This window comes from Sphaeramia orbicularis, chromosome 22 (genome assembly GCF_902148855.1).
Source record: "Sphaeramia orbicularis chromosome 22, fSphaOr1.1, whole genome shotgun sequence".
NCBI lineage: Eukaryota > Metazoa > Chordata > Actinopteri > Kurtiformes > Apogonidae > Sphaeramia > Sphaeramia orbicularis.
This window is the reverse complement of record NC_043978.1, coordinates 13,114,970-13,373,323: the sequence shown is the minus strand read 5'-3', so window position 1 is coordinate 13,373,323 and position 258,354 is coordinate 13,114,970. Positions and strand designations below refer to the sequence as shown.

Sequence of the window (258,354 nt, the reverse complement as noted above, 5' to 3'; positions counted from 1 at the left end):
GTTTCAAGTAACACAAAGAAACAGGTTGATTATTAAAGACAAAACTAAACAAAACGTGTGAAGAATTTTCAGTCCAAAATACATTAAATATTGAACTGAGCCGGCGGTTTTTGGCAGATATTTGAACATTAATCTACAAATATAGAATACAAAGATATTTTTGGAGTATTTTTATCTCATTAAATGTCATTTTAACATTTTATTCTATGTTTTCTTTAAGTTTAGACATTTTTTCTGATATTATCACTTCCACTAAGTTGCATCAATTGTAGTGTTAAAAAATTTGTGTTGAAGAATGACAACATGTAACATGTGACATTCTGCAATGAGTATTTCCATAAAACCAGAGCTTATTTGTGCATTTTACATGTTCATTTCATCATTTGTCTTATATTAATCAGAAAAAAACATGCAAAATCATAAAGCCAACAGCTACTGGTAGTAAAAATACAATAAAATCATATCAAATGTAGTGGCAGCAGCATGGTTTTGAAGTATTGAATGTTTTTGCTGTATTCGTATGTAAAATTTTTTTGAATTATCGGATAATTTTACCTTCAGTTTGACAAATTTTTCCTTAATATTTCACAGATATTTAATTCTGAACTCTCGCAGTAAAATCTGTAAGACTGGCAATTTTCTCATATTGCAAATAAAAAATATTCTTTTTTTTAAACATTTAAACATTAATCGACAAATATAAACTACAAAGATATTTTTGGAGTATTTTTAGTTCATTAAATGTCATTTTAACATTTTATTCTATGTTTTTTTTTAGTTTAGATATTTTTTTTCTGATTTTGTCACTTCCACTAAGTTGCATTAATCATAGTGTTAAAAAATTTGAGTATATGCGACGTGACATTTTGCAACAAGTATTTCCATAAAACCAAAGCTTATTTTTGCATTGTACATGTTCATTTCATCATTTGTCTTATATTAATCAGAAAAAAAAATGCAAAAACATAAAGCCAACAGCTACTGGTAGTAAAAATACAATAAAATCATATAAATGTAATGGCAGCAGCATGGTTTTGAAGGACTGAATGTTTTCACTGCTTGAAAATCCATATAAAATGAATCAAAATACACATTATTAGGAATAAATGATGCATGTGGTGGATTTAACATTATCCTGATCTGCTGGAGTCATCATTTACATCCAGATAAGAGGGTTGTGTTCGTATGTAAAATTTTTTTGAATTATCGGATAATTTTGCCTTCAGTTTCACAAATTTTTCCTTAATATTTCACAGATATTTAACTCTGAAGTCTTGCAGTAAAATGTGTGACACTGACATTTTTCTCATATTCCAAATAAAAATAATTATTCTGTTTTTAGACATTAAGTAACACAAAGAAACAGGTTGAATATTAAAGACAAAACTGAAGTGTGAAGTAATTTCAGCCAAAAATACATTAAATATTGAACTGAAGAGGTGGTTTCTGGCAGATATTTGAACATTAATCTGCAAATATAGAATACAAAGATGATTTTGAAGTATTTTTGCTCAATAAATGGCATTTTAACATTTTTTTCTGTCTTTTTTTTTTTAAGTTTAGATATGTTTTTTTCTGATTTTATCACTTCCACAAAGCTGCATCAATCGTTGTGTTAAAAAATTTGTGTTGAAGAATGAGAACACGCGACATGACATTCTGCAACAAGTATTTCCATAAAACCAAAGCTTATTTGGGCATTTTACATGTTCATTTCATCATTTGTCTTAAATGAATCAGAAAAAAAATGCAAAAATGTAAAGCCAACAGTTACTGGTAGTAAAAATACAATAAAATCATATAAATGTAATGGCAGCAGCATGGTTTTGAAGGATTGAATGTTTTCGCTGCTTGAAAATCCACATAAAATAAATCCAAACACACATTATTAAGGAATAAATGATGCATGTGGTGGATTTAACATTATCCTGATCTGCTGGAGTCATCATTTACATCCAGATAAGAGGGTTGTGTTCGTATGTAAAAATTTTTTGAATTATCGGATAATTTTGCCTTCAGTTTCACAAATTTTTCCTTAATATTTCACAGATATTTAACTCTGAAGTCTCGCAGTAAAATCTGTGACACTGACATTTTTCTCATATTCCAAATAAAAATAATTATTCTGTTTTTAGACATTAAGTAACACAAAGAAACAGGTTGAATATTAAAGACAAAACTGAAGTGTGAAGTAATTTCAGCCAAAAATACATTAAATATTGAACTGAAGAGGTGGTTTCTGGCAGATATTTGAACATTAATCTGCAAATATAGAATACAAAGATGATTTTGAAGTATTTTTTGCTCATTAAATGGCATTTTAACATTTTTTTCTGTCTTTTTTTTTTTAAGTTTAGATATGTTTTTTTCTGATTTTATCACTTCCACAAAGCTGCATCAATCGTTGTTAAAAAATTTGTGTTGCAGAATGAGAACACGCGACATGACATTCTGCAACAAGTATTTCCATAAAACCAAAGCTTATTTGGACATTTTACATGTTCATTTCATCATTTGTCTTTTATAAATCAGAAAAAAAATGTGAAAAAATGTAACGCCAACAGCTACTGGTAGTAAAAATACAATAAAATCATATAAATGTAATGGCAGCAGCATGGTTTTGAAGGATTGAATGTTTTCGCTGCTTGAAAATCTACATAAAATTAATAAAAACACACATTATTAAGGAATAAATGATGCATGTGGTGGATTTAACATTATCCTGATCTGCTGGAGTCATCATTTACATCCAGATAAGAGGGTTGTGTTGGTATGCAAAATTTTTTTGAATTATCGGATAATTTTGCCTTCAGTTTCACAAATTTTTCCTTAATATTTCACAGATATTTAACTCTGAAGTCTTGCAGTAAAATGTGTGACACTGACATTTTTCTCATATTCCAAATAAAAATAATTATTCTGTTTTTAGACATTAAGTAACACAAAGAAACAGGTTGAATATTAAAGACAAAACTTAAGTGTTAAGTAATTTCAGCCAAAAATACATTAAATATTGAACTGAAGAGGTGGTTTCTGGCAGATATTTGAACATTAATCAGCAAATATAGAATACAAAGACGATTTTGGAGTATTTTTTGCTCATGAAATGTCATTTTAACATATTTCTTTTTTTAAGTTTAGATATGTTTTTTCTGATTTTATCACTTCCACCAAGTTGCATCAATGATAGCGTTAAAAAATCTGAGTTGAAGAATGACAACATGCAACATGTGGCATTCTGCAACAAGTATTTCCATAAACCAGAGCTTATTTGTGCATTTTACATGTTCATTTCATCATTTTCAACATGCAAAAATATAAACCCAACAGCTACTGGCGGTAAAAATACAATAAAATCATATCAAATGTAATGGCAGCACTGTCATTTTGAAGGACTGAATGTTTTCGCTGCTTGAAAATCCACATAAAATAAATCAAAACACACATTATTAAGGAATAAATGATGCATGTTGTGGATTTAACGTTATCCTGATCTGCTGCTCATTGTTACATCATCTAGAGTCGACTCTGGTCGTCATTTGCATCCAGATAAGAGGGGTTGTGTTTGTTTAAGGAGCGAGGGGGCGTCGTCGTCTAAAAACATCATAAATCATCCCTGATCGCAGAGTGGGAAGCTTTATCGCAGCGAAACACTCACGCCTGCTGTGACTCACCGGGCCTTTCACGTCCAGCAAACACTTGATCTGTGGGAGGCGTGATGGACGTGGAGGCTGTGTGGGACGGATGCGTATCTGCAAACAACAACCATCTACACTCTGACGGGAAGGTTTTCATCAAAACACACAGATTAATGCAGCACAGGGGAGGATAGGGGCATTTCTGAGATCAATGTTTAATCATCTTTTCTCCTTTTATTCTGCTTATATCAGTCATTTTGGGTTTTACTTCTCTCCGTTCTGCACAGATCTTGACACTCTTTGCAATAAAATCAAACTAAACCTGTCATTTTTTTCATTTATTATCTCCTGATGCTTTCATTTACAAGCAAAGTTATGTTCTTACATGATTTAACAGGTTATTTTTTGGGACATTTGGAACTGTTTTCTGCAGAAATCTCATTTTTCTCTACTATAACTCATTGAAATACTTCTCAAAGAACTATTAATAGGCAGCAGAGCTTCTGTTTATTTTCATTTTTTGATGTTTTTACAGATTCAAGCCAAATTTTTTAGGGCAGTTTAAGACCTTTATTTCTTGTGGTTGTTATTTTTGGCACAAATCTTATATTATTCTACCTTAATTGATTCTAAATTATGCTTTCCGTGTATATTATGTATCTTGAGCAGCTTCAGCCCAAAAGAAATTTGCACCAAGTAGTGTTCTGTTATATTTTATTTAAAAGTACTTGCATTTTATGTCTTTTTTAAAATGTTTTTGGACATTTTGAGACCTGTACTTATAGTCGTTGACATGTTTTTATGTAAAGAATAGAATCATATTCGTCTTTGACTGATATTTTCAATTTTATTTCATTCTAAATGCTTTCTTTCATCCTCTGTCATGCATTTAATTTTTCTTCTGCATTAAAACTTGAATTTTTGGCCACTAAAAGTCATGACGATAAAAGAAATAACATTGTTTTTGATGTTGTTGACATGTTTTATTTCTAGAAATCTCATTTTACTTTATTTTAACTTAGCATTTTTCAGTTCTATTTCAGCCAAGATGCTTTTCTTTTTCTTCTATCATGCATTTAAAGGGTGTAATTCTGCCCTAAAATAAAAAATGCATCGGTTACAGAAAAGCAGAACTACCAGCAACAGCTTTTTCATTCATGCCAGTCATGCACGCTGCTCTATGTTTCTCAGGAATGTTTTATAGTAAACCTGTGTTTTTCTTGCTTTGGACGTTTTTTTTCCCCATTTCCTTTCCTTTTTCTCCTCATTCTTACTTTAACTGACCATTTTTCTGCTGCAAAATGAATAATAAAGTAAAAGCTGCAGCCTTTTCCTGTGAATGAAACGTGCAGAAAATTCATTCAAGTCCAGTTCAACCTCGCTGTCCTCCTACCGTCAGTGATGCTCATCCAACAGTTTGTTAAATCCAGGTTTCCAGGATTCCTCCGTTCTGCTTCAGCTTCACATTCAGCTGCTTCGGTATTTTTCCTCCAGACAAACAAACGTCTGTTTTCCTTCAGTGAATTGTTCGCTCTCCGCTCCGCAGCCTCGATCTCCTGAAATATCCTGTTCACAGCAACAGGACTCGACACCCAGCGCTCCGCCGTGTCCTCATTGGTCCGTGCGGAGGCAGATGTTTCCTGTTGCTAGGAGACTGAGTAAGCATGGTGACGACGCTCCGGCATCAGGCCTCGTCCTCCTGCAGGGGCGGAGCTAGAAGATGTAGATGAGAGGCAAAGGGAGTCCCCAAATACATAAAACAACTGCACTTGTGTATACACGAGTACAACTGTACTGCATGTACGTACAAATACACATGTACTTTTGTGAGTTTTCTTACAGTTTAACAGGTTTTACTCAAAAAAAAATACAGCATTAATGTATTTATTCACCTTTAGTTACTGATAAAATGCACATTTGCATATTGAATCCTTACCATGAAGGTGCTTTGTGTCACCACTAAAGGTAAAAAATTTGATGTTTTAAGAATAAAAAAATCTAAATTACAAGAATAAGACAAAAATCAGCAAATTACACAAATATGGTTGTGTATTTCAAGAATGAAGTCATAAAAGTTGTACTATTAAAAAAATACATAATATTCCAATATAATTACGTCATACAACATCTTCATATTGTGGGAATAAAATAAAATACTTTTTTGTGAGGAAAGTTGTCATTACAGCAAGAGGGTTGAATATTTTTTAAGAGTAAAGTTGCAAAACTATGAGAATAATGTATTGTTTTGAGGAAAAAAAGTCCGGATTTTAGAGGAATAATGTTGTTTAATTAAATAATAAAGTCCCAAATTACACAAATAAGGTCATTATATTATGATACTAAGGTTGTAATGTTCTGAGAGCCGTCTTTATGACAATAGAGATGCAGCATTTCAGGAAAAAAGTAAAGAAGAAAGTAAAAAGTCACAGTAATATTGTGCAATATTTAGTCCCTGTATATTATTTTGTGGATAATTTTACCTTCAGTTTGACTCATTTTACTCAATAGTTCACAGATATTTAACTCTTAAAGTCCTACAGTAAAATCTGTAAAACACTAACATTTTTTCTTATATTCCAAATTTAAAAAAAACAAAAAAACAAACTATAATGTGCGAAGTCATGTCAGTCACAAATACATTAAATATTGAACTGAACATTAGGTTCTGGTTGTGTTTGACTGGCAGATAATTGATAATCTATGAATATAAAATACAAAGACCTTTTTGGAGTATTTTTAGCTCATTAAATGTTATTTTAATATTTTACTCCATGTTTTTTTTAAGTTTAGATACATTTTTAAAGATTTTTTTCACTTCTACTTAGTTGGATCGATTGTAACTTTCAATAGATTTACTGTTAAAATTCTTTACATAAAATAACATCGTAAATAGTAAAAAACATATCAAGTGAATTTAAGTGTCTGGATCTTAGTACAGTATATAAAAATCCGTCTTCTGTCTTTTTGAGGATGAACCATCAGTTCATTATCTTCTTACAAAAAACTGAAACTGAAACCAAAGCATCTGTTTCCAGAGATTAGTCTAGTCCCAAACACTTCTCACACTAATCTGATTTAATCTGTGTTGTTTCCTTGGGGAATTTTGGCAAAAGATTTAAAAGTGGAAATCCACACCAGCAAAACAACAAACTGATGGACTGTGTTGTTGTTGTTGTTGCAGAACCTGGTTTCCAGAATGAAGACGTCTGAACGCAGCTCAGGATGAAGATGGAACCACAGAAAACAGATGGCACACAGACGTTCCCACAGCAGGGAGCTTCTGGTTTATTGGCAACGACAAAACTTGGTACAAAAAGTGCTTTCTGGGTGCCGCGGGGGCTCAGCATGCACGGCCTGGACCAGATCTGAGGAGCAGGACTATAGACTCAGGACTTGACTGGAACAGTTTTATATGACCAGTTTAAACACTGCAAAAATCCAAATCTTACCAAGTGTATTTTTCTCATTTCTAGTCCAAATATCTCATCACACTTAAAATAAGACATAATCACCTAAAGAGTAACTTTTCAGTGAGATATAAGAACTGATTTTTTCACAATAGAGCTGGAAAATCTTATTTCAAGAAATCTTACCAAGATAATTTTGACCTGTTCCATTGGCAGATTTTTTGCTTAATTCAAGATTTTTTTTTTACTTAAATACACTTGGTAAGAGTTAGATTCTTTCCAGTGAGGAAATAAGTACATTTTTGTACAAATGCCAGATGTTTCCTAAAATAACAGTCTTTCATTTCTAAGGTATTGACTTTAGACCCACAGGGCCACCGTAGTTTTGAGCCTCAAAGCATCATAGTAAAAATTTGAATGCAGACAAATCATGCTTTGTTCTAAAATAGTGAAAACTGATCAAAATATGTAGTAAAAGGTTCCTCAAAGTGTCATCTGTTCTCTGGTACTTTTTAACCCATAAAGACCCAGTGCTACTTATGTGGCACTTTCAAGTGATTTATCACCATTTATTGTAATATTGTCCTCTGTATTTTGCATTTTTTTCAGTGAAAATCAGGTATTTTCTTTTATTTAATTCACTGATCATGTAGATGTTCATAAAAGCTCAGGTTAAAGTTGAAGGTTATTGAATCAAAAACAAAGAAAAGTGAAGAAAAAGTGTTTTTTTTTAGCAAAGATGTCATTAACTGAACACAAACCCAGTGTGTCCATCCACTGTCATTTATCAAACTCCATGGATTTTACTGTTGAATCAATGTTGTAGAAGCCAGATGTGTTCATTGTTTTTGTGCCTTTTTAATGATTTTCTTGATTATTTCATCAGTTTCTTGTTAATTTTGTTAATCATATTCTTAATTTTATTTATTAGTTTTTTCATTTTATGTTAAATTTTTTCATGATTTGGTTCATTTTCTTGATATCTTTGCTCTATTTGTTCAATACTTTGGACATTTTATTGATTGTGGCAACTTCCAAATTAATTTTTCTCTACATTTAACTTTTCCTAAGTGATTAATCACCATTTATTGTAATGTTAACTTCCACATTTTGTATTTTACAGTGAAAATCAGGTAAAAATTCAGGGTAGATTCAAAGATTATTACATAAAAAAAGGAAAAATGAAGAAAAAGTGACTTTTTCTGTAAAATATATCATTTATTGAACATAAACCCAGTGTGTCCATCCACTGTCATTGATCCAAGTCCATGGGTTTTACTGGTGAATCAGCGTTGTAGAAGATGACTGTGTTTCCATGTTTCAGGTATTAAACATTTTAAATCAGCAGATGCTTTTGGTCAGCGGTGGCTTTTTGGGTCTTTATGGGTTAATCTAGTCTAGTTTAGTCTGCAGACCTGATATGGTCCTGGTCTTGGTCCTGGTCCAGGTCGAGCAGGTGCCCTGTGTAGAAAACTCCTTCCATGCATGCGGTCCTACAGCAGCATTCACAGGGAAACACGAGTAGAAGGCTTCATGCAAATGTCGGATATGTTTCACGTCTCCTAAAGAGGCAAACAGACGTTACAGGCACTTCATCAGAGTTTACAACTGTTTCACATCTGCAGCACAATCTGATTGTCTCACATCTGGAGTTCACACCTGGGGTCTAAACGCAGCATGCAGATGTGTCAGTATCATAGAAATCCTGGTAAACATTGAACATTTAATATCCTAAAAATATAGAATACGTATTATCGATTATGTACATGACTCCACATGCATAAAATAGGGCAGTCTGTGCAGTAGATATGGTTCATCATGTCACTGTTCACACACACAAAGGTTCTGAGCCAACAAATAAATAAAAATAAATACAATTCACCTCCCTGATTTGGTTACAGCCCCAGATTTTTACATTTATGTACAAATAAAAACTAAACGTGTTGGTTTTAACCCACAGTTGGTGTCAGAGTTTTCCGGAAGCACCAGCTGACGACGAACCATACTGGATTAAAAAACGAATTATGGATAAAAGTCGACTGAAAAGGCGAGGAGATCCTCCTGAAAGTCCATAACGTTCTCCACAGTCTGTCCAATCACAGCAGAGGAACTGCCGCTGTAAAAACACCTTCATCTGTCTAATTCCAACAAAACAAAATGCAGATCTCTCAAAGTAATGACACAAAAATAACACTTGTATTTGGAGCCATGTGTTGAAATAATCACATACGAGAGTTTTTCTCATATTTTTGGTCACATTTCAGGGTTTTCCTCTGTCACCTCCAGCTCTTGAGAATCTCTAATGCAGTGGTGTCAAACTCATTGTAGTTCAGGGGCCACATTAAGCCAAATTTGATCTGAAGTGGGCCAGACCAGTAAAATAATAACATAATAATATATAATAATGTCAACTCCAAACTTTTCTCTATATTTTAGAGCAAAAAAAGTAAAATTATGCCATGAAAATTATCCTTTAACTATCCTTTAAAACAATGTAAATATCATGCACAAACTGAAATTTCTTAAGAAAATTAAGTGCAATTTTAACAATATTATGTCTCAGTTTATCATCTACACATCTGAATTACAATTTTCAGATCACAGTGGATCTACAAATACAAAAAATATTTATTAAGAGGTGGAATATTGGTAAACTTGCACTTCAGACACTTCAAAATGTTCATATTTGTTCAGGTTATTTGTGTTTTTGTGAAATGATAGTTTGTTTTAATGTAAATACGGTAACTGATACAGGGACTGATCTGCCTTGGTGGAGGTCTGCGCTCTGCGAGTGCTTTTCTAGTTTATTATTATTATTTATAAAAAATATGTTCTTTTACAGAGGAAAGTTTTTTGATTTAGTATTAAATCCTGTTCTGATCAAATAATTTTTTTTTTTAGTATTTGTGCATATTTCTGGAATAATTACATTTTTTCAGGAAACATTTTCTTAGAAGAAGAAACGAAACAAAAAATATTGCCTTCTTAACAGTATCGTGATATGTCACGATATATTGTATCATGGTCCTAATATTGTGAGTTGTATCGTATCGTCAGATTCTTGCCAGTACACACCCCTAATCATGTGACCATAGATGCAGTCCATTCAGCTGTTTAACACTAAACTACATGTTTCTCCACTATCTTCACACAAACTCTGACTTTCTTAACTTATAAAATGATTGTTTTACTTGACAAACATTACAGGTATAAATGGTGACACATTTAAAACAGGATCTAAAAGTTATTCTGATGTTATATCCATTGGTGCATAGCGGAAGGGGCAGGACTTCAGCTCTAAAAAAATGTTTGTTTGATAAATAAACAGTAAAATCATGGTTCTGGACACCACAAATCAACATGGAGATCTTCAAAAGTAACTATTTCAAGCAAAAAATTTGTTTTCAATTTCAGATTATTTTTGTGGTCTAAATATTCCAATATTTTCACACAATTTAGTAACAATAAAAGTGAGATTTTCTTGCTGCACTTAAGTGCTGACGTCTGCAACAAACCTGGACAGAATGCAGCCTCTGGAAACCTCAGGAAAACCCTGGTTACCAAACAGTTTTAACACCATAATCAACATTTTCTTCAAAATGACTTATTATAATAAAATACAACAGTTGTAAAAAGCTTGAGCCAGTAGAATACGTGGCACAAAAGCCAGATGGTCCCACCTCCACCTCATTATGAGTCAGAAAAACCTTCTAAATTGGATTTTGTTCTGAGTATTTACTGGTACAACCCTTCCCTGATCCAGTTACAACATAATGAACAATCAGAACTGTCACTTTTTGTACATTTTTGTAAACATCTGTGCCCATCAGAGTCAAAAATACTGAACTAATAATCATAAATGTGGTTGTGGAACGTTTTTATGTTGTGGCTAAACATTAGATTTGTGTGATTTTATGTTGATGTTAAAGACAAAGCCTAAAGACCCCCGTTTTAACTCTTTATCAGACTAATTTAAAGGAATATGTCAGTAAAAATAAAAGCATTCCCCTTCATTTACAACCACCTGTTATATAAATGGACCCGTTTCCATAGTAACTAAGTAAACGTCCTGTCGTGAAGGCTGTGAGATGTGTAAAAACAGGTCTGAGTTTTCTGTTGATGTTGTTCTGTCTCTGAAACGTAACTTAAGAACGGTATTGAGTTAAGAAGTGGATGTAAAAATATTTACAAGGTTAGAGGTGAATGGAGTGGATGTAGAGGATATGTTGCCATGGTAACCAGCACTGGCAGATGGCGGACATATGTATGTAATCAAACGTGACATTTACAAGCACACATTAAATCAGTTTTTATGTGTAATTCTTCTGTTCTAGGTGTAAAATGGCAACAGACACGTACACTCAAGGATTTTAACATTTAAAAGCGTCTTTAAAGCATCGTGTTTTTCACATTGATGTGATGACTTCAATCCAATTTGAGGCCTTGTGTGTTTTATTTGTGTTTTTTGTTTTGTGTCTGTGGTGTGATTGTATTAAGGAGTTTCAGCTGATTCCTGTTACTTCTAAAACTCAGTATCTCAGGAACATTTTGACTATCATTTTGAGAACAGCAGTTAAAAGGCAAAACCCTGATGCTGTTTTGTCTTTTAGATACGAAAGTTACTAATGAATAAACAAAGAGATGAGAGGAAAAGCATAAAACTGTTAATTTTGATGAGGTAAAGTAGATCTGTTTCTGTGTGAACGATGTAGTGTCTTTTACTTGTTTGCTTGATCATGAAGACATTTCGCTGCTGAATGTCACAATGAAAATAATGACATTGGAGAATGTGTAACAGCTCTTATTCAGCTGTGCTTTACAGGAGCAAAATATTCACAAAATTAAACGTTTTTGTATTTGGGTGCTTCTATGACATTGGGACATTTTGGTATCTGGCACTTTTCCAGCTTTTTAGACCCAATAATAAAATAGAAATGTAGACATATTTCCCCCCAGGGATGGACCTAATGATGACCTCAGATAAATGCAAAAAAATTATACTCTTGCTCTAAGGAATCCCATAATTATTTAATCTTTAATAAAATATTGGGGTCAAAAATAGAACCCAAATTGGGACATGAAAACCTACCTAGGTGTCAGAGCATTTGCTCTTGAAATCATGTCTATAAATGGTCTTCTATAGACTATAATTAAAGACACTGTGTTAAATTTGATGATCCTAGTAGTTTTTGTATTCCACACATATGGGTTTTTCATGAATCTCAGTCTCATTTCGAGTTTTGTATGTAACCCATCGTGTCCACTCGTGTTACATACGGAACCTGCCCTGTTAAATGAGTATAAATTGTGAATGATTTTGCAACAGCAGTCATTTTTGTGAAACACTCTGCCTTGCATAATTACTTCAATTCCCAAAATGTACCTGTGAGAGAATAAAAAGATATTCAAAAAAATAGTAGCTCGTAATTTTTGTGTCCTTTTGACCGTGTTACATGCGGATTTTTGTATTAAATATAATGTAAAATAATATAAAAATGTGTTTTATCTGAAAAATAGTTTCTGTTTTATCAGTAAATATTTATTTTCAAAATAGACCCATAGTGCTTCCAAACTTGCTTCATAACATTTGTCTACATCTGGTTTGAATTTTTAGCCCCATGTCCTGTTTTTAGGACCAGTTTCATAGAAGGACCCATTTACTGTCGTCTCAGTATTTTCTATCAGCTTCTATTCCGCTGAGCAAATTGTTTTTGTGTCTTTATCAGCATATTTTACCCAAATTTTATCTACTTATATATTTTTTTGCATTTTACTAGTGTGCTTTCCTAGTTCAGTCGTTGACTTCTTAACACGATTGGATTTTATTTATTTTAATTGTCCCATCCCTCATAACGCTATAGATTCAGTCTAATAATCACCATAAATAACAAAAGGATCAATACAAGTCCTGGTATTTTTATGTGCCAAATGTCACGTCTCTCCATAGAATCTCCACAGAATCTCCTCAAATTTGGCGTAAATGTTCACTTGGACTCAAAGATGAACTGACTATAATTTGGTGACAAAAGGTCAAAGGTCAAGGCTAGTTTTTGCCTTTGATCTGCTGTAAGTTCCACTGCATGAAAAGATTATGATGCAAAAATAACGTGGTCTGGGTAGAACTTTGCATTGTTGTTCTTTGTGCATAAACTGCATCAAGAACCTGCACCAGAAATGATCATCTGCATCCTTGTTGTAAAACATATTGTCCTTAACTTGATGCATTTGTGTTACTACATCTGATAACTGATTTGTTCATTTACAAGGCAAGGGGTGATGGATTTAATTAGCATTCAACATGCACCCACACATCTCTATGAAAATGTCTGTCTGTTTAAGATCAATTTTCTCAGCTATTTTGAGTCAGATTGATTTAATTCTCAGTAGGTAGGTGGTTGTAACTGAGATGCTGCTGATGTGAGGATAGTGAAACAAACAGAGCTGTAATCCGACCTGATTATACAGTGGGTCAATGTTGATGTTGAAGAAATAAAGTCAAAAAGGTGGATGGAAACACTGGAGAAAATACAATTTTACCAAGTGGGTCAAGTCACGCGCCTACTGACTTTGAATCAAAAAATTAGAATTGAGGTAATGATTTCAAACTTTTTGTACTTCAGTAGTATAACATCTGAAGTTTTTAAATCCATTAAATTTTTTTTCCAAAAAAGGATTTTCAAGAAAATTACGGAACTTTTTATATGAACTAAATTCAGTCCCTTGGAAAGTTCTCTAAGAATGAATAATAACATAACTTATCATTGCTATAATTTGAAATCTCAATCATATATTTCAGTTTTCAGTATAGTTTTATGACCTTTTATACACCCTTTTATCATTACAAAAATAATTTTGTCTGAAAAATTGAGGTGAGTTGCTTTTTTAAGCATTTTAATATCAGATGGTGCTGGTTATGTAGGGAATTTCACTTTTCTCAAAAAACATGTTTTTTTTTGTTATCACTAATTAATCAAATGAGATAAACCAATGGAAATTTCTGAAAGTAAGCATTTAACCCTCTGCTTAAGCATGGCTTCATTGGAATTTAAGATTACTTCGTCACTAATCTAAAAAGAAGATTTATTTTTTTTCCGTACATAACCAAAAATAGGTCTCGACATGAAATAGCTAGCTTGCGAAGGATTTTTTTCTTTCACTTTCTACAGATTTAACTTTTCAAATCAATAATTATGATATGATATTGTCTTCATATGGATTTGGTATACATGAATATTACATTCTCTGGAAAATATTTCCTCTTAATTGAGATCAAAGGGTAGTTATCACAGGACACTGCAAAAATCTAAATCTTACCCAGTGTATTTTTCTCACTTCTAGTCAAAATATCTCATCACACTTAAAAGAAGGCATAATCACCTAAAGAGTAACTTTTCAGTGAGATAGAAGTACTTATTTTTAGTCAATAGATCCGGAAAATCTTATTTCAAGAAATCTTACCAAGATCATTTTCGCTTGTTCCATTGGCAGATTTTTACTTCCGCCAAGGAACGGCAGAGGTTATGTTTTCATAACTCAGTTTAACCTGATGTTTGAGACAGGAAAGGTTGTCAAATTCTAAAAAAACTTTTCAGCTGAGCCCCCAATAGATGCGCAAGAACTTTAATTAAAAACTGAATTGAGAACCTTCATATCTGAACTTTACAGAATTGTACAATGACAACATTTTATTTTTTGATTATTATCATGTTTTCATCTGGGTTTGTTTGTCTGTTAGCAAGATAACTCAAAAAGTTACAGAAGGATTTTGATGAGATTTTCAGGAAATGTTGACACTTACACAAGGAACAAATGCTTAAATTTTGGTGGTGATTGGGGGGCGGGGGGGCTGATCTGCCTTGGTGGAGGTCTGCGCTCTCCGAGTACTTTTCTAGTTTTGCTTGAAGTAAGCAAAAAAAATCTGCCAATGGAACAAGTGAAAATTATCTTGGTAAGATTTCTTGAAATAAGATTTTCCAGATCTATCATCTGAAAATCAGTTCTTATATCTCACTGAAAAGTTCCTCTTTAGGTGATTATGTCTTATTTTAAGTGTAATGAGATATTTGGACTAGAAATGAGAAAAATATACTTGGTAAGATTTTATTTTCTCCAGTGTTTCCATCTACCTTTTTGACTTTATTTCTTCAACATCAGCACTGACCCACCATATAATCAGATTGGATTACGACACTGTTTGTTCCACTATCCTCACATCAGCAGCGTCTCAGTTACAACCACCTACCTACTGAGTATTTTGACTAGAAATGAGGAAAATACACTTGGTAAGATTTAGATTTTTACAGTGAATGTGTGTAACAGTATATGAGCCTTTTAAGAATATAATTACTCACTATTAGAGAGTATAATTACTCTCATTACACTGTACAGTTTTAAGTTGTGGATGCTTTAACAATAACCGAGCTCCAGTTTAACACGTGTCCATCCACAGAAAAGAAACAACATGTGGAGCTCGTGGTGGTGGTGGTGGTGGGGGGTTTGGAGCTACTGTACATGTCTACACAAACAGATATAATCCCCCCCGAATGACTCAGACGGAAAGAGGACGAGCATCAGCGGCAGCATTACCATCATCACGCCGTAGGATTTGGCGGCTCTAACTTCTAATTACCAGAGCCGTCCACGGAGACGCTGTGGGTAAAGAAGCGCACCCTTCCAGAGTAAATCCGTCGGCTGTTATTAACAGCTGCGGCGAGATATTTAAAGCCTCTTTTGAGCTTAGTGTCGACGGGTGTTGAATCGAGCTCTGCCCTGCGAACGGGAGCGAGACGAGGCCAAATAACATCATTCAGCGTCGTGGAAGTGATGGAGGAGGGGGTTAAGAGCCTCCAGCTGCTCGTCTTCCTGAATGTATTAGCATGTATGTCAGCGGATCATGAATGAGAACTGAATATGAATGAGACGCCTCTGCATGCCACTCCAATCACTAAACACCTCTGAGTCCCTGAGGGGATGTTCATCCAGCTATTCACTGTTTATGAGTCACACCAGTCCAAAGTGGAGAAAAATGGCAAAAATACTATATTAAAGTTCAAGTTTGTATTATTTTACATAGATTTTTCTTATTATTAAAATTCTGGTCGGCTGTATTTAATGTTTGTGAATGTTGTTTTTTTGCTTCTGTCTTACTGTCTTTATTTGTGCTTTAGTGTTTTATTTTTGACTCTATCACTACATGTAAGAGGGTTTGTTGAGTTAATTTCTCTTATTTTCAATTTTGTTCTGATTTTCTATACATAAGCTTGGTTTGTTATCATAATAAAGAAGGATAAAGTATTTTAAGGTAATTGTCATTTTCTGGTCAGCTGTATTTAATGTTTGTGAATGTTATTTTTTGCTTCTGTTTTAGTTTATTTGTGCTTTATTAATTTTTGATTCTTGACTTTATTTCTGTTGTTATTTTCCATTTTGTTCAGATTTTCTATATATTACCTTTGTTTGCTATCATAATAAAAAAAGCGTAAACTTCAGTTTGTGTCATTTGACAAAGACTTTTCTTATTTCTTGGCATTTTAAGCTAATTATTAGATTCTGGTTGGCTGTATTTAATGTTTGAAAGTGTTCTTTTTTTAACTCCATCCTATGTGTTTATGAGTTCATTTCTGGTGTTATTTTCCATTTTGTTCTGATTTTCTATACATAAGCTTTGTTTGCCATCATAATAAAGAAGCATAAAGTAAGGTAAGGTAATTTAAGGTAATTGTCATATTCTGGTCAGCTTCATTTAATGTTTGTGAATGTTGGTTTTTTTTGCTTCTGTCTTAGTTTATTTGTGCTTTAGAGTTATTTTTTTTTACTCCATCATTAAATCTATGTTCAGTGAATTTCTGTTGTGATTTTCCATTTTGTTCTGATTTTCGATACATAAGCTTTGTTTGTCATGACAGTAAATAAGCATAAAGTTTAGTTTGTGTCATTTATCTTTAGATGTTTCTCATAATTAAAGATGGAAAAAAATGACACTGGAGAATGTGTAACAGCTCTTATTCAGTTGTACTTTACAGGAGCAAAACATTCACAAAATTTTGCATTTATTGTTGTCTCGGTATTTTCTACATATAATCAGCTGAGCAAATAATTTTTGTGCCTTTATCACCACATTTTATCAATATTTTATCTACTTATATAGATTTTTTTGCATTTTACTAGTGTGCTTTCTTAGCTCAGTCTTTAACTTCTTAACACGATTGTATTGTGTTTATTAGCATTTTATTTTATTTGCTATTTTATTTATTGAATTTAAATGCGAGATGAGAGTTTTTCCAGTTTTTAGATGTATTTGCAATCACTGTACCATGTTGTCTGATTTGTTAGAGATAAATAATAATACAATTTTCAATCTCTCTGAATCGTACACTTCCGAGATGATCAGTTCCTCTTATCAATGCGAAAATGTGCGTCTGACAGGAGCTTTAAAAACATTTCTACCCTGTGTTCAGATGCAGGTAATAAAACATCTGTGATAAACTGATCAGGAATCAACAGGAATCGATAAAAAGTCAAGGGACCTCAATAACGAATCAGTCCCATCCCTCATAACCCTGTAGATTCAGTCTAATAATCACCATAAATAACAGAAGGATCAATAGAAGTCCTGGTATTTATATGTGTGCTTGTACATTTACCCTGGATAATCCTCAAAACAGATAGAATGTTTTTCTGCGGAAGTGAACAGTCGTCCAGGCTGTTAATCTTCAGATCAAAAGCAAATCAGTTCATATTCTCAACAAACAAATCTGTTCCTAATGTGCCTCGGAGATCATGCATAGATAACGCTCACATCAGTCGTTTTCTACAGATAAATGATCTCATCATCTCGAGACATCAGCCGTTTGTTTTCTCAACTTAACTTCTTAACTTGTGATCTCCAGAAAATGGCATGAAATCAAAGTATAAGTGATGCAAACATGTCTGTATGTTTCATGGAAGTTTCACCTTCTGTAATTGATAGATGTGGTTTTGTAATGATCTCAAATGTATAAATATTACAAAACCCACCATCACTCAGTCTCTTTGTTTTCATACACACAGATAAACGTCCTCCTGCGTCATATTCGGACAGTTTTCGTTGAACCGGCCGCTTCTTGAACATGACGTGACTCTGATATGCTCGGTATATGATTTCAGGACCGTTTTCTCTCGGTGTGAACTGAACCGTCCTGCTGCGCTGCTTCGTTTGCAGCTCCTTCAACTCGACAGCTGGTTGAATAACAGCCACATTAGGAAATAACAGGCGCCTGCGTCTCACAAACACACCTCTCATCTGTGTGTGAACTTTCTAATAAAGCCTTTCACTGGAAAAACAAACCTGCAGCCGTGTTATCTGACAACGGAGTGGCTTCAAAGAAACTAGAAAGAAAGGACCGCGTCTGTTGGGGGATGATGGATGTTAAAAACCAGGGAATAAAAGCTGCAAAATGAATGAGAAGTGACTCAAGACTCAATATCTTATTGTGATGTAACCTTGCTTGAGGTTTATTTATCGGTTTCTTTTCATCTTCATCAACAAAAGGTTTTGAGTCTAAACTTCCATCGACCTCCAACAGCGCACGATTTGGTTCATTAGAACAAAAACTGATGAGCCAACGTTCAGATCCTTGAATCCGTGGCCTCTGAACAGACACTATGGGCTGAAATAAAGGTGTAAACGGCGGCCGAGCGCTGCGTTACGCCTCCAGCAGGATGTGCCAGCGACAGACCTGCTGACCGTGACTCTCCTTCATGTCCTGCCAATGCAGCTGCTCCTCCTCGCCGCTGCTGTTCTGGCCCAGTGCGATCCAGCCCACCATCTCTTTGCGTTTCATGCTGCGCCGGTTGTAGATGGACACCAGCAGCGTGACGTCCGACAGCTGGAACAGCGCCACCTGGAAGACGAACGTCTCCTTGTACACGGGGTTGGGTTGGCCTCGCCGGACCGACGTCTTGCAGCGGGAAATCTCCTGACCCACCGAGTTCAGGAGAGACAAGCGGCCGTAGGTATCTGGAACAGAAAATATATGAGTGTTGATCAGTTAGTGTGAGGGTTGTATCTGCTGGTCAGTATTTAGACTGAGGGGGTCAAAGTTCAGGGGCCACAGACAGACCAATGAGATAAGATAAGACAAGACAAGACAAGACAAGACAAGATAAGATAAGATAAGGTAAAGTAAAGTAAGCTAAGGTAGGACTAAGATAAGACTAAGATAAGATAAGATGAGACTAAGATAAGGTAACACTAAGATAAGATAAGGTAAGGTAAGGTAAGGTAAGGTAGGACTAAGATAAGGTAAGAATAAGATAAGGTAATATAAGACAAAGATAAAATAAGATAAGGTAAGGTACGATGAGGTAAGGTAGGACTAAGATAAAGTAAGACTAAGATAAGATAAGATGAGACTAAGATATGGTAAGACTAAAATAAGATAAGATAAGGTAAGGTAAGGTAGGACTAAGATAAGGTAAGACTAAGATAAGGTAAGACTAAGATAAAATAAGATAAGGTAAATAAGATAAGATAAGATAAGATAAGATAAGATAAGATAAGGTAAGGTAGGACTAAGATAAGGTAAGACTAAGATAAGATAAGGTAGATAAGATATGGTAAGATAAGATAAGGTAAAGTAGGACTAAGATAAAGTAAGACTAAGATAAGATAAGACTAAGATAAGGTAAGACTAAGATAAGATAAGATAAGATAAGGTATGGTAGGACTAAGATAAGGTAAGACTAAGATTAGATAAGATAAACAAGTGTGTTTTCTCTGTTTTAGTACACAAATAACATGAACAACTATGTACAACGTGAAATATTATGTGTCACTTTATGATTTCCACATAATCATTACAACTCACAGATTGCAGGAAATCTACAAATAAACAAAACATTTAGTAAGAGGCAGAATATTGTTAAAATTGCACTTATTTTTCTTGAGAAATTCCAGTTTTTTCACAGGGTATCTGCATTTTTTGTGAAAGAATAATTTCTAAATGTAAACACTTTCATATGGGATTTATTTTTACCTCCGCCAAGGAGGTTGTGTTTTTGCCAGGGTTTGTTTGTTTGTTTGTTTGTCTGTCCGTTAGTGTGCAACATAACTCAAAAAGTTATGGACAGATTTTGATGAAATTTTCAGGGTTTGTTGGAAATGGGATAAGGAAGAAATGATTAAATTTTGGTGGTGATCGGGGGTGGGGGGGCCCACGGGGGGGCCCATTTCCAACAAACCCTGAAAATTTCATCAAAATCTGTCCATAACTTTTTGAGTTATGTTTCACACTAACGGACAGACAAACAGACAGACAGACAGACAAACAAACAAACCCTGGCAAAAACATAACCTCCTTGGCGTGGGGGGGGGGGGGGCCCACAGGGGGGGCCACTGATCAGCCTTGGCGGAGGTCTGCGCTCTCCGAGTGCTTCTAGTTTTTTTAATTTTCACATTAAAACAGAGAGAAAAATTTGTTGCCATTATTTATAACATTTTACTCTTATTATTTATCAGTCCAACCCGCTGGAGATCAAATGTATGTAGCCCCTGAACTAAAAGGAGTCTGACATCCTTGAATGTTAATATGTTCAGTGTAATTTTTGCACTTTGTAAATTCATCCTGCAGGTCAAAATGGAACCTTTGGTGGGTCGGTTTTGGCCCACAGGCCGTATATTGGACACCCCTGATTAAGCATTTATATTTCATTTAACAGATGACTTTTTGAGGACCAGTCCAGTGAAGTTCAATATCTTTCTGACTGTCCGTTCTGATTCATCTTACAAACATCTCCTGTGTTTCTGTGATCTGACTGACTTTATCTACCTGTTCTGTACATGAAGGACGTTTAACAGGAAACAGTCTGCACAGGATTAAAGAAGTCACCTGTTTTGACTGTGTAACGTTCCAGCTGTGTGTTGAACTCTCCTACGCTGTGTGTCCTAACATGTCTACCTGACGTCTGACTGTGTGATCTCAGCGTGGTGTGTCGGTCCAGACCTGGAGGCCTGTTGATGGCCAGGTTTCTGAAGTGGCTCCCCTTGACGAGCTCCACAGACATGCGTCCTGTGGTGGCGTTGTAGGACAGACCGACCAGCAGCTCGGGGACGCCGCCGTGGGTCAGAGACTGAGTGGACGAGGCGCTGTCACTCTGGGACACGGCAGAAAGACTCACCTGAGAGTCCACGCTCTGGAAAACACACACAGAACAGAAAAACATGATTGTGGATCGCTGATCCTTTAATACGTCTCCCACAAACTCTGGTACGATGATGCAAGACTGGTCTGATGATTACAGATTTGCTGGACATTTATCTGCCAGATTACATCATCCCTAAATATAGAAGAAACGGCAGCTCTTCAGAAATCAGAAATTCCAATCTCTGTTTGACTTAGTTGGTTTAGATTCAGAATTTTCACAGGGTTTGGGTGTTGTTTGGCTTCTGGTCATTTCTTTAAGTTTAAGGAAGACTTATGCTCTGTCCTAACATTTTTTTCACTATTTTTTTTTTTAATAAATTTTTGTTGTTGTTGTTGTTGTTTCAGGAAATGTTAATACTGGCACAAGGAACAAATGATTAAATTTTGGCAGTGATGGGGGGGGGGGGGGGGGGGGGGGGGCTGATCTGCCATGGCGGAGGTCTGCGCTCTCCTAGTGCTTTTCTAGTTTTGACTATAAAAGGTTAGAAAATGTGTTGTGAATGAAACGTCTTTGAATACCTAGAAAAGCGCTATATAAAACCGATGTATTATTGCGCTCTCCGAGTGCTTTTCTAGTTGTATTTGCTGGTGTCAGCTGTGAAATTTCCCCATGGGATCAATAAAGTCTTATCTTATCTCAAAACCACTTTGGTAAACCATTCTCTCATAGTGCTTCCACTAGAAACAACAAAAAAATCTTCTGATATTCTGGATTCAGATGAGAATTAAGTCCAAACATTAATGCTGCTAATTGTCTCCAAAGACAAATGTTTGCGGTGATGGAAATTACTTCTAAGATGAGTGAGAAAGAAATAATCAGAATCAGAATATAAATTTATTGTCATTGTACATTGTACAACAAAATTAAAAAGTGCAATCCTAAAAAGTACAATCCCTGACATAAAAAAACACAAACACAATCACACTCGCATAATAAACAGATTAAGAAAGTAAAAACACACAGACACAGTCACATCCTATTGCACTATCGTTTAGCAGCATTCAGTGCATTTACTGCAGTGGGGTAGAAGCTATTTTTCAGTCTATTTGTTCTGGCTTTAATGCTTCTATACCATCTACACGATGGCAGCAACTCAAACAGGCTGTGACCCGGATGAAATGGGTCCTTGATAATGTTTTGAGCCCTTTAGAGGCAGCGGGAACTGTGCAGTTCCTCCAGTGTGGGGAGGGTGCAGCCGATGATTTTTTGGGCTGTGTTGATGACCTTCTGGAGGTCCTTCTTCTGGGCCGCTGTGCTGCGGCTGTACCAAACACTGATACAATAAGTCAGTATGCTCTCAATAGAACAGCGGTAAAAGGACACCAGCAGCCTCTGTGCAATGTTGTTTTTCCTGAGCACTCTCAGAAAGTAAAGTCTTTGCTGGGCCTTTTTCACACCCCAGGTCAGGCCCTCCTCAATGTGAACTCCCAGGAAGCGGAAGTCTGCCACCCTCTACACACAGTCCCCGTTAATGGTTAATGGTAGTATGTCTGTTTTGTTCTTTCTAAAGTCAGTGATTAGCTCCTTGGTTTTGGATGTGTTGAGGAGCAGGTTGTTCTCCCTGCACCACACCATCAGCTTCTCCACCTCGTCCCTGTAGGCGGACTCACCCCCTCCACCCCCGAGATGAGCCCCACCACTGTGGTGTCATCAGCAAACTTGACGATGGAGTTGCTTTGGTGGGAAGGGGTGCAGTCGTGAGTGTAGAGGGTGTAGAGAAGGGGGCTCAGCCCTGTGGGGAGCCAGTGCTGAGGCTGAGTGCCAATGAAATGTGGGGACCCACACTTCCTTGGGGACCCACACTAGGATTAATGCTTTATTAATCCTAGGGGGAAATTATTGAGACAGATACTTAGAACACAATTACAACTAAGTACTAAAAAACAGACGAAGAAAGCAAAGGAAAAAATGCTAAATAGTATTGGAAAAGGCAGGAGCGACTGAAACAGGTTGTATGCTGGTTGACATGTGATACATCCAGGAAATATAAGAGCAAGAAGAACAACAGGGAATAAACTACAAAAATCAAAATCTTACCCAGTGTATTTTTCTCATTTCTAGTCAAAAGACCTCATCACACTTAAAATAAGACATAATCACCTAAAAAGTAACTTTTCAGTGCGATATAAGAACTTATTTTTATCTTATTTCAAGAAATCTTACCAAGATCATTTTCACTTGTTCCACTGGCAGATTTTTTGCTGGAATTAAGCAAAAAAATCTTGAATTAAGTAAAAAAATCTGCCAATGGAACAAGTGAAAATTATCTTGGTAAGATTTCTTGAAATAATATTTTCCAGATCTATTGTCTAAAAATCAGTTCTTATATCTCACTGAAAAGTTACTCTTTAGGTGATTATGTCTTATTTTAAGTGTGATAAAATATTTTAACTAGAAATGAGAAAAATACACTTAAGATTTTGATTTTTGCTGTGTGTAGGCATCTGGAACAGTCACCAACTCCAGAAGAGTGTCATACACAAACACAGATGAGCCTGAACTCACTGTGTTTGAGTTGTAGTGAAAATCACCTGAACACAAACTGACCTTAATGTTGCTCCGAGGCTCCAGAACCAGCGTGGTCTCCATCTTGCCTCCGTCCAGGTCGAGCCCTCCGAGCCTCAGCACCTTCTCGCCCATCATGCGTTCTCTCGACATCCGACCTCCGAGCGCGTACAGCCTGAAGCGGATGGCCGACATCTGCAGGTCGGACGGCTCCAGGCGCGAGAAGCGGAACGTCTCGTTGAAGTGTGGCAGCGAGCCTTTCTGCACTGATGTCTTGTGGCGCTGTTTTTTGGAAGGCAGGAGCACCATATGAACCTGCCAGGAGTCCATGCCGCTGCGGGCCTTGTCGGGGATGTCCCGGGCCGCCACCACTGAGACCTGGACCTTCTCTGTGTCGGGGCGGTACTCCAGGGACAGAACCAGGTCTCCACATTTGGAGATGGGGACCCGGGGGGAGGAGGTGACAGGCTGAGATGGCTCCTCATCAAGAGGAGGCTGCTCCTGCTGAGAAGACGACAGAGAAGGAAATATAACTCATTTATTTTATACTTAGATTAGATTAGATAAACCTTTATTGATTCCTTGGGATTTCCACAGAGAATTTAAGATTCCAGTAGCAGCACAACAACAAATGTACACATATAAGAAGAATTAGAAAATAAAATGGAAAAGAAAAAGATAATTTTCACAGAAACCTATTTATTTTAGCTGCTTTTAGTCAAATTTTTATGGCAGGTCTGATAGATTATGCACAGATTGGATGGCACTTTTAATTTCGTTGTACTTGTTACTATGACAATAAAGATATTCTGTTCTATTCAAATAATAACTTTAAAAACAGTAATAAAAAGAGGTAATAGTAAATTAGTACTAGTAGTAATAAATAATAGAGGTAGTAATAAATAATAATAATAATAATAATAATAATAATAATAATAATAATAATAATAATAATAATGTAATCATCATCATTGTAATAACAGTAGTCATAACAATGACATATAAGTAAATAATAAAAAAGAGCTAAATAATAATAATAATAATAATAATAATAATAATAATAATAACAATAATAATAATAATAATTGATTATTGGCACCACCAAATTGTGCATTTATTACGTTTATTTAATCAGACTTAATTAAAGGTTGCTGATCACATGGTTATGGTTAAACATCATTCTCCTGCTTCCTCTACAGTCTGATCTACAGCCCTCCACATGTTGCAGCTCCTCAGGGTTCATCAGCTGAGCATCAGTGTTTTCCTTCTCCATGTGTCAACCTCTGACTCTTCAACACGCCAGCACAGGTCTCCCATGATCGGATCTAAGCTGCAGTCGCCATGACGACGGCGACACTCTGCCCCGCTCTGTCAACACTTGACACAATCAATGTTGTGTTTGCCAACTGAACGGCAGGGTTAGATTATCGGAGCAGAGGGCAGGAGCTCCACTCTGAACATCTCAATGAAACACCAAATCCTCAGTAGTATAGTATTTGTGTTGTTCAACTGTTGTGTGATATTTGCACCTGAATGTAAGCCCTCAGATTAGAGGTTTTCTAAGATGTAACCACAATCTTTCAACCATAACAGTAAACTTAATGATGGCGATGAAGTGTAGGGAGAAGAAGTGCCATACGTGAGTTCATCCCCAGTTTAACAGGTATAAGTTCAATATTAAACATCATGTTGTGCACAAACTTGGATGTAAAATGGAGGGATATTTATTGCAGAATAGCTACTGCAGTGATTAATATGTTTCAGTTCTATAATCCTTTAATTGATGCAGTGAGGAGCTTCTCATTTCTGAAACAACCATCAGTTTGTAGAAGCATAAAGACTGGACTGTGTTTTAATGGATAAAGGTCATGTGATCTGATGAGTCCAGATTGACCCTGGTCCAGAGGGATGGGAACATCTAAACTAAACTAAACTAAACTAAACTAAACTAAACTAAAGTAAAACCAAATTAAGAGATAATTTAAATTGAGCAAAAGTTGATAAAGTCAATAACAAAGACAGTAATACTAAACTAAAAGATGGGTAAAACACTACAATTTTGTAAAATGAGTCTAAAAGATTGTAAAACCAAACTATTTGATCATTGAACCAGACTTAAAGATGGTTAAATAAGACTAAAATGTAGTAAAACCGAACTACGAGATGGTTTAAACAGACTAAAAGTTGGTAAAACCAGGATAAAAAAAAAGGATAAAAAACTAAAAGACTGTGTCCACAAATTGAGGTCAGCTGAACCTGAATATACTGAATGACCAGGTCTGAATCAGTGGAGTTTTTCTGCATATTCCAAGATGAAACACTAGGATTCATCAGGATCAGGCTGTCAAAGATCATTTACACATGGACTGGACACCACAGAGTCCAGACCTGAACCCCATGAAGAATCTATGGGACGTGATGGAGATGAACTTACACAAAATCTGGATGAAAACTAATGCAACTATGGATTGAAATGGAGTATGGATGTTGCATAAGCTTACTGAAACGATGCCACGGTGAAAGCTAAAGTTGGTCCAATCAAATATTAGCGTGTGGGACTGTTTTGGCTGAGCTGTGTAGATTAATTTATGCAGTATGTAGTATATTATTAGCAGCAGTGCTGTTATATAAGCATATAAATGAACGGTTACAACATCACAGGTTTTTTGTATCTACACTGATCCATCCTCATCTGTTATTTATGAAGCTCTTCTAGAAATCAGTGCAAGTCTGTGTGTGTGTTTGTGTGTGTGGGGGGGTGTTTACTGCACAGATTGCTCTCAATTTCAATGTGCGATTCGGTGACTGGGAGGTTGTTAGATATTCGACATTCCCACTCATTGACCGTAGACACACATTAACACACTAACAACCACCTGGACACACTCGGTCACCGCTGTGTAAAGATGTCGACGCTGTGGACGATTCACTCAGGATTACACATTCAGCTGATGTATGCGTCCACACACATACAGTCGTACTCATTGTTATTCACAAGCATTTGTTTGTTGGGAAATATGGACTATTTATACCAACCTGAGGCCTCGGGTTGATTCTTCCAAAGTGAAGCTGTGAGGATAACATTTCAGGGTGATAATCCTCTCACAGCTCAGTGATGATACCTCAGCTGAGCATGATGGGTAACAGCAGGACCACTGCCCGCTTACTGACCCCGTTAAATAATCCCTCATGGTTTTTGGTAGTGAGTTTTGGACCGCAATACTGTGAAATTGAGATTCTTTCCCATGATATTTGTGAAAAATGAGAAAATGAAGACTATCTGCAGTTAGAAAAGTACTATTTATTTCATCAGACGGTAAAGTGATCTCTATGTTTAATCATTTTATATAGAATATTCAGCATTTTTCTCATTGTATTTACTTTTTTCAAACCAGAATAAATAATTTAATGATGTGCTTTGGCTGCATGACCCAAAAAATCCAAACTAATGATTTAAACTGACTATAAATTGGTAAAATCCAGGATAAAAGATTGGAAAATTAAACTAAAAAACTAAACTTCAATATGGATAAGGGTCAAAACACAGTATTTGAAATCTCTCTGACGGGACATTTTAAAGACAATTTGACAGATTAGTGTTGCTAAACAACCCACATTTTTACTTCTAATTCATTTTTGCTTTAGTTGGACCATAAGGGATAATCCAAAACAAAGAGCTACTTTATATTGAAATAAATGTTGGAACGGCAATCAATTAAAGTTCGCTCTCTGAGGGAACATTACTGTGTTTTAACCCATAAAATAAACTAAAAGATAATAAAACCAAACTAAAAAAAATGGGTGAACCCTACTAAACTAAACTATAGTACAGTAAAACCAAGTTAGATCTGTTAAACAGACTAAAAGTTAGTAAAACCAAAAAAAAGACAGTAAAACAAAACAAAAAGATAGTTAAAACATACTAAAATTTGGTAAAATGAGTCTGAAAGATTGTACCAAACTATTTCATGGTTAAAGAAGACTTAAAGATGGTTAAATTAGTCTGAAGTTTAGTAAAGCCAAACTAAGAGATGGTTTAAACAGACTAAAAATCTGGTAAAATCAGGATAAAAGATTGTAAAACTAAACTAAAATTAAACTAAAATACAGATACAATAAACTAAAAGATAATAAAGCCAAACTAAAAAATATGTCTGAACCCAATGAAAAGATGGTTTAAACAGACTAAATGTTGGTAAAAGCAGGATAAAAAAACTGTAAGACTAAACTACAAAACAGAATAAATAATACAATAATGTGCTATGCCTGAAATTATGATAATAAGAATGATAACTATGATGATTCTTCTTAACCTTTAATGCTGTACAGTTTCCACATATGAAACACATGCAGGATTTGTGCATTCTCATACTAAGTTACTGCATTATAGAGGTAATTATTTACTAGGAAAACGACTATTTGGTCTCCTTTTTTTTTTTTTTTTGATGTAGTGCAGGATAAAACACCAGTTGAGTTTTTTTTATTACTCATTATCGCTGTGATGAACAGTCATTAAAGGTACAGGTAGGTGGAAAATGTCTTTCTGCATGGTGGAACACTTGTCTATTTGTCGCTGGTATTCTGTTAATTAGTCTTCTGAAGGTGACAGGCTGAAACGCTGGCGGCGTTCTCATGTCTTCCACATATGTGTGATCGTTGTGCTCAATTCTTTTAGTTTACACGCTGTCGAGGGAATTATTTCACTTCATATCAAACTGTGGATGTTTGGATGAAAAGGTTTCTCTTTTTCCTGTGCTGGAGTCTTTACCTCAGTAGAAGTGCATTTTATTAAGAATGTTTTTCCAGCTCAGAACACTCGTCACTTTTCCACTGATCCTCAAATTGCACGACTATAACTTGTGCATTAAAAATTTACCGAATGGAAAAACAACAATTTCGCCAAAAGTCTCGTTTTTTGAGATTTAAAAAGTTTTTGTGCTGGCAAGAGGTGGTTTTTCAGGTGTAGCGCAATTGGTATATCACGCAAATCTACAATGGAAAGACCTTTTCCCGCAACTAGAGTAAAAAAAGAAAAAATGATGTTGATGGACATTACAACTAGCGAAGAAGGAGAGTTTTAAAGGAAACATGGTGCGGTACATGTGGACACACCAGGAAACAGAGCCATTTTTTAATTTAGTATAGGATAGAGGGGTAATATTTAATAATAATGAATATATCTGTAAATCAACAAATTTGTTTGTCGCCATGTTTATGGAATGACTTCTTGTGTCATCTCTCAATAATAAATAAACAAATTTGTGATTTAATGGAAAAACCGACCTTACACACTCCTGTTTTTTCGACATTTAGTAAATATCAGTAAAGTTTTGCGCAGATGTCCAATGGAAAAGCCACTAATGACACTGACTGAGTTACTTCCAGATGCATGACCAATCACATAAGCAAACAGGATGCATGTGTCTGGAGTTTCCATTAACATTAATATCATCAGCCTGGCATTTTCACAGGGTAACATGGCCATGATTATATTTCTGTAATTAACAGTATGTAAAAGCAACAGGGGTTTAATCTGTTCAACAAAGGCCTAGACACTATTAAAGTAGTTTCCGTACTAGTTATCACCACAACTAGTGATCAGACCAGTGTGAACTTTGTGGCTCCATCAGTCTTCGACTAGTGTTGAGTACAGACTGTAATACCTCAGGGCTCCAGGTGGAGGAGCTGTCCGTGGCGTCGTTCTTATCCTGATCCGCAGTGGGCTGCTCCGTGTCCTCGCTGCCGTCGGCGGCCTGTCGGTTCATACTGGGGGTCAGACTGGTCCTGTCTGTCAGCGACGCCGGTTTGTCCTCGGTGTGAGACGACGCCTTCTCCATCTCCTCTACAGCTGCTGTTAACGGGTCTTTGAAACGCTGCTGAGTCTGGGCCTCAACGTCTGAAGGAGAACAGCAACAGAATGGTGTAATACCACTGACAGCCACTAGGAGCTGCTACAAAAAAAAAAAAAAAATAGGATTCCGAAGACTTGCCCCTAAAAATTTGAGTCACTGTTTTTCTGATGTAATGTGTTTTATTTGGACCCTCTAATGCTGGGGTGTCAAACCCATTTTAGTTCAGGGGCCACATACAAATGAATTAATAATAGTAATTACATTTTTTTTTTCGGAGAGAAAAATTAGGAGTTCTAATTATTTGTATGTTATTATGATAGTATTGCTGGTCCTACTAACTGTTCTATACCTTTGTAGATCCACTGTAAGTTGTCAATGATAAGCTGAGGAAGAATACTGTTAAAACTGCACTTTTTTCAAAGTTGTTCATGTTATTCACATTTTTCAAAGGATAGCTAGTAAATGTTATAATGTAATTTTACTTTTTTTACTCTAAAACATAGAGGAAAAATTTGGAGATGACATCATTTCTAGGTTATTATGATAGCACTAGTGCACTGACGCGTGGGGAACCATGGGTCATATTAATACCAATATCTAGCGACTGAAATTAGGATATGTGTCATCCCTGTTTTTAACTTCATTTCCTGTCATGCAGCATGGTACTGTGCTTCTGGTCAAATGAGCAACGTGATTGTAAGGCAAAATTACTGATATTTCCCAAAATATTGGTCCTATCAAATTGCTGAGATATTTAATGTGGAGATGGGACTATTCCTCAACTGTAGGAACCAAATTGGCCAGTTAAAAACATCTCAATTTCTCAGAATTGTGCAGATACACACATATACACAGACGTTCTGAGCCCTTCCAGTATTATGATATAGATTTTACTGGTCTGACCCACCTGAGATCAAATTGGGCTGTATGTGGCCCCTAAACACCCCCTGATTGTTAACATTTTCTGCGTAATTTTTGCATTTCATAGATTCATCCCACAGGCCGGATCGGAGCCTTTGTATGTTTGACACCCCTGCTCTAATGAGTCCTCTGATCCATCTGTAAATAAATATTCCATTAATAAGATCTCAGGTTGAATAGAGACCACATCAGGGTTTAGTTAACATCTGTCCTCATAAACCCAACAAATGTATCTCTAATACATAGTCTGAACATTTGGAGCAGGTCTGGGACATCACCACTTCTGTGCAAAAGTCCTGGTTTAGTAAAGTTCTAATGTCCATATATTTACATTTATCTCTGTATTTAGATCCAATCTGATATATGTGAAGTATGAACTGCAGGAAAAACTAAAATTTTAGGTTAAAAACAGCTTCTAGCATTTACAGTTTATGTAGACCACAGGGAAATGTTTTAAAATGCATAATTCCATTTAAAAAAGTTAAATATCACTCCTTTTATGTTACTGAATCTGTGTGTTATCGTACAGAATCTCCCTCTCTCTATGTGAAAGAACAACCTCTGAGCCATGACTAGAATCTGCAAACTTTTGATAAACTCATCTTTGGTGGCATTTTCTTTAATAAGGATTTAACCAAGCCACGCTTCAGCATGTGCACATACTCAACCACAACATCTTCCCTCATGACTCTGTTTTGCAAAGAAGCTGTCACTGCATCCTACGTTTAGCTCCGTCCAACACAAGTGTGATTCTTTAAAGAACTGAACTACCAAGAAAACTTTAACTCTATTCCTTTCTCTGGCATCAGATTTTTTTCTCCCAGCTGTAAATTTTCTACACGTGTGAAAGCATTGATAAAAACCCACCAAACGAGCTTTTATTCCTTTATGAGTGAATGTTTCGAAGAACATCCATAATTGGTGTGAAACCAGTTCACAGCAATTGTCGATACATGTCTCACTCTGTCATGATGGTGGAAACAAACACTTAGTGGGTGACCTGAACACACACCATGTGACATTTCCTCCTTTGCCCTCCCACATAATCTGGTTTATGTGGTCTTAAAGAAACCTGGTTTAAGGACCCAGAGGGAAGATTGTGTAATCTATCACTGCTTGGCCTTTTCCTGAGACAGAACCGCTCGGAGAACAGGCCGTACCTCTGCACTAATGAATAGCAATTATCTCCAATTCAGTGTCATTAAGGTCGGTCTGACTGTTATATCAACGACTGCACCGAGGCCTCGCCATGGCAACGGGATGCGGTGAGTCACCAGCCTCCGTGAGAGTATGTGTTACCTCGCTTGTGTGTGCGATGACATTAAACTGTTCACATGTTGGATTAAGACAGAACAAAAACAGCTGAACGATGGTGTTTCTGTTAATCGAACTCTATGATGTTTCAGTAAAATATCGAAGTCCACCATTCTTCAGCTTCATCACTCAGCACCTCATGTTACTGAAATTAGACTAAATGAGACCTGATTACATATGCTAATCTGATTCTAATCGGATTATTTGAGCAATATGTCAGCAAAAATAAACCTGTTCCTGCAGCTTCCTGTTTATACAAAAACCAAAAAACCTAGACAGAATACAAATATTTACCCCACCCTCTGAAGGGGAGGCAAGGGGTATTGTTTTGGGTTTGGTTTGTTTGTTTGTTAACACTCTAGCAGCAAAACTATTGGTTGAACTCATACCAAACTGGGTTTATAGATTGCAAGTGACCTATAATAGATGTGATTACATTTTGGGAAAAGTAGGTCAAAGTTCAAATTTCTTATGAATTTTTAAAATCTTTTTTCATCTCCCATTTACTTAAAATGGGAAAAATGTGAAATGTCTACAAAAACATAAATTTTGTTTCAATTTACTTAAAATTTAGCACATATATAGAGGCAGATGATATGCTGACATCACCACATGCATAGACATGATGACATCAGCTGGATCGATGCCAAAATAAGCTAGTATAAGTGTGAGGGGCGGGGCTTGTTGTGCCTGGAACCACTTGCTGTAAGTATAATTGATGACGATACTGACTGATATTGTTTTGCGTAAGAAAAAAATCTCCAGATGTAATAAACAGGTCGGATGTCCACAAATCTTTTGACATCTTTATAATAGAGACATACAAATAAAAACTGGTAGATAAAATGATAATTGTAATATCATGTGATGTTGTGACATACCTGTTTTAAGGGTTTATTTCATTACCTTCCTTATGTTATTATTTTTACTAATACATATTCTGATTTTAAAAGAATGTTTTATCATTATAAAAGTGTTTAATGTCCTCTAGATTTGTGAAATGTTTTGCTGTTTTGCAAATCTTCTGATCATAAACAATCATATAAAACCACAACTAATCATCTGGACTCTTCAACTCTGACTCATATATGACACTTTACACTTAGTTTTTGCCATATTTTCTCAGATTTTTTTTAGTTTCCGTCTTTACTCACCTTCGCAGTCTGACGGCTCGGTGCTGCCCTCCTCGTGGTCTGACAGGCGAGTGAACTTGTGCAGTTGGTTTAGTGACAGCTGCGTTTCACCGCCGTTCACCGCTGAGTTGCGGAAACTCTGTGACCGCGACACTGAGATCTCGAACTGTTTCAGAATCTCGGCCTCACTGTCAGAGGAGCTGGAGCCGTTGTCATCGCCGTAACTGTTCACTGGATGGAGACAAATACAGGAACACAGAGGGAATGACAAGGAGGAACAACTGGGAAAGTCAAGGAGTGAAGGAGAGAGAACAGGATGAATATTCCTTGATAATGAGGTTTTTATGTAGGTCTGACATGGGTCAACAACTGACAGTAAAATCATTAGGTTAATAATAGGTTAATTATTAATAGGTTAGTCACACAATTGGGCATAACTAAATCATCCTACAGAGTCTATTAGAAGTAAAGATGGACAGAGGTGCATTAATCTGAGAAAAACTGAGTCTACAAACTGTGGGACAATTCCATAATAATGTGCCTCAGCATCACTGAATATCTCCTCATCTACACTTACATAATAATACCAACAGAATCAGAAAATCTGCTGAAATCTCTGAGCACAAGGGATAAGCAAGTGATGAAACTGAACGTTAGTCCTGGATGTGGTTGATCTTCAGATCTTCAGGCTGCACTCTAGTAAAACTAGACATGATTCTGTGATGACATCAGGCTGAGGAACACTTCTATAAAACCACTGTCACATCCACGAACATAGGTTAATGCTCCATCATGTCACAAAGAAGTCATATGTGAACATGATCCAAAAAACCACCACCTTCTCTGGACCAAAGCTGATTGAAATGGACTGAAACAAAACCAATCAGAATGTGAGATTGTGTTTGTAAACCATGGACTAAAAAGGAGGACCATTCTGCTTGTTGTCAGAAGTCAGGTCCAAAACCTGCATCTGTGATGGTGTGGGGCTAGTGCTGCTGCCATTAGTCGACTTAGTCAGCGTAACTGACCATGAAAATTAGTCAACGGCAATTTTTTTAGTTGATCAGTCGTTTTTTTTGACCACCTATTTAATATTTACTGTTGGCCGCGGCACCTTGGGAATCCACAGAGAGAGAGAAAGAGAGAGAGAGAGAGAGAGAGAGAGAAAGCCCTGTCTTATAAGTGTCATAAGTTTCATTCTACCGCTCTTACGGCTCACCCCACCTCGTCTGCGGATCTGTGCGCACCCATTCATCCCCTCCCTCCCCTGGTCCATAAATACGTGCGTGCCTGTTCACACCCCCCCCCCAGTTCCCTGCTCTTACGTGAAAAACATCCCAATTTGTAATTTTTGCTTGGTAATATTTCAGTTTAAATTGTTTATATTTGTCATGGTACAGGTGACATTTTATGTTTTGGCACTTGAGTTGTATTCAAAATAAAACAGACACAACAAAATAACAAACACTTGATTTTTCTTTTTAATTAGTTATTTAGATTAGTCGACTAATCAAAAAATTAGTTGAAAGATTAATCGTTAGAAAATTAGTCATTAGTGGCCGCACTATATGGGGCTGCATTAGAGTCCATCTACAGGTTTTAGATCAACTGCTCCATCCAGACCACAACTTTTACACAGAACACCTGAAATACTTCATCCAGACAATGTTAAACCACAGGTGCATCTATTCCAACAGCATGGTTTCATATTAGAGGAGTCCTGGTCCTGAAGTGGCCTGATGAAGTCCAGACCTTTCACCACAGACCCAGGAATATTGATGATGTAGAATCTACAGGGTGTCCCATAAGTCCCCATACATAGGAAAAATAAACGTTTCTTGACATAAACCATTTTTATTTCTATAATATGTTCTATATGACTGCCATTTTGCCGGGAACACATTTCAATGCGTGTCTGCTGAAGAACTATAAAGAAGAAATACAAAGAAATACATGTTAGAACCATATATGTATGGAATGTACAGGGGTTGGACAAAATAATGGAAACACCTTCACCTCAAGATGATAATGCCCCAATCCATACAGCTAGAATTGTTAAAGAATGGCATGAGGAACATTCTAATGAAGTTGAGCATCTCGTATGGCCGGCACAGTCCCCAGACCTCAACATTATTGAGCATTTATGGTCAGTTTTAGAGATTCAAGTAAGACGTCGATTTCCACCGCCATCGTCTCTAAAAGAGTTGGAGGGTATTCTAACTGAAGAATGGCTTAAAATTCCTTTGGAAACAATTCACAAGTTGTATGAATCAATACCTCGGAGAATTGAGGCTGTAATTGCAGCAAAAGGCGGACCTACACCATATTAAATTATATTTTGTTGATTTTTTAAGGTGTTTCCATTATTTTGTCCAACCCCTGTATTATGTCTCCTATGTATGGAGACTTATGGGACACCCTGTACATCAGACCAGAATGGTATCATATTTATCTCCTAAATCTCCATCAGCTGGTCTCTTCAGGTCCAGGTGTTCATAAATGGATGTTAAAAAAGAGGAGATGATTCACAGTGGAAACACTGACCTGGAATGACTTTATGGAGATACTTTGCTGCCATCAAATCCAACATTACCTTATTTTGTTCCTAAAGTGATGCATTTTGGCAGTTTAATCATGTTTTATATATTCTGTTGTGAACGAAATACAGGTTTATGAGATTTACAAATCATTGCATTCTGATTTCATTTTCATTTTACCCAACTTTTCTGGAATTGCGGTTAACCCATAAAGATCCAACGCTACTTTGGTGTCAATTCCCAAATAATTTTTTTTCTCTATTTAACGTTTCTTAAGTGATTTATCACCATTTATTATAATATTATCCTCTGTAGTGTTTTTCCACTGTAAATTTGGTATTTTCTTACATTTAATCTGCTGATCATGTTGATGTTCATTAAAGTTCAGAGTAAATTCGAAGGATATTAAATCAGAAACAGAGAAAACTGAAGAAAAAGTGACATTTTCAACAAATATATCAGTAACTGCACATATTCCAAGTGTGTTCATCCACTGTCATTGATCCAACTCCATGGGTTTTACTGCTGAATCAATGGTGTAGAACTGGGGTCAGAAACCCTGGTCCTAGAGAGCCACTATCCTGCATGTTTTAGATGTTTCCCTCTTTCAGCACACCTGATGGTCATTATCAGTCTTCTGCAGAGCTTGATGATAGGCTGATCATTTGAATCAGGTGTGCTGGAAGAGGGATACATCTAAAACATGCAGGATAGTGGCTCTCTAGGACCAGGGCTGCTGACCCCTGGTGTAGAAGATAACGGTGTTTCCACGTTCACTACGGAGCCTCTGAATGTCCAAATGGGTCATATCTGATGACCACGAAAAGATGACAAACTGTATTTTACCCCAATTATTTACATGTATTGATAGGATTAGTGGATCAACAGGTATTAAACAGTTTAGATCAGTAGATGGTTTTGGTCATCAGTGGCTGTTTGGGTCTTTATGGGTTAAACAGTAGATGATTTTTAGGTTTAAGATGATAAAAGTTTGATAGTGACTGATGTAACTGATGAAGAAACATCTAGGGAGCATTAAATTACTGCTTGTGTATGAAAAGCTTTTAAGAGGCGTGGGGAGGGAGCTGATATAGAACCGGGCTCTCGCATCGAGGGTCACTCCACTTGCATCATAATTTGACCATAAAAGGTTTTCAACAGCTCCTTCCTCCTCCTCCTCCTCCTCCTCCTCCTTACTGCAGGTCACTGAGAACTAAACTCCTTCATTCTCTACCTGAGCGATCGCCATGGTTACACGCAGAGCAGGAAGCAGATCTGAGTGGGCGAACGGCGGCCGATTGGTCCATTAACTCCTGTCTTATAAAACTATTCACAGGCGGAAGGTTTAGTAATATGACTCACTGAGGAGCCAGCGGTGGAAAATAAAACCAAGCTGCAGACGCTCCTCCGCTGCCAAGAACACAAGAACAAACAGGAAGTATCACCACAAGAAGAACGCATCTGCTCAATTTGACTGAATTAGACTAAAGCTTCGAAGGAACCTCTGAATCCCAGGGTGAAGCAGGTCCAGTCTGTTTTCCACTGACGTACGATTCACAGGATAATTAAATACAGTTACACAATTTCACAGCAAACAACAACAGTTGGCAAGTGGGTTAAATTGTGAATTTATATATTCAGCCTTTGATGAAAATGATCAGAAATGATAAGTACAAGAATTATACTGTAATAGATAACAGACTGCTAATAAACATGGAAAGGAAAGGAAAATAGGAGTGAAAGAGTAAAGTAAAAGAAATGACAAAAACACAAATTCCTAGAAATATTAGTCTTTTAGTAAATGATTCAAGTTGTATGTTTTAAAGTTTGTTTGACTTAAGATCAAGCGTTAAAATGACAACGTGATGATGGATTTCCGTTAACATCAAACTGAAATGTTGCTCATCAAGTTCACTGGTACAATGTGTTGGTATCCGACATAACGCTCATTATGTCTCAGATGTTTGAGAAGATAAAATAATTAAATCAAATTCAGACTCATATTTTTTATCACTTTTAGACTCCACGTCTGAAGAAATGCATGAAAGAGTCTGTTTACAAGAACATACATGATATGACGTTGAAGTCATGAAGTTGAACTGACGCCCTGCTCTGCATGTATACGAGGTGAAAAGCATGAAATGTAAAAGTATATGGGAATATAGGTAACCATGATGTAAAGTTACTGATTTTCCACATTACAGACATTTCAGTTTCGTTAGAGAACACACAACCCTAAAAAAACCTCAGATTCAGCTTAAATACAACTGTTATCACTACTACTAGACTCTTTGTTCTGTTTGTTCTAATATTCAGGTCTAAACAACTGCGACATGGGTTTTAAGAGCTCCTACCTCATCTGACGAAGCTCCAAAGTTTTTTTGTATGCTATGCTGAAACTCCAAACAGGATGTGTTGTTTGTTCAGGAAACTGACTGGAAATACCAGAGGCTCCACCTGCTGCAGGTGAAGAACTAACAAACCACTACGCAACGTTTGCTGAGACTGTAGAAAGTCAACCTGCAGCCGACCATGACACTCTGAGCTTCATGTACCACATATTACCTGTGGAGAGTTTACCTGTGAGTTTAAGTGACACTAAATGTGGCATAAAATCAGGCATGGAAAAAAATATTAGACCACCCTTGTTTTCTTCAATTTCTTGTTCATTTTAATGCCTGGTCCAACTAAAGGTACATTTGTTTGGACAAATATAATGATAACAACAAAATAGCTCATAGTGGTTTAGTTTCAGAGCTGATATCTATCCATTTAACATGTTTTCTTGATAAAAACCAAAATCACTTCAGTTCTTCCATCAATATCTATGGCACTGTACTGACAAAAACAGTGCTTTTAGGTATTTCATGTTTTCTTTTCTGTCTGTTTTAGTCACATGATACACACTGGAGTTAGTACTGGATTGCGTAACCACTGTTTTTGATGACTTTTGATGGTCTAATAATTTTTTCCACGACTGTATGCATCATCATGTTTCAATGTGGGACAGTGAAACCAAGCTAGTGGGAGTAAAATTTCCAAGAGTCTTTAATCTACATTTAACAGTCGTCCATTTCCACCTCCACCGTTGCTGCGTCAACTACAGCTGTAGTTACACCAAAGATGACATATGACACAATATGTTTACATTGTGTCGCTATGACAACTACGGGACAACGAATACACAGGAAATACAAAGCGTCAGTGCCACAGCTGGATAAAGCTGAATAACTCTGATACGATTTGAGCTCCTCGCATCAGTAGAAAGTAGAAAAAGACAGTTTTTTTTTTAGTTAGACCATCACAAAACAAAGGCAGTTAATCATAATTTAGGAGAGTCGGTGAGGACTACCCTTAAAAGCAGTTAATCAGAAGTGGAAAAGTTAAAGGTACCATTAAAAGTGTCCTCAATTACACGATTACAAGATAAATTCATAATTTTTTAGTAGTTTTTAGAGATTATTAGCTGCAGTGGCTGAAAAACGGGACAAAGGATGAATTAGCTTCAGGGCTTTTTACTCTGATGTGAAGAGAGGACCATGTAGTGCACTTTTCTGCAGAGACTAGTTAAAATATTTAGGTTAAAAGAGGTTAAATCATAGGCATGAATCAGAATCACAGCCCAAAAATATGACAAAGAAACAACCAAAGGCACAACACCGACTCAGTTAAAGACAATGACAAGTCTGAAACAACATTGTGGATATTTGTCACTATTAGTTTTTTTTTTTTTTGATTCTGTGTATTTGGTTCTTACTTTAACATTGTACTGTATAATATCTTGTTCAAATAAACTCTGATTATAAAGTACAGAAAATCACATATCCTTCAGTTTACAGATGTGTGACTGAATAAAACCTGCTGCAACCTGAGCTGGTTTAGAGTCCAGATCCTGGACCAGGTCTCGTTGTAACCTTTGCTCTAGGTGTGGATAGTGTTTGAGAAGTGGGAGCGTGAACACGTTTACTGGAGGATGTCATAGAGTTCTTTGTCTTGTTCTTCAAGGTTTTATCATCTTGGTGTTTTTATTATAAGATGCCGCAGAGCTTTGCTGCCAACTCACTCGACTCTGTTACTTTATCAAGAATAAAAACTCACCCATGTTCTCACCGTTACTGCATTTTGTACTGTATTATAACGATTGTAATATTTAGTCTCGCATTTCTTTTATTTTCCATGTTTTCATTTTGTTATGTTTGTACGACAGCTGCTACATATATAACTCTGAGATTATGACAGTTTATACTTCACTTTAAGAACAGTAAAAATGACAGTTTAAGAGTATTTAATTCTAATTTTATTTTCATTTAAAGGAGTGATATTTTGCTTTTTTAAATCGAATTATGCATTTTCAAACATTTCCCTGTGGTCTACATAAACTGTAAATGCACTGCTTGGGTCTGAATTCCTCATTAATTCAACTCCATAGGTCCATCTTCAACCCTATTTCTAAGTAATGACTAGGGGTGTAAGAAAATATCGGTTTTGTAATATATTGCGATATTTCATCTCACAATACTGTATCGATATCAAAAAGTACTGTATCGATATTTTTTAGGTATTTATTGAAATGCAGATATTGTGGAGGTTCATTTTTGTTTTTCTTTACTGTTTATATCTTATTTATTGTAGTTTAACACTGTTTCATTAAATAATGGTTATCTGAAGCATCCTAAAAGCACTTTATAAGTCTGAGGCAAATGTTAGTTCCTTTGGAAACTAGGAGAATTAGAAAAATTTTGTGATATAGCATTAGATCCTGTTCTGATCAAATACAAATGTGTTTAGTATTTGTACATATTTCTGGTGTAATTCAATTCGGCCTGGGAATAATCTTAAAAAAAAAAAGAAACAAAAAAATTGCTTTTTTAACAATATCATGACATATAGTGATATATTGTATCGTGATCCTAGTATTGTGATTTGTTTCGTATCGCCAGATTCTTGCCAATACACACCCCTAGTAATGACACCAGAATGGTTGTTTTGAACGCTGGCCCTTTAAATGCAAATGAGCCACTTCAGGCCCCACCCCCTCCAGGTTGTTGACCGTGCTTTCTGTCCCATTCAGCCACTTGTGTTTGTTAATACAACCAACAACTGAACGCTTTTGGTTATCAGCACAAAGTTTGGATATAGTGTCAGTTTTTACTACAACTGCTGCTGCTGATAAACAATTATGTCGTACTTGGAGAAATGTTCGGTGGAAGTCTTGACCTTATATGAGCAAATGTTGTGACGTAACTAGTTATAAAATGTAACAAATTAAGCAGGAATTGAAACAAGTTACAGAAATCCACTCGATTTTTGCCAAAAGTAATATAAAGATAACTTTGCAGCACCTGGAGGGTTCAAATTCCAACTTTTTGAACTGTTAGGGTCCAAATACACAAATAAATGAACCAAAGACTAATAAAAGTGGGTTTAAGAGAAGAGAAAAATTCATTTGGCAAGTGACATAAAAGTAGCACTGGGTCTTTATGAGTAAATGATGTGTCCTGTGTGTTTACCAGATTATAAAAACACGTCAGTATCATCAGGTTCTAGACAAATTATTCCAATTTTGCTCTTAATTTTGGGCCAATCCCATCAATCCCATCGCTGGTTAAAAACACCTGACTTAAGGTTCATTTACGATAAGAATGATAACTACAACAAAGTGAGTGATAACATGACTATAACAGAAGCTGCTGTTTGTTCTCTTCAGCACAAACTCAGCCGTAGACAGATCTAGTACAACAAAACAGTTTTATTTCCTCCAGTGACAAACACCAACAGCGTGTTTTCACTTGTAGTTTTACCCTCCACCTGTAGCACCATAACCACAACCATAACCATCCGTAACCATCAATAACCACAGCGTCCTGTCAGTACAACCATGCCGGCTGCAGCTCAGGCCTCACTGGTGTGGGCGCTGTCTGTGTGGCTGATCTCTGGCTCCCAGCACACGACTGTACAAGAGAGGAGACATCCATTAGTAAATGAACCTCCACTGTGGCACCAACTCACACTGACTCTGAACCCTGGACCAACCTGAGCCCGCTGCTACGTCCTGCAGCCAAACAAAAACTCGTCCTACTGCTGCAGAACAGTACAAGGCACTGTTCGATAAGGCAGACTGGACTGTCTACTGCTGACATCCTGAGCCAAAAACAGGATATAGTACAAGAAAAAACCTGGAGATTTCTACTAAACATATCCAGATGAGAAGCAAATCACAATATACTAAAGTCAGCATCTTCTCTATCATCTGACCTGCACAGACGCTGTATCTGGCAATCGCTGCCCAATGCATGATGGGTAGAAGTGTCAGAGTTGTTATGACATCTTAAAGGCACAGGTTTCACTGCAAGAGCTTAGTGCAGTGTTATTCAACCTTGAGGTCATGACCCCTCGTGGGATTGCCTGGAATTCCAATGGGGTCACCTGAAATTTCTAGTAACTGACAAAAATAAAAATTCATGAGAAAAAAAAAAAATTTAATGATTCAATATACATTTCACCATAATTAAAACACCACAGACTTTTCCTAATAAAAATCAAGTTCAAATAAAATGCAGGATATAAGATCTGAGAGGGCATATCTTGATTGACCCGATCATGTGACTGTGTGCATTACTACGCTTAAACCTGCCCAGACACAGTCGCAGTCAGAAAACAGGACTGAACAGAGTGTATGTATGTATGTACACTCAGTGCCAATGCAAACTACACTTGAATGTGTTTTATTGTTCCTGAGCTGCATTAATATGTTTAAGTTTCACCTGTATAAGATAATCCCAGACAATTTCTTAACAACCTGAGACGGGTTGAGCTATTGTCACACTTGAATGAACTTGTCTGCATTCATAAGACTTGTTTTTCTCATTGCTCAGCAATGAACTGCTCAACTTAAGGAATTGTGGTCAGTTAAGGAGTGGTCATGTTCTGTATATAAAGGCAAGCCGAAAAGCACAAAAATCATTTGCAATAACTCAGCGATGCCTAGACTGACACGTGACCAAAGATGCCATGCTATGGGGCTCCTGGAGGCCGGAATCTCTGCTCGGCAGGTGGCGCGCCGTTTTGGATGCAATGTGTCCACCATAGTCAGGATGCAACAGAGGCATGAAGAAACTGGCTCAACTGCAGACAGACCTGGTCCTGGACGAGCACGTGTGACCACACCACAGCAGGATCGCTACATTGAGCTGCAGCACCTCCGGGACCGCTTTGTGACTTTTGGTTTTGGGGGTCCTTGAGTTTCTTTCTTTATCCTTATTTTTTGTCGAAAAAATTTGGATGTGATTTTTTATTTTTACTGTGTAGAAATGGCCTATGATTAATTCCAAAGAGCTAATGGAATACAAATCCTCATCGATTTAAAAAAATATAAGAATCTTCAAGTGTTGCGTTTTCATTGGCACTGAGTATATATTATACATTATATAGCCTAAGTGTTATCTAAAATTAATGCTTATTTGCAACATAGTATAGCAAACTATTACATGATCAAAAACAAATAAATTTTAGTTAAAAAAATGAATGTCTGGGGTCGCCAGAAGTTTGTGATGTTAAAATGGGGTCAGGAGCCAAAAAAAGGTTGGAACCACTGGCTTTGTGGATGATGGGAAATATCTACCTGTCATTTCTTTCAGTTTCTGTATTTTCAGCTGTATTTTAAATTTTTATAGATTTATATATAATGAGCTACTATAGAAATAAATGACAGCCAGAAAAGGAGAAAGTATTCAAACATTTTCCATTAAACTCCTGAAAATATGGCAGATCTAAAGCAAACCAGTGGTTTTTGATCAGTCTGTGTTCATAGCAGCTTTGATCGCTCATAAATTTTTTAATAAAGTGAAGAAAGTTTTAGTAGTTTTGATATGGCTAGAGTGCATTGATTGTTAATGTCTCTGGGATATGAATAAGTTTGACTGACTTATAAACAAGGAGCTCCAGAGTAAAAATAAACTTGACGAATAACCCAGTGTCTCAGAAAAAAAAAAAACTTGATGTGTCATAGGGACAGCACTAATTATCATAGATTAATCTGTCATTTATTTTCTCAATCACCTGATTATTCATATGGTCAGAAAATTTTGAAGAAGTCCAATGTTTGATTTCTTCCAATGTTATGTTTGACATTTAAGAAGATTAAAAAAAATGACCCAAACTATCAAAAAAGTTTGAATATTTGTTGATCAACTGAAGAGTTGACAACTTATCAATCAATTATGGTTCCATTGATGACTTTATTGTAGTTTCTTATATTTAAATGTTTTCATCTGTTAATTTCTTATTTTAATCAGTTCTTTTCAGACTATTAAAGTTTGTTGTGTCTTATTATCAATCATCTGTGCAGCACTAACCTGTATGAAAGGTGAGTTTGATTGATTGATTGATTGATTGATTGACTGATCTACTGAAGTGTGTTAGAGGACGTTCCCTTTGTCTGAAATGTGACTTCGTGTTAAACCTCGATGCCGTCACTCACCGAGACCCTGGCGAACGCCCGCTCGTCCTTTCTGTCGGCGTCCGGGTTGGTCCAGACACGGTAGACCACCGATACGTGCGAAACACAGCTTCTTGTTGATGAAGAGGAAGAGAACAGCCAAGGCCACGATAAAGACGCCCACCGCCGACAGAAAGCCGATGGCCTCTGGGGTGACTGGGAGGAGGAGGGAGAGGGAGAGGGGACACACAATGACACACTGATCAGACCACACAAACAGACAACCTGCACACACACAGACACACACACAGTACGCATGGTAACGTGTGATACACAGACAGAACGAGGGACACTTTAGTATTTGCCCTCAGTGCCTTGCTCAAGAGCAGGCGGTCACAGGTTCATCAAACACAAGGAAAACCAGAGCATATCAGAGTTCAATGTGTTCAGAGTCAAAGTTTACTGAGACACAGGAGTTTACGTTCATCAAGCAGAAACAAAACGGCAAAACGCAAAAATAAAGGAGTTGGTCTGGTTTGGTCTTTTTACATAGAATCATCACATCATCATCATCATCATCATCATCATCATCACTGACCAACCTGTGACCAGTTTCCTCCAGTTTTCCTCTGGTTTTTGGAGGTTTAGTCTGTTTGTGATGCTTTATGTTGTTGTACGTGACATTAAACCCTCCATGTTTGCATAATTTTGACACTACAATATCAGAAAATATCTAGATGAAGTAAACTCTAGCCCACATGTTCCTGTACATACATCTTATATCAGAGGGGTCAAACATACAACCTGTGGGCCAAAACAAGACCGCCAAAGGGTCCAATTCAACCATGGGATGAACTTGTGAAATGCAAAAATACTACTTCAGGCGCCACATAAATCCTTATTTTGGACTCAAGTGGGTTGGGCCAGTAAAACACTGTCTATACTATACATTTTTTTCTTTACTTTAGTATCAAAAAGTAAAATTACATGAAAATGTGTACGTTTACAAACTATCCTTTCACCAAAAATGAATCTGAAAAAAATATGATCAACCTGAAATGTCTTAAGAGAAGTGAAATTTTAACAATATTCTGCCTTTTACTAATGTTTTGTGCATTTAAAATTAGAGCTGGGCAGTGATTAAATTTTTTAATCGCAATTAATCGCATGGATTTCTGCGATTAATCGCATAGATATATTGGGGGGGGCGGGGGGGGGGGGGGGGGGGGGGGGGTTGCTGGCATCAACAGCGTGTATTGCCTTTAAGTGATATTTCAGTCTCGAAGTACTCCGGTGATAAAAAATAATTCCACATTGCAGTGCTTCCAAACAACTTTGTCCTTCTCAACCCCACCATCTGAAGACATTTAAAATGAAAATGCCCATGTAAAAGACCGCTACTTTTCTCCATGTTTATGTCCACACCAGTTTATTTCCGGTTGTGAGTGATTGACAGGAATCTTAAGCCCACTAATAAGTACTAATACTACTAAGCCCAATAATATGTGATGTTCAGTTGTTTGAAGCAAGCAAAGAGAGCCCTCTAGTGGTTGGAATAAGTTGCACTAACGTATGTTTTATCCTTTCAGTGTTCCCGTAGTCAGTTCGGACATAAGAAGGAACTAACAGACACATTTCTTTCACTCTGTTTGTATGGCCCGAAAAACGTTTGCCTGTGAGTATTTTATGTTCAGTTGTTGTGAGAATGAATAGTATAAAATATCTCTGATGTGAACCTTTGTTGCTGGATAAAAAGACATTGTAAATCTTAAATTAATCTGTAAATGCCAATTGTTAACGCGTCTATGGATTTTCCCATTCAGGTTAGCATCGAGCTAGCAGTCTTTTTCCCATTCATCTGAATGTATAATGCCATGTAAATGTACTACGGCAATGAACATAACTGAGACATATTTTGTATGTATGTTGCAGTTTTAGAGTGAGTCTCAAGTAAAAGATTTGGAGAGAAGTTTTCGGCGTCCGGCTTTTCTTAGAAAACCTGTTGTCTATCTGCCGAGCTAATTGCTACATGCACACAAGCAGGGGCAGAATAATATGAGTTATAATAAAACGGCATTAACGTGAGATTAAAAAAAATTGTCACTGTTATTCAATGAATGCGTTAACACAGTAATAATGCATTAACTTGCCCAGCCCTATTTATAATATGTAAAAGTTGTAATGTACTTGTGTAAATGATAAACTGAGGCATAATATTGTTCAAATTGCACTAATTTTTCTCCTTAATTTCAGGTTGTTCATGGTTTTTTACATGATAGTTTGTAGATGTAAACACTGTCAATATAATTGTACTTTTTTCACTGTTACAATTTTACTGGTCTGACCCACTTGAGATCATACTGGGCTGAATGTGGCCCCTGAACTAAAATGACTTCAACACCTCTGTCTTAGACTGTCTAGAGATTTGTTCTATCGGTTTTCTAATAATCAAACATGCTTTTACATACTAACATAATCCTAAAACATCAGAGTAAACTAGTGCGTTGACCCGTGGGGATCCACAGGTTCTAGATGTGGCAGTTTTTATGCTGTTGTGTATTCGTGCATGCTGTACCGCATTTGTCCATCAGTCACCTCCAAAGCATTCTGGGTATAGCAACATGATTGTAAGGCTACTGTATTCCAAAATTACTAATATCTCCCAAAATATTGGTCTTATCAACTTGGCGTTTCTTGCCAGTCTGTTCCTTGACCAAAAATACATAAATATGACAAACTGCAGCAGTCAGCTCTTTCTGGATTTTGTGTGAATTCCGAGACATACATACACGCACGTACACAGAGGCCACTTGGCTTTTATAATACAGATAAGACTCACTGCATGTCTGATTTCAGCAGCCAGGCCTGTAGCTGATGGACCTGTACAAGTTGCTGTGACTAAACCTGAACATAAGCATCATTATAAATAGACAAATAAACTCAATAACATGGACCCATTGATGCTACAAACCCATATTAGTGCAACAGTCTGTGTAAAATACTATATTTACTCTTAACAGGACATTAAAAATTAATGTTAACTGCAGTAGAAAGCAGAGTTATTATTTATTTTTAATAATATGAAGTGTAGGATTCCTCTGAAAACTAGATCATATAATGAAATAAGATGAAATACAATTGAAGATCATTCAGTACTAATATAAAGAAAACGGCAATACGTTTTTGTACTGACAAAAGCTATTTCTGCATAACATTTATGTTTTACATGAATCTATATTCATTCATTTATTTATGCATTTCTATATTCATGGACATCTGTTTCTCTGTATTTAATTCAGTTACATATTTCTATTGATAGATAAATAGTTTTTAGCTAATGCTGGAGCAACAAATCTTTTTTTCTCTGAGATTAAAGTGTTTGTTCCCTGTTAAATAAATTAAACTGAGCTAAGATAAGATAAACTAAACTATTTATATAATGTATTTCTGTCTTTCTGTGTGTGTATGTTTATACAATAAGTCGTCCAACCTTAGTCTAAAGCTGCACTGGCTTTACGACTGTGATCATCTGTTTACTTTATTTTTTACTTATGGCAGTTTTGATTCTCTGTAATTACTGTCATCTTGGAAAGTTATAGAATGAAGAAAAAAAGAGCAAAAGGATGAAGATGTTTTACTGCCACAGCCCAAAGTGATAAACGCAGAGTGATCCTTTTCTTGTTACTGTTTTCAGTAAATTACACATTTCACATTTTATGATCGTGATCCTTTTACGGGCTGAGTTGAGTCACTGTGTTCACACTTCTCAGGTCTTTGTCACCAAACTTATTTTGCTTCAGATGTCTAAATGTGTGACTAATCCTTTAAACTTTCTGGGGAGAAAAGTGCTGAACCAAGGTGAATATTGCAAATTTAAGAAGAAAAGCACAAGTAAAGAGAGGGAAAAGCTGTAAAACCTGAAAACAAAGGTTGAGGTGGGGAAAAAAGATGAAGAAGAGATTATGCAAGAAATTTTGTTTCATTATTTCAACACAGATCTGAGGAGAAAACCTCATCGGTGATAAAGAATCATTTCTAGGATTGAGTTAAATAGCATAAAAAGGTGAGTAAAGACGAGCAGGAGAAGCAGAGAGGATGCATGGAGGCGTACGACTCCACACTCAATGAGACGGCTGACTTCTTCAGAACAGATGAATAAAGATGCATGATGGGAGGTCGCCGTCTCCTGTTTCCACAGTAACACATCAGAGCATAGAGATGAATCAATGGCAGCACATGAGACAAGTGCACATCCTGCTGAGCTGAGGAGGGCTCAGCGCCGGTACAGGATGGGAGGATGTGTTTTATTTATCGTCTGCTGGTTTTTCACACCCGTCTCTGTTGTTTCTTTAGGGATAAAAATCACTGTGATCTCCTGATGCAACAATCTACAATGAAAAAACTAAACAAGGCACTGGTTAAGTAGATGATGATGTGTTGGGAAGTTGACAAAGTTTGATCAAAGCAGTAAATATAAAGTTATTATTTGACTAAAAACTATGGATTTGTTTTCACATCATCACTATTAGAAAACTTCACCCACACTACTGAAGAATCTTCAGAGATAATATTCTCTCTAACCTCTAATGGCACATCACACACTACAGGATATTATTACAAATAATAAAAATAATCCTGCTCGACAAAGCAGTCACCACCATCACATCACTTTGTGGCAACACGTGTAAACAGTGCTGATTTAGAGCAGGGGTGTCAAACATACGGCCTACGGGCTAAAACCGGCCCTCCAAAGGGTCCAATCCAGCCCATGGGATGAATTTGTGAGATACAAAAATTACACTTAACTCATAAAGACCCAAACAGCGGTGTTCAAACCGGTGATCAAAAGCATCTACTCAACTCTGATGTTTAATACCTGTTGATCCACTAATCCTATCAATACACGTAAATAATTGGTATAAAATGTAGTTATTCATCTTTTCATGGTCATCAGATATGACCCATTTGGATGTTCAGAGTCTCTGTAGTTACCGCGGAAACACCGTCATCTTCTACATTGATTCACCAGTAAAACCTACGGAGTTGGATCAATGACAGTGGATGGAGATACTTGTTTTTTTCATTCATTCATTGATATATTTGCTGAATAAGTCACTTTTTCTTCAGTTTTTTGTTGCAAAATGAATTTACTTTGAATTTACTCTGAGTTGTAATTAACATCTACATCATCAGTGAATTAAATACAGGGAAAAATACATGATTTACACTGAAAAATGCAAAATACAGAGGATAATATTAGAATAAATGGTGATAAATCATGGAAGAAAGGTTAAATTGAGAGGAAAATTTATCTGGGAACTGACTCAAAAGTAGCGCTGGGTCTTTATGGGTTAATATATTAACAATCAAGGGTGTTAAAATCATTTTAGTTCAGGTTCCAAATACAGACCAGTTCAATCTCATGTGGATTAGACCAGTAAATACTATTATAATAACAAGGAAATAATGATAACTCCAATTTTTTCTCTTTGCTTTAGTGAATAAAAGTAAAATTACATAAAAATGTTCACATTTACAAACCATCCTTTCATAAAAATGTGAATAACCTGAACAAATATAAACAACATGAAGTGTCTTAAGAGAGGTATGTGGAATTTTAACAGTATTCTGTCTGTTACTAAATGTCTTGTGCTTTTGTAGATCCACTGTGATCTGTATGTTGTAATGCACATGCGTAAATAATAAACTGAGACATAATATTGGACTTAAGAAATTTCAGGTTGTACATAGTTGTTTGTGTTATTTTTGCACTAAAACAAAGAAAGCACTTGTTTTCATAAGACATGAGACATAATTAAAATCGCACTTGTTTATCTTAAGATTTCAGGTTGTTCACATTTTTTTAAGGATTGTTTGAAGTTTGATGTAAATATTTTCATCATGTAATTTGACTTTTTTCACTCAAAAACATAGTGAAATGTTTGGGGTTGACATTATTTATAGGTTATTACATTATTATTTTACTGGTCCGGCCCACTTTAGATCAAATTGGGCTGAATGTGGAACCTGAACTAAAATGAGTTTGACACCCCTGATTTACAGTGAAAAAAGCGGAAGGTTGAATGAACTGAACAAGGAGCTACTCATGTTGATGCCATCAACATGTGAGATGTTTACTGTCGGCTCGTTCATCTGTAAAGCTACGACATTTACTGTTGCTTGGTAACAGCGGTGCATCTCTACCATTGGCTGTTGGATGCAACGACCACAGTTTTCTCTTCTTACTATTAACTCATCGAGAAGGTGAGCATTTTGGAGAGTCAAGATTTGATCACAACCAGAAAAACCCCTTGATTGTCCAAAATCAGGCTAATTCTGCAATAGATGTGGATTTTATAAAACAATGTACAGATGATTGAGGGACATTTGTGTCCTGAACTGAACTTCTGGTCTGGATAATGAAACATCTCAAATTCTTCCACAGTTTGTCTACCTGTTGTGTCTGCAGCTCTTCAGACATGGTGGTGTTTTATTGCTGGTTAGGTCTAATACGTGATTTCTGATCATTTCTCGTCTTAATTCAGCGAACATTCAAGTTGCAGAATTATTCTCTCAATCTATTTACACTCTCCACTTACTTCTATTCACCTTTTATCAGTACGCCCACGTTTCACCTCAGCCAACATGTTTTTTTTTAAACTGAACCAATATCTTTTTTCTTTTCCGCACGCCTACCAACAGCTGCTGTTCAGGTTCTGTCAGATATAACTACTACTCTTGAAGCTCCCATAAGCATATTTTGGCTTTATGCTTCCACAGCAGATCATCTATATCAATGTTCATTCACTTATTTATTTATAATTTTGACTTGACGTTTATGTGGCAATTATTGACACTGCAGTCACACTTCTTGCTGCACTGTCCAAAACTACTACTTACTACTACTGTTGAAAGGTGTGAAAACATGCAGTGGATATAAGTTATTGCTCCTCTGTCGGACCCTCTCCATATAAACATCCGATTTTCTCCATGTTCAGCTGCTGAACTCCACTCCCACAGAGACAGATGTCTGGTCTGCTTGAGTGTTAATGCTAACACACGACAGCTGCAGCATGGGTACACTTCCACACTGCTTATAACGCTGAAAATTTGACATTAAAACACATCACCACTGCCCACTCGCTCTAACCACCGACGCAGACCCACGGACAGAACATCTGAGTGAATGTCTGAGTTTGACGGGTTTTTTCACCATCTGAGGGAATTTCGATGCGACTTTTCAACAGCCGCTGGTTTAACTGTCATTTAATTTGATCCGTGATTGAATTAATTAACAGAAAAATAATAGCTGCCCACGCAGTGAGGCAGTAAATGTCTGGATGGTGTGTTCGGGCATAGTTGTAAAGTGGAGTTCCCCTCTCAGCTGCTCTGTCGGGCGCACACAGAGCCCAGTGTTGGAGACTCAGAGCCTCCTACTGTCTGCATCCAGATGGACAGGAAGACTCCCTGGGTTCAAGTCTGGACTCACACCTGCTGCACAAACACACACTCAAACATGGTTGTACCCAGTTCCAAATCAAGAGCTGCTCTTTTCCCCTATTTGCCTCCAGACTCCGACTTTCATTCAGAGCTGAATCTGTTGTAAAAGATTGTAAAATATAATTGATACGAATGCTATACTTTCATGGTTATAAACGTCAATAAAAAATATTCAGGCAAAAAAATAAATACATAAATTTGAGGCTGAGGTCCAAAAAAATCAACTATAGATTGAACTGTTCATGTTTTTCCAAATATCAAATATCAATCACTCAGTCAAATTTTATTTATATAACACCAAATCATAACAAAAGTTGTTTCATGACACTACATATCGAGCCAATCGAAACCAGACCCTCGCCAAATATCAGACGTCACCCTCTATAAAGCCCATTTGTTGTTTTACATTATTTATCTTTTTGTCAAATCAATATTGTTTGACATTTCAATGCCGCTTTGCCCTCTTCTACACATATACAAGTATGAAATTAGCACAAACGGGACACAAACAAATGATCTACTTGAAATATTGCAGCCAACAGGTGCAAGAGAGCCAACTTAGTCAACCAGCATTAGGTAAAAGTAAAGCCGCTGCATTTGAAGGGAATCAGATAAAATAGCAGAAATGCAGAGTGTTGTGTAATGTACAAATGTATTGAAGGCAAAACTGGATGTATTAACGCACAAATATGGATTATGGAGCAGAAAGAGGTGTCAGATGAGTCTAATGAGATGAGAGATCGAAACCAGCCACGACAGAAATCTCACTATGGCTAATCTTTGGCCGACACGGCGGTGAGGCTTGTTTGTGTGTGATGCTAAATCCTGATCCTCTGATTACTATGCAGCTACTGACTTTTCCAGCAGGCTTTGAAGTGCAGAGCTGCAGAAGAGAGCGCACTCTGATGTGAGCGTTAGATTAAAAAATAAATAAATGAAGACAGAAGCGGAGGCGAAGGCCGCGTTGTTAGCGCTCATTAATGAGGACGAACGTGGAGCTGTGCAGTTTCTTATAAAAATCCCTCTCAGCTGGTTGTAAGGTCGCTCATTAATGTGGATTTAATTATTCCGAGCACAGTAGGCCTCTGTGTGTGTCTGGCCTTTTGCCGACAGATTATTACTATAACACACAGCTGACTGCTCCATCCTCAGTCTGAGTTTAATCAACTCATGAGCTTTAACGGATTATTCCGCTGTGTATTCAATCTGGACGTGACCCGACACATTTATCAACCAAAATCTGACTGCTATATTCTAAAACATGATCTGAATACTGACATAATCCTGTAAAGACCCTGAACTCCTGCCGTTTTCACCTTCAACATTTTGATTCCTCCCACAGAAGAATCTGCAGCACTGGTTCTGTGTGTAGACTAATGTGGGTGGAAGAAAACAAAGTTCTTCTAAAACACTGATGACTGCATTAACGCTGTGTTACATAGAAGTGCTGCATAACTAAAGCTAATAATTAGTCTTCACCTACTTCTAGAAAGAGAAAGACGAAGAAAACTGCACCAATTACATACAGTGGGCCAATTATAAGTATTTTTGGAGCTCAGTATTCATGCTTTTACTATAAGAGAGTATAATTTAGAACAGTATTCAGATTGTTATCTATACTATAAAAGCCAAGTGGCCTCTGTGTGTGCACGTGTATGTGTGTCTTGGGATTCACACAAAATCCATAGAGAGCTGACTGCTGTACGATGGCATATTTATGTATTTTTGGTCAAGGAACAGACTAGCAAAAACAGCAAGTTGATAGGACCAATATTTTGGGAGATATTAGTAATTTTGTAATACAACAGCCTTATAATCACATTGCTATACCCAGATTGCTTTGGCGGTGACTACTGGACAATTCCGGTACAGCATGCACGAATAGGCAACAGCAAAAAAAAACCTACCACATCTAGAACCCGTGCTAGATGTAAGAATATTTTTATAGAACACAGAGAACACTCACTAAAAGTAAAAGCTTTCATGCTAATGCTAAAGCTACATCTGATGCTATTACAGTTTCGATTTGATTGGATACAACTTTACTGAACCTTTGGGCAGAACCCTCAGGAAATTGAGTTTCTAGTGTTTCAGGTTTTTCTTCACACTTCTTCGCACGGCAAAACCCTCATATTACAAGTCTGAAATTAGCACACATAGCTCTACACAATCTTCTTTTGTGCTGCATCTGTAACACAATCTACTGGAATGTGTATTAATGTAACACAGGCAGGTCTGAAACAAGCTAAAATAATGTCAGAAACTTTCGATAATGGTTCGGTGTCAATGAATGTATATGGGGTTTCACGGGAACATCAGTACTGCTGTTATCTTCATAGCAGATGATGAGGATTTAATTTTCAATAAAGCTGAATAGCAAAAATGTAAAAATTTGTTTGATATGAAGCCAAACTGAACTTTAATACGAGCTTTTCCACAAAGCAAATGAGCCTATCAGAGCCTGCGAATGAGAGAGTAGACTCCAGGCCGCTTGGTGGCGCTAATGCTAATGCTAATCTGAGCTGCTTTAAAAATGAGAACAAGCAGGAATACGAACAAAGCAGCACTATATATGGTGCTAGAACACTTACATCTGGTAATGCGGGCAAATAGAGTAGGATAATCAGTTTTGACATGATTTTTTTCCTGTTTATGCATTTCCTCACCTACATTTTGTGTACCTCTTTCATCACCTTCAATGCTGAAACCACTTGTGTTCGTTAAAGCTATACTGTATAATGTGGCATTTTTACACTTCTTTTTTGTCATCTTAAAATGCTCCTAATAAGCATGTGTCAAACTAAAATGTAAAAGAAATTCACCAGGTGCTGAAACTCAAAAATGTTTAATTCTCATATATTGCTCATATTTCTGATAAAATTCTGACCAATTTTATTCGGTCCGAATGAAATAATTGGCCTAACCTGGCTGAGCCTCCTGTCAATCATCAATTACAGCCGTCCAGCATCCGATCCATTATTGCCGTCTCCACATCCAATATGCGTACCTCTGAATCTGATGCTTCACTGGTGCTGCTCCTCCTGTCACTGACCACAGTCTACTGTCTAGGATGTGTATGGATAGAACTAAAATGCACATGCGGATAGGAAAATATGGATTTATAGACAGAAACAACAACTAAGGAGAACAAACAGGAGTCCGATGAATGAAGGATGAAGATAAAAGTCCGGAAGTCGAGTTTACTGGACTCCACAGACAGGTCTGCACAGAGCTCAGCTTTTCTGACTGCAGTACTCATACAGGTACATGTACTTGGTGTCACATAATGTAGGATTATGTAGGATGATAAATGTATGGACTATGAAACCTCAAATGTCCACGGAAAATTTGCAGAGGCCACACATTCACAGTGCGCACGCCCATCGCCTGAGCACCTCATCAGCTGGGCGATGTGAAGACATTGACCCAGTGCTGCACAGACCAGACCCTTAAATACAGGGTCTACTGATGAAACAGGGCCCGCGGCAGGTGGATGATGTGTCTGATTACTGAGGGAGGGGTCTGCAGACACACCGAAGCGGACCGGACCTCCGCCTCCACCTCCGCTTCCATCGCATTAGGTGAGAGGAGGAGAGCGTCAGAGCTCAGGCAGAGGGAAGTGGGCGGGGCTTTGGAGGGAGGCGGGTTGTTCATGTTCAAACTTTTACTAAGTGCTGTGAGAAATGCCACATCGGTAGGTATAGCTTTAATACAACCAATAACTGAATATTTTAGCTAATTGGCTCAAAGTTTGGACATTTTTTCCATTTTTACTACACAATTATGGCTACTTGGAGAAATGTTCATCAGAAGTCTTGACCTTATATGTGCAAATTTCATAATGTAACTAGTTATAAAATGTAACAAATTAAGAAGGAATTGAAACGGGTTGAAGAAATCCACTGGAATTTTACCAGAATGAATATAAAGATAGCTTTGCAACACCTGGAGGGTTCAAATTCAAACTTTATGAACTATTAGGGTCCAAATAGACAAATAAATGAACCAAAGACTAATAAAAATAGGTTTAGCAAAATATGACTCCTTTAAACATTCATTCAGTATCATTCAAGGCTCAAAAACTCAAGAAACAGAGGGAAAATGTGAGTGAGCAGTAAGTTTGTGCTCAGTTTACACTAGTTTTCTGCAAACATTAGTATCACCAGACCAACTGTATGAGATTTACTCTGGTTTTGTGTGAATATATTTTTGCAACAAGGTGTATTTGTACTGAATGAGTCAGACTGACACAAGACATAATTGATACTATTTTCTTGGCAGTATTTCTGTCTCATTTGCAGTGGTTTAGCGCATTAGGGACAATCCTCCCGTGGACCTAGCCTTATTTGAACTTTCACTGGGAGTATTCTTATAGTGTAGTATTTGTACTCCTCCATAAAGATGAGTACATTTTCCAGTCTATCCTGATAATACATCACTTATCAGTTGTTAAATCCAAGCTCAGACCTTGTTCTCCATTTAAAACCACCCACTGACTCCCCTGTCGACATGGTCTTCACTGACCTCGCTGCACTAAACAGAGCTGTTGTTGTTGTCGGACATTGGGTCAATTCGCCGCTGAAGCATTAGCACATTATGTTTTCAGTCAGTCACAAACCCACTGACCGCCAAACCCACACACCTGAAAACCGCCGTTTCCCTGGAAACAGCCCCGTGGCTTTATTAAGGTATAATGAGTGTGCCTTTTCCCTCCCACATGCAGAAGGTCTTCACGTTACCATGGCGCTGTCGGTCTGTTTGTGCTGATTGGCTGGGAGGATAAGAGCCCCTCATAGTTTAGATGATGAATAAAAAGAAAAACACGGCTCAGAAGTGCTTTCACTCGGAGACAAACTAATAAAAGCAGCCACTGATCACACTCCTATCACTGACAGCTCTTACAGGTTCCTCTGATTTACTTTAGCTCCTTTTTGTCCAAACACATCACAAACTGTGACCACTGTTACCTGTCGAATATAACATGTTGCACTTAGAAGAAGAAGAATCTTTATTATTAGTCAGTTGCTATATACAGTTGTGGAAAAAATTATTAGACCACCCTTGTTTTCTTCAATTTCTTGGTCATTTTAAAGCCTGATACAAATAAAGGCGCACTTGTTTGGACAAATATAATGATAACAACAAAAACAGCTCATAGTAGTTTAATTTCAGAGTTGATATCTATCCATTTTCCATGTTTTCTTGATAATAACCAAAACCACTTCAGTTCTTCCATCAATATCTATGGCATTGTACTGACAAAAACAGTGCTTTTAGGCATTCCATGTTTTCTTTTCTGTCTGTTTTAGTCACATGATGCACACAGGAGTTAGGACTGGATTACATAACCATTGTTTTTGATGATTTTTGATGGTCTAATAATTTTTTCCGCAACTGTACTGTGGTTGTAGTTCTTACATAAATCATATTTCTAAGCTACATTACTACTAATAGTTTTACATTTGGAAGGAGTCTCACAGTCTCACTAATAATTTTTTCCGCGACTGTACTTTACATATGGACTCTGCACTTGACACATCACCAGCTGAATATGCAGGAACACACCACACACTGCAGACTAGGAGCAGTGGGCTGCCAATGTCTGGCACCTGAGGAGCAAATGGGAAGTTAAGTGCCTTGCTCAAGGGCACATCAGTCAACAATTTCTCCTGCTGTCTGGTGAATCTTCCCCAACCTACTAAGCCAAAGGAATGTAAAAAAAAACAAAAAAACAAACAAACAATGAAACAGAAGTCAAATTAAACAGTTACCCAGTTTAATTACTTCATTAGAGTAATATTCCTTAAATTTCTACTGTTCCAAAACCTTCTCCGCTACCTGGTTGCATGGCTCTCTCTAACTGTGGACACTGTCTATGATTTTTATTCTATGAAAGCTACAGAATTAAACTAAATATTCCACCTGTGACAATGTTAAACCTGTGTGAATCAGCGTCTTTAACATTCAGACTGATTTGCAACAGATCAATAGTAACATAAGCAGGCAAAAAAAATGAACTAGTTATGACAGTACTTTGGTGAAAAATTCAGGGAGGATCATGTTTCTATACAACATTTATGGAGAAGGAAATGCAAATCCATTAGACGAATGAAATCTGGAAAGATGATGAGAGGGATGACGTTAAATGCAGCTCTGAACGGGCTCATTATTACACTTATGTCGCAACTATTGAGCTGCAATAGAAAAATCAGCTGTGAGAGAAGTGAACGGCATGCACGTAGGAGTAAAAATGATAACTAATAATAATTTCTTTGCAATTCAGCTACAACTGATGCAGTTCAACTCCAAGTGAGCAATGAAATGAATCTGCAAACGCTACTCTTTTCCTCATCTGTTGATTTACATTTGTTCAAAGTTCATAATTATTTTCTCTTTATGCCTTATCCAACCTTCATACTCTTGACAGATATAACCTAGAAACCCCCTTTTCACTTCTGTTTCATTGTTTTTTGCTCTAAATTCATGTGGTGGCAAATGAACACAACCAGCTTGACTTGACATTCTGCAACATATTCGACCTTAATAGACATTTTGAGGAATAATTGGCCTTTTCTGCAAAATTTGTGTTTGTGCTTTATATGTTAAATTGTTAAAATCAATTGAAAATAAGGTCAATTTCTGCTTTTCTACTGTAAAAACATAAAAAGACAACTGTCAGAATTTCATAAAATACTGTGTTTTTTTACATGATTCTACACATCCATGGGATTTTGTGAATAAATAATCCACATCCACACAACACAGCTCTTCAATACTGATTTTAAAGCGCCATCTGGTGGTTACAGGCTGCACTACAACAGTTCAACACAACCTGGACGTTTCCTAACATTAAAACACAGATGAATGAAGTCAGCAAAGTTTAACATGCTGATATAAATGTATTTAGCATTTCCATAATTTGTTCTCATCAAATCTAACTGTTACCTGTATGTCTCTGTGTTTTTTTAACTATGATTTTACAATGTTAGTGTTGACTCATCCAGGGTGTACCCTGCCTTAAGCCATAGGTAGATGGGATAGGCTCCAGCACCCCCCCGATCCTTGTGAGGATGAAGCGGGTTCAGAAGATGAATGAATGAATGAATGAATGAATGAATGAATGAATGAATTTTAATGTTATATGTTCTTTTACTATTCTACATTTATTTGGCAGCTGCAGTTGCACCTCAGATTTGCAAAAAACTTAAAGTTTGTGTTTTACAATGTGTTCACTCACTGGCCACTTTATTAGGTACACCTGTCCAACTGTACATTAACGTAAATACCTAAAAGACCGACAACAATGGGGCAACTCAATGTGTTTAGTCATGTAGATGTGCTCAAGATGATCTGATGAAGCTAAAACTGAGCATCAAAACAAGAAGGAAAGGTGATTTAAGGGACTTTGAACGTGGCATAGTTGTTCAATTGAGTATTTCACAAGCTGTTGATGTACTGGGGTTTTCCACAACAGTCTCTAGATTCAAAGAGAACAGTACAAAACAGAAAATATCCAGAGCAGCAGATCTCTGTGTGTGCCTTGTTGATGCCAGTGGGTAGAGGAGACAAACTTTTTGGCCACTTTATTAGGTACATCTGGTACTTGTAAGATGTGCCTAATAAAGCAGCCAGGGAGTTCAGGTAGTACTTATAACAAAGTACTTTTATATCAGGTATCTGCACATTTAAGTATAAATTTTACAACCTTTTTAAAACCAAAAGAAAATGGGAAAAATACTACAATTACTGCACCAAAGGAAATCAACAAATTAGACAACAGGAAACACTTGCTGAAAACTCCGTGGATGTTATTATTTCATGTGTGTCTGGAAGCAACAACTTCTGTACGAGAAGTTCACAATGATGTCTGTTAACAGAGTGGAAATACTTACAGGTGACAAATGACTTTTAGTCTGAAAAGCCAAACAACAAAAACTGACCAAAAACAGTCACGTTCATTCATTCAGCAACAGATCAAACCTTAAACTTCTCTCTGATTTCTACTGTCAATGTCTTTATAACGCAGTGTTCTTTCCATATCTTTCCATATCTCTATAGTGCTGCATTTGTATTTTTATTTTATGTTTATTGTGTAGTTTTCATACTATTAACAGCAAAAGTGCAGTTTTTTAGCTCAGTATTGGCATCAACAGTTAAAGTGTATTTTTCGAGCTTTTAACTGTAAAAGTTCTGAGCTCATTCAATTTTTTTTTCATTAAGTTTTCTTTTAAACTGAGTATTTGTGCATTAAGTCTATCAGAGTACTTTTAAAGACAGTATTCATACTTTAACATTATTTTCAAATGCAATATTCCTTTAACAGAACATTTTTAAAGCCTGGCATCCACATTTTTAGTGTAAAAGAATTTTTACACCATTGCTTTGGTACTTTTCCAGCATAGAAGGTTATTTTATAGCATACTATTAAGCAAAGTATCTGAGTATTTTTGACATAAGTTTGATATTACTAAAACATTATCCTCAGGGGTGAAAGCAGCCTCGGTGTATGTTAACCATCTGTCCATAAAGCCAGAGTATCATGGTTTTCTTAACATCTGCAGGTGTCTAACATCAGTAGGAAGGTGTTAAATATGTAATGTACAAAGTTTAAAGTTTGACATACGTTCTACTGTTGAAGTCTCTGTCCTGTTCCTTTCTCCCTCCATGGCCATGTCTTCACCTCCTCTCCACTCTCTTCTTCTTCTCCTTCTATTCCTGCTGCCGTTCCTCTCACCTCTGTCCTGTTTACTCTAAGCTGAAGAGCAAATTTCAGCTTGTGTCGAGGACAAACATCTGAGCTCTGCTAAACTCTCTCCTCATCCCTGAAATCTGATTCGTCGGCCTGATCTCGGCAGCGTCCTGTGTGAAAACCCTCAATCATCACAGCTTTTCCTGCCTCCGACCAGCAGAGGCGGAGGCCCCTTCCTGAACGCTACTGAGACACAACATGGAGAAGGAACATGGTTAAACCAACCACCGTCTGGGCTACAACACGTCCAGTTGTTCAATGAGTTACAATATCCCAAAGTTAGGGATAAAAAAGGGAAGGATGATGAAGAAAATCCATTAATTTGGTTTGTTTAATCCCCACTGCAGACTACTGATTTATCCAATTAATGAGTTCATTTGTTTTCTGGAGCTCCATGGTTCATTCTTCACCCTTTGTCTTAAACTACTGGTTATTATCAGGAAGTACTGATAATAAATCTATATTTACTAGAACACAGTATTTCTACAACATTTTTAGAGTCGGTCAATATATCAAATCAACATGAACTAGTTAACTAGCAGATCGCAATGCACCTGAATTCACATTTTCTGTGTTACATTTTCTCAAATCGCGGTTAAATTTGGCATTTGGATGGAAGCCTGACTTCCATCCATGATTGTGGTTTCCTCTCAGGCCGCCTGCTCTCTGCTCAAATAAACAGGAACTAACATGGATGTCAAGCCGCTTTCAATTTCCTGCTACCGCTAATCGCATTGAATATTACCCATGAGTCCTGATGGAGCGTCTTCTCCTTTCTCTCAGCCATAAATTAGACATCGAGGTGGTCTGTAAGTAGGCCACAATAACCAGAAACAGCATCACACACATGACTGACTGCCTCCTTCAGCTCAATGAAGCAAGCTGAGGATTTTCTACATGGTAACGGCTCAGACTCACACTACGAGGACGTTATGGGGTTACCGATGGTCCTTGTTGTACTTTTTCATCCTTTAACGGCTCTGATTTTTGTTAAGCTCCATTAAAGTGTCATTTATTCTGCCAGTCTTTCATAATAAACCAAAACTATATTTACACACCTAAAAATTATCCATAAAATAATCATTTCTACAACCTCCAGCAGCTGATTAACTGAAATAATATGAACTTAACATCTCACAGTGGCAGTCATCACACAAACTCCTGCAGATTAAAGTGGACAAACTGATCGTTTCTGGTGCTGATGGTCTCTAAAATCTCTATAAATGTAAGGACATAAATGCACAAACATCTGCAGATACAAAATACAGTTGATAATGTGATAAAATACAACAGAACTTAGGGTTTTCCCAGGATTTCTGATGGACTTAGGGGCTGAGGTTGTGATTCAGGGCTTGAGGGATTTACTATTTAACAAAATACTGTAATTTTTATGTAATTTTAGACTGTTCACCCTAAGTTTGTGGAGGACTGAGACACAGTAATGGGGATTTAGAGTCTTCTCACAAGAAAATGTAAAAAAAAGCAAAACAAAACATAATTCCACATCCTTTTAGATGATTATTAGAAGTACATAAATGGTCATGTTTCGGCTGTGACAAGGACTGGTTTGGTTTAGACACAAAAACTACATGGTTAGAATTAAAATGAATAAGAAGAGGGTTAAAATAAAACATGAGGTAATCTTCTGGATTAAATCAAGATGTGAACACTTGACTCCTGCGTTGACATTTGTTATTTGGTTGTATCCCATGATCCCCCCCTTCTAATTTTGTCCCTATTTAACATCACTTTATTTTTTAAAAGCAGTTACTCTAAAAAATATTTACTCCTGCTGAACCTTTTTTTAAAAATAAACGGCAGAACAGAAAAGTACTATTTATTAATTTACTTAATGCTGTGATCTGTACAAATGTCTGAAAAGCAGATCATATGCTTTTATCTAATACAAAGTACCTGTGTAAAACCAGGATAATCGTAGAACATATATGGTCACCATTAGATCTATTTTTATTTAATAAAGGCTATTGTATTCTTATCTTTATTTGCATGTTTTACAGTTGTATATTTTGGAAAGTGGAAGGAAATTATTAAGGATGCACCGATACCACTTTTTTCCAGACCGAGTACGAGTATGAGTGCTTACATTTGAGTACTTGCCGATACCGAGTACCAATACGAGCACTTAATAATCCCATTCCACTTCTTAGTTCCTTTTGTAAATGTGCTTTATTGTCGCTGTCATTAGTCTGACTGGAACATAGTGCTACTACTGACATTTAATGTGTTGGAATGAGCGTTTCTCAATTAATCTACCAGGGGGCGACGCTCTTAATTAACCATACTGGACAAATACCATGAAGAAGAGTAAAGTTTTTTGAGAAGAAGAAGAAAGTCAGTAATAACAAACATGGAGACGACAGAGGCAACATTAACGTGATACTAATATTGCAGCATTTTCTCTGGTAAGGTTTAAAAGTGAAGCTTCAGCAGGTAGAGAAAAAATAAATGAGAGATAAGTTTCATTTCCACTTCAGCTGGCGGGGGTCCGCACTGCTCCGTACTCCTGCTGGTATTGTCATTCTGGGTACGCATCCACCAGCACCTGGAAAACGGACGGAATGTACGCAGAGGATGGGCAGAATGCTGCGTCTGTATCCGTCTGTGTCTGTAGCATTACTTGCAGTCAGCGTTACTTTTATCGCCGTCATTTATTTTGAAAAATCTCCACACTCTTCACACTCCCCACACATTATTCCACCACCGCATACCTGCTGAACTGAACTGTGAATGTCAAACAGCTGTAAGTGGTATCGGTGCATTTGTACCAGATATCTTTTACGAGTACGAGTACGAGTACACACACTGAGTATCAGAGCCGATGCCGATACTCGTATCGGTATCGGTGCATCCCTAGAAATTATGTCTTTGTTTTATTTCAGTCATGTTCTGTTTTCATTAAAGTGCTTGTTACTGGTGTAAAACTGAATAGTTATACAACCTAATAGAAAATACAGAGGTATATGCATGTGTTCTTTATCTTGAATCACCCATTATGTCTAGTATTTTGGACATGTATTTGTATTATACGTATATTTACTGCGTTGTCTACAGACTGAAATTATCTGTAGCCCACTGTGGTCCAACGCATCAGGTTATCAGGTTTTTACTTGGTCCCTGACAAATAAACCAAACCAAACAAAGGCCTGTTTGCACTGCTGATTACCTGTTTCCAGATATTTCCAGTGTCATTTAAAGGACTAAATCATGTTTTAGTGGGACTGTACATGTCTGCTCAGTTTACTTTGAAAGGTCACATCCTGGTGAAGTGGTGACAGAACAAGGTGTTTACAATGAGCGCTAACTAACAGCGGTTATGCAAGAACATTAATAGGTAAATATATAATCACATATGTGTATGTAGAGAGGAAAAACAACTTTTAATGTCTTTCCATTATGTATAAGAAAAGTTACGATATAGAGAAATCAGTAAATCAGGGACTGAACACTAACTACAACATCTAGTCCTGTTCTGTTCTGCTGCTATTGATCAAATGTAAAATGTTCCATCTGTAATATTTGATTGGATAAACATCCAGTAAGATGAAGTGCTGTCCTAAATTCTGATCCTTTTACTATTTTTTGGTAAAAATGATGACTGAGTTAGTGAAGCCCATAAAGTGTCACTTATACAGAGCTGAATATTTCAGACTCACTAAAAATCATATACTATATAAGTTAAAAAAGAATCCCACATCCCGACTGTGACGCATTAAATTCACAACTGAAAGATCTAGTGAACATGCAAACAACAATCTGCAATGAATTAAAATATCGCAATATTCTGCCAGAAGTTTCTGAGCCAATATTGCAATTTTTTTAATCTAATTCTAGAAGTGTCAAGAGCACAAATTGTCTGTAGCAAATCTGAATAAAAAAACTCTAATAAGTTGTTTACTCAGCTCTACTGTTGGATCATGGCTGTATGATATGACATTATGCATCATATAATAATAGACAATATGACAATATTATGTTGGTCGTTTGTCCAGGACAACAGATGGAAATTAGCTTCTCTGCTAAATCTGGTGCATGCATCTTGTTCTTTGCAACTAATGCCAATACAGACTGTCCTGTAACTAAATAAATACCAAATACTAATAGAAAAACATCTATTACACTCCATCGTTTATTTTATTGTGACACAAATAGCTCTAATTAAGCCAATATCTGTCATTATTTGGACACCATTAGTTAGCAGTTACTTTTGGGTTCAGTATTGTGTGTTAAATTGACAATGAACTTATTTTACCTGATATACTACATCTCCCATGACGCACCCCCCAAACAGCCACTTTAATAATTTCAACGATCCTCTGAGCTCTTAATAATGGGGCACATGATTTTAGTGTTTGTCTTAGTTTAACCCCTTGGCTCCATTCTCTAGAGGGATTCTGGGAAATGAAGTTGATACTGAGAGCATCAGGTAGACACTCACCTCCACTTGGTGAAGGTTTACAGTAAAACTACACGTCTAAAATAACGTCTAAAAGCATAAAATATGAGCCTGTTTCTTCTCAGTCTAAACCCAGGTTGATGAATATATAAATATATGATGTGATCTCAGTTGTTCACGCTGAATTTGAAATGTTGCCACTGTTTGACTTTTTTCGTCACTTGAAAAATGAAAAATACAGGTTAAAATGTACCAGCACTGATAAGATTAACACCAGTGCCGTTGAATAATCTGCAAATATATTAAGGAACTGGCACTAGAAGATGCTAAATATTATACATTATCACTTCAGTTTCGTCTTCTCCCATTAAGTATAATAATTTTTTTCTAAAATAAAATTTTATTTAAGATTAACATAATGACAATTAATCTGAATATGGTGATTTTCAGTATCCAGCAAGATAAATGAAGTGAAAGAGGAGGCAAAAAGTTATTTTACCCATCTCTTTACCCAACTAAAAACAGACAAGATAACAGTTCTGATATCCACTGCGGAATGATGCCAACACCCTTTGTATCATCTCATGTTGTGCTCTGTTGGTTGTTCTGTTGTGCCACATTGCAGTCCTACTTAAAGTTTGTATTAACCTTTTCCTTTGTCTTACATTATCATTTCATACTTAGTTTCATGCTTTATTGTAAAGTTGCAGAAAAATCCTAAACAAAAGTGAGGGCCTTTTATTTATATGATTCAATATGTAATATAGGGGCATGAGATAAAGCTGAGGCATGTGGCTAAAATGTAATCACACTGAAAAAATCTCCAAAAAACATCTCATAATTATAGCGATAAATGTCACATCACTACGTAGTTTGCTGTTTTTTAGGACCAAAGTTGAAGAAACAAGATGAATAATTACATTTTTTAATGATTCTTTATGGTCAAAAAGTGACAATCATTGGACAAACAGTGGAACATTTCATTTATCTGTGGGACAACGAGACACTCTGTCAAATTCTTCTTCTTTTTGTGTTAAACAGATCATTTATGACACTGATATATCACTGCCCTCTAGTGGCAATGAAAATCCATTGTAAATTGTGCTAAACATGTTGTTAAACTGACAGAAAAATTATATTGAAATAATTAATGTTCAATAAAGCAAATCACAGACGATGGTTGTTACTCATTCTGATTCTATCATTTTGTTTTTATACTAATGTTAAGTATTATTAAAAATATTCAAGACTAGTGCCAATGTTGATATCTCGATACCAGCTCCTGAATGACATTTTTTATAGTTACCAAACACAATACCGTATTACAGCATTAATCTTTAGCTTTACATTCCAGCTCCTCTGTGTTTTTATACTCTTAAATCAGTTTCACCGGTCTGTTTCAGGTCTTCAGTTTTATGTTTCTGGTACATTTGTTTTCTCAAAGCAGCTCTAATTTGGGGTTGAACAACGAAATTAATCATATGTTGTATCACAAAGTCAATATGTGTTATTAATTTAATTGTCCAAGTTTAGGAGAAGTTCTGGTGATCTAATGTAGAAATGAAAGAAAACAAACTCAATGTTAGTAGTCTGGTGTTTTGGATTAACTGACTCAGTGAAACAAGCAACATGGAAGTCACTATTTTTTTGCATTTAAGGTTTTTGTCTTTTTTCCTACTATCTTAACTTTATTTGATCATATTGGAAAATACAGTTCATACATCAATGAGTGACCAAATAGATTTAAATATTCTCTGCAATAATAATAATTTGACCAAAACATTCAAGCCATTTTAAGAAATAAAAATAAAACCCATTTGCCATGACTTGACGATGTCAGTTATTATAGTATCATTAATATAAATGCATAAAAACTGTTCTGCATTGCATTGACACTGATGACACTCATCCTCAGGTTTTGAGATTTACTATCAAACAACAGGATATTTTATTAAACATCGACAAAGTTCACACATACTTGTTGTCATATGGACTGATTATATTAAGTATTTAAAATGCATAATACATTATAAAAAGGACAGTTTTGGGAATGGAATATGACCGGATGTAACCTGTTTCCTCGCAGAAAGAAAAACTGAGATTTCTCTATCGCTAAAGGTTTTTTTTTCCCCAAAAATAAGATCATTTAAAAGTGTTATCTATTATTTGCTGATTTGTAATGACACCAATGACTGCATTAGGTTTGTTTTGCTTTTTTTTTTTTACCTACTTCCTGAATAATGTAATATTATTTTAAAACATGCAGAAAAAAGAAAAAGAAGAAACAACAGGTTAACACAGCATCTACACCTTCCACAACCCAAGGGAAAATCCTGACTTTAATTAAATAAACCTGTTGATCAACTCAGCACTGATTATTAACACTGTGAGAAATGTCACAGATTGAGGATCTAAGTGACACTTCCAAACATTTCACAAAATCTAACAGCAAATGCACAAAAGCAGCAGGCCTTCACACCAGAGGATGGAACCAGTAAATATTTTCCACTTTGGTTTGGATTCAGCACAGAACATCATCACAACAAACCTGATAGCTTCTGCAGAAACATGTCAGAGAACAGAATACAGCATATTGGATTAAAACCATGAAGATGAAGGAAGATGGTGTAAATTCACTAAAGCGAACACAGCCAATAACACAGACCTCTTCTGAGGCCTGTTATAAAAGCAAAACAAACCGTGTTAAGAGAAGAATTCAATCCCCAGAGGAATATTTCATAAGAAGATACAGATGGAGACACTGTAAAACATATACTGAGATACTCGGATACCGTGAAGTGGCCATGATTGAAGCAACCACCAACTCTCCGCTGAGCTCCACAAATACACTCGAGATCATCATACTGACACATTATCAAAGATTCAGCTGGTTAATAAGTGCTCGAGGCCTCAAAATAACAATAATGTGGATAAAACGCAGAAAATAACAATAAAGGATGAAGAGGAGAATAAAGTGGCCTTCACGGCCCGACTCTGTCAGTTCGTTTACCATCGAAAAGAAACCGAAACACGGGTAAAAAAAACAAAAACAAAAACAAAAAAAAAAAAAAAAAACACAATCTGAGGCGTAATACGGTGGAGATGCTCGCAGGTTACTTACTGTCGGAGGCCATGGCTGCTTCTCACAGCGGAACGGAGCGTCTGAACGGCGCAGAGGCAGTAGCAGCATCCCCGGCGATCCGCATCCTCCGGAGCCGCAGATCTGCCAACGAAGGAGCCTTCAGGGCGCATGGGAATTTACAGACTCGGACGGTATGAACTCTGTTTGTACCTCGAAAACTCATTAAAATTAAACATGATGCAGTGTTAAAATTCCACACACGTAATAAAACCATGACATTAACACATTTATTAACTTTTCAATCCTTTATACAAATGAAAAAATCAGTCATGTAAATATGAACACTGAACCCACAAAACATACAAAATGAGGCAATAAAAATATTTTAAAATAGCCTACATGTACAAAAAAAAAAAAAAAAAAAAAAAAAAATAGACAAGACACATATAAGAACGATTAATTTACTAATACATTCGATATCCTAGATTATTTTATCTTCGAGTAGTTACAAAACACAGCAAAATTAAATAAAAACGGCTAATCAATATCAAATTCAATCAATGACTTCAATTTATAATGTCATAAGGCATTCCTCTTTTCCTAAACAAATAATTTTTAAAAAATCTATCAGTCATGTAAATGCACTGAAACAATGAACAACTGATTATTTATGCTAATAGTTGTGATTATTCACGTCCCTTTTTACTAAATGATCACTACTGTGCAATGCTTTTCATAAAACACTCCAACCTTACTCAAAATGTTTTTTTTGTGTGTGTGTGATATGAACAAATCCTAAACACACTTCATGTCAGAAATAAAAACCTAATCCTCGAAAGTGTAATGCTAGCTAAATAGTTTGACAAAAGATAGGTACTAGCTAGCTGATACATAACGCAAATCAGCTAACGGCTAATGAATTAGCATTTTTGACAATTAAAACATTGAGAAATAGCCTATTTAAAAGTCTGGTGTGCATGATTTGAGATAGCTTACAGAAATGGAATGCCACACTTTTAATCATGTTCTCGTTTGTGTATACATACCTTACAATATGAACAGTTTTGTTTTGTTTTTTTTAGCTTAAAATGAACCGTTTTCACAGAGGGAGAACATCCTGTTTCCAGAGTCCGCCATCTTGAAAATACAAACCGTGCATTGTGCTAAATAGAAAATATTACCACAAACACTAACAATTTCAGCTGTTTGTTACATGTTATGGGTATAGTCATGTTTCATAATGTCACTTAACACATAAATGCATTAATTATGAGGCTAACTGGCTCTAGCTGGATAGTGAACAAGCTAATGTCAAAATTAATGCTAACCTTAGCTAATGTAGTTAGCTAAATCAAGCTAAAAAGCTGGGGAAGTGGAATGTGGCCAGTGATTAAATAATATTTCTCATAGTAATTTTAGTGTAACATCTTAACTATGTCAACAGTCAAAAAATTCCAGAAAAACATACATTTAATGCACTAAAAAGGACCTCAGCAATTCTGCATTAATCACTTCTGTTGACCAGTGACTAAACAGCCAGAACTTTGGGTTAAAGCAAGAAAAAGCACAGGTTTTACTGATTAAATTTACAATAAAAGATGTTCAAGAGTGATTATGTACACGGCTAACACCTCTAAAATGATACAATCAATGGGATAGAGATATGTCTGCGTTTTCTGCTTCAACAAGTGAAAATGTCAGCAGTGACAGAGCATCTATTAGCCAACCAAGTCTTAATAATGGTGTAAAAATACACTAAACAACCACCAGTACACTGTACAAGAGGGTCAAAATACAGGGAATAAGACTAAAATGACAACTTTAAAATAGACTGAGAACAGAAGATGTTCAATTTGGGTTGAATAATAAAAAAAAAAAGTATAATAATTGGAGAATGGACAGGCAATAAAGCCAAAATAATAACATGATTACTCATCAATTTTAACACAAGAAAGAGAGATGAAGATCATGCACGGAAAAAAATGATTTTAATATAAAACAGAGAACTTTATAAAATGTTTCAACACTCAGACTCTAAGAGATGAACATCTTGTGAGGACAGTTTTTTCAACATTAAACTCTTTTGTAAAACCATGTTTTCACAGACTTAGTTTGGTACAAAGAGGTATATTCATATTGAAAAAAGTCACAAGATATAAACAGCAGATTAAAGGTGGAAGGTGGAGGATTTTATGTTTTCCTGTCAACATCCATCAGCATTTTAAACAAGTTGTGGAAGCTCAGCTCATTTATATTTTTTCTTCATTATGAGAGACAGCAAAGACAGTGCAGTTAAAAAAAAAAAAGTCATTTTTAACAAACACATTCCAGTGTCAAAACAATAATAAGGATTTTTTTTTTTTTTTTTTTTTACAACTTTACAACAATTCAGTGCAAAAATAAAATAAAAGCATCTTAAAATATATAAAAGCAGGGCTCTGTAGCATCCTCTTCTTCACTTCAGTCTGCTCCAGCTCTTTTTTCTTTTTCTGGATAAAAGAACAAATGAAACCGCAGTATGTTAGTGTACGTTACTGAGAGATTTTTAAACTTTACAAACAAAAATATTTGGCTTTATTACCTCCGCCAAGGAGGTTATGTTTTTGCCAGGGTTTGTTTGTTTGTTTGTCTGTCTGTTTGTTTGTTTGTTTGTCTGTCCGTTAGTGTGCAACATAACTCAAAAAGTTATGGACAGATTTGGATGAAATTTTCAGGGTTTGTTGGAAATGGGATAAGGAAGAAATGATTAAATTTTGGTGGTGATCGGGGGTGGGGGGGCCCACGGGGGGGGGGCCACTGATCAGCCTTGGCGGAGGTCTGTGCTCTCCGAGTGCTTCTAGTTTTTTAAGTTGCATGTTGGTTCCATCCTAAGTTGTTAGTAAGTTGGATACAAATGTGTTGAAAACTGCAGTGCACATATTGTTCGTAGACGTCATTTGACTATTTGTTGCCTATATATAGAGAGAGATTTTTTTCAATATACTTTTATACTGTTGTTGTTATTGTTATTTCTATATAAATATTTTGGTTGTGTCGTGGTTGTTTCAGCTGGTTCTGGAATAAAGGACACATTTCTTGGTCTTTTTCAGACATGTTTTTTTTTTCACAAATTTACTACTGTTTTTTTTAAGTAATCGATTAATCATATCGAAGCAAATAAAATAACCGATAGCTGCAGCTCTAAATAAAAGCCCTGCAGTGAATGACACGTGAACTTGTGCTGCTGTTGACTGTGCACCTTCAGGAACTGAGTCCAACTTGGTGAGACGGTTGATCTGAGTGAATGTCGTGGATTCTTTCCAAATGTCACCTGACAAACACAGAGAGAGAGGATCAAATTTACACAACAAAAATGTAGAAACTGACTATATGTTTACAGATACGTCTGATGTGAGTATAAATACAGACCAGGAATCAGTTTGTTGTACTTTTTTTAAATAATGTTTTTATTAAGACACATTTTCAGTACACACATCCTCTCAGCACAGACTGAGAGGATGAGAGAACTGTCCAATTTTACAGTTTTCAAATAAATAAATAAATAAATAAAACAACTAACAACAAACAAAAACGTAAACTAAAAAAAAAAAAAAAAAAGTACAACAAACCAATTTTTCTCTCCTATATTTAACCTCTTTAGGATGTAGGAGGGACTTACCTGAAATATGCACATTCTTAGTGGTTCTGCATTTGAGTGACAGCTTTCTTTTCTTGGTGTCACCTTCTGTGTGGTCGGGGCCAGCCTTGTTGGCGGTCACGTCCAACTCCACCTGACGATGACGACGTGACTTAGAGGCCTGAAAACACAGACAGCGCACATGTTTTAAGGCACTGAAACAGATTGATACATGGAAAAATGCATGACGCCGTGATAATAAACACAAACCTCTGCTGCTTGTCCATATGCCTTTGACTTGATGGAGGCGAGGAGCTCGGCTCTTCTGGAGCTCTGACGACACAAAATACAGCACATGATGCTTATTTACATGCAAGAGGACTCGGTTCAGCCCCAAACTCTGATGTGAACAATGTATCATACAAAAAAAAAAACAACAAAAAAACCCACAACCTGCATTTACACACACTTGACACGTTTCCATAAAAGAATTAAAGGAGTGATATTTTGCATCTTTTTAAATGTAATTATGTATTTTCAAACATTTCCCTCTGGTCTACATAAACTGTAAATGCTCTGCTTGTGTCTGAATTCTTCATTAATTCAACTCCACAGGTCCATCTTCAACCCTATTTCTGACTAATGACACCAGAAAGGTGGTTTGGAGCGCTGGCCCTTTAAATGCACAGGAGCCAATTTAGGCCCCGCCCCCTCCAGGTTGTTGGCTGTGCTGCTCTGTCCCATTCAACCAACAACTGAACATTTTCGGTAATCGGCTCCAAGTCTGGACATATTTACCTCCGCCAAGGAGGTTATGTTTTTGCCAGGGTTTGTCTGTCTGTTTGTTTGTTTGTCTGTCCGTTAGTGTGCAACATAACTCAAAAAGTTACTAACAGATTTTGATGAAATTTTCAGGATTTGTTGGAAATGGGATAAGGAAGAAATGATTAAATTTTGGTGGTGATCGGGGGTGGGGGGGCCCACAGGGGGGGCGCAGACCAGAAAATTTCATCAAAATCTGTCCATAACTTTTTGAGTTATGTTGCACACTAACGGACAGACAAACAAACCCTGGCAAAAACATAACCTCCTTGGCGTGGGGGGGCCCACGGGGGGGGCCACTGATCAGCCTTTGGCGGAGGTCTGCGCTCTCCGAGTGCTTCTAGTTTCAGTTTGGACTACAACCGCTGCTGCTGACAAACAATTATGTCGCAGTCGGAGAAATATTTGTCGGAAGTCTTGACCTTATATGTGCAAATGTTGTGACGTAACTAGTTATAAAACATAACAAATTAAGAAGGAATTGAATCTGGTTGTAGAAATCCACTCGATTTTTGCCGGAATTAATATAAAGATAGCTTTACAGCACCTCGAGGGTTCAAATTCAAACTTTTGGAACTATTAGGGTTCAAATACACAAATAAATGAACCAAAGACTAATAAAAGTGGGTTTAGCAAAATATGACCCCTTTAACTTTACTAAGGTCAAGATAAGTTTGCAAATGTAAATCCATCCACTGGTCTGAGACAATTTTCTCTTATAAAAAGATGTTGATCATGGCTAGTTTTCCCAACATGCTCATGCTCCTCATAGGCTAGATATATCACATTTTTAACTCTACAATTACCCACTTTTAATGTATTAGCTGGACAAAACTGTTACTCAAGATGATTTAAAACAGCACTGAGGACGTGTTGTTATTAATATGCCGTTTTTCTTTAGCATGTATTCCAATTTTTTTATGCTTACTTAATGTGAACGTGGGTGCTGCAACAAAACAATTTTCTTTCATATATTAATGAGGTACCTAATTTAATATAATCAATTCGAATCTAATCTATGTTTGAAAATATCATTAACAACAATGATGCGATGTAATTTATTACAGCAATTAAGCCTACAGCCTGTTGGACTGTCATTTATGTGAATGGATGGACTCAAATTTGACCTCTGAGAAAAATGTCTTAAAAAGTAATTCATTCAGCTTCCTTAAACCTGTAGAAACCCTGATTGTGTAGTTACCATATTTCTTTTAGATATATTTCAGCACATTTTTGGAGTACATTTTAGTATATTTTAGCGTGTTTTAGTGTGTGTTTTATGTATTTTATCTTTTTTTTGTACATTTTAGGGTATTTTTTAAGTATATTTTAGTGTATTCTTTTGTGTATTTTGTGCACATATTAGTGTATAATAACTATGAGGCCTGCTGGACTCTTATTTATGTGAATGGAAGGTCTAAAATTTGACCAAGGACACAAAGGAAAATGTCTTAAACAGTCATTAATTCAGCTTCATAAATCCAGTAGATAGATTGTGTAATTAACATATTTGTTGTATATTTTTCCATTTTTTGTGTATTTTAGTGTATTTTAGCATATTTACAGTGTATTTTAGTGTGTGTTTTATGTATTTTATCTTTTTTTTGTACTTTTTAGTGTATTTAGGGGTGTTTTTTTGTATATTTTAGTGTATTCTTTTGTGTATTTTGTTTGCATGTTGGTGTGTAACAACTATGACAATCATTGAACTGTTATTTATATGAATGGAAGGTCTAAAATTTGACCCAAGACACCAAGGAAAATGTCTTGAACAGTCATTAATTCAGCTTTCTAAATCCTGTAGATACCCTGATTGTGTAATTAGCTTATTTGTTGTATATTTTAGCATTTGTTGTATATTTTAGTGCATTTTATCATATTTGTTGTGAATTTCAGTGTGGATTTTATGTATTTTATTTTATTTTTTTTGTACTTTTAAGTGTATTCATGGGTGTTTTTTGTGTTTTTAGTGCATTTTTAGCGTGTTTATTGTGTGTTTTATGTATTTTATCTATTTGTTGTACTTTTTATAGTGTATTTTGGGGGGATTTTTGTATATTTTAGTGTATTCTTTTGAGTATTTTGTGTGCATATTGGTGCATAATAACTATGAGGCTCATTGGACTGTTACTTATATGAATGGAAAGTCTGAAATTTGACAGAAGACAGAAAAAAATACTGTAAACAGTCATCAGTTCGGCTTCATAAATCCTGTAGACACCCTGTTCTTAAACTAGACTAAAATGTACAGGTATAAAAACATTGTACGCTACATCACACAAAGACTAAACTCATTCAGCTCAACTCACCTGGTGCTGAGACGACGTCCCCTCGCCACTGTCTTCATCTGCTTCTGTTTCATCGGGACCATCCTGATAAAACCACATTCATTACATGTTCTCTCATAGTTAAAGGACATATTTGTCTATAAAAACACACTCTTTGGTTCCTACCTTCATTTGCTGCCAGTTGTAGAAGTCCATCACAGTGTCCTGAAGCTGAGGAACCAGGTTTTGGTGGATCAGATGGACGGACGAATTCGTTTCCTCTGACTTGGGACAGACAGACGTCTTCAGGTTGTTGTAGAGTTCATGAATGTTGGACAGCTCCTGCAAGACGACGCATTATATTTATCTAATTTTACTATATGGTCCAAAGAAATAATGCCTCAGGTTCAGCTCCAGGTGCCTTTATTTGGACTCAGAGGTGCACAGAAAAGGATTTGATTTAGCAAACAACATGAACCAACAAACAGAATAAGTAGGGATGCACCGATACCGATACCAGTATCAGGTATCAGGTCCGATACTCAGTGTGTGTACTTGTACTCGTACTTGTAAAAGTATTCTGATACAACCGCACCAATACCACTTACGGCAGTGTGACATTCTCAGTTCAGTGCAGCAGGTACGCGGCAGAGGAGTGATGTCAGCAGTGTGGAGAGTTAACAAAATGACGGTGATAAAAGTAACGCTGACTGCAAGTAACGTTAAAGACACAGATGGATACAGACGGAGCGTTCTGTCCATCCTCTGTGTATATTCCGCCCGTTTTCCAGGTGCTTGCGGATACATACCCAGATGGAGAATACCAGCGGGAACCGTGGAGGTAGAGGATCTGTTCAAAGAGCGACTGTGTGAGTTAGAGAAAAACTACTGACATATTTAGGACAACTACCTTCATCCAGAGGTCACGTTAACTGAAAAAATTCCATCATTGACGGATTTTGTTTTTTTTTAAATGACGGAAAATTCTTAAGGCCGTCCGTCATTTTGACAGATTAAAATACTGAGGGTAATCTACCAAAGAAAGTTTTCACACAACACTGTGAACAGAACCTGCTCGCAGGATAGCTGGTCTGTCTCTCTCTTAACAAGCCATCAAACATTCCGTAACAGCATCCTACCTGTATAGAACCAACAGCACCACTGTTCACAACTACACTGAATACAGCAGCGGTACTTCAGTCACATGACTCACCGTTAGTTCCCCTGTAGTAGACCCCCTGTCCAGTTGATGGCCAGTGTGCATATTAATCAGTCATTGTCAAGTCTTGTCATTGTTTAGCTGACTTTAGCCAAAATTAGATGCTACTTTGTCAGCACAAAATGTGCAGACAGCAGAGTCTCCTTAGTTATTTTAGAAAGCCCAGTAAATATGACGGCATTGATAAACACGGTGAAAAAAGAGGGACTGATGCGGTGAAGGATGACGGACAATTAAGGAATACGCCAGTTCTGATGGCATTTGGTGTGTTATATGTACGCATTTTCTACCTTTCATGTGTTATTTGATGGCATGTCAATTTGTGCCCAGATCTCTGGTTCACAGAACCCAAACCCTAACCCTCAGTGCATGGTATTTGACACTACATGAACATACACAAGGAAAGCTTATAATGTGTACAGATAACACGCCAATTAAAAGTGGTGTATATAATTATGCGAGTTGTGATATCATGTTGGTTTATCAGCCAGCAGCAACTACAGTTGCTACATCACTGAGATGTTTTTGAACATTAAATACTATTAAATATATCTCATTATCATTAAAAAATAAAAATTTGAAATGACGGATGATAATATGTTATGGCGGAATTTTTACGACTCTTTAAGACTCAAAAAACTTTACTTTTCTTCATGGTATTTGTCCAGTATGGTTAATTAAGAGCGGCGCCCTCTGGTGGATTGATTGAGAAACGCTCATTCCAAAGCATTAAATGTCAGTAACAGCACTTTGTTCCAGTCAGACTATGACAATGACAATAAAGCACATTTTCAAAAGGAAAAAGGAACTGTAATAGTAATATTAAGTACTAATATCGGTACCGGCAAGTACTCAAATGTAAGTACTTATACTCGGTCTAGAAAAAAGTGGTATCGGCGCATCCCTAAGAGTAAGATAAAGAAAACCAGAATCACCTCCAGCAGATCGTTGTTGATAAGCTCCTGTGGACGAGATGCTCGCTCCATGAACTCCTCACATGCCATCGAGCGCTCGATCTTCCTTTGCTTCTTGAACGACAGCTGCAGAGAAGAGAAGAAGAAGAGAAGACGAGGACATGATGACGTAACGACCAGGCTGCCATCGTCATCCTTTCCAATCTCAGCAAGACTAAAATGATCACATAAATGTCAAACAGGTGCTTTTTCTACAGCATCAACAGGGTTTTCCTTCTGTTTTCAGGGAGCTTGGGTACAGTGAAGGGCTAGGGTTTTTAGTTAGATTATATTTAGAGTTTTACTATGGCTGTCAAACGGTTAAAATTTTTAATCAGGTAAATCACAGGTTTTTGTGGATTAATTTTGATTAATCATGATTAAATATCATTCATTTTTAATCTATATTAATCTCATTTCATTTTGCAACTCAACACAGAAAAGTGACAAAAATGTGCAAAAAATGGCCTGAGGGGTCACTAAGGGTTGAGTATGATGTGAATGTGGAATGTAAACTTGTGAAATAAACTATGAAAGTTATAAGACAAGAAATATATTAAAGGAGAATGACACTATGGCAAAAAAGGAGAGGGAGATTATGGAGTGCTTTTTATTTAGGTGTATGATACTCGTTTTTGTTCGTATCCCGGATGAGCCCCCACGTCACAGCTCAGACCAAAGACTGAGACAAAATAGTGAGAAAATATGAGGCGGTTAAAACAGGAAAGAACTTCTACACATGTCGAAGCAGACATCAGATATAACAGGTTGTCACAGTTTATTCTCAGTAAAACTGCTGGTTTCATTTTGAGTTTGATGAATTGTTATCGACTGATCATTTCTGTTTGTTTTTCCTGTTAAAACGTCACTCTTTGTTTGTGTACGTCTCGCTTTTCTGTTGTGTTGTGTTTGTCTGAATGCCCGCTGTGAAGCTCACCAGGCCGGGCATGGCTGTGAAGTGAAAGGCCTTCTGGGACATGAGCTTTCGGAAGATGTAAACGACGTCCAGGTGCTGAGCGTCCACGGCGTCCTTCTCAAACTTCTGGACGTCTTCCCAGTCCTTCAGCGCCAGACGGATCTGCAGGAGCAAACTACAGGTGTTAATGCATGATGGAGGTGATGTCAGCCTCTTCTGTTGTCCTGCTTCACATGAAAACTTCAGACTTGGACAGAAAGAAGAAACTGAGGTGTTCACTTTGAATTTAGACAAACTCAGGGTACTGTTTATAATTTAAAAAACAGATGTAAAAAGGCCTGTGTATAGTGTAGATCCAAAATAATCCCATCGTTTCCCACCTTTATCTTAAGTGTCAAAAGGCGATTCACTTTGAGATTCCACTGAATGAAAAGTACATTATAAATGCTATTTATTTATTTATTTATTAATTATTATTATTATTATTATTACTATTAGTAGTAGTAGTAGTAGTAGTAGTAGTAGTAGTAGTAGTAGTAGTATTAAATGTAAGATTAAGTGCCAAAATTTCAAAAGTGTATGTTACAATATCACTATTAACCCTTTCATGCATGAATTATGAGAACCTTAATATTTATTTCCTGAGTGTTTTTATTCCTCTTCAGGCATGAAAAAAACAATGCGATTGAAAATTTTCTTACGAACCTTTTTTTCATGGAGTTCCAAAAATGTCAGCTTGACACCATGCATTTAATTTTTGAAGAAACAAGGATTTACTGATATATTGTGTGAAAACTATGAAATAAAAACATTTTTAATGCTGCTAATCTGCTGTTTTCTCACATTTTAACAAACTCTAATACTAGTCATTACTCACTTCATGGAGATAATATGCAAAAAAACCCAAATTTTTTTTGTAATTAAAAACAAAAAGTTAATTGCAGTTTAGTAACAGTAAGAAGCAATTGATTTTGTTTGTTTGTTTGTTTGTTTTTAGTTTAGTTTATTTTGAATATGCAACAACACAAAGTAATCTTACTTAGTCTTTAGAAATAAAACAGGTAGTAAGAGGTCATGGAAGAAAACAAAAAAACAAAAACAAAACTTATACGTCTACATGACTTCATTTGCACATTCGAAAAGGAGTGGGAGGAAGTATAATTTATTTAATCCCACCCCTTCTGTAGATCAGGTTTATCTAGAACAGCAAAGTTACAGTAATGGTCTGAATGTCAGTGTATGGGATGGTGCATAAGTGTCCACTGTGTTGGTTGATATGGAACTAAAACAACAAAACCCATGAATATACAAGAGAACAGCTGGAGAAGAACTGTCCACTGGAGTGACCACTGTGCATGAAAGGGTTAATATTAATTTTACAGACAAATGCTATCTTTTTTGGATCATTAAGTTATTATTAAATGTCAATAACTAGATGTCGACTGATACTGGTTTGTACTGGTGCTGATTTTCTCTGAAGGCTGATAATAATAGTTTGTTGGTTTGTAAACGGATACAATTTCTGCCCTTCAACAGATTTTCAACATCAACAATAAATGAAATGTGTCTGAAATCACTATCATTCACTTTATTAGAATCCAAGTCTAAGTAACTATGAACTAAGTCTAAGTAACAAAACAAGTAAACATCAAATCTGAATCAACCTACCTGGAACAAAGACCTAGATTTGAACATTTTTGTGTTAATTTTTGAGCCATTATTTTCTCTCAAAATCAGTTATTTCACTTCAGGAGACTAATATTAAGTATCAATCACAACTGATACTGGTACTTTACAAAACGTATTATTTTACATCCTTTACTGATTACAATTTATTTCTTTCAATTATCCATTAGAACCAGGTAATCACTATTTTAAAACCACAACCATATGGAAATAATGCTGCCTTTAAAGCAGTGATTCTCAAAATGTGGGGCGGGCCCCCCCAGGGGGACACGAAGGCTTGCCGGGGGGATGTGGGATCATTTCTAGGTGTTTATTTTTTTCTTCAGGTTAGAACATGTAGCAGGTGGAACTAATGTTTTAGCATTGGAGCACCCTGGACTCATTGTAGGGATGCACAACAAACAAATCTACTGCTATGGTGATCTGTCACTAGACTGGACAAAGAGTTTAGGTTTGGAGAGTGGACAAGGATTGGACGGGAAAAGAAAAATGTGCAATGTTTCTGTTTTTGCACAGTTTGCACTTTAATGTTCTGAGATGTGCAATGTAAACAGGCTCATTGCAGCCACTGATATTGTTATAATGTTCATCTTTGTTACCAAAATTTGTTTGTTGTTCTGTAAAAAATGTACCTTATGTCATAGTTAGAAGATAATTACTCATTTCCTATTTTTTTTTTTGGAAAAATAATGTCTCAGGGAGCAGTCTTGTTGAGTTCATTAGTATCGTTCAACCAAAAATCTAAGTTGTTTTTAATTTGCACAACAAATTATTCAAGGAAAAGCAAAAAGTATTCTTATGATACTGATGTTTCTTTCAGTAAAAGTAATAATTGCACCACAGGTACAATGTTGTTGAGGGGGGCTTGGAGATTTTTCATGCTCCAAAGGGGGTTCCGACAGAAAAAGATTGAGAACCACTGCTTTAAAGTAATATTAAGCTTCATGAGCTGTTTCTCACCAGTGAATCTTGACCATCAACTTATTTTTAACAGCTGATATAGTTTGGGGCAATAATTTCAGACAGAAAAAAAAAACAAATAATCATCTGATATCATGGAAATTTTATCAGTCTTTGACCATCAGAGACTGAATAACTGTCGAACTGGACATGTTAACCAAAGCAATTCACTCTTTAGTAAATAAATCTAAGTCACTCAACATCACTTTCTAAGTAGTTCATAAATAAATCTCAATCTGAAGAGGAAACTATTACAAAATTTAAGCAATTCTGTCTGCACCATTAGCACCATTGTTCTCTCCCAAAGTCAGTAATTCCTGAATTGACTAATATTCTTCATCCGCAGCTGAAAGAGCAAAGTTCTGCTGATAACAAACGACTGTAAAATGTCCTATTGGTGCTGATTAATCTGATTATCTCTGATTAAAAACCCCATCACCAGACCTTTCCAGAGGGTGTTATCATGTACCTGGTCACTTTTCTACCTGTGTTCATTAGTTTATTTCCTGACCTGCTCTGAGGGCGACGTCAGCTGACAGGTCCACAGTCCGTAGAGCAGGTACAGACCTCCGACACGGATCTGGAAGCTGAACGGCGGCAGGAAGAAGCTGCTGGCCACATCCAGAGCTAGACGACTGAACGCTCGCCTCTCGTGTCTCACTGTCCCACTGCAAAATAAAAAGACACACCGTGCACATGCAGTTTATGAAGTCCATTTAAATACAAAATTAGACAGCAGCAGATGATCTGCTTGATTTACTGACTAGGTTTTCAAATTTTCAGTATTATTCAGTACTAATAAAGACATAAAAATCTGAGTTTCATGGACTTTAAAGCCAGTTATTTTCATTAAATAAACACAATAAAGACAATTCATTGCAAACCGTTAATAATTCCACCTCCCAAGTATGACAATCCCTAATAAAATCTGAGATGTTTTTTGCATGTGTGTGGTTCTGCTAGTGTAAACTAATATTGTTTTATATTACGGCTGATTTGAGCTTTAGGCAGATCATTTTTTCTACTTTCCTTGACATTTTAAAGATTAGAAGACAAAAGTAATCTGACTCACTGGTGTTATAATTTCAAGGCATTTACAGATCAAAATTCTCAATGTTTAGATGTATAATAAATTATCCCTGTTGCCTGTATTTAATAAATGCATCATTTTACATTGATTATAGTTCATAAACATTTTTAAAAACAGGTGAAAAGTAATAACGGTAGAAATATAATAAAAAGTAAGGTAGTCAAGGATTACTTTCATTGCTATTTAATCTGATAGAAAATTTTGACATGTAATCGATTAGTCCCTACATTTATAACAAACAGCCTGATAAAGTAAACATTCAGCTTATTGTCAATGAGACAAAAAGCAGTACATGCTAATTAAACTACTGATACTGTTAATGTAACTGTTCAAATTTCATGAAAATATACATTACACGTTTTTACTATTTTTTCTTTGCTTCCCACTTTTTTTTTTTTTTTTTTTTTACTTTTCTTTTTTATTTAGACACATTTCTATTGTATTTTGCATTTTGTATGGCTCATATCAGAATATCTGTCACAATATGTATTCAAATAAAATGATTTAAAACAGCAAAACCTACTAGAAAATCTCTGCAAACTTCATTTCTCTCCATATTTTGGAGAAAATCTCGAATCGAACAGTGTCGGTTTGCTGGAATCGGCTCAGCAGCTCCTCATAGTCAGACTTCAGGTGTTTCCTGTGAATATTTATCATCTTTACTTTATGTATTTTTTCCCGTTGCTCCGTGTTTCCTGACATTTTAAAAGTATAAATAAAAAACGCAGCTTTCTCAAGACGAAGGCATGTAAACAAACGAGTCCACCGCGAGTCGAGGCTTTAGTGCGTCATTAGAAGGCGACGGACGATACCTTCACGGACTGTGAGAAAAATCTATTTTCTTAATAATGCCTCTTTGGTTGGCGTTACGTTACAAGATTTTTGGGATGAAAATTATTTTCTTTAATGAATGCAGCGCGCTTCCATGTAGCAGAAACTAAGTAGTGGAATAGTTTTGATTGATTACTTTTTATACATTCTCAAAGTGATATATATTTGTAAGTTTTCCTGAGCTTATAATCATTTAAAATTCTTCCTTATTGTGTTAATGGAATTATTTCTTGATTTTGTGTAAGTTTAATATGTTTTATTCATTTTAACCTTTTTTCTGCATAATTAGTCAGTAAATTATCTGAGATAATCTGAATCTGGTTGCTCTGAGACAAACATTTCTTCAGAGTAAAAACAAATTTCTTATTAATTCTAGTTTTATTCTGGAGGCATTTTACTTGTACACCAGTGTAATGTTTGTTTTGTTATTGAGGGAAAAGCCACAAATATTTTTTTAACTGAATAGTTTCATTATCACAGTAGTTCCCAACCTTTTTTTGCTCGTGACCCCATTTTAATATCACAAATTTCTGGCGACCCCAGACATTCAAAACAGAGACTTCTTCTTCTTCTTCTTCTTCTTTTTCTAAAATTAATTAGTTTTGATCATGTAATAGTTTGCTATTCTATGTGACAAATAAACATTTATTTCAGACAATGTTTGGGCTATGTAATGTATATTCTTATGGATGGAGGCAGAAAGTGCTTCAGTTTCAGCTTCACAGTTGGTCATGTTTTTATGTATTGTGTTGTCTCTGTCAACTCACCATATATTTTTTATTAGTAAGGTTTGTTTTTTTTTTTTTTTATCAAGGACTAGAAATTTTAGGTGACCCCATTTGAATTCCAGGCGACCCCACATGGGGTCCCAACTCCAAGGTTGAAAAACACTGCATTAACCCTTTCATGCATACTGGTCACTCCAGTGGATTGTTCTTCTCCAGCTGTTCTCTTGTATATTCATGGGTTTGGTTGTTTTAGTTCCATATCAGCCAACACAGTGGACACTTATGCATCATCACATACACTGACATTCATACAGTTATTATAACTTTGTTGTTCTTGATAAGGCAAATTTATTCGTATAGTACAATTCATCCACATGCTTTACAAAAATGGAAAAGAGACAGGTTAAAAACATACAATTACAATTAAAACATAATCAATAAACATAAATAACAGTCAATTAAGATAAAGTAAAAGAGAGGAGTGCAGATAAAACACTTACAGTTCTTATATAAACCTGATCTGTGGTAACATGTTGAATCTAAATCAAGTGCTAGTTGTTATTAGACTTTAATTAAACGTTTCTTGATCAAAAAGTGTTTTTTTTTTTCATATTATCTCCATAAAATGAGTAATAACTCGTATTAGAGTATGATCAAATGTGAGAAAACATCAGATTAGCTGCATTAAAAAATGTTTTTATTTCATAGTTTTCACACAGTTTATCATTTTATGTTATTACATTTTAAATACATGGTTCTTTGCTTCAAAAATTAAATGTATGGTGTCCAGCTGAGTGGACATTTTTGAAACTCCATAAAAAATAGGTTCATTAAAAAAAAATTCAATCGCTGTTTTTGTTTTTTTTTTTTTCATGTCTAAAGAGGAATAAAAACAGTCAGGAAAAAATCTTGACTAAGGTTCTCATAATTCATGCATGAAAGGGTTAACTATGGTGGCCCAGAGGTGCAACAGCCCAAAAAATTTTCCATTATAAGAAAAAAAAGAGAACAGCCCAAAAAAGTACCCACTATAAGAAAAAAAAGAGAACAGCCCAAAAAGGTATCCACTATAAGAAAAAAAAAAGAGAACAGCCCAAAAAATTTTCCATGATAAGAAAAAAAAGAGAACAGCCCAAAAAAGTACCCACTATAAGAAAAAAAAGAGAACGGCCCAAAAAATTATCCATTATAAGAAAAAAAAGAGAACAGCCCAAAAAAGTATCCACTATAAGAAAAAAAAAGAGAACAGCCCAAAAAAATTTCCACTATAAAAAAAAAAGAGAACAGCCCAAAAAAGTAGCCACTATAAGGAAAAAAAAACAAAAACAAAAACCATCATCCACCTTTCAATTAAGGGGGCACTGTTTACCCGAAAGGTCTCTTGCTTTAAAATTTAGGCCACCACAAAAAATAAAAGCATAAGCTGAAAATTTTTGAGGCCTTCAGCTAATGTGGCTAATGCTAACAAAGTAACCTACCAGAAGCGGAGGCTGGTGCGCTAAAAATAAAGTTATTTAAAAATAGTGGATAATTTTTTGGGCTGTTCTCTTTTTTTTCTTATAGTGGATTATTTTTTGGGCTGTTCTCTTTTTTTCTTATAGTGGCTAATTTTTTTGGGCTGTTGTCTTTTTTTCTTGTAGTGGATACTTTTATGGGCTGTTGTCTTTTTTTCTTATAGTGGCTAATTTTTTTGGGCTGTTGTCTTTTTTTCTTATAGTGGATACTTTTATGGGCTGTTCTCTTTTTTTTCTTATAGTAGCTAATTTTTTGGGCTGTTCTCTTTTTTTTCTTATAGTGGATACTTTTTTGGGGGCTGTTCTCTTTTTTTTTCTTATAGTGGATAATTTTTTGGGCTGTTCTCTTTTTTTTCTTATAGTGGATTATTTTTTGGGCTGTTCTCTTTTTTTCTTATAGTGGCTAATTTTTTTGGGCTGTTGTCTTTTTTCTTGTAGTGGATACTTTTATGGGCTGTTGTCTTTTTTTCTTATAGTGGCTAATTTTTTTGGGCTGTTGTCTTTTTTTCTTATAGTGGATACTTTTATGGGCTGTTCTCTTTTTTTCTTATAGTAGCTAATTTTTTGGGCTGTTCTCTTTTTTTTCTTATAGTGGATACTTTTTTGGGGGCTGTTCTCTTTTTTTTTTCTTATAGTGGATAATTTTTTGGGCTGTTCTCTTTTTTTTCTTATAGTGGATTATTTTTTGGGCTGTTCTCTTTTTTTCTTATAGTGGCTAATTTTTTTGGGCTGTTGTCTTTTTTTCTTGTAGTGGATACTTTTATGGGCTGTTGTCTTTTTTTTCTTATAGTGGCTAATTTTTTTGGGCTGTTGTCTTTTTTTCTTATAGTGGATACTTTTATGGGCTGTTCTCTTTTTTTCTTATAGTAGCTAATTTTTTGGGCTGTTCTCTTTTTTTTCTTATAGTGGATACTTTTTTGGGGGCTGTTCTCTTTTTTTTTTCTTATAGTGGATAATTTTTTGGGCTGTTCTCTTTTTTTTCTTATAGTGGATACTTTTTTGGACTGTTCTGGGCCACCGTAGTTAACATGTAAAAAAAAAAAAAAAAAAAAAAAAAAAAATGTTCTTTTATTTAGAGAATAACCAAGTTCAACGTGTGTCAGTGAACGCAGCACGCGGATATACGTGACGTCTCGCGGTAGTAAACAATCCTCAGCTGACGTGGAGCAGGAGCCGTTGGACCTGGATCCGGACTGGTTTCACTGGACCCGGACCAGTTTTACTGCCTTACACAACAGCTCCTTCTTCTGTCTCCGTTCATTGTTGGAATAAACTCAATAAATGCGTCGGTGAAGTTTAAGCTGATCTAAAAAACTGCGGCTCCTTCTGTAACTTTCGAGGTAAGATGGCGGCGGCGGAGGAGGCCAGCAGGCCGTTCGCCGGTCTGTCCGACGTCTCCATCTCCGAGGACATCCCGGTGGAGGGGGACATCTCCGTACCCGTGGGCTCCTCCAGGCGGGACGAGGAGTTCTCTACCCTGGACGAGCCGGTGAAGGAGACCATCCTGCGGGACCTGCGGGCGGTCGGGAATAAGTTCATCCACGTCCTGTACCCGAAGCGGAGCTCGGCGCTGCTGCGGGACTGGGACCTGTGGGGCCCGCTGCTGCTGTGCGTGACCCTGGCCCTCCTGCTGCAGGGCGGAGCGGCCGACAACGACGACCAGGGAGGCCCGCAGTTCGCAGAGGTACCTCAGCCGGCAGCATGGAGCTCAGCAGGGGTGTCAAACATACGGTCCGCGGCCAAAACCGGGACGCAAAAGGGTCCAGTCAGGCCCGTGGAGTGAATGTGTTGGTTTGAATCAGACATGTTAGTAGTTACAGTCCATAGAGCAGGGGCGTCAAACTCATTTTAGTTCACGGGCCAGATTCAGTCAAGTTTGATCTGAAGTGGGCCAAACCAGTTAAATAATAACATAATAATATATAAATAATGTCAACTCCAAACTTTTCTCCATGTTTTAGACCAGGGGTGTCACACACATTTTGGTTCAGGGGCCACATTCAGCCCACTTCAATCTCAAGCGGGCCAAACCAATAAAATAAAAGCATAAAAACCTATAAATAATGACAACTCAAAAAACTTCAGTGCAAAAAATAACTTAAATAACTTAAAATCTGAATTTTTTTTTACATTTTACAAACTATCCAAAACAAAAAAGATGTGAATAATCAAAAAAAAAAAATAAAAAGAAATTTCTGAAGAAAAATAAGCACAATTTTATCAATATTCTCCCTCAACTTATGATTTATACATGTGCATTTACAGATCAGCTCTACCAAGGCACAAAACATTTGTTAAAATTGCACTTTTTTTCTTTAGATATTTCAGGTTGTTCGTATTTGTTCCGTTTATTGACATTTTATTGTTAAAGGATATCAGAATTTAATCTTCTTGCAATAAATCAAAGAGAAAAAATTGGTGTTGCCATTATTTATAGGAATAATGTCATATAAATATATATATATATATATATATATATACATATATATATATACATTATTTATTTATTTATTTATTTATACTGTAAATTCCAGACTATAAGCCGCTACGTTTTTTCCCACGCTTTAAACACTGCGGCTTATACTCCGACACAGCTTATACGACGATTTTCCCTTTTTGCCTGCCACACCCCAGGGGAGAATCTGTCTATTGTTACCAGGTATGCAGGAATGGATAACATTAACAACTTAACCTTTATAAAGTTAATATTAACACACACAAAAGGGGAACTTTTAAGGAAAAATAATAAACTTTCAAATGTTAATATTGTTTCACAAATATACAAAACACAACTCTGAATGAAAACACCCAATAAAGCTCTCCAGAGACCATCATAAATTTAAAGCATCTCAGAATTAATGCGCACGTCATGCGTAATGTTAAATGAAAATGATATTACAACAGACGTAATTACTTGTTTTTAATCTTTATATTTTAAAAATAAATTAAAAGTCCTACACTAACGAAAAACAAAAACTTGTTCACTTTCAAGTGTCTTTCAAGTCATTTCAAGTCCGTGAATCCACAGCCGGTGCAAAAGCAAGTCAATCTCGTATTGGCACGAATCCAAAGGAAACCCCGATAAGTCCACCGACAAAAAAGAAAGAGAAAATGCGCTTTTATTACTATCCTTTTATTGCCTCGTTTTTTGTCTTTTGTTTTTTAATCATCATATTAACAACGAATCAACCTATAGATATGACAGCAAGCTCACACATATCATACCCATTTACGTGCAGGGAATAATTTCATTTGAACTCAAAGAAAACCTTTATCCAATTACCGGCTCGAGGTGCGCCACGGCTCCAGGTGCTGGTGGTGCCGCACGAGGTGCCGCGGCACAGTAAATATAGCAATAAAGCAGTAAATATAGCAATAAGTTAATCCACATGATAACAGCCCAAAACTACACTATGGTCGATCGAGGAGATTCAGTCTTTGGTGGCCGATGTAAAAATTCAGACGAGACAACACGTAATGAGCGAGTTTTCAGCAACTCTCTGAGCAGACGACTCGGAAATAACGCGCTGCATCGCTATGACGTCCAGGTACTGTAAAGTCAGTAGTATCCTGTAATGGAAACGGTCTCCAGGAATACCGAGTCAAGCCGAGTTTAGCTGGTTCCACGTAGTGGAAACGTGGCATTACAGATCACAGTGGATCTACAAATACACAAAACATTGAGTAACAGGCAGAATATTGTTAAAATTGTACTTACTTCTCTTAAGACATTTCAGGTTGTTCATATTTGTTGAGGTTATTCACATTTTTTGCAAAATTATACTTTGTTTTAGTGTAAATACATGAAAATATTTACTAGGGATGCACCGATACCACTTTTTTCCAGACCGAGTACAAGTACTTACATTTCAGTACTTGCCGATACCGAGTACCGATATGAGTACTTAATAATCCCATTCCAGTTCTCAGTTCCTTTTGTAAATGTGCTTTATTGTCGTTGTCATTAGTCTGACTGGAACAAAGTGCTGCTACTGACATTTAATGTGTTGGAATGAGCGTTTCTCAATTAATCCACCAGGGGGTGCAGTGCTGAATTAACCATACTGGACAAATACCATAAAGAAGAGTAAAGTTTTTTGAGAAGAAGAAGAAAATCAGTAACAACAAACATGGAGACAACAGAGGTAACACTAATGTGATACTAATATTGCAGCGTTTTCACTGGTAAGGTTTAAAAGTGCAGCTTCAGCAGGAAGAGAAAAGAAAAATGAGTGATAAGTTTTGTTTTCATTTCCACTGGTGGCGGTCCACACCGCTCCGTACCCCTCTCCGTCTGGGTACGCATCCACCAGCACCTGGAAAACAGATGGAATGTACGCAGAGGACGGACAGAACGCTGCGTCCGTATCTGTCTGTGTCTGTAACATTACTTGCAGTCAGCGTTACTTATATCACCGTCATTTATTTAGAAAAATCTCCACACTCTTCACACTCCCCACACATTATTCCACTGCTGCGTAACTGCTGCACTGAACTGTGAATGTCACACGGCCGTAAGTGGTATCGGTGCAGTTGTATCGGATTACTTTTACGAGTACGAGTACACACACTGAGTATTGGAGCCGATACCTGATACTTGTATCTGAATTGGTGCATCACTAATATTTACATTTACAAAGAGAAAAATTTGAAGTTGTCATTATTTATATGTTATTATGATGGTATTTTACTGAATCCTGCCCACTTGAGATTGGTCTGAATTGGTCGGAACTTGAACTAAAAGGATTGTTAATATTATAGTGTAATTTTTGCATTTCACAAATTCATCCCAAGGGCCGGACTGGACCCTTTGGCGGGCCGGATTTGGCCCCTGGGCCACATGTTTGACACCTGTGCCATAGAGTATAATGAGCATTTATTTAAAAAAAAAAAAAAAAAAGGGTTATAAATGTAAAAACGACACGTGTCTTCACTAACAAGTATAAAGATGCTGGTGCCAGTATTTTACAAGTGTAGAATCAGTATAAAAGTCAGAGTTAACAATTGTAAAAATCACAACATTTCTAGAATCACTTAAACGCAGTAGAAAATTCAAAATTGCTTTCCGTAACATCTCATAATAAGAGTGAACATTATTAAAACAGAACATACCACTAGCACTACAGCTATGATGAAAACCATGTGTAATACAGAATGCATTGTTAAAAGCAACTCTGACCGAATGAGCAGTACAAAGTTTAAAATTAACCCATAAGTAACAGAGATAAATATTTGAGCAAAAAGATTTGTCAGATTTGTCAAAAGTAAAAAAAAAATAAATAAATACCTTGAGATATTAACACTCAAGGGTGTCATTGATTTAGATTTATTTCACAGAGATTTAGAACTAAAACTTCAGAAAAATAGTGTTTACAGTCCAGTTTTATTTCACAAGCAACATAAAACCCAAAATATTCACTTATTTGTCAGATTTTAGGCAAATTCATGTATTCTGTGGCTGAGTTTAAAGTGGGATTTTTCTGTAGAAATCTGACAATTCAAGCATTTCCTGGTTTTCTTTCACCAGTTGATTAACTAGGTCTGACAGACTTTGGCAAAACGTCTTCTTCCTACCATGCACCATGATCATGGAATAATCTTCAAAAACTACTGAAACTACAAATATTCATCTCTGTTAAAATAGCGTATGACTTTCATCACAATTTTTTTTAAGTTGTAAAAGTGAGTGATATCCTAATTATAAAAAAAAGTAAAGTAAAATAAACTTTATTGTCCCCTGGGGGAAATTCATCTTGGGCACAGTGCTACGTATCATTGCTTCACAAGACAAGATAAAAAAACATCATCACATGGACACTTTATAACAATGACAGTTAGTCTGTCATATAAAACAGACATGGACTACATTTGACAATTACAACACAGAACATAAAGAGACGCCTAAAGTGCAGGGAAAGAAAAAAAAAAAGTAGGGAGTGCTAAGTGTTAAAGTGCTGTGTGTTTGTTGCACGTAGCACTTTTTGAAGCGTGTTGCCTCGGACATAAACACACAAACACTTACACTGATTGGTTTAAAACAAACAAACAGAAGCAAAGTAGCACAAGCCCGGGTCACTACAGAGCCGCACCACCGGATCATTAATTATCATTAATCCTTTAGTCTGTCTGTGCTTTTGCACCTGAATCACTTCCCTCTATGTGAACAACTTCGTAGATGACTCCATCATAAACACAGTCCGCTTGTTTACATAACAAACCGAAATGTTACTCTGGTCTTTTCGGGAATTTTGTCGCGAAGTGTATTGTGGGAATTCCACATAGCAGCAGTTTCTCTGTCTCTCCATGAGTGGTGAACCCAAATGTGGCCTTTACCTCGATCCACTGGCTAGACTCATTCTTTAAAACAACCCTAGTGGACTGTATAATTTTTTTTACATTGTAGCGATCTGACTCATTTTTTTTTTTGCTGAAATTGTGAGAAACTGCATTATTATTTTTGTTCTAGGTTAATGTTAAATGCTAAAATATGTCAGTGTGCATTTTTTACTCACTTCGGAGAAGGGTGTTAGTATAGGAATTTTCCATTGTTTACAAAGTGCTGATTTTATTGGCTGGGTCAGAATTTAAAAAATCATGCAAAAATGAACAACTTTTGAATTCTGACCTAAAACAAATTGTGAAAAATAATATAACCTTTTATGACATGAAGTGTAAAGTTTCCATAATATGCTCGCCTGGATACCAGAGGGTTAATTCAGTCCACAGACACTGTGTCTAGTCCCCTGCTTCTCGGTTCGGGTTTCTATTTAATTATTACCTCCGCCAAGGAGGTTATGTTTTTGTCAGGGTTTGTTTGTTTGTTTGTTTGTCTGTCTGTCTGTTTGTTTGTCTGTCCGTTAGTGTGTAACATAACTCAAAAAGTTATGGACAGATTTGGATGAAATTTTCAGGGTTTGTTGGAAATGGGATGAGGAAGAAATTATTAAATTTTGGTGGTGATCGGGGGTGGGGGGGCCCACGGGGGGGGCCACTGATCAGCCTTGGCGGAGGTCTGCGCTCTCCGAGTGCTTCTAGTTTTCTTATTTAACCGACTCAGATGAGTTTGTAGATTTTTGCCGTTAACGGTGGGTTCTTTGCTCCAGGTCTTCGTCATCGTCTGGTTCGGCTCCATCATCATCACCCTGAACTCCAAGCTTCTGGGCGGGACCATCTCCTTCTTCCAGAGCCTGTGTGTGTTGGGTTACTGCATCATGCCCCTGACGGTGGCCATGATTGTGTGTCGGCTGGTCCTGCTCGGCAGCTCGGGGACGGTCAGCTTCGCCGTGCGCCTCATCGTGGTCACGGCGTCCTTCGGCTGGTCCACCTTCGCCTCCACGGCCTTCCTCGCCGACAGCCAGCCGCCGAACCGAAAGGCCCTGGTGGTGTACCCGGTGTTCCTGTTCTACTTTGTGATCGGGTGGATGGTCCTGACGTTCTCGCCGTCACAGTAGAGATGACGCTAAAGACTGGAGTCGAACTGTAAAAGAGACAAACACCAGAATCTGCCTTTGAACGACTACTGACCCCAACGAGAGCGATGAGACTCATGGGACATCAAATAGTCCCTTCCTGTGCTGCAGGCGGATGAATACGTTCATTCCAGAAATGTTTACGCGATGTGTGAATAAGGTCTGAAGGCATGTAAATAGAAATGTTCTATGAATATCGACCGGGGCTGTGATTACTCTCATTCTCACCGTCGAAAAGGAGCAAACCAGTGATTTGTCATCTTTAAAAGTTAATTTATAGTCAGTTACTGCAGCAGTGCATTCATCTATAAATAGAATCTGTGATCTGAATTATCTGATTTATCAGTAAAAACACGACTGAGCCTCGTCAGAGTTGAACTGGGTGACATGTTTCTGCTTGTGGAAACGGAAGGAAACACTAGTTTTATCAAAGTGACTAATAATCTGACAGCATCCATCAGTTTTATTTTATATTAGAGTCTTTACTGAAGTGTAAAAACCCAGTTTGTTTTCTGGGCTGTAAATAACAGTCTGTCTTTAGCTGAAAGAAAGTCTCCCTCTTTATGAAGATAATCAGTCTAGTATAGCTAGTCTAGTTAACCTTCCAGTATCTAGGTGAGCTTATTATGCACACTTTGCACTTCATGTTATAAAAGCTCATTATTTTTCACAATTTTTTTTAGGTCAGAATTAAAAAGTTATTCATTTTTGCAAGACTTTTAAAATTCTGACCCAGCCACTAAAATCAGCACATTGTAAACAATAGAAAATTCCTACACTAACACCCTTCTCCATGTGAGTAAAAAATGCACACTGACACATTTTAGCATCTAATATTTGACCTAGCACAAAAAATATTAATAATTCATAGTAGCCAATGTTGCTGTTAATCACTGACATTTGCCAGGCTGAATAAAAAAAAAAGTAATCCAATTTTTATGTAGCATATTCGGGGAAAAAGGGTTTTTTGCATCAAAAGTGATGGTTTGCTTACATTAAAAACATGGTATTTAAAGGGTTAAAAATATGACCGTTATTATTTGGTATTTTTATTTATGGCTCAAGTTGTTGAAGTACAAAAAATAATGTAAACAAATTCCAAACTTTATGAAAAACGTTTTTACATTTTTACCAGACTTGCACAGATAACGGGGTTAATCAACTGGTTAAAAAAAAAAAAAAAAAAGCATAAAACATTTGGATTGTCAGTTTTCAACATTTCTAAGCAAAAAGGCCACTTTAATCTCAGTCTCAGAAATAAATTAATTTGATGTTTTTCTGCCTGAAATCTGAAAAATAAGTGAATATTTTGGGATTTATGTTGTTTGTGAAACAAAACTGGCCTGTAAAGAATCTAAACAGTATTTTTCTGAAGTTTTAGTCCTAAATCTGTGCGAATAGTTGGTACTCTTTGTTTTTCTGCTAAATAACAGCAGATCAACATTAGAGTTGGTGTTCTTGTTTGTTTCTGTGTGACTTGGATGAAGTTCAGCGATGCATTTTCAGGCCAATCAGATAAATCAGGTCACACATTCAGACTTTGCTTGTTTTGGATGAATTCACTGCTGCTGTTTGTCTGGACAGAGGGTTTATTTGTCGAATGTCGGCTGAAGACGAACCCTTCTGCCTTACAGAACACATGTATGATATGGCTTTAAAACACTGGGGCTCATTTTCCCTGCAGCTCTTGAACGCATCACCAGATGGACCCGGTTCCAGTTGATTCTGATCCTGAACTGAAATGGACAAGATGCTGGAAGGAAAATGAGTTTGGGTAAAAACTCCTTTCGACGGTTCAGGTGTTGGGATTTACTTAAAAATACATTTTATCTGAAAGGAACAGACGGGGCTGAAGCTGATTATTATATAATCACTTCATCTGTGGGAAAACAGTAAAATCCTTATGTTTGAGGCAAAATGAATAAACTGATTATTATAATATTCACTCATCTTTAATCGTCTTCATTCCTCAATAATCTGATGAATGGATCTTTTGTTGATTTTCAGCCTCAGATGAAACATTAAATGAAAACAGGTGTAAAACTGAATGTTTGTCTCTGTTTTACTACAACATTTAGCAGCATTTCAACTTCATCGGAAGCACTTCCTTCCTTTTATCATATTTTACATCGAAATAAAAGCCTTTTAATCGAAATCTCACAGTGATCTATCAAACTGCTTCTGAACTCTGCAGATAGAAAATTTTAACACACTGATGACAAGTTTCAGGTTTAGAAAGAGGAAATAACTAAGATAAAATCAGACCAGGCCTGTTTGTCTGCGTTAAAAACGGATCACGTTCACGAATATGATACTAATTTTAAATAAAAAATGAAATGATGAGTAGAAGGATATAAGTGACTGATTCCTGAAAGCTCGCACACAGCTTACAAAGTAAAAAAAACAAAACGCAAACAAACCGGTGTTATAGTCGGATATTTGTCATGTTTAACTCTGACCTCAGCCTGTTCTTCTGAGATGTTTTATTTATTTTTTAGAATTATATTTTATGTCCATTCTCCATTTTAAACATACAGATCATGTATCACTGTACACATCTGAAAACACACTAATTATAACAACAGAAAAGTAAATGTAAAATAAACCAGAACACCCTAAAATCTCAGAATGAAAGGCACATGTATTTCTCCTTTAAAGGTTTACAGGTTTTTCACTTTTTTAGACATTATTACTATTATTTCTATACTTTTTCTTAGTATTATTGAACTTCAGTTTTGTTTTTGTTTTTTTTTTACAGAGAGAAGTCACTTGTGATTCAGTATCTGGGGATTACATTCCTCTAATTTTTTTTCTCAACTTTATTGAAAATATATGTGTATACAAAACATTGAGCAACAACATCAAAAGGAAAAAACAAAACAAAACATCCAAATAAATAAAATAATGTAAAGGCTTACAGACACAAAGAAGAAAAGACAAATAATAATAATAATAATAATAATAACTTAAAATATAAATATCTAAGAAAAAAAATAAAAATACATCAGAGAGTAAATTCAGTCCATTTTAAAGAATTCTTTATAAATTGTGTAATGGTAATTTTATATATATTCTATTTTACATATCATATATAAGATGGTTTGAACTCTGTGTTTGGTCAAGGACACATGGTAGTCAGGGAGCCAGAGTCTCAAAAATGGGTTGAACCTGATATGGTCTGCCACACTTTTTATTTGTGTTTTTTTTGTTGTTGTTGTTAATTTTGATCCTAAGGACCAATAATTGGAGGGTCTGCTCTGCTGGAAATATCGCGAAAAAAAAAAAATTGTGGCCTTATTAATGTATGTACCCCTCATTTTTTGATATAAAATTTTGAAAAATGAAAATTTTCCTTCAGTCCTCAGTGGGCTGGATAAACTGTTAATAAATGCATTCCAGATGCAAAAAAACACATATGGTGACAACCTTCAATGAAAAAATAATCCTTTAAACACATTTCTGCATGATTTTGGCTCGATTTAATGCAGAAAAAATTAGGCATTTTCCCACTTTTTTTCCCAATATTTTTAAATTTATTTCATTGGCAATCAACTATTCCCCCAAGTTATGACATCAGCCAATATGCCATTCTTTTCACCAAACAATATACTCATTCCACAGAAAAAATTATAAAAATCCAACCAAAATCAATGGATCTGTGATGATTTCTCTACTAGTTGGCAATACAGGCCCAGAACCTCAATAGAGTTTTAAGCTACTCTCAAAATTCTGAAAGACAGAAGATGAAGATATTTAGCTTCACGGCACACACACACACACACACACACACACACACACACACACACACACACACACAATCATAGTAATTTGAATGCGTTTGGAACAACCAGTCAATGGTTACCAACAGACTTCGCGGCTGCACATCATCATCTGTGTGTCAGTCCAATGGGTAAATGCTGCAGAATGGAAATCATTCAATTATTAATAGACATTAATGTTTCTTAGGAATTGTAGGTGCAATTTCATATAAAAAAAAAAAAAAAGAATGTTTAATAACAGAATTTGGATTTGTTGCCCGTTGCTCTTGTTACCCCAAATTGGATTGTCAAGAATGGATGTACTGTTTCGTTCAGAAATAGGCAGAAGTCATTCTACCTGATGTTGTTGATTTTATCTGAAGTTAAGTTCTGTATTTTGTCTTACTTTCAATTGACTATTTTAGTTTATGTCTATGGCTAAAGTGTTATAAAGCATAGCCTACAATCTGTATGTGACAAGATCTAATTTATGGATGTCCTTTTATTTACAATTTACATATTTAAATGTTATTTGCATGCATATTATCAATATCTAAGCTAGCTAGTCATATCTGAATCTGCAATTAGCTAATGCTGTAGCAGCTACACTTGATTACTAGTTATGTAGTTTTAGTGTACTGAAGCCTGAATTTTATACATGTATCACTTCAATATTACAAGAGAATTAATAAAGGTCTTTATTTATAGTGACAATTGAGTTTATTTCATAAATTATTTCTGGTCAATCTTATCAAATTAGCATAGCCTAGCGATTATCTTAGCATGCTAAGGCTAGCAGTTAACATGATATGTAGGTTTAGAGATATAAAGATTTTAAATTGTCATTTTAGCCAAAGTATGGTCTCTAAAGTGAATAGGCAACTTATTAACTTGCAATAATAATGTAAAACACATTATACATGTTTATAGAAATCTTAGACGAATAAATAAGCTAATTAATTTATATGCTTGTCATTAGTTTATGCCCTCTTCTTGCTTATTGTTGTTGATCTTGTTTTGTTTGTTTTTGTGATGTGCATGTTATTATTATGTGTATCTTTTGATTTATAGTGAATGAGTGTTGTATGAATGTTGACTGTTTTTCATAATACGTGCCTAGGGACTGCAGATGAAAAGTAGTTATTTTACTAATTCTGGCATATTTACATGATGTATTTTTATACAACAATGTTAATTAATATGCATAATCCCTATTACATAAACCAGTAAATAAATAAGATAAACTATAAGTGGTTTGATTTGGCAAACAAATAATATATATAAATAAATGATAAATAAATTTGGCAAATATTGTCATCACCTTATATATGGTTGTTTCATCCTCAGTGCATAGGATTGGAAAGGACGGTAAAGAGTTGTGTGAAGAGGAGAGTGGAGGACTGAACAGAAGAGGTGAGAGAAATAAGGAGAGAATAGTGAAGAGGACAGGGGTAGACTGCATTAAACTGAGCCAAAATCATGTAGAAATGTGTTTTAAGAATTATTTTTTCATTGAAGGTTGTTACCATATGTGTTTTTTTGCATCTGGAATGCCCACTGAGGACTGAAGAAACATTTTCTTTTTTTTTTTTTTTTTTTTGATCAATTTTTTATTTGTTTTCATTGTGCATCTCAGAAGTACAATACAAAAGAAAAAGAAATTCACATTTTATAACACAAGATTCTGTGGCACACCAAGTATAACCCCCCCAGAACCAGCTGCGACCCCCATAGCAAACCCAATCTGGATCTCAGAATACGAAAACCAACTAATAAAGACAAATATATGTATATAGATGAAAGAGAATATCATTTACAGATATAAACAGAATAGTGATCAGGAAAGTCATAGACAATTATGTTGCACTCTTTCTTTAACCATAAAATAAACACCATCCCACATACTAAGCGTTTTTCGACTGGCTGCATACATCTGGGCCACTGACCTCTCCATCATAACTATATCTAGAAAATAATTTATCCATTGTTGCTGTGATAAAGTATGAGGTGGTTTTCATCTCAATGCCAGCCTTTTCTTGGCTGCAGTGAGAGCAGCCCATAATATACGCCTTTGCTGAGGAGAAAGTTCTAAGGTAGAGTCATCATTAAGCAGAAGTAAAGATGGTGATAAAGAGATATTAATCTCCAGCATATCACTCAAAGTAACAGAAATTTGCTTCCAGAAATCATACACTTCAGGACACTCCCAGAACACCTGTATAAATGATCCTACAGTATCTAGTGTATATAAGTCACACACGGGAGATGGAATAATTTTCATAGCATGACGTTTCCTGGGAGTTAAATACATCCTGTGTATAAACTTGAAATGTATTAACTGATGGTCAGGGTTTTTGGATGTGTCGTGCAAGTTCTTCCATACTGTTACCCAGCGAATGTCTTCCTCTCCTGCAGAAGAAACATCCCTTTCCCATACACTTTCTACAGGCAGCTGAACACATGGAGCAGATATAAAATTATAAAGTTTGGAAACCATCCCTCATGTTTGGCTATGTGAGGCAAATTTACACAACGGATGTGTTTGAAGTGTTGTGCACCAAGGGACACCTTATGCCTTCATGGCAGATCTAAACTGCAAATAAAAGAAAAATGATGAGCCAGGTAGGTTATATTCTGCTTGTAAATCATTAAAAGCTTGTAAACCATCATCATTAAATAGATCTTTAAAAACATTAACTTCTCCATGAAGGGAAAGAACAAGGCGTTTTGCCAATAAGAAGAGAATAATTATTAAATATAGGAGAATGCTTGTGCCACTTTAGACCTGCATTAGCATATTTCAACGCAGTGAGGTTAATTCTAAGCAAGTAAGAAATTATAGGGTCGAAGCATGATCCAGCTTCTTTAAGTGGTATGTTAGAATACATCAAGTCTTGAAGTCTGTAGGGTTGAGAAAGATTTTCCTCAATTGGTCTCCAGGAGACAGAGACATCAGAATCAAACCATACAGACAAAGGTCGAAGCACAAAAGACCAAAAGTACATCTTGAAGTTTGGTAAGGCCAATCCACCCCGTGTCTTATCTCGCTGAAGGGTCTTTAGCTTCAAACATGCTCTTTTCCCATTCCATAAAAATTTGGATATGAGAAAAATTTTCATTTTTCAGAATTTTATATCAAAAAATGAGGGGTACATATATTAATAAGACCACTTTTTTTTTTTTTTTTTTTTTCCCGCAATATTTCCAGCAGAGCAGACCCTCCAATTATTGGTCCTTAGGATCAAAATTAACAAAAAAAAACCCCAAAAACAATAAAAAGTATTGTTTTGGTATTTGGCTCCCTGACTATGGACACCTGTTTTCAAGAGGAGGAAGACGTTATCTCTTCCCATACTCCTTTACATGACATTCTAGCACACATATATCATTGTAACAAAGAGAGAACATGATTTTTTTTATTAGTTTCATATATAAGAGACAATGACAGGCTGTATTCTTTGTACATTCATGCAGAGAGCGTCGAATCTGTACTACCTTGAAGCTTCAATTAAAATACACAGAAAGACACTGATTGTCTAAAGACCATTTTTTTATTCTGAGGACGAATGAACAGAGTTTTTTCCACAACTGTCAACATGTTTGTGCTTTTCTTGTTAAATATAAATTCCAGTGATTGAAAAAATATATATTTTTAAACTCAATCAAAAAGGCTTACATTCCTTTATGATAAACATCAGATTAAACCTAAATCTCCGTCTAAAACACATACCGGACCATCTGTGATGCAGTACCCCCTCCCTTCCCCTAGGAGTACCCGCCACCTTCCCACGTGCTGTGAGATCCGCCAATGACCGCAGAGAAGAGGAGAACCCGGAAGCGCAGTCCCGCTGCAGTAAACAATCCACAGGCGATGGAGAAACTCCCGCAGCTTCCACTCGAAGTCTGGATCACCATCTTCAGCTATCTGAGCAACGAGGACAAGAACCGGGTCCGGACCTGCTGCCGGTTCCTGCAACGGCTCATCGACCACCCGGCCCTGTGGAGGGGCTCCACGGTGGTGCTGTCCGACCTCCGCCGCTACACTTACGGCTTCTGGGAGACCTTGCACCGCCGCGGGATGACCCGGGTGGCGGTGCGGCACCTCCGGCGGAAGGAATGGCGGAGGCTCGTCACCTTTCTCCCGTCCCTCACCGCCATCGTGTTCGTGGACGGGGGCCGGCTGTACAAGGAGCAGTACCTGGTTAACCTGATCCGCTTCCCGGAGCTCAGAGACCTGGGGGTGCGGAACGCCACCTGGGAGGAGCGGATGCTGGGGCCGAGGCTAACGGAGGCTCTGCGGGAGCGGCTCACCCACCTCAGCGTGTGTAACGTCCGGCTGCCGTCTGCCGTGGAGCTGGTGGAGGCCGTGTCACAGATGGTCAACCTGCGGTACCTGCTCTTCCATCAGCACGGGGAGGGTCTGGGGGTCAACACGGTCCGCCCGGTGCCCCGCCGGGTCTTCCACAACATGATGCTCCGGCTCAAAAAGCTCCGGCACCTGAGCTGGGGGATGAGGGGGGAGCCGCGCCAGCCGCTGGCCGAGGACTACTTCAGCCCTGCGGATCCGGAGCAGCCAGGTGAGCCGGGGCAGGAGGGACGGTCCGGGTCCAGGTGAAGTAAAACCAGACTGAAACTCAATACTGCCTCACAGGGACGAGTCCGCAGTCCTACATGAGTATCACCAAGTACTTTTACTGCAGTAGAACTTTAAAAAAAGTAATAATATGATGACACAGTAAGGCAGAAAATGAACACCCATCCAATCCAACTTTATTTGTAAAGCACTTTAAAACAACCACAGTGGACCAAAGTGGTGTACAGAAGAATAAATAAATAAATAAATAAACCAGATTAAAAAAGACATAAAAAGCTGTACAATAAAAAATAATAAAAACAGCAATTAACCAGTACCAAGTACTAAATAAAAACAATAAGATACAAAATAATCATAATAATACATTCAAACATCATAACTGTAGCAGCATCAGTTCCAGTGTTTTTGCCTCTGATTCACTGTTATTCTATCATTAATATAGAACAAACCCCCACCCCCCAAAAATGCTGATTTTAAATGCATTACCATGCTTAACCCTCTGGTATCCCGTCCACCAATGCCCTTACTAAGCACCAAGTGTGCCTTTTTTGCACACTTGTCGGATAATGCCAAAAAAAAATTTCATACAGTTTGTTTTTAATTCTTTTACACTTTTTTTTTATTTCATCAATTTGAGCCATAAATAAAAATACCAAATACTCAATAATTGTTAAATTTTTTTAACCCTTTAAATGCCGTGTTTGTAATGTAAACAAACCATTTTTTTTGGATGCAAAAAACACAAAAAAAATATTTTTTTTCAATATACTACATAAAAAGTGGATCACATTATTTGATTTTTGCAGCCTGGCATATGTCAATGATTAACAGCAACATCGGTTAATTTGCATTATTATTTTTGGCACTGGGTCAAATGTTAAAAAATACTAGCATCTGTCACCAAGTGTACGTAAAATGCACACCTATAAATCAAACTATTAAATATTATATATTGATTTATTTTTCTGCTCGATTTTGATTTTTTTTTTGTAAATCAAGGTCAGCCCTAATCATACATATCAAATGGAAGAAATAGTGCGTTTTAGGCACACTTGGGAGACAGATGCTAGTGTCATGGAGGTGTAAACGACAAAGAAATTCGTGGAGAATGGATTGGTTGTCATCAGGCTTTCCTTTATTGTGCACAAGTGAGAAACTGACAAACGAAGCTTCGCCCTCTCTCAGAAGTCAGTTCTGACCAGTCCTGGAAGTCAGTCTAACTTATAGTAGCCTGCGCTAAGCTTAAATGTGATTGGTTAATATGATGTACAGGGTGGGGAAGCAAAATTTACAATATTTTGAGGCAGGGATTGAAAGACAGTGCATGACCAATTAATTTATTTAAAGTCATGAGAATTTATTTGCCACAAGAAAATTTACACAATAGAAAATGTTTTTATTCTATGTGTCCTCCTTCTTTCTCAATAACTGCCTTCACACGCTTCCTGAAACTTGCACAAGTGTTCCTCAAATATTCAGGTGACAACTTCTCCCATTCTTCTTTAATAGTATCTTCCAGACTTTCTCGTAATAGTTTTGCTCATAGTCATTCTCTTCTTTACATTATAAACAGTCTTTATGGACACTCCAACTATTTTTGAAATCTCCTTTGGTGTGACGAGTGCATTCAGCAAATCACAGACTCTTTGACGTTTGCTTTCCTGATTACTCATATGGGCCAAAGTTTCTGAAAAGGTATGGATAATAGTGTTAGGTATGATTATGACATCAATATATGTTTGGTTTCAAAACAATTGACGTAGTGCCTGCTGAGAAAAAACAACTAAATGTTCATTGTAAATTTTGCTCCCCCACCCTGTATGATGCTGTTGCTGAGCAGAAGAAAGAAAATAAGATACAAACAGAAAGAATGCAAGACCTTGGAGTTGTCCTGGGAAGTTTTAGGGAGTTGGGTTATGCTGTATCTTGTGGTATCGTTAGAGACAAAGTAGCTTAGAAAACATGCAGAATTGAGAAACTGACTGAGAGCAAACATTCATATCTAGGCCTGTGGTTAGAAAGAGAATGAAAACTGAAGAGCTATCATAGGTGTCTTATAAACTAATAGAAGACTTATGGTCAGTATTAAAATCAGTATTAACACTAGTCTTGTAATTTTCTTTTGTTTACAATGTGCAAATTTTAGTTGGTGGCCAGAATTTTAAAGATCATGCAAAACTGAACAACTTTTGAATTCTAACCTTCTTTAAATTGTGAAAAATAATATGACGTTTTTTAACACGAAGTGCAAAGTGTGCCTAAAAGGCGCACCCGGATACCAGAGGGTTAATGGATAGTAAAGTGCCTAAAGTAAAGACATCCATACTGCGTCACGTGGTACCTGACTGAGTCTCTTGTGGTACTAAGTGTCTTTGATAAAGAATTACCAATAGAAACCAAAGCAGCCATGGCAAGACAACTGCAGGCACTTCTAGGCATGGATGGGGCATGGCTGGAAGCACCCCCAGAGCTGTGGGAGGAAGAGCCACAGTACAGAGAAATGAAACATTGTCTCGGGCGACACGGTGGTGCAGTGGTTAGCACTCGTGCCTTACAGCAAGAAGGTCCTGGGTTCGATTCCAACACCTTTCTGTGTGGAGTTTGTATGTTCTCTCCAGGTATGCATTGATAGGTTAATTGGTTAATGTAAAGGTTAATCCATAGGAGGGAGAGAGAGAGAGAGAGAGAGAGAGAGAGAGAGAGAGAGAGAGAGAGAGAGAGAGAGAGAGAGAGAGAGAGAGAGAGAGAGAGAGAGAGAGAGAGAGAGAGAGAGAGAGAGAGAGAGAGAGAGAGAGACTGTATATGTCAGCCCTGTGATGATGGCCCCTTCGCCCCTATGTAGCTGGGATAGGCTCCAAGCGACCCCCGTGACCCTAGTAAGGATAAAGCGGGTTCAGAAAATGAATGTCTCGGAGCTATCTGTCATTAACGATGCTGCAGAAAGAGGTGTTAAGGACATCCAAGATTATGCAGCCAGGATGGTGCCCATAGAGGGAACATCATCTTAGTGTCTGGTTCCCACAGAATCAAGCTACCAGAGTTTCTCAAGAATGAAATGGAAGAGAAACTATAGAGTGAGTAATATACATGTATAAAAGTATGTCCAGATTATCAGAACCATGTCATCATTAAAGTCTTTGATTTATGCAACCTTAAATCTTGTATTTAGCCTTATTATTATTCAGCTATATTTGTCTTTAACTAAAACCTGTATTTTGCTGAAAAGGGGGTCAAGAAAATAGACATTGTGTTCAACTAGATTTACTGTTCTGAACTTCTTTCTATTTCAAGTTTTTAGCCTATAATTGAGTTATTTTATCTAAAAATCACCTTATATATCACCTGATACAATAATCTATGAAGTTGATATTACAGGCATGCTGTAAAATACCAGAAAAAGCAACCTGTGGACACTTAAGACCTCATTAAATGTGATTTTCTGGGTTAAAATGAGCGTTTTTGCCGTTTTTTGACAGGCCCTTCATACTTTGTGGTGGTGGGGGGGTCAAACGTTGACGGATTTTGCTGAATTTTTTTTTTGGGGGGGGGTATTATCATGTTGGAGATTAACTGGTTTAAATAACACTATGATCTGAAGAGAAAAGTGATTTTTGAGACGCCCTAACGTCCATATAGGACATATCTGATGACCATGAAAAGATCACAAACTGCATTTTACACCAATTATTTACATGTATTGATAGGATTAGAGGTTTAACAGTTTTCAAAAATCACGTTTTCTTCAGTTTTCTCTATTTTGATAAAATAATCTTTGAATTTACATTGAGCTTTTATAAACATCTACATAATCAGTGAATTAAATATAGGAAAATACATGATTTTCACAGGGAAATGCAAAGGATGATAGATAGATAGATAGATAGATAGATAGATAGATAGATAGATAGATAGATAGATAGATAGATAGATAGATAGATAGATAGATAGATAGATAGATAGATAGATAGATAGATAGATAGATAGATAGATAGATAGATAGAGTAATGGAATTTTAATTCTTTATCCGATTCCCTTCTTTGTTCCCATATCCTTTCCTGAATACCCTTCCCCACTGCATGCTAATTTTCCCATATCCTTACCCAAATCCCCCTACTGTGTGTGTAAATTTTCTTGCAAGGTAACAAAAGGTGACTGATTGTTAAAACATTGAGTTCATTATTCAATCAAAAAGCCCTTTGAGGAGACTGGAGGTATCACTTGCAAATGCGATTCACCCTATAAAAGCTGGATCTTGTGAGAAGCTCTTTGTCTTTTCTTCACAATCACCACTCATGTGCAGAACTGACCTTTCTTTGCAAAGAAATAAATTCTTGTCGGCCGGCAGAAGTCTCTATTTCATTATTTACCAGCATAGAGCAAAATTTCTGTAACGACAGACAGACAGATAGATAGATAATCTTTATTACAGACTCATGGTCCACACTAAAAGACAACCAGATAAACACAAAAACAATAAAAAAAACCCCTCTATACTTCTAAGAGGCAGAGAGAGCTTTATAGACCAGCAACAGAACTTTAAAGTCTATCCTCTGATGGACAGGCAGCCAGTGTGAGGACCTCAGAGTTGGACTAATGTGGTCCACTTTTCTGGTCTTAGTGAGGACTCTAGCAGCAGGATTCTGAATGAGCTGCAGTTGTCTAATGGATTTTTTAGGCAGACCTGTAAAGACACTGTTCCAATAATCTAGCTGACTGAAGATGAATACATGGACTAGTTTTTCCAGGTCCTGCTGAGACATCAGATCTTTTATCCTTGAGATGTTCTAAAGGTGATAGTAGGCTGATTTTGTGACTGCCTTGATGTGTTTTTCAAAATTTAGGTCTGAGTCCATCATTACACCCAGATTTCTGGCCTGGTTGGTGGTTTTTAGGTCTATAGACTGAAGCTCTGTGGTGACCTGCAGTCGTTTCTCTTTGGCTCCAAAGACCCATCCAGATCACAAAGTCCAGTGTGTGCCCCTTAATGTGTGTCAGCTCTGTTACATGCAGAGTCAGCCCAAAATTGTCCAGAGTGTTACTCAGGTCTTTAGTCTCTTTGTTCTGAATGTTGTCAGCATGGGTGTTCAAATCATCTACAATAATTATACAGTCAAAATCAACACAGATCATAGACAGCAGTTCACTAAAATCGTCATAAAAGCCAGCACAGTATTTGGGGGGGTGATAAATATTTAAAAGCGTGACCCTGGATGAAGCCTTAAGCTGTACAGCCACATATTCAAAAGGAAGGAAACTTCCGAGAGATAACTGCTTATATATTCACTGATATGATTCATTGAGTAAGACTGCAGCTCCCCCTCCTCTTCTGTTCATTCTAGGTCTTAAATGCCAAGTCATCAAAGTCAGAGGGTGTTTAATCCGCTGTGTCGTTGGTGGTTTTGACTTTAACTCATATTGTGGTGAAAGTTCTTGTGAGTCTGAGTCGGGTCTCCGTAAACCTGTACCCCTCAGCTGTTCATGAACTGAAATTTTAACCCCCCCCCCACCCATCCCACTGCCCCTCACTTCCACCAGCTCAACTAGACAGGGGCTTGTTTTTGCTGTTTTTCTTTATTGTTGCATTGCACTTTATTTCTCATGCACTTTACCACTGTATTTATTTATCTGATATCTGCCTGTGTGTGTGTGTGTGTGTGAGAGAGAGAGTGAATGACTAGTGAAGAGCTTTTTAGTTTTGTTGTATATAGGGATGTAACGATTACCAGTATAATGATAAACCGTGGTAAAATTCCCAGTATTACTGTTTAAATTCTAATTATCATGATAACCATGTTGGATTACCGCACTTTGAAAACTCAGAGAGAGAGAGAGACCTCCGTTCTATCTATCTATCTATCTATCTATCTATCTATCTATCTATCTATCTATCTATCTATCTATCTATCTATCTATCTATCTATCTATACTAAAACAACTCAAATTTGATATGGAAAATGGTCAAACAATGGCCATAAGGTGTCATCTTTAACCCTTTCATGCACGAGTTATGAGAACCTTAATCAAAATTTTTTCCTGAGTGTTTTTATTCCTCTTTAGGCATGAAAAAAACAATCTGATTGAAAATTTTCTTCTGAAAAATAAATAACAAATGATAATAATAAAAATAATTTTAAAAAAAATTGGAAAAATACATTAAAAAAAAAAATAATGAAAAAAAAAAAAAAAATCTCATGAACCTATTTTTCATGAAGTTGCAAAAATGTCCACCCAGCTGGACACCACACGTTTAATTTTTGACGCACAGAAACATGTATTTACTGATAAATTGTGTGAAAACTATGGGGAGGGCTTGTGATTCTGGGGGTTTATGCTCAGGAGAGATCTACATAATGTTACCAATTCATGTCAGAAAAGATATGTAGTGTCTTAAAACTTTAATAAAGATATGGTTTAAAAAAAAAAAAAAACAATGAAAAGAACAAAATCCATGAATATACAAGGGAACAGCTGTAGAATAGCTGTCCACTGTAGTGACCAGTGTGCATGAAAGGGGTAATGCACATTTTTATGTTTGATGTTTACATGCTAATATTTGAATGTTTCTGCCAACAAAGTACATTGTGCTGTTATTTTATTTGTTTGTTTGTTTTGCAAAATACAACTTTATTAAATTATTTCAGTGTGTGTATTAGTACTTTTTGAACATTTTGAGCCCAATTTCAACAATACCGCGATAATGATAACCATGATAATTTTGGTCACAATAACTGTGATATGAAATTTTCATATCATTACATCCCTAGTTGTATAGTACAATGCAATGACAATAAATAATTGTGTTCTATTCTATCCTCTGTCCTTCAGGTGAGTTCAGGTACAGCGGTCCGACACTGACCACTCTGGAGCTGGTGGACTGCCCGGAGACCATCCTGCCGGAGAACGCCCTGCGGAGCCTGACGTCGCTGCAGTCGCTCACCGTCCAGTACAAGTCTATCCGTCTGGGCATCGAGTGCCGCCTCCGGATGTGGCTGGCACCGCTGCAGCAGCTGGAGACGCTCAGCATCATCGGTGAGTCGGGTCTGGATTTGAGGGGTTTGGGTGTCTTAGCGGTCCCTGTCTGCTACTTTCTGAAGGACTGAGATGGTTTCTATGGGAGACGGTGTCACCTTGTGACAGCTTGGTTAGGTTTGACCAAACACCCCCCCCGCCCATTCAATCATCCCATTCGCTCGCAGTTGACGGCAGTTTTTAAATACCCAAGATCTGCATTCCACAGTCGGGAAAGAGATGATGTTCTGTCGAGTTGAGCTGCTCTGTTGAAGTAAGCTACCAGTAGGGTATATCGACAGCGACGTCTATCGATTGATGCTACCCCATCAAAACATACTACCTTACGTTTCAACACGCCGATTTGAAAACGAAATGATGCTTCTACTGTAGAAAAACACCATTATTCACTTATTCGTATGAATGTGGGTAAAGGCTGCTCATTTCAACAGGTTTTTATAACTTCTATCAAATAAAGCTCCCACTACAGGTAACACATTTAGACAGGCTTATAACTTGTATCAAATAAAGCTCCTACTATAGAAACACCATTATTTACTTATTCATATGAATATAGGTAAAGGTAGCTCATTTAGACAGACTTATAACTTCTTTCAAATAAAGCTCCCACTATAGAAACACCATTATTTACCTATTCATATGAATATACAGGGGGGGGAAGCAAATTTACAATATTTTGAGGCACGGATTGAAAGACAGTGTATGACCAATTAGTTTATTGAAAGTCATGAGAATTTATTTGCCACAAGAAAATGTACATAATAGAAAATGTTTTTATTCTTTGTGTCCTCCTTTCTCAATAACTGCCTTCACACGCTTCCTGAAACTTGCGCAAGTGTTCCTCAAATATTCGGGTGACAACTTCTCCCATTCTTCTTTAATAGTATCTTCCAGACTTTCTCGTAATAGTTTTGCTCATAGTCATTCTCTTCTTTACATTATAAACAGTCTTTATGGACACTCCAACTATTTTTGAAATCTCCTTTGGTGTGACGAGTGCATTCAGCAAATCACACACTCTTTGACGTTTGCTTTCCTGATTACTCATATGGGCAAAAGTTTCTGAAAAGGTATGGATAATAGTGTTAGGTATGATTATGACATCACTATATGTTTGGTTTCAAAACAATTGACGTAGTGTCTGCTGAGAAAAAACAACTAAATGTTCATTGTAAATTTTGCTTCCCCACCCTGTAGGTAAAAGTAGCTCATTTCAACAGGCTTTTATAAGTTCTAGCAAATAAAGCTCCTTCTATAGAAACACCATTATTTACTTATTCATATGAATGTAAGTAAAGGTAGCTCATTTAGACAGACTTATAACTTATATTAAATAAACCTCCCACTATAGAAGCATCATTATTTAGAAGCGTCAGTGCGACCGCTCATAGCCTTGGCAAAAAGTACAGCAGGTAACCCCGTTACTAGGTCCATTTCGCTAGCTCACTCGCCCATACCTCATTCATCTCCAGTCATCTCATCCACTCACTCCTCTGCATCAAAAGCCAGTCACCCTCTCATGCCAGACCACCAGCAGCCAAAACCCGGACCGGATCCTAGACTGTCCAGTCCAGACTGACTGACTGACTAAATGACAGCACTGTGAGGACAGGGCGTGAGTAAAATATTATTGTTTTTTCTCAAAGCCCTAAAATCAAGCTGTGCACTTGTCTTTTTTTTTTTTTCAAATGAACTGAGATGAACTGAATTATTTTTATTTTCCTTCTTTCATCTTTGTTCTAAGAGACTGTGGAAAACCCGGAGCGGAATTTTTAGTTAAAACAAACTGAACTGTTTCTTTTTTTACCCTTTTCTTCTAAAAGACTGCTACAAACTTAAAGTGGAAATTTTGTGTTTGATTTTGCTTGGTTGGTGGATTTTTTTGAGTTTGGACTTTGGGGGGGGGGGGGGGGGGGTTTGAATTTGTGTATTTTTGTGCATTAATTGTACAATACATAAATAACTGACATGACTGTTGAAACACACTAGTAACCGCTGAATCTCTGATAAATACTTTATCTACATGTACTTTGCACATCAGGAACTTTTATTGGGTTTTTTTTTTTTCATTCTTTTCTGTGTTTTATTTGCTCTTACGTCTGTGTATTGTCTTCTGTGAATATTTCTGACTGTCCTTCTTCCCTGGAGTCTCTGCGCTTTATGTTCTCTCAGGTTTTCCCTGGATCATCTCTGGACCTGCTGCTGTGGTCCTGCTTCTGTCCTCCTCCTCCTCCATCAGCATTATTCATTTATTCATACAGCTGAGATAGTGCTTATCATATAGTTACATGGATGGTAGAGGTTTCTATTATTGGTACTGATAGCTGCAGTAGTAGGGCGAGGTTAAGAGCGTCACAGATGGACAGCCCACTACTTTTTGATTCATAACTTTTGAACCAGACAAGTTTAAGACAAATATGACACATAATTGTAAAGGTCTAAATGCCATCTTAAACATACTCACAGGGCAAAATTTAGTTTATAATATTTTTAAATGAAAATTATCAAAAACTACTGTGTCATGGATGGACAAAAAAATTGTCTATTTTTTGCAAGAATTCCAAAGTGAAGTTCCTCTGATATTGTCATCCTAAAATATATTCAGTGTAAACCTTAAACCCTCTATTTTACAGCCTAATAATTGGTTAGAGGAAAATAATATTTGATCATACCTAAATAGAAAGAGTTTTGACAAATGGCAGCATCAGGGATGGACAACAAAAGTGAATATCAAATTAAACATTTTGAATTTCAATTATCCATATCATATACATCTTTTTTTTTTTCACAATATTTACAACATACAAATAATAACATTATATTCAAATGTATTTTGCATACAGTACAGGCCAAAAGTTTGGACACACCTTCTCATTCTTTGCATTTTCTTTATTTTCATGACTATTTACTTTGTAGATTCTCACTGAAGGCATCAAAACTATGAATGAACACATGTGGAATTATGTACTTAACAAAAAAGTGTGAAATAACTGAAAACATCTCTTATATTCTAGTTTCTTCAAAGTAGCCACCCTTAGCTCTGATGACTGTTTTGCACACTCTTGGCATTCTCTTGATGATCATCAAGAGGTAGTCACCTGAAATGGTTTCCCAACAGTCTTGAAGAAGTTCCCAGAGATGCTTAGCACTTGTTGGCCCTTTTGCCTTCACCCTGTGGTCCAGCTCACCCCAAACCATCTCGATTGGGTTCAGGTCCGGTGACTGTGGAGGCCAGGTCATCTGGCGCAGCACTCCATCACTCTCCTTCTTGGTCAGATATCCCTCACACAGCCTGGAGGTGTGTTTGGGGTCATTGTCCTGTTGAAACATAAATGATGGTCCAACTAAACGCAAACCGGATGGAATGGCATGTCACTTCAGGATGCTGTGGTAGCCATGCTGATTCAGGTTGCCTTCAATCTTGAATAAATCCCCAACAGCGTCACCAGCAAAGCACCCCCACACCATCACACCTCCCCCTCCATGCTTCACGGTGGGAACCAGGCATGTAGCATCCATCCGTTCACCTTTTCTGTGTCGCACAAAGACACGGCGGTTGGATCCAAAGATCTCAAATTTGGACTCATCAGACCAAAGCACAGATTTCCACTGGTCTAATGTCCATTCCTTGGGTTTCTTGGCCCAAATAAATCTCTTCTGTTTGTTGCCTCTCCTTAGCAGTGGTTTCCTAGCAGCTATTTGACCATGAAGGCCTGATTCACGCAGTCTCCTCTTAACAGTTGTTGTAGAGATGTGTCTGCTGCTAGAGCTCTGTGTGGTATTCATCTGGTCTCTAATCTGAGCTGCTGTTAATTTGCGATTTCTGAGGCTGGTGACTCAGATGAACTTATCTTCAGCATCAGAGGTGACTCTTGGTCTTCCTTTCCTGGGGCGGTCCTCATGTGAGCCAGTTTCGTTGGAGCGCTTGATGGTTTTTGCGACTGCACTTGGGGACACATTCAAAGTTTTTGAAATTTTCTAGACTGACTGACCTTCATTTCTTAAAGTAATGATGGCCACTCGTTTGTCTTTACTTAGCTGATTGGTTCTCGCCATAATATGCATTCTAACAGTTGTCCAATAGGGCTGTCAGCTGTGCATCAACCTGACTTCTGCACAACACAACTGATGGTCCCAACCCCATCAATAAGGCAAGAAATTCCACTAAGTAACCCTGATGAGGCACACCTGTGAAGTGGAAACCATTTCAGGTGACTACCTCTGGAAGCTCATCAAGAGAATGCCAAGAGTGTGCAAGGCAGTCATCAGAGCTAAGGGTGGCTACTTTGAAGAAACTAGAATATAAGAGATGTTTTCAGTTATTTCACACTTTTTTGTTAAGTACATAATTCCACATGTGTTCATTCATAGTTTTGATGCCTTCAGTGAGAATCTACAATGTAAATAGTCATGAAAATAAAGAAAATGCGAAGAATGAGAAGGTGTGTCCAAACTTTTGGCCTGTACTGTATATGTATGCATTTATTAATTTTAAACATTGTGTGTTTAGAATATGACATAAGTAATATAATACTCAAATATCAATGTATTTGGAATAAATGTAGTTTATTTATGAGAGTTTGTAAAAATGAACCCAGAATGACGGCACAAAACTGTCACTTTCCAAACATTCACACTCATAAAATTCCTTAAATTTTTTTTTTCCACAAATTTTTTCTCATTTCAAAATACACTTTCCTGAAAATATAAGTAACTACCGACCCAAAAATATACGTTTGATGTAAATTATTGCAATTTATTTTTTTGACCACGTTAACCTTCCCTTGTCTTCACACAGTTGTATATCCACTGTTAGTATTTTAATTTGGTGTAGTAGTATTAACATTAATGGATATTTGTACTAGTTATTGGTAGTTATACTGGTAACATGCCCCCCCCCCCCATGTCTCTGTCTCTCTGTCTTGTTCCTTATGATGTGGCGCTACACAAATAAAATTTGATTGGTTGATTGTGTCCAGTACTTTGGCCAGCTGTGTTGTTTTTCCAGTGCTTTATAAGTAAAGTTGAGTCCATTTTCTACCTTGTGTCTCCGTGTCAGGTGGTCACTCTCTGTCCGCCTACACCTCGTCCATCCCGTCCACCGTCACCAGGCTGATGCTCAGAGTGCCCATAACGCTCAAGGACATGGACTCCATCGCACTCCAAGTCCCGGCGCTGACACATCTGGATGTGCAACAGAACTGGTCCAGTGGAAGGCTCTGTAAAAGGATCCCCACATTGTTCCCTGAGCTCAGGACGCTCCACATCCGGTGAGAACACGGCTATACCGTATCCATGGCGACAACAATGCAAAGATATTCAGGTTATTACAACATACGATGGACAAAATATGTCTTTACCAAATGTAGGGTCAGGATCCAAAACAGAACAATAATATACGATGTGAATTAATTTTCCAAATTTATTTATTAAAGCGCATTCCCTATGTTTTCCCTAAGAGTGCAGTGTTTAAAGACCTCCAGCAAGACAAGCTTTCAAGACAGAAGCAAAATTTTACACAATTTACACATTTAACCCCGCATGAAAATTTCACAAAACAAGGAAAATCCAAATTGCAATAGTCACATATGACGCTTTGCAGGTTGATTTTATGTGTGATACATTTAGTGTTACTGGGCAGAAAGTCCTTCATACCTTTCAACATATTAACAATTCAAGTGAATATGATGCACTTTTTTTTTTAATTCAAAGTTTTATTCAGAACAGTCTCACATGTTTCACAGGATATCATGGATTCAAAGAACACCGTTCGGTTTTTGTCAATATTGATGCACATTTTTATATAAATAGCAGATTACTTTTTTCTCTTTATTTCATGTTTCACACTGTTATACTTTCAGCCTGTCCTCCCTGCGTGTTATTTTTGTAGCTTGCTGCTGCCGACTGTCATATTTCCCCATGGTGGGATCAGTAAAGTCTTATCTTATCTTATCTTATCTTAGTCCAATCACAGGCAATTTCAGACAGGTAGGCGGGTTAAACACTTGACTGATTGACAGTTGTAATTACCAGTTGCTGTTCAGATCCTTGTCCTATCCCTACTTTTTAAATTTTCATTTAATTTATTAGTTTATTGTATCGTGGACAATCCCAATAAACGAACTGTACCAATAACAGTAAAAAGGGGCAGCTTTAGCCAACATGGCTAGTATCCTGCTGTAGTCCTCGGCCTGATGACAATAGGCACCCTAAAAAAACAATATATTACAGCACATTAGGGATGTAACGATTACCGGTATAACGATAAACCGCGGTAAAATTGCAGACGGTTAGTTTTACCGTTTAAATTGTAATTATCATGATAACTGTGTTTGATTACCGCACTTTTCCGGAGAAAACGCCTATGTAAAGATCTGCTTTTATGTCAAATATTTGATTATAGTTTTAATTTATGACAATTTTAATTTTCTATACCTAATATTTGGAATCAATATTCACTTTTAAAGTTTTTGAAAAGGTTCGTTAAGCATCTTTGTGTTATTTATGCAATAAATTATATACGTTTTTCAAATCAGATTTTATATATTTTTTTGTGTTTTCTGGCCTTTTATTTTAATATAGTAGGTTAAAGTGAAAAAAATAATAGGCAGATGATATAAATGAAGTTGTGTTGAAAAAACAGATCCCAAACATGGGTATAGTAAACATTTGTTTATATAGTATATAAAGGCAAAATCAAAAGTACTGAAAAACAGACAAAATAGGCTCAGACCACTAAGGGTTAATATTTGAATGTTTCTGCAACAGAAAGTGCATTGTGCCAATTATTTTATTTTATTTATTTTTTTCAAAATACAGCTTGGTTCAGTGTGTGCATAAGTACTTTTTGAACATTTTGAGCACAATTTCAACAATACCGCGATGATAATGATAACCGTGATAATTTGGTCACAATAACCGTGATACGAAATTTTCATATCGTTACATCCCTACAGCACATTAATGAAAACGAGAGTTAAGACAGCTAAGAGACAAAATAAATCGATTGTGGTCCCCTTATCATGACACAACCAATAAAAGTGAAGTGAACCCCTTGTTTCTGTCAGTTTCATAAACATCTCACCATCCTCCATCTTCTGTCCAGGTTTGTTCGTCGGGAACCAGAGAAGGACCTGCTGAGCCTCCATAAATTGAAACACCTGGAGCGTCTGGAGCTGGTGGTGGATCGTCTGTTCATGAAAGGCGAGATGTGGCCGACGCCGTACGTTCAGGAGCTGATCAACCGGCTCCGCCAGCTGTCGGGAAACCGGATCTACATCGTCACCAAAGCACGGCAGAGGAACCTCCTGCGGGAATGTGACTGTGTGTACGAGGGCGACTGAGGCGGCGAGCGGCGAACCCGGTTCAAGGGTGATTTCTTCCTGATATGAGACGAGCTCTGAGACGCCGTCGGCCAGAGGACAGAATGAGCACAGCTGCTGGAGAAGAGCAGATAAACGCTTCCAGAAGAATAAATGAATGGACTGAGAAGGGATTTGAACGGTAACAGGGCTTCACAGCAGCAAAGACGGTGGAAGAACGGAGAGGATTTGGGCCAAAGACCGATTCTGTGTTTTTTAATTTCTCTAAATGATTCATGAGTCTTTAATAATAATAATAATACTAATGAATTCGATTTCTATCACACTTTTTAAGGCACCCAAACCGCTTCATATTATCAATCCATTATTGATTCGCTCACCCATTCACACACTGATGGTGTTAAACTACGTTAGTTTAATCGTAGTTGTTGTGTTCCTGTTTACATTAGAATGAACTGTGAAATGACTCTAGTGCCATCAGTAGTCTGAATGTGCACTGGACTTCCCTTTAAAGGGCTCATATTTATCTAAACCCACTTTTATTAGTCTTTAGTTTATTTATTTTAGTATTTGGACCCTAATAGTTCCAAAAGTTTGAATTTGAACCCTCTAGCTGCTGCAAAACTATCTTTATATTCATTTTGGTAAAAATCAAGTGGATTTCTACAACCTGTTTAAATTCCTGCTTAATTTGTTACATTTTATAATTAGTTACGTCACGACATTTGCACATATAAGGTCAAGACTTCCGACGAACATTTCTCTGAGTACGACATAACTGTTTATCAGCAGCAGTGGTTGTAGTAAAAACTGAAAATATGTCCAAACTCGGAGCTGAAACACATCAACTCCATGAAATCACTGTGGACTGGACTTCCCTTTAACCGAACAAAAACCAATATAACCGGTTGATTGGATATTAATTACCTGCATCCCCATTAATCCCAAAAATGCACTAACATGCTGCTCTAGATTTGTACTTCAGAGCTGAAAATGCACCTTCTGTGAAAACAAAAGAACAATGAGTGTAAAATGAAATGACAGGAGAACATTCTCCCAGTTGTGGATCTGGAAGAAGTGGATCATGACAAAGAATCCCAGGGTCTGGATCCAGATCTAGACCATCTTCCAGTAGGACTGGGAAGGACATGGATTTTCAAGCCAAAATGTGCTGCTGATGTTGAGTTACAAGAACAAATATGCTGTGTGGACAAAAGTATGTGGACACGATGAATTCAGGTGTGTCTTTTCTAACAGGGGTCTGGGATCCAAAACAATAATGACTAATGTCAGAGTATAGTTTTGTATTATGGGATACATGTCATTGCATTGGTCAGTTTGGTTTAAAATGTTATCTTTGCTTCCAAAATGCCTCAGAGATGGTTTTTACTTTCTCTTTTAATTTCTCTCAATATTTATTTTATTTTAAATGTTCTACCTCAAAATTTCTAAAATATTTTTCATGCTGTGACTGTAAATAATAATTTTCTACCACAACTAACCATCTCCTTTCTTCACATCTCACTTAGGAAGAAAAATCTCGCACTAAAATTTAAGGAAATATTGATGTTTATAAACTATATGGACAAAAATATTGGGACACATCATGTCTACAGCTGTAAGATGTCCTGTTCATGAGGATTTGAGATAAAAACATCAATATTTTCTACATAAAACTATATTATTTATGACATTATTGTTTTGTATCCCAGACCTCTGGTAGAAAAGAAACACCTGAATTCAACGTGTCCACATACTTTTGTCCAGAAGTCTAGAAGCACCATCATGGGGGAGGGGCTAATAACACACCCTCACTCTAAGTAGCCAATCAGATTGCAGAATCTGATCACCTGAGTTCCTCCACTTTAGATCTACATCCTGGTCTGGACTGTGATCAGGATTCAGAGTCACAGGTTGACCTGTATGTGATGAAGGCAGTGAGGGCCTTTTATATTTGGCTGCAATTTATGACATCACCACTAGTTGTCTCTAAATGATCCACATCGAGCCTTTAATAAAGAGGTCCGAAAAAATCGACCTTCCAAGGTGAGTTCAAGAACACGAGGTGAATGTATTCAACCACCATAAGTATTATTTTAAAATAATTTTTCCAATTGTTTAATTATGTCATATAATTTAATCTTAGAGGTAAAAACAAAAAAAAGTAAAATAATGGTGACGTGTCTCGGATCTGATTCGAGGCTTCGTCAAACCCGAACATGTTTCTGTCTGAAAATGATAAAAAAACATTTCTATTTGTCACTGAATGAATTCATTATTTAAACATTTTGATATTTCAGATCATGTCATGTTGAAAAATTATGGGTCATCAGGGTAATTTTTTGCCAAGTTGTATTTTGGTACCTATTTGGTTTACGAAGCTGCCTTTTTTTTGTTTTGCAATTATTTTGTACTTTGTCGTCAGGCATTCGCAAAACTACTACTTTTTTAAGCTTTAAAGTGTAACTGATACATAAATGAATGAATGATACACGAAAGATGCTGTCTGATGAGAATAGTGTATTAAGGCTGTGAAGTCAAACCGATGGTGTTACAAAAACTTTTATAAGCTGAATAAAAATGAATTATTTTATAATTGAATATTGTGGGTTTTCTTCCCTGTTTGATTGATTAAACTGCTAGAAAATTAAGGGGTTTTTTGGTCTTAGAATCAAACTTTGCCTCCTCATCTAACTTTAATGCTCGTCATCATTGATGTTTTCCTCATTTTCTTCAGTCTTTGATGAAAATAGGTCAATCTGAGCTCCTTTATTCACCAAAAAACTCCACTGGTTTCATTAAACTAATACATTTATTTTGAGTTTCATAGCTATAGAGAGGCAAAAACTGCCTCACAGAAAGATGAAAAAGTGTTTTTAAAGCCAGATTCAAAGTTTTACATTAAAAAGTTAAGGTATGCTGAAGGGAAATAAGCAGACAAATAAATAAATAGAATATTTTCTGATTGTTTCATTGCTGTTATGTTGCAAAATTCAAAAACGCTAATTATAATGTTGAAGAAATGGTATTAAAAGTGTGGTTTTATTTGCCATTTAATGATGTAAAAGGCCATATTTTTATCTTTTACTATAAAACATTTTTACTTTTATGTCTGATTTTAACTGTTTAAGTGATAAGTTGAAGGAATTTGGCCTGATACAATGAAATAATTCACATGAGAATACAGACTTGGATTTTCTTCGGCAGAAGGTTTGAAAGTTTCATTAAATAGCAGGGTTTCTATTTTTTTCAGTGAAGTTTTGTTGCTACACATATGCAAAAATAAGCCCCGCAGGAAGATGTAAAAGTGCAAGAAATTTACAGTATTTGCAATATTTCTTCCTTGTTTGTCAACGAGACGCAGAGTTTCATGGAATGTGCAACTTCACACAGACATAAAACACAATTTGGTGATTATTTCACAGTGGTTATGTTCTAAAACTCACAAAATGTGCCTTAGGATGTTAGAGAAATTATATTAAAAGTGGGTTTTGTTACCCCGACCCTCGAAGGGGAAGCAAAGGGTATTGTTTTTGGTTGGGCTTGTTAACACTTTAGCAGCAAAACGATTGGTTGAATTTATACTAAACTGGGTTTATAGATTGCCAGTGACCCAGAATAGATGTGATTACATTTTGAGAAAAGGTCAAAGTTACAATTTTTTATGAATTTACTTATAATAGGTGGACTTTGTCTATGCTGTTTATATCTATGCTGACATCAGCACATGCATAGACATGATGACATCAGCTGGATCGATGTCAAAATAAACTACAATAAGTGCGAGGGGAGGGGTTCATTGTGCCTGGCACCACTTGTTTAATATTCGATTGTTAACTATATCATGTTCTAATGTGGTCCATGTTTTCTTTCATTCCTTGTCGTGACTTTCACAGCTGAGCTGAGATGATTCGTTCTGATTTAATGAAAACATTTGCATTTATTACTTCTGCCAAGGAGGTTATGTTTTCATCAGGGTTTGTCTGTTTGTCAGAAAGATAACTCAAAAACTTATTGAAGGATTTTGATGAAACTTTTAAGAAATGTTGATTCTGGCACAAGGAACAAAGGATTAAATTTTGGTGGTGATTGGGGGATGGGTGGGAGGATGATCTGCTTTGGCAGAGGTCTGTGCTCTCAGAGTGTTTTTATTACCTCCACCAGGAGGTATTGGGATCACTTTGCTTTGTGTATTTGTTTGTTTGTGTGTTAGCAACTTTACAGGAAAACTATTCCAACCATCTTTACCAAATTGTACCCACAGATAGGCCTAGGCCCTGGGACCAACCCATTAAATTTTGGGCCAAGTAGGCCAGAGTTCAAGGTCTCAGCAAGGTCACAAAATCTACAATTTTCCTATGTCTCATCATTGACCAATTTTCGAAAATTCATAAAAAATTCAAAACACCTCTGATTAGCCTCCAATTTGATCCACCTGTAGCTTATAACAATATCTTGTATCTGGCATAAAATTGTCCCCATCCACTGTGGAATGTGGACTCTGTGGACATTTACATTTAACATTGAAAATCCCATTTACCACACATTTTTCATTATAACTCAACAAATATTGATTGGAATTGAATATAATTTGACATACACATGACTGGTACCAAGCTTCAGCTTTTTCTGTTGTATGGAACAACCTTGAAACTGTTTAATTGAAAAAGAAATAGTCGATCCACACATGCACACTGTTTGGGGTGCTTGGTGGAGGTTTGCGTTCTCTGAACACTTGTTGTAGTTATGTTTTCATCAAGGTTTGTCTGTTTGTCTTTTAGCAAGATAACTCAAAAAGTTATGGACGGATTTTGAAGAAATTTTCAGGTAATGTTGATACTGGAACAAGGAACAAATGATTACATTATGGTGGTGATCGGGGGAGGGGGGGACAACCGATCTGTCTGGTGCTTTTCTAGTTATAGATTATTTTCTTCATTTCCTTTTCAGTATTTCACAGAAACAGGCAGCTGCTTATTCTGCTTATCTTATTAAAAATTCACACACACATGATTCTACAAGAAAAAGTCCTTTTATATGTAGGTTCAGTTTTCTTCTATCAGACATACAATAAAAACTTAAAGTGCGATAATACAGAAGAAAATGCTGCTGCCTTCGTAGTAAAAGCTTCTGTAAAGACCTTTCTAAGTCCAGGCTGAGTCCAGTAGTCGTGTTTATCGTCCTGGTCTAACTTAAAACTCCAGCAGGTGGGTCAGCGGGTCCACAGAGTTCAGGACCATCTCTTGCCTTTGGCCGTAGACCCCCTCCTCCACCTTGACCCCGGCTCTGGTGCACTTCTGCGAGGCCTTCATCAGGTCCCTGCAGGCCGACACCAGGCCAGTGAAGAGTTGGGCGGCCCACCATGGCTCGCAGCCCCCCTCGTATCGCATCCTCCTCCTGGGCCCCGGCTCGGCCTGCAGGGACTCCTGGGGGACCAACAGGACGCTGCCGGGGAGGTCGAGGACCGAAACCGGGGACGCTGTGCCTTGGCGGAAGAATTTGGTGGTCATCAAAGTGTTGGCTGCCGAGGAGAGGACAGAAAAATAATTAGAACTTTATTAACCCAACAAACAGAATATTGGACCAGGACTGTACATAGGGTCTGAATTTTATACCATTTTACTAAAGATACTCTGTTGTGTGAAAGTGATGAGTTTGAGTCTCTAAATATTTAAATCCATGTCAATACGCATGACAAAAACTCCAACACAATGATATAAAAGAAAAATAGGACCAATGGCCCTGTAGCTTACCGGCCAAATTAAAAGCTTTGGGAAATGTATCCAGATGCCATTTATTATCACCCAGTTCTGTGTATTTATTCTATTACAGAAGTAGCCCATGTTTTGGTCATATTCCAATCAGATCTGTAAAAAATTCAAATTCCAACTTGATATCATTGATACTTACTGATTTATTGGATCAATCCACTTCCTATCTCTTATAATGGGAAAATTGGGAAGCTGTATACCAAGTCTGAAGTCAGTCAGAACTGTAGTTTCGGAGAAGAAGACGATTGAAATTTTTTCCCCATAAGAGCCCATGTGAAATTTTCCATAATCTGATTATGGAAGAAGATCCTGATCAGCATGTGGACATTATGTTTTGGTCATCTCCCCATCAGGGCTGGACTGTAGAAATTTACACTGGATATCATTTATATTTACTGAGTTACTGCATCGATCCACTTCCTATCTCTTATAATGGGGACATTTTTCAAAGTCGCACCAAATCCAGAATCAGATCCGGATCCAAATATTTTCCCTAACTTTTGTTGACATCGTCATAAAGAAGCTGTAAACCAAGTTTGAAGTCAATCGGAATTGTAGTTTCGGAGAAGAAGACGATTGAAATTTTTGTAACGAATGACAGACAACAACAGATGACAGATGCTGACGCCGCTGGATGCCGCATAATGACAATAGCTTACGGCCTGTCGGCCAGTAAGCTAAAAATGGGAGAAGGAACTCACTGTGGAAATTACACATGATGACTGGCTTAATGTATGGAAGATACACCAAACATCCACTAGATCGTGGATCTGGAGGGAGTTCTCCTGGAAAAATCTGGTGCATTTCTTTATTTCACCAAAAAAAAGTAAGCAGTGAAACAGACAGCAGAAATGTTGGAGAGAATGTGGAAAATTTAATGTATGAGGTATGAGATTCCAATGTGCTGTGATGTACACTGTAAAAAATCTAAATCTTACCAAGTGTATTTCTGTCATTTCTAGTCCAAATATGTCATCGCACTTAAAATAAGGCATAATCACCTAAAGAGTAACTTTTCAGTGAGATATAAGAACTTAAGTTGAGACAATGATTCTGAAAAATCTTATTTCAAGAAATCTTACCAAGATACGGTAATTGTCACTTGTTCCATTGGCAGATTTTTTTTTGCTTAATTCAAGATTTTTTTCTTTTTTGCTTAATTCAAGCAAAAAAAAAAATCTTCCAATGAGTAAGATTTTGATTTTTTCCATTGAGAGCAGTGGTTCTCAACCTGGGGAGGGGAAAAAAAAAAAAAATCACAAAAAATCACCCACTCACTGGCTATTAGTACAAAGAAGATGCAGCAGATTCCCTCCCTGTTGAAAATTGAAGTGGTTGGACTATTACAGTGTTTCTCAACGGGGGCAGTACCCCCACGTAAAGACCCTGTGTAAACCCGACACCCCCCCGGGTTTATGGATTAAGGTCTGTTGTGTAATTGAGGAATATCTGCCACCCTGGGGGCAGGGCGGCAGGTGGGAAATGAGGTAAGGGGGGCTTTATCTACAGAGCTATCTAACCCGTCACATCCTCCACGTACAGGTTTGTCGCGCTACTTTTACAATAACGTACACACACCCCTGATCCCAAATTTCCTTACCTTTTTGCTTAATTCAAGATTTTTTTTGCTTAATTCAAGCAAAAAAATCTGCCAATGGAAGAAGTGAAAATTATCTTGGTAAGATTTCTTGAAATAAGATTTTCCAGATCTATTGTCTACAAATAAATTCTTATATCTCACTGAAAAGTTACTCTTTAGGTGATTATGTCTTATTTAAGTGTGATGAGATATTCTGACTAGAAATGAGAAAAATACACTTGGTAAGATTTTGATTTTTTGCAGTGTACTGTATTTGTGTAACTTGTCTGATGGAAATGTAGAGGGAAACGACATACACTTGGTTAAAGTACATTTAGTGGCTGTAAAAAAGCTATTACAAGGAACTGGGGAAAGACAGAACCACCAACAAAGGACCGATGGATCACAGTTATTGAAGGAATATATACAATGGAAAAAAATAACTCACAAACTGAAACTACAAGAAGCACAAATGGACAAAAAATGGAATAATGGACTGATTACAGAACCCAGAATGGTGGAAGGACTGAATAATGTGAATGTAGTGTCGTGTAGTGTACCCAAGCAAGGTTTGTGTGTTCGCTTTTTGTTGTTTTTGGTGACGTTTATAAAATTTCAATAAAAATTTAAGTGAAAAAAAAATTGAAGTCCATGTCTTTTTTCTAAACCCTTAATTACATTACTTTATCAGGTTTTTCACGACAGTGGGAACAGGATCATAAGGATCAGTAACCCTTCATCCTCTGGCTGTTCATGTGGATGTAACAGTTGAGGAAAAGGACATTAAGATGCATAAAACTGATTCTGTAAAAGTTTAGTGTAGTTTATCTGTTTTTTAGAAAAAGAGGAGTTGTCATATCAGTTTATCATAATCAGGGTTTTGGGTATATATATATACATATATATATATATATACATATATATATATATATATATATATATATATATATATATATATATATATATATATGAATTTTAAATAACTGGATAACTTGCTGTGTAATGTGAACAGATGATATTTTATATGAAGAACATCCTCTATGTGTTGTGTCTAAAATCAAACTTATATGATATGATTTATGATCCAGTATTAATCCTTTGCTATCAAATATTTAAGGATCAGTAACCCTACATCCTCTGGGTGTTTATGTGGATGGTAAGAGTTGAGAAAGGGCCCATTAAGGTGCATTAAACTTATTCTATAAAAGTGTAGTGTAGTTTATCTGTCTTAGAAAAAGAGGAATTTTCATATCAAACAACAAAAAGCGAACAAACAGACCTTGCTTGGGTACACTACATGAATATGACCTTATATTCACATTATTCAGTCCTTCCTCCATTCTGATTTCTGTAATCAGTCCATTTATTCCATTTTTTTTGTCCATTTCTGCTTCTTGTAGCAAATGATTAATACTAGAAATATTATTCTATTTTTTATTTTTTGTTTTGTTTTATTTTTTTCCCCTATATTTTGTATTATGTTTGTGTCTGAAAAGAGGTTATAATAGTTCTGGATTTTTCATTATAGTTTAGTTTTATTTAGTTTTGACTTTTTTTTTCTCTAATTCAGTTAGTTTTAATAAGTTTTTAGAGCAGCTTTGCTAGTTTTTTATTAATTTTCATTATTTTCTAAATGCTTAGTTTTAGTTTAGTTTTAGTCTCTTTATATCTTTTGTCTTCTTCACCATCAAATTCAAATAAATCCCAGACAGGACTCTGCTGCTTTCTCCCAACTTTAGTCTCCATGTTTCCAGGTAGAGTGGGGACCAGAAGACGACTGGAAACCACAAGTGACGGACCGTTAAATATCATATGGTGCCGCTAGCTAAAATTGCTTGAGGGAAATAAATTGATTTTATACCAATCCGACATAGACAAAGACGAAAACGAAGGGAATTTTATCCAGAATTTTTTATCTGTTTTAGTTAGTTTTGTAAGCACACAATACAGTTTCAGTTTATCGTTTTTTTCTTTTAATTCTAGTTTTTATTTATTTCATTTAACGAAAATGTTTTTGCAATTCTAGTTTTCGTCATTTCGTTAGTTTTCGTTTACGATAATAACCTTGGTCTGAAATAAACAACTAAACAAAATGAGACGTGATCTTGGAAAACCTATTCTTGATTTGTCCTAAACTTTATAATGCCAGGATGATAGAAGCTGTTCAGATGTCGTCTTACCCATCTCATTAGTGACGTCCTCAGTGGCTCCGTTAAAGAAACACACAAACACCACCATCCCCTCCTCGATCTGACGACAGCAGAGACATAAATCACACACTGCTTCAGGACAAACCCCAGTTGTTCCTCATGTTGTGTCATTGTCTCGGTGCAGAATCAGTCGGTCCTGGTTCTGGTTCTGGTCCTCTCACCTTGGCCCAGCGGGCATCTGCTCCGTCCACCGCTGGTCTGATCTGGACTTTAGCCCGGCTGCACTGCTGGATGATGGTCCGGGCTTCGATCCTCCTTGGCCTCGGATGGGGAACTGCACTGAATATAGAAACAATAAAAACAAACCTACAGCTTCAGTATCTGTCTGTAAGTCACTGTATTCAATATGAAAATCATCTGTTTCCTGATTATGAGAATAAACAGCCAAACACATTTATCCTAAGTCTCTGACTGTTTCACAGTGGTTATGTTCTGAAACTCTAGTTTATTGAACTTTTTATGATGTAAAACAGCCACATTTTATTATTTCTATTTGTTTATTTATTTATTATAACTGCAATATTTATCCTTCTACTTGAAATGTATTTTTTATTACTTGATAAATAGTTTTTATATGTATATTTATTTTATCTTGTACATATAGTGTCTGTTTTATTTACTAGCGGAATTGTATCCGTGGTGCCATTGTACGATAGCATGAGAGGCTAAAATCGCCCAGCATACCTCACAACATTTGAATACGGACATAAATTGTGCCTAGAAGATAGTCAGGTAATGTTTCTATTCATTTGGTGAGTTTGGCGGCGATCGGATCTGTGAAGGCTGAGGAAAATCCGTACAAATGCCCTCCTGTGCTGCAACATCGATTGGACGGACACAGAACATGCATTATATAGTAGGATTCCTGTTGCCCCCTGAGCCACTGCATCAAAATCTCATTTTGATATAAATCTGAATGACAAATGAAGTCTATCTGTCGATTAAAGAGGCAAAACATTCATCTTTTGGACCACTTCCAGACCCATGTGATAAATGTGGTGTTTCCTCTGGACCCAAGTTCACAAAACTACACCTTTTAACTCTTGTGCACTTCTATAATTTATGACTCTCCACCCTCAAAACTGCACATGAACAAAAACTGCTACAAAATCATCATATATAATTTTTTTTCCCTCCTTTTTTTCCTGCGTTAACTCTTTAAAACCTGACGTGTCATCGCTGAAACACCCTGTGCATATGCAGTTTGGATGGCTGTAGCTCTTTCATTGTTTGTTCAATTGAAAAAATTTCAGCGGTTTCTGAAACCTGAGAACGTTGGGCTTTATGGGTTTTATTGGGTCATTACAGTAATTTCACTCACGCCTGTACTAGAAACTGGAGAAGAAGCTGTTTCAGCAGAATAATAACGTGCAGTAAATTGTAAATGACTGCTAGATTTTGAAAGTTCTAAGTGCTCTGGAAAATGGGCAAAAGGACTCATTCGATAATAATAATAATAATCATACATTGGTTTTATATAGCTCTTTTCTAGGTCCTCAAAGACGCTTCATTTACAACATATTTTCTAACCTTTTCATAGTCAAAATAAGAAAAAAGTCTAGACTAACCATTTTTGGCTTAAGGTTTAAAGGGTTATTCTCTTAAAGAACTTCAGCTCTGCTCAAATCTATCAAATATTCAATCATTTTCAGGATTTTAACCCTTTAATTGCCGCTCTGAAGCCCCCCCTTAAACCCTTTCAGACTCATCCTCGACAGGAGTGTTTTTCTACCTGTTCACCACCAGAGGGTGTTTGGCGGTCTCGGTCTGCGGTGACCCAGCAACGGTGAACACAGGCCAGGGTTTGTTGCTCGGGGACACCACAGGCTCCAGACCATGACTAGGGTTCCTCTTCGCTGGAGTCTCTACCTCCAGGTTCCTCTTCCTCTTCATTGGCCGCTGGCTGCTGCTGCTGCTGCTGCCACGTTGTGTTGATGTGTGGGACTGCATTTGGGTTTTCTGAGTTCGAGGTTGACTCGTTTCCTGATGTGTTTGAGGTTCTTCTGTGACCTCAGAGGAAGGTTTGATGAAGGTTTGTGGCCTGGTGATGCCTTCAGGGAGGCTCGGTTCTGTCTCTTGTAGAGAATTCTTCTGGTTTTGGTTGTTCAGGACATCCGGTGTGGTTAAAGTCCAGTTCTGGAGGCCAAGGGGGGTTCTGGGCTTCAGATGGATGAAGAGGATGGGTATTGTGGACGTGGGGTTGGGGGAGGTTTCAGGCTTCTGGGACTCATGATTTGTGGTCTGGAAAGCAAAATGGATTTTGTGGTTGGCCTTTAATCTTACACTTTTCATTTATCTGCACTTTTTTTTTAACTAATTTTTGACACAGGCTTGTCTTTTCTTTTAGGGATGTAACGATTAGCGGTATAATGATATACCGCAGAAAAATTGCAGATGGTTAGTATTACCATTTAAACTCCAATTATGATAACCGTGTTTGATTACCGCACTTTTCCAGAGAAAACCCCTATGTACAGGTATGTTTTTATGTCAAATATTTGAGTATAGTTTTAATTTATTACAATTTTAATTGTATATACCTAATATTTGGAACCAATATTCACTTTTAAAGTCTTTGAAAAGGTTCGTTAAGCAGCTTTGTGTTATTTATGCAATAAATTATATACATTTTTCAAATCTGATTTTATATTTTTTGTGTGTTTCTTGTGCTTTTGTGTTGATATAGTAGGTTAAAGTAAAAAAAATAATACACAGATGATATAGCTGAAGTTGTGCTGAAAAAAAAGATCCCAAACATGGCTATAGTAAACATTTGTTTATATAGTATATAAAGGCAAAATCAAAAGTATTGAAAAACGGCAAAAATAAGCTCAGACCACTAAGGGTTAACATTTGAATGTTTCTGCCAACAGAAGGTACATTGTACCTATTATTTTTTTGTTGTTGTTGTTTTTTGTTTTTTCAAAATATAACTTGGTTAAATTATTTCAGTGTATGTATTAGTACTTTTTGAACATTTTGAGCACAATTTCAACAATACCGCGATAATAATGATAACTGTGATAATTTTGGTCACAATAACCATGATATGAAATTTTCATATTGTTACATCCCTATTTTCTTTTTTTTTTTTTTTAATTTTTGTGTTTCTACAATTCCATGTACCAGAAACCAAATATGAGCAGCATCTGCACTGAAACTGTCTACCAACCTTCTACTTCCTTCAGGAGGATGTTTTTTTCTCCCAAGATCCACAAATAATATCTACAAGAAATCCTTGGTACCCAGCACATTTAAGGTGTTAAATTGCTTGAGTGCTGATAAACCTGATGTCCTTTACATGTTAATAAACCTACCGTCGTTTGATCTGAAATCATCTCTGGTGTCTGTGTTTCATTGATTCCTTTTCTGTCGCCTCCAGAACCTTCATCACAAACTTCAACGTCTTCATCATCCTGCGCGCTAGTAGAAACAGAATGAATATCCAATTGAAATTCAACATATTTACACCTGATCTGGATACAGATCCCATTGAATCCAGATGCTCACCTGTCTGAGTGGTTGTCTATGAGTCGATGAGACCTCAGCTCCACCTGTTGTGTTTCTGATTCTTCTGGTTCTGGTTTCTTCCTCTGTTTCCTGTTGCATAATAAGCAGCTGTTGATCCACTGCACCACGTCAGCTCTCATGGTTTTCCAGAAATACCTGTCAAAGATCATGAATCTGTTAAACATCTCGTCTTTACATGGTGCATCAGGCCAAATTAACCCAGATTAAACCCAGGTATAGTTTGGCCCAGTCCAGACAATACCCTTTCTAGCGTAAGAAGGATTCGATTGTATTTACACAGTATATTTACTCACTTTTATTCACAAAGAGATAAAACATTTTTTATGGGTTGATGAATGTATTTCTTGAACATATGTAACACTACACCTCTGTGCGTCTACCACACCTACTGTTCTTCTTATTAGAGTCGTTCAGAACACTCCAACCTGAGTGCATGATCTTGAAAACAAGCCTGATCATTTGGATGCTGTTGTCAGTATTTTATGCTGCATTCTAGAGTGCTGGGAGGTAGAATATAAACTATATTGCCAAAAGTATTTGCTCACCTGCCTTGACTCGCATATGAATTTCAGGTCCATCCCATTCCTAGTCTATGGGGTTCAATATGACGTGGGTCCACCCTTTGCAGCTATAACAGCTTCAACTCTTCTGGGAAGGCTGTCCACAAGGTTTAGGAGTGTGTTCATGGGAATTTTGGACCATTCTTCCAGAAGCGCATTTGTGAGGTCACACACTGATGTTGGACAGAAGGCCTGGCTCTCAGTCTCCGCTCTAATTCATCCCAAAGGTGTTCTATGGGGTTGAGGTCAGGACTGTGTGCAGGCCAGTCCAGTTCATCCACACCAGACTCTGTCATCCATGTCTTTATGGACCTTGCTTTGTGCACTGGTGCACAGTCATGTTGGAAGAGGAAGGGGCCAGCTCCAAACTGTTCCCACAAAGTTGGGAGCATGGAATTGTCCAAAATGTCTTGGTATGCTGAAGCATTCCCAGTTCCTTTCACTGGAACTAAGGGGCCAAGCCCAGCTCCTGAAAAACAACCCCACACCATAATCTCCCCTCCACCAAACTTTACGCTTGGCACAATGCGGTCTGACAAGTATCGTTCTCCTGGCGACCGCAAAACCCAGACCCGTCCATCAGATTGCCAGATGGAGAAGCGTAATTGGTCACTCCAGAGAAGGCGCCTCCACTGCTCTAGAGTCCAGTGGCGGCGTGCTTTACACCACTGCATCCGACGCTTTGCATTGCACTTGGTGATGTATGGCTTGGATGCAGCTGCTCGGCCACGGAAACCCATTCCATGAAGCTCTCTGCGCGCTGTTCTGGAGCTAATCTGAAGGCCACATGAAGTTTGGAGGTCTGTAGCGATTGACTCTGCAGAAAGTTGGCGACCTCTTCGCACTATGTGCCTCAGCATTCGCTGACCCCGCTCCGTCAGTTTACGTGGCCTACCACTTTGTGGCTGAGTTGCTGTCGTTCCCAAACACTTCCACTTTCTTATAACACAGCTGACAGTTGACTGTGGAATATTTAGGAGCGAGGAAACTTCACAACTGGATTTGTTGCACAGGTGGCATCCTATCACAGTTCCACGCTGGAATTCACTGAGCTCCTGAGAGCGACCCATTCTGTCACAAATGTTTGTAAAAGCAGTCTGCATGCCTAGGGGCTTGATTTTATACACCTGTGGCCATGGAAGTGATTGGAACACCTGATTCTGATTATTTGGATGGGTGAGCCAATACTTCTGGCAATATAGTGTATCTTAGATGGAGTTAACTACATCCCACCTCAAAGTATTCCAGATGATCCATGGTGAACATAAACAACAAATATGGAGATCACAAATCTAAGCTCCTATTTGCTTTGTTACTGAAGAGGCATTTTGACTGTCAACAGTACAGTGTTCTCATATACGCCAACGAGATGGAAGAAGTGAAATGAAGGATGAGCTAATTACACATTGTGAAGTTTTTTTTTCATTGCGAACTTGCATAGTGTGCCGCCATTGTTGTGTTGACGTCACGTTGTAGTTTGCAGTGAGGTCGGGGTACTTCGATCTGGCCCCACTTTGCAACAAGGACCTCCAGCTTTGACAGGCATTCCAATGAATCTGAACGAGTTGGATGTCGAATACTTCCCATTTCCCAGCTCTCTGGAATGCAGCATAACTTTGAACATTTATATTGTAGCGAGGCATGGCTAGTCTTACAAGTTGAAGTTTCAGGAAATTATGACCTTTATTATATTATGAACAGTCAAATTCATTATTATACTGTATGTTACAATTGCATTATAACATTTTGTTTTTAATGTGCTTTTATAAACACTGCAGAAGTGTGGTTGTAATCTTTGATCTTTGTGGAAGTCTGTTACACGTCAGACAGCAGAGGGTTGTGTTTTTTCTTGCCAGCCAGCCACCCCCCCCTTCCTTCTGTTTCTGCATGTGATTTCCAAATTAGTTTCCACCTGGACTGGCAGAGCAGCCTATGATTGGATCCTGCAGAATCCAGCCAGCCAATCAGCCCTCAGAAGACCATACCATACCATACCGACTTTATTTATAAAGCACTTTAAGAACTTTACAGCTGGCCAAAGGGCCGTACACCAAACATAAAACAAGGGATTAAATAAGTAAATAAAACTAGTGAAAACACAGGGTTTTAAGCGGGCTAAGAACAACAAAATACGAACATCATAAAAACAAAGACAAATTAAAATCTGTTAAAAACAGTATAAAAAAACAGACATGTCACTCACTGATTAAAAACTAATGAGAAAAAGTGCATTTTTAGATGTGATTTAAAGACAGGTAGAGACTGAGCCTGTCTAACAACTAAGGGCAACTGGTTCCACAACTTTGGGGCGACAACAGAAAAGGCACGGTCCCCACGGAGCTTCTTTTTAGTTTTTGGAACCAGAAGCTGCAGCTGATCTGCTGACCTGAGAGCATGAGAGGGGGCATAGGGGTGGATCAGGTCAGACAGGTAGGAGGAGGCAAGGCCATTCAAACATTTAAAAACAAATAGAAGAATTTTAAAATCAACTCTAAAACGCACTGGTAACCAATGGAGTGAAGCTAAAACCATTGAAATATGTTGATGTTTCCGTGTCCCTGTTGAAAGCCAAGCTGCAGCATTTTGGACCAGCTGCAGTCGGGAAAGTGCATTTTCACTCAGCCCGGCATAAAGTGCATTACAATAGTCAAGTCTAGTAGTTACAAAAGCATGGATCACAGTTTCAAATAGATCCCTGGGCAGAACAGATTTTACTTTTGCAAGCTGTCTTAAGTGAAAGAAACTGGACTTGACCACACCACTTATTTGTTGGTCGAGCTTAAGATTGGGGTCTATTTTAACACCCAAATTTGACATGACCGGTTTAACCAAATGAGATAAGGAACCCAGGTCAACAAGAGCTGTGTGATTTGAAACACTGGGGCCAAAAACCATCACTTCTGATTTGTCCTGGTTTAGATTCAGAAAATTCAATGACATCCAAGATTTAATATCATCAATACAGTCCAAGAGGGGTTTTATAGCTTGCAGGTCATCCTTCTTAAAAGGTAAATAGATTTGACTGTCATCTGCATAAAAATGGAACGCAATGCCATGTTTCCTCAGTATGGACCCTAAAGGGAGCATATAAAGGGAAAATAACAAAGGTCCGAGGGTGGAGACAGGTGAAAAGGTTCCCCTTGATGACTTCACCCCCCCTTTTCTTCTCCCTGACTTCTGTTTGATCAGGTCCTGCTGCCACGCCATTCTTTGTGACAGCTGTTCCTGTTTACCTATCGATTAGAAGGCCTTTTGGTGTGAGGTTCAGGACCACAGGTGAGTTTGGGGTACCCTGTACATTTTTGCACTCGCGCAGCTTTCATCTTTTGTTTCACACACTAGCTTTATTAGTTTGTGCCACCTGTGTAAGTTTTTGTGAAAGCCATTTGTAGATAAGTTTAGGTATTAATTTTGTTGTTTTTCTGTCTCCATCATCTAGATTGGTGGTGTCCAACCCTGGTCCTCGAGAACCACTATCCTGCATGTTTTAGATGTTTCCCTCTTCCAGCACACTTAATGGCTGTTCTCAGGCTTCTGCAGAGCTTGATGATAGGCTTATCTTTTAAATCAGGTTTGTTGGGAGAGGGAGACATCTAAAAAATGCAGGATAGTAGCTCTTGAGGACCAGGATTGGACACCCCTGATCTAGATGTTCAGTTAGGCCCTGTTTTTGTTCTATAAATTTCGTTAATTTGGGACAATCAGCACTATCCTGGCCTCCACCACGTTTTTCTGGCCTTGTTTTTTTTTGTTAGCAGCCTGTCTTTGTTTATGAAAAGAATAAAACTAATTATACGTGACACTTGTTGGCTTATTCTCTTTTGGCTGCCAAGTTATTGTCCAGCATTCTGTGACATAACAAAGTGTAATATTGATTGTTTTTCTGGTTGAAGTAATACAAATCTACTCCGGTGTTCATAGTTTTTTTTCTCATTTAACCTACCTGATAAAGCTAAACCCCCAATAAAATCTTGAAAAATTAAGTAATTCTTGTATACATTACTCAACACTACTGATATTATGGGGCTATAATCTGGTCCCCACGTATAGTCCAGACTGGGAGGTAAACTATGTCCTTTTACAGTGGGATCTTCTCGGTGGAATCCCCTCTCACCTCTCGTTGAGGAGCCTGAAACACTTGCTGACACCCAGATGGTTCAGCTCGTCATGGAACTCTTTCAGAGCGTCTTCAACCTGCTGTCGGTTCCTCAACACCAAATGTAGTCGAGCTCCTTTGACCAGGTGGAGCTGTTCATCTGGGAAACGAGGAGGCAGCTGTTAGGAGTCTGGTTTCTGTCCTATCACAGCACAAGAAAAACACCTTCTGTAGCCAACTTTGACCACAGGATTCAGTGGAGGTCTCAGAATGGACAAACCTCTGATGGTGAACTTCTTGCAGAACCTCCTGAAGGTGTTCTTCTCTACATAGGTCAGTCCAGGTGGATAGGTTTGGCTGCAGAGGTACCGCTCCACAGCGTCGTATTTGGCAAAAAAGGCCTGTTTATTCACAAGAATACATGCAGTAACACGTCATCCTACAAAATACAGACTGTTATGACCCTGGGTCATAATTTATCTATTTATATGTATATGTATGTGTTTTCTGTTTAGTGTGTGTGTTCTCCCCCGTCCTGTAGGTGTGCTGTGCCCTTTTGTGTCTGTCTATTGCAGGTTGCTGATTGGTGGATCATGATTGCCCAGCCCTTTAAAAATGGCCCTGGAACTTCTGTCCTCGCTCGCTCTTGCCTCCTGTCAGCTCCCAACCCTGTGTTCGTGTGTGTGACCGTCAGTCTTCGATCCTGGAAAAATCTGATTGTTTGTAGTTGTAAATAGTTTTGTTAAATTGAACCTTTTTCTGGTAGGGGAGGTCGGCTCTTTTGTTTTCACCTTTTCTCCTGTTTTTGTTAGGTAGTTAGGTAAGTTTTCTGTATTTTATTTCCTGCATTTATTTTGGTTAGGTAAGTTAGTAAATTGTAAAAGAAGATATTTTGTTTGTTGTTTTAGCTGCTCCCTCCCCTAACCCTTCCTTAGTTGAACAAAATACTGATAATAAATATTGTGAATCTTAGTTTTTGACTGACGTGTGTGCTTGGGAGCTGGGAGGGGACAAAAGTTGAGCCTATTATGTTCGCCCTGGTGAACCCCTAGGCCGGGGCGTAACAAGACTGAAATGTTTTTTCTCACCTTTCTGAGGAGTCATGAATCGCTTTAAGACAATCTGATGTGACTTTTGTTCAAATTTTGATAGATTATCATGTTTTATTTACCTTTTCCTGGTTACCATTTTCCTCCTCCATCACACTACGCTGGGTCTGTTCAGCAAAGACACAATTTAACTTTATTTACAGCATGAAAACTACCAAGAATGCATTTCATTTTCTAAAATGTGTCTGTCTTGTTAATCGTGCAGCTCTTTTATCTGGTTTGGGCCCAGAGTTTCCTTTTAATCTTCAAAACCTAAACAGTCACTAGTAAACAAAAGCATCTATGATCTAAAATGTTTAATACCTGTATACCAGCTTCTATCCCAAAGTCATCACAACACTGAATGCAAATATGAAGTGATTTTACTCATTACATACAGAATTCTATTTATTAATATTTATTCACTATTACACACTTGCACTGTCTCTTTACTCAAATTGTTTATTGTTACAGTATTGTCTATTGTTACTCTTTTATATGGTTGTATTTTAATTGTCCATGGTTACTTGTATTGTTTTATGTGATTGCACTTTAACCCTTTCATGGATGAATTATGAGAACCTTAGTCAAGATTTTTTTCCTGAGTGTTTTTATTCCTCTTTAGGCATGAAAAAAAAACCCAATGTGATTGAAATTTTTTTAATGAACCCATTTTTTATGGAGTTACAAAAATGTCCACTCAGCTGGACACCATACATTTAATTTTTGAAGCAAAGAAACGTGTATTTAAAATGCAATAACAAAGTGATGAACTGTGCAAAAACTATGAAATAAAAACATTTTTTTAATGCAGCTAATCTGAAGTTTTGTCACATTTGATCATACTCTAATGCTAGTTATTACTCACTTCATGGAGATAATGTGCAAAAAAAAAACCTTTTTGTTTAAGAAACGTTTAAAGTCTAATAACTAGCACTTGATTTAGATTCAACATGTTACCGCAGATCAGGTTTATATAACAACTGTAAGTGTTCTATCTGCACTCTTTTACTTTATTTTAATTGATTATTATGTATGTTTATTATGTTTTAATTGTAATTGTGTGTTTTTAACCTGTCTCTTTTCCATTTTTGTAAAGCACGTGGATGAATTGTACTATATATGAATAAATTTGCCTTATCAAGAACAGCAAAGTTACAATAATTGTATGAATGTCAGTGTATGTGATGATGCATTAGTGTCCACTGTGTTGGCTGATATGGAACTAAAACAACCAAACCCATGAATATACAAGAGACCAGCTGGAGAAGAACTGTCCACTGTAGTGACCAGTATGCATGAAAGGGTTAAGGTTAGCTTTTAATCTCATTGTACTACTGTGCAATGACAAAAATTCTGATGCTGTTGATCCACTAATCCTATCAATACATATAAGTAATTGTGATTAAAATGCAGTTCATTTTTTCATGGCATTTTTCACTGAATCATGTATTTTCCTATATTTCATTTGCTAATCATGTAGATGTTCACAAAAGCTCAGAGTAAATTCAAAGGTTATTACATCAAGAGAGAAAACTGAAAGTGATGCTTGATAACTGTTGAACCTGTAATCCTATCAATACATGTAAATACTTGGTGTAAAATGCAGTTCGTCATCTTTTCATGGTCATCAGATATGACCCATTTGGACGTTCAGAAGCTCTGTAGTGAACGTGGAAACACCGTCAACTTCTACAACATTGATTCACCAGTAAAACCCATGGAGTTGGATCAGTGACAGTGGATGCACACACATGGTTAATGTGGTTTATGTTCAGAAAATATTTTGTTGAAATATGTTCTGTAAAGAGTCGAGCTGTCCAGTCTTACTGCTGAGTCGCTGTGAACCAGGAGCGTAGGCACGGCGTCTGGGCGGAGGGTCGCCTTCTCCTCGCTGTGGTCGAAACATTCCTCTGTAAAATGAAGCGAACACACTGACGACCAGAGGCGAGGATGCCAGTGTTGACGACCGGTGGCTTTTATCCACTGAGACATCAGCGTGGCATTCTTGAAAGGAAAACTGAGGATCAGAAAAGAGAGACGGAAATATTTAATGTATAAGAAACTTCAAACCCACCTGGATAATCAGGTTTTAATTAAAGAAATGTAGTCTATGTAATATTGATGTTCCAAACTCTGACCAGCAGGGGTCAGTCTGGTACCAGAACACAGAACCAAAACTATCAATGAATCAATACTATGTATCCACAGACTGTATCAGTCACTGAATAAAGTATAAAGCTCATAGTTTCCACACAACTGTATTATGATATCAAGTTTTCTTCTTCAAACTAAAAGTCACAGACATTTATTTTGTCTGTTTTGTCTTACTATCTTCACCTGCTGCATCAGCTGATAGTTTACATTATAGCTCTGTTAGCTTAGCTCTGTTTTAGACAGAAAACAGCCAGTGAAACCACTAATCCCCTCTGTTTTCTGTTCGGTTTGTGTTGTCAGTAGCTGAACTAAAGATCTGTTTGAATCCAACAAACAAAGTCAGAACTGTTACAGTTTAGTCTGAACCGTGGATCAACAAACGGCAACTTAGCGAAGATAAGAATAATGCATAATAACTTTATACCTTTATAAACCTTGGAATCAAACTCACACGTGTAGAAGAAATGCTGACATTTCAGCATCAAACTCCATTCTTTTCCTTTACAGCTGAGTCCAGTGGACTACATAATGCATCTATTTTTATCACTTCTTTTCTTTGACTCCAAAAACTCCAAAAGGTTCTTAGTGGTTGTCATCCCATCTGGTCATTTTCTAATGCTATGGTCAAAGTGTGGTGTTAGTTTTCCTCACCGTGGGAGATGGGAAGTGACTCACTACTCCCTCTAGTGGTCACATAAATCTCCCAGCTCGTCACTAGAAATAAATTCACTTCATATCACTACAATCCAGTACATTGGCATCTTTAACAGAATTTCAGAGCTCTTTATTCTAAACACTGAATAATTCTTGATCATTTTTTTAATATTTGAAAGTAGAAACACTACATATAGACCTTTAAAATAATTGGTTATAGTGATCAGTTCTTTCTTACAGTGTTCATTTTTTGGCATTAAAATTCTAGTTTCCTACCCCTTCTTCTTTTTTCAAAAAAAAAAAAGAGAACAGTGTACTTTGTATCATTGATTTCCTGTGTAATATGTTTTGAATAAAAATTTGAATTACAAAAATTCTAGCTTCCTCTCAGACACTGTTTGCTCAGTAACTCTACAGCTCTAAGTTGTATACATCCTCATAGTGGTTATTTTGACCCAGTATCAACTAGTGAGAGATGAGGGTTTTTCTCTCTGCTTTCCAGTAAATAACAAAGGTCGTACTTATAGAAGGTGAGGCCCAGGCCTCTCTCCACCGGCCCACAGCAGTTGGTGCAGCTGGAGATGCTGCAGCGAAGCCACCTCCTCTTCGTTCTGTTGAGGCAGAAGTGGCAGCTGTTGATCCATCGGGCCAGGTCTCGGCTCATGGTGTTCCAGTAGAAGTGTTTGGAGATCTCCTTCTGACAGGTTCCCAGACCATAGTGACCCTGGTTGTCATGGAACTGCTTCAGGATTGAGTTCACCTGAAGGGACACGTAGAGGAAAAGCTGGTGGATTGTCCTTTTAATCATAGGCTACAATGGTCTTTGTTCATGTTTGACAATGTAATGTTTTTACCGTAAGCCCGTAAATACTAGTAAAATGTATAATAAAGGCAATAAAATAAGCTTGCAGGTCAAAATGTCAAGTACAAATCAGAAAGATGTTGGTCTTTGAGATGTTCAGAGATACAGATTAACACATCACACAAAAAAATTAAATACTCTCAAAGCCAAAAACAACCAATAATGCAACACTTTCTGTAAAATAATACAAAGACACTGGCACTCAACTTATTTTAAAGTCATAGTATTTGTGTAGAATGTTTGTACAAAGTTGCATTTAATCATTTATAATACCGTTTTTACGATTCCTCTGAAAAGCAGATGATGTAATAAATCAGCTTCATCCCATCCAGTCCTCCAGGTCATACTCTGCTGATGTAAAACCATCACCAAACATCATTAAGATTCAATGATAAACTGAATTAACTCACCTCTTCTCTACTTCGTGGTACTCTGACAGGTGGAGAGACTTTGGTGTACATCAGCACTCCATCTAAAACAGAAGACATACAGGGTGGGGAAGCAAAATTTACAATATTTTGAGGCAGGGATTGAAAGACAGTGTATGACCAGTTAGTTTATTGAAAGTCATGAGAATTTATTTGCCACAAGAAAATTGACATAATAGAAAATGTTTTTATTCTATGTGTCCTCCTTCTTTCTCAATAACTGCCTTCACACGCTTCCTGAAACTTGCGCAAGTGTTCCTCAAATATTCGGGTGACAACTTCTCCCATTCTTCTTTAATAGTATCTTCCAGACTTTCTCGTAATAGTTTTGCTCATAGTCATTCTCTTCTTTACATTATAAACAGTCTTTATGGACACTCCAACTATTTTTGAAATCTCCTTTGGTGTGACGAGTGCATTCAGCAAATCACACACTCTTTGACGTTTGCTTTCCTGATTACTCATATGGGCCAAAGTTTCTGAAAAGGTATGGATAATAGTGTTAGGTATGATTATGACATCAATATATGTTTGATTTCAAAACAATTGACGTAGTGCCTACTGAGAAAAAACAACTAAATGTTCATTGTAAATTTTGCTTCCCCACCCTGTATATGTAAAATCATCCATGTAATTCAACAAACAGGATCTATATGTAGTACTTCTAATGTAAAAAAAATAAAAAATTACTGAACTGTTACAATATTGTGTTGTATAGAAATGAAGTGAATTTATTTCCAGTGATGAGCCAAGGATTTATGTGACCTCTAAGGGAGTAGTGAGCCACTCTGCCAGTTGGCCATGGCCAAGTTGAGGATGAGAACCAGTAAGAAACAACATTTAGAGTAAAAAAAACCAAAAAAAAAATGAAATGAAAAAAATAGATGCATTGTGTTTTTTTCCATTGGACTCAGCTGTAAATGAAAGGAATGGAGTTTGATGCTGAAATGTCAGCGTTTCTTCTACATGGGTGAGTTTGATTCTGTGGTATATGAAGATATAAAGTTATTATGGGATGTTCTTATCTTTGCTAAGTTCCCGTTTGCTGATCCTCAGTTCAGACTAAACTGTGACAGTTCTGACCTTGTTTGTTGGATTCAAACAGATCCTTGGTTCAGTTACTGACAACACAAACCAAACAGAAAACAGAGGTGATTAGTGGTTTTACTGTGGCTGTTTTCTGTCTAAAAACAGAGCTAAGCTAACAGAGCTATAACGTAAACTATCAGCTGACACAGCACGTGAAGATTATAAGACAGTGTTATTTTGAACAACTGTTAAAATGAGCTTCTATGAGTTTTAGTTTGAAGAAGAAAACTTGACGATAGCATAATACAGATGTGTGGAAAGTCTGTTGAGATGTAGCAATAATTTGTTTGTGTTTTTGTTGCCGTCAGTGCGTTCTGGTTCAGGAGTTCCCCCTCCTGTTCACAGTTAGTTAAGTTATTGAATATTAACCCATAAAGACCCAAGCATCCACCACAGACACAAACCATCTACTGATAGAAAATGTTCAATAACTTCTGAACCACTAAATCTATGGATGTATAGGAATAATTGTTGTAAAATCCAGATTGCCATCTTTTCATGGTCATCAGATTTGACCCATTTGGACGTTTAGAGGTTCCATAGTTACCATGGAAACACCACCATCTTCTACAACATTGATAAAACCCATGGAGTTGGATCAGTGATAGTGGATGGACACAACTAGATTATGTTCAGTTATGATATGCATGACTGAAAAAGTCAGGTTTTTTTTTAGTTTTCTCTGTCTCTGAAATAATAACCCTCAACTTTAATCTGAGTTTTTATGAATATCTACATGATCAGTAAAATAAATATAAGAAAATACATGATTTGTACTGAAAAACCACAAAATACAGAGGATAATATTACAATAAATGGTGATAAATCACTTAAGAAAGGTTAAATAAAGAGGAAAATTCATTTGGGAACTGCCACAAAAGTAAAACTGGGTCTTTATGGGTTAATACTACATATAATTCCTTTAAGGTAAATAAATAGAAATAAATGAAAAAGAAATGAGTGATGTTGTCCGTTTCTGTCACTTACCGACTAATTCAAAGCGCTTGGCCATCCTCTTCAGTGAACTCCTGCTGCTCTTACTGTGTAGAGGTAAAATCCTGTGGCTCAGATACCTGGAACATGTCAAATAAACCTTCATGTAATAAAACACCGGCTGTATGTCTACAGTCCGTGTTCAGATCATCACGTACCTTGCGATCTGGTTATAGGTCACGAAGCTCGGCTCCTGAACCATCTTCCTCTCCTGGTGGACCCTGAGGACTTGGATCATCCTGGGATCCGGATCAGGAGCCGGGAGCGAGTACTGGTGTTCCTGAAGTTCCACCGGGGCTTTGGGATATGTAGATGAAGGCAGCAGATCCTCCAGGGTGTTGGAGTGGAGGAAGTCCACACCTGAAGGGACCGGGACCTGGAGAGGAGGCTCATCAGGTGATAAAACCTGTTCAGATGCAGATTATACATGTTTTACACACAAGGTGTAGACAGTTTGAGGAAAAATACAGTAACGAGAACATATGTTTACCAAAGTTCATATGATTCATCCTTTCATCTACATCAGGGCTCTCAAACTCATTTTCTTTCAGGGGCCACATTCAGCCTGATTTGATCTAAAGTGGGCCGGACCAGTAAAATAATAGCATAATAACCTATAAATAATGACAACTCCAAATTTTTGTCTTTGTTTTAGTGCAAAAAACCCCATTAAATTATGAAAATACTTACTTTTATAAACTATTCAAACAAAAAAGATGTGAATAACCTGAAAAAACTGAAATTTCTTAAGAAAAATAAGTGCAGTTTTAACAATATTATGCCTCAACTTATCATTTCTACATGTGCATTATGGAACCAAACTACAAAGACACTAAACACTTAGTAACAGGCAGAAAATTGTTAAAATTGTGCTTAACTTTCTTTAGACATTTCAGGTTGTTCATATTTGTCCAAGTTATTCACATTTTATTGTTACAGGATAGTTTGTAAACGTAAATATTTTCAGAATTTACTGTTATTTTTTTACATCAAACCGAGAAGAAAATTTGGAGTCATTATTACCTCCGCCAAGGAGGTTATGTTTTTGCCAGCGTTGGTTTGTTTGTCTGTCTGTCCGTGTGCAAGATAACTCAAAAAGTTATGGACGGATTTGGATGAAAATTTCAGGAAATGTAGATACTGGCACAAGGAACAAATTATTAAATTTTGGTGGTGATTGGGTGACTGGGTGATTGGGTGACTGATCTGCCTGGGCGGAGGTCTGTGCTCTCTTTTCTAGAAAAGCACTCAGAGAGTGCAGACCTCCACCCAGGCAGATCAGTGGGCCCCCCCACCCCCGATCACCACCAAAATTTAATCATTTGTTCCTTGTGCCAGTGTCAACATTTCCTGAAATTTTCATCCACATCCGTCCATAACTTTTTGAGTTATCTTGCACAGAGACAGACAGACAGACAAACAGACAAACCAACGCCGGCAAAAACATAACTTGGCGGAGGTAAAAATGCAGATTTTTCACCTTATTTTGGCATCGATCCAGCTGATGTCATCATGTCTATACGTGTGCTGATGTCAGCATAGACATAGACAAATTTTGGCCATTATAAGTAAATGGGAAAAAAAAAAAGATTTTAAAAATTTGTAAAAAAATTTGACCTATTTTTCCCAAAATGTAATCACATCTATTCTGGGTCACTGGCAATCTATAAACCCAGTTTGGTATGAATGTAACCAATAGTTTTGGTGCTAACAAACAAACAAAGAAACAAGCTGATCCAAAAAGCTGACCCCTTGCCTTCCTTTCTGGGGGGGGGGGGAGTAATAGTATCAGAGAAATGTTGCTGCATTAGGTCCAATAATTCTGATTCAGATTCCATTTCTTCATCCCTGTTTGCTTCCATTAGAACATGAACAGATCTGTGGTTGTACGTGACCACTTCCTGCGTCACCTTGTCATCCTGGATCACCACGGAGACGATGGTGGGAACAGCGTCCTGAGCCAGGACCAGCTGACCCTCCTCCGACACAGTGAAACAGGACGGGTCGAAGTGTCTGGAGCAGAGGCAGGAACCGGACCTCAGCGAGCCCTCATCCCTCTGAGCCACCACCAGCCACATCTGCCGCCGCTCCGCCTCCTTCGGGAACCTGCGAGACCACATCAGGCCAGAGGGGGTGGAGCTTTAGGGTGTGGCGGTCTGTCATGTGGATCACATTCAACTGTAATAACTGTCATAAATGCGACTGACCTGTGGAAGCTGAGTTCAGGGGAAATGAAGCTGGAGGCGTCACAGCCGTAGGCCAGACAGACCTGGACCGGCGGTTCTGGAGGGGGTTGGTTCTGACAAACAGAACAGGCTTTGATCCAGTTCTTCACCACGTCCGTCACCCCGACCCAGTAATACATGGACTGAAAACAAACAAACATATATTAACAACAATCACAACATTTTTCATCAATTTTTACTGATTTTCCCCTTTTCACAGTATGTTAGTTTTTGTTTATTTATTATGTGGTTTGTGTTTGTTTTTACAATGTTCTAAATGTAGAATGAATGTAGCTTTTAGGATCGCACTTTTTAATCTCATTGTACAATGTACAATGACAATAAAGATACATTCTATATATTCTATTCTATTCTATTTCTGAAAAAGTTTAGTTCACCTATAGCAACTTGCAGAAAAAATGTCTTTTAATACGCTGTATTCAGTCAAACAAAATCCAGTTACTTAATTTAATTGCATTAGACTGTATGTATAAAACCCCCCAAAATTATTACATTTAGCAGAAACAGGAGGATAAATAAAGTGTTTAGTGGCAGAGGTGATGCATGCTAATGTTTTCTAGTATGAGCAACAAAAATATCTGAAATGTATATTTAATGCTGAAGTAGTTCTAATATATTGACTCGTTTAAAGTGGAAAAAATATTGATATATAATATTTTTGAAGCAGAATTCGGGAAGCTGACATTTTTTGTCATTAGGGACAAATATGTAAGGATTTTAAAGGAAGTCTTGGGGTTCAATAGTTTCACTACAAATCAATATGGTCATCTAAATTGAGCAATTTATAGAAAATTAAATAATTAAGGGAGAGTTTTTTATGATGTTTGTTAGTACATGATATTTTAAAGTTGTCAACAAAACATTACATAGAAGGTGTTATGTTTTTGTTTTTTTCCATTTCAGTGTGTTTCTGTTTCTGAAAATCTTTTGTGATACTTTGAGTCTTTATTTTATAACATAAGGTGTGATTCAAACAGGTTAGTAAAAGTATTGTGTTATAGACACTCACCGTTACATTCATCTACACTCACCATTATTTCCCTCACCATCCGAAACCGACCACAGTGGTTGTTGTTGTCATGGTAACGGATCAGGATGTCCCGGACTTCCTCGTCGCTTCTGACGACGCGCAGGAGACGACCTCGGTGTCTGCGGAAAAGGCAGTCATCTAGAGGCAAAAAAAAAGACCATCTGGGGTTGAAATACATGAAAATATTTACTCTGTTTTTTTATTTACATTCATACGAGAATGCAGATGTGTGTTTTTAATGTCATGAATGAAAAAGAACATCTCATTTGGTCTCAAACTTCACTTCTTTTTAGTTTGTTCTGGGTTTTTCTTTCTGACAGGTGTGTCCATGTCCCGCCCCTTTAGCAGACTACCGTCACATCCTGCTTCAATTATTCCAACGGGAGAATTGAACGTGATCTACAGATTTCAGCCAATTCTTTTGCATTGAACTGACAGCAAAATAAAACTACCACAGGCAGTACACTTGCCTTTGAAAGAGAACTTTGGCCTGTGTTTTCACACTTTATAACCTGATACTTGTCGTTTTTCTCTGCAAAATTGAGGGAGTTATGGCCAAAAATTGGGTATTTTGAAAATCATGACCTTGAGTTTGACCTTTCAAGGTCATCGAAGGTCAACAAAACTGGAACCAAATGAAAGGTCATATGTGACTTTTGATCAGAAGCGATTTCTCACAGACTGCAAGGGAAGCTCAGCTTCCCCTAAAATTCTGAAAATTAAATGGTTGTGTTGACATTTCATTGACTACAAATGTGTTAGAACACGTTCATCTCAAAGACGAGTTTGTTCAGAATCAGCTTTATCACAAATCAACGGACTCGATGTTGTTCACTTCTCATACATTCCTGTTGCGCTGTTTTCTCATTCAGTCTATGGTCAATGCATTTGCCCGTAGACGCTCAGCGTCCATGCACTTCAATGGGACTGAGTGGAACAGTTTTTTTCATTGGCCCAAAACTGGACGGTAATTGGATAAATGCCACGATGTTGTCCCGCCCCCGGACGCTCAGCGTCTCTGGGGGTGAATGGAGCTGTGGGCGGAGCTCGGCTGGGCTGGACGATGAGCTTCCACGTGCTGATTGGAGGATCAGTCAAAAGGCTGAATCCCATTTGATTGACAGCTATTTTGAGATCTACTCCTTCACTGACACAGTTCAGTTTAATACTGTCGCGCATTCTGCTGTGAAATCAGAGAAACCACTATGAAATTACTTGTTCATTTCTTGCACTGTAAATACACAAATACACAAATCACAAGGAACGGAGGGCCGAGTTTATGTTTAAATAACTTGACAATTTTTTTTGATGTAAGCCGACAATGAGCTTCCCCTCTCTGAAAGACAAGCAGTCGCCACTGCTTCTGATTAGTCGATAATACTATGTTAGTCTGTATCTGCCATCATTTCACAGATAGAAGCCATTTCCTGAATTTACACACAAGTGACATGCAAACTTCCAACCGTTATATCTCTGAAGCCAAAAGTGACAGAGGAGAGCTAAAAGAACACTATTTCCTACTTTTCCAAGGTGAACATTATGGTAGAAGTCATATTCTTTTATCTTCAACAGTTCCCTAGTTATAAGTGAATGGAAATTGCAAAAAAGTGCCAGAAGTAGCAATTTTTTTTCTACCATAACTCTGAAATGGGAAATGATACAGAAAAATGAAAAAATACATCATCTCCTACTTTTTCACACTTTATAACGTGGTACTAGTCATTTTTCTTTACCTGCAAAACTGAAAGTTATGGGCGAAAATTGAGTATCTTCAAAATCATGACCTAGCATTTGACCTTTCTAGGTCATCCGAGGTCAACAAAATTGGTACCAAATGAAAGGCCATATCAGACTTCCTATAAGTCGATAATACTATGTTAGTCTATATCTGCCATCATTTCACAGATAAAAACCATTTCCTGAATTTACACACAAGTGACATGGAAACTTTCAACCGTTATAATTCAGATACCAAAAGTGATAGAGGAAAACTAAAAGAACACGATTTCCTACTTTTCAAAGCTGAACATTGTGGTAGAAGTCATATTCTTTTATCTTAAACAGTTCCTGAGTTATAAGTGAATGGAAATTCAAAGTGAAGGGAAATGATACAGAAAAACGAAAAAATATGTCATCTCCTACTTTTTCACACTTTATAACGTGGTACTAGTCGTTGTTCTTTATCTGCAAAACTGAAAGTTATGAGCGAAAATTGGATATCTTGAAAATCATGACCTTGCATTTGACCTCAGCAGATCATCCAAGGTCAAATCGGACTTCCCATAAGTCGATAATACAAAGTTGGTCGATTTCAGTCTTAGTTTTCAATATAGAAGCCGTTCTCTGAATATGCAAATTAGGCCCTTGACCCCAACTTTGGCCTATATCTCAGCTGTACTTTGGCCTACTGTTGCCAAAAATGATGTCGACTTGAGTCCATTGCAAAACATTTGGTCATGATTTGATATCAATAATGCTTGAACTGTGGCGAGTAGAGCACATACAGACAAACAGACAGACTGACAGACATACGGACTGACCAGTATGCATGCCCTCCTGCAACAATAACATTTCTGATGCACACAAATCAGGAGAAAACAGACTTTGAGGCCTGTCTCTGTCTCAGCACAAACACACATACCTCATCTGAAGGAGATAAAAACATGCAGGAAAATAAAACTACTGATAGTTTTGCTCATGTAATGTTGCATAGACATGTCATAAAAACATGACATTAGTGTATGATTACATTTAGACCTAATGAATATACTTTAATATTGTTTGTTCTCAACCCTTCTAACCACACCCACTTAGCAGACAGGAAGTGTCTCTGCTCCGATCAGTGTCTCTTATCTTCGTACCTTTCAAAATAAAGCGTTTAGTTGCAGCTTTGGTCTCTTTCCTTGAGCTTTTCGATGAATTTGGAGGAAACTTCCCTGAGCGCATGAACAGCTCTACCCGATTCAGGAGGTCGAACGAAGGCATCTGGACGTAAACAAGAAGAAAACAATAAAAAAACAGACAGAAAACAGATAAAATCAGGCAAACGTTCTGAGAATTATGAGAACTGAACAGCTTCACGATAGTTTTACAGTAATATATGATCCATTTTTGGGCTGTACATGTATAAGGCTGAGTTTATTTGATTGACATTATGAACTATTGAAGATTTAGTCTACATTGATGCATTTTATTCTGTTAGATCATCATTTGTTTATGGTGTCATCGTCCTGTGAGAAGCAAATATCTCTAAAAAGTCAGGAAAACAGGCCTGTTTTCAAGCTTTGTGATGACGCATTTTCCAGCAAATCCAAGTGTTTATTTATATTAAGGAGCAAAATATATGAAGAGAAGTGTCCTAAAATAGGTTTAAGTGCAGTAAAAGTACATGACAAAGTTAAGCCCAGAGTCCAGATTAAACATGGAGAAGCAGAGTTTAACAACTGGAGCTAACCACCAGTAGAGATTAGATTGAACTACATCTCAATTAATTCTTCTCTTATCACTGTGTAAGTCTGGAGACTCTTTCAATTATTTTAACCCTTTAGCAAGTGACTATTTCTGGCCATTTCTGCACACATTGCAAGACAGTGACAGTAACAGTTCCAGTGAGGACAATGAGTCAACAGTCTCAGGTCCAATGTGGTCTCCAGGGTCTGTAAGGTCCACCTCTGCATGAACAGTGAATGGATCTGCTTTGTGGACCTGCTACATCAGTCCAGTTCTTAAGGTCTCTACACTGGCTCCCTGAGAATAGACTTTAAAATTCTCCTGCTAGCATATAAAGCACTGAATGGTTTAGGCCCAAACTACATCAGAGACCTTCTAGTCCAGTATGAACCATCTAGACCACTCAGGTCATCTGGTGCAGGTCTGCTCTGTGTTCCCAAAGTCAGAACTAAACATGGAGAATCAGCGTTCAGTTTCTATGCTCCGTATATGTGGAACAAACTACCAGAAAATATCAGGTCTGCTGAGAGTCTGAGTTCTTTCAAGTCAAGGTTAAAGACTCACCTGTTCACTGCTGCCTTTGACTAAAAGGCTTTTTACTTTTTAAACTGTATATTCTCTTTCGAAACTCTGCACTGCAACTCTTACTTTAAATATGTGGGTGTTTTTAAATTTTTGGATTTTATGTGTTGTTTTCTTACTTGCTGTTTTTAATCACCTTTTACATGTTTCTTTTATAATGTTTTAAATGTCTTTCTTTTTCCCTGTTGTTGTATTTCAATGTCCTGTGTGAAGCACCTTGAATTGCCTTGTTGCTGAAATGTGCTATATAAATAAACTTGCCTTGCCTTTGTTTGGTACCATGAAGTAATGGTACTAATGCAAGGAATGATGTTCAAAGGGATCATGTGGATGTGGACAGGGGTCTGGATCAGCACGTATGTTGGTTTAATGTTCTAAAATACATGTTCCTTTCACCTTACATGTGTTTTTTATTGTATTTTTTATATTTACTTCTTGGATTTTTTTTTTTTTTTTTGTCACTTATGGGTAAGGAACCAAATATGGTAACTTCATTAACCTTGATTTTTTGCATAACAGTATTTTTATTTTTTTTTTAATTTCACAAAAGTAATGAAGTCTTGTTATGTCCTCCAATAACACACCAAGGTTGAAATTTTGAATTTCAGAGTATTTCTGAGTGCATTATAAAGGGTTAATAACTTTTTATTTTATTGATTTTTTACTTCATTTTATTCTTTTCTATTACGATTATTATTTATGTGCCCTGTACTTGCTTCTAATTATATTGTGTAATATTTTGATCTTTTATTGTTCTTTTTCAATCTCACCTTCAAGTTTTTTCACTATATCAAACTTTACTCCTTTAAACTCTTTCAATTTCCTCTTTAACTTTATTTTCTCCCTTTCACAATGATCTCTGAATTAAACTATTCATGTTCTTCAACTTTACTCGGTCACTTTATTATTATATTCTTATTTAAGCTGTGCTATTCCAGCTAAAGTCAGCCATGATTTAGTAGCAGTTCAGCTACATTTCCACCACAGCTTCTATTCTTCCTTTTCAGCTCCTCATTTAACTTTTATTTTTCACTATAATAGAGTTTTTCTCCACTTCTTCAGCTCTTTTCAGCTCTTCAGTTTAATTTACACTTAAGTAATACTTTCTAACTTAAGCAATTTAAGTTAAACTCCACCTTATTTCAACAACTTTTCAGCTGTATTCCAACAAAACTTCAGCCATCAGCAATTAATCCACCATTAATAAATAAACTTTACCAAACTAGTTAACAGACATTAACAGATTAACAGCTGGAAAACAGATGATGAATAATTAACACTACTCTTAAATTACATAGTTTACATCTGCAAAAACCAACATTTATGGTAAACCTTCATCATGAGACCCTGTATATTAAATTATTTTCCTGCACGCGCTCTCACCTTGGTTCATCATCCACCAGGTTCACACAAATCAACGCAACACCTACAGGAACTTTCAGAAAAATATTCACCTTTTAAAACGCTGTTTTCTACCAAACTGCCCACAAAATGAAATGACTTTATCAATTACACTAAACTGTAAGCATACAATCCCCCAAATTATCAAATTTAGCAGAAACGGGTAGATAAATTAAGTGTGCGGTAGAGTACATTTAAGCTAGTAGCAGTATGCTAAGCTTTTCCGGTACTTGTAGTTTCAAAATAAAAGTACATATTTATTCCAAAAATATAATTAAATATTTGATGCGTATTTCATGCCGAAGTAGTTATAACAGATTGACTCGATTAAAGTGGAAAAATGGAAATATACGATATTTTCACAACAGATTTTGGGAAGATGTCATTTTTTGTCATGAGGGAAAAATGTGTTGGGTTTTAAAAGAACTCTTGAAGGTCAGTAGTTTTAATACAGATCAATATGTTCATCTAAATGAATTATTTTATGGACAATTAATTGATTGATATGGACTTTTTCATGGGGTTTGTAATTACATGACATTTTAAGAGTGACATCAACAAAGTGTTACATTTAAAGTGTCGCATGTTTTTTGTTATTTTGTTTTGGGGTTTTTTTTTTACGTGAATTTACTCAATTTCTTTTTTTTAAATATTTTGATATTGGCAGAGCCCCTGTGTTTGTAAAATGTTTAATAAGTGTGTCAAGTTCTAACTAAAACACAATTTTATTACGTACTTGTTTTAATTACTTTATTAATCTCATATTGTTTTCATATTGTTATGTAATAACAACTAAGGTGTAGTTAGATTAGTGCAAAATCCAATTGTAACTTAGTCATTATACAAAAAAGTATATTATTATTATTATTGTTGTTGTTGTTGTTGTTGTTGTTGTTGTTGTTGTTATTATTACCATGACAGTTTTACCTATTTGTTGTTACAAAAATAAATTTATTATAATTTCTGATTCATATATTTCTGTTAAATTAAACATAAATATAAATGGTTATTTTCTCATCATTTCCAATCTTTCCCTCCATCTTCACATGATGATCTAAAACCGACCGTTTGAGTGATTTTTATTTTTGATAAACAGGAAGTGTATTTGTTATTTCTTTTCTACAATTGACAGAGGATGCAGGTTCACTTCCTATGTCTGGGATGGAGTGAAAAGACCTCTAGTGGTCTGGGGGAGACCCGACATGACAGATTCATAAGGAGCAATGACGTTGGATTTAAAAAATAAATAAATAAAAGGAAATAACCGTATTTTATTTTACTTTATTTTATTTTATTTTATTTTATTTTACTTTATTTTATTTTATTTTATTTTATTTTATTTTATTTTATTTTATTTTATTTTATTTTATTTTATTTTATTTTATTTTATTTTATCAGCGGAACCTTTTGTCGCAGATCAGTTTCTGGGCGGGCTGCAAATTTCGTCACACAGATCCATCCTGCATGTGTGTTTCGCTGTAAAATCGACGTGAGTATAATATTTGTGTTAAATCTATCTATATTTATTCTTACTGCATAGATTCATGAGTAAATTTATATCAGTTCGTCGTGTTTTTTGCGGAGTTTCTTCAGAAATGGCGCTCACAGATTCCAGTCGCTAGTTAGTAAAGTTCACGACGTTTTTTGTGTTTATTTTGTGGAAGTTTCCAGACGTAGGTAAGAATAAAATAAGTGACACACGTTAAATTAATCACATAACATAGTGAAGAACAGGGATGTCGGTGACTGAACTTTATTCTTTGTTTAATTCTCAAAAAGATAAAAAATGAAACCAGACTCCATTTAAAATGTGTACATTTTGCATTTCCTCCCTAATATTGCACTAAATAAATACAAGTCAAAGCATTGTACAATCGTTTACAAATAAACAGCTGTATGTCCTTCATTCGGCAAATGTTTTATTCCCATAACATACCTTTAACTTTAAGATATTCTCATATATTTGTAGGAAGATGAACTCATCCCCAGTTAAATTGTCACATGAAAACCTCAACACTACCAATGTATACGTGTGAATGAGCAAAATAGTACATATAATGGTTATATGGTACTAATGGACAATAAAAAATAGTTATGGAATAGTGTTAAATAAACAGAATTTATTAAATAACATACGTTGAAAGAAATTTAAAATACACAGCTAACTTAAGCACGTTTAAACCTTTTACAGATACATTTTTAGCCATTTTCAGTCTTGTAATATTAAAAAAGTAGAGAAATGTGTCCTTTACAATGTTTTCAGTATTTTTTGTCCAGTTGCATTTTAACATCATTCTCATCTGATGTTGTTCCCATCATTTCCATCTTTTACATCTTATAGCATTTTGTCATTTTCATCTAAACATGACTTGTCGTTGTTGTAATGTAGGGTTTGTCTGATTATCATCATCATCTTTTGGTAGATTTAGTCTTTTTTGTCCAATGTCATTTGTGTTATTTTCATATTTTTACTTATTTTAGGAGGTTTCTGTCAGTTTTGTTTCATTACATCTTTTAGTATTTGTCTTTTTCATCATAAATTTGTTTAGTTGCATTATCTTTATAGTTATACTTATTTCTATTCTATTTGGGGTTTTTTGGTTGTTTTTTTTTTTTTACCTTTTCTTCTTTTGTGGAAGGAGGGATGGAGCTAGAACATAAGTTATATTTATTTAACCTTCTGGTATCTAGGTGAGCATATTATGCACACTTTGTAGTTCATGTTATAAAAGGTTTATTTATTTATTTATTTATTCATTGCACTATTTGTATTAGGTTTGACTTCTAACATTGTTCATTTATGCATGATTTTTAAAATGCTGACCCACCCACTAAAATCAGCACAATTATAAACTAGAAAAGCAGACCTCCGCCAAGGCAGATCAGTCGTCCCCCCCACGATCACCACCAAAATTTAATCATTTCTTCCTTGTGTCTGTATCAACATTTCCTGAAATTTTCATCCAAATCCATCCATAACTTTTTGAGTTATCTTGCTAACAAACAAACAAACAAACACGCACACAAAGCAAAGTGATCACAATACCTCCTGGCTGTCGTAATTACTACACTAACACCATTCTACCAAGTGAGTAAAAAAATACAAATCGACACAATTTACAACATTTGACAGAGAACAAAAAATAATGATGCATGTTAATCAATGTTGCTGTTAATCATTGACATATGTTAGGATGAAAAAAAAAGTAGTCAAATTTTTATGTTATTTTATATGTTATGTTCTTTCTATCAAAAAATACACATGAGATATTCTTTTAAATTGTAGGAGGTCATGTTCTGCCCATACTGAGGAGCTGTGGATTAGTGCCAGGGCTGTCTGCCATTGTTCTGGGGTGATTTCCCCTCCTAGATCATCCTGCCAGGCTGGTCTCAGATGATCCATAGTATCTGTGAGTATTTTATATTTTTTATGGCTCAAACTGATGTAATGCAAAAAAAAAAGTTAAAAACAAACTGTATGGAAAAACATTCTGACATTAGTACTGCTCTGCGCAAATAAAGTGCGTTGGGTGATTAGAAGGACCTCTGTGGACAGGATACCAGAGGGTTAACTTCTCTTTTCTGTCCTTGGGTGAGGTCAAGGGTGTCACAGATGGACAGTCCTCTACTTTTTGATTCATAACTTTTAAACCAGACAAGTTTAAGACGAATATTACACATAACTGGAAAGGTCTAAATGCCATCTTAAACATACTCAAAGGGCAAAATTTTGTTTCAAATATTTTTAAATTAAAAATATCAAAAACTACTGCATCACGAATGGACAAAAAATTAATGTCTATTTTTTGCAAGAATTCCAAAGTTCTCCAAAGGGAAGTTCCTCTGACATTTTCATCCTCAAATGTATTCAGTGTATACCTTAAACCCTCTATTTTACAACCTAATAATTGGTTAGAAGAAAAAAATATTTGATCATACCTAAACAGAGAGTTTTGACAAATGGCAGCATCAGGGATGGACAACAAAAGTAAATATCAAATTAAACATTTTTTATTTCAGTTATCAATAATATCATTTACATTTCTTTTTTTACAGTATTTACAACATACAAATAATATTGATATTATATTCAAATGTATTTTGCATAGATATATGCATTTATTAATTTTAAACACTGTGTGTTTAGAATAGGACATGACAAATATAATGGTCAATTATCAATGTATTTGGAATAAATGTAGTTTATTTATGAGAGTTTATAAAATGAACCCAGAATGATGGCACTAAACTGGGTCACTTTACAAACATTCACACTCATAAAACTCCTTAAATTTTTTTTTTCACAAATTTTTTCCCATTTCAAAATACATTTTCTTGAAAATATCAGTAAAAACCTACCCAAAAATATAACTTTGGTGTAGATTATTGTAATTTAATTTTTTTGACCAGATGTTAACCTTCCCTTGGCTTCACCCAAGAGTATATCCACTGTTTGTATTTGTGTTTGTAGATAGTTGTATTAACAGTTACGGGTATTTGTACTAGTTATTGGTAGTTATACTGGTAACAGTTGTTCTAGTTTTTAGTTTTACATGTCTCCCCCTATTTCCCCTCCTTCTACCCCCTCCCCGAATGTTTCTGTCTGTCAAAAATATAAGTTTAGTGTAGATTATTGTAATTAATTTTTTTAACCACGTTAACCTTCCCTTGACTCCGCCCCCTTCCTTTTCTAGTCCAGTGAATCCTCATGGAGGGTTTGGAGGAGAGGCTGGGGGCTCTGTCCATTGCCCGGCGGTCCTGTCCTGATGAGCCCACCTACCTGTTGGACATGTCCCTGCAGACATCCGGTCTTCTGGCCGTGTCCTGCTCCAACTTCAACGTCCACCTGCACAACAAGGACACGCTAAGACTTCTGGGAGAGTACCGAGGCCACAGTGGGCCGCTCTGTGGGGTCACCTTTGCCCATAAGACCCCCGACCTCCTGTACTCTGGCTCCGCCGATGGGACAGTCCGGGCCTGGGACGTCCGGCGGCCTGGATCGGAGGCGGTCCACACATTCAAGAGTGATCCAGTTCACATTTTCTGCAGCTTCGACGTAAACTGCAGCGACGTTCTGCTCTGCGCCGGCACCGAGCAGGTGGATGACGAGGACAGCTACCTGGTTTTCTGGGACGTCAGGAAACCAGGCAGCGGGATTCTGGGAGTGTACACAGAGTCGCACAGTGATGATGTCACACAGGTCATTTTTGTCACATTACAACTTGTGTTTGTTTTCACCTTGTGTTGACTTTTGTTTATTTCTCTTTTTTGTGTTGTTTTCATGCTGTGTTCTTAGTGTTACGTCTTGGTTTTTGTTGTCTTGTTTCTTACATCTTTTATATTGTTTTTGTATTATTACTTTATTAATTTTTGTGTTTAGCATTGTTTTTTAATACAACGTTCATCATATTAGATCTTTCACCTTATTTTCATCTTGTGCTTTATCTGTGTTTTATGTGGTTTTTGTTGTTATTTTGTTTTTTCATCTCATGCCATTTTGTCTCTCATATCTTTTTTTTTTTGTTTTGTTGCATTTGTTTCCAGTGTTTTCATTTTGTCTTTTATGTAATTTTCTTGTTATTACTTCATTTCTGCCTTTTTTGTTGTGTTATGTCTTCAGTTTTACATCAGTTTAGTTTTTCATGTACAGTCCTGTACAAAACCCTCAAGCCACCTTTATCTTTATGTTCACTTTATCTTCAAACCCAGCAGTAAATTACAGTATATGCACAACCTTAAGTCAAAAAGGAATATTTTGTAAAGGTTAAATGCACTATTTAGTGTGCAAATTTTGTTCATTTTGTTTGATTATCCTGTTCATTTTATAATTGTTTTGTTAGATTTGTTTTTTTATTTTGATCGTTTTTATTTGTTTTATCACGTTTATTTAATATTTTGATGATTATTTTGTTCATTTTTGTTGAATTTGTTTATTTTGTATGTTTTTGTTGAATTTTTTGTAATGTTGTTCATTTCGTGATTATTTTGTTCATTTTTGTTTAATTTGTTTATTTTGTACGTTTTTGTTGAAATTTTTTGAATGTTGTTCATTTTGTTGATTATCTTGTTCATTTTCTGATCATTTTATTTGTTATTTTCTTCATGTTTGTTCTTTTTGTTGATTATTTTGTTCATTTTGTTGATTATTGTGGTCATTTTACTCATTTTGACTTGGTTCTGGTTCTGGTCTTGTGGTCCCGTCCCTCAGGTCCGGTTCCATCCTCTGGATAAAGACCGCCTGGCCTCGGGCTCCACTGACGGTCTGGTCAATGTGTTTGATGTGAGTCAGGGGGCGGAGGAGGAGGCGCTGCTCGCCACCTGTAACAGCGACTCTTCGGCAGGCGGGGTCTGCTGGTCCGGACCGGGCTACACCCAGCTGCTGTGTCTGAGCCACGACGAGGGGCTGCACCTGTGGGACCTGAACCGCCTGGATACCGACGAGCCGCTCACTGTCTTCAGCACCACTGACGCTCGCAGCCTGACGCCGCTCGCTGACGGGGGCAGCGTGGATTACCTGGTGGGGGGTCAGTGGCTGGAGGATGTCCAGAAGCTACTGGTGGTCGGGGGGAGGAGCAACGGGGAGCTCCACCTCCTGCAGTGCGACGACGGGGGGCTTCGGCTGCTCAGGAGTCTGGAGGGAGGACACGCCTCCACGGTGCGCTGCTTCGCCTGGGACGCCACCGGGGAGGGGCTGATCACCGGGGGGGAGGACGCTCAGCTGCTGCTATGGAAACCAGGAGGGGAGGAGATCACAATGGGTAAAAAGGCGTCGATGAAGAGCGAATCAGCGTTAAGACTCAAATCCAGACCACATAAGAAACATGGATACCAGAGAGACAAGACGACGACTCAACAGACTGATAAACTAAAAACGAAAATGAAAACAGATAAAATATAGTTTCATATAGACATTTTTTCTCTGTAACTAAAAAAAACTGTACAGTATACCAGTATTGATTTTTGCCTTCAATACTGGTTCATAAATTATTCTTTTTTCAATACAAATTTCCCATTTGACCAAAAACAGTTTTACATTACAAATTATAGTCCAGTTATTCAGTCTTGTTTTCAGTTAAATTGCATATTTATTTACTCAGAGTAGTTTTGTATCTTAAAATATAAGTCTATTATCACAACTGTTACTGTAAGAGCCATAATATGATGATGATAATAATAATAATAATAATAAAAGCTGGGTGTGCATCCTGGTCAGCTTTGTTCACAGCAAAAGGAAAAATTGAAACAAATATTATGACATTCATGTTAATATGACATGTTCAGTGTCAGTCCTAGTTTAACCTCCATATTAGTATAATGGCTCAAAATGTAAAATTTAAATCATGAAAAGAACTGAGGACTTCGCAGATTTACATGAGGGCAGTGAACGCCTCACAGTTACGTTGAGATTATTTCAGACACTTTTAGCTAAAAATACATTGTGTTTTAAAAAATGGTGAAACTATAAGTGAAAGTTTGAGTGATATATTAATGATAGCGGTTTATTATACTCAACAGTAACTTAAACTGAGAACATGTCAGGAAATAGTGAATTTAACCAACAATCCAACATGTGCTTAGTTTACTGTGATATGACAAAAAAAAAAATTAAACATGAAGTCTTCATTTCTGAGAATCTGGAACCTGAAAAAATAGCATAAATTTGTCACTATTTTTTTTTGATGGACTAACTAGTTGTAGTTTATCTGTGAAACATAACTTAATGTAAAGGTAAGGTAACACTTGGATGCTGTCATAGGATTTTTTACTTATAAATGAAGATTTTTACCTTTACATTTGTCAATATATATATTATTTTAGTATTATTCTATTTTTGGTGTTTGTTGCTGCCAAAAGACAATAGATGGATTAGGATTATTTTGATGTCATTTGTTTAACTGCTGAATCCTGCAATAATAAAGTTTTCTGATCATTATTTATTGTGCTTTTTCTCCACATTTCAACATTTAACACAAATTATGTCACTGAAAATAAGTGTCAATGTTACTGTGTTGTTTGTTAAAATTGCACAAAATCAGTCAGTTATTATGATTATTATTAATAAGAATAATAGATCTACTGTCATGTATATTCACATTTTATGTTTTTATTACTATCATTATCACCATTAGAAATACTAAATGAGTATATTTGTTGACCGCAAACTTTTTCCACACAAGTTAATATCTGAATATTTCAATTTTAGCTCCACTAAAGCTGTAACTAACATTTAGTTCAATAGTGTTTGTATAGTTTTTGTCACATTTTCCACACATTTAATTTTATTTTCCAACATTATCATTTTGTTGCCTTAGTTTATTTCCACCAAACCTTACATACAATAGGTAATAAAAGGCTCATAGTAATAATTTACCTACTAAAAAGTATGTTAAAAAAAAAAAAAAAAAAAAGCATTATTAGTGATATATTTGGAAATGACTGTTTTTGTTTAATATTTCAACAATCAATAATGGTAATATTTTAATTACATTTTATTGGTTGGGAATTTGTTTAATATAATCTCAGTCTATAACAATTTCATTATCCTTTTACATGTTAAGGTAATTTTTTGCATTTTAAGTCACATTTATATTGTGATGACAGGATGTTGTTTTGTTTGGTGATAAATCACCGATCCTGTTGGTGTTTTTAATATCTTTAGTGAAGAACTGGATCTGTGAGTGATTCTGTCCACATGTGTAACATATGTACATGTGTTTCTGATGGTTGCGGAGCAATAAACAGAATTCTTCTCCAGATATTTCAGTTTCCATTGTTTTATACAATTACATAAACTAGAAAATCCAGAGGTACATAAACATCTGACACCATCTGCATGTCTCTGGAATAGAATCTTCAGATTTGGCTCAAACGTCCACTGGGTATGAAAGATGAACTGATTAGACAAGAAGGTCAGGCTCATTGTGGCCTGATTTCTAGTCCAGTTTTTTTTATTGACATGACTTTTACGTGTCCACCCTCTTGACTTCCTCCCTCAGACACCAGGACGGGGCTCCTCCTGTTCCTCTGGTCTGTGAACTTTAGAAATACAGCAAATCTTTATACGTTTATGACATTTCTACCATATACGGATAAAGAAAAGACACTAACTGATTCTTTTAACTCACTAGAATGCAGAAAATGTGTGTGAATGTGTGAAAAGTACTGTGGAAACAAGTGGGAACATTAAAAAACTGTGTATGCTTTACTAACTTTTTGGGAAAAAAATCACAACTGAAACAAAATGAAAATAATAGGAGAAAATTAGCAAATAATTTTACTTTAAAATTGTTATTATTCATCTTCAGGTTGAACTTTAACTTAGCTTTTTCTGATTCTGGTTGTAATTACTCAAGCACTAAAATGTGTATGTTGTTAATGTCACATTAATATAGTTATGATTCTCTAGTGCACAGGTGTCAAACATGCGGCCCGGGAGCCAAAACCGGCACGCCAAAGGCCCAATTTGGCCCCTGGGATTAATTTGTGAAATGCAAAAATTATACTAAGATGTTAACAATCATTACCTCCACCAAAGAGGTTATGTTTTTGCCGGCGTTGGTTTGTCTGTCTGTCCGTGTGCAAGATAACTTAAAAAGTTATGGCCTTGGCTGAGGTCTGCGCTCTCTGAGCGCTTTTCTAGTTTTAGTTCAGGTTCCACATTCAGACCAATTCAATCTCAAGTGGGTCAGAACCAATAAAATACTATCATAATAACGTATAAATAATGACAACTTCAAATTTTTCTCTTTGCAAATGTAAATATTTTCATGTATTTCCACTAAAACAAAGCATAGTTTCACAAAAATGTGAATAACCTGAACAAATATGAACGACCTGAAATGTCTTAAGAGAAGTAAGTACAATTTTATCAAGATTCTGCCTGTTATTAAATGTTTTGTGTATTTTTTATATTATAATGTAAATATGTAAATAATAAACTGAGGCAGAATTTTGATAAAATTACACTTATTTTTTCAGTTTGTTCATGTTATTCACATCTTTTGAAAGGATAGTTTGTAGATGTAAACCTTTTCATAGTGTAAATTAACTTTTTTCACTCTTAAACATAGAGAAAAGTTCATAGTTGACATTATTTATATATTATTATGTTATTATTGTACTGGTCCGGCCCACAGCAGATCATATTAGGCTGTATGTGGCCCCTGAAAGAAAATGAGTTTGACACCCTTGCTCTAGAGGATGGTTTATCTATTGAAGGTACTATATGGCTGCATATATATAAATATATAATTTTTTGCACAAATTACAGCTAGATTGGGTCATGATTGGCATTTTTACAGAGTGGGTCTCCATAAAAAAAGAAAGTTTGTCACCACTGCTGTTAATGAACCTTAGCATTAGCTTTCCTCATAATAGACCTAGATAGTATAGTTATGTAACTCTGTCCACTGCTTCCTGCTCACATATCCCGTTTAAATCTCATGCTTTGCAATGAAATCCAGTCTTCCTTTGCAGACCGGGGGATCCGGGACAAAGTGCGGGTAAAAGGGCTGGGCCTGGGACAGGTTTAGCCTCATTCCGACGCGCAGTGTGGACTCCGTACACTCCGCTTTCTGCCCCGATCCCTTCCCCTCCACCTAACCCACGGATTCAGAGCCTCCGTGCCCCGTCGGGTGATTGACGTCCCAACTTGTCCAATCATAGTGGCGGGTGTCGTTCTCGGCAGCCAATCGGCGTCGTAGGTGGCCGTGGGCCGCGTCCAGCACGCCTGGGTGCGTCTCTGTTATGTGTGCCATGGTCTCAGCCCAGCAGTGTTGACAATAGGGTGAAAAGAAACAGCCCCGAATCAGAAACGAGCAGAGGAAAACACACAAATCCAGGGGTTTGGGGAAGACAAGCAGTTAAATCAGTAACAGGAATGTAATTGCGTTAATATAATCGTTTTATATAGGCATATTTTGTTATAAATGGGAGTTTGAGGATTATTCCGCTGGTACTCGTGGGTTTGGCTATTTCAGGCCAAGATTTTCCTGCTGCTCCGCCGCTGCTCTGCTTGGGGAAGAAAGGCTGTTTGCACCGAGCTGGGGGTAGCCTATCAGTTAGCCCGATAGATTTCCAAACATAGGATAACTCCCCGCCTCCGTCTCCGTTGCGAACCGCAGAGGATCAAGGTAAAGTACTACGATTGGAGGGCTAACGGCCACTCGGTCGGCTGCAGCTCGGGACTCGGGACGGTGTGTGTTCCCCTGCCCGGTCGGTCTGTCAGTCTGTGAGCGCTAGCTAACGGTAGCAGCATTAGCACTGCCCCTGTATTTACATCTGGGATGATGGGTGATCGCCCAAGCCCGCCCAGGTAACGTTATCTTATTAGCACACATGTGAATTTAGACTTTATATCACTGTTTTCACACATGAGCTTCTTGTGTTGCACAGAATGCTAGCTAGCTGGTGGTGGCTAGGCTGTAAGCTAACCCGCGATAGCCGTAGCACTAACGTCAGCTAGCTGAGCAAAAAAATCACAATTTCTCCACTAAACCTTGATAGCTTTGACCAAAATATGCATTGACCACATGCTAATATTACTAAAGTGTTTTGTGCACTCTAAACGGGCAACTAGCTAACGGTATATACACTAAATGAGACGCTGTAATGTTTAATCTGGAAGCTAACGTTGCTAGCTGGCTAACGTTAGTGAGGTTATCGCGCTGTCAAGTTTTGAATATTACACCGCCAGGCCCAACATGGCCAGCTCCCACAAATGGCTTGATTTTTGACTTCACGCAGCCGATGGCTCACTTACTTCACAACAGTTACTATCTAACATGAAATGTGTGTTATTATACTGTGAACGGATATGATTTTATGGTGTATTTTTGGCTCTGTGACTGATCTTTCCAGGCTTGAGCTGATGTCAGAGGGAGTTATTATAGGCAGAGGTGGAAAAAGTACTCAGATCTCAGAAATAATCTATTATAAGTAACTCAGAATGCTATATGATGGTGCAGAAAAATGCAGTAAAAGTCAAAGTACTCATGCTGAATGTCTCCTTTTTAAAATTTTATTGTATTTTTATCATTGCTGAACACGTATGAGAGAATTTCATGCTGTAATCTGCCGGTGTGGAGCTAATTTTAGATGCTTCATGCATTGTTGTGTTCATTAATAATATTATACAGCTTTGTCTCATGCAAACATATCATACAGTTACGGAAAAATTATCTCAAAATCACTCCTAATTTCCACTTTGCATCATGTGCAGTGTACCAGTATATAGCCATGTTATATGCTGATGTCAGCATGCCAAAATCAAGGTTATTCCACCAAATATTAATATCTGAACTCTTGACAAGTTGAATTTTGCTAAATTTAAGTATAAACTTGTTTCTGTTGTTATTTTGTAGTATAACAAGCTTTGACAAGGTTTTTCTTTGGAAATTGGGTGAGAGGTCAGTAGTTTTACTCAGAGATGCATGTAATAAATGACAGTGGTCTCTGTATTTTAACCAGCTGCATGTTTTCTATGCTTATCAATCATAAAGCAGCTGTAGCTGTCAAATATAGTGAAATAAAAGCATGATATTGGCCTCTGAGATGTAGTGGACTAAGAGTATGAAGTTGCATGTAATGGAAACACTGTAGCACTTAAGGACAGAACTTTAATGCCAATGGTACTGACTTATATTCAACAGGGTTTGCAGTAATTGCTGATGTGTAATCCTCATGCTTACAGCGTACAAATAATGTGAAAAGCAGGAAATATATTTATTTCCGAGATGTCAATATACTACAAATGAAGAAAGATAAGGCATTATAACTTGAGAAGAAATTTTGATGTGAAAACATTGTGTGTAATACTTTGAAGAGAATTTGTGTTTCAATTTGTGGGTGAATTTGTCAGAATTCGGGTTAGATGTTGAACTCATAGTGTGATAACATGATAGGGAAGAATGGCTGTTGTTGCTGTTGTTTCATGTTGAATTTATAAGTGTAAAGAAAGTGCACATAGGTCCACAACATGTAGAAGTAGTTTTATGACTTACATTACAGTATAGCATGTCCTCTTCCTTTTGTACATGTCAACATGGTTATTTATCATGTCTCTCAAGATTTTCCCAGTCTGTCTTATGTATCATTTGTGTAGAATTAGTCTATTTTAAGTTACATGTTGAAAAGACTCTACAGCTTTTCGTTTTTTGTAAAAGTGTAGTAATAATCTGACATGAACTTTGGCTTTGAACTAAGGTACTGTTGACAGATAGAGACATCTTTATTGTCAGGGAACAGTACAAGTCCATGGCAACAAAATGTAGTCCAGCAACTACCAGAAATAGTAGCAATGTGCAAATTAGGAAAAAAAAAATCTGGTTTTATATGTAAATGTAGTACATACACTAAACAAATAAGGCTTTGGGCAGAGCATATGTGCACTAGATAACAGTGTAAATGGTAAATAATATGAACATTCAAAACAAGTATTAGTCATAAATAAATGCACTGTTAACCCACCATGACCCAGGTTCATGGACACTAAACAATGTATACACAGATAATATACAGTAGTAGTGATATCCTGTGGTGCATACAACGAATGTGGAGGGTACAGTGAAGAATAATGGAGGTTGATAAGAGGTGTTAAATCATGTGTAGAGTTCAGCAGGTTGGTGTCTGTGAGGAAGAAACTGTTCTTGAATCTGCTGGTATAACATGCACTGACTGTTTACATGCACAAAGTATTCCAACTCTCACCCTCTTTCCGAAAAAAGTGTTGTGATATTTGTCTGAAAACCTGTTGATTTCCATCTCTTTGTTCTTGTTTCTCCTTCTGCCCTCAAAAGCCTTTTGAGCTTTTGTTTTTTCTTTCCATCTCTGCTCCAAACTGTCACACTGTTTGCTAGTTGGTTTGTGTCCAACGTGCTGAGATGAACATAAACTAGAAATTTTTTCAAAAACTCCAACTGAAACCCATATTCTGAATGAGGTTAATATTTAGTGAATATGTCAAAATAAAGCTCATGAAACTGGAATAATATCCTCATATCAAATTTCTCCTACACTCAGGATATCCAAATGAAATAGGATCATAAATAGACATAAAACAGAAAGAAATTATGTTGTGCAAAATCTGGGTCACTGATTTTGATCCTTGTTTCATTTTTTGTTTTTTATTATTATATTTTCACTGACCTAAAAAATAATAATATATATCTCTAATAGTATAATAATATTGTGAGAGTGCTTGAATTTCAGTGTTAGACTACGTACAATAAAATGATGAATACCCCTATTTTTGTTGATCTTGTTGGACTTGTATCATTAAAAGCAAAGCCACACTTTGTCTTAAAACTGTTGCAACTTTAAAACAAATTATGCTCATCACTTCCTTTATCAGAATCAGAATACCTTTAGGGAAATTGGGTTTGTTACAGTTGCTCCAGTCAAAATCAGAAACACAAAATATCTGCACGCATAGAATTACAATAAAATACTAAAGGTAAAAAAGCTGACTAAAATATAAAGTAAATAGTTGTGCAGTTAGGAAGATTGTCCACCCAGTACAGATATTACAGCAATTTTAGATAAGCATTCGAATATTTTAAGACACACTGAGATAAAAATGGAATAATAGTGGAATATTTTGTGCATGTAAGTGTAGTTATGGTGTAACAAGCACAATGCCACCGGTTTATCGTGTTTTGCTGTGTTTCATTGTCTCAGCTTGTGTGTTTCCAAGCACTGAGAGACACATGATGAAAGACAGAAACGCGTATGATGAGAGGCGGACACAGAACGTAGAGGATAAATCCTTCTGGAGTGTTTTTCCTTCTGACCTCTGCTCCGTCAGCCATGTGTGAATGGCGGCAGCATACCACAGGCCAGGTGTGGTGTTGCGCGTTAGGTGTGTTGGTATTTACAGTGAATGTACAGTGGCGCTGTGTGTTTTGGAAGGTGCTTTGTGTGGCGTTCGGATGTCATGCCACGTTGTCGGCGGTCCAGCCCTTCGTCCATATCTGAACATCCAAAGTCTGCTGTGTTTATGATTCCAGAGGTGTGGGTACTTCTTTCCTCTTATCACCGTCTGTGTGTGTGTTGGAAAGTTGCTGAGTTCATTTGTTCTTGATTGTGTGATGAATGAATCACACCAATTAGATGCACCGTCACTTTGCTGCAGTGGCAACGTGAAACCTAGCGGAGTAGTAGTAGTAAAAGACCGAAATAACTAAATCTGCTTTTCATATAATCAGCACTGGCACCACTTATCTGTAAATTGACGTCTAAAATAGCTGCTCTTTTTTATGTATAACTAATGTGACTTTTCTGACTCCTACATGAATAAGTAGCATCGAAGTTGGAACTGTTCTTGGCAGATTTATTGACTATAATGGCTTTTTTTTGTATACTGTCTTAACCTAAAACTACTAATAAATCCAAATAGGCACCTGGTTGATAAGAAAGCAAGGAACTGTTACCAGAGTTAAATATTAATCTGAGTGAGTGTGAAGTTTATTGAAGCAGATCAAAATGATGTGTTGCAAGTTTTTAGTTAAAATGTCAACATTTCACAAGTTCCAGCTTTGTCATCTCAGTTCATACTAGTTTTGTTCCAATACTGAATGCATTTTATTCATTAAGCGTTCAACTCAAAATCCAGATTAGTTTATCACCATGTGTAATGTAGGCTATGATCTGAACCTCATATCTGAATCTAGGCCGATAAGTATCAGATGATAATAACACAGATCATGATATAGAATATTTTCTGTAAATTATATACAGAAAGGCTGATGACAAATAAAATGTACTGACTTATATTTCATTATATTGAAAAAAGAGATTATATAAATATGCTTAGTTTTCTGCTATGACTGTTCACAAACTGTCCATGTTTTGCTTCACAAAATACTGCCGCAGACAACAAAACAAAGTAGTAAGAGCCTAATAGGAAACAATGCATGTTTTCCTATAAGTGAATGATAAATATAAAGGTACACGATCCGCCAGATATTAGAACTATTTTGATAGATATTGCCATCATGATACGAGTCACAGTTTTAGTGTGAGTGGTACTTTCTCTGTTTCATTTTCACTCAAAGAAATCTGAAAATGATGTGATTTCTATTCCCTTATGGTTGAAGAATCAGGACGTCTCTATCACCACTGTACTTCATTTATAATGGAAGGCCATGACACATTTTATCTTCATCAGAAAAACTTTATCTCTAAAGATGCAATTATTAATGGATTCTTCTATGACTTATTGATGATTAAATTAATCAGCAACTATTTGACTAGATATTGATTGATATTTTAGTAATTTTTTAAGGAAAAAGTCAAGTTTCACTAAATTTTTTAAAATGCTAATATAAAATGCTGATTTCTTTCCTCTCACAGAAACCTGATTATAGTGAGTGAAAGTCAAAGCAAAAGCTATAATGCAAATATGTGAAAAACGAGATGTTCATCAAGAACAGACTACACAGAATGAAACCAAAAAAAGGAACAAAGACTATTGCAATTGACATTTAACAGGTATCCCAGAAAATATACAACCTTGAGAATAACAGTCAGAAAAAAGTCATTGATGGTCTGATTATTATGATTATAACTCCTTTATTTACCTCATGGATAACGCCAAAACATTATGTCATCAAGCCATAAAACCACAAGACATCAGGCTGAATTTAAGCCTCAGTGCATCATGTGACACGTAAATTAGGTCAAAGAAAATTTACCATTAACTAATTTTTTTTATTTTTTTTTAAGTGATTTTTTTTCCAGCCATATTTTTCTCCAGTTCCTGAATTTTTTTTTCATCCAAATGATGAATTAATGTAATTGACATAGACCTACACTTGCAATATTTGTAATATTTTGACTGTTTAGATTTTTATCCAGCTTTAACAGACATCCTCATATTGCACATGTCTGTTACTTAACAAAAATATATTATAGCATGACTGTAGTTTCACCTGGTTCATATGTAGTGCATCTTGAATCCTGTCCTTGAATTGTTCTGGAGAGTAAATGTCTGCGAAGCTACACTTGCACATCAGTGTGAGTTAATTCTCCGTTTAGCTGAGTGAATGCCTTTGCTTATTAGTCCATTAAATCACATTACAGTTATTTGTCATGGGAATGTCTGCATGCAGTAATTAATTTAAGTTCAGGCTGAAGTCCTGTCATGTTTGACTTTGGCAGCTCTTTGCATCTTCGTTTCTAGAGTCTGGATCCCCGGTGAGATCCTATAGTGTGTTATTGTTCATGTTTGTGTGTACATTTTGTTCTCTCACTTCAGCTGTGTTCGCCTTGCCCATTTGTTGACTTCCTGTCGAACAGCGGCTCCCTCCCTCCCTCCCTCCCTCGCCTTCCTCCCTTTCTCCCTGTTGCTCGCTGTACGTGCCCCCTCCTCTCTCTCTCCTTCCTCCTTGTTCTTTTAATCCCACCCTCCCTCCCTGTTCGGATGTCATCTGGTCTCTTATGTAAGAGGCAGGGGAGGGGAATGGCTCCGGCGCTGAGGTGCCATACGTCCGAGCGGCCGTTGTAGTCTCGCTATCGTGTTTTGGCGGCGGCTCTGGAGCGCTTTAGCCGCTACATAGAAACGCGCTCAGAAAGTGAAGGACTAATGGTCGTACATGGGGATTCATGTGCCCCTTTGCACAGGTAAGAGCTTCTGAGGGTGTTGAGAGTGAGAAGTGGCTGCAGTTTATTGATTTTTAACAAGTGGAATGTGGCAGGTGGTTAAAGCATGAAAGCATCGTCTGGAGAAGACTGGCAGGAATGGACAGATCTTCCCGTCAGCTTGGAAAGGCTTTATTAAGTTATATCTGAGAGTTACTTGGTTGTGCACATTAGTATGTATTTTTAAAAGGTTTCTACTGGTCCTAAAATTACCTTAAAGTGTATTAAATAAGGTTCTGACGGGTCTTACAAGCAGATTAGATGATGCTTAGTTTTAAGAGTCGACCCATAATCAGATGTGATATTCAGCATTTTTACTCTCACCCGAATCTGTATCTTTCTTTAATCCTGCAGCCTGGTAACCTAATTTAACTTGGAATGATCTACTTTGGCTGTGATGCAGCTGCTTCCGCCTGTAGACGCTGTTCCGTGACGATAAATACTGATGAAATATTATTGAATTATACTTTTTAGTTTGATTTGGCAGGTCGGTATTGGCCCTGAAATAATCAGAGTGTTTGAGATCAACCTCAGTCTTGCTACTAAAGATGTTTTTGGGAAGAATCACAATGTGGTATGTGGGAAAACCTACTCTCCAAAAAATATGTACTCCTAGATATAATGCAGATATATCAGCAAGTAACACTTTATTTCACCGATGGCAGTGACCAGTGTTTATCTTATGTATGGTTGAAGTGCTGTTTGTTCAAGATACAGTAGACAGAAGACATACAGTTGAAGTTGCTAACGTAAATGTTCAGGTAAAGCCTGCTGCACCTTGATCCAGAAAAACGAATGAGAAACTTTGACAGTAGGATATTAAGGCATTAGAGAAAATGAAAGCCACAAACCATAAGCTTTTGTCAGTTGATAATGGTCTGGATGCATTTCACGTCAATAATGTCCATTTTTTACTTTCCCTCATATCCCATGTGCTTCTTTTTGTCTGTATGCTCCCTTTATTATGGTCTGAGATGGTTGAAAAAAAAATCTGTTGAAACCCTTTTTAAATATACAGTAAATAACCATCATATCAGCCTTTTATTGACAGTTGTTGTTTGTCATCTGATGTGTCTTGACTCGTGGAACCATGGCATTAACAGTTCAGTGGAATAACCTCCTGAGTGTACGTCAGAGCCGCTCTGCTCTGAGCTGAAGATAATCCCAGAGTGAAGGTGATTTCAAAGGTCCTGACCTGGTTGATGCAGCGTCTGAGGCTCAGAGGTGTCGCGGTGTCACTTTTCGATTCTTTCGTTGTTTACATTGTGGTCCCTGATGCGGCCCAAAGGCACTTCGTACAACATCTGAATAATCCCATGGAAAACCGTCAACAAAGCAGGGAATGGAAATGTCTCCACAGTCACCTGTTTCATTCAGACATGTGCCTGTTTTTAATGGTTCAGCGTCAACGTCTGATGGGGCTCGAGTGTGAATTACCCAGAGACATATCATTGTTCAGCTGTGGGGATTTTCCCACCCGGGTGACAATAGTGGTGCTCATCACAGACGGATCATTAACAGCTGTGTGGTTATGAAAGAGAAGACGGTGAATAGTGTTGACAGATGGCTCTCCTGTCATGTTTATGTAATTGGTTTTGTCATTTGTGAACCTGTGTCTGCAGGGTGTCGGACGAATCTAGAAATATGTCTGTTGGGTTTCTTTTCTGATAAATTCAGATGTGCTTGTGTGGTCCAGACTGGATGTGAAGCTGTTAGAGGGTTCATACCAGAGTAGTAAGTAGGGCTGCACAATTAATCATTAAAAGATCGCAATCTTGATTCACACATGCATGCAATCTCATTTCTAAACACGGACAATTTTTAAGCATTTTATTTTACGGGCTGCATTACAAATAAATGCCCACAAACGCAGAACTGCTGACGCCTCCTCCCTCAACCAATGGTAAAGCATCTTTACAACAAATGAGCCTGCTGCTGTTGGCTGCAGTTGAGTGAAGAAAGAGTGAATTACAGCGGAGGAACGTCTGTGGTAAAGTTAGTGAAATGGATGAAAACCCCAGTGGTAGTGGTGAGAGTCACCCACCTGAACTCGTGCCCAATTAAGTTTCACATTCAGTGGTGTTAATCTCATGTCGGTCTTTTCTGTCGTCCAAATCCAAGTGTGTTTTCATTTTCACTTCTCTGACTTCTGTGCTGTTGTTCTTCTCCTTTTCTTTTCTTTGCTGGTGAGGATAACTCGGCTTTTAACCAAGAATCAAAAGGCTCACCCTCTCTAAAAGTCGTATATTAAAAATATTCCATTGTGCCGGCTGGAAAGTTTTTTTACACAGCAAACTTTCGCTGATCAGCTGATGTCACTTAGCAACTGGGACCAAAAGTGCAGTGTTTCCGCTGGCAAGGTTTATCCATGCCGCCACACCAAACATTTCATACAAAAAAATCATCACCATCGCATATTATACATATGTATAATATATAACAGGCCAGGACAGGTGGATAGGGAGAAGGTAAATGAAAATAAAATTTCACTTTCACTTCTGCGGGGGGCACAGACCGCACCGCCCTGTACCCCCATTGTATAAGTAGGACGGAAACTGATACACATGCGCAGGTAACCTGCTGAAACGCACACGCGCGCAACCCCCCTCAGCCGAACTGCATGCGTGTGGCCGAGCCCCCTCCCCTCACACCGACCGAAACGCACGTGCATGCACCCCCCGCCAGAAAGTGTGCGTGCAGCCCCCCCAATTACACACAGCCACACCAATCAATCAATTCCACAGCAAACACTGTGTAAGTGACCGGACCACTTGCAAAGTGCAAAGTGATTTGAAAGATGCAAATCAGAGGTGAAAGAACCCATTTTCCTTGACAACAGTGCAGTAAACATTTTGTGAAAAAAAATCACGTTAGAGAATCATGATCTCAATTCTAAGCAAAAGAATCGTGATTCCCATTTTTGCCAGAATCGTGCAGCCCTAGTAGTAAGTAGTTTTACCAGTCACTGTGTTTATGGTCTTTATTGTAGTGTCAAGATGAGTAAATCACTGCTGGTCGGTTTGTCACAGTTATTGTTGTGTAGTGTCGTATTACAGTGATTTTCACCTCTTCTCATATATTTTAACTCCTTTCTTGAAGAATGAGGTGAAATGTGTGGAGGTAGCAGTTGTTTCAGTGTCAAAGATGAGCATCACCAACAACAGATGCTTATCAATGATATTTCTGTCTCTTTACCACAAACTATGACTTGACTTCTAATATTATCTCTTAAACTGGATGAGATGATCGTAGAATTCACACAGGATTAAAAAATGATTTATCGTTCATCATTTACATGTACATAATTTTCCAGAGTAAGGCCCACAGGGCACAGGGGAAGCAGTACAACTTATGCATTACAGTATTAAATCAATAATGTGCAGTACTGTCTAAAAGTCTTAGGCCACTATTAGATTGGTTCTTTTAGCAAAAGTTATATTGACCGCACATAAGGATTTCTCAGTCTCTGCATCAATAGATCAACTGGAAGAAATGCATACAGCACAAAAAATTAAGTTTATTTCTTAGGTTATATGGAGTCATCTGGACACAGAAAATGATAAGACGGTGTAAAGAAATACTGGGATGTTCTGCAATAAGCTTGGTTTAATATATGACCAAATTATTTGAGAGAACTCCCAGACAGTGGACTTGACAGTTTAAGCTGCAGGTCACTTTAAACACTGGCTTTTACCTGTAGAAGACATTCAGTTCTGATTTATTTAATGTTTAAAAACACTGCACATATTCCCTGTATTAACTTCTGTCTTAATAAAGAGACTCATAAATAAAACAGATATTCACTATGGGGTTGACTTTTGCACAGTACTGTATATTATATATTGTTAAAGTGTGGGAGACTTTCGTCACCAATTTTTCATCAAATCTGTAAAACCTCAGTCATAGCCTAAGTATCACAAATCCATAAGTCTTGCTGTGATTACTCGCCTGAATCTCTTCCCTCACAGTGAACAATTTTGAAGTGCCATCCACCATAAACAAACCATGCATTTCCAAACAGAGCTGGGAGGTAACTCGGGCATCTTCGGAATTTTGTTGCGACGTGCATTGTGGGAAGTGGTGTTTCAGCCGTTTCCGCATGGTATTTGTGGCAGCTGCCGCTGCCAGGCAGATATCTGCTTGCTCCACTTCCCTCTAGCCATTTCCGCATTTCAGCTGTTTCCGCATCGTGTTTGTTGCAGTCATATAATATCATATGGTTGCACTGCCACTGTTGTTGCCAGGTGGCTGCGCAAACCTCTGCTTCCCACAGTGCATGTCACGACAAAATTCCAAAGATGCCTGAGTTACCTCCCGGCTCTGTAAGCACACGGTTTGTTTATGATGGATGGCACTTTGAAATTGTTCACCGTGAGGGAGGAAATTCAGGTGAGTAATCACAGAAAGACTTACGGATTCGTGATACTTAGGCTATGATTGAGGTTTTACAGATTTGATGGAAAATTGGTGACGAAAGTCTCTCGCAGCTTTAAACTATAGCAGCCCTGATCGGTGACAGTTGTCATGTGTTGGCACTGATTCCTGCTGACTTAATTGTGGCTGTAAAAATCACTCTTGTTCATAGGTCATCACTACGATCTGTACTGTATTCTAAACCAGTTTCTTATTTTTTCACTCTGGCTGAACATCCAGGAAATCCTAGAGACAAACTGCATCATGTATCGATGTAAATGATTGTTAATCCACCTGTTATTTCACAAATTTCAACTTCATCTGCTCTGATTTCAGACATTATCAACTAGCAGCAGGAAATAGTGAAGCGTAGACCAGCGGTCACCAACCCTGGTCCTCGAGATCTACTATCCTGCATGTTTTAGATGTATCCCTCTTCCAACACGCCTGATTCAAATGATAGGCCTATCCTCAAGCTCTGCAGAAGCCTGATAACGAATGTCAGGTGTGCTGGAAGAGGGAAACATCTAAAACATGCAGGATAGTAGATCTTTAGGACCAGGGTTGGTGACCCCTGGCCTAGACACAAAATGAATACAGTGAAATGTTTTCACATGCATGAACTCAGCTCCTTCTGTCATTGGCTCCCATTATGGTTAAAATTATTTTTTTCAGCTTTTTCTATTATTATTGTATCTGTCAATATTGTCAGCACTGAGATGCTGCAGATGCATTTTAGTGCCTGTTTTCCTAAAAATCTTTCATTACCAAACCTAGTATTTCCACTAGTTTTCACTTTCTTGTGGCCAAATCAGATCAATGGGATGCTTTACAAGCTATTAATAACAGTAGACACCAGCCCTGATAGTGGCTGATTAATTATATTTTGCCTCTAAACTGAAATCACTGACTTGCAAGTAATAGCTCAAAAAAAGACAAAAATTACTCCCATTTAGATTTGTGCAGTTGGATTTTCAGTTCCAAATTTACTGATTAATTATCATGACCTAGATGTTCAGATCAAGAGTTCACTTTAAGTATCAAAAAAGGGGTGGAGGAGGTTCGTGCCAGCTGATTAATCTTTTAAGTGTACCTAATCAACATTTTTCAAGATTATAATCCATAGATAATGAAAACAGTTGCTTTAAGTGATACTGTTATTAAATAAAGATGTATTTAATATGAGTATAAATAGGTCTGTGGATTATCGACGATAGTATGATGATGGTAATTAGTAAAACTGACAGATTTCCGACTCTGCTTTTGTAGTTGAACCTGTTGAGGAATGCTAATGAATCGCACTTGTCAGTCTGGATAATGATCTTCCTCCACTTCCAGTCATATTACATCAACAGTGTGACGGTCTGTAACCACAGATGCTGCAGCTCTGCAACCATTAATCACTTTTAAAGCTGCAGCACTGTATGCGATGATGGACGATCAGCTGTGCAGCCTCTGATCTGTTGTAAAAGGCTTCCACTGTCAGCAGCCCATGTCCTCTGGCAGCGCAGTGTGTGTGTGTGTTTGTTTGTACTGGAGGCGTTGTGTGTCGCTGTCTCTCCTTGTCTGTCCGGCTGTTATATACGAGGCCTGTCGGACACGCTGCACGGCCGCCTCTATGACTTTGACAGAGCATTAGAGATGCAGGACTGTCACTGTAGCGCTGGCCTGCAGCGTCTCATTCACGTCTTCTTACGTAACCGTTTGTACCGGAGCTCTAATTCATTTCCTCTCAGGCCTTCACAGTAACCAGCTGAATGAGTGTGGAGTGGATCAGGGGCACCAGATCCTCCTGAATCCACCAGATCCTGCATCTTTGTGTTTCACTGATCTGATGCTGCTTATTGATTCCAAAAAAAAGGTCAAATTAGTGTTGTGTGATTATGACTTAAATCTCAAACCTTAACAAAGTGTAATATTCAGTATGGGTATTTATATGCAACACCAAAAACACAACCAACAGTATATATACAGTATATGTGTGTGTGTGTGTGTGTATATATACATACATATATATATATATATATATATATATATATATATATATATATATATATATATCTACACAGTAAATATCTGACTGTATATTAATGAATGAATGAATGGTTTATTTTTGGTTTGTACAGTTATCACCACACACCGAACAACTACCACAATAAACACAAAGAACAAAAAAAGGAATAGGCCAGAAGCAGAAACTTATTTTTTGCCTATCCTTTTCACCTGACACACCACTTACATTGATTTAAATGTGTAATGTGTGTTTAAGTAGTACAAGTGATAGGGTCAGGCCTTTACATCTGTATTTTCTAATAATTGAAGAAAACTTTCTGACTTTGTCAAGCAGTTCTTCTAGTCAGTAGTTGCTTTTCCATTGGACATCTGTGCAAAACTTTACAGATATTTAGTAAATGTCAAAAAAACAGAAGTGCATAATGTTTCTGTTTCCATTAAATCACAAATGTGATGATTTGTTTATTTATTATCACGAGATGACACGAGAAGTCAATCCATAAACATGGACACGAACATAAATATCGTGTTGATTTACAGATATATTCATTATTATTATATATTACCCCTCTATCCTGTACTAAATTAAAAAACGACTGGGTTTCCTGGTGTGTCCACACATACCCCGCACCATGTTTCTTTTAAAACTCCTCTTCTTCACTTGTTGTAATGGCTGTCAACATCTGTTTTTTTTTTTTTTTTTTTCCATTCACATTACTGTAGTTGCAGAAAAAGGTCTTCCCGTTGTAGTTTTTCATGCTATATCAATTGTGCAGCACCCCAAAAGAACTTTCAAAAACAAGAGTTTTGGCAAAATTGTTGTTTTTCCATTAGGTAAATTTTCACGCATAAGTTATATTCGCGCAATTTGAGGGTCAGTGGAAAAGCAACTACTGAATCTCAGTTACTGTGTTATCTAACTCCTGCAGTTCAGACAGTCACATTTACACACTCTACAAGAAAGTGTAAAAGCCTCCTTTCTACAGCAGTCGAGTAATATTTGTTTGTTAAAAATGACAGCACCATCTCAGGTACAAGTGTCAGAGTTTAGCTTCTAATTCTATCTGAACGATAACAAAAGAACAATAGTATATATACATTGTACTCTTTACACTATTTGTCATTTTTGTGATGATGCCACATGGATGTAGGCACTGTTTCATTTACTGGTTAAGTTTTATATATTTATGAAGTAAGCCTTATTCTATTTTTCTTCCTTTCTTTTTTGTAAATCATAATATGGTATAAATAGATGATACACAGGAACTTCATCCTTTTACAGTGAGGTTCTGACTGAAATAAATATTACTGTTTATCCATTGATATATTGTATATGACATCCTAGCAAATCCTCAGTTTACGCCAGTCAATGAAAAGGAAGAGAAGTTAGCATCACAAAACTTTGGCAATTCTCTCCAAAACAATCCAGTGCTCACAAATATGCTTGATAAGAATATATTCACTGCATCATATGGTAATCTAACAAGTAGAAAGTCCATCCATAGCCTCTTAGTCCATGTACTTTGTGTCTCAGGCTTAAGAAATTAACTGTCCAGAACAAGCCCGTCAAGCATGTGCATAGGGGGTGTGGCTTGTATGTCTATCTGTAAGTCAGAAAACTGTTCCAGCCATTTGGGTCCGTATCAGATCAATACCACCATCAGATCAGTGCATCTGTTGTCTGTATTTATTTTGTTTTCAACTACAGGGTGTCCCATAAGTCTCCATACATAGGAGACATAATACATTCCATACATATATGGTTCTAACATGTATTTCTTTATATTTCTTCTTTATAGTTCTTCAGCAGACACGCATTGAAATGTGTTCCCGACAAAATGGCAGTCATATAGAGCGTATTATATAAATAAAAATGGTTTATGCCAAGAAATGTTTATTTTTCCTATGTATGGAGACTTATGGGACACCCTGTACATCTGCTCAACTTGCAATCATGAGTACTGTGATGACAGTAGGACTTCAAACAAACTGGTCTCGCAGCTGCCAGCAAATTGACACAGATTAATTAACTAGCAGGGCCGTCGTCTGATTGGTTGAATGTTGTCATGCTAATTGGGAACGTACATCGCATGAGTTTTCTTATTTGTGTTTATTGTGCATGTTCAAATCACAATGACTATGAACTTGCACTTCATCAGTCAACACTATTTGCAGCTGTAGTTGAGAAGTGTTTTGATTTACCATTTTATAGTTGCTTGTTTGATTGAAAATTTGCATAATGCCTCTAAATAAAAGAGAAAAATAATTAAATATAAGTAAGTAATTAGACAACTGTTGAATTCTACATGCAAGTCAAAGTAATAAATGTCTGAATAAATAAAAGCGGACTGAACATCAAGCTCTAGGTGGGAGTCATATTTATTTTCTTGAATTTTACCACTATTAACACTGACAGTCTTAGAATTTCCAGTGTGTTGTTTAATCCTAGTAGTCCATATTAGAGTATAATGAGCAGACTTGTCACTTACAACGGTTCTTTCTTTGCCTAACAGCCAAAGTGAAATCATCTTCCAAACGTTTCCTCTGGGTGTGGCTCTGCGAGTACTTTCGCAGCAGTTTGCAGTAAAACTGTGACTTCTGCACATGAAGCCGGGTTGTTAGAGGATTTCAGACGTAATCAGCAGCCGACACACAGCAGAGGACGTTTCCTCAGCTTCCTCCCGCTGTGGAGACAGCTCCATTGTTGTGTGCAGACTGTGGCGTTTGAGGCCGTGGTGTTTTTGTTGTGTATACGCGTGAGATGATCAGTGGGCAGGTAGGACGGCGGCGTGTCTAGTCTGTAGCTGAAATTGAGCTGAGGTTTCAATCGTCTGTCATGCTGAGAAAATGAGGCTGTCAGAGTAATAAAACACTGATGGAAGGTAGAGCAGGACGTGTCTACAACCAAGGCAAGCCTTATAAATGACGGCAAGACGTAAACCAGCCTCCACTGCTTTAATTTGTAACATATAAGAGTAGAGATAAATGTGTTTTTCTATTGTCTGATGTAATTAAAGTGTTGTGAAAAGTTGGTCCAAGATAGTCGATCATCAGAAAATTAAATGTCTGTGTTTTTGATGACTGAGCAATACTTTAATGGTTCAGGTTCACAATTGTAATAATGTACGCATTTTCTTTGACTGACATTTTAATAAATAGGGTGTTTTAGTAGTTTGGATGATTGTCTCTTGGCTGTTTTATTGATAAAACTAGTATTAGGTATTAAAAAATGAGTTGATTAATCAATAATGAAAGGAGTTGTTGGTTATTTCTGTGTGTGTACGGTATCAAGACTATTGGGGAAGCTCTTTGAGGTCGGAAACAACAGATACAACATATAAAAAGCATTTTATAGCTTTTATTTATTCCTTTTGGGAAGGATATGTGTGTTGGGAATAAGAATAACGCCACATTGTATTTCAGCACTGATTTCTGTTTCAGTTTAGCTGATTTGCTCAGAGATAAGTTAATTAAGATACCAGTTTTGCTAAGCTATCAGTGATATTCCCAGGGTAATAATGCTGTATATTGGTCTTTTCCAAACTTAGTGTTGGGTCCATAATGGGTCTGGATCTGTTTTGTATTGGTTCACAAACAGTTGTAAAGTAAACACGTAAGAATGATATGATATGCAAATTAATTTTCCCAATCAAGATAGAAGATGAGTATTCTCTGGAAGAGCTTATAAATGTTGACGTTGTCAAAGCCATGTGACATGTGGTTGTCATAAATGTCACAAACGATCCATTAATGAATGAATGAATTTTCTCCAAGGGATGAAAGAAGTTTATCTAAAAACCAAACAACATAAAAGTTCTAACAAAAAGCAACTGCTATACTGCAAAAATGAGACTTTCAGACAAGGTATTTTGACAACATTGAAGTGGGTCAGTATTGCTGGTTTAGTAGTTTTACTGTCAAGTGACTGTTGATGTTCTATTTCTATGCACTGATGTTTCAACAGCAAAATGTATTTAAATCAGCATTGTTTTGATGATGGAAGAATCATTAAAAATATAGACATTATTGAAATATATGATTGAAATTTGGGTCTTGAGGAAACATTTTTTGGGTCTAGGGCTGCAAAGGTTTTGGAACCACTACAGTAAATGTTTGGAGGAACCCTGTAACCTGGTGTATTATTAAAAATACTGATGTTGACAGTAAAATCAATAGGGATAAGGTTCAAGCTCAGGTTTTCACTGATCAATATCAGATTCCTCAGATAAAGACTGTTGTGAACCACAAAAGAAAACAGATAAGTGTGTTTTTAGAGAAACTAGTTATTTTTACAATCTTCTACCAACTGCTTATTTTTACTAGTTTATTTTACAACTACATTTGACATTGACGTTAAGAATAGCATCCATGCTGGTATTTTTATTTAAGCAAATTAGGGATGAATCAGCCTGCATGAATCATACCTCAATAAGAGCCTAATTTCACCCATGACGGTGGAGATGCACAAAAATAGAAATGCAATATGACAACAGCATTCTGTATATGTTTGAGAAGATTGACAAAAATGTCACAAAACATGTTTTCAGTGATGCTAAGGAGGAAAGAGGAGTGCTGCTCTCTGGTCTTTTTTTTTTTTTTTTTTAACAGTGATGCTGTGTTTGCCTTACTGTCCGTTTACTGTGGTTAATCTGAGCGCTTTCTAACCTAACCACACGGCTAATGGGATTTTTATTTACCGCCTCTCCCCCCTCATGTCGTCTCTCCCAGCAGGGCTATGTCCTCGGCAGCCACCACATCTCCATCTGTGGACAAAGTGGACGGATTTTCACGGAAGTCTGTCAGGAAGGCCAAGCAGAAGCGGTCGCAGAGTTCGTCCCAGTTCCGCTCTCAGGGCAAACCCATAGAGCTCACGCCCTTACCGCTGCTGAAGGGTAAGACTGGAGGAAGTGTGTGTGAGAGGGTGAATGTCTGGGGTGACAGGGGGGTCCATTGACTCATTTAGACTGAATATTTTGAGTTGGGTGTTTGGATATCAGTGACCTCTGACCCTATGACAAGAAGCAGCACAAACTATTAGAAACATCTGACAAGTGTTGAATCAAACCTGGTATAAAACATCAGAAAATTAATCCAATAAGTCTCATATTGTCTAAACAAAAGGGTTAAAGACATGTTAAATGCAAAGAGAGGCCACGCTAAATGCGACCACTTTGGTTTATAGAAGGTGTTTTTAACCTGAAAATTTAGTTTTTCCCACTGGTCATACTTCACATATCAGATTGGATCTAAAAACAGAGACAAATGTGTACAGTCGAGGAAAAAAATATTAGACCACCCTTGTTTTCTTCAATTTCTTGTTCATTTTAATGCCTGGTACAACTAAAGGTACATTTGTTTGGACAAATGTAACAACAAAAATAGCTCATAGTAGTTTAATTTCAGAACTCATGTCTATCCATTTTCCATGTTTTCTTGATAATAACCAAAATCACTTCAGTTCTTACATCAATATCTGTGGCATTGTACTGACAAAAACAGTGCTTTTAGGCATTCCATGTTTTCTTTTCTCTGTTTTAGTCACATGATACACACAGGAGTTAGTACTTGATTGCATGACCATTGTTTTTAATGACTTTTGATGGTCTAATAATTTTTTCTGCGATATGTGTGGACATTAAAACTTTACAAACTGACAAACAGAATGTTGGACCAGGACTTTTGCACAGGACTGTACATCATGATTGTTGGGAAAACAAGTCTTTAATAGTTGAAATGTAAAGAATCATTGCCAGCAGCAGTTAGTTTTGTGTGTGTGTTTAAGATAGCAGTATTAAATCCATATCTAGTAATTTCTTTCTTCTGTAATTGCACAAAAACTGGGATGCACAGATATTTCAGCAAATAGTATGACTTTTAATTTCTGTCAGCGGCTGATGTTTGTCTGTTGTGCTTTGCTAGTGGTTGTTTCTTAAATTTGATTGAATGATTTTGGTTGAATTTGTTCTCATTGAAGGATATTTTGATGGATCTTTCAAAAGATGTTTTAATACTGACAGTTTCTTTAATTTTTTGCTACAGAGTGAAATAAATAATGAAAAGAAAACAAACAGAAAAAAAAAATCAGTAATAGCATCAACCCAGAAATTCACTATTTAATATTATTTCACCATTGTAAAGCAGTCCTATCATGTTATATACAAAGACTTCTGTCATTACAAAAACACATGGTCGTTTTTCTTTTAACTCAGATTTAATGCATAAAATGGTGTGGTCTTTACACTATGACACTTGTCTGAAAATTAGGTTAAGAATTACATATATCATCATGTTTATAGTAATAATATCCATTGGCTTGTTCCCACATATTGTAGAACCAGTTTCAGTCCCAGTAACCCGATGTGTTACCACATGTTAAAGTCTGCATGTGTCGTTCGAGTCCCATCATGTGAATGTTCGACTTCACCTTCATTTCAACTATGGTGTATGTGCATCTACGTATGTGTTAAAATCCAGAAAATAACAGAAACTGCTGTAGCAGAGAGTGAAATGGCAAACCCAGAGCCTCTGCTGCTCAGTTGTTTGTGTGTGTGTGTGTGTGTTTAGTACGTGCTCAGACAGGTAGATCGACAAGATGATCACACTGGGCAGGACCGTCTGTCTGAGATACCAACGTAGGAAAAGAGACGTCATATCAAACTACTCACAAGGTGGATTACTACAGCGTCTGATCTTTTACACGTTTACTCACAGCTTTCAGATGGTGGTGTTTACTTCTCATTACTTAAAACATGGACAAACCTATAAAGACGATTTACATAACCATGAAAGTTGATCAAATATTGTATTAATAATGGATATATGTGGACAAAAATAGAGTTCTTAATGCCAAGAATTGTCACATAAGTGCTCAGGCATCACAGTGAACAAATTATATTAAACCGCATCACAAGGAATCCTGTCAGTGGTCATATAAGGGGGATCACCTGTTGTTTGTCTCATCAGCTTTTTGTTTGACAAGAATAGAGGCTGCATAGGAGGGATTTGTGGCAATATTTCTTATTTTTATTTTCTATATGGGTCATGGTCAAACTGGTGGGTGGTGAATTTGTGGGAGATATATAGTTATGGATGAAGCTGTTTTGGGGTCCTACCATAAGAAAATATTATGTTACCCCATAAAGACCCAGACAGCCACTAGCAAACAAAACGACCTCTGACCTAAAATGTTTAATAACTTCTGGACTACTAAACTTATCAATATATACAAATAATTGGTGTAAAATGCAGTTTTTCATCTTCTCATGGTCATCAGATATGACCCATTTAGACGTTCAGAGGCTCCGTAGTTACCGTGGAAACACTGTCATTTTCCACAACATGGATTCACCAGTAAAACCCATGGAGTTGGATCAGTGACAGTGGATGCACACACATGGTTAATGTGTAAGTGAATGGAGACATTTGTTTTTACGTTCAGTTGTTGATAACTTTGTTGGAAAACTTTAATCTGAGCTTTTATGAACATGTACATGATCAGTAATTTTATTTTTTGGCTTTGTGTAATCTTTCATGCTTTTTTTTTTAGCCTGTGTCAATTCTGAATGAACTGATGAGGACTTGCAATCATCATTATTTAACTGCACATTTACATATAAGTACGCGGTGGTTAAACGATACCATTATTTCACTAAAACGCTTTAAAGGCGTCATAGTTTGTTAAACCCACTTTTATTAGTTTTTGGTTCATTAATTTGTGTATTTGGACCCTAGTAGTTCATAAAGTTTGAATTTAAACCCTCCAGGTGCTGCAAAGCTATCTTTATATTCATTTTGGCAAAAATTGAGTGGATTTCTACGACCTGTTTCAATTCCTGCTTAATTTGTTACGTTTTAAAACTAGTTATGTCACGACATTTGCGCATGTAAGGTCAAGATTTCCGATGAACATTTCTCTGAATACGCCATAATTGTTTGTCAGCAGCAGCGGTTGTAGTAAAAACTGAAAATATATCTGCTCCAAACTTGGAGCCGATTACCTAAAATATTCAGTTGTTGGTTGAATGGGACAGAGCAGCACAGCCAACAACCTGGACGGGGCGGGGCCTGAAGCGGCTCATGTACATTTAAAGGGCCAGCGCTCCAGACCACCTTTCTGGTGTCATTAGTCAGAAATAGGGTTGAAGATGGACCTGTGGAGTTGAATTAATGAAGAATTCAGACCCAAGCAGAGCATTTACAGTTCATGTAGACCATAGGGAAATGTTGGAAAATGAAGAATTCCATTTAAAAAAAGCAAAATATCACTCCTTTAAAAAGTCTATAAAAGTGTTTTACAGCATATAAAACTTGCATACAACTCTATTAAATCATCTTGTGACATTAGATGCATCTTGTGACCCCTTTAAGGACCCCAACCCCTATGTAGGGCAGCCACCAACCTGGCTTTGAGCAGGTCTCAGATGCTTTATCACCAGAACCAGATTTGACGGCAGATCTACCGACATGACACATCACACCTCATACGATTAGTGTATGATAATGTGTGGGTTGAAGGTGGTGTGGAATATGTTGGCATATGAAGCAGAAACCACACAGATCCATCACCTGTCGGTCCGTTGGAAGTGGGCGGGGCTGACATCCATGACTGGAAGAGAGCCAACCCCCATGCTCCACCTGTGTTTATATTTACATGGTCCATTTGCACTGTGTGTCCCTATGTAAGCATGTCTACACTACCTGGACACAGACACACAAACACAGGCTACTGTAATAACACCACCAGTAAGACAACTCAAATACACAAAGAATGAAACATAAGCCTCTCAAAACGAAAATAGAAAACTTACTCGGCTAAATATTAAGACAGTAAGTGGAAATAATTTGGTGAATCATTGATCTTGGTGTTTCCTCAGTGTCCTTGTAGCTTCTGTGTTGGAGTTTTCAGTCATAGACATGATCTAAATCAGCTGACTGTGGTTGAAAAGCTGGTGTAAGAATCTTCAAACACACTCTCACTCTGATTGTTTTACAGCCAGCAGATGGTTGTTGTTTTTGCAGAATAAAAGAAACTTTCATTAGACCATGCATTATGCAAAGAAACATTTAGAACTTTTTAATTTCTCTGTTCCTGAAGATAACAGTGGCTGTAAATGGATCATCGCACTTGTTTTTACTCCCAGCTCGATGTTCTCCCATAGAAGGTCTATGGGCGCAACCTGTTGTTCTGTTTGTGTTTACTTGGTGTCGTCTGCAGGAATTGTAAAATCCTTTTTTATATTCAACATTTGCTCCTCATTTTATTCCTAAAACGCTTCCCAAAGATAAACAATGAAATGATGAGAATCTATGTGTTAGAGCCCATGAAAGACATAGAAAGTGTCCGTCTCATGCGTTAAAGCTGCCAGGAGTCGGGATGAGGGGTGTGACGTGATCTCGTGGCACGGGATCTTGCAAGATGAAGTTGTGATGATATTTCTCATTTAAGTGAAAATCTGTCTCGTGAGCGCTGGGCAGAAGCCTATCAGACTGTGAGCTATCCAAATTTCTATGTATGAGGTAGATGAGGTATGTCGTGGTACCTATGGAGACACCCCCCCACCCCATGTGGCCCATGCGTACCTCACAATTTCACTCTGGCGACCCTGGAAATGATAAACGGCAACTGAGTGACAGACAAGACACGAAAAATATGTAAGCACTCTAAGAAAATAGTACCGTTCACTGCAGCTAACACGAGCACTATGCACAGACACATACAGAACCACTACAGCTCGCTAAATCGGCTAAAGCCCAGACAACACTGACAGACGCATTTGCACCTAAACTCCCAGAGTCAAGCCCCAGAGCCACAGCAATAATGAGAGACATCGGCATTTTCATTGTACCTGATATAAGGCCATTTATCAATTTTGCTCATATTGTTTGCACTTTAAAAAGTGTTGAACATATAAATATTTAATTCTATTTGCGGAAAGAAGTTTAACAGTTAAAAGCTCATGCTTAGGTCACGCATAGACGCAAGTTATAAAACATTTCAAAATGCACCGACATTGTTTTGTAATTCTGTTAAATAAAAAAGTCTGTTTGTCCAGTCATTTTGTCATTTTAATTTTCTTAAAAGTAATGTGAATTCTGAAATTAAAACTGAAGACCTTTATAAATATTAGCCTCACCAAAGCCAGGTGAAATGTATGTCGTAAAAGATGTGACAATACCAAAACACTGCAAAAGATGAAAACGAGATGAAACTGTAAAAGATGCAACAAGACCAAAATGGTATAAAAAATGCAAACGACACAAAAGAGGTTGCATGTAAAATAAAAACAAAAATAGATGGTTATAGTGTTTTTCATGAGTCTTAGTGGATGTTGTGTTGCCACCTTGCTGAGATTTAGTTGTCATTGTGTTAGAAGTGATTGTGTTTCTGTAAATTTTGGTTTTGAGACGTATAAGTGTAGGAACTGCTGGATGAAACAGTCACAGTGTATGTCGTATGTTAAAAGAACACACAGCTCTAGGTATTAACACATCATTTCTTTGCGGCGTTTCTGTATTTATCCCCTCACATTTGGACATTTTCACTTTCACACTTTCTTGCGGCTCCACACATTTCTCACACCCCCCAACCACCACCATAAACCCAGTCTGCTGCAGCTCTGTTTCATGTTGGAAGGGGGGGTTTACTTACTATAGAGTTTTCTGAATTAGAAACGCAGTCGGACATGTCACAGATAACAGGTTTCACTGCTCCAGGAGGTGTTATTCCCTTTGCGCTGGGCTCCGTTGTAACAGATGAGTATACTGGATGGGCAGACATGTCTGAAATCTTGGCTCTGCTGCTTTAATCCTGTGTAGTTTTGCAGAAACCAGTTCATATTTGCAGTTTTGTGTTGTGCTCACCATTGATCTACAGGAAGACAATATTGAGCGGTGATGTCAATTTTCTAATGTGGTGCAGATGCATTACCTTTAAAGTTTAATTACTTTTCACTCAGGGTTTTCTCAGACTTCACGGAGGCTTTATGTGCTGTGATGCCTTTTTGAAGTTATTTGACTAAAAACATTGCATTTTACCATAATTCGACCTAATGCTGCAATATTTAGAAAGTGTTTCAAAGAATCGCAATACCCTGTGCTCACTGACTCACACTGTGGATAATAGACAGCCTCTCCTCTTAAAAAGCTTATTCCAAAAACAAAAAACGAAAAACAGTCTGTTTGGCTAATGTTGTGTGTTTTCTCTACAGACTGGTAGGGGAATTCAGCAGATTTGTTCTGTCTCTTCATCTCTAGTTATTTAGTCTTAGTCTTACCTCTTACAATAGTAGGAAGAAGGCTTCACTAAAAACACTTTTATTAAAGGTTAAAAGGTTACCTGTTTTATTGTTCATGATGGGAAGTTCAATCTGCATTTCATTCATCCTAACACACACACACACACACACACAGAACCTAGCTTTAGCATCGGCAATTAGCAGTCATGTCTGCTATAACTTTATTTAGTATCGTTCTTGGAAATATTCTTCATTTACTGACAGCTTATTTAATTTACATTTGTTTGCTATAATTAATCCAGAGCTGCTCATAATGATATATACTTTACTTTTTGTTTTTATTGATGGGAGATATTTACTACTTTATTAGTACTTTTCCCATGATCCTTTCCTTCTCCCATAATTTACTTGTGTTAGGTAAATGATACTATATTTTCCCCTGGTTACCATGGATTACAGCTGAAATACAAAGAAAAACCTAGTATTCATCAAAACCTAGTACTTTACTACTGTAACTTGATTGGAAACAGGAACTACTTCAAAGAATCAGTTCCTAATTTTTAACAAAAAACTTCTTGGTATTCTAGCAGTATTTTCTTAGTATTGAATTTCTTATTTATGACTGGAAATGACCCAATATTATAGCAACATGTATACAGTATATTTACCAGGTAAATACTTTGGCATTTAGGGGACTGTAAAAGGAACTTAATCAGAAAATGCATATGTTTTAAAGAGTGTTGAACTAGTCCTTTAGCTATGACAAATCCTCTGAACGGCAACAGTAAAAGTCAGAGGTGACTGAGGGATTACGGAGTTTTTTAAACTGCCTCATGGCGCTGGTGAATGGGCAAAGCAGAATGAATCAGTAAACGCCAACACACACCAAAAAAAAAAAAACAACAACAAACAAGCACCGACAAAGGAAATCACAACCGTTTTTCTTGACTGTAAAACACATTTATATCAGATGAAGACAGACATGTACAGGCTGGACTGTGATGCACATACAACACTGAAACACAATCACAAAAGAGCAGGAGAGTCTCCTTTATTTCCATGGATGCCTTCCATTTGGTCACAAGACGACTTGTCGAACCTCTCGAGTCTCGCTCTGCTCCCATATATGTCCACGTAAACCAAGTGGAAGGAGGAGGATTAGGTTCCTTTGAGTCGCTGCAGAACAGGCTCTGAGATCACGGTTTGTAAAGGTGAATTAATACATGAACTGAGCAGAAACATGCAGCCTTTATGGCGTCCGGTGGTGTTCTGCTGTCAGAGCTGAATCACACTGACGGACGCTGTAAAACTGCAAGGACGGTCAGCTTTTGTGTTTTAGGAACACTTTCTGAGGCCGTTGAATGGTTTACGATCACAGAGGAGGTTGGGAATCTGAGAAGTTCTCTATTTTCTTTTAAGTGTTGTTTGTTGTAGTACCTGTTTTCAGGGGTGGAATCTGGATGCTTTAGCGAAAGTGCAGTAAACACAGCTTTGGAAAGAATTATTTAAGCACCAGTGAGTTTTCTGCATTAATTCAATCTCACTCTGATCCCTTCACAATGACCTTTAGATATTCTGTTCTTGGAATTTTAATTGCGTCTTGATTGTTTTTCGACCTCAGATGTTCTCAGTTTATATGTTACTTATTGAAGAGGAAATAGGGTTTTTTTTGTTGTTGTTAATTTAACTACAGATTATTAATTTATTAAAACTGTAAAACAAGCATTTATTTTTTTCTCAGACTCTTGACTTGTGTCTTTTTTTACACAAGAAAACACTATTGATATGCAAGTCACCTTTTGTTGCAGTGGAGCAAGAATTATTAATGCATATATTGGTATTATCCCCCTACATTGTGTAATACTACTCTTCACCAACAGTTTACCTCACTTTTGTAATTCACCTGTAACTCCACAACACATTGTGACGTCTTCAGATAAGCTCTTTTGTGCAACATGCATTACAAACAGTTAGGGATTCATAGCTTTTTGTTGGTATATTACAACAAAAATCATCACAAATAACCAGCTGTACCTGGCGGGTTTCATTTAAAGTCACAGTAAACTTTGTGATACTGGGTAGGAATCAGGTGTAGTAGAACATTTATAGGAAAAAATCATGATCCATATTAGTTAAGACTAGTTGACACAGATAATTTTGCTTATGTTTGTTAATTATCAGGATTAACATGTTGATTGAAATAAATATCGTTTAGCTCCAAGAACTTTTGCTTCATCCTGAGTTCAAGGCTGAAACATACACCTCTGTATTTCGACGCCTTTTGTGTTATTGCTGCATGTGACGGTTGCCATGGGAGATTTTACTTATCATGGGTGGAGTCCAAGAGATGTCAATCAAGGTCTGATCAGACACACCTACACAGTATTAAGAAAAAGCTGTTTTCTCAGCAATATTTATTTGTATTTATCATACTGGAAAAAAAACAGGTTTTTTTGACTTCCTGATGAAGGCTTGAAGCCAAAACGCGTTGAAGTTTTTTAGGTCTAGATATGACCATGCCATAATAATAAAGGCATCTTAATGGTGAAAGAGAGTGCCTTGGATTTTTCTTCCAGTGTGATAAATACTTTTTGAATCCCTTTTTCCAAAGAACACCTCAAACAAACTCTTTTTTGGTCCGAGAAGCATTCCTTCCCAAACATTTTTTGAATATTTATTAGTAATTGTTATATTTATATTGTTTTTTTCTACTGATGCACAAAAACACATTTTACTTCCAGTCCTATGATCTTATTAATTCTTTTTGACCATTGTTAACTGTTCAGAGTCTTGAGAAATGAACTGGTAAAGTCATCATATACCTCACTTTAGTGCTGCATTAAAGTAGTGGAGCAAAAAGTACAATCTGTACTCTGAAATCCTGTACAGTAGAAGTATAAAGGAAATACTTGGAGTACCTTCAGGTAAATGCATCATATGATTGAGGTGTGTTTTCACCAGACATGTCTTTGATTTCTCGCCGATCCCTGCTGTGCGTGTTTCTTGTTTATTTTATTAGACAGATGCGGTTACAATGGATATCTGTTATTTCCTGGCCTTCATAGTAACACAGCTTCCATTGTTTTGCAACAAGAATTTCCTGTTTTATTCATATTTGATGCCATTCAAGGGTGTTATCGTTTTTGACTCTGGCATCTGAGATATGAATACTTGTTTTGTATTTCTAGGGCATAACTCAACAATGACAAACACACCTGTGTATGCACTCATCCTCTGTTTAACCCTTTCCTATTTGGGTGAAATTTGAACATGCATCCATGTGCAGCATCCTAACAGATTAAGCTGTTCTGGTGTGTTTTTCAGTGTTTACCTCCAGTCCTGAACAGCAGCAGCAGCAGCAGCAGATGTGGGCGGGTGTATCTGTGCAGCTGTACTCTCTGTCGGTTTAACAGGCTGCTAAAGCACAAATCCCATCTTTTTATTCCTCCTCTTCCTTATGGGTTAGTCACCAGCACAGGTCAGACTTTAGTCAGAAATGACATGCGGGGTCTCGGTAAGGCCCGGTGGATTACATAAATCCCTTTGCTGGCAGTACGGCTCATTCCTAGATGTTGAGAGGAAGGCGAGGAGGGCGCAGTTTCCTCAAGGGGAACCCCCGGGTAAAAAAGGGATGACGCACACCGGAGGAATTTTCCCAACAGACCCAGTCAGTGTCGCATCAAAACCAAAACCACGCCTCGGGTCCAAGACTGCAAATTAACTCGGTCTTAAATATATACCTTCAGTAAAGTCTAATCTAAACATCCAGCTTTACTATCGTTTGATGTAATTTTGTTTAGTAGGTGAGAGGTTCAACTTTTTCTCACTTAGACTCCACATTTCTGATACTAATGCTATCTGTTGGCAAAATATAGCTTAACCAAACTCGCTCTCATCATAATCCTACATTAAGCTTTGGAAATAATTATTAAGCCACATGATTTCCTACAGTAGTTCAATTTAACAGCCCATAAACATGACCTTTTATATTAATTGTTCCTAGAATGCTTCTCAACATCAGATTTTCTCAGTTTGTTAGCTGTTATCAAGAAAATGTGGTTTACCGTCATCATTATTTTACATGGTTTATTTCTTTATAACATGTTGACTTTGCTAGTGGTCTTGGAATGCTTTACCTCTGCACAGAAACACATCTTTAACCTCGGCATAAACGCCTGAATTATATTTTTTTCAAGATATAGCCAATGATGCAAAATGAAGCAATAGCGTTAGGAAACTAAAATTATGCAGATATCACAATTTGGCCAAAATTTGACTTTAATTATGCTATTAGGCTAACAACATGCTGCTTATCCTTGTATTTAGCAGCAATGTTTGATTACTCAAAGATGTAGCTGAACCAATCTCTTAAATTTAGATAAAACATTTAATGGAATTAAGTGTGTGAAACCTTAAACATAGGTTACTTTACACACATATTTAGCCAGAGGTGTCACTATAGATGGTCTGTGTTCCTTCATACTACCACTCATAAAACGTGCCTGTGGATTTAGCAAATAAGATAAATGTGTTAAATCTTTTCTGCACATCCTCTGGTTGTGTGTATCAGTGTCGAACATGCAGGAGCACGCTGCCACCGCTGTATGCGTTCACACCATCTGTTTTGGTGTTTGGTGTGACAGAACCGGCTGCCATGCCATTAGTAAGATGTTTATTTATTGGTGTGTAATTAAATAGATCAACCTTTCACAGTTTGGCAGGAGTGTGTGTTCTTACTGTGGATGCACAGAGCTTGGTCCTGATTGGCTGAGAGACGGCGCATTCAGACTTCAAAGTAGTATAAACCGTTTACTTTTTCCACTCCATGTAACTGTCGGTAAATTAATTTTTGAGAGCTTTCTGTCTCAACATAGCCATTGGAGACTAACAGAGAACGTGGGAAAAGAGAGTAAATGGAATAAAAGTACAAGATTATGGACATGACTACTGGTTTGTCAACTTTGTAGTTAAATGCATAGTTTGATAATGTTCAAGCAATAGCTGTAGTCTCATGTTTCTTAATCCAACTTAAAAAAAAATGTGCAAGGAGGTTGATGTTAACATAATTAAAATGCTTTAGAAAAGTCTAAAACCAAAAAACCAAGTGGATTAAATGCTTTCTGTTCAGGTTGAATCAGACTCCATTTTCCATCTTGGTCTGGTTCATTTGAGCAGGTCTTGAGACCAAAACAACCACATCAAAACCCTTGAGAGGAGGTGGTCTGGACAATATTTTGACTGTGATTAGCCTTTACTTCCTTGGTTGGATAGTGTATCTTTTCCATCTCTAATATAAAGTACAAAAACTTGGAAAACAGTTACTTATTTAGTTTGGTTTCCCCTGTATCCCTCTTACAGACATGCACTGGACCATTAAATTACAGCCTTTTGTGATTATGTAATTGCACAATTAGTAAGTGTTTGGCTCTACTCTGGAGCGGTCATGTTCATGGAGGTGGGAAGTGATTTGACTTTAATCCAACTCAACCATCAGGTAAACTTTGATGTGAACACTTCCTGTAGACAAGCGCTGGTTGAATTCTATGATGTGGCAGACCATGTTAACCGTCGCAGGTTTACAAACTCCTGCTGATTCAGACTAAACTACATCTGTCGTCCTATTGGTGCCTTTAATATACTGGGCTGAACCAGCAGAGTTAAATTCACTGATGAGCTGAATTACGATGGAAACAGACAAAACACAGGTCGTCAGGAACACATCAGCTGCTCTGATTCTTTGCAATGCTTTTCACTCGTCCTTCAACACTTCCTGGCAGCGTGCCCTCGAGCAAGCCCTCTCCCTCCTCCCTGCACAGGGCTGAAGTTGTACTCCACAGCTCCCATGTGGCATGAACATGCACCAACCTCCGTCTCCTGAATCGATAAAGGCTAAGTGACAGATAAAAAAAAAAAAAAAATCCAAATGAAACCGAATCATGAGCCCGGAGGGGTTTGTGAATCTGTTCCGCAGCTACTCATGCATGTGTAGAGTGAAAAGTTTTCTCCTCAGTCATAAATATTCTTCAGAGTAGAGCGGGAAGGTTTGCCAGCGAGCTGCCTGGTTACTGTGAGCGTTGGCATAGCAACCACAACGTATTGGCCAGGCGAATCTGTCCTTCACAGTATGGAGAGATTCTGCGGCGATAATGTACAAACACAGTAGCCATTACATAATCTCATTTACAGTTTTCTACATAGTTCCAGCTTCATTAAGTGTCTCCAGGGAGGGGGGTGGGGGGGTGGGGGCTGGCGGTAAACCTGGAGGAAGGATTAGGAGCGCTTTAATGTTCAGTGGCAGAGGAGGAAGAGGAGGGGAAGGACATGGTTCCTGTCAGGGAACGGCTCGGCATAAACACTCAGCTCCTTCTGTCGGAGAAACTATCCATCCCAGTCCTCTTCCACTCTGTCTCATAACCCTCGCCAAAACATTTCAGACCACAGTCATGTAGACAGATATTGGATTAGATTAATTTATTGAGTTTTAGCTTTTTTTATCGACTTGGAAAAACTGTGCTTTCTTTCTTCTCTGACAAAAATTTGCCGTACAGTGTATTGCAGTGCTAACATTTACAGGGTATAGATTTAATAGAAATGGAAAACTACTTTTGCATCGTATTCATGGTTTCCTTCAAAGTTGAGGGGTGACTGTAATTGTAGTGATTGTTTAGAGTCTGTTTCAAGTTAGTCCACTTTAACCTGCAGTATCCTGTATAATGTGTCTTGTTAAAGTCATGATGTTGAACTTAAAATGAACTCAGATTATGTCTGACTGTGCAGGATGTTCAAGTTATGGCTGTTAGTATTACATGTTGTTTCGTCATCTTTACTATTACCATGTCTATATTGGGCTAATGTGGTCCTTGATTAAAATAGAACCCTTTGTTGGTAGAGGTAAGACATATAGAGATAGGATGACACTCATACCCTGTCAAATGACTCCGCATTTCCATCACAGGACCACAGCTTTGACTCAAAACAAACAAAAACTCTTACTATGAAGATTATAAGTTAATGTAAAGTGCTTTGGGTGCCTTGAAAAGCGATATAGAAATCTAATCCACTATTGTTATTATTATTTTAAGTTACAGCTGTAAGATTCTCCTTCCTGCACTGTTGCATCGCTTGCAGCTCCAGTCATATTAAAAATGGCATCGCAATAGTTTACGTTGCGTCACTTTCACAACCAGCTGCACTGAGGGAGTACTATACCTGCAGTGGAAAAGCAACGTGCTGTGGACAAAACTGACCCATTTGAGGTAAAATCAGAGCACGATAAGATGATACGTTTGGTGGAAAAGCAGCATGTGTAATGTCCATGGTGGAGGCCAGATTGTTGCGATAAAAGAAAAAAAAAAACCCTGCTAAATAAATACATTTAGGCACTTGATTTATTTAAAAAATCAAGTTTTGTTTTGTTTTTTTTGGGGGGAGGGGGGCATGTTAGTGCTCCCTAAACCAATCTATAGACTCACAGAATAATTATACCTCTAATCTTGGAGTTTAGACAGTTTCTAATTCACATCATCCCAAGTTGCTTTTTCCCAACACTTTACACACATCTGCTTTCATATGTCTGCTGAGTCTGACTCCTGTTGTTGAAGTTGCCCCCCATCATGAGGCCAAAAGGATTTGTGCTTGTACTCAGTCAGTATTCAATATTTTGTCTTCTCTGTTCCTGGAGATCTCCTCCTGTCCTTCCACACTGATGTTAGATGTTGTCATGTCCACATCCAGACACAGATGTACAAACGTTAAAAACTTGATAGAAGCAGCAGGTAGGAGAGAAAAAGCATTTTAAGCACAGCCCAGGCTAATGTGCAGCAAACACTGCTGTGGCTGAACGTGTTGTCTGTATTTCCATCCTGAATTAGGCTCTTCTCGGCCGTAGGAGGAACTGATCTGTCTCTGACCTCCCTGGGCAGCAGGCTTTAAAAGAGAGAGGGGTAAAAAATAGAAAGGACCAGAGAGACAGACTGAGACGTACAATGCCGTAACAGCCCGCCCCTCCGTCTTCCTGCGGCTTCCTCCCGACTCTGTTCGGCCAATGAAGCCCACCGACACGCTGCCTCATCTTCCCACCCCTCCTCAGGAGAAACCTGATCCACGAGGTGTCCCTTTACATTTTTCCAGCCCCACTCGCTACAAACAAGCCACGAGAGGATCGTGGGTCCGCTAAACTTCTGCTGTCCACATGTTTGGCTCAAATCAGCGCTCATTGTCCCGTTCATGACCGTCGTTTTCTGTCAGCGGTGCCTCACAGGGAACGGACACCTGATTAAGTGAGTGGCAGCATTTATGTATGTGTGTGTCTGTGTGTCTGTGTGCGATCGCTCAGCTGCTGGTTGGTGTGTTAAAGTTAGCCACTGCTGTCAGGGCTACCAGCCGGCCCAGCATGTCATGTGTATGTGAGGCAGATGGAAAAGGTGCACTTAAAATGGACTGACTGGTAACAGAAGATGACTGTTTTCACTGGGTGAGAGGAGAATGGAAAGTTCACTGGTAAAACGAGTGCATTTTGTCCTGCGTTGGCATTCCACAGAGGTACACACGTAACACATGGCCTCTTATCAAACTGAGTCTGAACTATAGAAATGAGCTCTGAGGTTTTGCTTTCGCATTCTTCACAGTGAAACATGGATTTCCTGACCCTCCAGCACCTCCAACGTGCTTCTGTAAATGTGATGCGTTGACAATATGAGGCTGCGGTTTCTTTTTCTTGGTTAATTGCTCATTTCAATAATCATTTGTCACTGTTAAGAATTGCATGCATTCATGTTACACGCTGACAAGTTATTTACTGCACTTGAGCTACTTCTTAGAGTGCAGTATGTGGAAAAACCAGGCTCTAAAACCTCCATGGAATCAGTTACCAGGAATCTGTCAGCAGGTATTAACTTCATATCTTTCATTTGCCTATTTATGATGCTGGTCCTATTGTTTATTACCAGGACTGCACAATTTGGTAAAGTCATGCACTCATTACTGATCATTTCACACTCAAACCTATGTAAAAAAGCATGAAAAAGCAAAAAACCTGTGGCATGTTGCATGTTGTACACAGTTTTTCTCCCTGTTCAGTGTAATTGAGTCAAAAAACATCACCATCCACACAATGCACCTTTAAATTGTAGTGTTTTTTTGTGGTTTTACAGGCTTTGCAATTGTGCAGCTCTAGTTTTAGGCTCTTTTAGTCTGATCACACCATCCCTCAAACAAAAGAGACTATTGAAAAATCTTCGTGACCGTTGGGGGTTTGAGAACAGGTTTCAAATGATCTGATCCATCAGAATCGTACTCCTCCGGGCTTATCAGTTCCTCGTATCGATGCCAGTGTGTTTTTCTTGCACATCATAGAACAATGACGTCAAAGTCATGCATCTATGAATGAGTAAAAACATGGGGATCAAGCATGGTTTCATTTCAGAGACAGATGACAAACCAGTAGAAACACCATCGTTAAGCAGAAACATCAACACAACATGAGTTATAATTCCTGGAATGTAATGTATTTGACTGTATGCATGAGTGCTACTGTAAACCAGGATGCACTCCCATTACCAAGGGAAATATCCTGTATCATAATATTATTAACACCACACAGAGGGGCGAAGCAGACCTTAGCAGAAACCACACACATATTCACATATTCTCTTTTACTGCACTCAGATTTAAAGTTTCACACCTTCTCAGAAGGACGTATATCAGGGCTCAGTGGAGATATTTACTGAAGAGATGAAATGAGGAAGGCAGTAGTATAATTTACATCTTATTGTCTCATATCCTAAAGTGATGGAAAAAACTGAACAAGGCGCAAAGAAACTCAAATTTGAGGAGATACTTAGAAATGCTTAATGATTTATTCATTGATTGATTGATTGGTTGTAAACACTGTTGCATATTGATTTTCCTTATTGACTAATCACTGAAGTGACTGCTTGTTTTGATGTTACTACAAAACTGCTCACATAAGTAGAGTTTTTCTTGTTTTACATTTCATACATATCATATACTAGAGAGACAATGACCACCAGCAAATAATTCCTTGCATGTGTTGATGTACTTGGCGAATAAAGCTGATTCTGATTCCGATATGGCTGATAAGACATGAGTTGCCGCTCTGACAGAAAGATAACATCTGTTCAGGGCATCACATTGTTTGTCCTAAAACTCCACTAAACCCGGTCCTCTTCCACTTCATATCGATGCAGTGTGTTCTCCTAATGATGGAGCACCGTGGACTTCAGTCCCGCAGCAGCAGAAGATGTTGTCGCAGCAGAAGGCGGTTTGTTGTGAGCAGAGGTGGAGGACAGGTACCTCCTGTGTTGTCGGTGGAATTCCTGCTATGCGAGCACCGTGAGCGTCCCGGCCCTCTCACCTGGACTGGTTGAACGCCGTCTTTGTGCGAACTGTCCCAGATTCGCTCTGCTGCCACTGCTGTCGATGCCTCAGGGAGCACATTTCAGATTTCACTCATTGAGCTGATGCTCTCAAAGCAAAGCAGCGTCTTACTCAATGAAACTCTGACACGACACATCAGCTGTCAGAGACCGTGACCTTTCAGTTATATGAGTGTCTCTTCTGCCGGTCTCTACGCTGGTTCTCTTCCAGGCTCTTAAAAAAGCCTGCTTTTTGCATTTAAATACATCAGTGGATTTGTGTGGCAGATGAATATGCAAAAATGTTCTTCAGATGTTTAATGTTCCAGTAAACATCATGTAGTTGTCTTTTAGCGTGTCCTTTACTGTTCCATTGTAGGAAGCCTATTTTCTCAATGCAAGGTGCAAATAAAACTTAGCCACTTGTGTGTAGTTATAGGTAAATACTTTGGGCAGTAGTTGTGACTACTTTGAACATTGATTAGAAACAAAACATGGTCCGCAGAATGTCCATTGTGAAGACTTTGGTTTGGTTCCAACTAAAGTCAGTTTTTACTGGCTGTTTGTTACCTGTGGAGTACTGTAAATGGCAGTTATGATGAGCCTTAGGCCTCATTTTCTCATCTTCCATTTGATTGCTGACAGCAGATGAGCAGATAGAGGTCAAAGGTCAGATGTTTCTGTTTGTGCTTCAAGCTCTTGGCAAGTGGTTTATTATTATACACGTAATATTAGGATGTGATTATATGACCTTCATTCTGCATTAGGCAATATTTAAAGGTTTTATTGACCAGCATAACCAGCTTCAGTGCATTATTGTCTATATATGTGGGACAGTGTTTTTCAACCTTGGGATCACCTGGAATTCAGATGGGGTTGCCTGAAATTTCTAGTAACTGATAAAAATAAAAACTTACTAATAAAAAAAATGTATGGTGAGGTGATACAGACTATCACAATCCATAAAAGACATGGCAAACTGTGAAGCTGAAACTGAAGCACTGTAGTACTGTTTATTTTTCAAATGGTCATTGTGGTTGGTTTCAGATGCTGCAGCTCTTTCATAATTCATAGTTTGAGTTATTGTTTGTTCAGTATTAATTGTCAGCCTTGTAAATACAGTCTGAACTGACTGTGCATATCCTGACCAAGGAAAATCAAATTCTCACTTTGTGTAGTAATCTACACCTGGCTTTTCTGCCTCTGTCTATAATAATATAGATTATATAGACTAAATGTCATCGTTTATTTGCAACATAGTATAGCGAACTATTACATGATCAAAAAACTAATTAATTTTAGCAAAAAAAAAGCCTCGGTTTTGAATGTCTGGGGTCGCCAGAAATTTGTGAAGTTAAAATGGGGTCACGAGCCAAAAAAGGTTGGGAACCATTGATTTTGGAGCAACAGGAGCTTTTATCTTATGTTAAGTCGCTGATGTGTCTGTAACCTGTAGCTCTGAACAAAACAACATGATGATACGACATGATAATCGGTGCATTAGTCTTAAAAATGTTTCATGGTTGCAGGCTGAAAAATCAGACAATTTGCAGTTACATTTGTGTTATATTGGTGTTTTTGGACTGGTGTCAAAAGAAAACATCCAACATTGTCACTGGCATCATTATAAAAAAGAACTAATTGCCTCAGATTGATGGCATTTATTAGGGCTGCACGATTTTGGCAAAAAAAAAAAATCCCGATTTTTTTCCTCTAAAAATTCGATTTTCGATTTTGATTTCGATTTTTGGGTAAAACTACAAAAGACAACAGAAGTCAGCATGTCGTTTTCGTGAGCAGCCAACAATGCAAGGCACTGCTCTGACCTCAAATCTGTGATGGTATCACGTGATGAACCGAAAGAAGTTTATTTTTTCTTAATTAAATCTTTATTGAATGAAGTAGAGTATACAAACAATGTATACAACAAGAAAATAACATAAGTTTGCCAGGGGGATTACACTATAATACAATGTCCAAATCAGAGCAAATACTTATGTTTTTTATACCTTTTTTATACCTGCCTTTTTGTTTCCAGATTTATCTAACAGCTTTTAAATAAAGTTCAACATCTTTCAAAAAATAAATAATATTTGGTTTTGTGTTACAGAACTTACATTTGTGAATGAAAAATTTAGCAAGTAAGAGGACTAAATTAATTATTAAAAACAAATATTTATTTATTTATTTATTTATTTATTTATTTATTTATTCATTTATTATTATTATTATTATTATTATTATTGTTATTATTATTATTATTATTATTATTATTTTAAAAAAATTCTGGGTATCTGGGCCCACAGAAGTGATACCAATATAAGTCAGTGACAGGCTTCAGTCGTGCGTGTGTGCGTGGACCACGTTAATATGAGTGATCCACATGCGGTTCTATTTAAATTGGGGGATCTGCGTGGAACAGACCGACCCAGGACACGCTGGAGGGATTCTGTCTGTGGAGCTGGTGGATGTGTGTGGGCACAGGGCTGTCTGGGCTCCTCTGTTGAGGCTGATGACCCCGAGACCCGGACCCGGATCGGAAGAAGACAGTGCGGTACGGATCCAGGACAACGGAAGATGAGTGATCCGCATGCAGTTCTATTTCAGTTGCGGGATCCATGCGTGAAGCCACGGCTTACATTGCTATAAGTACTGCGGGCTCATTAACACATTTAAAGTCCTGTCATTACACGGACTTCTGTGACAGACCGCTGTCACTGATAGAAGGAGGAGCCTACGGGAGCCCGCAAGCGCGCGGCACGCAGACACGAGAGGGATGAAATCGATTTTACGATTTCCCTTTTTTAAAAATCGTCCTAATTCAAAAATCCAATTTCGATTTAAAATCGATTAATCGTGCAGCCCTAGCATTTATCAAACATCAGCCTCCGGTTTACTGGGCTAAACAGTCCTCCAACCTACTCAAAGTAAAACTGAAATCCTAGTTTTCTAAAAGAAATGCCAAAAATGCCTCCGTAATTAGAGATCAAACCAGATCTATGTGGTAATATTTTTGCGGTTTTCCCTCCATGATTACCTGTGACTGCTCCCTGTGTCTGATAACTGAAGGTGTGTGCATGTATCTGATACCTGATCCATGTGATTGTTATCAGTGAACAGTGAAGGTACCATCTGCCGTGTCGTTGCTTACAGTAGCACAGAGCAAAGTTTACTCAGGACAAGTGCATGTGTTAATGATTGACGGCAGCCTGGCGCCTCGCAGAACACTTATATGAGACCCGAGAACACGGAGAACATGCAGATATGGTCACGGTACTCATCTGTATCTGGGTCATGAATATATATTTATGTGTTTGGTTCTTCTGTTACAGTAATCCTGGCCTGTGTCTGTATGTGAAGGGGATATGTGTGTGTGTATATATATATATGTGTGTACGTGTATGTGGATTAATGAACATGCAGCTGCTGTTGTCTCATCGTTAGCTTTGACTGCTGTATTAGAACACATCTGCCATCTGAAAGTTAACATCTGGTTCAACAGTGATGAGCCGAGTCATGGACTGACTCAGTGTTTTGGTGGCGGGATGTGACGTAATCAATTTTATATAATCTATGCATTCTTAGTCATTTACCATCATATGTTGGACAGTGCTTACTGCAAGCAAGCAAGCAAGCAAAGTTTATTTATATAGCACCTTTCACAGACAAGAGAAGTCACAAAGTGCTTCATAAAGAACGATAAAATACAATACATGGAAAACATAGATACAATTACAATTGCAAAAAGGTCTAAATTTAAATAAACATGATGTAAATACTGTAAATGGAATTCTAAACTGTTGATAGATGAAATATTATTGGCTTTTGGACAAACCAGAAGTCTAAGTTGTGGCATGTTTAGTGTTTCTTTAATAACTAATACTCTCCATGGAAATTTATCTGATAGAAACTCAAAATAATTTTGTATAATACATACACATTCACCAGGGAACTTTGCACAATTTGATCATCATGCAACTCCATTCAGAATAAATAAGCACAATTTATATATCCTGAAAAAAATAACCTCACTTTAAATTCCTGAAAACTGGACATAAATAACAAGAAATATTGGAATAAACAGAGAGAGAAGTTGAAAGATCCATTTGACAATAAATGAAAACAAACTTAATTGAAGCTCTACTGTGAGAGCAAACACAGCTCCACATTTCACACCAGATTCGCTTCATTTAGAGATGTGCTCCATCGTTTCACTTTGTTGCCATGGTTACAGCCATGTCCTTTTGCATCCTTCATGTATCAGTGGTAGTAAACAAAACTACTGGGACGCTCAGCGATTTGTTTCAGTCATTAATTAAGTGGTGAACTTCAGCTGGTTGTCGTCTCATACAGGAAATATCTAAGTGAATATCTTGACACTTTTCTAACACACATAGTAATAAAAAACAAATAGTTGGTTTGGATTGAAACAGATTACATGTGACCAAACTTTCCCACCTGCAGCAGGATCCACACTGATGCTTGTATTGTGTACCAGCTTCTCTGGAACACACATGTACAGTACATGCATGTATACATACTGCGTATCTGCTGACTTTGCATAACCGCCTGGTCAGATCTGCGTTAATATCTGACGTCCCCCATGTTGCTGGCTCATGTCTTCTCGGTTTGAAAACCAAACGGAGCAGATGTTTTGACAGTGAGCGTTATCGTCCCCTCTCGTCTCGCTTTAATCCTTTATGTAATGTTTAACCTCAGTGACTTATAGACCCTGTGGCAGCAGCAGTTCCACATTGAACCAGGAACATGACACACTTTCACTTCAGATTGTCGTGTTCAGATGTGGTTGTTTATGCAGCTAGTCAAAGTGATGTGCAAACTGGCCCGTCTCAGCTTAACTCAAGCTGCCAATGGTGTCTCCTGAGAGTCCGGTTTGTCAAGACATGTGGCTGGTTTTAGAACGTAAGCAACCTCACCTGTCTCAAGAGAGAATGGGGATTTTTTTTTTTCAATTCTCTTTTTATTATGATTTTTTCATGGTTCACATGTTTTTTCACATAACAATTCACTATTCTCATCCATTCATCTGACAATTACAATTGAATCACACAGCGATACATCCACTGACAATACAGATACTGACTCCACAGACAATACAGATAAGGATAATTGGTTGATTGGTCCTCCCTCAGCAATACCAAAGATGTCATTTTTACAATACAAAATTAAGAACCAAACTCCCTAGAACAGGAATGCTGGGATGCACATTTGTGATATTAAAAAAAAAATTAAAAGAAAAGGGAAAAAAGGGGTGAAATAAACATAAGACAAGGCCTTAGATAAACATCGGTTGAACTGGTGTGATATACCTAATCCATCTTTCCCATCTTTTCAAAAACACATCTTGTTGTAGTCTTATTACAAAAGTAATTCTTTCCATCTTAAATATGTCATAAGTGATGTCAATCCACTCCTCCACTGTAGGTTTTTCTAGTTTTAGCCACTTTCTTGTAATGGCTTTCCTATAAGCAGCACTTAAAATCTGAAATAATTATTTGTCATGAGAGGAGACATTTTGTGATGGTACAACTCCTAAGTATAATGATACAAGCTCAAAAGGAATGTTTGTCTGGAATACTTTTTGCAAAATTTTATAGACTTCCTGCCAAAAAGGACTTTTTTAATACCTGCACCTACCAAACCTCCAAAAACATAAGGTCTGTCTAATAAACAGTCAGTACAAAGATAAAGGTTTACCCACTTTATTCAAATTTGGTGATTTTCCCATCCTAGTACGAACCACCTGTATTAGCAATTAGCATTAGCACAGTTTATTTTCTCTTTCTGTGTTTGCCAACTGCAAATGTGAGGTTCTCTACACTCTGAAGTTATTATTAAATATCTACAATACTTTGGAACAGGAGTAATTCTTATCTTTTGACCTATCCTTTTCCCTAAAATCAGAAATTTACGGTTGGAAGCCTAATATTATCAATATCTGCACTAACTTTTGCAGATGCTGACACCTATCAGTGCGATTAATCATCTAAACCGATCAGCTGTGGCGTTGACGTCCAGGGCAGAAAATGACCTTCGTGTTTGAGAGTGACACAGGGATTTGTTGGCAATAACAAAAGTGTAGAAAATTACCAGACTGATCCTTTAATTAGATGACACCCACAGAGCAGAGGGCAAAGGTCAAACCCGGTGCGTCCCAATAGTCGTCCATCAATAGCCCTGCATGTGTCCTGACTGTGGGTTGTGTGTCTGCCTCTGTCTGTGGGAACATGTGTGTGTTTGTGTGTACATACAGAATGCCTCCACGTTGACCTTCAGGCCTCGGTCCAGTCACCTGCTGAGTCCATCTGTTGGAGCCCCTCACTCCCTCTCTCTCTCTCTGGCAGTAACTCAAGCCTGAGCACATTTAGAGGCAAGGGGCTTTCCCCTTTACACTCTGTGTGTGTGGACGCTTCTTAAAGAGAGCATCGCCCACTCATCTTACACTTTCATATGCTGCTCTTCCAGACTTGTGTTTCCACTGAACTCACAAATAAACACAGTAATGACTTGACTCCGTTTCTCATAAACAGACCGGGACTTTGATATGATTAACTGTCATGCACATAACCTTTTTCTGCAAGTTATTACGTTGCTGAATTAAACATGTACATGGGGCATATTTTTGTCCAACAAGGCAAAAAGTTGCAACTAAAATGATTACGTTAATGTCAATAAATGTCAGTTACAAGATAAGGGCCTCTAAATGAGTAGTTCTAATCATAGTACTAATCCTCCACTCCGTTAAATCGACAAGATGATGTCATTAAAAAAGTACCAGTCACATCTGAAAACATGTGGAAATACCGTACTTTCTGGGCTATAAGCCGTGGCTGACTTTAAATCGCACCTGACTGTAAGCCACAGGTGTCCACGTTGTGACATGAGATATTCACACAGAAAGATGGTAAACAGAAAGATTATTTAAATATTTATTTCCATACCTTAACTGCTTTTTTCCAAACAGTGCCTGTAACACGGCAGTAAAACGGCAGGAACACGGCTGGTTAAAAAACCCAGAAAAAGTCATTGATCTCTATCTTCATCTTCCTTCTGCTCATTGAAGCCTCTGAAGTCATCTTCTTCAGTGTTGGAGTTGAACAGTCTCAGAAAGGCTCTGTCACACACCTTTTACGTCTTTCCTCCATTGTTGCTCATTGGTACTTCTGTGCCTCAGCTCTGTTTCCTTCTTAGACAGACACATCGATTGTTTTTAACTTAAAAGCTGCAAAATATGTATTTCTTTGTGTGTTTTCCATGATGAGGGTTTGTGCATGACACGCAAAATGATGAAGTTAAGATTAAAACTTCTCTTCGCATCACCTCTTCCACCTGTATAACTTTTGCACTTCCTGCAAGAGCGCCCCCAGGTGGCCATTAGCCTGTATGAATCTATACTCGAGCTGCATCGCTGTATAAGCTGCAGGGTTCAAAATGAGAAAAAAGTAGCGGCTTATAGTCCGGAAAGTACGGTAGTGATCGAGTATGGCTTTTATCATAGTTTTCCTTCAGTTTGTAAAAATCTGAATGGAAACTGTTACCAAAATGATCACAGTCTGCTCAAACACAATCGGGTAATTACGTAATAGCAACAGGCTGTTTGTACGGCTGTTCATCCATTTAGCAGATGTGTAGCAAAATAATATGCAAAAATGTGAATTCCTGCTCAAGGACTGAGGCCATTGAAAATGCAAATGATGACCATCTGTAACAAAAATAAAGCTGCAACAAATGTCTTCTTTCAGTTCATTTAACAGGTATTTTGATGAAGAAAAATACATTTTTTCGTTTATGTGTCAGAAAATAGCAAAAATGTCTCAATATTTCCATTTTTTTCTCTTTAACTCCAGTAGCAACAAAGAAAAGCATCAAATTCTAAAATTGGTGACGCTGTGATTTCCTCCTTGTTCCTTCAGTATGACTAATAATTATTTAACTATCAAACTAATTAATAAACCAAAAAAGTGACTCATTGCTGCAGCTGCACAGACTGTTTTTGTTCCTTTAGTTATTGTCCATGTTCTTATTGCAGCCAAGGAGCAACAGCTTTCATACACTTTGATTTATCTGGTGAAACAAAGCTGTCCCATGCGTTTATAGAAACCAACACATTTAGACGCCTTTAAATAGGAGCGTTGAAGTCGTTGCACTGCCCTCGACCCGCTCACATGTACTTTGACACTCATTATCACCCGTTTCTAAACCACAACTTCATGGCACCGAGTCTGAAACTAACACCAGGTTTCTTCACTGTAAACATAAATAATGTCAAGGGACTGTTTTGTCTTCGCAGCTCAATGCTTATTATCATTTGCTGTATCTCCACAACCACTTATATGACAACTGGCAGATAGTGGTCTGATTGGAAGGATTTTTCTGAGAGGTCGTAACTGTTTGATAGTCAGGTCAATATGAATATACCAGTACATAACAACCAAGTCAACACTTAATCTAATAGTTTCTCTCTGGATGGTATAAATCTATTTTTTGTGCGCATGTTTCCAGGAAGGAACTACTTTTTGTGTTTATGAATGTCACATTCTAGCAACAACCCCAATGTATTCAGGTGTGTTCAGGTCCATTTATTTCACACTTATGCCCTCAGTGCTGTGTTACCTAACCTAATCCACCTTTCAATGTGAATACTATACCATTAATATTATACCAAAAACACAATCTACCAGGGTGTTGCATCACAGACAGGTATGAATGTCATTACTAAAGTAAGAACCCAATGAACACAACTCAGCAGGTCTCCTTTCAGTACAGCCACAGCTGCACCACATACATCATCTCAACACAATCAGAAATATTTACTGAATACAATGAAAAAAACATACAAATATTCATCAAATAGCCTACATTATACTTCTCAAAACTACTGATTATTTTTTATTAGTCTATGTCTGGAACCAAATCCATTTCTTCTTCTGTTCGTCATTGTGGGTTGAAAACTGATATTAAATCTAAACCAATAGATTTTACTTAATGCAAATCGCAACAGGTGTGGTTTGTAGTTAATGTAGTCTGACTAGTTGCTCTTTGAAATATACATGTTATTGTACACCAACGAGATTGCCCCTATGTGATCAGAATTAAATCTAATTGGTTGAAGTGATATTTAGATTTTTTAAAATGGAATTATGCATTTTAAAACATTTCCCTGTGGTCTACATAAACTGTAAATGCTCTGCTTGGGTCTGAATTCTTCATTAATTCAACTCCACAGGTCCATCTTCAACCCTATTTCTGAGTAATGACACCAGAAAGGTGGTTTTGAGCACTGGCCCTTTAAAAGCACATGAGCCACTTCAGGCCCCGCCCCCTCCAGGTTGTTGGCTGTGCTGCTCTGTCCCGTTAAACCAACAATTGAACATTTTAGGTAATTGACTCAAAGTTTGGACATATTTTCAGTTTTTACTACAACCGCTGCTGCTGATAAACAGTTATGGCGTATTTGGAGAAATGTTCCTCATAAGTCTGGACCTTATATGTGCAAATGTCGTGACGTAACTAGTTAGACGTAACAAATTAAGCAGGAATTAAAACAGGTTGTAGAAATCCACTCAATTTTTGCCAAAATGAATATAAAGATAGCTTTGCAGCACCTGGAGGGTTCAAATTCAAACTGTATGAACTATTAGGGTCCAAATACACAAATAGATGAACCACAAACTAAGAAAAGTGGGTTTGAATAAATGTGAGTCCTTTATATCAACAGGTTCATTTAAGTTTTTTGAAGCTCCAGAAGTTTCACCGATGATTCTGAGCCTCAAAGCAGATTTCTTTTACCTGGCAACACATGATTGTGAAATTTGATCGGAGACACTACTGGAAGCAGTGATCAACACAAAAGATATTTATATATTCATTATACATCTTCATGAAACAAATATAAAATTGTAGGGTATAAATATAGGTCAGCGATTCTGATCTAGTCCAAAATGCCTGATGCCCTAACGCTGGTATCTAGTAAATCAAAGTACAACATGACCCAAGAGACTGACTTTTCATGTAAATTAGTCTTAGAAAAGGTTTATAACATGAAGTTTGACTTAATTTGCTTTACTTGACCTCACAGTAGTGATGCTGAAACAGTGCATTGTGCAGTTTTATGCAGCATAAAGATACTATTTGTTTAATTCGTCCTCTGCTGCAGGATCAGAAGTTTGTTTTTCCTGTAAATCTCACAAATCCTCTGATGCAACACACTGTACAAGCTGCTCCGTTTTGGAAATGCGTGCATCCATATGGAAGGTAACGCATCCCGCCTCCAAGCTCTACAGGTTGATTCTGTTATGTAATTAGACCAACTTATGGGAGTTCCTGTGGCGAGCCGTTGGACTCCCTCTGTCGTGCCGCGAGTCGTTAAGCTTTTTTCCACCATTAATTAAGCAGCGGCCACTTCTCTCTTCGTCTGCCAAACGAGCCCAGATGAGTCTCGTCCAGAGCTGAGGAGGAGGAGGAGGAAACTGGGCAGAAGTTGTAACAGAGTCCAGGACTGCACTCGTAAACTGTCTCAGAATAGTCCTGATGATATGAGACCAGTTAGTGATGCTGTTATAGTTCTGTGGCCCCGGGGTCACCGCTCAGAAATCTGGATGACAACACTGGTGGAAGGAGTATTCAAATATTACAAGTAAAAATACCTGCATTTTATTAGTGAAGATTGAAAAGTCAAAGCATTCATCATGCAGTAAATGGTCAGTGTTTTGTAGATTGATTTTATTGATGCTTTACAGTGCATTTTCTGGCAAATATATGAGGGTTTTTAGAGTTTATTCAGATTAATGAGAAGAAATGGACTCTCAGTTGATAAAGGAAACTCTTCATCCCTCAGTTTATCACAAATAAATCAATACATTTACAGATTTTTCACTGGACAGGAAGACAGATGAAACACTAAAGCTGTCAGACAAATGTGGTGAAGTAAACCTATTTACTCTGGAGTGGAGAAGATAGATGAAGATGCCGTAGAAATACTGCATTTAAAGGTTTATCTTGACATTACCACTGCAACTAACAACCATTAATTGATTTTCTTGATGATCTGATCAGTTCATTTTATAAAATGTCAGAAAATGAACTGTTTCTTAAATGTCATGATTGATCTACAACCAATAAATTTTCAGTGGCTGAAAAAAATGACAAACTAATTAATCATTAGCAAGTTAATACAATTAATCCTTTAATAAGTGAATTTCTGTCACTCTACTTGACAATGAATCAGTTAAGTTTTAATTAATAAATGTGTCTTATCGTTCTAATCATGTACTTTATTCACCCTTCAGCCTCTAGTTTAATGTTAGAAGCAACAAAAAAGACAGAAAGTTCCCAATTAGGGTCAGTTGTTTTGAAATGTGTTTAAATGTCAAAATAGGGCTGGGAAAAAATTGATTTGATTGAAAAATCAAATTTGTGGATCACACTGAGTTTTATTTTTAGAAAATTGATTTTCTTATCACGCAAGCTGTAGAGAGCAGCTTATTCCCAAGAACGGTTCTACGACTTCAGTCGTTTGGAAGTGGTTTGGATTGGCAGCATCAATATATGGAACAGGCAAATTCTCGCTGTAAAATATATGAGGGTGCATGGTGTCACTTTGTTAAAACCAATGACTGCCTTTGCTTTTTTTAAGGGGTGTCTCAATGCACCTAAACTGAAAACAATAAAGTTAATGTTTTTTCAATATGCTTGCAGTCTGCACTTGTGTTCTTTTAAATATGGGATTGAAAATCGAATCAAAAATCGAGTTTTTTTTTTTTTTTTTTTTTTTCCCAGCCGTATCACCCAGCCCTATGTCAAAATAGTTGATCTTTTCCTACAACAAATGGATTAACTGGGTAATTAGTAGCCTTGGGTAAACATAAGCTATACCTTAAATCATGGTTGTAATATTTCATTGCATAGAGAAAATACCTAATAGTGGTAGTTTTTGAATCCAGACATCTCTAACGTTTCTGTCCTGACCAGTGGTGTTACATTATAAAACGACAACAGAAACCATTCCATCACCGCATTCTGCTTTACAGAAGCTGAAACCTCAAATTACAATGAAGTGATTGATGTTTATTACACTTCATTTGCTGTTGCTCTTGTGATGATAGCCATAATAATCCTTAAAAAAAAACACACACACAAAAAAACCAGCAGCTTATGTGCACTCAGTGATTCAGCGGCTGCCAAACACTCGTCATTTCTGTCATCCACTGTCCACAGCGGCCGCGGGATTAAAAAAGATCACATTCATAACAGCTAAATGGATTTGAGGATGAAGATGGAGGGTAAAAGTAAATGCCCTCAGTGATACAGTTAGTTTCAAAAGCTCCACTTAAACTCTTTAGATAAATTAGTCAGGTCAGTCCTTTCATATCAGGACAAGGATCATGTTTACGACGAGGACATCGACTCTTATGGGCCTTATTTTTTTATCTTTCAGCCATGGTTTTGTCTTTTTTAGGTGCTTCGCTGTCCTTCACAGTGACATGCAAGAGTTTTTGAAGATGCTGGTTGCCGTGACAACCGTTAGCACTTTGCTTGCGGAGAGTATATTTATTCCCCGTCTGCTTTCATACCTCTTTTCTGGTGTAAGCATGAGTACCCTGCAGTAACAGGTGAAGTGGATGTACATGGTGAATGTGGACAGAACGGTGTTTGTTGAGGAATCAACAGAGGAGTTATATGCACTTTAAATGTGTACTTGATTAAAAACTTTTCTTTTACAAACTATTCCTATGGCTTTTAAGGAATTAAGCTAACCTGGTGCGCAGTTTTTTTGGTTGAAACTATAAGAACAGTTTAAAAAAAACTCCCATTCGTGACTGTTATCATTCCAACTCACCTTTATTTTACATATTTCCAGATATAGTTCGGTGAAGAGATTGGGTGTACACATAGTTTGTGACATCTAGTGGGTGTTGTTAAGTTCTTTTAGCCACAGGAGAAGTTTAACAAGTCCCAAAGGAGGTTTTGATGGACCTGTAAGAGGGTTTATAGATCCAAAATGTGGTTTAAAAAAAAAAAAAAAAAGCTGTCTGTCACATTTTTCTCAGAGTTATACATGTATGCAGTAAACTATCCTTATTTAATTTACAATTGTTATTATTTGTTATTATCCTGTCATTGCAGATATTATCACACCATGATAATGTTTGCAGGAGAAGCTATGAAAGGAAAAAACATGCATATGGGGCAGATGAACTTACTAATTTTAGAGCTGTTATTTATTTTTTTTTATGCTGTATATGTACCTTTTTTAATCTTATTTTTATTTCTCTAGATAGGATTATCATTTCTTATTTTTTGGATTCTTAAGTTGCCTACCATTTCAGAAACTGGGTAGGAATACTATGATTGGAGAGAATGTGGGCCCTTTTGTAATGATGTGGCTTTTTCTTTTTTTAATTAATTAATTAATTTTGTACTATTTATCTATTTTCTTTTCATTATCTACTTTAAGGCTTACTGATATGTACAGAATAGCAACGTGTATAACCCACTTTTCTTCTAATAAAAAGTTTAATAATAAAAAATAAAAAAGCTGTGCATCCACTGATGAGGATCTCCAGGTCCTTTATGATGATGTGGAGGATGTTGTGATGGGTAGGTGACTTGCTTGGACTGGACTTAGAGGAGATTCTATGGAGAAGAAGGTCCATAAAGAGGTTCCAGAGGTTCTTCCCATGGATCTAGGGCTGTTTTAGTGAGTTTCAGTCTTTCAGTGTCATCAGTATCATGATAAAAAAAAAATCAGAATTTAGCTGTAGAACAGCTGGACAGAACAGACTGTAATTTAGTATCATGTTCAATTAACGGCCGATTGTCCAGGGCGACGTCTGGGTTTCTCTGCAAAAAGGTCATGTGACAAGAGTGGCAAATCAGGAAAGGACATGTTGGTGTCTAAAGTCTCTGTTCTTGTCAGTGTAAGGGTCAGCAGAAGTGTATTTTCAGGAGGTCAAACTGTAGGCGTAGTGTAGACATTTTTATAAAAACATGAAGTCAAGTTAAAGTTTCGAAAGTTTTGACAAAATCTGCTAATTTGAGACCAAAATACATCCTAGATTTCTCTGTCCGATGCAAAAATCAGGAGTTTTCCTCAGTTTGTAGTTTAGATGCTGAGATATTTGATGTTGATGTCTTTATTTGACCAAAAACATCTATATTATTCCAGTTCTTATGAACTTATCTAGAGTACTTGAAATGATTGTGCAAATAATTTATAATCAAGGTATTTTTAGGACTCCAAAGTACTTTTGTTGTTTGGTTTTGTCTTTCGTCTTTTTAAATCTTTTTGTCTATTTTATGTTTATTTTTTAGTTCTTTTTTTCTGTCTAGTCTCTTTGTTTTCTGTCTGTTGTCATATATATATATATGTAAATGTATATTTTGTCTGTCTTTTTTTTCCTCATGATTTTTATCTGTTGTCTTCGTTTTTCTTTGTTTTTGCTCATTGCTTGTTTTTTTCTTTTTTTTTTTTTCTTTTTTTATTTCTGGTGACTTGTGGTTTGTTGTTAACATTTTGTAAGTAAAAATTATTAAATAAAAAAAATCAGTAATTAGGAAATGTACATACACTTTAAGTTTATATACAAGCATGGAAATTCTATTATTGGTTCTTGAGTGTGTAGGAACCCTGCATTGTGTATTTTTCCATAAAGACTAAGTAGATTAATCCAAAGTGATTCCCATAATGGGCCTGACAGGACAGTGGAAAAGTCCTCAGGGAAAACATGTGATTCAGATAAAAATGTGAATTAATGACTATAGTTTTGCCTTTAATGTGACCCATTGTGTTCTGCTTTTACCCCTCAAACAACAGTGAATTAAGCTTCTTTTCAGCCTGAAGTGAATCTAGTCCATCATCACCACCTTTAAAAAAAAAACATCTAAATCTCCTCAGTGACATACAAACCAAATATAAATCAGTGTTAAATCACATTGTAGGGAACGAAATGTCAGTTGGACAAATCATATGATGAATTATTTCACAGTATTATAGAAACAAACATCATGAAATTAGTTATCGGCCTGATTAGTTGTCCTGGAAATCATCCCGACCCCTCCTCATCTGCTGCAGGAGGCTGAGCTTTGATATGTTAAAGTCAGTGTGTTCCTACCTCCACTCCAGGGTTCTTCCCTGCTGATGTGTGTGAAGTGTAGTTTCTGGGTTATTCTAGGCTACAAACTCACACTCTCTCTCTCTCTCTCTCTCTCTCTCTCTCTCTCTCTCTCTCTCTCTCTCTCTCTCTCTCTCTCTCTCTCTCTCTCTCTCTCTCTCTCTCTCTCTCTCTCTCTCTCTCTCTCTCTCTCTCTCTCTCTCTCTCTCTCTCTCTCTCTCTCTGTCTCTGTCTCTGTCTCTGTCTCTCTCGCTCTCTCTCTCTCTCTCTCTCTCCCTCTCACACTCACAGTCATGCTCTCTCGCCCCGTTCCAGGCTTTTGACTGCGTTCTCTCTCTCTGTAGAGGGATTACTGTCTCCAGTGTGATTATCTGTCTATTAATAGCTTCCTTTAAGGCCGTTCACATGCTCCTATAGCGTCAGCGCCGCCTCGCAAACACCAGCCGACCCCGAACGTAGCAGCCAGTAATTACTGTAATGAACCACAGCGTACTGTAACCAGAAGAAGCAAACACTACGGGCACGCGTAGTAAAAATACACACAGTACACATAAAATATACTCAGCGCGGAGCGTCTTCAGAGACTGAGAGGAGCTGGTTGAGCTTTGGCCTTTGACCTCTGTGCATCTCCTGCCTTCTGGAGCATTTATCATCTGTGACTGAGATGAATGTTTCCATAGTTCTACTCAAGCTCATGTAGGATGTGCCAGAATAACTGATATTTGTATATGATGGATTTTCTTACCTTGCACACTGACTGAGTGAATATCTACAAATGATTAGATTTTACTTTAAATACATTGCAGATGTCCAGATGTGCAACATTTATTCAGTTAAATACGTCACTGGAAAATGAATCTGCCTCGATTTGTTGAGTTTTTTACGAATGGAGATAAAATGGTAACGGCAGAATTCAAGGAAAAACTGATTTAATAAAAGGAGGCAGTCCTGGAGAAAATGTAAAACGTATTTATTAGCAGTGTTTTACCTGCAAGTTCCTCATAAAGGTAATTTTTCCATAGCTGAAAAGTGCATACTGTCTGTCAGAGGTGATGATAAAGGTTAATTGCAAAAAAAAAAAAATGCAGTTGGTGTATCATTTTGTTGAGAATTGCAAACCCATGATGCTTTTAATAATAAGTTTCAGGCATATTATAGTATATAGTATAGATATGCTTAGACTAGGAAGATTATTACTGTTTTTATTTATTGAAGGAGAAGTGGTAGAGTTTATAAGTTATGCTTCCTCTCACTTCTTTTCAAATATGTATTATATGTCTTCTGTTTAAGTGTTTTGTTTTTATTTTCTTCTGTTTTGACATTCATATTCGAAATAAATACATCAATCAATCACTCTGGTCCAAATGCAAAGCACAGGCCTGTCAGAATTATCACACTGTCGTCACATCACACTTATTTGAGCAAATCAGAATTTTTTTTTAGATAACTGGAATAATGGTCAGCATTCACCTGTATGAAAACAGGAGCATGTGACTAACAGAAATGTCATGTTTGATTAAATTTTCCACTGTTTGAACTTCAGCGGTCTCTCAGATCTTTACCTTACAGTAATACATATAATAGTAATACAGTGATTATATAATAACGTTTTAATTGTACGACAGCAATAAATTGACTTATGTCTAACCTGGGCTGTATAAACTAAAATTGCCCAAAGCAATGAAGATTTTTTTTTTATTGTTCCAGTGTACAGTAGCAATAATTAGCTCTTCTTCGTCAAAAAGTATTCAGTTTGTGCGTAATAGCAGACAATTACGTCATTAATTGCAGTTATTTTATAAGTTATTCTAATCAACTTCTAAAACTTTATTATTGTAGCATCTGTAGATCAGGTAAAGCCGCAATAATTATTTGATTATTTATTAATTCTGTTAGTTATAATATTAAATAAAGTTATTTTAGTATGGATTAACTGGTCTAAGTCATTTTTAAGGAGAAAATTCTCGGGTTTCTTATTCTGTGGTCTGTCATTTTGAATACTTTACAGCGTCTTTACACCTCTGTGACAGTAATCCTATTATTTTACTGCATGTATTGTTGCACACACCTTTTTATGTCCACATTTCACAACATGGACATGCGTATTAGAGCTGCGTCTTATCACCGAGTTCAGGTCTGTCACATTGTGATATCTGGGACGTCACAGCAGTAACGCTCATTAATCACAGCGTATGTTTACCTTCCACGACGCTGATAACCACAGGCAGGTTTCCCTCAGTGTGATCAGACACAGCCCTCCGCTGGTTCAGTTTTACTCATGCATGTGTAGCTGATGTTTCAGAGGCCTTAACATCTGCATAAATACACCTCTGTCACGGGCTAATCCAGGACAGGACACTGCATTTGGTCCTCAAGGACACTCGGACTGTGCGCAGTATTCTGGTCAGCACTTCTCTGATCACACAAATAATGTAGGTAATGCTTCTTCTTGTTGGCAGAGGTGGAGAAAGTCACAAAATTTACATAAGTACAAGACCAGATAGTTGTCTAAAAATAAAAAATAGGACTGTAGTAGAAGTAAAACTGCAGTAAAGTGTAAAAGTCCAGGTTCTGACATATCCTCAAAGCATTAAAGTGTGAGGATGGCCTTTGCAGTCAAGTCTCCCAAATTATTAGACAAAAAAAATCCCCTGAAATACGTTTTTCATTTTCATCTCATTTATTTCATTCATGGTTGTTCATTTCATCAGCAGACATTCAGTAATCATCAGGTGAACAAACATGTACACACCCATGCTCAAAAAGGAGCAGGATGAAGAAAATCTTATATTTCCTGCCCCCTTCTAAATAATAATAGCCTTAATGGTTAGCTTTACACAACTAGCTATAAGATCATGCTGTATAAACTCAGACAAACCAAAAAAATACTTCCAAAGATAATACAAAATGAATACAAAACTAAGTGCAAAACTACATATCCAGGAAGTACGAAACAAACAAAACATAGGTAAATATATGAGGAAATGATGCAAAATGATTACGATACCAGACCAAAGTAAGTAAATAGATATGTCACAAGATGCAAAACAAATACAAAGCAAAATATTAAAACTTATAACTGTTCATATAATCTCATTGTTCTGTCTCTATATACTTTTTTCAGTTGGAATATGTTTTTACAGTCCTTCAGCTCATTATAAAGAGAATTCCAGAGTTTAACACCAACCACTGATATACACATCTGCTTCAAAGTTGTCCGTGCACACTGCTGCTTGAAATGACCTTAAAACTGAATGTACAGAACCACCAACAAAAGACCAATGGATTAGAATTATTGAAGGAATATATACAATGGAAAAAATAACTCACAAACTGCGACTACAAGAAGCACAAATGGACAGAAAATGGAATAAATGGACTGATTACAGAACCCAGAATGGTGGAAGGATTGAATAATGTGAATGTAGTGTCATGTAGTGTACCCAAGCAAGGTTTGTGTGTTCGTTTTTTGTTGTTTTCAGTGACTATGTGTCTATAAAACTTGAAAATGTAAGAAGTAGAAAGTTCAGATATCAGTGTTAAAATGTAAGGAGCAAAAAAAAGTAGTCATCAGGAATATATAAATCGTCAAACTCTTCCCAACAGACGGTGACCTACAGTTGACCACAGGTTTATTTCCCTCCTGTTTGCATTTGATCCCAGGTCTTATCTGGAATCATTTCTATCTATAGTGAAGAATTCCTGATACTTAGAGTTCAGGTTGAGGGATTACAGGCTGCGGGATCACCATCAGTTAGCCAATCAGGGTCTGGGTTTGTTTGTGAGCGTCCTGGTTGGAGCAGCTTCAGTGAGCCGAAGAAGAGGAAAAGGCCAGTAGGTCGTAGTGGCATTTGGATCAAAAATGTTCACTTTAATCACTTTAACCCTCTGGTATCCCATCATAGAGGTCCTTCCTAATCACTGCAGTGCCGTAGTAATCTCAAAATGTTTCTCATACAGTTTGAATTTAACTTTTTTATGTATTTCATCAACTTGAGCCATAAACAACAATACCAAACACTTGATAACTCTCATAATTTTAACCCTTTAAATGCAATGTTTGTGATATAGGCTAAACAAACTAAAAAACACAACTTTTTTTCATCTGTTAAATGTTATATAAACTGCTGCTCTAAAAATTAGATTATGTAACTTGATTGCCATTTCATAACTGTAATCATTACTATTACATTGTGACTATTATCTGTAGCAGATTGTTGTTTATGTTCTGTATGACAAAATGATAAATAATTAAGAAAAACTAAATGTAAAAAAAAACAAACACTTTTTTTTCTCAATACTACATAAAAATTTTATTACTTTTAGATTTTTGTAACCTGGCCTTTGTCAGTGATTGACAGCACCATTGGTTAATATGCGCTATTTTTTGTGCTAGGTCAAATGTCAATATGTGTTTTTTACTTACTTCAGAGGAGGGTCTTAGTGTAGTAATTTTCTATTGTTTATAATGTGCTGATTTTGGTGGCTGGGTCAGAATTTGACAAAAATCATACAAAAATGAACAACTTTTGAATTCTGACCTTCGTGGAAATTATGAAAAATAATATGACCTTTTATTTGGAAGTGCAAAGTGTGCATAATATGCTCACCTGGATACCAGAAGGTTAAATGTGCTTGATGAGATCTGCAAAGTGTAGTTGGCATGTTCTCCCTGTGTCTGCATGGGTTCTCTCCGGGTACTCCGGCTTCCTCCCACCATCCAAAGACATGCACTGATAGGTTAATTGGTTAATCTAAATTGCCCATAGGTGTGAATGTGAGAGTGATTGTTTGTCTCTATATGTCAGCCCTGCGATGAACTGGCGACATGTCCAGGGTGTACCCCGCCTTCGCCCGTAAGTACCTGGGATAGGCTCCAAACGGCCCCCGTGACCCTAGTGAGGATAAAGCGGGTTCAGAAAATGAATGAATGAATGAGATCTGCAAAGTTTATTTCCCAGAATGAGGAGCTGAGTGTCCTCTGAGTGAACAGTTAGAGACATGGTAGTTTGGTGTAGTTGAGTAAAAGCTGTATTTATTAATCATCAGTTGTTGTAGGGTTTTTATTTTATTTATACATTTTTAAAATATTTTTCAAGAAGGTTTTGTACAGAAAAAAAAGTAAAATAACAAGAACATTTAAAGAGGGGTGTACATAATCAAATAAATTACAATAACTATATTTAGGGAAATACAGTTTCCTAAAGGAAAGAAAATATATTTTAAAAAATAAATAAAAAATTTACATGAAGTACGGCCATCTTATGTCCTCCATTTCTCCCATATTTGATCAAATACGTCTTTTTCGAGTCTGTTGTAAAATGTGATTCACTCCATCACAAAAACCATGTAAACAATTTGATGCCAGTCTCCCAGGGTTGGGACATTTACATTTAAGTATTTTTTAGTAAAAGCTTTCCAAGCAGCTGTACTCAACATTCCAAGTTGCAGTGGTTTTTAGTCAAACAGCTATGTTCAGAGGTAAAGAAGTCATCTGCATTGTCTTCTCATTTCCATACTTTCTGTGACTCGATTTATATTAAAAAAAAAAAAAAAAAAAAAAAAAAAGCAGAACTGGAAAAGACAATCAAAGACTTTGAAGTGTAACTCGGGAGCGAGTTAACATCCTCAGACCCTGAGGAACTGTTCGGTTTCCTTCACACCAGCTTATCTCTTACATAATGATGGAGGTGCTAGTGGTGGAGGGTGGGGAAGGAGGGGTATCGGGTCTGAGCTGTTTCCCAGCAGGTCTGAACTCTGCGTGACCCTCTGCCATGTCGGTCGCTGTGGGCTGATAATAAAGACACCTGCCACCTTGTTCACCTCTCCTGCCAACAGTTTGTGACAGCTCAGCCTCCGCCGCTCGCCTCCGACTCATAATGAGGCTGAAGCTCATCCTGCCCTGACGGAGCACCTGAATACAGGAAGCATTAATGCAGAGCAGGAAAGTGACGAGCAGCACGCTCACATTTGGGATGAAGTCTGCAGGGTTCAGCAACTTTAACCCTAGAACACACTCTTATGTTTCATTCTGGTTCATTTAACGTCACATCATGGAAATGGATGGATTTAACTGAATTTTTAAAGATGCCACCAAAATTTTGATTAGATTAGGGACGTAACGATTAGAGATTTTGGTGCTACGATTATTGTCAGAGAAATCATGGTTTCAGGATTACTACGATTATTTTGCTTGATATACATGGAAGCTGTGTACATGACGGAAGCAAACGCAAACTCTATGGAAACGATAGTGAGCCCACATCGAAAATATATTTACTATCAAGACAATTCAGAAATGCGTCACGTACACTACAAACAAAAAGTTAAGAATATTTCTTCTTTTTTTTTTTTTGGTCATTTTTTGTCATTTTTGCCATTTGCAAATAAAACTATGTCTCCTCATTAAAAAAATATGTTTCAATTCACACGAAAAAATAAAAAGCGCTGTGCAAGAATCCCAACTGAAAAAAATAGCCCAAAAATTAAGAATATCCTTAACTTTTTGTTTGTAGTGTATTTCTGAATTGTCTGAATTTCTGAACCAGAAGCTTGTTCCTTCTCTGTCTTTTACACTGGTGGAATGTTGAATGCAGTGCTTCTGTAAAGTTGCTTTCATTCCGTGTGGGAAGCAAATATTGGTGTGTCTTTGGTTCCACTTTTAATGTATTGTACTTTATGAGGCGATTATTAGCAGCGTTGACGATTAATTAACTGTGACCTTTGAAATCACGATTAATCGTAACACCATGACATAGTTACAACCCTAGATTAGATTAGATTTTATTTATCCCATGACGGGAAAATTCAACGGTCAAGGCCGCAACGAAATAAAACTAAAATAAAACAATACAGGCTAATTACATGTACTATATACTTTTAATATAGAACATTAAGTTTTGAGTTTCACAAAGCTGTATATAGATATTTTGGACTTTCAAATGACTTTTCTCTTTACTTTTATCTTCTAACATTTTCCTAGATATATTCTAATATCATCCAATGTGTTTATCAGTGAAATCAATTGCCTTCCTATGTTTAATTTACTGACATGATGTATTTGTTAAAAGAAAAAGTTAAAAAATATATCATCAGTTTAGCAACAAATGCAGTTCAATACATAGTGGAAAGTATGTATTGTACTTCACAAGGTACTATATAAGCAAATGGAGAGAGGCATCAGAACTTACAATATTACCAACAGTCTAAACAAAAGTATTTCCTAACTAGGTACTACTGCTGAGTACGTGACTTTGAATATTGCTTTGTTGTTTGTTTGCACACAAGCAAATAAGCAGCTGCTTCATCATGGTTTCCTCCGTGTTTCTAAAGATGAACCCATGTGTTGATTTGAGGATTTGGTGAAATAGTGGATGAACACAGACCTGGACGTTTACATTTTGAACCAACTGGGACTAGATGTGTTTGTTTGACTGATCAGAGCTGAAGAACATGATGAGTTAATCACTTTGACCATGGAGCCTCTGAACTTCCATATAAGATGTGTGTGATGTGACTGAAAAGCACAAAACTCCACTTTTACCTCACTCTGAAAGTATTTAGACAGAAATGGCAGTTCAAGAATTAAGAGGCTGATTATTAGGGTAAACCTGGCAGTATGATCATGATACAAGGATGACTGTTTAGTACACAGGGGTGTGTTGTCATTGTTTTTTTCCTAAATTTAGGCATGTGTCATAGTATAAAGAATACACCAGCATATGCAATAAAGTTTGAGTTAAAAATGTACTTTTTATTCAAGAAGAAACATGAAAATTGTGTTTGTAAACTGTGATAAATGTACACCAATATTATAGCGCTGCTTTTTTTGCAATTTCAGGAAGTGTCTGAATCAGTAAAAGACCATCATGTGCATGGAAACAACTAGTTCAAAATCAAGTGTTTTGTAGAAGAGAACCATGAAACACGATAAAGTGATAGTCGAGTGTATTAATATTTTCTTACATTTCTTTGTGACTTTTCCAACTCAACCTGCAACTTCATCATCATCTTCATTCACTAACAGAAGGAGACTGAACTCACTGCAGTGTGATGGATGTATAACCTGTGGCCACCTTTGTCTATTATCATGTTTCTTTCTGCTCTGATCTAACAGAGTTTTCTTTCTCCTGTCTTGTGTGCGTTTGTTTTGCCAACCCAGACGTGCCAGCGCCGGAGCAGCCAGAGCTGTTCCTGAAGAAGCTGCAGCAGTGCTGCACCGTCTTTGACTTCATGGACACGCTGTCTGACCTCAAGATGAAGGAGTACAAGCGCTCCACGCTCAACGAGCTGGTGGACTACGTGACGGTCAGCCGGGGCTACCTGACAGAGCAGGCCTACCCCGAGGTCGTCAAAATGGTGAGGGCCGTCTGGGCTTCGCACAGCAGAGGGGATGGATGGAATGAACAGATGTGAACAGAAGAAAACAGACACTTTTTTTTTAACTTAATTTTTATTTAGTTTTACTCATACAAATATACAAGACATTTTACATACATTAACATATCTAATCAAACATCCCCATATGGCATACATGGGGGAAAAAAAAGAAAAAATGGATATCTGCAGTTGATATTGATTACAATGAATCACAAATGAAACATGAATGACAAAAAACACATGTATACAACCACTTCTGAATCCATATTGCATTAAAAGCTTAATCATGGGACTGCATCTCTTTGTAAATATCTCTCCCTGAATTCTAAGTACATATGTAATTTGCTCCATCTGATAGATTTCCCTCACTTTCTCAATCCAAAAACAGACACTTTTAAGTACATTTGTGAAGCACGAGGATGATTTAGAACAGGGGTATCAAACATACAGCCCAGGTTGAATTTATGAAATGCAAAAATTACACTGAAGATACTGACAATCATTTTAGTTCAGGTTTCACATTCAGACCAATATGATCTAAAGTGGTTCAGACCAGTAAAATACTATCATAATAACCTATAAATAATGACAACTCCAAATTTTCTCTTTGTGCTAGCGTAAAATAAGTAAAACTACATAAAACTGCTTTCATTTACAACCTATCCTTTCACAAAAAATGTGAATAACCTGAACAAATATAAACAACATGAAATGTCTTTAGAATAATATGTAATATTCCAATATTCTGCCTGATAGTAAATGTTTTGTGTATTTGTAGATCACTGTGACCTGTAAATTGGAATGCACATGAATAAATCATAAACTGAGGCATAATATTCTTAAAATTGCACTTTTTTAGGGGAGAAATTTCAGGTTGTTCATGCTACTCACATTTATTTTAGGATAGTTTGTAGATGTAAACATTTTCCTTAATGCAATTTTAATTTTGTCACTCTAAAACAGGGGTGTCAAACTCAGATCCTCAAGGGCCGGTATCCTGCATGTTTTAGATGTTTCCCTCTTCCAACACACCTGATTCAAATGATAAGCCTATCATCCAACTCTGCAGAAGCCTGATAACGACTGTCAGGTGTGCTGGAAGAGGGAAACATCTAAAACATGCAGGATACCGGCCCTTGAGGACCGGAGTTTGACACCTGTGCTCTAAAACATGACAGGTTTGGAGTTAACATTATTTAGGAAAATTTACAATATTTTGAGGCAGGGATTGAAAGACAGTGTATGACCAATTAGTTTATTCAAAGTCATGAGAATTTATTTGCCACAAGAAAATTTACATAATAGAAAATGTTTTTATTCTGTGTCCTCCTTCTTTCTCTATAACTGCCTTCACACGCTTCCTGAAACTTGCGCAAGTGTTCCTCAAATATTCGGGTGACAACTTCTCCCATTCTTCTTTAATAGTATCTTCCAGACTTTCTCGTAATAGTTTTGCTCATAGTCATTCTCTTCTTTCCATTATAAACAGTCTTTATGGACACTCCAACTATTTTTGAAATCTCCTTTGGTGTGACGAGTGCATTCAGCAAATCACACACTCTTTGACGTTTGCTTTCCTGATTACTCATATGGGCAAAAGTTTCTGAAAAGGTATGGATAATAGTGTTAGGTATGATTATGACATCAATATATGTTTGGTTTCAAAACAATTGACGAAGTGCCTGCTGAGAAAAAACAACTAAGTGTTCATTGTAAACTTTGCTTCCCCACCCTGTACACTATTATAGTATTATTTTACTGGTCTGACTAACGTGGGATCATATTGGGCTGCATGTGGCCCCTGAACCTAAATGAGTTTGACAGCCCTGATTTACAAAATGTAATTTTAGTGTTTGTTGTTGAAGTGACTCTGATATGAATCTAGGGATGTGACGATTACCGGTATAACGATAAACTGCGGTAAAATTGCCAGTGGTTAGTATTACTGTTTAAATTGTAATTATCATGATAACCGTGTTTGATTACCGCACTTTTCCGGAGAAAACGCCTATGTAAAGATATGTTTTTATGTTAAATATTTGAGTATAGTTTTAATTTTTTACAATTTTGATTTTTTTATACCTAATATGTGGAACCAATATTCACTTTTAAAGTCTTTGAAAAGGTTCGTTAAGCATCTTTGTGTTATTTATGCGATAAATTATGTACATTTTTCAAATTGGATTTTATATATTTTTTTGTGTTTTTTGTCCTTTTGTGTTGATATAGTAGGTTAAAGTGGAAAAAATAATAGGCAGATGATATAGATGAAGTTGTGCTGAAAAAAAAAGATACCAAACATGGGTATAGTAAACATTTGTTTATATAGTATATAAAGGCAAAATCAAAAGTACTGAAAAACAGACAAAATAGGCTCAGACCCCTAAGGGTTAATACTTGAATGTTTCTACCAAGAGAAAGTGCATTGTGCCAATTATTTTATTTTATTTTTTATTTTTTTTGTTTTTTTCAAAATACAACTTGGTTAAATTATTTCAATGTATTAGTACTATTTGAACATTTTGAGCACAGTTTCAACAATACCACAATAATAATGATAACCGTGATAATTTTGGTCACAATAACCGTGATATGAAATTTTCATATCGTTACATCCCTATGTGAATCTAAGGTTACATTCACTCTGCAGGTAAAGGTGGCCCTAAGCTGACCTTTTTCTATTTTTTATTTATATTATTTTTATATATATTATTTTATATATTTATAGGTTATTATATGCTTTTATCAGATTTTTTTTTTTTTCTTGAAATCACACCCAGGCCACTTTTATACATGGCCCTAAGTCAGATACATAGCTAATGTTTTACAATGTGATGTTAAGTTTGAACAGTCATGTCGCATTTTATCTGACTTTTATGTCATTGAAAAGCAACAATTTTTACTGGAGGAGGCGGGACCTGGCGAGATTCATATTTACCTCCTTAAACACAATGTGATGCATGTGATGTCACTTCAGGACCGTAGACCGCTCACACATGAGTCTGATATCATCACATTTACATTATTATGTGAACAAACACGCAAAAAAAAAATGTGGTTTCAACAAAACATCAGAATTGACTTGCAGTGTGAAATTACTTGTACACACTTTGACACATTTGATTTTATATACTTCTTATTCTCGCAGGTGTCTCACAACATTTTCCGGACCCTTCCGCCCAGTGACAGTAATGAGTTTGACCCTGAGGAGGATGAGCCCACACTCGAGGCCTCCTGGCCACATTTACAGGTAAACACAGATTCCCTTCCTTCCTTATCAGTCGCTGAACCTGCTCGTATCCTGCTGATCTGTGACTTTACAGAACCATCCTAACGTCCAAAAGCTCTAAACTTAGACTGAAAAAGCCCAGTTTGTTGCAGGTCACATGAACACATCACGCTGATTTGGCTCCAGAAGTGAAAACACACGTATTGTTTACTGCTGACTTTCATTAGGACCTGCTTTTTCTTTTTTCTATTTCTAATTTACGAGTACGTTTTCAGACAGACAGCAGCTTGTGTCTCTTGTTTCTGTGCTGAAGAACAACAACAAAAGCTGTAGAAATAGCAAGAGAATCAATCAAGAAAATGATGGTTTCATCATCTGTGGAAACGCAGCTCGTCCTCCAGCTGTAAAACTTTCTGCTGCTGTAGGCGTAAAGATTTCTCCTTTATCTGACTGATGGATTTCTGTGTGATTGCAAACATTAGTGCAGCTTTCAGGAGCCGTGTATTAGAATGAAGCAAAGCCCTAATTAGAGCCAGAGTGCTCCTGAGAAAAAGAGACACGATTTTGTGGAATCATGATGTACTTAAGAGATAATTTAGATGAACTGTGATTATACTTGAACATGCAGGTGTGATGGTCAATGAGGTCTGTAAACTCGAGGAAATCTGTGAATGAGTTTCCGGTCTGTCTTTGAGATTTTATAGAATAAAAAGAATGAATGGGATACTGAATTATTGGCATATTTTTAGTGGGAAATAAACAATAAGCCTCCACTGTTCACCAGCCTTGAACCTTTATTTTTATATTTTCATGTTTATAGTGTATATTTGATCACAGTGACTTGATGCATTAATTGTATAATCAAACACCCCCTGTTTGATTATGCAGTTGCAGAAAAAATTATTAGACCACCCCTTGTTTTCTTCAGTTTCTTGTTCATTTTAATGCCTGGTCCAACTAAAGGTACATTTGTTTGGACAAATATAATGATAACAACAAAAATAGCTCATAATAGTTTGATTTCAGAGCTGATATCTATCCATTTTCCATGTTTTCTTGATAATAACCAAAATCACTTCAGTTCTTACATCAATATCTGTCATTGTACTGACAAAAGCAGTGCTTTTAGACATTCCATGTTTTTTTAATGTCTGTTTTAGTCACATGGTACACACAGGAGTTAGGACTTGATTTCATAACCATTGCTTTTGATGACTTTAGATGGTCTAATAATTTTTTCCACCACTGTATTCTTCTTATTATGTTGTTTTTAATCTAGTAACAACTCTCACCTTCTTCTTCTCCTCCTCCTCCTCTTCCTCTTCCTCCTCCTCCTCCTCAGTTGGTATATGAGTTCTTCATCCGGTTCTTGGAGAGTCAGGAATTCCAGCCCAGCATTGCCAAAAAGTACATAGACCAGAAGTTTGTCCTACAGGTGAGTAAACGTGAATTATAGGTAACGTCAGCTTCATTGTGATTAAATCAACCTTTTGTTAAACAATGGTCATTTTTATGTCATGGATTCTTTCATCTGTTAATCCATGGTTTTCCTCATAAAATACTCAAAACTCTTGAACAAAATAAAAATGATAAAATAGAGTAATATCAAACAAACTAAACAGAAATCAAGAAGTAAAACAGAATAAATAAAACAGATATTAATATTCCAGTGTTGTATATTTTATTATCAACTGGTGCAATAGAAATTTAAACATTAATAAATCTAAATAAAACCCAGCTGATTGGATCTATTCTATCATTGTAAAATATTCAATAAACAGAGATGCACAACAGAATTTTATTTTAATTTTACATATACAATGTTTTCCCGTCATTGTTAAAAAACAAATAGTTATACAGTATATGAATAGGATGATGAAGGAATGAAATATCTGTAAACATCAGAAACATCATTAAATGTGTTTTTTTTTATTATTTTAGTGTGATTCAATTATGTATGTATATTTCTTTAGGTTTAAGTTGACTGTTTAATTCCACCTCATAACCACATCATTATAATTATACACTCATGTATGTATATTTTATGTATTATATTGATAATATATTGTCTTGTACATATTGTACAAATTGCTGTTCTTATTGTGTTAAATAGTGTTGTAATATATATATATATTTGGTATATAGATATGTTTGGAGCTATTTATGTATGCTATATATGTATGTACTTTTTTGTTTTTTCTTTCTTTTTTGTTATGTTTTCTGTCTTTCTCTGCTCTATTCTTGCGCTTGCTCTTGTTCTGTTGTTAAATTGCATCTGTGTTTTGTCGTTTCAGCTCCTGGAGTTGTTTGACAGTGAGGATCCTCGGGAGAGAGACTATCTGAAGACAGTCTTGCATAGAATCTACGGCAAATTCCTGGGGCTGAGGGCTTTTATACGAAAACAGATCAATAATATTTTTCTACGGTGAGTGTGTTCTGGATTCTCTGTAGATGCGTTCACTCCGTTGATCTGTTCACGTTGTGTAACTTTGCATCTGCTCTTCCCTCCTTCTCCTTCCAGTTTTGTTTATGAGACGGAGCACTTCAACGGGGTGGCTGAGTTGCTGGAGATCCTGGGGAGGTATGTGGATTCCTGAGACCCTCTGGTTCACATTTATGCCCTGACAGAACCTCTAAAAACCAGAGCCGAGCTGTAGATAAAACCACAGTCTCGTGGAGATGCATATCTTTTGCATGACAGAAAAAAATGCCAGAGAAGGAGAACAAGATGAATAAGCTGCACAGTTTGTAGATAAGATGTAAATTAATCCACTTCTCAGGTCGACTGATGTGTTTAATCCACAAGAAAGTAGTGAAAAGTCATCAGCTCGGAACAAATAGGAGAAAAATGTACAATCACTGAGTATAAACATATATGATCCTCTCTATTTTTATCTTAAACAGTTCCTTTAAAGCTACTTCCATGGGTTAGAAGCTGATACTTATATTTTTCCTCTTTCCCACTGGAGATTGTCTGCTGTTAGTCTTATTTGAACATTCAGAGACTCCATAATTTACATGTTCTAATAGGTATGTCTGACTGTTTGCTTTAGTTTAGTTGATAATGTAATTCTTTTCAGACGTCCGCATGTTCAGTTTGTTAACCCTTTTAAGACTGTTGTGGCTCCAACAACACATTTTCTGCGTACACCGTCATTCAAACTAACGTATCTCCTGAACCATTTGTGCTATTGACAAAATTCATGACATTCAATACAAAAAAAAAGACAGAACACTTTTTGTTTTCAATATACTACATAAACACTGGATTTCTTATTTTTGATTTTTGTAAGCTGACATATGTCAGTTTGAATTTAACATTTTTCCTTTTCTTTTTTGGTATTTCATCAACTTGAGCCACAAACAATACCAGATACTCAATAACTTATTTTTAACCCTTTGCAATATTTGTGATATAAACAAACCATAATTTTTGATGCTCTTTTTCAGTATACTACATAAAACTTTGATTACTTACTTTTTGATTTTTTTCATCCTGGCATATGTTACTGATTAACACCAACATTGGTTAATATGTATTATGATTTTTTGTGCTAGGTCAAATCTTAAATGCCAAAATGTGTCAGTGCATTTTGTACTCACTTCAGAGAAGGGTGCTGTGTAGTAATTTTCCATTGTTTACAATGTGGTGATTTTAGTGGCTGAATCAGAATTTAGAAAATCATGCAACAATGAACAACTTTTGAATTTTGACCTAAAACGAATTGTGAAAAATATGACTTTTTATAATATGAAGTGCAGAGTATGCATAATATGCTCACCTGGATACCGAAAGGTTAAAGATACAGTTTTATTATCTTAGAGTCAGTAACAAACTCAGTCACATTGATCACATATTGTTTTTAACAGATATTATTATAGACGATACAACATACTGTGCATCATCTCAGTTAATCAGAATCAGAATACTTTATTAATCCCAGGGGAAATTATTGTGTGTTACAGTCGCTCCATTCATGTATAATAAAAAATTGCAGGAAAGATTATTAAAACACTATATTAAGACACAATTAGATCAGTAATTTGTACAATATGTACTGGAAAATATATTGCCAGTATAATAATATATAATGAAATAATACAGAATTGTGCATAAATAAGCGTGCAGAAATGTTGTATTTTTAAAATTATGTGGTTCTGATGAGAATTAAACTGATGTTGTTAAATGTTAAAAAGTGTTGTTTCTGATGTCTTTTATAACCCTGGTAAAGCTACAAGTTAAAACACTAGGTACTAAAAGCGTCCCAGTCCAGTCCCAGTACCGGTTCAAAGAGCATCATGTGCTCCTCAGACGTCTTCCTCTTCCTCATTAAAGCTGCTCTTTGTCTTCCTGCTCATTGATCTTCACACCGAGCCTCTTTCATGTCGTCATGTTTAATGGATGCCTGTGTTTTCTGTCTCTTTCCCAGTATAATCAATGGTTTTGCTCTGCCACTGAAAGCGGAACATAAACAGTTTCTGGTCAAAGTGTTGATCCCCCTCCACACCGTCAGGAGTCTGTCCCTCTTCCACGCACAGGTGAGACACGTCTCTTCCACGAAGCGTCCACTCCAACATGTTCCCGCTGGTGTTTGTCCGATCGGCTGAAGGTGACTCGTACCTGGAATCACAAAGTTAATGTTAAAACGACTGTTGATCATTAACAGCAACAGAAAACAGAAACATGACTGCAAAATACAGGTTTTTATCATTTGGATCAAGAAAACAACCTCACAATCCTTTATTTTTGTCTTTGATACCAGGTTTTTACTGTCATCAAGCACCTTAGACTGTAGAAGATTAAGCAACTGAAGATGAAATAGTGATTTTTAGAGAATGAGTGATATTTCAGAGGTTGTACAACATCCAAAAAAGTCACTTGAGCTCAGTTTATTGACAGTGTTTTTGTCCTGAGCCTTTACATCGGTTAAAACAGAATGAAAAGATGAAAATCAGTGCAATGAGTAGGGGTTTGTTTTAGGGTTAATGATCCGACACCTGATGCTTTCACACATTAAGACGACAGATTTCAGATACACATTGTTTACAGTGAGGCTGAAAACACCTGAACACCTGCCAAGTGCCAAATGTGGGTAGATTTAAGGTTTGGTGGGTAAATAAATCAGGAAATGACCAGCTGAGGTTAATGCGACCCCGACTAAGCAGCTTAATGTCCTGAGACAAAATAATAAATGTTGGCGACATCAGGTAAACGTTTATATCAGAAATTCAGACTGTTTAACACCTGTTTCATCCTGTTAATGCAGGACTCTGTTGGTTTATCAGAGAATTTTAAGAATAACTGAAAAGGTACAGTTTTGTTGAGGTTATTTTGATGAACACAAATCCTGTTTACTTTAGCTTTATTTTTTTTTATTAACCTACAGATTTTAACTTTTTCCTGATTTTCACAAAAATCACATTTGCAGCTCAGTTTATTTTTATATATTGGAGTGTCCTCCAATATGAAATGGACAGTTTATTTTAGATATGTATTATACTAGGTTTCCTGTTTTGTGCAGGATTGTTTAGAATTTATTTTGACATGTGTAAGATTTGTTTAGGTACTGACATGGGACTTTGTGACCAGTAGAAAAAGATGGGGTAAGGGGGCGGGACTATATAAATTGTACTTCATCCCGCTCCTTTTCGAATGTTTTTTCAAACCTTTTTTTTTTTTTTTTAACAATTTTTCCCCTTGTTTTGGGGAAGGGGGGTTTATATTTGAAATGAAAGAAATACTAAAATAAATTATTATTAATATTAGGCTGATACATGTAGTTCTTTATGACTTAAATTTACAGACTAAAACCTGAAAGGCTATTTGTTCAAGGCAAGGCAGATTTATTTCTATAGCACATTTCATGTACAAGACAATTCTAAGTGCTTTACATAAAACATTCAAAGCATTACAGCAGCGTGCAGAGGAAGCAATAAAATGTATAGGCATTAAAAAAAAACTAAACACAACCCCCCCCCCCCCCCCCCCCCAAAAAAAAAGATAAACGGTTAAAACAGAGAAAAACTTTAAGCTTAAAAGAAACAGTGCAGATCTGAACTTCTGAATAAGAACTCTAACATGTTTTCTATCTGTTAGTGCCGGATTTCAGTCGAATCTGTGAGTTTTATTGTAACCAGAGATTTTTCACAAAAACTTACAGGTTTTATCGAGTACGACCTTCATACTAGTTTTACAAATTTAGTGTTCTGGGTATAAATAAACACATTCTACTTGTATGTTGACCTGCTGATGCAGCACTCAGCAAAAATATGAATTTTACCAAAGTGTCCTGGGGCTTAATGGCCATTGGAAAACATTTTAGGCTGTTATTTTGTCTTTTTGTTTAGCTACCAGTGATAGATGAGCCAAAAATGTTATATAAACCCCTGTGTGTTGGGCTGCAAAGGGATGAAATGTTACAGAAATATCAGTTTCATTGTATATGTTTTTTACTTAGCGAGTGACCCTTAACAGAATGAAAAGGTTATTTTGGTTGAAGAAGTGCTTTATTATGATTGAACCTTGAAAAAAGGTGGGAAATATATTTTAGAAATAAGAAATATATATGTGAAAGCTGTGATCTCCTGTTTGAATGAAACTAATGAGGACGGAAACAGGAGCAAAACAGTTAAAAAATAATGTATTTGGGAAAAAAATCAATGAAACGCAACAAATAGAAGAGAATGAAGTGCAGACGGGAGAATATTTAGTTGCATTTTTCTTTAAATGCCTGAAATTAGAAACTTGTTTGTGAGATGATGTTTAGATCTAACGTGTGCTGTTGTGTCTTGTTGCAGTTGGCGTATTGCATTGTACAGTTCCTAGAGAAAGACCCAACATTAACAGAACCAGTGAGTATCAGAATAGACCTGATTTCAGTCCGTGTGATGGTGTTTTGTTCATGTAACTTCACCTTACGATGTTAATTTTCTGATGCGCTAGTCTCACTTCCACTAGAACTGAGCAGAGAAATAAAACCCAGAGCTGATTGTGTGTCTGGTCTCCTCAGGTCATCAGAGGCTTACTGAAGTTCTGGCCAAAAACCTGCAGTCAAAAAGAGGTGAACTGCTGTTTTATCCCTCCAGACGTGTGTGTTTGTGTTTCTGTGAGCAGAATATTAACGCTGTTTCTCTTCCTCCTCTCCGGTCCAGGTGATGTTTTTAGGCGAGCTGGAGGAGATCCTGGACGTCATCGAACCCACACAGTTCGTCAAGATCCAGGAGCCGCTTTTCAAACAGATCTCCAGATGTGTCTCCAGCCCACATTTCCAGGTCAGTACCGGTCCAGCACTGATAGTCACACTGAAATATCAAACCTGGTATTAACTCTTTTAAGACTGTGTGTGGCTGCGGCGCCACCATCATTCAAATTAGCATAATTCTTGAACCGTTTGTGCTATGGACAAAATCCAAACTGCATCTGAAAGCTGAGATTCTTTCTATTGTTATATAACACATTATGGTAGAGCAGCAGCAGATGCAGTCAGCGAGAGACACTTATTACTTTTAGCAGCGATTTAGTGAGATTTTTGCGGTGAATTCTTGTAAATAATTGAATATTATCAATATCAAATAAATTTTTTTTTACAATATTGACAACATACAAATAAGATTAACATTATATTCAAGTGTATTTTGCATAGGTATGTGCATGTATTAATTTTAAACACTGTGTTTAGAATATGACATAAATAATACAATAGTCAAATATCAATGTATTTGGAATAAATTTAGTTTATTTATGAGAGTTTATAAAATGAACCCAGAATGACGGCACAAAACTGTCACTTTACAAACTTTCACACTCAGAAAACTCCTCAAATTTTGAAATATAAGTTTGGTGTAGATTATTGTAATTTAATTTTTTTGACCAGATGTTAACCTTCCCTTGATTTTGCCCAAGTGTAAATGTATATGTAGAGAGCTAGCCAAGGGCAGAAAGTGAGGCAGTGTCTGTATTTGAATCAGATGATGGATGTTTTTGTCAATGAAATGCTGGGCTCTGTCTACAACTAGATAGAAAGTGAACACAAACTATCACACAGGATAAAAATGACAAGAAAGAACTAAAAATAAGAAAAACATGGACATAGAATGATCTAGACAAACTCAAATGTTTGAGCACATGCAAAATAGTTGAAAGTTTATTTTTATAATCTCATAAAGGTTTGTTTTGCACATTTATAGTTGTTTTCCATAATAAATATGATAAAAATTCAGGTCTGTCTTTCTTTAGTTTTTGCTATAGCACGCTGTTGTAAGCATGTATTATGTGCAATAATAATAATTAATGGCCAGATATTGAAAGTTAAGGTCTTTCTGGAAAAAAGGTGCAAAAGGATTGACAAAACAAAGACATCTTCTGACACTTTTATTGTAAAAGCAACCTAAAGTAATCTAAGCAGTCTGTTATAGCAGTAGTCATAAATGCTCTGGTGTTTGTGGTCCAGGTTGCAGAGCGAGCCCTGTACTACTGGAACAATGAGTACATCATGAGTCTGATCGAGGAGAACTCCAGCGTCATCCTGCCCATCATGTTCGCCAGCCTCTACAGGATCTCCAAAGAGCACTGGAACCCGTAAGAAACCTCAGAGTCCTGTTTGTTTGCATCAGACTTGAAATAAATGTCTCACCTTGAAGTACAGTTTGGTTTATGATGATTTCCAGCTTATGTTGAAATTCTCACTGAGATGCTGCAAAAATAGTCACGTTCTATGCAGCAAAACCTCACAGTAGAAGATTAATTCAAGGTGAAAACTAACTCTGAAGCATTCATTGATTCATTATCATGAAAAGAGGAGGCTTTTTTAGGTCAACAAGGAACCAAGAGTTAGTGTTATACTGTACAAGTTTTACTTTAATATGTTTAATAATCCTGAGTGTAAATGATCAGTCATGAAGAAATGAGCAGTGATAACTCAGAAAGATGTGCAGCTTTGTACCTTTAATAGATTCAAAAGAAACTCTTCAAAACCATCAGTCAAATGAAACGACATTATCTTTGACCTTTTGGCAAGATTTAAAGATTTAGACTTTTTTTCCCAATATTTTTTATTGAAGAAAAATAGAACACTTCCAGTCACAGAATTACAATTTACCTTCCCTGTTTTTTTCCAAGTATAAACATACATGCATATAGAGACACATTTACATTTATACGTGTACATATATATATATATATATATATATATATATATATATATATATATATATATATATATATATATATATATATATACATATACACACGCATGCCTACAAACACAACAAATGAAAGACCACTCTAATTAGAGTGTTGCAAAAAATTAATAAATTAAATTAAATGTATAATGAAATAAAAAAATTGCAACCCCCCACCCCAGCTCATCCTGACCAGTATAAAATAATGGTTACATATGTATTAAAAAGTACAACAACAGGCACACATTCAATCAAAAATATTAGTGCATCTAAAGATCATTGAAAAGTCAGTTTCTTTAGGTTCAGAATAAAACACAGTGATGCTGTTAAAAGGCTGTAGATAAAATAATGTGTTCCTGCTCTGCAATGGCTGTTATTTGGAATTAAATACACTTTCTGTCTGTTTTTCTCAATGAGCCAAACATTGCTAGATAGAAAAACCTGTACCTCAAGCCTCTGAAAGTCCACATAAACACATTTTAAGCTTCAGGAATGACCTGGATGTGTCTGTTTTAAAATGTCTGTGCTGTTGACGGTGTGTCTGTCTCTCTGCTCAGGGCGATAGTGGCGCTGGTGTACAACGTACTGAAGGCCTTCATGGAGATGAACAGTACCTTATTCGATGAACTCACAGCCACTTACAAGTCGGACCGCCAGCGGTAAGAAAAGTCACTGAGTAATGAGTCCTAGCGGGGGCGGCATTATTAGAGGACAACACTCAGGTCCCAGTGCCGTGATTCAGAAAGATCAGGATGAAATGAGCTGTGGTTAGAACGGCGGCAGAGGAACAGATGTAACATTAGAACCAGTTCTACTCATACCATGAGTGTGTTGGTGTCAATATGATGAGGGACTGAAGCTACTTCAACATCTCAGCATTGAATAGAATAGAATAAACCTTTATTGTCACTGTTACAGGAACAATGAAGATCAGTTAGCAGCAGATTCTTCAAAGATTAATGAAAAACAAAAATACACAAAAACAAACACAAAATAACAGAAGTGAATGAGCTGAATTACCAGTTACATCTATAAACCAATCAGTGTGAAGCTCTGGGTGATGCAGCACATGTAGAAGAAGAGGTTAAGATTAGAGCCCGACCGATTAATCTGCCCGATTATAGCGTATCACCGATTGATCAGCATCGGTCAATATGCGTAGAGATTCTGTTGCTCTGCTCTTGTGTGTCAGTGCTGCCCGGAGAGTTAGAAGAATAGTAGACCACGTTCAGTTTCACTTCCACAAGCACGTACCGCTATTCCCCTTCCCCACTGTCTAATATAAGACTGTTACATGTTGTGTATATCAATGTTTATATTTCATGTATTGGCCAATATATCTGATGTCGGCTGATATACCAGATATCCATCCGTCCGTCCGTCCGAAAATAGCAAGAGAAAAAAACAACATTCAAACAAGTAATATCATTGTGCAGGAGAGGTTAGAAACCAAAAAAGGCTTATATGAATACCTCCCCAGAAATGAACAATACACAAGAAAAAAAGAAAAAAGATTTAAAAATACAATAAAATTGAATTAATTAACTAAAGTAAAAACAATTAAAATGCAAATCACATTACAAATCATCAAATACAAATCAAATGATATATAGCCTTACATTTTTTCATGAATTAAAGTCCTTTTCAGATGCTTTTTAAACAATGATAAAGAAGATATCGACTGAAGTTCAGGTCGTCAATTATTCCACAGATTTGGTCCACGATATTTCAGAGAATACTGACAGAAGTTCGACCGTACGGAAGATAAAATTTGCTTGAATATCATGTAGGATAATTATTAATAACAGAGGACAGCGTAAAGAAATTCTGAATAACTTTAGAGAGAATATGAGTTAAGTGAACATATTTGTACATGAAGACACAGGTCTGGTAAACGTTCGCATCAAACACTGAAAGAAGTTTGAATTTTTTTAACCCCCAATATCGGCATCGGTCCCAAAAATCCCATATCGATCGGGCTCTAGTTAAATGGACGTATAAGATGCAAAGCTTAGTCCAGTTCTCAAAATAGATATAGATGGATATACTTTATTGATCCACAGTAAAAATAGAACATAAGAGCAAACACACTATACATAATAAATTAGAAATATAATAACAGAGCTGGGTAAACGTTAAAGTGTAACAATAAACTGTAATGTGCAAAGTAAAGGGTAATATTTAATTAGGATGAAGGTGCATAAATAACATTGAAGTCCATAGTGGAAATAAGTTTACGACAGGGTTTAAACATCAGAGGTGAATAAAATAACACTGAAAGCAAAACTAAGCAGATCAGATGTAGATAATGTGGAAAGAATAAGCCCTGTTTTTAAACCCTGTTGGTCTTAAATCATCAGCGTTGTCCATGTTTGTTTGTTTGTTCCAGTGAGAAGAAGAAGGAGAAGGAGCGGGAGGAGCTGTGGAAGAAGCTGGAGGACTTGGAGCTGAAGCGGGGCCTTAGGAGCGACGGGATCATCCCGACTTAACAAAGACAGCGCCGCGCTCCCCTCTGCCCCGCCCACCTCGCCCTCCCTCCTCTGCCCTCTGACTCCCCCCGCCCCCTCCATCCGACTCCTCCTCCTCCCCGACATCAGCCATGTCTGCCCAGAGCTCCGAGAAAACCCGAAAGGCCGTCGTCGCCTCTGGATCGACACGGAGCGCCGCTGGTTTCTTAATTGTTTTTTGTTTTTTTTTTTTCTTATGTTTTTTTTTTCTTTTTTTTTTTTCTCCTGTGTTTGTGCGACTTACTTTACAGTAGATTCATCACGTCTGTTTTCATTATTTCAACAGCACTGTAAATAATTATTTTTTTCTTTTTTTTCCCTTAAACTGATATTATTGCAAACGGAAAAACAAAACAACAATAATAATAAAAAAAGGAAGAAAAAAATAGAAAATGAGAAAATGACTTGTGTGGGAGGGGGATTTAAACAAGAAAAAAAAACTTTTGGACTGTAGGACATGAAGCGAACTCTTGGAAAAACAAAAAACCAACAAAAAAAAAGAGACGATAGATTGATTTGATCTCCTCTTCAGTCCCATCCGTCGGTTTTTCCTGGTTCTCCTCTTTGCTTTTCCTCCATGTTTCCCTCCTCTGATGGTGCGTCTGTCATTTCTGCCCTCGTGTGGGATGTCCCCCCTCCCCCATCGAAAGGCTTCTCAAGGACTGCCCACTCTGTCCTCTGACCCCGCCCACCGCCTCACCTGTTGTAAACGGGAAGTAAACATGAACATATGAACAGGGATTCACCGCACACACATGAATACCATCTCATCCTGAGTGCGTCTACATGCAGCTTCAGTCATTTTTTGGTTTATTTACTCTCATTTAATGGTCATTTTCATTATTTTTCAAACAAAAAACCTCATATTTTACATGATAAGCTTGTTATATTTGATTCTTTTCTGTAGAAATGTGAGCGTATCCACCTGACTTATTCTGTTTTCTGACATTTTCTCAAAAGTAATCACATGCTGCCATCGTAAAATCCAGACCTTAGTCACAGTTTTGATCATATGTACCTGTAAAACACCTGAAAACACAATATTTACACATTTTAAGGGACAGCAGTTGCAGTGAAAAGGTAGAAATACACAAAAATATTTACACATGTATCAGTTCAGTCGTTCTTACAATTAGTCTTTACTTCCATTTCCATCATTTGTATTGTAGTTTTATGTGAAATTAAGTGGCAAACATCACCACCATCAGGTTTTTTGAAATGTTTAAAAAGAAAAATTTCCAGACAAAAAAAAATCAAGTTAAATGACAGTCGCCAACAGTCGCCATGATTATGATAACACCAGACAGTATCATGTCTGCAGTTTAACGGCAGAAATACATGAGGAATGGATTATGTTACATGAAAACAAATAACTTTTCTCAGATATTTTATCTGAAATCAGGTGATATTCATGTTAAATAATCATTTCTCTCAGACCTAATTTTTCATATGGGTGTAAAAACATCTGAAAACATCATCTTTGCACGTGTTTAACCCTAAAAAAAAACACTCATTTTAAGGGTTAAATCAAAATGTTCTTAATCAGTGGAACGATACTTGACATTTTAACCTATTTTCTCTTAAAAATACTTGTCCTGATAGTTTGGAACTGAAAAAAAAAAAATACTGTAAACGTGTGTTGGATTAGAAAAACACTAATTTTGACTTAAAGACAAATTGTCTGTCGTGAGGTAAATTAAATCTGAAGAGAATTTAACTTTAGACAAAATTTGTCATCTCTTTGTACGAGCTCATTGGCTCATTATCTGCCTCTGTTCACACAGAGGTTTAATGCAGATCCGCTGATGCATTTAGAACATTTTGCAACTAGTTTAATAGTTGATGAAATGTTTTTGTTGATTTTCTGGAAGAATATTTAGCAGCTTAAGGAAAGAGGAGTTTCATTACTTTGTTTCACAGCAGCAAACAGAAGATAAAAGGAATCCGCAGGTGTTTTATTTGATCTAAAAGTATCACAATCATGTCGGATAAATCTATAACAGTTCTACAGGACTTATATAGTAAAAAAATCATTGTGGCCTTGACTTTAAAGGTAGAAAATCACAGTTTATTGATGTCACAGCAGCAATTTAAAAAAAATATACAAAAACTCATCTGCATTTTTCTAGATGATTTATCATTATTATTATCTGCAGATTAGTCGATAACGATTCTACATTTCTGCATGAAAACGCACTCAGCTCCTCCTCCTCCTCATCATCTTCCCTCTTTACAAACCAATGGACTGCTCCTCGTCCTTACCTCCTCCCTCCTTTTTCTTTGACCTTTGACCCCTCTGTTCTACCTTCTCTCCTGTGTATCAGTCTGGCACTGGTACTTCAGCCATAAACGGAAAAAAAAAACCCAAACCAAACCCACCACCGACACTTTCTCCTTTAAAAAAAACAAAACAAAAAAACCCTCCGAAGCCCTTCAGAGGAGCGCCGAAAAACCTCAACCCTGTTGTGAAAGACGAGTGCCCCACAACGCCCCTCCCCCCCCTCCGCCTCACTCTTGTCACTCCCCCCCTCGGCCACTGGGGGGCGCCGCGTTGGCTTCACAGTATTACAGCAACAAAAAAAGACAACCCTGTACATTGTTAATGAATGCAGTACACTGATAATCTTGTATCTTGTAGTAATTTAGCCTCTGTTTTTTGCTTAGGAAACTGTGGAGAGGAGTATCCAGTATATAAAGAGGTATTATGGAACAAGACTTCCTGATATTTATGATAGTGCCCCCCCCCCCCCTCTTTTAGTCTGTTTTCTTTTCTGTCTCGGTCCTCCCTCTTCTCTTGGTTTTTAATCTCATTTTGGATATTTTGATGAAGTTTCTTTTGACCATTGGATATATTTTTTTTAGTTGGGGAGGGAGGGTGGGAGGGCAGGTGGGGGGGTGGTTTGGGGTTTAGGGTGTGGGCAGGTAGGCTTCAGGGGTCAGAGGTCAGAGAGAGGGGGAGGGGAGGGAGGGGAGGGGGGCGGCGGTGTGCAGAGGGGAGGGCCCAGAGCAGACTGGGGGGTGTAGACGAACGGACGGACGGATGAACGGACGGACAGTGTTGTTGTTGTTGAACCTCCCCCCGCCCCCTCCCTCGCAGAATTAATGTGTGCTTTAGAACGGCCCAGATATAATATGATTAAAAACTGAAAAAAAGATTAAAAAGGGTTGGAGAAATACAAATGTTTAATTATTTTAAAAAATAAAGAGATATTAAATTAAATCTGTTTTGTGATAAAGCCCAGACGCTGAATCGCTTTATTTAATGTTTTCTGTTTGTGTGAGTGTTGTGTGGACCATGAAATGTGTGTTAAGCTTTCAGTTTGTGATATTTATAAGAACAGGAACATAATGATATAGACTCCGGTAATAACAGTGATTATCTGTCTATTAGGCAGGAAGTGAAATGACCCAGTGTCAACCATTGATAATTGATAAATACACAGGAAATTGGCTTCAGTGCTTCCTTAAGTGCTGTGTGTCACTAAATATTTCAGATAAAGACCCAGGAGATAAATATTGTGTATACCCTGAAACCATATCTTAAAAAAAAAAAATTGGAAATCTCCATACATTTCCATTTTTACTGATTCTTCCTCTGTCAAAATAATGTGGGATAAACACACATCACAGATAAAAAAATCAACATTAACTCCTACCAAACACACAAAACAATTTAGTTTTATCTGAGTTCAGAAGTAGAAAATGGAGAAAAATAGTGGGTCTACAACCAATCCCTGAGGAGCTCCACAGTTCAAGGAGGAAAACTGGAATCTAATAAAATAGATAAGATGTGTAAGAAATGCACAAAACAATTTAACAGTTAATGTAAGGCACACTGACTTTTCCACTATGTCTAAAAGTGTCTTTTTTTTTTTTTTTTTTTTTTTTTAAACATTTTATCCATGTCATATGTCTTTGGTTATTTTTGGTTTGTGTCGGGTGGTAGATGTTCAGACCGGTGTCAATGAGGAGCAGGACCGGTGACAAGCATCTCAGTTTTATCTGAGTTTAGAAGCAGGAAATGATGTGACGCGTATGAGAGAGAAAAACAGTGGGCCAAGAACCAATCCCTGAGGAGCTCCACTCTTCAAAGAGGAAAACTGGGATGTAATAAAATTGTAGATAGGAAAACAATGTTGGTGTGTAACAAAGAAAACAACAATTAATAGTAAGGCACACAAACATGACTGACTTTTCCACTGTTTCTTAAAGTGTTTTTGTTTAGTTTTTTTTCTCTTTTTTTTTAACATCCTTTCCATATCGTTGCATCTCTGAGGCTGTTTTTGGTTGGCATAGGGTTAGTCTTAGCTGCTCAGGCCGGTGTCTATAACCATCTCAGTTTAGAGGAAATGATGTGGTGTCTAATTACCTCTAATTTAATCACCTTTTGCAGATGCATGTGTTCTGTCAGATGGACTTTAACCATAGAAGGACAAACCCTGACACTGAATATCTGTAATTAATGAAAGAGTTTGATCTGTGATCCAGTAAAAGAAGGTTCTTCACAGCCTTAAGTGTTTCTATAGAAGGAAAAGTCAAAAGTTCAAGAACATTATTTCATCATAGGTGGGTTGAAGTTGCTTGAATACAACGATCTGAGGTAAATGAAGAAGCGTAAGTACAAGACTGGATGAAACTGTTTACTGAAGCAAATGAAGATGCACAAACCAATGAATGAATGACTGATGCTTGGACGTGTCCACCGAGTCCACACCTGAACCTCAGACCGGCCTCTGGAGATCTGAACCTGCACGTCCAAAACCTCACATTACAGCCTTAACTTTCTGGTATCCAGGTGAGCGTATTATGTTTACTTTGTACCTCTTATGAAAGGTCATGTTATTTTTCAGTTTGTATTAGGTCAGAATTCAACAGTTGTTAGGGTTAGAGTTAGTGTTTTTAAAATTCTGATTCAGACACTAAAATCAGCACTTTGTAAACAATGGAAAATTACTGCACTAGCACCTTTTCCTGAAGTGAGTAAAAAAAATACGCATTGGCACATTTTAACATTTGACCTAACACTAACAATATTAATGCATATTAACCCGTGTTGCTTTTACTCATTGACATATACAGGGGTTGGACAAAATAATGGAAACACCTTCACCTCAAGATGATAATGCCCCAATCCATACAGCTAGAATTGTTAAAGAATGGCATGAGGAACATTCTAATGAAGTTGAGCATCTCGTATGGCCGACACAGTCCCCAGACCTCAACATTATTGAGCATTTATGGTCAGTTTTAGAGATTCAAGTAAGACGTCGATTTCCACCGCCATCGTCTCTAAAAGAGTTGGAGGGTATTCTAACTGAAGAATGGCTTAAAATTCCTTTGGAAACAATTCACAAGTTGTATGAATCAATACCTCGGAGAATTGAGGCTGTAATTGCCGCAAAAGGCGGACCTACACCATATTAAATTATATTTTGCTGATTTTTTTTTAAGGTGTTTCCATTATTTTGTCCAACCCCTGTACCAGGCTGCAAAAATAATTAGTCCAATTTTTGTGTCATATTAAAAAAGTTTTGTTGTGTTTTTGCATCAAAAACTGCACTGCATAAATCTAATCAAGTGTATTTTTCTCATTTCTAGTCAAAATATCTCATCACACTTAAAATAAGACATTATCACCTAATGAGTAACTTTTCAGTGAGATATAAGAACTGATTTATAGTCAATAAATCTGGAAAATCTTATTTCAAAAAATCTTACCAAGATAATTTTCACTTGTTCCATCGGCAGAAATTTTGCTTGAATTGAGGGAAAAATAAAATCTTGAATTAAGCAAGAAAATCTCACAATGGAACAAGTGAAAATTATCTTGGTAAAATTTCTTGAAATCAGATTTTCCAGATCTATTGTCTTTAAATCAGTTCTTATATCTCACTGAAAAGTTACTCTTTAGGTGATTCTGTCTTATTTTAAGTGTGATGAGATATTTGGACTAGAAATGAGAAAAATACACTTGGTAAGATTTGGATTTTTGCAGTGTATGGTTTGTTTGCACTACAAATGTGGCATTTAAAGGGGTAAACAAAATATGAGTGATCGAGTATTTGGTGTTTTTGTTTATGGATCAAGTTGATGAAATACAAATAAATGTAAAAAAAAAAAAAAAAGTTGAAAACAAACTATGAAAACCATTCTAACATTACTACGTTGCTGCGTAGATGACACATTTTCAGTGGTTAGAAGGACCTCTACAGTATAGGCAGGATACCGCAGGGTAAAAAACCTGGAATTATACATATGTTTGAACGTCCAAATGGGTCATATCTGATGACCATGAAAAGATGAATAACTATTTTACACCAATTATTCACATGTAGTGATAGGATTAGTGGATCAACAGGTACTAAAATAGATGCTTTTTGTCGACAGCAGATGTTTAAGGTTAAAAAACACTGATGGTTTGGTGTGTAATTACTGTTTAAGATAATTTGTCCCCTGAAACTGATCAGCAATGGATATAAACCTTCACTTTTTACTGTTTGTTGGGAAAAAAAAACCCTTAAAGTTGAAGTTGAAGGAAAAAGTTTAATCAGCACTATATTTATGAAGAAACAAAACAAAAAGCAAAAAAAGAAAACAACCTTAGAATGAATTCAGTGCAACCATTAATGTGACTGAGACAAGACAAAGAAAAATCACAGAAACAGGATCAATATAAAGAGGTTTTATGATCATAAAATAAAGTTAATGAGCAGTACCTCTATCTGCCAGCAGAGGTCAGTACAGACCAGCTCATTACATTTAAAGGAGATTTCACTGAAAAGCCACTGAATTTTTCTTTATATTTGTCAAATACTTGAACACTTTATTATTTATTAGTTTAGAACTAATCCAGTCAAAGTTTAGTTTTTCCTGCTGTACATACTTCATATTTACCCATATATATATATATATATATATATATATATTGGATCGTAATACAGAGACTGATAAATGCACAAGTGTAGTCATTAGAACTTTAATAAACAAAACAAACAAATAAAAAAACAAATAGTAGGATTGGACTTTTACACAGGACTCTAATGTCAGTGTGAAAATCCAGAAACATTTTCTCTTCAGTTCTGATCTGATCATTTTGGGCTTGAATCAGATTCAGATGAGACTGGGTTTGTTTGTTTGTTTTGTTTTGTTTTTTTTTTAACATGAACTCATTTTGAGTTTCCTCAAGTTTCATGTAACTTTTCAATAATACATCAGTAGTTCTCAAAAGTTTTCAGAAAAAGTTAGTCTCTTCATCAACATGTCATATATTTCGATCAGATCCGCATTTGACTGACTCTTCCACTGTCTGTTTTTATTTAAGTTTTTAGTTTTTTATGCTGTTTTTTTTTTTTTTTTTTAATTTAAATAAACTATTTTTATATCCTTTTTGTTTTTTATGTTGTTTTAATATTTTGCCTTATCTTTTATATTATTTTCCCTTACATCTCTTCCCATTTAATAGATTTACATTGTCTTTTTTACTACTTTTAGGTTAGATGCATCTTATGTAATTTTCATATTTTTAATCTGTTTTACATCCGTTAATGATGTATTTTGCTGAAAAAGTTACTTTCACTTCCATTTTCTCTGTTTTGAGATAATTACCTTTGAATTTACTCTAAGCTTTAACAAACATTTACATGATCAGTGAATTAAAAATAGAAAATACATGATTTACACTGATAAATACAAAATTCAGAGGATAATATTAGAAAAGATGGTGATAAGTCACTTAAATGTAGTGACAAATTCATTCAGAAGGTACCATGAAAATAGTTTTATGTCTTACATTCAACTTAACCCATGAAGACCAAAATATCCACCGTCGAACAAAATCATCTACTGATCTAAAATATTTAATACCTGTTGATCCACTAATCCTATCAATACATGTAAATAATTGGTGTAAAATACAGTTTGTCGTCTTTTCATGGTCATCAGATATGACTCATTTGGACATTCAGAGGCTCCGTCGTTACCGTGGAAACACCGTCATCTTCTACAACATTGATTCATCAGTAAAACCCATGGAGTTGGATCAATGACAGTGGATGAACACATTGGGTTTATGTATATCAACAAATAAAGTAAACAAAAATGAAAATAAAAAAACAACCTACAAAATAATATATAATTTGGAAAAAAAATAAGCAAAATATGTGCTAGAATGAAGTAAAAATGATCAAGTAAGCAACAGAACCCATGGAGTTGGATCAATGACAGTGGATGAACACACTTGTTTTATGTTCAGTTTATGACAAATATAACTGAAAAAACTCACTTTTTCTTCAGTTTTCTCTGCTTCTGATATAAGAACTCTGAACTTTAACCTGAACTTTGATGAACATCCACATGATCAGTGAATTAAATATTGGAAAACACCAGATTTTCACTGGAAAAATGCAAAATACGAAAGATTATTTGATAAGAAATGGTGATAAATCTCTTAGAAGATGTTAAATATATAGAAAAAAAAAAACATTTGAGAACTGCCAGAAAAGTAGCACTGGGTCTTTATGGGTTAACTTTCTCTAAATGACATATTTATGTGTAATTTTTTCTGCTGCTGCTGCTTCTGAAACTTTGAACCAAACTCTCACCCCTTTCCCTCCTGTTGCTGTAACTCTTCAGGTCTCAGCTGAGCGGAGGTTTGGTCGTGGTTAGTTCACGGTTCTGTTGAGTCTGTGGATGATGGAGGTGGTGGTTGTGGGTTTGGGCTCCGGTGGGTGGAGATCGGCGCTGGAGCTCATTATCTCATTATCTCATTAGGATCATGAGACTCTGACAGCTCTGACGGTTGGTTGAACACCAGGACGCCTTTCCCCTCGGTTTGGTCCAGGTGGAAGGTTCCTGAACGCCTCACTGCACATTTCACTCACAGATCTGGAGAAAAAAGGCTGGAAACGCTGTCATAACTAATTATCCCACAGTGCTGTTAATTTAGCTGATGACCTGCTGCACTCCTCCTCCTCTTCCTCATCTTCATCCTCAGACAGAGTTTAACCCTTTACTCTGGTTCATATTCTAATATAAGATCATGTTCCGATTATAAACACAAAATACTGCTATTATTCTTGCTCTTACCCTGAAAAAGACAATATTCTAATTAAGCAGTTTACACATTAAGAATAAAAATTAATATTATGAATGAATTGTTTATTTTGGTTTGTGTATTAATCATTGCACATAGTTCAATAAATATAATAAACATAAAAAACACAAAAAACACAAAACCCTGTATTTAGGAGATAGTCTTTTTATTTGTTGCAAAAAGCATTAACAACAGGTTTTTTTTGTCTTTCAGAGTCCAGTTATCACATGAAATATTAGTAGAAAATGGTTAAAGCCTGAAGCACCCACAATGGAAGAATATGGATGGAAATCGTACAGAACATTTACATTATGGAGAAGATGACATTTTGTTTTAAGGGTCAAAGGGAGTCTTCTTCACTATTTGGTCAAAATGGACAAACTATGGAAAACCTGTAATTGATGTGACCTGAATACATCCGTTATGTGAAAACATTTATATGCTATACATTTCGGTTTAGGTTAATGTAAACATACACTCCTTGTTTTAGTGCATTGTTTTTCAACCTTTTTTGGCTCATGACCCCATTTTAACGTCACAAATTTCTGGTGACCTCAGACATTCAAAACAGAGACATTTTTTTTTGCTAAAATTAATTTGTTTTTGATCATGTAATAGTTTGCTATACTATGTTGCAAATAAACGTTAATTTTAGATGACATTTAGTCTATATAATGTATATTAATATGGAAAGAGGCAGAAAAGTCAGGTGTAGATTACTGCACAAAGTGAGAATTTGATTTTCCTTGGTCAGGATATGTAAATAATTTTAATGAGAGAAACACCATAGCACAATTATGTCCTGTGCAAAAAAATAAAAAAAATCTTTAAATCTTGAATCCTAAAGACCAAAATGCCATTTTAGGAGTGATTTCAATCCATCTGGTGTTTTGAACAGTATTTTAGACACATTTTATTTCAGCTATATAAGTATAATTTACACAAAACGTGCATGTCTTAGTGTTTTGTGCTTAGATTATTTGACATTTTATGGGTGTACTGTAAAAAAAATCCTGTTGTTTTTATGGAAAAAAACTGGCAGCTGTGGTTTCCAGAACAATACTGTAAAAAACACATCCAACTGTGAACATATTTACGGAGAAACATGTAGATTTAACATTTTAAACATGTAGATTTAACTAGAAAATGGACTGCACTTATTTAGCACATTTTCTCCACCTTCATGGTGTCCAAAGCACTTTCCAAAACCACCAGGTCCAACTGGGACCAGTTTAAGGTTCAGTGTCTTCCATGGACACTTTGACATATGGACAGTCAGAGCCAGGATTCGAACCACCAACCCTTTGGTTATTGGACGAGCCGCTCTACCAACTCTACCAACCTATTAATTTACAAATTTAAAATGTTACATTGTTAAATGTTTACTTTATACATATATATATATATATATATATATATATATATATATATATATATATATATATAAAATAGGCCGTTATTTCAACGTTATGGTCTTGCAATTTAAACGGCACCACATTGTTTTTCAATTTACAGTTTTGTTTTCTAAAAACAATAGAAATCCATCATTTCTACATACACATCTGGTTTTGTTCACATGCTCTTCCTGTAAAAACTACAGCTATATTTGATTTAATCGTTAACACAAAAATCTTTTCAAATAAACAACTTTCCATTGTATTGTCACTTACAGTTTTTTTATGTTGCAAATTTTACAACTTTTTGGTGTTAATTCTACAGTCATTTTTTACAGTGTGGGACTAAACATGTCCTCCAATTCTGGAACGTCCTGCAAGTTTAGCAATAAAAAATGCCATCTATGTCATGACTTTGTTGATATATATTTTTTGTTAGGATGTATAGTTGTGTTTTAGATTACAGTAGGAATGTATTAAGTTTATGTCCTGTGTATTTTTCTTTTTGTCTTAATGTGGAGCTGAAGTTTTAGAACAGTGGTTCCCAACTTCTTTTGTCTCGTGTCCCCATTTTAACATCACAAATTTCTGGCGACCCCAGACATTCAAAATGGAGACTTTTTTTTTTTTTTTTTTGCTAAAATTAATTTGTTTATGATCATGTAATAGGTTGCTGTACTATGTTGCAAATAAACATTAATTTTAGATGACATTTAGTCTATATAATGTATATTATTCTGGACGGAGGCAGAAAAGCCAGGTGTAGATTACTGCACAAAGGGAGAATTTGATTTTCCTTGGTCAGGATATGTACAGTCAGTCCAGCTTGGATTTACAAGGCTGACAATTAATACTGAACAAACCAGAACTCAAACTATGAATTATGAAAGAGCTGCAGCATCTGAAACCGACCACAATGAACATTTGACAGATAAACAGAACCACTGTGCTGCAGTTTCAGACTCACAGTTTGTCATGTCTTTTATAGATTGGGATTGTCTCTATCAATTCACCATATATTTTTTATTAAGTTTTTATTTTTTATCAATTGCTAGAAATTTCAGGTGATCCCACGTGGGGTCCCGACCCCAAGGTTGAAAAACACTGTTCTACAAATATAGACTATAATGTACTAAAGCTGGTTGTGCTGGTCAATAAAACCTTTAAATATTGCCTAATGCAGAATGAAGGTCATATAATCACATTCTATTATTATGTGTATAATAATAAACCACTTGTCAAGAGTTTGAAGCACAAACAGAAACATCTGACCTTTGACCTCTGACTGCTCATCTGCTGTCTGTATGTAAATTTCAGGCGACCACATTTGAATACCAGGTGACCTCATGTGGGGTCATGACCCCAAGGTTGAAAACCACTGCCTTAGTGTGTTTTAGCTTGTTGATGAAGTAGTGGAGTAAGCCCTCTCCTCCCGCCCATTTTTCTGTCTTTTTTTTTATTTTTTATTTTTTTAACTTTTTCTATATTTGACTTAAAATCTTGGATTAGCATCTCCGTTCAAATTTGATGTTTGGATATTGAATTATACCCGAAAGGGGAGTTTTGTATGACATGGTTTTCCAAACAAACAAGGAATAAAAAAAAAAAAAAAAAGGAATAGACTAGAACAAAAGCTTATTTTGTGCCTATCCTTTTCACCCGATCCACTGCTTACATTAAATTAAATGTAATTACCATCATGTATTTTGTGTTCATTTTGTGTGTAGTTGCAGTTGTGTGTCTGCAGTTACAGACTTCTGCCTGTAGGGGGAGTCATGCTCTAACTGTCTGATAATAAAGAGCCTAAAGGTACAAATGAACAGAATGGTACATGTGTTAGTGTTTTAAGGCAGTGAGTTTCACTTTTTGGTGAATTTCTGACAGACTTTCTCTATAAAAGTGTCTCTGGTGACTTTTTTTATTTTTAAATTCTTTCCTCTGAAACCAACTATTTTGTCTGGGAGCTGAGTCATGTCGTCCTCTTCACATTCAGTTCACAGAGTTCTTCTGTTTCTGCGTCTCCTCCTCTACTGAAAACCTCCCTCTTCCTCCTCCTCCTCCTTTCTGCATCTTCCTCTGGTTTTGCCTCATCATCGCAGAGGCAGCTTCCTCCCTCCTCTCGTCTGCATCGTCTCCTTTTTCTTCTTTTTTTTTTCTTTAATGCAGCTTTTTCTCCCTTTTCTCCTAGATCATCTGTCTCCTCTTCATCTAATTTCTCTTTCCTCCTCTTTGGTACTTTCTCTTTCTCTCCTCCTTTTTCTTTTTCGTCTCCATTTTCCTCTTCATCTGCTTCATATTTTCATCTGTCGTTTAGTCTTTCCTTTCTCCACTTCTTGTTATTGTTCCTTCTTTCTCCTTTATTCTCATCCTGTCATCTCTTATTTCCTTTCTCACATTTATGTACATTAACCCATACAGACCCAGTGCTACTTTTGTAGTAGTTTCCAAATTAATTTTCCTCTTTTTTTGACCTTCTTAAGTGATTTATCATCATTTATTATAATATTATCTTTTGTATTTTTCATTTTTGGTGAAAATCTGGTATTCTCCTGTATTTAATTTACTGATCATATATATACAGGGTGGGGAAGCAAAATTTACAATATTTTGAGGCAGGGATTGAAAGACAGTGTATGACCAATTAGTTTATTGAAAGTCATGAGAATTTATTTGCCACAAGAAAATGTACATAATAGAAAATGTTTTTATTCTATGTGTCCTCCTTCTTTCTCAATAACTGCCTTCACACGCTTCCTGAAACTTGCGCAAGTGTTCCTCAAATATTGGGGTGACAACTTCTCCCATTCTTCTTAATAGTATCTTCCAGACTTTCTCGTAATAGTTTTGCTCATAGTCATTCTCTTCTTTCCATTATAAACAGTCTTTATGGACACTCCAACTATTTTTGAAATCTCCTTTGGTGTGACGAGTGCATTCAGCAAATCACACACTCTTTGACGTTTGCTTTCCTGATTACTCATATGGGCAAAAGTTTCCGAAAAGGTATGGATAATAGTGTTAGGTATGATTATGACATCAATATATGTTTGGTTTCAAAACAACTGACGTAGTGCCTGCTGAGAAAAAACAAGTAAATGTTCATTGTAAATTTTGCTTCCCCACCCTGTATATTTATAGTAAAGTTTATTTATAAAGCCCTTTTCACAGATAAAAATCACAAAGTGCTGTACATAAAATGGGTGCAATAAAACAACATAAGAATAATTTTGTGAAATAAATAAAAAGGATAAATCCATCAACCAAAAGCTTTCCTAAATAACAACGTCTTGAGCTACTTTTTAAAAGAGTCTCCGGAGTCGTAAAACCTCAGGGTAAATTCCAAGGTTATTTTATCAAATCAGCCAAAAAATGAGGAAAAAGTGACTTTTTCAACAGAATGTATCATTAACTGAACAGAAAATAAACGTGTCCATCTACTGTTGTTTAGCAATTTTGTGCATTTTGTTGCTTATTTTCTTCATGTTGTTCATCATCTTGTAAATTTTCTTATTCGCTTTGTTAATTTTGTTATCATTTTGTTTGTTTCATTTATTATTTTACTTGGATCTTTTCATTTTCTTGCCCTTTTTTTTTCATTTTTTAAAGATGTTATTTTGATTTAGTTCAGTTTGTGGTTCATTTTGTTAATGTTACTTATTATTTTGTTTGATTTATTATTAATTTATGTTTATTTTATTCATTACTATAGCAGTTTTTGTTCATTTTGTTGCTTTTATTATTTATTTATTTATTTGTTTGTTTGTTTTTATTTTTTATTATTTTTGTTTTACTTTGTTTTAAAACATTTTGTGCTTATTCTTTCACATTGTTTATTATTTTGTAAATTTTTGTATTAATTTTTGTTAATTTTATCCACTGTCATTGATCCAAATCCATGGGTTTTACTGGTGAATCAATGTTGTAGAAAATGACGGTGTTTCCATGGTAACTACAGAGCCTCTTAATGTTCAAGTGGGTCATATATAATGACCATGAAAAGACGACAAACTGCATTTTACACCAATTATTTACATGTAGTTATAGGATTAGTGGATCAACAGGTATTAAACAGTTTAGATCAGTAGATGGTTTTGGTCTGTGGTGGATGTTCAGGCTTTTAAGGGCCTTTAAGGGCCTTTAAGGGTCTTTAAGGGTCTTTAAGGGTCTTTAAGGGTTAATCTAATCCTCCTAATCCCAGATCACCTCAGGCTAATTGCTGCCGTTTTGATGCTTAATGTAAAACAACAGACGAAGTCAGAGTTCAGTCCTCCACGAAGTAAAAATGTTTTGCATATCTATTGTTCAGAGCGTTTTCACCACATTAATGAGATCAAGAAGTCATGTTGATGCACTTTGATGGAAACATGAATGAGATGAAAAGCATCTAACCCCTTTTCATCAGCGGAGACGTTACCAGCCTCCCACTCAGATCATATAAATATCACTGATGCATTAGCGTCCTACACACTCACGTATACGTTCACCACGTGGACCAGGATCTGGGATGGACCAGGATCTGATGATGGAGCAGGATCTGATGATGGAGCAGGATCTGATGATGGACCAGGATCTGTTAATGGAGCAGGACCTGGGATGGACCAAGATCTGGGGTGGACCAGGCTCTGATGATGGACGAGGACCTGGGATGGACCAGGATCTGATGATGGATCAGGATCTAGGATGGACTAAGATCTGGGATGGACCAGGATCTGGGATAGACCAGGCTCTGATGATGGACCAAGATCTGGGATGGACCAAGATCTGATGATGGACCAGGATCTGGGATGGAAAAAGTTCTGGGATTTACCTGGATCTGGGATGGACCAGGATCTGATGATGGACCAGGATCTGGGATGGACCAGAATCTGATGATGGACCAGGACCTGATGATGGAGCAGGATCTGATGATGGAGCAGGATCTGGAATGGAACTGGATCTGAGGATGGACCAGGATCTGTTAATGGAGCAGGACCTGGGGTGGACCAGGCTCTGATGATGGACCAGGACCTGATGATGGAGCAGGATCTGATGATGGAGCAGGATCTGGAATGGAACTGGATCTGAGGATGGACCAGGATCTGATGATAGACCAGGATCTGAGATGGACCAGGCTCTTATAATTGACCAGGATCTGATAATGGACCAGGATCTGGGATGGACCAGGATCTGATGATGGACCAAGATCTGATGATCTACCAGGATCTGAGATGGACCAGGCTCTGATAATGGACCAGGCTCTGATAATTGACCACGATCTGGGATGGACCAGGATCTAGGACGCACCAGGATGTGATGCTGGACCAGGATCTGAGATGGACCAGGATCTGATGATGCCCTCCGCAGTTTCATCATCTCCTCTTTAAGGTTAATATGACTAAGTTAAACCACTTTATTTCTTTTGAATTCTCTTTTATTATGTTTCAGTGATTGTTATTTTCTTTCTAACTGCACTTTTTCTGTTTTAAAAACCCTCAAAATAGATTTTTGGTGGTTTTCAGGGGCCCAAATGGATTAGTTATATTTAAATTAAATTCATTTGGGGAAAACATCCTCAAAATGAGTAAATCTCCAAATCAGGTCGGTCATGGAATGAATTAAACTCAACCCTCTAGGTTCTACCGTAGTCCCAAAAAAGTCTGGTTCTGGTATGAGTGAAAGGCTGCTGCTGGACTCGACTACACTTACAGTTGTAATGGTCATTATCAGTGACATAATTAGAACATCTGGCCTGTTCCAGATGTGCTGCTGTCCTCCATCGGTTCAGTTTTCTGCTGATCCAGTATTTTTATCCGACTGGGCCGACCCGCTGCCTCGGTTCATTAAATTTAATTGTGGTTCTCTATGTTTAACTCTGACCTGGAAACACAGTGTGATACTTTTTTTGGTGCTATTTTTCATTCTCTACCTTCGTACGAGCCTTAAAGTCAACCCTGTGCAGCGGCTCTTTAACTATTGAAGACTATTATGACTTTTTCAGTGTCCTCGTGCCTCACAGTTCATCCCTCAGTAATGGATCCAGGTTCTCAGCAGTTATTCTGATGGAGCCTTGTTTATTAGCAGAGAGTTCTGAGACACCAGCAAACAGGCCTGAGCAGTTCAGGAAACCACCCAGGACTCTAAACATCCATTCTGGCTGTTGTTGGAGGCAGCAAAGCTAAATATTTAACACGACTTAATGCAGCGTGCTGAGAAACAGACTGTCAGATCATGTAAAAACCACTTCGTCAGCGTTGGATCCCTGACTGAGGTGGCGAACTGAGCCTCTTTAAAACATGATGGAACACTCTGATTTTCTTCTTTTTTTTTCTTTTTTTTTTAACTTTATTTTTATTGTTTATTTTATGTACATTGAAAAACAAGACAAACATCGGGGACATTTGGGATACATTGGGTACGGTTACATGATGTTTTTTTTTTTTTTTTTTTATGGGCTCAGCTGGCTGACAGGCAGCTGTCTGTACCAATAAGGCAGCAGCTGACACCAACTGTACTCCCAGTCATCATTGCCCATTTTTCTAACACCTTTGCTTGTGTATCCTCTTTTATTTGGACATTTTACCAGGGAGTGTGTCACACTACTTTTTTTTTTTTTTTCCTACTTGTCCAGCGTTCTAACAGCAGAATGGTAGTCTGGTTCCTTTGGTGCTGAACAAATTTGCTTTGGCAAGGGTAACTTCATAAAGTACATGAAGCACCCTTTGATATTCTACTGTGTTTATTATGAGTTTTGTTGAACCACATTTCGATGCCGGACCTGACATGGGGGGTGGGGGGGTAGAAGAAGGGGAGAGAACAAGAGAGAAGAAGGTGGCGAAGACCCTCACAAGAAAGTATCAACAATAAAAACAGCAACAACCATGGAGACAATTATAATGATGACAATAACTACAACCAGAACTGAGTAAACTGGGCAGAAGAGAGAGAACAAAACAAAACAAAACAAACAAAACTACAAAAAAAAAAAAAAAAAAAACACAACGAGATACATAAGACCTATGAAATGAAGAATATAAGAAAGCATGAACAAAATGTCGTATACCACATTCGTACAAATAATACCTATAACAAATAATCCTGGAAACAAATCCACACAACATCAGTTGTTCACATTCATCTGCTGTGACAGAGTGAACCAGGCAAACAGACTGAGGTGAAGAACACAGACATGCAACCACAACCGCACTCCCCCCAAGGATCAGGGACCGACCAAGAGGGCCCCAAGGCCCGGCCATCCAGCAGACACCACAGAGAGGGGGGATCCAGCCCGCCCCCCCCCCCCGACAGGCAACAGTGTGCCCGCCCCGAAGATGGTCGAGGGAGGCCCCCACCAGAGGCCCCACAGCAGCCGAGCAAAGGCCCCAGGAGGCCAGGGATGCCAGGCTCCACCCCCCCGCCGGCCACCCAGGGGCAGGCAAGGCGCCGGTCCCCGAGCCCCACGAGCCCAGGAGCCACCCATCTCCCCGGGCAGGGGTCCCACCCAGCACACCGGGTGGCCAGGCCGGCCAGACCGCCAGCTGCTGCAGGCCAGTGCGCACCCCGATGCCACAGCCAAGCGCCCCGGGGACCCGGAGGCCCACCTCCCCATCCCACCAAGCCCAACCCCCAAACCACACACACACCCCAGTCCCCCACTCACCCACACAAGCATATGCACATGATGTTTTTTAAATCCGATTTATTTTTCCAGAAGAAATTAATTCAGAACTAAAGTATTTTCTCTTCTGTTTACATGGAAATGTTAAACCTGAATAAAGGTTTATATGAGGTATTAATGAGGTAGATCAGTGAGCAAAAGGGTTTGCGCTGCAGTGCTCACATTGCCTTGTTCTCACAGCCCTTCTGTTAGCTTAGCTTAGCATAGTCACCGCATTTCCATGGTCACATGTAGCCAGTTTTTTAAAGGTGATTTGTAGTATTTTGTAAGTGATTTTGTGAAATTCGATTCTCCCTAATTATTATAGACTTACTGCACTCATACAATCTTGGGACTGTTGTGTTGACGAAAGTTGGAAAATCGTTTTGTTGGAAGGGATGCATGCGCTAAACTAGCTTTGCTTTACCGTTTTAGCTTTGCATTAGTTTTTATTTCCCAAGATTTTCTTACTGCAGTAAGTCACATGGCCATGGTTTGAGCCTCAATTTGTGATCATATTGACCCCAACGGACTAAAGGAATGATTAGGGAGAAATGAATTTCACAAAATCACTCATAAAATACTACGGATCACCTATAAAAGCCTGGCTACGTCTGACCATAGGAATGAAGCCATTATGCTAAGCTAGGCTAAGCTAAGCTAAGCTAACAGAAGGGCTACGAGAACAAGGCAATCGGTGCACTGCAGTGCAAACTGATTTACCCACTTATCAAACTCATTAGTGCATGACAAATGAATGAATAAAAAACAAGTGGTGAACTCTTCCTTCAGGGTTTTCCAGGCGGGTAGATCCCATCAGAATAGCCCACTGGAACAGTTTAGTAAGACTAGACTGCATTGCATATTCTTCCGCCAGCGCAGAATGTGAGCGTCATCGCGACAGGACAAGACAACGAGCACGTGCAGAATGGCAGGAATAAAGTCCCAACGGAATAAAGCGTTTACATGTCCCAGGAATAATTTAGTTCAGAATTAAAATGGGATTAAACCAGTGACTTTAATCGGATTTAAATTTATTCCGAGCTATTCTTTTTCAACTGGAATAAGGTGTTTACATGGGCATTTTAAATAGGATCTAACATTTAATCAGATTAAACCAGGAATAAAAATTGTCATGTAAACACACGGACTGACTACAATAAACCTTGTGACTAACAATTGTTTTTAGCTGTGTGACGAAGTGAAAATTGTCCATTTCTTCCATTTATCATGACACTGTTCTTCTTGAATCCTCAGTCTATGAGTCAGAATCTCCATCTCAGATATTCCATTCACTATTTGTAACCAGTTGTTAGTTGTAGGAGGTTCTAATCTGCACCATTTTTTGGTAATAGCCTTTTAACAGGCTGCTTATAGTATTTTAAACAAATATCTATCATTTTTTCTTACAATATTACCAATAATACATCCAAAATACATCACCAAACATGTTTTAGGGATTGCATAACCCAATATCTTAACAACTGTTGAATGTACATTATCCCAGAGTGATATAAGTTTAGAACAAGACCAAAAGACGTGCATGATTTACACTGACATCACCACTTTCTCTCCAACAAGGTTGAACTCTGGACATATGTAGCTGTAATTTTAGGAGTTATGAAAAATGTAATTATATTTTTCCAGCAATGTTCCCTTCATGCTCTTGAAGAAGTGGTTGACTGTTGAGTTCTCCAGATGTTGATCCATTCCTCCTCTGAGACACATATTCCTAGTTCTTTTTCCCATTTCTGTTTCACATTCAAAGTGTTCCAACCTCTCTTCCCTATTAAATGTTTGGGAACACTCTGATTTTCAATTCAGTTTTATTTGTAGAGCCCAACAATCATGGAAAAAATTATTAGACCATCAAAAGTCATCAAAAACCATAGTTATGCAATCCAGTACTAATTCCTGTGTGTATCATGTGAATAAAACAGGCAGAAAAGAAAACATGGAATATCTAAAAGCACTGTTTTTGTCAGTACAGTGACATAGATATTGATGTAAGAACTGAAGTGATGTTTTTTTTAAACCTTTATTTAACCAGGAAAAAAGATCCCATTGAGATTAAGAACCTCTATTATCAAGAAATCATGGAAAATGGATAGATGTCAGCTCTGAAATTAAACTACTATGAGCTATTTTTGTTGTTATTATATTTGTCCAAACAAATGTACCTTTAGTTGGACCAGGCATTAAAATGAACAAGAAATTGAAGAAAACAAGGGGGTGGTCTAATAATTTTTTCCATGACTGTATATCACAACAAGGTTGCCTCACAGGGCTTTACAGAATTAGTTGGATATGAAACAAACAATAGTCAAATAAACAGTAGGTGAAGGAAATGGAATACTGTCCTTAGACCAGGGGTGTCAAACATGCGGCCCTGGGGCCAAATCCAGCCCGTGGGATGAATTAGTGAAATACTAAACTTACACTGAAGAAATTCACAATCAAGGATGTTAAAATAATTATAGGTTAATTCATTCTAAAGTGGGTCAGACCAGTAAAATACTATCATAATAAGCTATAAATAATGAAAACCACAAATTTTTTTATTGTAAAAAAAAAAAAAGTTAAATTGCACAAAAAATTGTAGATTTACAGACTGGCCTTTTACAAAAAATGTGAACAACCTGAACAAATATGAACAATCTGAAATGTCTTAAGAGCATTAAGTGTAGTTGTACCAATATTCTGCCTGTTATTAAATGTTTTGTGTATTTGTAGATCCACTGTGATCTGTATGTTGTGATGAAAGGCTGTCCTGTTCAAAAAGGCTTTTTAGGCTTTTTAGTCTCCCACCTGACCCAGGACCACCACAGACTGATTACACTCTATGTATTCATCATAACGTACTCCATGTGTCATTCCCCCCCCCAGTCTCTCTATATCTCTATCGCTCTCTCTTTCTCCTCCTTTACTCTCTCTCTCTCTCTTTAACCTCAACTGGTCAAGGCAGACAGCCATCCTTCAGGAGTCTGGGTCTGCTCGAGGTTTCTGCCCGTTAAAGGGAAGTTTTTCCTCGCCACTGTCACCAATCACAAGTGTTTGCTCCTGAAGGATTCTGTTGGGTCTCTGTAAACTAATTTGATTCTGATTTGAATTGATAAGCACTTTGTGACTCTGTCTGTGAAAAGTGCTCTATAAATAAAATTTACTTTACTTACTTACTTACTATGAACATGTGAAAATGAGAAGCTGAGGCCAAATAATGGCATAAATTGTTAAAATTGCACTTTATTTTCTTAATAAATTTCATTTTGTTCATGGTTGTTCATGTTTTTCACATTTTTTTAAAGGATAGTTTGTAGATGTAAACATTTTGATAATATAATTTTACTTTTTTCCACTCTAAAACATAGACATTAGACATACAAATTTTAGAATTGATATTATTTATATATTCTTATGTTATTATTTTAATCATCCGGCCCACTTCAGGTCATTTTGGGCTGTATGTGGCCCCTGAACTAATATGAGTTTGACACCCCCTGCCTAGACCCTCCTTCTCATCAAAGGAAAAACTCCAAAAACCCAGTGGAAAAAGAGAAACCTCGGAAAGAACCACAGGTGAAGGGTTTTAACAGCTTACCCCAGTGGCATAGTTTAGGGATAACCCCCCCCCCCCCCCATCTTAGTTAGGGTCAGAGGTCAAAGGTCAAAGGTCAGGGTGAGGAAATAGGTCCACCAACTCCTCATCTCACCTGTTTTCATCATCTTACACCGACTTCTCTCTGGTTCCTACACATCGAAACCCGATGCTGTAGTTGTACCTAAACACTGAAAACCAACACCAATGGTTTGTGAATAAACAAACTCAAATGACAATAAGAAACTAGGATCTGTAGATTATTTTTCAGACTGAATATGTGCATAAATGAACCTTTTCTACAGTGAATAAATCTTCAATTTCAATGAGATTTATCTTGAACAAAACACAATTTGTCGTGGAAAACAAAGAGCTTTGTAGGAACCAGTAATGTAATAATTTCAGCCATTTTAAAATGTAATAAAGCCAATAATCTACTAAAATGTAAACATAACATTTTGCCACTAATGTAATGAGTTATTACATCACTAGCTCAAACACATCAATCATCAATACGTCCCATGTAGCATTCACTGTCCTTAATTATGGTTGTAAGAGCCAGTTTGAGAATTATTTCTTGTATAAAACCTTTATTTAAAATATTGTTTATGCGCCTAAATATGCACATTCATAATTTAATCTATGGAGGAATATTATTTAACTTATTACTGTAAAGTGTATTTGGTTGTTAGATAATAAATAGATGGATAGATGTACTTTATTTATTCCAAACTGGGATATTACAGTGTAGCAGCAGCATGACACACATTCAATAACATGATAAACCACAGCTACATGAGCAAACAGAAATATAACACAAGAGGAAACACTGTAACTACAAGGTTATTATCGTTAACGAAAACTAACGAAATGACGAAAACTAGAATTGAAACATTTTCGTTAACTGAAATAAATAAAAACTATAATTAAAAGAAAAAAAAATTATAACTGACTGAAACTGTATTGCGTGCTTACAAAAACTAAGTAAAACGATAAAAATTATGGATGAAATTCCCTTCATTTTCGTCTTTGGCAATGTCGGATTGATACGAAATCGAGTTTTTTTGCTCTAGCAATTTTAGCCAGTGGCACCATATGATATTTAACGGTCTGGACACTTCTTGTCACTTGTCGTTTAGAGTCGTCTTCTGTTCCCACTCTACCTTGAAACATGGGAGACTAAAGTTGGGAAGAAAGCAGCAGAGTCCTGTCTGGGATTTATTTGAATTTGACGGAGAAGAAGAGAAAAGATATGAAAAAACTACATTAATACTAAAACTAAACTAAAATTAAGCATTTAGAAAATAACGAAAACTAATAAAAACTAGCAAACCTGCTCTAAAAATGAATTAAAACTAACTGAATTAGAGAGAGAAAAAAAAAAGTTAAAACTAAATAAAACTAAAATATAATGAAAAATCCAAAACTATTCTAACCTTGGTACACTATAAATTAGAAGTATAAAAAGATCAGAGTAGAATCTGGATGATAACTGTAATGTGCTGAAATAGAACGGTAAAGTGCAAAACAAGTTGAAATCTTCCAACTGGGAATGTGCAAAGTGACATTTAAGTGCAAATGGATTTATGAGCGTAGACCTCAGACAGAGGTGAGTTTATTGGACAGTGTTATGGAATGTGGCATTAAAGCTGTCCTGAACCTGTCTATTTGAGAAGGTGCTCCTCTGTCTGTCCAGTGTGTGGTGGAGAAGATGCTCATCACTGTCCAGGATGGAGACCATTTTTTTAAGAGTCCTCTTCTCCACCACAGTCTGAAACTGTCCATCCTCAGACCCATTACAGATCCAGCCTTCTGGATATAATTCCATCCAGTCTGTTGGTGTCCCTGGCTCTGATGCTGCTATCCCAACAAACAGCCGCAAAGAAGATCGAACCGACCACAACAGACTGGTAGAAGATCTGCAGCATCCTGGTGCATACGCTGAAGGATCTAAACTTCCTCAGGAAATAGAGTGGGCTCATCCCCTTCTTGTTCACAGCCTCAGTGTTGGCTTTCCAGTCCAGTCTGTTGCCGATCCCCACCCCCAGGTCTTTGTCCTCCTCCACCTCCTCCACCATCTCTCCCTTGATCCTCAGGGGCTGTGAAGGCGTCATCTTCTTCTTGATGTTAACGTGTTCTTTTGAAAAAGTCTGGATTCTTTTAGGTCTCATATTTGTAAATTTAATTTGGCTTATCTGACCACAAACAAAGTACAAAGTGTGACTCAGCGCTGAGGATCCACGCCAAGCAGGAAAATGGATCCAGACATTCCAATGCACATCACTTTTCTAATCCTTGTAACCTGATCTTTCAAACTATGAGCTGACCCCCTTGTGCTAGGTGGGTTGGGTCACAGAAATGGACTGGTGTCATCTGACTCTAAAGTCAAGCAGATGTGATTCCTCAACTCTGTGTAAAACCCCATATTGACAGTGTGTTTACCTCTGATCACCTGTGATTTATGATCCTATGTGGGCATGTGTATTTAAGAGTGTGTCTGAGGTAAACCTAAGTCCTGTGTTCATAAATCTCAGTTTAGTATGTTGACCAAGATGTGACCTATCCTAAGAACTTACCACTAACCAGTGAAACAAAGTAATCTAGTAACACAAAAGAATCCTGACTAATGCTGACTAATATGCAGTGTTGGGACTAACGCGTTATTACGTAACGTGTTACAGTAACTACGTTAATTTTGTGGTAACAAGCAGTGTAACTAATTAGTTTGTCAAAATCAGGAATGCGTTTATCATTACTGCGATTTAAACAGGCTCGTTAGTCGCTACTTCACGTACATAACTCAGGACTACAGTTTCCGTGGTGGACGCGATGCACACGTGACGCAGTGATGTGCAAGTGAATGAATGAAAACAACCATGGCGGCAGTCGATGAAAGGCCAGGCATGGGATTTCTCTCGTGGAAATATGCACATTATTTTTCCTTTCTGTCGGTAATAGTGTGGTGACCTGTAATCTCTGTGGAGGTTCGAAAACTCTATCCACATCAAAGATGAGCAATTCTAATGTGTTGAAACATCTTCAGAAACAACACGCATCTACCAAGCTAGTTGAAAAAGACCCTGAAGGTAACGCAGGTGATGCTAGCTCCGCTGACGCTAAAGGAGTGACCACTCCAGCTAAACAACGAAAGCTTGATTTACAAAGCCTGTTGGCACAGTCTATCACCTAGACACAGCAACACAGACTGATTGCCAGGTATGTTGTGGAAGACATGCAACCTACACTATATTGCCAAAAGTATTTGCTCACCTGCCTTGACTCACATATGAATTTCAGTGCCATCCCATTTCCTAGTCTATGGGGGTTCAATATGAAGTGGGTCCACCCTTTGCAGCTATAACAGCTTCAACTCTTCTGGGAAGGCTGTCCACAAGGTTTAGGAGTGTGTTCATGGGAATTTTGGACCATTCTTCCAGAAGCGCATTTGTGAGGTCACACACTGATGTTGGACAGAAGGCCTGGCTCTCAGTCTCTGCTCTAATTCATCCCAAAGGTGTTCTATGGGGTTGAGGTCAGGACTCTGTGCAGGCCAGTCCAGTTCATCCACACCAGACTCTGTCATCCATGTCTTTATGGACCTTGCTTTGTGCACTGGTGCACAGTCATGTTGGAAGAGGAAGGGGCCAGCTCCAAACTGTTCCCACAAAGTTGGGAGCATGGAATTGTCCAAAATGTCTTGGTATGCTGAAGCATTCCCAGTTCCTTTCACTGGAACTAAGGGGCCGAGCCCAGCTCCTGAAAAACACCCCACACCATAATCCCCCCTCCACCAAACTTTACACCTTGGCACAATGCGGTCCGACAGTTCGTTCTCCTGGCGACCGCCAAACCGTGCTTTACACCACTGCATCTGGCGCTTTGCATTGCACTTGGTGATGTATGGCTTGGATGCAGCTGCTCAGCCATGGAAACCCATTCCATGAAGCTCTCTGCGCACTGTTCTGGAGCTAATCTGAAGGACACATGAAGTTTGGAGGTCTGTAGTGATTGACCTCTGCAGAAAGTTGGCGACCTCTTCGCACTATGCGCCTCAGCATCCGCTGACCCCGCTCCTTCATTTTACGTGGCCTACCACTTCGTGGCTGAGTGTGCTGTCGTTCCCAAACACTTCCACTTCCTTATAATACAGGCTGACAGTTGAACTGTGGAACATTTAGGAGCGAGGAAATTTCACGCCTGGATTTGTTGCACAGGTGGCATCCTATCACAGTTCCACGCTGGAATTCACTGAGCTCCTGAGAGCGACCCATTCTGTCACAAATGTTTGTAAAAGCAGTCTGCATGCCTAGGGGCTGGATTTATACACCTGTGGCCATGGAAGTGACTGGAACACCTGATTCTGAT

The 258,354-nt window shown here is 37.0% G+C and overlaps 7 protein-coding genes and 1 long non-coding RNA gene across 22 annotated transcripts; 5 read left to right on the top strand and 3 right to left on the bottom strand.

The window, feature by feature from the left end:
* Window positions 1-16,861: 16,861 nt before the first annotated feature.
* On the bottom strand, window positions 16,862-67,813 carry syt16 (synaptotagmin XVI). Of its 2 annotated transcripts, none has more exons than XM_030126496.1 (7): window positions 67,713-67,813; window positions 43,971-44,213; window positions 32,976-33,185; window positions 29,398-29,630; window positions 23,777-24,238; window positions 21,028-21,217; window positions 16,862-19,043 (listed from the first exon to the last, which is right to left on the bottom strand). In XM_030126496.1, exons 1-7 carry the CDS (start codon window positions 67,723-67,725, stop codon window positions 18,730-18,732), a joined length of 1,665 nt encoding a protein of 554 aa, XP_029982356.1. In that variant the 5' UTR covers window positions 67,726-67,813; the 3' UTR covers window positions 16,862-18,729. The 2 variants fall into 2 exon arrangements, with proteins under 2 accessions (XP_029982356.1, XP_029982358.1); XM_030126498.1 differs by lacking the exon at window positions 67,713-67,813 and adding an exon at window positions 60,052-60,236 and having other exon boundaries at window positions 18,730-19,043; window positions 43,971-44,144.
* Window positions 67,814-69,644: 1,831 nt separating this feature from the next.
* On the bottom strand, window positions 69,645-82,062 carry snapc1b (small nuclear RNA activating complex, polypeptide 1b). The gene is made up of 10 exons (XM_030126517.1): window positions 81,726-82,062; window positions 80,624-80,780; window positions 77,488-77,628; window positions 76,533-76,637; window positions 74,565-74,720; window positions 74,421-74,483; window positions 71,560-71,622; window positions 71,332-71,470; window positions 70,912-70,983; window positions 69,645-70,162 (listed from the first exon to the last, which is right to left on the bottom strand). The coding sequence occupies exons 1-10, from the start codon at window positions 81,902-81,904 to the stop codon at window positions 70,134-70,136; spliced, it is 1,104 nt and encodes a 367-aa protein (XP_029982377.1). The 5' UTR covers window positions 81,905-82,062; the 3' UTR covers window positions 69,645-70,133.
* Window positions 82,063-85,393: 3,331 nt separating this feature from the next.
* yipf6 (Yip1 domain family, member 6) lies at window positions 85,394-92,491 on the top strand. Its single transcript, XM_030126518.1, has 2 exons — window positions 85,394-85,959; window positions 91,379-92,491. The coding sequence occupies exons 1-2, from the start codon at window positions 85,621-85,623 to the stop codon at window positions 91,724-91,726; spliced, it is 687 nt and encodes a 228-aa protein (XP_029982378.1). The 5' UTR covers window positions 85,394-85,620; the 3' UTR covers window positions 91,727-92,491.
* A 6,821-nt stretch (window positions 92,492-99,312) lies between these two features.
* Window positions 99,313-115,054, top strand: LOC115413563 (uncharacterized). Of its 2 annotated transcripts, none has more exons than XM_030126507.1 (4): window positions 99,313-100,079; window positions 106,922-107,125; window positions 112,185-112,448; window positions 114,231-114,329. In XM_030126507.1, exons 1-3 carry the CDS (start codon window positions 99,374-99,376, stop codon window positions 112,397-112,399), a joined length of 1,125 nt encoding a protein of 374 aa, XP_029982367.1. In that variant the 5' UTR covers window positions 99,313-99,373; the 3' UTR covers window positions 112,400-112,448; window positions 114,231-114,329. The 2 variants fall into 2 exon arrangements, with proteins under 2 accessions (XP_029982367.1, XP_029982366.1); XM_030126506.1 differs by having other exon boundaries at window positions 99,316-100,079; window positions 112,185-112,395; window positions 114,231-115,054.
* A 4,322-nt stretch (window positions 115,055-119,376) lies between these two features.
* LOC115413560 (uncharacterized) lies at window positions 119,377-148,368 on the bottom strand. The gene is made up of 19 exons (XM_030126495.1): window positions 148,157-148,368; window positions 145,603-145,726; window positions 142,743-142,879; window positions 141,673-141,833; window positions 141,376-141,571; window positions 139,624-139,871; window positions 139,460-139,545; window positions 137,366-137,427; window positions 136,615-136,853; window positions 135,113-135,302; window positions 133,366-133,410; window positions 132,475-132,595; window positions 132,213-132,354; window positions 127,518-127,673; window positions 127,325-127,430; window positions 125,740-126,248; window positions 124,169-124,286; window positions 123,978-124,047; window positions 119,377-119,968 (listed from the first exon to the last, which is right to left on the bottom strand). Exons 2-19 carry the CDS (start codon window positions 145,724-145,726, stop codon window positions 119,640-119,642), a joined length of 3,039 nt encoding a protein of 1,012 aa, XP_029982355.1. The 5' UTR covers window positions 148,157-148,368; the 3' UTR covers window positions 119,377-119,639.
* LOC115413569 (uncharacterized) lies at window positions 143,279-144,832 on the top strand. Its single transcript, XR_003934481.1, has 2 exons — window positions 143,279-143,346; window positions 144,546-144,832. It is a non-coding gene; the product is annotated as an uncharacterized LOC115413569 (long non-coding RNA).
* A 1,215-nt stretch (window positions 148,369-149,583) lies between the features above and the next one.
* On the top strand, window positions 149,584-155,643 carry wdr89 (WD repeat domain 89). Of its 7 annotated transcripts, none has more exons than XM_030126513.1 (4): window positions 149,584-149,663; window positions 151,461-151,584; window positions 152,874-153,374; window positions 154,383-155,643. In XM_030126513.1, exons 3-4 carry the CDS (start codon window positions 152,883-152,885, stop codon window positions 155,070-155,072), a joined length of 1,182 nt encoding a protein of 393 aa, XP_029982373.1. In that variant the 5' UTR covers window positions 149,584-149,663; window positions 151,461-151,584; window positions 152,874-152,882; the 3' UTR covers window positions 155,073-155,643. The 7 variants fall into 7 exon arrangements, with proteins under 7 accessions (XP_029982373.1, XP_029982369.1, XP_029982376.1 ...); XM_030126509.1 differs by having other exon boundaries at window positions 152,869-153,374; XM_030126510.1 differs by having other exon boundaries at window positions 149,629-149,851; window positions 152,869-153,374.
* Window positions 155,644-158,925: 3,282 nt separating this feature from the next.
* Window positions 158,926-234,718, top strand: ppp2r5eb (protein phosphatase 2, regulatory subunit B', epsilon isoform b). Of its 7 annotated transcripts, none has more exons than XM_030126504.1 (14): window positions 158,926-159,306; window positions 176,969-177,129; window positions 217,143-217,339; window positions 220,509-220,610; window positions 221,932-222,024; window positions 222,884-223,014; window positions 223,111-223,170; window positions 225,020-225,128; window positions 227,388-227,441; window positions 227,600-227,650; window positions 227,742-227,861; window positions 229,040-229,167; window positions 230,327-230,428; window positions 232,159-234,718. In XM_030126504.1, the coding sequence occupies exons 2-14, from the start codon at window positions 176,973-176,975 to the stop codon at window positions 232,256-232,258; spliced, it is 1,404 nt and encodes a 467-aa protein (XP_029982364.1). In that variant the 5' UTR covers window positions 158,926-159,306; window positions 176,969-176,972; the 3' UTR covers window positions 232,259-234,718. The 7 variants fall into 7 exon arrangements, with proteins under 7 accessions (XP_029982364.1, XP_029982363.1, XP_029982362.1 ...); XM_030126503.1 differs by having other exon boundaries at window positions 176,966-177,129; XM_030126502.1 differs by lacking the exon at window positions 158,926-159,306 and adding an exon at window positions 159,315-159,488.
* Window positions 234,719-258,354: the final 23,636 nt, after the last annotated feature.

Bases quoted from the DNA above. Each gene is read 5' to 3' on its own strand.
- syt16 (XM_030126496.1), bottom strand. The intron at 29,631-32,975 runs GTGAGTAAAGAC...GTTCTCCTTCAG, and splicing joins CGAGCCGTCAGACTGCGAAG to ACGTTGAGGCCCAGACTCAG. The intron at 19,044-21,027 runs GTCTGGACCGAC...TTTCTGTTCCAG, and splicing joins GGCCATCAACAGGCCTCCAG to ATACCTACGGCCGCTTGTCT.
- snapc1b (XM_030126517.1), bottom strand. From the start codon at position 81,904: ATGTCAGGAAACACGGAGCAACGGGAAAAAATACATAAAGTAAAGATG. The intron at 74,721-76,532 runs GTGATTCTGGTT...GTCGTCTTGCAG, and splicing joins TCAACAACGATCTGCTGGAG to GAGCTGTCCAACATTCATGA. The intron at 71,471-71,559 runs GTTTGTGTTTAT...CTGTGTTTTCAG, and splicing joins CATATGGACAAGCAGCAGAG to GCCTCTAAGTCACGTCGTCA.
- yipf6 (XM_030126518.1), top strand. From the start codon at position 85,621: ATGGCGGCGGCGGAGGAGGCCAGCAGGCCGTTCGCCGGTCTGTCCGAC. The intron at 85,960-91,378 runs GTACCTCAGCCG...TCTTTGCTCCAG, and splicing joins GAGGCCCGCAGTTCGCAGAG to GTCTTCGTCATCGTCTGGTT.
- LOC115413563 (XM_030126506.1), top strand. From the start codon at position 99,374: ATGGAGAAACTCCCGCAGCTTCCACTCGAAGTCTGGATCACCATCTTC. The intron at 100,080-106,921 runs GTGAGCCGGGGC...TCTGTCCTTCAG, and splicing joins TGCGGATCCGGAGCAGCCAG to GTGAGTTCAGGTACAGCGGT. The intron at 112,396-114,230 runs GTGAGAACACGG...TCTTCTGTCCAG, and splicing joins CTCAGGACGCTCCACATCCG to GTTTGTTCGTCGGGAACCAG.
- LOC115413560 (XM_030126495.1), bottom strand. From the start codon at position 145,726: ATGCCTTCGTTCGACCTCCTGAATCGGGTAGAGCTGTTCATGCGCTCA. The intron at 137,428-139,459 runs GTAAGTGACAGA...CTTCTGTTTTAG, and splicing joins CAAGCGCTTTGAATTAGTCG to ATGGAGTGCTGATGTACACC. The intron at 127,674-132,212 runs GTGAGAGGGGAT...GATCTTTGACAG, and splicing joins TTCAGGCTCCTCAACGAGAG to GTATTTCTGGAAAACCATGA.
- wdr89 (XM_030126513.1), top strand. From the start codon at position 152,883: ATGGAGGGTTTGGAGGAGAGGCTGGGGGCTCTGTCCATTGCCCGGCGG. The intron at 153,375-154,382 runs GTCATTTTTGTC...CCCGTCCCTCAG, and splicing joins ACAGTGATGATGTCACACAG to GTCCGGTTCCATCCTCTGGA.
- ppp2r5eb (XM_030126499.1), top strand. From the start codon at position 165,756: ATGGTCGTACATGGGGATTCATGTGCCCCTTTGCACAG. The intron at 177,130-217,142 runs GTAAGACTGGAG...TTGCCAACCCAG, and splicing joins GCCCTTACCGCTGCTGAAGG to ACGTGCCAGCGCCGGAGCAG. The intron at 227,442-227,599 runs GTGAGTATCAGA...TGGTCTCCTCAG, and splicing joins ACCCAACATTAACAGAACCA to GTCATCAGAGGCTTACTGAA.